This window comes from Pempheris klunzingeri, chromosome 13, assembly GCF_042242105.1.
Source record: "Pempheris klunzingeri isolate RE-2024b chromosome 13, fPemKlu1.hap1, whole genome shotgun sequence".
In the NCBI taxonomy this organism is placed as follows: Eukaryota; Metazoa; Chordata; class Actinopteri; order Acropomatiformes; family Pempheridae; genus Pempheris; species Pempheris klunzingeri.
The window spans coordinates 15,696,617-15,984,974 of NC_092024.1; the positions used below are offsets into that span (position 1 = coordinate 15,696,617).

The 288,358-nt window shown below is 41.7% G+C and overlaps 4 protein-coding genes, 1 long non-coding RNA gene and 1 pseudogene across 5 annotated transcripts; all 6 read left to right on the plus strand.

Annotated features, from left to right (window-relative positions):
* Positions 1–94,048: 94,048 nt before the first annotated feature.
* On the plus strand, positions 94,049–147,686 carry dph6 (diphthamine biosynthesis 6). Its single transcript, XM_070842756.1, has 15 exons — positions 94,049–94,128; positions 94,558–94,649; positions 95,350–95,534; positions 108,482–108,555; positions 109,512–109,630; positions 116,727–116,788; positions 117,187–117,281; positions 117,420–117,513; positions 119,391–119,541; positions 119,977–120,102; positions 121,627–121,756; positions 121,894–122,068; positions 137,059–137,307; positions 142,377–142,764; positions 147,106–147,686. Exons 1-15 carry the CDS (start codon positions 94,073–94,075, stop codon positions 147,222–147,224), a joined length of 2,115 nt encoding a protein of 704 aa, XP_070698857.1. The 5' UTR covers positions 94,049–94,072; the 3' UTR covers positions 147,225–147,686.
* Positions 147,687–151,942: 4,256 nt separating this feature from the next.
* On the plus strand, positions 151,943–155,719 carry LOC139211988 (zinc finger protein 770-like). Its single transcript, XM_070842424.1, has 2 exons — positions 151,943–154,916; positions 155,700–155,719. Exons 1-2 carry the CDS (start codon positions 151,943–151,945, stop codon positions 155,717–155,719), a joined length of 2,994 nt encoding a protein of 997 aa, XP_070698525.1.
* Positions 155,653–206,226, plus strand: aqr (aquarius intron-binding spliceosomal factor). The gene is made up of 36 exons (XM_070841962.1): positions 155,653–155,727; positions 156,200–156,301; positions 157,049–157,105; positions 157,408–157,448; positions 157,563–157,598; positions 157,692–157,812; positions 157,965–158,105; positions 158,585–158,653; positions 158,817–158,917; positions 159,026–159,102; positions 160,027–160,091; positions 162,154–162,270; positions 162,377–162,490; positions 162,921–163,024; positions 166,169–166,271; positions 168,424–168,544; positions 169,388–169,529; positions 170,310–170,488; positions 171,533–171,700; positions 173,495–173,664; positions 174,642–174,883; positions 175,091–175,240; positions 175,964–176,033; positions 177,484–177,594; positions 178,902–179,011; positions 182,254–182,389; positions 184,107–184,316; positions 186,320–186,457; positions 186,560–186,631; positions 187,534–187,721; positions 187,849–188,020; positions 193,283–193,453; positions 199,668–199,753; positions 202,822–202,996; positions 205,127–205,237; positions 205,762–206,226. The coding sequence occupies exons 2-36, from the start codon at positions 156,218–156,220 to the stop codon at positions 206,023–206,025; spliced, it is 4,416 nt and encodes a 1,471-aa protein (XP_070698063.1). The 5' UTR covers positions 155,653–155,727; positions 156,200–156,217; the 3' UTR covers positions 206,026–206,226.
* A 1,218-nt stretch (positions 206,227–207,444) lies between these two features.
* LOC139212304 (uncharacterized) lies at positions 207,445–209,699 on the plus strand. The gene is made up of 2 exons (XR_011585305.1): positions 207,445–207,636; positions 209,055–209,699. It is a non-coding gene; the product is annotated as an uncharacterized lncRNA (long non-coding RNA).
* Positions 209,700–219,929: 10,230 nt separating this feature from the next.
* Positions 219,930–222,285, plus strand: LOC139211649 (actin, alpha cardiac muscle 1-like; annotated as a pseudogene).
* A 1,669-nt stretch (positions 222,286–223,954) lies between these two features.
* LOC139212101 (gap junction delta-2 protein) lies at positions 223,955–226,235 on the plus strand. Its single transcript, XM_070842565.1, has 2 exons — positions 223,955–224,343; positions 225,064–226,235. The coding sequence occupies exons 1-2, from the start codon at positions 224,273–224,275 to the stop codon at positions 225,905–225,907; spliced, it is 915 nt and encodes a 304-aa protein (XP_070698666.1). The 5' UTR covers positions 223,955–224,272; the 3' UTR covers positions 225,908–226,235.
* The last annotated feature ends 62,123 nt before the right edge of the window (positions 226,236–288,358 follow it).

Sequence of the window (288,358 nt, forward strand, 5' to 3'; positions counted from 1 at the left end):
CGAGGGGATCAGAGATTTTGTTGTGTGTAGGTGTCTGCTCATGTGTATATGTACTCCTGTGCACACACACACACACACACACCCTTGCATTGAATCAGTTTGTGTGCATCTTTGATGGCTATGAGAGCCACACTGGGCTGTGATGAGAGCTGAAGGAGAGAGCGAGGCGATGGAGGGGATGCAGAGAGAGGATGCAGGCGGAAAGACGAGTGCTTTAGAGGCTGCGTGTAAACAGGGCAGTGGTACACACTGTGCCGTTAACCAGCTGTGAAGCCTGCTCACAGTGGGAGATAAATTTACAAAGGATGTCTCCCTCTGATATCCAGGAGATGCTGCACTGATCTCTGCTCTACTGCTCTCGGCACACCATTGTAGTGCTAAGCACTGTGCCACTAATGGCACTTATATACCTTAATGCCTGGAAAACATTTACATTTTGCTTGCAGCAGAGGGAAAGTGTTGCTGTGCAAGGGAGAAAATGTGTATTTACGTACGTGAGAAATAGTTTTTTTATCGACAGCATCTTCAGTCGATGAATCTAAGATTTGTGAGGTTGTGTAATTTCCTTTACTCATCACACAGTTAAGGAAATTGCATGGCCTCCCATGTCTTGCACATTAGTCCCTCCTTACCATATCCAGTGATGTTACTCACCATACAGAGAAAGCATTTAGTTACACGAGATCGTCAGCATTACTGTCATAATGTTTCTTTTTTTTTCCATTTGTGAAGTCAGTGACTTCACTCCTCTGCACCACAGAATTGCTCTCCAATCTGGGGAGTCTGGGATCTCGGCTCTAAAATTCACAGTTTAAACATGAGGCAAGCCATAACCAGGAAATGCCTGTAGTATTAGCAAGGTATCGGATTCATGCATTCCCCCCTGAACAGCATGACTGCCCCTGAAAATCCCACATCCATATTTTACATCACGGAAGACAAGACACATGTCACGACACATGTGTTTCACCCTAGCTTTCAAAGCTGTTTCTTCCATTTATTTTATTATCCTTTAATGAATTTAATTAGAGGACATGTAATTAAATGCAACTGTGCTCATCCCCATAACATACACACACGTGCACATGCAGACACACATGCAAACATTTGGCAGTAAATTGCTCAAAACAGCATATGCAATGTGAACAAATTTACTGGATTAATAGGGGATTGATAATATTTGGGGATTGTATTTCACTTTAAACGGCTGCACGTGGAAACAAAGGCTGCAGCCCAGGCTCATTAATCATAGTCAACGGGTTGCCCGGGTGCAATTTGCATGTCCGAGGTGGCTGCACATACTGCCGTTCGGACTGGGTTGCTGGATCTGCCTTGATTTGGCCAGACCGTTAACACTGCGTCAATCAAGGATAACCCAATAACAGTATGACAGAGGAAAACGGAAAAAAACATTTTCTCCTCATTACCCAACACCCCCTCCCCTCCCTCCCTTCCCCTGTCTGCCCAACTTCTTATTTTACTTAGCACTAATTACACTGGCCTGATGAAAAATGAAACAGTTCTGTTACATTTATTACTGAAAGCAAAAATGTCTGAGTTATGTGGTTTTTTTTTACTTATAGTATATGAATACATTTTTAAGATATATTAATGTCATTCAAAAGTATTGGTTTGAATGATACATCAAATAGAAGTATAGCCTTTTAGAAAATTTTGGGAAAATAATCACCTTTATCTATAAAGAAAACTTTTTGGGTTCGTCTGTATTTCCGTCAGTCACAGTTTGGAGCCTCACTAAGCCATTTTAACTGCAAATAATTGGGATGAGACGTGATGCGGTGAAGTTCAAAATGTAGCACAGTTTCACAAAGCTGTAATCTCACCACTAGCTCCATACGCTGAATTCTAATTATTTCGTTATGAACTTTAAAAAAAAAGAAAAAAAAAAAGAGGCAATGTTTTAATGGCTTTTTAACTCCATAAGTGGCGTGTGTGTGTGTGTCTGTGTGCATACATGTATGTCTATGTGCATGAGAAAGAAACTGAAGCATGTGTGCATGCATGTGTTGGTTTTTGTGTGTCAGACACACACACACGCACACAGACACCCACCATCACCACACACAGACATGTGAATGCGGCTTGTGTCTGGTCTGGCCTCTCTACCTAGCCTTGCTGCCGAGGCTCACGCTGTGCTCTCCCCCCATCCCCTAATATCCTGGAGGCATTTTTCTCATTATCAAATATTGTTTGATGTCTTTGTTTCTTGATGATTAACCATGGTCACCAAACACTGGTCTGGATTGTTTAAAATTTAATTTTGGGGCTCTGAAGTACCTGCAGAGGGGCTGACTGGTGGGGACACCCGTATTTTATGTATGCTATTTTTCATGCTGAAATGCAAGAGGACACACATTGAAAAACACAATAAATCCTGGAGGAGAATCATTAGTGGAATACTAGTGGTTTTTATGACCATTGTTATTCAACGCTGTATTGAGATGCAGTAAATTATTCTGTTTATTATGGGTTTATGGATTCAGTCCCATTTTCAGAATAATTATGTTGTTCCTCAATATGCATAAATAAAACTACTCTCTCTCTACTTTTCTATGTGTTTAAACATAAATGTAAATACTGCATATATACACTGTAAATGTTTATTCTTCAATGCTAGCAATATTTTGTTTTTAAAAATGATTTCTATTTGTGCATCTTTTGCATAATATTCCTGTTTTGATTTTACTGACCGTGTTTATATTTCTGTGGTAATTTGAACGCCATAAAGACAAACATCTTGCCTTAGGAATCTAAGATTTATGACGGAATCGACATTGTAAGCAAACAAATAGGGAAACAACACTCTGCCCTAATGTCAGCATGTCAAAACTATATTGAATACTTGAAATATCAGTGTATCTAAGGCTGAATAGCAGCCATTGTATCGGTCTAATGATATTATCCTCTGAAATCTGGAGTGAAAGAAAAATGGCAGAAATGAGCAGTACCATTGTCTGCCCCATTTTATTTAAACAAATTGCAAGAGCAGAGAGACACAGGCTGAGGGAAAAACGAGCAAGGGAGAGGGAGAGAGACAAAAAGAGAGAGAGAGTGCTCTGTAAATGAAAGGTTATGCGTCGTCCCATGTGTTTGTATTGTCAATAACTGGAGAAGGCTGTCAAGAAAGTGGGGAGATAAAGGTCAATAACTCAGGCAAATGTGTTTGTATTTGTACACTCCTGCTGATAGCATAGCAAACGTCAGGGCCTGTGTCTGACACCCCACAACAATAACACAAATAGTGGGGCTAGCACTAGAATAGTCATTATTATTGTTGGTGCTGGAAATGAGAGGGAACCTCAGCACATGGCTGTGACAGCCGGCGCGGTGTCACTCAAACGTCACTCCATAATGAAACACGCCAGAGATCAGAAAAGGCGATGATAAAGTGTAAACACAAAGAGATTATGCTGCTAGATGATTTTGATATTTGCCTTATTTCCTTGTCTCTGAATAAATACGATCGTTACCATGTTGTTTTGGAAGCACTTGGGACAAATGTAAATATTGGAATAATTAGGTTGTTTTTATTTATTTTTCCTTCAAAATGAAGTTTGATTTCCTTGTTTATTAATTATATAATTCACTCAGTGTTGCTCATCAGGGACACATATTGCCAACAATATTTTTATACTATACAACAAAATGTGGTAATTGTGAGTTTAGCCATTTTTCCCTAATAAAATGGTTGGTTAAGAATTTTCCTTTTCCCTCTAAAAGACAAAAAAGCAAGTAAATAAAATTTGTAAGACTTATTTTTGCCACACAAGATTAAGCTGTAATGTAAAAGCTTAATTTATTTTTCATGATCCCTATATGTGTTCAAGTGTTATTTTATTCTGCAGCCATTTAGTGTATCTCTCTGTGGCCTTGAGTGTAATAAATGTGCAATTAACAGACTTAACTAATTCATGAGGAACATTGTGAAACTAACGAAGGGCATAACTACTGTACAGACGCTGCTGTCATTGGTGAATATTGTTATTGTTCTGCTTTTAATTGCAGGAGGAGGAGGAGGAGGAGGAGGAGGAGGAGGTTGCATGTTTGGAATATACGTCCTCGGTTACCATAGCAAAAAAGAGAAACACTGGCTCCCTCCTGACAGTTATATCTAACGTCAGAGGTACATGGAGGTGTTAACTTCTCTGGTTTAACCAGTTAACAAACAAATGACCCTTTTTAATGCACAACACAAAGAGAACAGATATAAGTAGTAATGCCTCAAGTGACAGCGTGAAATCTTCTGGTCATTCATCTTGGTCTGTGGTCAAAGAAAAGGCCCCTGTATTCTTGTGTCTCATCAACACACAGGCTTCTGTTTTGTACCTTTTTTACATGTATGTAATTTTTGCAATTTTAACTATTGCCACTGTGGAATCAGCACTAAATTGTCCTGCTTCTTTCTTTATGAAATTGCAATAATTAAAGCTATAAATCATTTTAAGTAAATAAAAAAACACAGCTTAAAATTGGTACTTCTCATTCTGTGCTTGAAGTATATTTAGGTGTATACCTGAGTAGCTTGTTTTCTGTTGAATCATCAGCACACGAGCCCACAAAATTTGCAAACGTTGTCCTGTTGTTGTGAGCAGATGAGGCAAAATGTACTTTTAGTAAGTATATAAAGTCCATAGGGGAAAGTGGATCTCTCTCCCTCTGTCACCCTCTCCCCGGTTTGTTTGTTGGCTGTGGAGCCTCGTAGTGGTTTACATTACATATGATTATGTAAATCTGAAGCTGTTCCTGTGCATTATGGGCCAGCGCATTGTCAAGATCTTTTCTAAAGCAGTCAAGTAGCTATTTCTGAATTCTTTTATTATCTGAGAGTGCAACAAAGAAAGTCTTTTGTTCACTGTTTGCCGCACACACACTCACATGTATGCACAAGCGCACACACACACACACACACACACACACACACACACACACACACACACACACACACACACACACACACACTCGCACTGCTCCTGATGCTGTCCATGACTTACTACTGTCCCCTAGTGGTGCTTCACTCCATAGTCTCTCTTAACTCTCCATTTCCATCAACTTTCCACTCTTCCATTCACCTGACTTCCCCCTGTCTTTGTCCCACTCCCCCTCTGTGTGCCTTCCCTCTGCCTTATCATGCTCAAACATTTAAAGGGTTGATTTGTTGTATTGTATGACAGAGAGCTCCAATTATGCATTACTGTGTCCACAGTGGCTTTGCCTTCAATGGAGGGCTCAAACAGTGTCAACAAAAACAGGAACCCTGATGTTTTGTGGCTATTGTGAGGCCACAGCTCATGTCAATAAGGTATTGTTTAGTCAGAGTGCCACACCGAAACTGCAGTGAGAATGTTATCAGACCTGTGGAAATAGGGTGTGCGCATAATAGTGCTAAAATGTAAGTATGATTGTTTGGACAAGCCCAACACAAATGCACACAGGGAACAGCTTTGGAGCCTTGTCACCTCTACACACTGTTTTTTTTATACATAGTATGCACTTGAAACAAAACCTTATGAAACAAAAACCTTTTTGCATCTGTGACTTTTTCAACCCATTCTATAATTACTTTTCTATTATTTGTTCTTTTTAGAATATTTTTATTAAGGTCTAAAGAGTACTCTCTTAGTCTTGGTATCACTGAGCAGATCTTCCATTCCCTCAGATAATATTGTGAATTTTTGTTCTCCTTTTTTTGTTTTCCTTTCCTGATCACTGTTATTCTAGCCCTAATTGGTGTGATAACCTGGGACAGTGCTAATGAACAATAGGGTAAAAGGGTCAGTCTGCACTGGTGGTGCACGGACACACACAGTCAAGCCACTCATGTCAAATGACCAATTATGCAGGTTATAGAAGATGGCACTTCCGTCTCCAGTGCCCTGTCCCTCCTGGGATAGCTCTCCAACGAGAGGGCTATCACTCAAACCCAAACCACAGTCATTCATTAGCCTGTTAAAATGGGCATCAATTATTCATTAAGAAGGTGGCCAGTGGATTATTTCTGTCAGCACTCGGCTTATTGTATCAAAGGTTGATTATGGCTTGGTTGATGTAGTGTGCACTATTGTCTGTGTGATCAATCAAAAAAAAAAAAAAGAATAAAAAATAGATATATGTGTATATATACATATGCACATACACACACACACATGTATATATTAAAACTTTCTTAAATAACAGCTTATATGAATTTCAAATTGTACTTTTTATGGAAAATCATTTTACTTCGATAGGTCTAGTTTTAAAGTTTGTTGAGAACTTTAACATCAGCATGATTACTTATTTTGAATGTGTTTGTTTTTACTGACAGCAGTAACTTACTGACAGTGCAAGGATCTGATTTTGTGCATCATCTTGTTATTACTCAGCATGATTCAACCAGTTTAAACTCAACATATTGTACGATATGGTGTCTTCTTGATTTATGAGTAGAATACGCTCACCACCTTGCCTTTATTATTCCTGTCCCTCACTAACAATCTTGTGCTCACCTCTTTTTCTTGTTTCCATGGCATCATCCTCAAAATTCACACTGACACCACTCTGTAAAATCTTTTTATTAGAATGTTAAAAAGGCCTGTGGGGATTTTTTTTAGAGAAACTCTCTGAGAGGGGAACTAGTAAAATAGTCGTGCTAAACTGGAGGACTGACAAAGCCTTGGCTGAGAGTGCAAGGATGGATTAATACAGTCCAGTGTGTCCTATGTGCAAATGTGAAAGTTCAACCTTAGACTTAAATTGTTAATTATATCACAGATAATATAATCAAAGTGGGTACTCTACATTTTTTGAATACAGAAGACAACTTTTTTGTTTCACTAAAAATCAGTTTGAATAATCAAATTAGTTAGAGGCTTCAAAGGTATTCCCATTATTGTGTTGTCCATAATTAATACATGAAGGTATACATTTCTTTTCCAACAGCCTCATCATAAAGACAGTTTGTCAGTGCAACTTTTCTCATAAAACACTCTATTCCCCGTCACAGAAATGCCTGCACATCAACTTACTTTTTTCCCTTCCTTTTGAAAACATAAGCGAGTAAAGTGCCATTTAAGCAAACAGGCTGTGAGTGAGGCAATGTTTTAGCAAATACAGATGGAGTGTTTGGGAGATTAGCATCCTGTTACAACACATTGCAGCGCACTTCAGTTTCATGTTTGCAGGGCTTTTCACTGACAAATTTGACCTCAGACTTCAGAAAAGTTGTTCAAAGCAGCAGATAGCATTCAGTGGAGCAGATATGGCATGCAAATATAGACCATGTAAACAATTCTTTCCTTCTTTATCAAAGAACATTTTTGCACTTTTTGATTTGTTTTACCTTAGTTGACTTCTTCACCGAGTAGCATATTATGTGTATTTTTTCATTTATGCAATTAATATGTGTGTATGTGTTACAGTTTTCTCATAATTAGGTAAAAATGGTATTTACATTGCCTTTCATTAAATAAAAAATTATGTGGAAGTCCACATATTGTCGTGCTATTTTTAGAATGTAATTTTCTTCACAGGTTTGAATCATACAGTATGCACACACACACACACACACACACACAGTAAAAACTTTATGTGGGCAGAACACTAGATCACTCCTCTTGGTGTATTTTACTTCAACCTTTCCTCCCCTGCAAGTGTTAAAACAATATCCAGGTGTCATGTTGTCGAACAATGTCACCACTTCATAGGTTAGAAAAATTCATTGAGGAAAAAGAAAATCATGGGTGTGTCGCTGTTTTCAGAGTCGTAATGAAGGACAAACATTGTGACGAGGTAACAGAGCGCAGACCTTGGACTTGGCCCTCAGCTTTGAGCCACAGCAGGCACTTACACATGATGCAATGACAGCTCTTTGAGATGGTGGGGAAATTAATTCTTGCTCAGTGTAAAGAAACTATTCATAACTGCTTTGCGTAAGAAAACATTAACAATATTTCATTCGGATCAAAGTGGCCATCTGGTTAAATTCACATAGGCTATACCTTATTCATGCACCTCCTTTACTGCTCTCGACGGATTCGCTTAATTTTCTGTCTTCCTTTTTCCCTCAGGTTTGTGCAGCACTTGCAGAGTGAGACTCTCACAAGAATGTGTCTAATTTAGTGGCTAAGAGGCAGATTTATACCTGTGCTAGTTATGGAGAAGGTTGCTCCCTAGAGAAGCCCAATGACTGTTTACGGGCGGCCCGACAATGCCTTAGCAGATGATGAAGCACCTGCCAGAGTTCCCCCATGTCTGTTCCATCCCTTTCTGTCTGTCTGCTCGCCTCCCTTCCTCTCGCTTTCTTCTTTCACTCTTTCTTCCTCCTTTCTTTCTCAGCCTTCCTCACTCCTTCCTGTCTCCAGCTCCTTTCTCTCTCGCTTTGTTTCTTTTCTGGAGTTACCAAGGGGTTGTGCATTTTGCAGCCATTCCCACTGCTTTCCCTAGAGTGAACCCATCTACTTACTGTGTCTACGACTGAGAATAGGGGAGTTTTCGTCTCCATGTCCCTTTGCCATTCTTCCTCTCTCCCTCCCCCTTCACATACATATTGGACAGACAAATTGACAGCAACACACACACACACACACACACACACACACACTGGCGAACAGAACTGTGGTCAGGTTTTGTTTATGACAGGGAAAGGCAATATCGAGATTGTTTCAGAGTAGTGTCATCACATGAAATGTATCGCTGTCAGGAGTATGTTTTATATGTCTGGGCCCTTGGCTGAAGCCATTTTGGGAAACAGAAAATATCATATCATATGACCTCCTCTGGTATAAAAGTAAACTATCAGCTGTAAATCCGATACACAACTACAGTAGCGTGTGAAGAGGAGGGGAAGTGAGCTCTCTATGACATGGAGCCCACTAGTAAAGTAAAGATCAGCTGTTTCCTGCAGTAAATTCTAATGAAGATGTTTAAAATTAATTTTGGAAACATGTTGATGTATATAAAACAAGAAGTATAATAGAGTATTCCTGTATTTATGTAGTTTTTGGTTTCAATAGCTGGCTAAATTTGAAAATGTATTTCATTTTCAGGTTACCGATTAATTAAAAAAAAACAAAAAAAAACTTAACCTTTCCCATTTTCTCTGGTTTCTCAATGGTCATTTTAAAACTTATTACAAGAATATACAAGAAAAATATCTTAATTTCCTACAACTCGAAATGTAAAAGACTAAATATATGGCCAGTTCTTGCATTTCAACTTTAAAAGGGTTTAATTTTATTTATTTTCCCAATAGGCTTCTATCTATCTTTGATTGCCTCAAAATTTATGTTTCCTGCAGTAAAACCCAATAAAGTTTTTCTAAATCTCCAGAGACATTATTTATGTCCCAGTTTATGTCATTTGAGTATTAAATCATCAAGCTTAGACCAATTCTTCGTCACGGTTCTGTGATTCCAGTGCTCCTTTCTCTTAAATATCCAGGCTGCATTATACTCAATGGGCCGTAACTCGTTAATGTATGTGGTATGATTTTGCACCTGTAATTAAGTGTCACTTTATAAACACACAAACACTAATATTACCCAGAGCTTTTCTGGGAGAGCCTGGTGGTGGCAATAGCCCATCCATCAATGTCCCTAATGAGGCTCCATACAGACAAGTCAGTGGAGACCGTTCGGTCTTATTTTTCATGCGCACAATGATAACCACCCAAATCCCCTGTAAGATGATATCCGCCAAGATAGAGAAGATGTTAATGTAAGAGTGTGTTTGTGTGCAAGCCTGCATACTTACGGTGTGTGTGTAAGTGCGTGTATTAGGGGTTCTGTTCAAAGTTCCCATTAACCTCACTGTCATTTTCGTGTTGGTGATGTTAATCAAAACCAACACCATTAAGTGTGAGGTGGTTAATATGGCCTCTGTTTCCAATGTCGCCATTAATAATATGATGCAGAGAGGCCAACTTGAGGAGCTAATGAGGTGTCACAGGTCATTTAGACCAATCAGAAGCCACCACAGGACATTAGCTAAACAAAGGCCTTGGCTCTGCTACAGTGTGCCACTGGGACAACACAGCATGTCAGGGAGAACTAAGTTAGAGCAAAAATAACATACTTATTAAGCTAGAACAGGCTGACACCAGAACTTGTTTATTTATGGTCTCAGCAAACCCAACATTCTCCAGTGAAGTTCTTATGCGTCTTATGAATGATAATCCTCTTCCTGTTTATTTGAATTATAGATGTCTCCATGTCTGTCTCTCTCTGTCTCTCTTAGGCTGCAGAAGCAAACAGCACAGAATGTGGTCGACATGTTTGGCTAACAGATAGATCTACGGTTTCAGAAGGTGAGGCCCTTGCACTGCGGGACAGATTTCATGCTCCAGATCGTCACCGCATCAGAGCCGAGACAAGGCTTGGACTGGGCTTAGGATCCTGCAGGGAAGGGAGGAGGTTTCTCAACACAACATTTACAATATCACTGGGAGTGTTGATTGCACATTTGAGGGACTTATGATAGCAGAGGTCAGATGGCTAAAGTGCTCATAAACAGTATGTCTCTGCCTGGGCCTAATGTGTATCTGGCACTTGAAAGCAAAGTGAGAAGAGGTTTATAATCTTTTCATAAAACTACAGTCAACTATAGTCTTATGGACATCAGTCTGAAAGACAAGTTGTTGATTCGTTTTCATTTTTTTAAAAATAATGTATTAAAGGCTGCTTACTAATACTTTCTTAATCTGTTCACTTAATCAATCAATATTTTTTACTTTTTTCAATCAATCTGCCCAACACCCAGTCTGTTAGTCCACGAAATGTTAAAGAATGGTGAAAAAATATGCATCGTGATATCCCAAAGCACAAGGTGATCAATATGTATTCACTTTACAATCTTAAATGAAAGAATATTTGAGAATCTTCCATTTAGAAGCTTGATGAAACTGTTCACTGTTTAATTTATTATCAAAAACTGTCCATTCAGTCAAGTAATTGATCCTGATTCAGTGCTAAATGTGTTGGGGTCTTACTTTACACTACTATACTAAAGAAATGGCAGAGAAGAAACTTTTTACAGGAAAAGTAATACGAAAATGGGTGAAGTATGCTGTCATGCAATATTTGACAATAATGCTATGAAGAATGGCGACTCTTTTTCTCTGTATGAAATGTGACTGGGTAGCTCTCTACCAAGACCCCAAATATTTTATATCTGTTCTGAGACGTACATCGCTGATGATTCCAAATGTTCACATCCACCCAGTGATTAGTGTGCATTAATGTAACAATATGGAGAGACCACTTTTGAAATACTTTCAGACTCCTTAATATATTTCCGCGTGTCAGTATGAAAGCAGCAGCAGTCAGTGTGTCAGCGGATAATGACAGAGGAAGTGACGTCTGACAACTATGGCTTGCCACTGTGGTAGGTTCTTTAAGAGCAGAAGGAGGTGGCCACGTCTCAACACTAATGGAGGAGGAGAAAATGGCCATGTCAGTCCTGTCAACGTATTATGTTTTAAACCTAGACAGTTGTTGTCACTCTTGCAGGCCCATAATTTTATGCCATTAAAAGTGCCAAGGGGGAAAGAGTGAGGGAAGAGGGAAAGCAGTTGTAGGGTTTTTCTACCTCTTGTTCCCTTCATGCCTGATTCCCTGCCACTTTTGTGCTGGAAACTTTTGGCATTTCTTGAAAGCATAAAGACTAGTTGGAGCTTTAAAGTGATCATAAAGTCAATGTTGGCTTGAATTACCCAGCAATCTCTGTCAGTTAGTTCCCTCTCAGCCGGTGCGCTGTGAGATGTGTGTGGGAGTGGGGTGTAGACGTGCGTGTGTGTGTGTGTGCATACATGCGAGAACATCTGTGGGCATTAATGTACATACTGTAAATGTGTGACAGGAGAAGTAGAAGTCAGAGACTTCAATGAAAGGCGATGGTGGAAGAAGACGCATTTTCATCCCTAAGTGTCTTGCGTCCTCTAAAATTGTTGATATGCTAGTCACTTAACAGAAATAAGACAAAAACAAAAATAAGTAAAGGAATTAATTTTTATTTTTAGAGGAAGCTATATGTCTAGAACACCTTTAAAAGCAGAGATTTAAAACAAACCATGTGGCCAAAATATAATGCCCTGCAGGTCCAAGCAACTCTGACACTTCTTTATGAATCGAAAAATGTTGGCGGGAATTACTGTCACTTGGTCTGATTTGTATGCATGACAACCTTTTTCATCTCAACGAATACTAGACCCCACAAGGTCTTTACATTATGGGCAAACATTTGCAATTATGATGAACTCCACCAGCTTATCTCATAAGGAACAGGTTCTTACTGATGGACAAGTAGACGTTTTAATGAAATAAACTGCTTTGAGCTGATGAAATAAAGATTGGTCCACCTCAGGGCACACTCAAATTGAATTATCAAGATGACTGCATGCATGCCACTCCCATTAACTCAGGTATGGTAACAGTCTAATCGCACTGTACTTGTTCCTTATAGTACTTGTGGAGTGACTACTGTATACAGTGGATGATGCTTGCTAACAGTCTGTTTTTCGTCCTCTGTCCTATTTCTCTGCTGTCTCCTGTGATGGCTAAAGGCCTCTCAGACTCTCTTTTACTCCGTTCAGGGGGATGAACTAATGTTAAAACCATGTGTTGTCCCTTGAGGCTGAGTGAGTAGACACTGTGATGCATGCAGTTTTATGCGTGCAGATAAACATGGGCCCGATGGCTTGTCAGAAGCCTGTGGAAGGAGCCCAGAGTCCTCTGCCTTAAAACAATGTTGGTGTTGGTGCAAGAGGGACTGACTGGCAATGGGAAACACCTGTGCTGGGGTGAGCAGCCGGGCAGCCGGGTTGGGGTGGGGGGTTACCACTGTTAGAGGAGGAAAAGAAGGCAAGAGGGAGGTATAAAGCCAGTTAGAAAGGCCACTACATCCTCGCCATTTGCTGCTGAGAAGTGGAGGTCTGAGTAAATTAGTTACAGTAATGTCTTGACTGTTGCCCCTTAAATTTTAACACACATGTGGTGGTAGAATAGAGCTTGAGGCTCAACCTTGAAAGGGTGTATATGTTCAGGCATATGCAGATACATTCACTGAGACTGTGAGAGTTACAGCTCTTGGTATGGTGGAGAAAACACAGTAGAAAACTGAATTCAGAGATATGACTTCAATATTCAGCTATGTCTCCCAGTGGTATTTTTATGTTGATGTGATCTGTCCTCTTAAATTTTCTGAAGTCAGAAATTTAAACAAAGGCACTCTTTTCCCATGTCATAATATTTGATTAAAGGCTTGGCTCTGCCGTGACAATTGTGGGACTTATTTTTGGATTTAATCTCTTTCTGTATGTAGCTGCAGGTTCCAGGTATAACTAGCCACATGGAAAAACTACAATGCCTCTGGCACCCATAATCCTGTGACAGCTTTTCATACAATCTCTACTCTAAGGAGGGCAGTTTTTGTCCAGCTGATATGTATTCTGACTTTTTGTTTACTTGTGTTACTTTAAGATATTTAAATTATAAACATTCTAACTTTTTAGCTATCCCAGTAGCTTATAAAGCTTGTTTTTATAGGTGAAAGGATCATTACTGTAACAGCTGTCATTAAAAAGTTAGCAGTTTAGACGTACATGTATCAATACAACATCAATTATTAATTCATTTCATCATAGGAAAAAAACAAAAGGTTTGAACTGTATAGAGGCACTTCATCCTGTCACGTGAGTTTTATTGTTTTTTTTAAATAAGTGAGTGAAAATGCATACAGTACGAACATGCAAATCCCAAATGAAACAAAGAACACACAACACAGCACACATTTTTACAGCCAAACGTCTTACCCCGGTGTATATCCATCAGCCTCTCCTCAGCGGCCCAGCTCTCCACCCTCAAGTCAAGTTGATCATTCCATCTCCTGCTTCTCTATCCTGAGGTGCCTGCTGTCAATTTATCAGACTCTTCCTTTTAATTTCATACCTTCCACAGTGTAAGCATCCATCTCCGCTGTCTGCAGCACCGTTAGAGGGTTCAGAGCATAGCGGTGTGAAACAGGCTGATGTGTAGCCCACAACTGACAGGGAGAAGTGGGTTGCAATGGAGTAATGATTTTGTGGAGAAAAAACAGTAAACTGTACACACAGTTTGCAGTACTCATTGTATATTTTCCATATTGTAGTCTGTATCGAGCAGTTTCATCTATTTGTGGTTATTATGTGTTGTTGATATTTTTTTGTGCACTTTTGAATCAGAATCTACAAAACAAGCTTTTAAGTCTAATGTGCGTGATGGATAATATGCTGCAGGAAATTTTGGATATTGTACATTAGGGAGAGTGAGAAATAATATGCCTTGATGTGACATAATATACTCAAGTTTAGATTGATACCGTTCTACTTAGAAACCAGTTGTAAAAACACCTGAAACCATGTGTAGACGAGCATAATATACAGTATTTTAATGGATATTATTGTATCTATGTTCTGGACTGACATTTACAGTATCAGAGGGTGTCTTTCAGTGTGATAATCTCAAGTATTCATATTGATAAATGAGAAATCAGATGTATTTTAGGAATCAAGCAAGTAATCAGTTGATCATATTCATGTTAAACTCTATACACTTCGTTGCTCTTCCTTTGTCACATCTGGAATTTGAAAATAAAGTAAATTTGTATAAGATTTGACACATAAAATATCATTGAGTTTAATATCATTTAGGACTCCCAAACCCTCTTCCATAGTCTTCTCCTCATCTCCTCTTTCCTGATCTTTCTCTCTCTACGTCTAACAAAATTAATTACTGTATGTTTTATTTTATGAAGGTGTCAGGATGAAATGATGAATGGCTTGCAATATCAAAAGATTAAAGACACAATGCAATGAAGGACGCGTCTGCTTACACTGTGCTAGCGCTTACATGTAGACACATGTACGCACACACACACACACACAGCATGCACACACAGTCTCTGGGGCCATTGATATCTGGTTTCATATTTGATATTAACTTACTGGAGGAGTGAGTATGGCCACAATGTCATTACCAGTGGTAGAGGGGCATAATAGAAGTGAACTTTTCAAAAAGGTCCTTATAATTGCAGCCTGGGCCTTTCTTGATAAAATTCCATATTGATATGTACACTGGTCCCTCATTACGGCCACAGATGAAAAAGAGCATTTCAGCGTTCTTTAATGAGTGCAGTACCAGTGAAGGTCATCTTAATGGGGTTGAACTTGCTGTTGGGAGCCAGAGGTAATATTCTAATGAGAAAGAGCCACTACACCACTCTAGTAATTCTGTAATTGCACCCATGGATGCCATTTTATTGTTGCCTGTGCAGTGGTATTGAAGTCCTTTGTTGTCATTTGCAACATTGCTTGTCCTCTCTGGTCTGGTTTGGTGGTCCAGCCGAGCTCAATACGTGCGTATATACACAAACACACTCTCATTTCCATATTTCAGATCCACTTCACACACCATCCGGTGTTTATTGGAAGCTACAGTTTATTCATTGCTTACTTATGGGTGGAGGGACATCAGAACCATCTAGCAAAAAGAATGAATATTAACCCCAGTCCATAGCAATGTGGCAGAGCAAGGACAGAAAGAATGTTTGTGTGCATGTGTTGGCTGTGTACGTCTGTGCATGATTTTGAGTGTGCCTGAGTGCATATGTGTGTTAAGAAAAAATCTTTGTGCCTGAGGCTGTTTCTCTTATGAATCTCAGCCTATTCCTTAGAATAACATGATTTTTTGCATATTGCAGTTATAACGTGTAGGCTATTTCTATATAGATTTCCTCAGTATTGTCATTGCTATTTAACATTTGTTGCAGTAAAGCACCAATCTAGGATTGCACTTCTACAACATTGTTGGTCTCAGGATAGCCAAAAAGGTCTAAAAAACCGATGAAGCATGAAATATGTTATTCTATGCGTTCTTCTCCCATGTAAAAACCTGGCGCAACATAACCCAAAATGCAACTTGACTGTCGACAGTTCAGTCAGAGATTTGGCTGTGTTACTCTGGTTGTGGCAAATGAAGCCTCGAGCCTCTAGCCTAAAGCAGAAAGCAGAAAGGAGGAGCAGACTACACAGATCTGGTAAGCTCACTTCTTTTTAGCTCCACACCCTCAGACTTATTTCTTTTTAAACTTGTTGACACAAAAGGCTTTTATGCAACTTTTTTCATATATGCAGCAGTACTCAACTGGACCTGCAAGTTCCCCTTTAAGCAAATGTAGTTAAATCACAGATTATATGAAGAGTGCAGAGTAGAAGTAGACATTCAGTATATGTGATTTTGAATGTCATTCCCTCTGCTGAACTGTTTGCTTTGTCTCTGAATAACTGTGAACCATGCTGACAAGATGAATGGACAGACAGACGGCACGTGGCGACCATCTGCAGTTGCTAGGTGGCCTTTCCTCTATCAACCCTCACATTAGCTCTACTTTCCAATGAGAAACAGAGCAGTGTGTAATGTGCCACGCTTGTTTTGACTTACAGTAGCTGTCCAGTTGGTCCAATAGACAAGTTACCGAACTACAACGGGTTAATGGCTTGAGGCAGTCAATAATTGCTCAGCACATTAACAAGGTGTAATACTGATTTTTGATTCTGATTAGCTTTGTAATGGAACAGTTTCAGATTGTACATGTTGATAATACCATACATTTGGGAGTAATTTCGCTGACAGAAACATTGTCTGTCTCAAAAAAGGGGTGAGAATAGTTAAACATAAACCACAACAGACTTCAAGATTTCTCCCTCCCTCTGCCTTTCTGCACTATTATTCCCTCTTTATAGGTCATGTCAGTTTAAACAAATATTTTTACCATGACTTGTATGCACATGGGGGATGCACAACAGAACCACTGGTTAAAGGTCATGCAGCTTTTTCCCTTTTTAGACCCAAAAATAATTTTCAAAGTCACGAATCATTAACATTCAACTTCCTTTCCAAAATTGTCTCAGTTCAAGACAATGATGAAACAGATGTAACCTAAACTTATAGAGTGAAAGCTTAGGGGCATATACTCTTTGGGGACTTACAATGAGCAATTTGTCAAATTTCATTCAAAGCACTGAAATGTAGATGAATTTAAATGTGTCTCCTCTGTCTGAAATAGGGGAGTGTATAAGCTGCTCTATATGAATCAGGCGGCTGTGTAAAAGTATGAAGGAGTTTTAAAGGTGATAAAAAAAAAAGGCAAGGCAGTGAATATCATCTTGTAGATAAGACAGCCACCCCGCTTTCCACAGGCTACATCCGTTTTATCGCATCTGGCAGCGAATTAAGGCACGTGTGGAAAAAAAGGACTATTGAAAATGAAACCCGAGGCTAAGACCGCATTCAGCCTGACTGCTTTCTTCCCTCAACACTGACATTAGGCTTTGATTCTCACATGAGATCCTCTGATGATGATGATGAACCATAAAAAATGATATAGCTCAATAAAAGTACAAAAAGGCGAGAGTTCATAAAGAGGACCTGAGGGCCATGTTAGGTTTCGTCCGTGCCAATGCATTTCTTCTCCCTCTGCTGGCTTTTAGAGATGATTACCTAGGATATTTATGGACGAAACATTTTTGATTTGAGGGAGTTGGTGTGGCTGGACGTTTGTGTCTGCTGGCTCTTGCGAGGCTGCAGAGATCCAGTACAATGGGTTTTCTCTTGCCATTACTAAAGATCTATGACCTGTTATCTGTTAAAAACCTGGATAATGTATTAGTGTTGTCATCACTGTCATCATAAATAGCACTGGGAAAAAAACATATTATATAATATATGAGTGGTGACAGAATTGGAAAACCGACTGATATTGACACACTGATTGAAAGGACAAATAAGAGGATTGTTGGAGTTTTCTTGGTGACCTTGAAAGTCCACATTGGATTCAGTCAAAGCGCAAAAGATACAAATGGGTCACATGCCGTCATATATCATAATGAGACCATGCCAATACATTGAGTTTTGTGTCAATAAATTGTGGCAAATCAACTGCTATCTGCCGCTAAGAAATAACAGCAACATATTGGATCTCTCCTCTCCTCTCCTCTCCTCTCCTCTCCTCTCCTCTCCTCTCCTCTCCTCTCCTCTCCTCTCCTCTCCTCTCCTCTCCTCTCCTCATTGATTCTTTTATCCTCTCCTCTCTATTGAAAGAGTGCAGACTGGAGAAGGCAGGCTCTAGTGAGCACCAGCTCCCTCCTCTTCAGGCAGCGTGTGATGTGACTTGAGCCGTGTGATCTCCATGAGAGAAAACCCTGATGCATACAGGAAATAATCAGGGCAACACAGGCAGGGTTCAGAGGAATGCAAATATTTTCAGAGTGCTTAAAAAACAATACCACACACACACGCACACCGCCAAATACTAACTCCCCCCTATCCTCACACACACACACACACACACACACACACACACACACACCATCATATACACATTTAACCACAATACGTACCCACACATACATCACACAACAGAGGAACAAAAAAAACAACAACCAGCCCCCTGACAAAACTCTCCCCAAGTGCATTTGCATAAAACATTAAGCTTAACAAAATGATTACACCTGACAAGTTGAGTTGGAGGAAGAACATCGCCGGTGGCAGCCAGTTACTTGCAGATCCTGCAATCATTCTCTCGTCAAGCAACTGTTTCATGGCCGCCTTTGTAGGCACTGTCATGCCGCTGCATCGTGATTAATCCTTCCCTTTTGTTTTTCTTTTCTCCCTTCCACCCCTCTCAGTCCCTCCCACAAATCCAATAAGTTGCCCTTAAATCAGGTTACCCTGCACCTTGCAGATAGGAGTATTGTGATGGATATGCCAAAATGCATGCCAGGCAGCATGTTTTTGTGCGGAAGCACTGTGAAATTGTACTGCTGTGATTCTGCATTATTGTGCTAAGTGTTTGTCTTGTAATGCAATTAAATGTGCATGTAAGCCGCCCCCACACTCCCCAAACTATTGTGTGCTGTATTTAATAATTTTATATACGCTCTTTTGTGACATTGCCATTTAACCTGAGGTAAAATAGAATAATTTAGAGGAGTATTAAAAGAATAACTTTAGAGTGTTTGCCATAGAGAACACAAGCTGGATCATTTTAGAAAAAAAAAGATGACTATCAAAACATTAATATCCTTCTCACTCATATAAGCCTGCTGAAAATTCCTAGCTGTGAATACTTTGCTGAAGGATAGCTTGCAGATAAAGAAAGAGAGAGATTATTGCCTCCTTTCATTTCTGCCCCCCTGGCAGCGGTAGGTATGGTAATATGGTTTTTGAATATTTGCAAGCATAAACTTAAGAAATGAGTGCTGATAAGGAGTGACAGCAACAGAGGCAGCAGAGATCTTCAGCATGACAGGCGATGTCAAAAACCCCGGTGACGCTGTCACTGTGACAAACTTTTCAAAAGAACAATGCACACACACACCGTTATTGAAGTGAGCTGCTGCAAGCCTCTGACAGTGTTGTCCCAGCAGTTAAAAAATGGAAACATCACCTAATTATGCACGCCATATTTTTTTCTCTGAAAGCTTAAGCCTACAAACTTTCGACGTATGTCAATATACTTTGCAGAGCGCCTGGCTGCACAGGCGCATTGGTAGAATGAAAGATGAATAGCTGTAATTCTGGCTGTGCAATGAATTTATCATTTAATTAAAATAATTACATGATGGAATAATAATAAAAGTAAAATATTTAAACTGTTAATTCAAAAAATATTTTTTCAGGGATGGCCAAAAAAGACTATGAATTTATCCACAGCCTGCACTGTTTGTGCCCTGAACCTGACATTAACCTCCACAAGAGCAGGTGTCTGTCTGACATGCTGGTTCTGTTATTGAGTTTTACTCTTCTTTTAGTCTTAGCTGTACTTTTATTAGTTACTCTGCAGACCCTGTCTGTCTGGGAGAAGCCATGAGGATCATTACTTCCAAAAAGGACCAGCTGGCCCATTGTTTAGGCTCTGCCAGCTGTGTCTATTTTCATAACCCATTTTCCTTTTGTTCTGCTACACCTCCCTATAAAAGTACAGAGACAGGAAGACAGAGTTGTATTTCACCATTTTCATGAACTCTTACCCTTATGATAGCCTAATGCTCAGTGCGTCACTGTTGGTGTGTGTGCCTGAATAGATGTATGTGTGAGTCTGTAAGTGTGTCAGTGTGCATGTGAGAGTGACTGTGAGGAGGAAGGCAAGGTCTGTAATCACCTAATCCAAACATACACTCGGGGAATCTCATTACTGGACCTAACAGTTCCATTTGAACCTTATCTGGTTTCAATCAGCCGCCTCTCGTTTGGAGCAAGGTGCAGAAACTTGATTCCTTTTGTCTAGAAGTCTCTGCTATCAGGAGTCTCCTGTTTGTCTTGTCTATCACCATCTTTTACAGCTAACAGTATTTTAAATTCTCCATCAGTGGTGAGGAGAGTGACTTCAGTGGCAGTAAAAAGCTGCTTCTTGTCATCCAGCATGCAAGTAGCGGAGTGTGACATCAGGGGGTTTGTATGTATAGAATGGACGGCTGCCATGGGGGAACTCCCGCTAACCCCACACCCTTCCACACTAACCCCAGTTCTTCCCCAGCCACCCACCCCCACACCCCCATCCACATGCAAACGGACATTAAAACGAAACCTGACCCTGGCCCTGGAATCTGTAAGGTACTGGGTTTTTTTTTCGCCGTCTTTTCTTTTTCCTAAACAGGGAATCCTGCAGCTTGTGTGTGTGTGTGTGTGTGTGTGTTTGTGTGTGCAGTGTTAGGGTAGTCAAGAGGGGGTCAGAGAGAGGTGAGCAAGCAGCGACGTCAGCCACTGCAAGTGAACTGTCTCTGGAATCCCCAGATTAAAAAACTCCAGAAGGTTGAGAGTCGGAGATAATCACAGGATCTGGAATTCACAATAACAAACTGGCCATATATCTACCTGTCTCCGGCCTTCCTCCCCAAGACGGCCACAGGGTCAACCAAATGGCTGCATTCCATCAACAGCTCTTTTTTTTCCTCCTGGTGGGCTCCCAATGAAGTGTCTGGAAGGATCAAATATGGTCTCTGAAGCTTAACTTTTAACTTTTCCCTTTCTCCACCTCCCATCTCACGTGTGTATTTATTCTTGTACTTTTTGAGAACCGAAAGTCCGAGTTATTATGACAGCATCGCTTTATCATGTGCTGTGCTTTGAGTTTTGAAAAGGGACTGAAACTGAGACTGAGGAGCTGGATCTTGGACACATGATTAATGTGGGATTCTGAGGTAGATGCTACGAAGGCCCCACCAGTACGGCTTCACAACTGTGACTCAAGCTAAGGGCTCGGGGCTGAAGCGTAGGAGCTGAGGTTAGAGGTCTGGGGCTTAGTGGCTGGGGTTAGAGAGCTTCCTCTGAGACTTAGGTTGAAGCCATGGGCTCTGTGGCTGTAGAGATTTCTGGGTTGAATTAACAGTTGAGCAGGGGAGCTGTGAGTCGTGTCTGGAGGGGGCTGTTGGGGTCTGGTGGAGGGTCTTGTAGGGCAGGTATGATTTACATAGCTGTGAGAGAGTCCAGGATCTAAGTCTGCCCAGACCTTTCCCCAGGGAATCTTGTTGAAAGAGGTGCTGCATTGTGATACTTGTGTGATTTATGTTCCCCATGTACTCTTCCTTCCATTGCCTGACAACTTCATTATTTATTTCTGTTTGTTGTGATTATTTGCTTTAGCAAAGTTACAGATACTGTATATTGCGTAGACTTTGTGTAAACCCTGGGTTGCAGCCTAGAGATTTGACTGTGTGCCTGACTTTTCTTCAGATGCGTTCTCTGTAGAGGTTAGGCTTTGTTGTTGCCCGTGTACCCGTCTAGACACTGAGGATAATTTGTCCCTTTGCTTCCTCCTCTGGTTGCTCCATTCTCAGCAAGGGAAATTACCTTACAAAGAGGGCAAGGGTTGCCGATTGAAAGTAAGTTATTTCGTCAGGGTAAAGTGTAGTAAATAGCCCGAGGTTAGGAGAAAATAATGATATACAGTCCTGTCCAGAGGGAGACTACAGCAGGAGACACAATCAGACCCTTGCAGAAAACTTTCTGAAATGCTTTCAGAGGATGTATTTCATCATGTTAGATTACTACTGTGGATAGCACCACTACTGAATGGTTATATCATATTCATATCCTGGTGCAGAGTCTTACAGCATTGTGCACCAGCATTCCTCGAGCATAGTGCACGGGGTTTAGGACTGCAGGGTATATCTAAATTCAGCTATTGATTAACATTGCAGCAGAAAAAAAACAAAAACGAAAGCCCCTGTAAAGACATCACCGTCTGCAGTTGCACACGAGACTGTTTAATTCCCCCCTCACTGCAGCATTCAAATTATTTGCTTTCACAGTCGAAAATCGAAGGGTTGTAAAAATTGACTTCCTGTACAGCCAGAGAGAAATAAATTTCAGCAGTATTGACAACAGCAAAACAGAAAAGCTATTGCCCAGCATTTAATTATTGAAGACATTGATCAACAAAGTGATTTATTTGTTGTGGTTCGGTTAAAAGGCCTAATTGAGTCGCAGTGCTCTGTAAAAGGCTTTTATTTGTTCATTTGGTCTGGATCAGACTGAATGATAACCTACAGTCAGAAAGTAAGAACACTGTTTAGTTTGAATGAATGCATTTAATGAAGTCTTTTGAAAGCAAAATGAATTTATTTATGCCAGCAAAAGAAGTTAGAAGTTAGAGGCAGAGATAGGCAGAGAGGTAGGCTTCAGAAATATGATAGAAACTCATGATGTTTACAATCTCAATGCAAGAACATCTTTGTGCCTAAAATGAACATATAATCTCGGTATATCCTCATTCAATAGTGCATTGACCTCAAATCCATGAACAATCAGCCTCACACCTTCAGCAAATGTGGGAGTTCATTTGTACAGTGGTGTGTGTGGGGGGGGGGGTCTCCAGCTATTAAGCTCCACCTCCCCCTTTGATCATTCCCTCTCATCAATAAGCAGGGATTCTGATCTATCAGACGCTTGTGCTGGACTGTGTTGCCCACGGTCTCCCTGTGGGAGTTGAAGTGATCTGACTGTTTTAGACTCAGCCATCTGTACTCACTGTCTCCAGCTTTCACATTCTATCTTTGTGGTAGAAAACAGAAAAACAGTGTTGACTTAGACTCTGGGAGACCATGTGCATTTTGTTGATGTATTTGCCCTACCAAGTTTATGGTCAATCAAACGTAATGCACTAAACACTGTAAGTGATACACCCAGAGGGATTCTGAGGCATCCATGTTTTTACAAACAGCTGCTATGCAGAGTGCACACTATGCAACGTTTTTTAATTTTGTAATAAAAGTAGTTTATAAAGAGTGGTGCTGGGTGGACTGCGCCTTCTCTCAGTCCATCCTGAACCTCTGGCTCACACCAGCAGCATACAAAGGGATGAGAAAAGAAGAGCAGGCAGCAGGACGTTTTCATCATAATATGTCTCTCAACGCCAAGGCCTGTGAGCAGTCTAATGATCTCACTTTAGACGGAGATGGGAATATCGGGATTAATGGCATTCCAAGAAAAAGGCTGGAGCTCCAGGTTGTGTCTCCGGCACAGTTTGAAACTGGAGGGAAGAGTCAGACAGCAGGACTGGAAGAAATTATGAGATAAAGAGAATTGAAAGAGAGAGAGAGAGAAAGGTGAAGGAGGTCTGGTGTCAGAGAAAGAAACCACAGAGAGAAAAAAAAGTGGGTTGTTCATTTTCTGGATAGATAGATCAGATGGAATGGAACCATGCATCAGAATGAAGGCAGCTGTGCTTTTGGCAAGGACTTTCTTGGCGCAGACGAACACATGAGCACACACATGCTCCTCATCCCCTTATACACAATTTACATGTGCACTCACACAGACACGCACTGCACACATGGAAGTAAAGGGATCTTCATGGACAGGTGAGGGTTAGCTTTAGTATTAGCGCTGCGCTGCAGGCCTGGATGAGCTCAGCCACTGATTTCTCCTTCATTCTTCCTCTCGGGGGCTTTAGCCAAGGGAGCAGTGTTTAGCAGGCCCTCAAGGCATGGAGCCATCTAAGCAGCACTAAGTCCTGGAACTGCTTCAGATTACCTGCTGTGTTCTTTGCCAGATAGCGCTGTGTGTCTGTGCTTGTGTGTTTGTGTGCACACTGTGTGTTTACTGCATTTTTGCTACAGCTGATGTCATTATCAGATTACTTAAAACTGCATACAAATGCTGCACATCAAGCACTTTATGGGTTTCCTGTATCTTAGTTTAGCAGTGCGCCCCGTATATTAGACTACAACATATTTTCTCACTTACCTCTGATGTTATCAAGCCATGCAGATGTTTCAGGAATGATACTTTGCCGTTAAATATTTAAACTGAACTTAAATGACGTTAACAACACATGTATTTGGCTAGTGGCAAAAAAACGGAATTGAAAATTAACGAAAACAAGTTTTTTTTTTTCTGTAATTTTGGTGAACTAACCCTATGAATATCCACCATATAAAAAATTGGTATGGAATGGAAAATGATGTACAACAATTGGCTTTGTCTTACATTTTATAAAAGAGTGATATTTTTGTTCAGTGTTGCAGAGAGCAAAGCACAGTCCAGCCAGTCCTGGAACAAAAATAAACTGTTATCCTTGGAAGTGTCTTTACTGTACTTAGTCACACGCGCATTTATCATGAAGTTATAAATCTTTGTGAGTGAAGGTTGTTAATGACTCTGAGAGACAGTGGTGGAAGTGCTCTGTCTCCTCCGTTAGACGGGCTGTGATTCTACTTTCAAAAGACAGAGCTGTGGCTGGGATAGTACTTTACCTGGCTCAGGATTCTCCTGGGCTCGCTATAGTGGAACGCTTTGCAGACTGGGGGCCCTGGCCACATGCTGGGCCTGTCTGCATCCAGCAGTTTATGGAGATGCCGCATATAGACTGACACTGACAGTTTGATGTCTCCTAGCCACCTCTTTTAGCTTCCTGTTTGAAAATGTAACCATCTCTGGCTTTATGTGTTTAACTCTTTCTCTTTGCCTCTTACCCTCTCTTCCTTCATCGTGTTCTATTACTGTGTGTTATTTTGTTTAAATAGAGACTTAAAAGGTGGGTAGAGCTGGCTATGCACCTTTTAGGTTATAGTGCGTTTCCTGGGTCTGCCTTATTTCAGACAGGAAACGCTCTAAACACTGAAATATCAACGTGAGGTGGTTGTTTAATATTTCCTTTCCTCTGTAGATATGGACACGAGGGAAATATCCATCTCCTGGGATCCTGACCCCATAGGAACTATCTATATTCCAGACGGAAGTCAAACAATGACGTTTGGACTGGGCAGAGGGGCTATTTGTGGTGCTGGGTCACTTCTGAGGCATCAGCCCCAACCCTTCAGGGCCTCAGACCTCAGTCCATTTTTAGTGGTGAATGCAGTGAAAATAAGCATCAGCAGCAGTTTGTCTTTTTACTGCCTTGCATCATTTCCTGCCTCCCCCTCGCTTTTGATCATACTCTCTCCTCGAACACATACTCATACGCTAAAAAACTTGCACCATCCTCCGACTCCTCCGTCTTTCCTCTGTCCTTCTAGCCCTAATGAGTCTTTCAGCTGAGCGATGATAGACTTGTATTTATTCTGCAGGCCGATAATTTTAGGGAGTGTATCCCCACTCTTGCCTGGGGCCCATGCCAGGGACAGATCAGCCCCAGCCCCAGGCAGTGAGCGGAATGGGGAAGTTGTTTTTCGGCATCCACCTCCTCTCTGCCCAATTTTTCTTTACAGTAAATATACACACTAAGTATTACTTCATTCTCCCGCAGGCATTGTCACCCCTTGAATTTTTTCCAAAACAATTTACCCTCAACATACAGTTACACACATACTCCAATGCACACATGCACATGCACACACACACACACACACACACAGCTAATCCTTTTAGCTGGTAACACACTGACAATGGACTAACTCCAAGCAAAAGCCCGAGGCTAAGACTTCCTACCTCCCAGCTCAGTAAACAAGGAAAAAACTGACAAAAAAGACAACATCATATAAATGTTTCTGCTTGTCGTGGAGTCAGGTTCAAGTGCCCCAGCAGTTGTTTGCTATTTCACATAAACTTCAAAGTTATCAGCGAGTGGCTGTATGTTGTGGTGAGAGACCCACGGCATGATGGAGAGCGCCGGGCTGGGGAGACGGAGCAGCACTGTGAGATAAATCTAACATGCCGCACATGAGCTCATTAATTCAACATTTCAGTCCATGTGGATGAGACAGGGAGGGCCTATCCAAACACTGTCCCTCCACAGCAGGGCTCTGAGCACTCTGAAGCACTCTCTATTTACTGTAGGCCTGTGTTTGGGCTTGTGCCATGTAACACTTTGACCCAGCAAGAGGAGATTGTTGAGACTTGTATCCGAGAAGGGAAACAGTGAGCTATTGTGCGTCTCAGCACAGCAGGGTTTGCTTGTGGTGAGGTTTATCATTTTCTCAACCTACTGACATGTGTGATTGTAGTCTCTCTAAATCTTTATGCTGTTTTCCCGCATGACCCTCCTCTGTTATTTAATGCGTTACATTGTAACTTCATACACTCATTTTTTATCCATAGATAAAATGCAGTGCTGGAATAAAAAAAAAGTGGAAAATAGAGCACTGTTTAATATCTGATAGTTGTTCACTTTTCAGCTGTTGCATATGACAAAATCTTTTTTTGACTACATGAAAAATGGGTTAGATAGGCCTACCTTTTCAGTGATTGCAATGAAAACCTATCCCAGGCCAGTTCATCTTTACCCTGCTGTCTTTTGCACACACACCCATACCTCTGACTCAATACTTAAGATTCCACCATAGCTCCCAAACATCCCCTCGGTGTTGACATTAGATCCACAGGATCAGTGTCTCCCTGGGGCAGATGGTCTTTAGGGAGGGGTAGCATGGCTCCCGCGGATGCCTGGATTTGTGCTGGAACACGCAGGACGAATCAGAGCACCTGTGTTCGTTTGGACATAGCACTGCACATCACATGATCTGTCTGAGGCGGGACACAGAGTGGAGGGGGGTGCAGCTGGGGCACACTGATGCCTCATCCTGGCTGATCAGTACACTTCTAAAGACCTCATGTTGACCAAGGAAAAGTCTCATCAATCTCTGCCTCCACTTTCTGTTCAGTTTCTTGTTTGAAATTGTCAGCGAGTCACTGCAATAGTATTTATACTTGAAAAGGTTATTAATTTCAATATCCTAACTCCGGGAGTTTCTTGTTCTGTTTCTGCAGCACTCAAAGCCTTTTATTCTGTATACCCACCTATGCTTGATTCAGAAGTTATTAATTATAAATGATTCTAATAATTCTTTGCTGGGGCTACAGTTCATTGAAGGTGAACAGGCACAACGTCATAGCCCAGACATCTTTATAATGGTTTCATACGCCCATAGGACAAGCTTCAGGTCACATGGCTTGATGATATCAGCCTCGCTACTCTTCCATCAGAGTGATACCACATGTTGTAGCCGATCTTTAGGTCTGGGAAATATTATTTTGAGGTGAGGGCGCGTGTATACTCCAAAGTAGCACCATACTGTCCCAAAAAAGGAGCTTAATGTGGAACAGAAGTGCAGTGTTGCGCTATTGTCCAGTGCATTAACCCCAATCAGTTTATGGACAGTATCCTGGAGAGAAAAGAGGAGGGGGTTGGAAAACAAGGGAAAACACTGTGGGGAACACATCTCTTTCGTTTTTGGTTGCCACTCTCCTCTTGTGTTTGTTTGTTGTTGTTTTTTTCAATTCTATTCAATATTATAATATAATATATTTCTGGGGTATAATTATAGTTGTAGGAGTGAGACTTCTTGTCCTTTTTACCTTCCTTGAACTACTACTTAATTTTGTTTCCTCTGTACTTCTTGACTTTTCTCAAGCCACCGCATTTTAATAACTCCTAAACGATTACATCTATTTGAGACAACTGTTCTAATCCGAGGGAGGTCACACAAGTCAGAAGTTTGGTGATATAAAAATAGTGTTACCAGTCCAGTGTGTGTATGTATAATTGTGTAAATATGAGGCTTTCATATTATGAGTCATCACCACTGTAGAAATCCAATGAATTTGAAAAAGGGTATTTGCAAATTTAAAAAAGGATATTGGTGATTCATTTTGCAAGTTCAAATCAATTTTATTTTTTAAGATTTGAATCTATAACATCCTTCCAACCACTTAAAGCCTTTAAAAATCATTCAGTCCGGTAGACGTGATGTCTAGTTGTCCTCTGCCATGTTCATCCCTACTGTCACAGCGGATGACAGGTAAATGACCTCTGAAAGTGCAAATACTGTCACTCCACTGTCATAAACGCCCCTGTATAGCACAAAGCAACATGCATATTTATGATGTCGCATAAACACTGCCCTTACGTCACACCAGCAGGCAAATATGTACCTCACCATGCCACTCATTTCCCGCCCTCCAGAGCCCCGATGGCACAGAGCACCAAATGAAGGGACGTCAAAGAGAATGCCAGCCTTTGTCAAACTCTACACGATGAACTCCATCAAGGCTCAACCCAGAAAAAAACACCCTTTATTCTGCCCATGGGAGAATTATTCCCAAACACTCAGTGATGAGTGTGGCCATTTCATCCTGTTTTGATTTTGGAGGCTTCTAATGGGATCTAAAGTGCATGTTGAGGCAGTGGGGCCTGCTGCTGTGAGGTATCAGTCATCCTAACCTGTCAGAGGTGAGGGACTTTTATAAACTCTGATGATTAGTGAAAGATGAGTCCAGACATGTTTCTGACAGACAACTTCACTGCCCTGCCAAAGCCTTAATCCAGGAGGAATGGCAGGAGGCAAGGCTGGGTATTAATCCTGTGAGTGTTAACCTCATGACAACAGAAACACCACTCTGTGTTTCTACAGAAGCATTCTTGGCAATTGCAATTTTCATTTGAGTAGAAGCTGCATATTACAGTGCGTGGTGTAGGACTGCTGCTTACTTACTTTCATTCTTCTACCAGTGAGGTGGAGTTGTTAATAACCAGGGTCTAACTTTTGTGATAAGCCTGAACAATTGGCCACAACTGGTGTGAAATCCTCTTTGGTCCCCTGTGAGGTGATCTGACTACTCCACCACACCTCGGCCCATCTTTCCTCTCAGAGGGGTGCCCCTACAACACCTCCTGTTTCCCCTGGCAAAGCAGCCAGACTTCCTGTATTTCTCAGCGATGAGATATTGCATACAGTACGTGCAGTTGTTCAGTTGTTGGCAGGGAAAAGCTCCAGCTAAAAAACCTGCAATAAATTCAAACAATCTGTTAATTGGTTTATGTCCTTTTTGTTTTCCTTTTGGCTACTGTAGTTAGTTGATTTTACATCCTGTGTATCTGTTGGATTTGTTGGAGGAGGAGCTGTGAACTTTCTTTCGCTGGTCTTAAACACGTAAATGCACAAACACACGCACACACACACACACGCACGCACACACACATATACACAGCAGTTCAACCAAAGCATAGGTGGCACAGGAGTGATTAAAGCTAGTTTTACGAAAATGAATGCTCTCTGACCTATGCCCTTCCTAAACGGTGCTATTCTACCTTGAACGCTGGGTGAAACTCATTCAACCCCTTCCCACAGGTCAGCTAATAACGGAGACATTCATGAAAGATGCTTCCCGAAAATTAATGTATTGAAAAATGTGTTTCCTCCCTCTCTCACATTTCACATAACCTCTCCTGTTAATGGTACTCTGATAGGAGACAAAACCTGAACAACAGAGCAGGCTGAAGTGAGGATCCACCTGTGCTGTTGGTACTGAAAAGACCGTCTAGTCAGAAAGTCTGGGGACGAGGAGGCAGTCCTGCCAACATCCGATGCAGCTGGCTGTAGCTTCTCAAGGTTTACAATGAGAAAGTGAGGCCCTTTGGGCAAAAAGCATTACATTTTGAATTCTTTATTCCTTCCTGATCTGTGTTAAAGTCAACCACAATCCCCAAAATCAAATCCCTGCAGACAACTGTGTGGGCCAGTTTGTCAGTAATGTTGACTTTTGCAAGCCACATTGTCAGTTGTGATGCAAGAACAGAAAATACAGCCGATTATATATCTCAAAACATATTCCTGATGTAACTAAAACAGCCACACAGAACTCATTGTACCACTTCTTTCAAAGCACTGACTTAACAGATGGGTATTCATCCTTGTAGGTGTGAGGTGATTGACAGGTGCTTTGGAATGTTGCGTGAAGCTGTTTCACAGTTCAGTGTCAAGGTTATGGTGCATCACACAAATCCGCGCTAATCGTAGCCCCTAGTAAGCTCCACCTGACAGTGAGAAACTCCACCGACGATGAATTGTTGACATGTTTTCCAAAACCAGCATGCCCAGCACATTATTTTCCCTTAAGCCTATTCACAGTAATGGGGAGTGCTGAAAGGATTTTGATTGTCTGCTAAAGTATTTAATGCACAGCAAATATTTTAGACACTGCTCATGGTGCGGAAACAATACATACAGTTTCCAGCATTCTTGGTTAATCAAGCAGAACAAAACAAACCAAGCCAGTGGGAAGAAAAAAGAAAAAATATTGGCCTTTTGGCATGTGGGGATGACCTGATTCTGAAGTAACTGCTGCCATTATTTTAATTTCTCAGAATTTTGTTTCTTTGCAAAAGCACACCGTGACTAGTAAGTGTTTGAATATTCACCTTATTCCATCTGGCTTATAATAAATGAATGATAAGATCACAATAGGACTCTTGAATGAAATTTAACAGCATTACTCTGAAATGAACTGTATGCCTCTGCCCTGCGGTGTTTAAAAGGATTACTGGAAAAACACAATATCTTCTTTGTCAGCACTTAAGGTCTATATAGCCGTGCCTCAGGATATCCCTTTCCCGAAAGGAAGGATTGCCCCATTTTATTTTTTTTTTCAACTCTCACGCTGCTCATCACATTAACACTTCAGCTACACTCCAAAGCAAAAACTCCCTCTTATAATGGGATTAGTCAGAGCAAAGTTGCTATTTTCTTAATGTAGTGTAAAATGCTATTACCTTTAAGACAAGATAAAAATGGACAGTTTGTCATTTTTTAAGCATGTGTAATAAGAGCAAAGAGGATGTGGAAAGAACACAAGATTAAAATATTTCTCCAACAGACGCAGTCGTAGATTTCAACAGACAGTGTATGTTCCTTGCACTATCCTCCTGTATCGTCTAACACCCCAGGCCCTTCACACACCCTTCCTCCTTGTCCCCTTCCAGATGTTCCCTTTTGACTTCCTCTCCATCTGCCATTCTCTCCCTCTCTGACAAAATCAATAGCAAGTCCATTTGCCATATCATACTGTAGCGTCTCCCCAAACTCCGGATGGTAATGATGCGATGATAACCCCGGGGTGAGGCGTGTAGGGGAGAATTTTAGACTGATCAATACAGCTGGTGTACAGTATGACAAGGTTTGTATAAGGATGCACCATCCTCTTGCTACTTGCTTCCTACAATATCAAAAATATTTCTGTTTTTAATATCATAAATATGAGCAAAAAAGACATTTAATGGCACTATTTTTTGGAAAGGGCAGTTTTATACATAAAATATTTTGTTATGCTTTTGGTGATTTCTGTCAATCATCATTTGCTGGTTTGGGGTCAGTTTATGAGTCACAGAGTTGAATTTTCTCCCCCGTCCCTGGACAGTAGCAGTGATATGAGCCACCATGACATCACTCCATTAATGTGCTCCTTAGCCAAAGAGAGCCAGAGAGTTGCCCTTCCTTGGGGGAGATTTTCAGCGGGGGTCTTTGCGCTATGAGCTACTCCTGAAAACCCCACTTAAAGCCAGCCCTCTGCTTCCTAAACATGGATTTAATACCCTCATTAATGATATATGACAAGGGAGATCAATGCGGACTGCGAGTTAGACCCCTGGATTTGTGTGGTTGTGCGTGCGTGTGTGTGTGTGCATGCATGCATTTGTACATGTCCGTGTGTGTGTGTGTGTATTTGTTTATGTGTGTGTGCACTGCTCCATGCGCTGCCTTTAATGGGTACATGCTGTTGAACATCATAGAGACTGGACTGCCTCTGGATATGTTACACCTCATGGAAGAGAGGCTGGGAATAGCAGGCTGAGATGCCTTCAGAGGCCATAGCAGCTAATTCTGAGTTACTCAAAGAATAAAGGTTTATCACATAGGCTGAAAGCCCTTTGTCCTGGGTGGGTGTTGTGCTCCCAACAATACTTATGAGTGACACCTGATTTTTTATTTAATGACATTTATGGTATGTAAGGATTCTAAGGATATCTGACATGGTACAGTATGTGCTATCAAGAAGTGAGAATAAAGGAAGGCTGAACCAAATTAATATTTAAGAAATAGATATCAATAATTGTAATATATATATATATATATATATATATATATATATATATATAGTAGTGGTATTATTTGTATCATTATTAATATTATTATTATTATTATTATTATTATCATTATTATTACTTTCGTGTTTGAAGTTTATTCTTATTCTTTTGGAGCTGTGTGTAACAAAAAGCAATTTCCCCCTGGGGATTATTAAAGTAATTCTGATTCTGATATATATATAGAGACTAATATATATAAAATATAGAAGTGTATACAATAATTTCTGATATACAGTTCTACAGTGATAATTATTAACATTAAGATTAGAAAATAGTAGGCTAGAAAACTTGTACTTTTTATGAAGAATGGAATTTTTCAGTGCATGACATCAATCTACAATGAAAACCATGAATACTTCAGAACATTCAATGGGCTTTTAATGGTTTACTTGGCTTAAGATGTATGAAATAAGGAACACAGTTCCAAATCACCACATTTGATATGTGGTCTTTTTATGGACAGCAACAATCAGTTAAGTGTCATCTCTATGTATCTTGTTCATCTGTATATTCAATGCATTATGAGCAGCTTAGTCCTGTATATCCAATGTATTATGTTTACAATGGGACATAAGGTTTAGACAGAAATTCTTGGCATAACTCCATATCAGTGTAATATAATATTTTATTCTAGCTCTGTATAGACTATTGAGTTCACTGTAGAGGAACACTGCCAGAAACATCCAAATAATATTTCAATGCTGGGACTGAATTTTAAAGCATCAAGGTTAAAGCTGAAGTTTTAAAAAGCAAAACTGAGTTACTATCTACTTGACCCTGTGACACTCTATTTGAAGGGACCCATGGCTGAGGTGATAGCATGTAATAAAGCTCCAAGATCAAAGTTTGGATTTGATTTTCTGCCAACATGGCGCGGTGAACAGGGCCGAACAAGCCCATCCAACAGCCAGAGCAACCATTCAGCGCTTTATTTTCTTATTAGATTGCTCTCCCAGAATTCCATTTTTATCCACATAGATCTGGCCAGTGAATCACCATTAAAGGGCCCATCAAGCTGTCAGGCCATCCGGACTGCAGGTGCAGCGGGCCCACTCCACTGTAAACAAGCAGCACAGACCGCTGAATAATGGAAGCCCAGACTGTTTTATGTTGTTCAGGGGGACTTAAAGAGATTCATCTCCTGCTGCTTTTCACCAAGTTTGCCTCTCAACTCCAGGCTGAGCTGCTGAACGTTACAGTCTCATATGAGGAGGGAGGGGGGCTGGGGAGAAAAAAGGTTAGATGTGTAGGGGAAAGGAGGGGGCTTGGAAGAAATGGAAATCTCTCCTAACATTCTCAAGACAATCACTGTGAGTCTGTGCCAGAAAGCTTTGTTTCTAGAAAGGGGTCTAAATGGAGCATTTTATGCCTGGCTGAGCACTGACACTAAAAAGCTGAGACTTCTTCATATCTGACAGATTTTCTTTCATTATCTTTTCTCCATAATTTCTTCAGTAGTTAGAGGGTCTGCAGTTCTTTGTAGAGCAGCAAAATGTCTGACTTAACTATTCGAGACACCAGATAATTGCCCGCCGGTCCTTGTTCCCCCAAGGTCAGAGAAAGAGAATGGAAGTGCCCAAGAAAAACAAATGCAGACCATAGTGTAGTTGTCACACGCTCCACTAACACATGTGAAGGCTGGCTCCTCTTTTGTTCTCAAATAAATTGCCCTGAAGAAGTGCTCACACATAAATGTGTCCCGCATAAACTGAAGTAAGAGAGGCGTTTTTCATGATTTGAGAAAATGGTCCTCAGAGTTTAACTTATGTCGTTGAGCTTGAATGACATCACCTCTCAATTAGATTATTATACACCCAAGATGTGCGGTGTTTTCTAGAGACGGTCCGACAGATTTTTTTTTTCAAAGACCAACACAGACAGTGGTGCATGTTCACTGTAGAAAAAGCAGTGTTAAAAGTGTTACACTTATCTGAAAGTGGAATTTTTCTGCATTAAACAAACTGAGCTTGAACTGGCTAAAAAGATCTTAGAAAATCGAATGTATTGCTATCCAAATGGACAAAAGTGAGTTAGCAAGGGTGTGTTAGATATAGCTATGTGGGATAGTTAGCACCTTAGTGTCTTGTCTTTGAGGGTGTCTGGTTGTCATTAGGGGTGATGGGCAACAGTACAAGCAGGTGGGGCTCAGCACTTTAGGTTCGCTGACAGTTTTGCGAAACTGTAAAAGATATTATCCAAGGGGAATGAAAACAGCACTCAGAGGGTCTGTCAGGGAAGACAGACAAGTTAAAACAGATGATGCACATCCTGGTGACTGCCCCATCACTTTAGTGTCCTACTACACATGCAGCTGCAAAGAACCCTGGGTCGCCACATCTGGCCGGGCTTATTTCGAGGCTGAAGGCTGGGGCCTGGGGGGACAGACAGTAGAGACTAAAGGAGACCTGTCAGAACAGACCAAACAACAGCTTGCTGGGTACCGACAGGCTAAACACAGCGAGTACAAGACATGGTTTCTGCTTCTGTTTTGTCCCCATCAGCCTTTCAAAATGACACCTCACAGGGAAGTGGACGGCTTTTATTTCAGTGTTTACAATACGTGGCTAGCTTCTCCTCATGGGAGCTGAGGCTAACTGATGTGATGATGCATCTGAGATATCCAAACACACAGCATACACAGGTTTAAAGATGATGGAATAATTTGAAATGAGTTAATAGTAGCTTTGCTCAGATAAGATTAATTTAAATGCATGTCCAAGTAAACATTGTCTGACATATGATTATGAAAATGGACTGAAACAAGCAGCCCACAACAGGATAATAACATATCAAAACATAGTCAAAAACTTTTGATTTTCCTCAAGCTGTAATTGCCTGCAGAAACACTTAACTGTGATACTGTGGAGCGTCATACATCATTGAGATCACATAAACACTGAATTTGTTAAAGGGTGATGTTTCCAGTCCATCAAACCACTGGATTTTCCTCCTCAGTCTATAGAGGTCCCGGCTTGTGGCCTCTGGCTTTGAGGCCTTTAGAAGAGAAGAGGCCCAGGCCAGAGAGGGCGCAGGGCAACACGGGGTGACTGGAGGACACAGTGTGGGGTCACACTGGGGCTCTTCCTGCTCTGCATGTTGCATGCCCCAGTGCTCTGGAGGCCAGAGCCTGATTACTGCGCTGGGATCCAGCCGCAGAGCGTTTTCATTAGGGAGAGGGCCAAGATCATCCAGGAAGGTTCTGGCCCATTAATACATTTGAAACGGCGAATGAAAGGGGGGGCTGTCGGGAGGTTTGAAAGGGGGGCTGTGGGTTATTTTGAAAGGGGAGAACCCTGTGGAACGACCATGAGAGCCTTAGTGAATAAATGCCCTGTGGATCATCTTAACCTCATTCTACTTTTTTCCCCTGTTCCTTCCCTAAGATCTGCAGCCAATTTTCCTGCAATTTAGGATAAATTGTTTGTGAAATCCATGTCGATCCTTCCACTGGGAATCCATTTACAAAAGATAGAGAAAGGAGGACTGGGCTGGACGGATAACTGCAGTAAGAATGGGAACAATGTATGGAGAATCTGGTTAATGACATCATCTGCTTCCTGTTTCAGACTTATGCTTTTCATACAGACAATCATAACATGCCATAGAAACAGATTTTGCATTCACACTTGAGGTAGCTTGGAGTGATCAAAGTAACTTCACTCATGTGATACTATACGATATGACACTGACAGATGTTTGCACAAAGCCGTGGTACTTGTGATATGTGTTTTGAGGTCTGGGGCTTGGGGTCAATAAAAGCTTACAAATGTAGGAACTGATTTTCCCAGGGTTTGTATTACCTAATATGTTCTCTGCTCAGACACCTTCATCTTTCTGTCCTGGACTGACAGAACGTACAAGAAAGCAGGTTGGTCTAATTATACTGAAGGTTAACTGTGCATCTTGCTTCTATTTGGTTAATATGATATTTCCCCAGCTAGTAGTTGCAGCACTGTAGGTGTGTATTACCAATAACCATATCAAGCCTTTCACCACTGAAGGAAAAGAAATCTCTCCAGGTCAGTTTCCAAACTAGTTAATATTTTATCCTGCGTAGTGGTGTAATGACTACTATTGATTTTTCATCATCTCTTATTAATGCAGTCTGGTGCCACAGCAACATGCTAATCACATATTACACTTCTCTACATTTTTCAAATTAACTTCTTCAATTACTGTAACTAAAAGTACGTCTCAATTCAAGGTCTTTGAAACCCGACGGCAGTATTTCAGAAGTGCCTCTCCTAGGTGGGTGTTTAATCTGCTTTTTTTTTTTACTTTGAATAAAATGGTAACAGCTCTCACCAGCCATACGAGGAAATTAGTGTTGATCATGTTATGCAGTCTATGAGTTTCTGCACTAATCCAGGCTCCTTGATTAATTTAACTTATTAACTTGAACAATAGAGACCAAATATGACCTCGAATACACCACTGGCTCAGCACACACACCTCAGACAGTGACCCTGCCAATAACACAAAAGCTGGACTGGGCCCGCCAAGCCAGTGCAAAGTGAGCTGTTAAAGCCTGACGTGTGTTTTGTCATTGAAGCACAACAGGGAAGAGGCTGACAATAAGCACTGAGCAGTGCTCAGGGAGCAGCGGGGGTAAAAAGGCTCTGTGACTTGGCAGCAAGGATCGCAGTGTGTGCCAGCACAGCTGTCCGGCAGGCGTCTCATTCAGAGCTGCTCCCAACGTGAAAGGGACGTCCAATCTATCACTACAGCAGCCGGGCACACAAGGACACAAAGGTGTACAGCCAGCCTGCAGTGGAGAAGGACTGAGCAGCGTCCTCATAGACTTGCATGTGCTAAAGTAATTTAATTGGCTTGTCTATCTAGATAGGAAACTGACAGAATATAGTGACGCCTTCATTATATTCGTGGGTCAGTTTTGTAATTACACTGTGATTTTTGGAAGGATTCCCAACAGCACATTCATTGTATTCTTCCTATTCGAAGTGGTACTTGTTTGCTCAGTCCTTCTATGAATGTCTACACACACTGTCCAACAATGGAAAAGGTACAGCAAAACTCAAACCATTTAATGTTTTGAAGGATGTAATTCAGTCAACTGTTAATAACTTGCAGGGCGCCAGGCCTGTGGAATCTCTTTTGTTAGAAAGACAATAGTGAGAGTGAAGATTTTATGAGCAGGCGTTTCTCTCTGGTGCTAGGTTTTTGTTTACTCTTTCATTATATCAGTACTATATTATCTGATGCCTACATCCTGAGTCCAATCTCGTGGTTAGGTTTTAATCTCCTGGCGCACTCAGCTCACTCCCTTCACTGTCCTGTGCCACACAGGGAATCGGAGAGGGGTTATATTACAGCACATGAATCAAGGCAAAATGAAATGCACTCCAGACGCTTTCAGATGGTTTTAATTTATGGCAGAGGCCCGTGGATACAAAAAAAATGCATTAAATGTAATCTGATCACTTTATTCGATGCTGAATTTATGAGCAATCGGACCCTGTCTGGTCGAGTGACTGATTTTATAAATAGACCATGTGATAGGTTACAGATCCTTAAACCTGAAATATGTTGATAATGGTATTAACCATAAGAAAAAAATCGAATGTTTATTTATACTTAGTATCTCAAGGTAAAGCTAAAGTACTCCAACATGACATAACATCTACATACAGTATAAATGGCAAGAAACTTTCCCTGCTAGTTTCAGGATAGGCTCAAAATAAGTGCTTTGGGATTTAAATTCAATCAAGGATTATTTGAGTCATTAACCAAATCTGCAGCCTTGCAAAAATAAGATAAAAGTTGTTCAGAGATGCTTAAAACCAGTCACTCAAGTAACATGTTTGATTTTTCCAGTGCCAATTTAGCAGGGATTGACTTTCCTCATCTCCTCTATTGTGGTCTATGTCGCATTGATGTCTCAATTGTAAAAATCATCTCTCATTCTGTGTCCTCAGAGATCAAATCAATTTATGAGCGCTGGATATCTGTCGTTGGACCAAATCCATTACGGTCAATCTAACTCAGCGGGGCATTTGGCTTGCACATTAAGAGGTCCACAGGCATTTACAGCAAAGTGAGGAGACGCATCAAGTTTTAATGCTCAAAGCCACAGAAACCGATGAGGGATTAGTCTGACTCATTACTTGACATTAATGCCTTGTGGCATTAAAAGAGAAGTGCAAAATGCTGTCAAACAAATATTTTTTCTTCAAAACACAAGTGATCGGAGTTTCCTTTTAATCTTTTGCTCTGTTGAGCAGATAATGCATGGCCACAAGCAATAACATTAGCATACAATCACACCATTTGTCCCAGCTTGTGTGTGGATGCAAAGACTTAGGAAGTGCATCCATCAGCAGTTTCAGGCATGTGCTGAAAAACAAAATTGCCTTTTCCTTCCTTCAACTTTGACCCCAGTGCAACCAGTGACACCTGGTAGGAAGTTACAGTGAACGCAGAAGGATGTGCCTCCTTCAAATGTGCTGCATATTTGGAAAAGAGCAAGATGTGTGCTATCATGGTGTTCTCAGGCTTGGACAGAGTATCTTCGTTAAGAGGAGATGTCGATGCTCTTCTGACAGCAGCTTGTGAACATCTGTGCGAGGAAGCTTTTCTTGCTTTACCCCACCACTGTGAAATCAAAATCGAATCCATTGCTTGTGCCCATCTGCCTGCTCTTTCTCTGTCCTTCATCCTCTATATACCTCTTCCAGTAGAATACTGTACCTGTGTACTGGGGCAAAGTTTAGCCAGGCTAGTAGCATGGCTATAGAGATGCCAAAGTCAGTTTGTCTTTAGGTCAGTTCACCTCTTTGGTCCAGATTGAAATCAACAGCAATTGGATGAATTTCTATGAGAATTTGGTTTGGATATCAATGATAGCCAGAGGATGAATTCCAATCCCTTGGTTTTCCATGTAGTGCCAACATGAGCTTGACATCTGTAGAAATATCCCCAACTTTTAGATGGATAGTTAAGATTTTTGGTACAGACATTCATTGTTCCCACAGGATGGATTGTAATGACCTAACTCATGACATTTCCATTAGTCTCAGCTTCACCTTGTGTTTAGTGCTAATTAGTGAATGTTAGCGTGCTAACTCGCTAAAAAAAGTTGTTGAACTAGATAAATAGGTAGATTTTGACAATCATTATTAAAAAAAGACACTAGACTGAAATATTCTGATCTCTCTTTTCATCATTTTGCATGAATAACACTTAACTTTTAACAATTTCCTTCACATTCACCATAGATCTCAATCTATGAGAACGCACACAAGAGACAAACGCTTCAGATTTTACACTTTACATCTGAAACCATAGTGTAAAAAGTGCGTATCTGCAAATCTTTGTTCAAAGATGATGCATAAAGACTGAAAATGGCCAAGGATGAGGCAATAATTGTAAGGGATGCATGTGATAAATCTTTTCACTCCGTTGTTTCACCAGCTGTACAGCACCTATCCTGGGGTAATTGCTTCAATTGTACCCTCAAACTGGAATTACAAAAGGCCTGTCTGAATGTAAACAAACTTTAGCAGCCACAGCAGAGCAGAATCACAGGCAGCCATGTTTTGACAAGTGCATGATGAGTGTCCACACATTTGTGTGCTCGTTTACTATTAGATAAGCGAACTCCTACCCGGAATCCCTTTCAGTCTTCCACCCTGACGTTCTTTCTGCCTGACTGCTCACATAAGCTTGTCTTTTAATGTCAAGTTCTGAGCCCAGTTTTGCAAACTTTCTTCAGTTAAACAAAGAGACACTACTACTGTATTCCATCTCTTTGCTTTCTCCACTGCAAGTGTTGAAATAGTTACAAGGACTTGGTGGATGTTCTGTAAAGATAGTGTAAAAAAAAAAAAGAAAGACTTTTGGATCTTGAAGAAATTATTCACGGCTGTAGTTCAGAGGAGCGCTCATATGATGGGCTGTGACAAGTGTACCGCTCTAAGCACGTCCCTGCCAGCGTGGAACTCGGTGCTGCATGCCTTCCACAGACACCATTAGTGCTCTGAACTGGGAGAACGGCTCATCATCACACTCTCACAGAGGAACAGGGGAGCCATGGTAACATTTCTAAGAATTGGTGGCAGTGAAGTTTGTTTTGAAGACTCGCCAAAGTGCATATGATCTCAAATTTGAGTTTTGCCTTTTGTCTGGAACATCATGTCAAGATCTTCTCAATATTCTCCCATTTGTAGCTGAGGGAGCAAATAAACACTTTTCATGTCTGTTTTTTCTACCAAGACTTGGTACTGTCACCTTGAACTCCCAGTTTTTGTTTTAAATTGACTAATTTGTAGTAATGTGTATTTTAAAAGTTATTTCAATAGTAATTCATATACAAAAACATCAGTCTATGCATATGTTCCGCAAAGTGAGTCAAGCTTATTTTTGAGATATATTTCAAAAAGAACTCAAAAGAATGAATGGAAAATTCTTTCAAAAGGACTTCAAGATGCCCTGGTGTTTTGTATGTAATTGCCCCGTCCTCTGTTTTGAGGCCCAGACAAAAAGGGTTTGTGCATTCAGAGACAATAACAAAGGAGCTTCGCTTTAGGCTGAGCATGAGGACAATGACATGTCACCCTTGTACACACACATCAGAGAAAGTGATGAGAATGGGACCATCCCGGACTACCATAACGACCCTGCACTTTCCTCTCATGCATGTATTGAGATATGTGTGCCTTTGTACCTTTGGTCTATTATCTATCTGCGACTAGGCCTCCAGCTATCCAGATGAGCCAAGGAGTTGAAGTTGTGCGCGGCCACAGACCTAGAGCTGTCTGATGGGAAGAAAGAGGGTTCAAACAAACCAAGCCTGTGAATTATGGAGTAAAGCTTGCTCAGAGCACTGTGTAAATTAGCCTGGTTACATATGCACAGGCCTCCTCATGCCCAGAGGTCATACACCAACCTAAAGACAATGGTTACGTCTATCAGACATTCTCTTCTTCTGCTCGGACAATAGCATTAACACAGACACATAGCCAAAGAGGGTGTGTTTTGATTTGTTCATGTATTCCTTATTTTCTATTTTTATACCAACATAGTTGAAATTCTCCAAAAACTTCTTTGTCCAGCAAGTTTTTGTTATTTTCCTCTCCCATCTATCTGCTTGCAACTTGTCAAACACAAACTCACCTTTATCACTAAATGAGAGGGAATGGCTGCCTCCTCCTGACAGGTTATTATTGATCGTTTTCAATGTGCTGTCAAAGTTTGGTCTGCCAAATTGTGGGTTTGGTCTTAGCATGTTGTCTATCCATCCAGGTGCTGTGAGCTGTGAGGCAGGTCACCAGCTGACCAGTCAAACAGCTGTCTTAAAGGGCATTTCAGTTCTGACAGTGACAGCATTAAAGGAGAGCGGCCAGGGTCAAAAACAAACAAGTCTGTCTGTCAGGACTGTAACAAGAGTGTGGAATATTGTCTGCACCTGATTGCTCCCTCACCAACACAGAAATGTGATCCCATATGAGAAAAAAAACTGTAAAAATGTGTGATTGACGGCACTTGTTTGTAATAGGTCTCCATCTTTAAATGTCCAGCAAGTGAGTTGTGAAAGTTTGAATAGATGTATGGTCAGTGTGGCTTATAAGACGAAGTTTTGCAACCTATCGGAGACCTTAACCCTTTATTGGGCAAGGGACCATATTTAACTTAAGTGGGAGTTTAAACCCGCCCCTTGCCTCACCATGAGGCAGTAGAACTACAAGATTTCTCCAAGCCAATCAGCGACAATCAAGCTACATAACAGACCGGCAAGAAACCATATATGGTAACTTCATTGACCTTGATTTTCACCATAAAATTGAATTGTTTTTGAAAAACTGTAATGACCACCAGTGATGGTCTAGAGTTGAAATTTTGAATTTTTAAGTATTTCAATGAGTGCCCTATAAAGGGTTAAAGGTGTAACATGCCAAATATGCTGTACTAATTATCATGCTAAAGGAATATTTCCATATAGGCCTATTTTTACTTCTTGCCAAGACTTAGATGAGAAGATTGATATCACTCTCTTTTTGTATGCTTAGCTTAGCATAGCATAGAATAGCATAAAAAGTGGAAATGTTGGTAAATAGCCTGGCTCTGTACAAAGGTAAAAATCAGGTTTCGCGTAGAACTAATTCATAAGTGAACAAAGCTGTGGCTCCACGGGGAGCTTTGCAAGTCTAATTAATTGCCTCAAGTGATGTCACTAGAGTCAGCATTGGTTGGGGCTTAAGACTACAAATTAGAAAACAAAAGAAACTAGGTAGTGTGGAGTTAGAAAGAAGTGAGTTTAGCAGACTTATCATCTCTACTTGAGGCTAGTGGCTTGATGCTACATTAAGGGCTTCTAGCAAACACACATGAGCCTCCGTCGATCTGCAGTAGAGTTACATTGTGGGTAATGTACAGTGAGCTCCAGGTTTTGACATGGAGGAAGAATGTATAGAATAAAAAAGATATCTCTGGTTCTGCTGCATCGATTTTCACAATTTCTGTTTTTGGTGAAGTACTCTTTAAACCAACAGATTAAATGATTGAACCCAAAATGTTGAACTGCTGATTGCAACTGATGCTAATGTCAAACTAATGCTCATCAGTTTTTTGCGGAGGCAGGCACGTGAGGATAAAACACATGAATTGCAACAGCGAAACTCCAACCACCAGTCCCACTCCATCTGTTATGCACCCTTCCCCTTGTTTCTGGCTTACTTCTCATTCTGTCCTCCTTCTTGCGTTCTTCTGCATATCTCAAAGCCTTTAAGAGCTCATATAGGCTACATACCAGCAATACCATTAATGCTTCAGTCTTCAGTTACTGTTCAAAACAAACATCCATGAATTTCAATTCATAGTTTGTATTACATGTGACGGTAATATGGCATCAATAATTGGTATTGCATGTTCATGATTAATAGATATAAGAATGACTATCAATGCCTTAGTAACTTTATGTAGCATTACTATAATAGCACTACTATTACCTTAACAGGAAATTTTATCGCAGGTGTATTGATAATAATGAGTATCAGACGTAGCTCAGTGCTTTTTCTTATATAATATAAGAGAGATAAGTTGACATTAATGTTCCTGAAGTGTTACATGTTTTGGCAGTGTTGTTCATGTATGTGTGACCTATTGTTTATGAGAGGAGCTCATCAGAAAATGGGGACAGACAAGCTGCCTGTGTTGTCTGCCCATGCAGAACCTCGTGAACCGGTGAACCTACAAACCTTGAAATGCAGATCTGAGGCCTGCTGAGGAGTGATGACAGCTGTCATAGCTCTGTGATAAAGTCAAACAAAAGAGAGGGAGAGAGCGAGGAGAGAAGAAAAAGAGAAGAAGCAGCAACTTCAACACTTTTGTGCTGAAGACACAAGAGGAATTTTTTTTGGGGGGGTGTAGTACACTGAATTCTGCTACTCAGCATAAAATGTGTCGGATTGAGAAATAAATAAAAGGCTGTGAGTGACCACTTGAAACACTGCTGTGCTGCAGGGGATTCTGCTTCCTTTGTTTAGATGCTAATATGCTGCTGTGATAGCAATATAGAATGAAGGGGTCCTCCTCTGCCTTTGATACACATTATCCCTCTGCATCTTTTTTACTAGCCTGGCACAACAAGAACAGTATCCCTTGGAGAGTAAATGAAGCCCTTTTGTTGCAGGCTGACCTGCAGGCACTGAGCAGCTATTAACATAAGCATATGGGTAATATCTAACATTGCTGCCTTCTGCTTCTGTGTACAAGAAATAATGATGCCTCAGTAATATGGCTTTGTTGTGTACAGTATTCACTTCTCCCGGGGATAACAGTATGGCCTTATATGGTCACAGAATGTTTCCAGTTCAGCCTTCAATCTCTTAATATATTCATTTTTAATGTAATGCAGAGATTATTCTCAGAATATTATCTTCTGCACAGACGTCTCAGTGACCTGGTCGTGTCCTCAGTTTTCTGTGTAAAATGAGCCTGCCTGCCACACACAGGGTCATTGCACTGGATCACTTTGTAAGCTGCTATGTTGAGGGTGTGTGGGCAAACTTAAGTGAGACCCCGAGCAGGAAATTGACAGGAGGGGATCAAAATGAGTGATGGAGAGACAGAGTTCGAGTGGGAAAAAAAGGAAAACACCAAACTAAGAGCAAGGACCTTCTCAAGTTTCATTTTAATAGCACAGGGCCATTTTTCTCCCTTTACGCTAAGCACAGGCCTGGCCATTAGGGCCTCTCTGTAGAATGTGTAAACCTCCTGCTATTAAAACCACAATTTGCACTGTCAGCTCCTATGAGCCAAATCTATGACCACACTACAACCCCTCCTCCCCTGCACGACTCAGACCCCTTTTTCTCCCTTTTGTAACAACTTTCAGGCCACAATAACCATCATCAGTTAAAGGCGGCGGGTCCATTACACTTCCCCTGTTCACACAGCCTTGCATTAAGCTAATATTATCTATTCCCAGAGTGGCCCAGCCCTTCACACACCCCATCAATTATTAATCTCCTTGCTCACAGCTAATGTTTGTTCTGAATTATTTAAACCTATCTTCATTTATCAATAAACATAAATGTTAAACAAAGAATGCTGATGAGCATGAATTACACTGTAAAAAAGTTTATGAGATTATTTGGATGGGAGGTGATTTATGGGTGTGATATTCACCGGTAATGTTTCAAAGGACGGACAGAGGATTGTGCTGGCAGCAAGAGAGAGAGAGAAGGAAAGCATTCACACAACATGGCTGGTCATTTTGTTCGTAGTCAATATTGTTAGCACTTTAGCAGTGAGTGGGAAAACACCCATTTCAAACCACATTTCAAAACGTTACTTGGTTTTCATCTCATTCTTTTTTAATGAATGGATTATTTCACAACATTAGTGAGTCCAAATCTGTGTCCCAGATATTTGCTGTTGTTGAAAGCTCTTACATATTAGTCCAGTCCTCCCTAGGGTGCCATTACTGGTCAATACCCCTGCAGTGAGAACAAAATGAACCCGCGCCTCTGAGATGTCCAACCTGTTAAAAGGAGAAATGAGCAGACATGAACACAATATCTCTGTTGGGTTTTGCTCTGAAAGAGAGGCCTATCCCTGCTGCAGCCTTTTGACTAATGAGGGAAAACAGGCAAACGCCACAGTTCTCCCTTAGCAAACACATTTGGATATTATGGATGACCTATGGAGGCAGGAATAATACAAGCCCTGAAGTGTGTGAAGGAGCTCGGCTTGAGGTTGGCTGCCTGGCAGACAGATGTCACCCAAGAAGACCATGCCACCTTTACTGTGGAATACTAGACATTCCTCGCCATTTTGCCCTGTGGCAGAGAGGATGACATGGGAGATAAGAAGGCATTAATTCAGCTTTTATATATCAGTATAGAATTTATCTTAGACAAAGAAAGACACGTCTGGGTGTACATGTGCTCGGTAGAGTGGGTGGGATTGGTTCACCTCCAAAATACCCAAGACCCTTATATCCAATCCACCTGTTATTATTTAAACAGTCTGAATCGACAGATTACGTTTCGCAGAGCACAAAGAATGGCAGTCTGCAATCACAGAGATAGGAGCAGCGGCACATTTATAGTGACACCCAGGGGTATATTTCTTTATGTGATTTTAGATCGCTTACTGACATTTCCCTTCCATCCTCATAGTCCAAATTTGATGCCCCCTGCACAGTGCCTCACCACACCACCTAAATCCCCACCCTCCCCCCATCTCCACGCCGCTGTCTCCTGTGTTGGGTAAACAAGGCGGAACCCTCGTCAGCGTGGTTAAGCTGGCGGCTCGTGACAGAACGCTGAATGAGTGATTTAAGGTTTCAAGTGAGCAGCTTTCACAGTTAATTAACCTGCTGATGGCTGTGCATGTGTGGAGAGGAGCGAGGGATTCAGAGGAGGAAACCCTCTTCACTTGCTTCGCCATTTCAAGTTAAGACAGCCACGCGCATTACTGTGACACCGGGGCTAAAGTCCTCCAGCGTAGCAATCACTCATTTGCTTCCCTGAAAGCTGCCGTTGCTGCGCCTCACCTTCTCTCTGCACCTTCAAACATAAGAAAATGGTTTGGGCAAGAATGTAGCTCTCAACCCTGAGCCTTTCGGGTATCAGTGGAGGAGAGGAAAAATGAATTAAAAATAAGTGTACATGATTTTCAGACCACTGCAAGTCTGGCTGGCTTGCCAGAGTTTGAAGACACTTCAAGTTAAGCCTCACAGGTGCAAAAATCTGATTTCTTTCACCTGGAAGTTTCGCACAGGCCAGAAGATGTTCAGGTTCGAAATCGGTAATTATGGAAGCCCTCAGTAACTTTCTCAGGAAGACTTGCTACCACTGAGATGGCTAAATACCAGGGTCTACTTCACCCTTGTGAAATTTTCAGGAAATTGGCTGTTAAGCTGCATTTAAATATGAGCTAATCACTCCCACTGTAAATTTCCAAAACACTTGCCATTCACACTGGGAGGTCAGGGACTCTGGGGGGAGATGTGTGCCTGATTTGCTCTAGGCCATTGTGATTGGAGAAAAACACACATGCACGCTCACACTCTTTGAACATGCAGCATTAACAGTCATCAATGCTCCTGCACTCTCGCCAGGTTTCTTCAGAAACTTGATCTCTGGCGTGCTGAAAGCTGGTTCTTCACCTGTTAGCAGAACACCCACCAGTCTCCGGGGTCACTGTGTGTTTTTCTCTGGTTTTGCCACCCAGGCGGGAATGCATGGCAATGGGAGGATAGTGTGTGTGATTCATGCCCTGATAATTACAGTGTGTGTCCTCTCATTTTTAGCAGCTGACTATTCAAACAGATGCTATGGAAATATGCCCTGACAGGGCTTTGTGTGTCTCTTTAGATGTAGCATGCAATTTAACTGAAGCGTACATTTCCTAGAAGATGACTGCAATATTTTAATTGTATTCTATGAAACAATACATGTAAAGATAATCTTTATTTCTATCAACAATTCATTTTAAGATTTGCTATAGCCAATTAATCGAAGTGTAAATGGATGCTGTGCTGACAATCTACATAAATGGTGTAATTGTCCTCCAAGATGGAGCTTTCGCATATTCATCTGCATGGCTGTAATGTACAATCTCGGCTAATTTACATCATCCTTGAGGCAGTGCAGCAAAACAATTTCCCAGTGAGGGCAAAAGCATTGACAAAACCAAATAAGAACATGTAAGTCATTATTGACTCTTAGCCTTTTTTAACTACTCTCCTAAGGACACTATAATTGTCTGGCCATGTATATTAGTAGCTCCAGGTTGTTTCAGATTGCTCTTTGATGAGTTCATGTATGTAATCTCAGGAAATACAATCAAGTACAATCATGGTTTGTATTGATATGGGTTGTGTGGTAATCAGGAGATCATTTAATAACTTATTTCTCTTTTGTACTTTTCTTGTTTCAGTTTTTTTTTTAAATCAATTAAGTCTTTTAATTGATTTAAAAAAGTGGAAACCAGTTGGAGAAGCTATTTAGTCTGCAAAAATATCAGCTAGATACATTAACAATTTGTTTACTACACTCATGTATCCAGTCATATAGAACAAATTGAGAGTATTGTAAGTACATCTGTGCCTTATTGTTATACTTGCTATATAACAATAATTCATAATACACAGTACATGTAATTTTGTAACTATATTATTGAGCTCTGTATGAAAGTGAGAGACATTTACAAATCCAGCATACACTTGTAATATTCATTTATAGACTCAGAATAACATACTTGTTAAAGTGCTGAAATGTTGAGTAAATAATGTGTATGCATACATGTCTTGCTTTTTTCTCTAAAGGGAAATGGGAATGTAGAATAGAATGCTGCACCACTGATCTATGGGGCTCAATGATGCAACCCTCTCCCAAGGCACTCTGGGATGCATTTAGGACATGCATGGAGAAAACAATGGCGGGTGTATTACCAGAAAAGATAAATCTATCTCATTAATCCCATATTCTCCCAGGCTGGGAGGCACATCTAAGGGAACATGCAGAAGCAGTATTGTATGCGAGGATCTTTCACACAGATGGGCAGAGAAGAGGAGAGGAAAGGAGGAGGGGCCACAGTGTCAATCTGTGCATCATTAGACAGTGCAGCGAAGGCGAGAGGAAGAGAGGGATTACCAAGATGTGGCTTTCACAACAAAATGATCAATGATGTCTTCGTGTTGTCATATAAAAGGTGCTGTATCCCTTTTTCTTTGAAGCTATGCATTCAAACCAATTCGCATAAAATCAAAGTATGCAGAAGAACCAAAACTTAAAACAAATGGTTTTTTTTCCGTCACAATAATGTGAGAGCTTTTGTTATTTCAACATCCTTACCATTTTCTACATATTTAATCTTAAATTCAACCGTAGTATTTATTGACAAGGAAGAAATCTCCCAGTCAGTGATTTTCTAGCCCACAATTCCCTTACCCTGCTGCATGTTCAAATTACCACCAGTAAATTCGATTGATTTCACTCAAAAATGACATTGATTTTTGTCCGTCTGAAATGGCCAGGGAGTCCATAAAACAGATAAATAGGTCATAACCATTTTACCAGCCTGTGGAATCCCCAGAAAGATTTAAGGGGTCGTGAATGTCTGATGGTTAAAAATGAGGCTTGTAGAGGATCCTACAAAAGGCCAACGAAATGTACCAAAATGCTGCATCACAAAAAGCTTCATCTATAAATAAGAAAGTGATGATGGCTGACCGCTTTGAAACCAGATGTTTTGAGAAAATATTTCCCTTTTGTGTGGAAAGTCTTGAGGTCTCGAGTTTATACCAATTAAGACTCCGACTATAAAGTTTTATTTTAAGATGAACATGGACACATTTTTAACACAAATGAAAGTAGACTTACGGGGCTGAAACCTAAGTTGATTGCAAATTGAATTAGGGAAATGCCTTTGCAAATTTCAGAGGCTGGTTGATATCTGATACACCTGAAGCTTGGAGATTTTCCTACGGATAAGGGCACTAAATGAAAAGCCATTGGTTTTAAATGGTAGTATGCCATTTGAATAGTTTCTTTGTGCAGCTAACTAATGCTTTCAGTAGCCTCGACCACTCTTTTGATTATCACGAGAATATAGAATAGATGCTGTTTGCTTGTAAATATCGTCTTTATAAAGGCTTCATCACAACACATGTACACACATCTCTTACGATCCCGTTAAACAATTTCTAAGGCACAGAAGTAGATTTGTAAATTGTACAATGCAAATTATAGACTTGAAACTTTTGCAAGGAAGGCTGTGAAAATATGTTGAAAGTGTGCAGATATTTAAAGTCTGTCACTGACCTTGGTGCCTTACTACAGGGCTTCATCTGAAGAGATTATAACAAATACTAATGATTCACCTCACATCCAACGTCATTCTGACCATATAGGGATCAAGCTTCAGTGATTTTGAATGCTTTTCTAGGGTGCATTGCTAACTTTTAGACTGTAGGTAAATGTGTTTGAGTTGTACTCTGTGAACACATCAGTGGGTCGATAGCAGGGAGTGCCTGTGTTGTTGACAGGTAAAGCACTATTACTAATTTATTTCTCACCTTTCCTTTGTCTGGACTAAGAGCTGAGGAGGCCATGCCTGAGGGTCAAGCTAGATTTCAGTCCTGCCAACCTTTTATTTCACCTGTCAGAACGGTGACGGACGTACAAGTGCTTGTTTGCCCTTCCTGTCGTCTTCAGCCGCATTGGCCATGACAGGCTGCATGGAGGAAACAGACGGAATGCACATCTCAAGGACCCCCCACGTCTTCACGGTATATCTGCACTTCATGTGAGGAGGTGAGATTTGAGGAAGCAAGCACCTCTTCCTTGTCTTCTTCCTCCTGAGATATCATTTACTTCTATAAAGAAGAAAGGGAGAGAAAGTGTGGCAGTGGAGGTGGATTTGAGGGTTGGGGGTAGGCTGTGTGGGCTTATGGTCAGATCAGGAAAACAATCAATTCACCTGAGGAAAGACTAGACGTTCAATCCCAGTCAGGCAAGCCGAAAAACCAAATCCAAAAACTGTATTCAACACCAGTTTCACACAATCCTCAAATGATGTAAATGATGTTTGGTGTTCTGGTGAGAATGTTGAGTGCTTTTTGTCAATCCTCCAGATCACCCAGATCCTTAAGGAGGTAAAATATGATCTCTTGAAATGTGTGAAATCTAATCCTGTAACAAATTTGTTCAATACAAAATAAAAGCTGAACTATATTATTATCTCTTAAACATTACAGATGCTTGCAGATAGCAGGCTTTAAAAAAAAATGTATGTATGTCTTTCTGTGCTGATTTCAAAACTACAGCCATACCACTCAGATGTAGACGTTCAGCTCAGCCAAATCCACATAATGACATCAGATTATACCTCTCAAAACCATGAAAATACACATGTCTTTCTGCAGGCTTGGCATTGAGGTTTGTGAGGTTGGAAGGCCACTGCTTTTTGGATATGCATGAAAGGTTTCGTCTTCATTTCACTGATTTATCTGGAAGTAGTGAGACTTCCTCTCTGTAAACCGCTGAAGTTTTTTAATGATAGATTTGTAGAACATAGAGAGGACAGCTCAGCTGGACTCAAGGCAACACTGTTACGGTCCCATGTGGTGAGTTTTGAAACAGAATTTTAATTTTAAGCGAAACGAACATCAGCAGCATCACCAGATCTGCTTCAAATAAAGACCCACTGACTGTATTTGATTTATGCAGTCAGTGTCATCCACTGGTGGAAAGTAACCAAGTACATTTACTCAAGTGCTATACTTCACAGTACATCTTTGAGGTAGTTCACTTGTAGTTCACTCGTACTTCACTTGAGTATTTCCAATTTATGATACTTTGCACTTCTGCTGCCCAACATTTCAGAGGGGAAAAGTGCTTTTTATTCCATTCTACTATGGACCATGACCAGCTGCAGCATAAAAGTGCAAATGATCAGAATAACATGTATATAATTTGCAAATGATAATAAAGCACCCTTAAAGGTGTTGTTCTGCACAATGACTGATGTTTTTGGCCACTTAGTGATCTCTCAAACAATCACTTTGTGGTTGATTGTTTAAATAAAGATGGATTAAATGGAGAATTTTTACTCTGTTATTACTTCTTTTACTTAAGTAAAGGAACTGAGTGCTTGTTCTAAAACACTATAAATTAATTCGTTATCTATACCACTGTATAGATTTATAGATATATACCTAACATGGTAAATCTGCTTTTACCTGACTTTATGGAACTCATCCAGTAGAAGCACATGCAATCATAATTTGATACTTTGGACCTGATGTTGAATATTCCTTGTATATAAAACATACAGATGAATCAAATAACAGGAGCACAGTTGTTGCCTGTGATGTGTCCACTGGTAGAAATGAGCACTGGCTGCGGGGTGGAGTCCATGTCTCTCCCTCTCTGTCAGCCGGTAAGGAACCCTGCACTTGGGAACTTTAGAATGAGCCTTTGTTTTGGTCGACTCTCCTCCTCTAGCTCTCCTGTCATCCTTTGATCATGTCAGGCTTCTTGCTCTCTTCCTCACTCTCTGTCTACCCTCATGGGTCTGATGGGAGAGAAGACATGTTCAGGACTGCACCGGGAGAGAGAGACAAAAGTATCCCATTCACCTCGTCTGTTTCCCCCCACAGGGCCATTCCTACGCTCACCTCCCAGCCCCCTCCTCGAGATCCCCAGTCAGGTGACGGACGGTGAGAAAACACTCCTGTTTTTTCCAGAGAGTTCTCCAGCAGGGGCCTGTAGTCCCCATCTATGCAGTCAAAGGTATTCCTTTAACCAAGACTGGGGTCAGCACTTGTGGATGTCAAAATGTGCCAATCCTCTATCAAGACTTAGCCATCTTAGGAATTAAGAACATTTCTATGGTGTTCATGTTACATTACAGGTCCTTAACCAATTATTGCTGACAGCTAAACCACCCAGGTTCTTGTTTTTATAGTTGGCATTGTTTACTCAAACTGTGGCTCAAATTTAAAGAAAATCTATGCGCAAAGTTGCATTTTTAAGCATCAAAGTGAGCCCAGCGCCTCAACTCCATTTCTTTGTTTTATTCCTCTGTTTTATTTTAGGCGGCGTATTGATTTTTGTATTTACCATGGTTGTGCCCATACATCTCTTCCATTCTCGTCTTCACCCAGGCTCGCTGTAATGCCTCAGTCCAAACACAGAAAGTGTCTGTCCGCTACTATGCATTTGGTGCCATTGCCCATCTTTAAATGTCCCCGAACTCTGTCAATAATATTGATGTGATCCACAGGCATTTTTGAGTGATCCTGCTGTCACGGGGACATAATGACAGGCAGTGGAGGCCTGATTGGATCTGCACTACAGCGAGGTCGGCCGGCACACAGCCAACACAGCCAGGCATTGATAAAGTGTCACAGACTTCAGTGCTTTGATTAGCCCTTCAACTAATGCCATGCTAAGCAGAAACATTACTCTGCCCCCGCTAGCTATACAGCTAGAAGAAGGGAGGGCTGGCTAAGGGAAAGGGAGAAAATATACTCTACAGGGAAATTAACCAATGCGGATGAAATGGTGTACCAAGGAAATTCTTGGATAAATTAACAACGCAATTACATTACATGACACACTGCAAGATGGATGAGGAAAACTTGGCTGGTATTATGTTCTGTTTTCCAAATTGCAATTTATTTGAGGGCTCTAATGGATGCCGTATTAAAACATCTTGGGCTGCGGTCAGATTTCATTGTGTGTCACCCAGACGTGATTGATGACCCTCTCTTCCACGCCCCTCGACCAAACCCCCCCTCCCACCCACCCACCCACCCACGTCCGCTCTTGCAACCCCTTACTTCACTCTCCTATGTTTCTCCATGCTGCATTCTCTGCACATTTACTAGGAATTTTAAACATTAGCAACATTTATATGGATCCAGGAGTATGCAATTGATTTTCTTATCACTTAAATTCCTTGCTTGCCCCTGCAACAAGACGATAAATTCCATGCTACTTGCATACTGAGAGCTGCAGTCCATGCCTTCTCTTGATCTTTCCCTTCCTCTCACCCCATAGTAAAATTCTGTCAATAATGCCATTTTCCTGGAATCCCACCCTCTCATCATCTCCCTCTGATCTTCCTTTGGCTTTTCATGTGCTTTTGTTCCAGTTACAATGATAGCTCCAGCTATTCTTAAAATGAAAATATAATCGAAAGTATTTTTATTGCTGTAGCAAATGCATTAGTGCCTAAGAGACATCTGGAAATCATCCACAGTGAGCTTGCTCAGTTATGGCAATATCATAGTGACTTTATTTTACCATTCATAATTACTCACAGGACAGTGAAAAACCACATGCTATCTGCTTTGAACTTGGGGAAGCAGGGTTTGCCCAGACTGACCTGAACAAACGTGAAGCAACCCAATCCTTGATACAATTTTCCCTTTTCAATCATACACCCCCCATCCCCACCCCCCCCCGCCCCCCTACCTTTCTCTCTCACTCGGAGGTGAGTGGAGCCTTCCGGGGAGGGAAAGGTTAATAACATTCAGAATAAATCAACATGCAGCACATCCCCTGGATGACATCAGCGAGTGCTCCTCCAACCCATAGGGCCATAAACAGCTTTGTTTTTTTTCAGGTTTGTTTCAGATGTGAGCAAACGGATAAATAATGAATGAGCTGCACTGACGAGACACATATTTCACTTAGCGGAAATGGCTTTAATGCAGTCGGCGTGTATTACACTCCCAATCACAGAGAAGCTGAGAAGCTGCATGGGGAAAAGGATGTTCAAACAACATTCAAAGAGTGTTGAACTCAGGTGTATCTCCAATTTAAATGACCTAGTTTTCAACAAAACTCCTGAACCGGCATCTCACCTGCGGGGGCGTATGACATAGAGTGTTACATGGGGAGTTCTGGAGCGGAAGTGAAAATTAGAAAATTGGGATTATTGATTCATTGCAATGCAAATAAAAGAGAGGGTAATTGTGAATTAAGAAAAACATCTGGAGAATGACATAATGTCAACTATTTCTTGTGATGTTTAATTCTTTTAGACATTACACTTTTCTGTCAAATAATTTCCCAAACCACGAATCTGCATCACTTTCCCAGCATGTAAAGCAAATGATTATTTTTACTTTATGGGAGGGATATAATAGGAAACTACTTCATATGCACGCCCATGAATTTCCACTTCATGGATTCTGATTTCTGGTACGTACAATGCCTTAGACATACCTGCACAATCTTATTCTAATTCACTATTTATTTACATATTCCTAACAGCAGTATTCTCTTTGTGGTTTTGGGGAAATTCAGCATGACTTTCCCTTTTCCCAGGTCTTGATGGTTAAAAACAAAAGTGAGCCTGGAGTTTTCTTTGGCCATCACATGGCTTTTAGAGGGTTTGTCTAAACAAAGTTTTGGGTTTGTAAATAGCGAAGGTTATCTGGCCATCAAGGCCTCCAGATGGCGGCTGAGCCAGACCACCTGCTATGGAAATGCCTTTGCTGTGAGGACTGGGTGGAAAAATTCAGGCCCAGATTCTCTTTCTCACTCTCTGTGTCTGTCTCCCATGCATCCACACACATCTTTACATCTAACATGGTCGGAACAAGGATGAGATGAAGCCCTCTGCTCATTTTCCCCTTTGAGCGCTGCTCTCGACTCCCCCTCTGCCTCCTCCCCTTTCCCCTATATTGACCCCCCATCACTCTCCCCAGACTTCACCCTCAGAACAAAACAGCTGGATAGGGTAGGGCTTTCCTGCAGGTCTAGACCTATCATGTAAAAAGATGACACATCGTTTGAAGAAACTGGGCAAAAGGGAGACGAGGCAGTTTCGGGAGAGAAAACATAAACAAAGGTGTTTTAATATGATGGTCGCCAGTGGCACACAAAGAAAAGTGGAAGAGGGCAAAAGAAAAATTGCTTACAATACAAACCCTTTGAATGACAGCCTGGAGACCTAGACCATCAGACATAAACCTTGTTTTTAGAGCCTGAATGCATGAAGAATGGATTTTGTGTTTGTCTAATAGTTTCTCTGCTAGAGTCGAGATCTAAGTGAATATATCTTTACTTTGTTTCTTTTATCTGCTATTTTTTAATACTTTATAATCCAGTTAAAGCCTCCCTGTTTCATAGCTGAACATCTACAGCAAGTATGTAGAAATTATTTGTTCAGTGTGCATCTTTGTGACTAAGAGCAAAGCCAGAAGACCTTTAAAATCGCTCAGATACATAGCCTCCTGTCCATTGTTTTAAAGGGAAAACTCCTCTGATGCCATATCACCCAAATGTCTGTTTTGACACTTGACTTTGATCGATAGAGGTTCAGCATTGTGGTTGAACACACGCCCCCTTCCCCACAACCCTTTAAGAGGTCATGAAAAGCACCACTGTACATCAAAACAGCCAACGCACTCCCTGCCACATCATCCGACATGACACATGTGAGACAACGCTGACCACAACAATGGCTCAGCCTCTTTGATGGTAAAATACTTGAGTGTTTATTTACATCGGGCAGCCTCCTTGCCTGTCCGTCAGTTGTGCGCGTCGCGCTAGGGCCTTTGAAGTCATCGGGGCACAGCGGTGATGCAGCGTCCCGCCCAGGGAGCGTGAAGAGAGGAGGCCATATTGGCAGCACTTGTTGTTCAGGACACATGGGCAGAATCAGACACAGCGTGTTTGATCAGGGAGAGTGTTCAAGCTTAATGGCAGAGGGGGATGAGCAAGCAGCTGCACTGTGGGTTTTTTGTTTTGTTCCATGCAATTGGTGGTGCAGAGATATTTGAATTGAAAGTGTTTTGGATCAGAACCATCCTTTGTCTGTCATAAAGATGTGAGCTAATACGCAAGCTTGTTGACTCAGAAATAATAGGCAGTGACAGGAAAATGCAGCAAATGTGGAAGAAATGTCCCCAAATGTGTGCTTATTGACAGCCATGCTCATATGGGCACAGTTGCACCGGATGGACACTCACATAGACACATTTTGCATCACTAGCACTGCTACTGCCACAGATCAGCGTTCAGCCTCCACACCAGACCCCGTGTTATCACACAGTGTTAATTAAAGCTGAAAGGTTACAAAAGGTGGGAGCCAATAACAAGGCCACATATTACACTTAAGTTGCTTCTTTTTCTTACACCCTCTCAATAATTCATGCTATCAGAGTGTCTACAAGGAAGTGAGGCTTCTCTTTCTCCCAGAAAGCCTCAGACAAGGATCATCTGTCCGCTGGACTCATTGTAAGTAAGGAAGTGTGGGCAACAATACATACCAAGCCAACCCAAGCCTCATAAATAAATATGGTGATTGTTAATGGGGTTTAAAATTACTCATCCTCTGCTCCCTAGCCGACTACTAGTGTGACCACTGTGGCATACAAGCGCATGGAGGCTACATGTCCCTCCAGATAGAATGTCTGGCACCAGTGATACCACAAAATGGCCACAATGCATCCACTTCCACCTCGTCCTTGTCGTCTTTCTTATCTCCAGGCATCTTCCTCACCTTTTCCCTTGTTTCGAGGTGGATGTTTTTCCACACCTTTTCTCTTGTTTTCAAGGTGGCTGTTTTACACCAGTGAATAACAAATAAAGTCCACTTTCTTTTTTCTCCTCCAGAGTTTGTACCCAGAACTGCTTTTCATTTTCATGCTATTATGTGTTTACTGATTTCTATCAGTGTTTGAATGTCATTACACCTGCGGCCACCAAGGCTATCATTCTTGAGGTGTATTTTGTTTATCATCTTTCTGAATTGATTTCACTTCAGCATATACACATATACATTCAGCAGACTGATAGCCCTACTTGACTCATGTAAGAAAATACTGCACAGGCATATAAAGATATAGAATTATGCTGTGTGTTGCCTCTGTGCTTTTTAAAAATATCCCACTCTTGTAGATGCTGTTATGACTTTTATAGAAATGTTTTTATGATTGAAATATAATACAAGAACAGTCTTCCATTTCCACCTGCTTGCACTTGAAAATATATTTTCCTTCTAATACTGAGAGAGCACAGAACATGCACTCTAATTGAAATGTAAACTGTCTGTGGTCCATGTTTATACTAGCATTGATAAACATCATGAATTCAGGCAGCATCTGGTCTTAAGGACAGTGTTTATTTTTCTACTGTATAAGAGAGATGATATATTTTCTCCAGATTCCTTTTGGTTCTGTTACAATATTTCCCTTTCTAATGAATTGTGTTTGAAAGGTTTTTGAATGGCCACATTCATTTATTATTATTGTTATGATTATTATGATTATTATTATTAGTATTGTTTTTGGTATTGTTGTTATTATTATTATTCCACTGAGGTGTAGCTCATGTCTATGCTCTTTTCTCTGCCATAGTGTGGTGTAGTGTTTCTTGGTGCTCCAGCTCGATTGCATGCCTGTATCTCCCCCTCCAGGACAACTTGCATTATGGTCCCATTCTCCCTCTGCAATGAGGCTGGAGAAGGCAGCAGTTGGAGAGCCACATCTCCATTTTCATCCCCAGATTCTGAAATCTGTCATTCAAATCACCAAAGGAAAAAAAAAATCCCAAATAAACTATCTAACAGCCAAATGATTCTCTGCACTGTGACAAAATAGTTCTAGGAGAGACCCAGGCAATTTGCCTGAATTCTGTTATTCCCAGCCCCATTCTCGTCTGTGTTCCCTACTCCCCAGCGCCAGCCTGAGCTGATAACAAGTGAGTGCACTCCCTAGAATGATGGATGGGCCTTAGCCATGGGCTTGTCAGGAGAGGGTGCAGGGCCATATGGAAGTGGCATATGGAAGCTCATAGTAGAAGATGGGGCAAAAGAAGGGGAGTGACAGAGATATACATTAAAGACACTGCTTTGCTCTTAAAAATGCAAGGTTCATCAGTTTAGTGGGGAATATCAGTCAGTGGCGCTTCCTTCCGTGGGACTGGAGGCAGACAAACACAGGCAGATGCAGGAGGTTATCCTTTTGTGATTGCAGCAAGTTTCCTTTTTGATTCAGTTTTATGTCATGATTGCAGTAGTTGTTCAGCATTATGCAAGTGTGCTGGAAAATGTAAGAAATAATATGTATTCTTAGAAAGAAAGGATGCCAAAGAGCTTCAGAAAAATATAGCTACTGTATCATGGGACTTCTGTTTTATATTCTGAGCATTTTACTATTGATTCAGTGTTGTGTTGTTGTCAGTCACATTTAATTTCCACTTTAATTCAGAGGGATGCCTGCACACAAGTTCACCCATGCAGGCCTGTGAACAAGCATTAATTATGTCTTCAGATCAAGTCATGATCAGTCTATTTTTACCTTTCTATCTTTGTCTGTGTGCATGTGTGCGTATCTTTGTGCATGTGTATTATCATGCATGGATATGTGTGTGTGTGTGTGTGTGTGTGTGTGTGTGTGTGTGTGTGTGTGTCTCTGTCTGTCTGTCTTTCTTAGTGCCCTGTGGAGTGTCTGTGGGCCCTGAGGAACTCTGTTTGATTGTTTAAAGCCCCTCTTAATTGGCGCTTTGTCTGTGCAGTCCTAAATGAGGCGGGACACCCACGGTGGGGGTTCCTGTGGAGACCGTGGGCCGTTTGACAGCCCCCACGGTGGGGCCTGTCCCGCAACCCCTCAAACTGCCAGCCGCATGACAGCGGCCCATGCTGCACCACCCTGGCCAATTAAAACTCAGCTGTCAGGAGCAGACACTATACCAACACTGGGTGACTGAGTGTGACTGTGAGATAGTAGAGACAGAGGGTGTGTGTGTGTGTGTGTGTGTGTGTGTGTGTGTGTGTCTGCATGTGTGTGCTCAGGGTGTTCATGTGTTCTTGCAATCATTAGCTGATGAATAGACCCCCTCTCTCCTTGGCCTCCTTGTTTGTGTACAGTATGTATTCATTCCAGTGTCATAAGTGAGGCACTCATGCCCATGCATGCTTTAAAATATCCACCCATGGCTAGTGTGTTCAAATTGTTTATATGTGTGTGGAAGTGTTCTTTGTGAAGTGCTCAGCAGACAGGCTGTATTGGGTTACACGCACACAGATTTGTAATTCTGAGTAATCACTTAGGACAAGCCCTTACAACATTTTATCTGGTCATGACTGTAGGCCAAAGTCAATACTCATAGTATAGTAATGAGTAGGGGCTAACTGAGCACATTTTATTAAGGCTCTGAGGAGTGAATCTGATGCCAACTTGCTTCCCCTTGAAAATATCTCATTCTCTTTCTGTCTTTCTCTCATTCTCTGTCTACCTGTACCAGCTAACAGACCTTAGGCCTTCTGTTCATAGGCGGTAGCAGCGCCTCATTCCTTGCTTTTGTTGTCTAACAAACGTAAACAAATCCCTTCCAAACAGGATAAGGGGAATTATCGGCACTAGGTAGGATCTCGCACAAACCGAGCTGTTATTCCACAAACCCCAAAACATCGAGCAAGTCTCTGCTCTCGGTAAAAATCTCCTATTTATGTTTAAGACATAAAATCACTGCAAAACAGGTATTATGTGAGGAGATTACTCAGGAATGACAAAGATGAGCTAAACCCCCCTTTGGCAGGATCCAGATTTGTAATCCGAGATTCCAGCATTGGGCATAGATTCAGTTTAATCCCAGCTGAAGGCAAAATACAGTTATTGGAAACTTCTCACCTCGCCATAACCATGTTCGAGCATCACATAAAAGCTCACCTCAGCAATATAAAATCCTCAGCATTCTTTTCAACAAAGGGGATCGTCTTACCTTATGGTCTCCTTATTGAATCCGCTGCCTCTCTGTGGTAGATATGCTATATGTAGTGAACAATGTAACATTGTTGAGAAGGTGCACTAGTGCTCTACCCTTGGGCTAGTCTGTGAAGGAGCATGATTTGATTGACAGACAGTTTCAATGGGGGTAAGTAATAAAGTCAGAGTCAGAAACAGTGCAGCTGCATATCCACCTTTCACCTGCTGTGTGACTGAATAAAAACACAAGATATTCTTTTTCAGTTTTGCTTGAAAGGTAAAATGCACCTTTCTTTCTGAAAAAGTTAGAAATTAGGTGTTGATAATGAGCACAGGCAAAGCAGAGCCTGTATTAAAATAGACACAGATTTGTCTTTTGCAGCCAAATTAAATCAAATCTCAAGTAAAGCAAGTAAAAGTAGACTCATCATAATGTCCACCTGTAGGAAACTTCACCTTTTCACTTTCTTCATTAGAGATATCGACACAGATTGTGCTTGACTACAAACGTGGTACGGTAATGACATACACATGGAAAAATAGACACACACACTCAAACACACGAATGCACTCATCTCATCGTCTGTGTCCTGCATCTGGAAGTTACTCCATGAAAAGTGGCTTCTTCCTGCTCTCACTGGAAACATTTTCCAACCAGTGGAAGGCTTCTTCTGGGAGCTGGCCCACATCCAGGAACACTCAGGCTTCACAGCTGTCTTACAGCGTTTAAATGCAGCATATGGTACCCAAGTACCATTGTTTCACCACTAAAGACCCTGTTTTTTCATCAAGGAAGAAAGGCTATTTAATGTCAGTTTCACTTGGAGAGAAGAAAGAAGTTCTGAAGTGAAAACTAGGCTGTGAGAAAGGGTGATGCAGTTTTTTTAGGTTATTTTCTCAGACCATCACTAATTTTGGCAGTGATGACATTTTGATTCTCAGCCTGTGAGTTTGTGAAACAACACCATCTGTGTGCTTTCCTCTAATTAGGGTAATAGCCACAAATATTACTGCAACAGTTCCTCATGACAAGCTGTTACATGTCAATGTGTGACGACTTTTCTGGGTTTGATAGGCACAAGTTAGCAATTGCACTGATGTAACTGAAAAGCAATTCTGCATTTTAATAACAATCAAGGGACGTCGTTTTTATCTCATTTGGCACTGTTCCCATGTAATAAATCACATCTGCAATATTGTAGATTTCTTTCTTAATTGCATTTTTTAAACATTATCTGTGTATTTCTAATTTTCTTTATTTTCCGTATGCAGTTCTATAAGGTCACATCCTGTGAAATGGAAAAAGACAGTACATATTATCATGTTTTCTAAAGACAATAGGACCTTTGTGCTGCATGTGATGAGAGCACGACTGCAATTACAGAGCTTCACCTGCTGTGCAACGCGCTTCACATTACCTCAAAAACAATATCAAATTCATCATCAAAACCTGACAAAACATTTCATTTTAGGACACACGATACATCACATTATCTTCTCAATCTCCTTACTTCATTTTCTTTGGTACCATTTGAACCCAAAATCTGACATTAACAAATGGAAGTTAATTTGCCTCCCTCAGAACACGTTATAATCAGTCTAAAGGTTAATGTTTCTGCTAATTTATAAATGCAGGATTGCTGTCAGCATGAGGGGGAAATGGTTTTGAAAGGCCTGACATTGTAAATTAAGCCTGTCAGATCGTCTCTCTGTGCCGGCGGATCAGAAGATGCCGCAGTCTATGATGTCAGACAGGCAGGCAAACAGCCCTGGGGGACAGACCTTGCTCCCTCACTTCCAAACACCGGAACGCCGGGAATTATGTGGCTTTGGAAAGGTAGCTGGGCACGCAGGCAGGAAGGCGGGGGGTCTCACCTTTAGGGCCTGCACTCGATGGTCGAAATTGTGTGTGATGTGGATGGCTGATGAGTTTTTAGCTAATTTAGGGAGACTCACAGGGGAGGATCACTGCAATGGAGATGTCATGCTTTGCCAATGCAGTGTACTGTTGGAGCATGGGAGCCAGATTCTCAGACCATGTGTCTGTGATTAAATTTGCACCATACAGCTATTTTTCTCCATGTCCTTCTTACCACTCCAAGGAAGAAAGGAAAATAAGCTCCATCTATTGGCATACTTGATGGATAGATTAGCTGGATTGTTAAAGATAGTAATGAATGGCATGTGTGGAGTCATCTTGTTTTAACAAAGACTATTTCTGTCTTTTTCAGACATGGTCAATAAGTCAGGATTGGTTTGCACCAGCTATTTGTAAATTATTCTAAAAGTTTGTGTGTAAAGTCTTTCGATTTTACATTTTTAGAAACAACTCAAACTAGTGATTTATTAAATTGGGTTGCACCAATACATTTTAATAAACATCTTAGCATCTTAGACATTAGTTAAGTGTAAATCAGCTGCTACGAAACATCCGCAACATCATCCAGTGAAAAGCAACCAAACAAGAAGTCACTGTGGCATCACAAGCTATAACATAGTTGCCTAAAATGACAGATAAAAGGGGGCCAAATATTAAACTTAACAGCGTCATTTCTAAATGTACATATTATTTGGTTTTATTTGTATTTGTCTTTCAGAGTTAGTATAATATCATTCGTGCAGTCAAGATTGAGTGGGAAATCATTTAGTCTAACATTTTGTAATTTAAGGTAGGTGTTGTTTTATTGTTATTGTTCAGATAAGTCTTATATCTGTCTGTGTCAATACATCACTTTTCATTTTACTTCTTTTGCTTTTCTAAACAGGTCACACACAAGCAAGCTAACGCTATTTACTTTGTCAGTTAGGTTTGGTTGCAATGCAAAACTTCCACCTGACACTTTGATATAGAAAACAACAATTCTCTATGCAAGGACTATGCATAACTTGTTCTAATCTAGTGAAGTATAAATCTCCACTACTTAAACATTTGTGTTATTACTTGGCAAGGTCTGAAGTTACAAAGAGCTAGTATAGCGAGAACAAGTCAAAGTGCAGTTTGTGTCACATGAGACTTTCTTGTTGTTTTTTAAAGTTTGTCCTTGCTCCCTGTTATAATCACTCACTAAGTTTGCCTGACAGGAATAAAACTCAGTAAAGCCAAGTTCACATCAACTATCTTTCCTCTGGAATTCATCCATTCATGCTAAGTGGTACAGGGCCTTGTGGGATGGAAAGAATTACAGCCCTATAGTAGAGCCTATAAGCCAATCAGACTTTGGGGGGTTGTTACAGGGGTACGGGGAAACAGCCAAGCTCTGACAAGCAGCAATCTAGTCCTGCTGGCGAGATGATGAGGCCAAGAAGTGAGATGAAGATTATGTCAAACCTGTGGTAGAATCTCCCCCCACAAAAAAAAAAAAAATTGTTCCGGGCAAATTTCTTCCTCAGTGGGAGGAAATGGCAACAGACAGATTAGACGTCCTCCACTGTAATCTGTATAAAGCTTTGAAATATATGTTGGCTGCAGGCCAAATTTCTTTCTCTCTCTCTCTCTTTCATCCAATCACAACCTTTCTCTCTCTCTCTCTCTCTCTCTCACACACACACACACACACATATAAACACACACACACACACATGCACACACACACAGCAAATGACCAGAGGAGTTAGCATAGCTGCAGATAGAGAGAGGCCTGAAACTAACCAGACTCTTGTCTGTCAACCATCTACAACAGTTGCACAAGTGTGTGTGCATGTGTGTGTGGCTCCTGTGCAAAAAATGTTCACCTTCTCTTCTACATTGGCCGTCATTACTGTAGCCTGTCAGGACCCAGTCTAATGGTGTCTCACCTGACAGCCTCGCAACCTTGCACCAAACAAGCAGCATACTTTAGGAACGGGGGGTGGAGGGGGAAGTGGGGGGCAGGGAAGAATACCAGGATCCCCTGTTAGAAAATAAGAAACTAGAGGAAAGTATAATCAATAGGAAACCCATACAGTTTTTCAATAAAGTGACAAAGTATCAAATTTACAGTCGAGCTGCTACTTCAAGAGAGTAATATCTTCAATAGCTTAGGCAAGTGCGGTTGCAGTGTTGCATACAGTGTCGACCGTCGTTGCATATGCAGAAAGTATGTCTTATGGAATAGCCATTATGGTAAGCAGGTCATTTTGCTGTCTGAATTTCGACGCAATTTGCTTTAATCATCCAGTTCTGCAGTTACTTAGACTCCCTCAAGACTAAAAAGAAGGAGCAGAATAATCTTATGATGACGGACAAATAGGAATATTGCTGCGCAGTGTGAATAGGGTGCAGGTCCCCCAGGGTTTCCATTGTCCCACTACCATACTGTATCTGTCCAGTCTGTACATTCCCTACTTTGCTACTGTTCAGAGACAGATGAGTAGAAGAATGTGCAGGTGTGTTGGAATTTTTGCCTCTTCATCCATTTTTCTAGTGTCAGCCTAGATTAAAAGAGCATGTTCAGAAGTTTGAAATATATTTTGTTGGCAGAATCATCCATAAAGGTAATCGACATAGTCATATTCATTGCACCACGACATTTTATTTTAGCAAGGTGTGCTGTGTATGTTAGCAGCAGAGATATATCTACTTTGGCTTGCTTCTTGCCATCATTAGTGGAGGACAGAGTGTTTCTTTTTTTATTTTCCTGAAGCCTGTGCATGTCTGGATATGTCTTTGAGTTGACATTCCACTCTGTCTGTATGTCCCTGGGCTGTGTTGACCCCATGCTGGGGCTCCAGGGTCCCGCCAGAAAGGCCTGAGGTGCTTCACCAGGGTGACTTATGGTTGCTCTGATGAGAGACACATTCATGCACACACTCATGCAGACACACAGAAACACTCATTCACACAAGTGTATCAGGCTCATGTATGCAGACACAAACATACATGTTCCCACTCTGTTGTGTGTTTTTGCTGAACATACTGGATGGTTGCTGCCTGCAGTAAGCTATGTACAAAAATGTTTAAATGTATTTTCATTATGTTATATGAACTATTTTGTCACTTACAAATGTGGAGAGACCTAGGTTTCAAAATGTATTCAACACAATGTGAAACAACAGGAGGGACGTAAAATGGCTAACTCCAGTATTAATGGCATACTCTCTTGATAAATCACTCTCCACACAGTAGAAAGCACACACACACACACGTGCGTAGGCACACCTGGCCAGCCCTTTACTCACTCTATTCTTACTGCTCCATAGCCCCACCCAGTGTAGAACAAGAAGTGCATGACGGTGCTCTCTTGGACATGAGGATTTAATAGGTGACCCTGGGCTGCATGCTGGGTCCCCCGCTGCCTGGGCTCATCCAGCCGTAAAATGAGGCACAGGCAGGACCTGGCTGGTAATGAGAACTGGCATTTTGCTCAGGATAACCTCGGGAAAATCGCTTCTATAAATACCTTCTATAAATAAAAGTGTACCTTGGCCCAAGACTGCATAAGGGGCTTTCTCTGAAAAGGTCATCTATTGCCCCGACTCCGCCACGACTCACCATGTTCTTGTTTTCCTCCTCTCCCATACCTCTCTGTCTGTGTCCTGTGCCTCTCCCCATTTTTCCTTTCTCTTTCTTATTTTTATAAGGTCTTTGTGTTTTAACTGCACAGAATATGGTACGTTATCATTCATGTCATGTGACCCTTAGAGGGTTCATTTATCCCTCACATGTGTATCCTCTCTTCTAATGATTCGGTGTATCCTTGACCTTGGTCAGACATCAGGACATATAACCTGGAGTGAGAAAAAAGGAGATAGATAAAGGGAGAAAGAGAATGACACAGATTCAGTGTGTACAACAAAAAGTTAAACAGAAATGAATACACTCAGCAAATTAGCTAAAACATGGCAGAGGAGGAACAGGTTTTGGGGTTAGATACCCTAGCCTTGTGTTAATTACCCCCTAAAGGCTTGTGTATGTGTGTTTGTCTGTGTGTGTGTGTGTGTGTGTGTGTGTGTGTGTGTGTGCTTGACGTGTAATCTGTCAGATGTAACAGTAGCCACAGTGGTCGCTCTTACCCACATAAGAAATTGGCACAAAATTTGTGCCACATTTTTCCATATACAAAAGTATATAGAGTAAAAATAGAGACCATGTAAAAACAAAGACTGTAATTTCAACAACACTACACTGGTTTGTTACATTCCAAGTGACAAACCTTTAGCAGCCTTGGTAGTTATGACGTTGGTGAATGGGGTGGAGGGGGGTTTGAGCAGATGGGTCAACAAAACTTTGAACCATAATTTGGGAGACTGGTGTTTGTTCCCTGTCTCCACCCGCCGTCAACTTTATTTACTTTAAAACTAGACTACGAATGCTCCAGAAAGTTGACCACGTGTTCATTATTGTATCCATGTCAACAAAAGTCCCCAAACTTTAATGAAGTAGTAATCTTCACCCAAACCATGATGTTTCCCTAGACTTAACTAAATCGTTTTTGTGGTGAAACTTAAATAAAATGTAATCAGATCATTGTCACAACATAAAACAAACTCATTTTTCAAATGTTTCTAATATTATTTCGAATGATTTTGGGAGGCATGGGTGCCTGGTTATGGTTAGAAGTGGGGGTGCATGATTAGTGATGGCCAGGGGTAAATATAGCAGGAAATTCTTCATTTAACACCTGAAACAATACAGAGCCTTATAGTATATAATAATGACTTATAAAGCTGCTCTCAGAGTGTACATAATGCATACATTTCATAGTTTGTCAAGGCAAATTGTAAAGCTACTTAACTCATCTGAAGATACAGTACCAGTCAAAAGCTTGGACACGTCATTCAATGTTTTTTCTTTATTTTCATTATTTTCTTCATTGTAGATTAATACTTATCAAAACACATATAGAACACATGTGGGATTATGTAGTAAACAAGAAAGTGTTAAACAAAGCAGAATATGTTTTATATTTTAGATCTTTTGCTTTGCTTACAGCTTTGAACACTCGTGGCATTCTCTCAATCAGTTTCATGATGTGGAATGGTTGTCACCATTGTCACCTGGAATGGTTTTCCAACAGACTCAAAGGAATTCCCAGATATGCTGAGCATTTTTGGCTGCTTTTCCTTCACTCTGCTTTCAAACTCATCCCAAACCATCTCCATTGGGTTCAGGCCAGGTCATCTGACGCACCACTCCATCACTCTCCTTCTTGGTCAAATAGCCCTTTCATAGCCTGGAAGTGTGTTTGGGGACATTGCCGTGTTGAAAACCAAATGACAGTCCCATTAAGTGCAAATCAGATGGGGTGACATATTGCTGCTGAGGTAGCCATGCTGGTCAAGTGTGCTTTTAATTTTGAATAAATCACCAACAGTGTCACCAGCAAAGCACCCCCACACCATCACACCTCCTCTTACATACTTCTTGGGTTTCTTCGTTTCTCTGCTTCTTCTTGTTCTGCCTCAGTTGTGGCGTCTTAGCAGCAATTCGACCACGAAGGCCTCATTCATGGAGTCTCCTCTGAACACTTGATGTTGAGATGTGTCTGCTACTTGAATTCTGTGAAGCATTTACGTGGGCTCTAATCTGAGGTGCTGTTAATTTGTCTCTGAGGCTGGTAACTCTAATGAACTCAACCTCTGCAGCAGAAGTAACTCTTGCTCTACATTTCTTGGGGTAGTTCTCATTAGAGCCACTTTCATCATAGTGTTTGATGGTTTTCACGACTGCACTTGAGGATACATTCAAAGTTCTTAACATTTTCTGGATTGACTGACTTTAGTTTCTTAAAGTAGTGATGGACTGCCATTTCTCTTTACTTAAATTGAGTGGTTCTTGCCATAATTTGGATTTTAGATTTTCGTGGATTACCAAAGAATACCACAACATACCATAGTATACCGTACATATGGTACATTAACAGAGATTACTATTCCATGCCATTAGAGTACCATAAATTACTAAAGAATACTGTACCATACCATAGTATACCGTGCATGCGGTACATTACCATAGATTATCGTACCATGTCATAGAATACTATAGAGTATCACAGAATACCATAGTTTACCATACTAAACTACAGATTACCATGGAATACCATAGATTACATTACCATACCATAGAATACCATAGGTTGAAATATAAGTGCTATAGTAGCATACATTTCCATTATGCTACTATACATTACCATAGAAAACCAAACATTACCATAGAATGCCATAGGATACCAAACGTTACCATACATTACCATAGAATATTGTACATTACCATAAAATACCCTAGACTACCAAAGAGTACCGTACCATACAGTACATTACGATAGAATACCATACATTATTGTAGAATATATACGCTACCATAGAATACCGTATGTGACCATAGAATAACATAAATTACCGTACATTACCATACGTTACCATATAATACCATACAATACCATAGATTACTGACGCAGACAGTCACCTGTTATGTACATAGCCTGTGTGATTGTGTGCTATATGTGTTAAAGGGCAACTCCGGATGTCTGGACCTGATTGAGTTTATATGAGGAAACCTCATATAAGGTATATATATTAGGTATGGGAAATGTAATTTTTAAATCAAATACAACAAAAAGTCAAAATTGTTGCTGATCTCCAAGTTTGGTGATTAGTGCATTTTTCAACTACGGTTAACTGAGGGATTGAGAGTTCCTTTATCAATTGAGAAAATATCCCTCATTCTTAAATGGAATAAACTATTTATCAAATTACCTGAAAAATACATGGCCAGAAATCTAAAAAAACAGCATAGATTTTCATGTTTTAAATCACAGAGACAATATGCAATCATTCATTTTAGTACAAGTGAGACTAAAAATGAAACTGCAGTGTGACAATCTTGGCAAATGTTCCATTAAACGATCTGACATATTAAATAAAAGTCCCTTTTTTAATTTTTCATTCCATCCTGCTGTCTCTGTGGGAGCTTTCATAACACAAAATGAGCCAAGGACTTTCTCTGCAGGCCAGGTCACTTTTTTAACTTCGCTTAGCCCTTTTTTTTTTACTGCCTGTGGACAGCTTAAACTGATTAGCCTCGACCCTACTAGGACTGGCTGACCTCCCAATGCATCCAATACCACTTATTGATCAATATTCATATTGATCTGAGGCCCCCGTGCCAGATCAAGGGCGAATATTTCTATTGATTTGACCAGATTAGAGAAGACAAAAGGTTGCCAAATCAGTTTAGATGCAACCTGTCAACAGGATATGACAGCAAGCGGCATGGGGATTTCCAGCCAGGATTAGATTTGATGAGTGCTAACTGTGGAACTGATATAGCAGTAGGACTGTACCGATCGGTAGCTAATCAAGTAACACAGTATGTTAATGCAGTCATGCTTGCCCTTTAAATGCATAAGGTTATATCAATCGATTTGCCTGGCTAAACCCAGTGCTAGATCAAACGCAGATAGAGCCATTTATAAGTTATAGCTGGCCTTTGATGATGATGAAAAAGGAGGTCAATGGTGCAGTGAAATATTTATTTCAACCTGCTTCAAAATCTTAACCGTGACTCTTTCTGTGACTCTGGTCATCCACTAATCTCAGGTTTGGCGGGTTACAGACACAATTAATTTGATAATGTATAAAAATCCATTTTTTATTGCAATTAAAATTACTGATTTGTATAAATTTAGCTTTATTTTTTTAAATTTGTATCAGTTACTGTAGATGTTGCCTGTGTTGTCCTGTCTGCTGATGCAGTTTGGTCTCTGAGGACTGTCTCCACTGACACTGTTTGTTCTTCACCACAGGAAGAGACAGCAGAGAATACAAGCTGTTTTACTGCTGCACGCAACACACTCACGTATGCATTCACATGGAGTGTGTGAATGTGTTGTGCATGCACACGATCTTTTATTAAGCCATGGGAAAACATGCTTCCATCCCTATTAAATATTGATGATGTAGTGGGATACAATGAGTGAATAAGTCATGAAACACTGACAACACAACACTCAAAGAAATAGAGAGCATGCGGACATTTGCAATGTGTGATGTGTGAATGTTACCGCAGAGAGTGCAAGGGAGAGAGAGATGCAATAAAAAAAGAGAGAGGCATTGTATGGTAACATTAGTGGTGGTCTTTCCAAATGAAAAACGTATTTAGGAAGTGGGATACCAGAAGATGTGGCCAATTCCATTTAGGGCTTTGAGGATCGTTGACACTGAATAGACTCCACTTTGTTCCTTTAAAGTGGTTAACGAGTACTATATGGTAATGGTATAGCTAGTTTTACCAGAACAGAGATGGTTTATCCATACCTTTGCTTTGGCTCGCCTTATGTATGAATTGGCAGCTCCACATTGGACGGACCTTTTCTCTTTGACAGCTAAACGACAGTAATTGAAAGATCAAGGTTCACTGGTTGACATTGGCTTGAAAAACTGAAGAAATGGCTACTTCTCTTCCGATGTCCCTGGTGGTCTCATTTTGCGGACATCACTTTTTTGGGTCAGTGAGTTAATCCTAAAAATATGTCCTGCCAACCTTGCCATTTATCTGGGTGGGTATTCTGTGTCAAGCTCAGCATGGCTAATTCTCTGTGGGACTCCCCTCTGCCACGGAAGACAGACCTGACTGGCAAACTCACACATTATCGCCACAGTCATCTGATCCGCCTCTTCTCCTCTACTCCCCTAATTCTTCTACTGGAGAAATCTCCAGAGATGTAAAGTGCCAAAAACAGCAGGTTAGGAATAAATGGCAATGAAGACTTCATGTGTTGCAGGATTATGTATATAACTCTACAAATGTAGCTTTACTGTGATTAGGGAAGCAATTTCACAAGCTTAATTTTTACCAAAGGTCAGACAATTGATCCGCAATGACCTTTATAAGGTATCAGCACTGAAAAAGTTTGAATCTTTAGCAGTTGGATTAATCATACAGTTTGCCATAATGTTTTGGCAACTTCTCACTTGCCCACCACAAGTTCCAATTGAACTTTTTTCAACTCTCTTGGAAGTCCTAAAGAGAATTTACCATCAAGCTGAAAACCACTTTAGTTGTTCATACAAAGTCTAAACGCACTTACAGAATGCCCTCCCACACCCCCCAATGCAATGTGTGTTTTTTCACATCAGGCCTTTCAGAAAGAGGAATTCATGGGGCTGTCAAGTGCCATACAGGGGTTGAATGTGGTCATTTATAAGAAGCCGACTGGAGCACAAAAGGAAAAGCAAGAGAAGCCATTTTGGTGCTGTCAGAGGGTTTTGTGGCTCTAAAAGGCTGTGGTGATGTGCTCTGACACTTGGGGTCTTGTATGGTGCTTTTAAGAGCTCTGCGTGGGCACTCACTGCATCACACACTGCCGAGCAAGACAAAAACATACCTGTCACTTGCAAACACTACGGCTGCACTTAAAGAGATTCCTAGCTGATTTCATGCCAGCAGAGGTCTTGAGGTGACTTTATGACATTTTTGTTGTACAGTAATGCTTTTTTTTTTTGGTTGCTGCAGGACATTGAAGCCATAGTTCTTTATGCGCTGAGAAGTTTGCTTTTATAGTTTCTCTGAAAAAAACAGTGAATTTGCTCAGTTGGAAGTTGGGCTGAGAAATCTGCATAAAGCTTTGGATTAGTAAAATGTAGTTAAAAATAAACAAATTGTCTCTCATTCTTGGCATTATTGCTCCTGTGGTGTGAACGCTGGTTGGTCAACAGGAAAATAAGGTACTGCAAACCTTATGTTACTTTGTGCATCACTTCTTCTAATAAATAAGCGCTACGCTTTCAGTATTTGGCACAATATCAAATCTTTTAGTGAAGTTCACTTTCTTCTTGCTCAAATGTACTGTCCTTCATTGAAATCCACTGCCTTACAGGAAGGTCACACTGTGCAAAACAAACAGCAGAGAGGACAAAGGAGAGACAATCCTCCATTATGCCCCCCTAACTTTCTTCCCTCCCTTGCTTTCTCTTTCCCTTCATCCCCTGCTACCTTTATTTGCTGCCCTATTAACAACTGTTACTGCAGCTTTAATTATGCCCCTGTGATCTCCAAGAGTGGCGGGCACGTGTCATCTCCCTCCCAGGGGAGCCTGGGTAATTACCAGCATCCATCCAAGGGCCATTGCTCCTGTTCCTCGGTCGCCGTGGCGATAATCACACTGGCGCCGCTAACATCTGTTCCTTGGGCAAGAAGACCAAGTGGCCTAAGCCTGTCACACCATGCCTTCCTGTGTCAAGCTTGACCTCTGACCCCACCCATGGCTCCACAGGGCTAATTTGTTTACTCTCAGAGGTAGGAAGGGACAGACCAAATCCCCACCACAATGAGAAGCTTCAAGGATTAAATATGGATATTCTGTTCATGCTGTTATACTCTACGGTATGTGCTACTTGTCTGATGATCACTCTCACTTCTTTGCCTCTTCTTCCACATATTCACAGGCATTCATGTTTGAAGTGAACTGTTGATTGCACAGTTTTGCTCATCATTTTGGTCTTTAATTCTCATCGTTTTGTTCTTAAATTCAGACTCAAATTTAGAGCTTTCAATTGTCCGATACTAAACACCAACACCTTATGATGTGATTTGTAAATGTAGCGTAAAAATTAATGGATCTACATTTGCACTATAATTTACAGATGTTTGGTTCACATGTATTCACAAACCTTGGCAAATCTATTTAGCTCATCATAGCTGAAGTGATTCATTATTCTATACCAGATATATGAGGTTTCTTTGCTAGGAAGACGCTATTCCAAACTGCACTTCAAACTCGATAAAATGAGACAATTCACAAACAGGGCAATATTTGTCATGCATTTCATACTTCAATAGCCAGTCTTAAATGTTCAACCTGAGCTATTGTGACTTTTTCTCCTGCAGCAGGCTGCATCATAGATATGTACAAACTATGCAGAGATAAGTACAAACTATGCAGCAATATGCAGTATTCTCTGTCAGTAAAAACGCAGTTTGAACTACTTTTTTATCCATTGTAAGCTACAAAATTCAATCTGAAATTGTACTTATGTTCTGCTGATTGATCCATCTAGGTCTCTGTTTGAACGCCACATGTATTGTATAGAGGCCAGATTTATAGCAAATCTGTCTGATGGGACTATTTGCCCAAATTAGGGCCAGAATTTTACAGCAGAATAGGAACACGTCCAATTCCATACACGTCTCTTCAAAACTCTTTCTCTCATGTGCAGCACTCCACAATTCTTGGCCAAGTTTTCATGGGAAAAGAAAGACGCAGTTACAGAGCGGGAGTCAGAATTAGGAAGCAATCAACATACAAATCCTTAGAGACTATAAAGCCATTTCCCTCTTTCTCACTGATGAGACCCAGCAGCAAGTTTTGCCCCGCTTGCAAACTTTTCCCATAATGAGAGCACTTAGATGTCTCTGACCACACTTAGACACAAGAAAAAGAGGGAGGATTAAGTGTGGGTACGGTAGATGAAGGGATAGGTAGCTACTCTAAATAAAGATATATTGCATATTTCCAGCAGATGAGGTGGCAGAATATAAAGAAGCATGGAGGCTTGAATAATGAAAAGCTTTCTGATCAAAGGGACAGGAAAGCGATGTATTTAAGCGGGTCAGAATCTTTAAAAGCTGTTTTATTTATGCGCTTTTTAAAAGAAAGTCATAGTCAATATTTGGCAGCTGTGACATTAACGAGCAATGTATTATAAGGGAGGGGGATTCATAAATATGCATAAAGATATTAGTGGGGTGTTAACAGTAAGCACCTGTCTACTTAACCGTGACAGGAACTCTGTGAGTGACTTTACAGAGACCCCCCCTCCTCACGGAGCCACATGTGTCCTTCTTTACTTAGTGTCGCCTCTCCCTGCCAGTGACAGTACCGCTGACAACCCTCACTTGGAAAAAAAGAACATGTTTTCAGAGATGTCAACCAGCGATGGTGAAAGCTCAAGGTTAGAGTTTCTCGTTGGCTGGCACATCCGCCAGCCTGCCTGTTCTTCTTTTGCACTCTATGAATATTGGCTATCCGCATTGTGAAATTAATAATGCATTTTCATATTTTTTCCCATCTCAAGATGTAGAGAATAGCATAGCATCTGTCAAGTCGGCTTCTTCATCCAAACTGTCGAAAGTCAAGGGGTTATGTATCTTTTTTCTGTTTTGTCAACGAGAAGTGAGAAGCTGTCAGGGGTATTAACTTTGACAGGGAGTGCTTCCTCGCAGTTGGCATGTGCATAATTATGTTAGAAGTTTTATAAGAGAAGGTTAATCATCAGTCTTTGTCCCCTCTGATATGAAATGCGCAGGTTGTTAAATATCATTTCCCTCAGTCAAACAAAAATGCAATGTAACAGTGCACATGCTGTATGTTAAGCATCTGCAATAACACAAATTCACGCTGCAGCATAACTTACTGCATCACTAAAAAGACAAAGAAAATTACAATTAAAACCAGAATTAAAACATATTACAGGTACAGGTATTTTGTAAACCCCACTTCATCACATCCCAAAGCTGTTTTTATACTTAATAAATATAATGAATGTGCTTAAACTGATTCAGATTTCAATCTGAACTCTTAATTACTTAAAATAACGTTATTAAACTGCTGTTATCATTATTATCTTAGCACTGATTCAATTAATATTAAAAGGTAAAATATCTAATGACTGGATTTGTGTGTTGTGTGGTTAACCCATTTGTTCATTCCTATCCCTCAAAGTCACCCCGGAGTGGCTGTCCTCTGTTGATGAGAGGTGTTGAAAGAGAGAGAGAGAGAGAGAGAGAAACGGAGACAAGTAGAGGGGAGGAAAAAGTGACGGCCATCTGGGATGACTCAACATCCATGTCGAGGATTGCTGAATGTACCACATGCATCTCTAACTGTCACACGCCGTAGGATGCCAGGCTCAGACAGATGCAGGACAAAAGGTGCTGTTGTTTACTGCTATGTTCCTTCTCTCCTGCCCTCCATTCATCCTTCCATCCTCTGTTTGCCTCTACGGGAGACGGGCCCCTTCCTGCCTCAGCTGAGCAGGCACTGTGTGGCTGATCTGAATGTGATGGCAGAAGAAAAGGAGGGTACATGGGTTTGTAGAGATTGAGGGCTGTGGTGGGTCAGAACCCAACAAGCTGTGCTGGGAAGCTTTGCTCTCTCTCTTCTCCTTTTTTTTTCCCAGCACCAGGTGGTGTGTTGCCTGCTTCCACCTGCTCACCTGAAGTGCCATGCTGCCTCTCCAGGACTATCACCACATATCATGCAGATTATTTACCAACACAAGGCAAAGAGGCAGACATGTGTGTAGGACAAGGAGGTTGGTAAACAGGCATCCTAACTGCCATCCACTCTTGTCACAGTTGACTTCTGCTCCCTCTGTGCCTTTAAAATAACTTTGAAGACCTAAAATGCAAATATAGACTCGGTTCATAATAGTAAACCATATGAACCATCTTTGATTTGTAGCATATTGTGCTGCTTCTGTGTTTCTTAATTTGATTTAATGTTTTTATTCTAATAGATCTTAATCAGTCCCATTGAGTTGCATTTTATAGCAATGAATACTGGTCTTGTGATTTACCAAAACACATCCTCGGCCTTACTGAGAGTGTATAATACTTGTTCTTCCCTTCCTCTCTCCCATCCGCTGTGTTTGTTCTTTCCCGTGTTTTGTGCTCTTAAAGACAGAGAGAGTTGGGTCTCTCTGCGCCACACGGGACCGCTGAGAGGCAACCTTCTCAGACTTCTGGCTAACCTTCATGTTCGATCAATAACCCTCTATAGAGGCTCCATCTTTAGAGTTTGTTTGTTTCTGTTCTCCTGCTTGCAGTGCTACTTACATCACAGCTAAGATGATGAAATTGATCAAGCTTGATGCTTTTAACCCTGATATGAACTAGAGCATTTTAAAAGGGGAGCAGAAGAGATTTTAAACACATAGAAAAATAGAATAGAATAGAATAGAATGAAATCTTGTCAGTCAACTGTGGTTTATGTGTTTTTGTATTAACAAAGTACTCACGAGTACAGCCATGCCATAATTTTCATAAAATCATTCATAATCTCTCTTCAGTTGTGTACACTGGAGTTCCAATTAACTCTTAATGCAAATAGAAGGGTTTCCCCTCACCACCAGCTATTTGATACTTAACAGAAAATACTTTTGGTCTGGAAGATGGATGGACCCAGGCTGCTCAGAGAGAGGTCAATGATTTCCCTTCCCATGTCAGCTGAGAAGTAAACACCAGGACACAGGCAGCTATTTCAGCTCAGTGTCTGGACCCATGAGCTCCGCTGTGAAGCTCAAGATCTCTATCTCTGAGAAAAGAAAAAGCGCCTGCCTTCCTCCAACTCTCCTTGCCCCCTTCTCTCCCCTCCCCTGCTTCCCACCCCACACCACCCCGTCCTCTGTCCTCTTACCTTCATTACGCATTTTTTGTTTATGCTTGGGCGCAACTGTGTCTGCTCCTGATGGTTTGAGGTCAGGCGTGACTGGCCACGGGTTACTCTAAATAAATACACACGGACTAGCCAGGAAGGAGCGGGTAGGCTGCGCTTGCCGCCGAATCACCCCTGATTAATCAGCTGGCAGATTCAGGGTGACTTTTTGTGTGCACTCCCCACCACCACCGCTCCTTCCTCAAATCGACCCCCTCTCCCCAAACCCCATGGTTGGTGATGGAATCCGGACAGCACACACAGTGCAATACAGGCAGCCAGGCAGATGGAGAATTGCCACACTCATACAAACATACATATCTAACAAACACACACATATATACACGGAAAGACGTGTGCACATGCAAAAATATGATTACACACAGCACCTTGCCATAGTTCCTCTGACCAACTACTCCAGCTCGTGATCTCTTACTAAACAGACCGAAAGTCCTATTCTGAAGACTGCAGTGGAGGCAGAACACATGGCCTGTTGTCACACACTGTTTAACCAACTAAGTGAATAAAAACAGCATTATTATTGTGTGAATGGAAAAAAGGGTGAACTACTTGACTTCCAACATGTATACCACAAATAAAAATTTTGCAAGTGAAGTTGAATTTCACATAGATAATTACATGGATGGAGCACCATAGAGACACTGCAGACACAAATAAGCTGAAGCCTCCAACTGATCTTTGATATGAAACATCAGTATAAACAAAAGCTTTACCAGCAGCAGGCTCTAACGGTTGATTCCATCTCTCTCCACAGTTTGTGTCCACCTTTAAATTCTGCCCCTCCTTTTCACTTACCTCTCTACCATCCGATCAAACAGTGCAAAAGCACACGCCAACCTACACCAACATCTCCTCCAACCCCCTACCTTGGCTGCCATCATTAGGGGTGTTGCTGTTCTCTCACCTGTCAGCTCCAGTCAACCATGGATCAGTAGAGCCTCAGCTGGACCATGCAGACCCCTGTCACTGGCCCTGACCTTCCTGGCTCCATATCTCTGCCCCTTACCCCTCCGTGCGCCCCCTTCCGCCTGCTTGCAGCTGCTGTCCCAGCATCCAGCCCATTTCCCTCCTGCTCCTGCTGCAGTTCATGCTCCAAGCCCTGACTCTAGACCTAGCCCCCGGCCTTAGCCCCCTGGCCCCTGTGCCTCTGTTGCCCCCAGCATGGATGGACCTATCCTCGGGCAAGGTGTGGCCCCATGTGGCACGCCTGTCCAGAATACAGGTTATCTGCTCTGATCGCCGCAGTAGACTTCTACCCGAACCTGCTGCCCTGAGGGGACGGAGAGATGGAGAAACAGAGAGAAGAAGAGAAAGAGTGAGAGTAGATTGAGCAAAAGAGGTAGTTGATGAGTGTGGGGAGGAGAATGGAAAAAGAGGAAAAGAGAGGAGGTAGGGATAGGGATGGAGTTTTGCCTGGAGGCAGGGATGAGGCAATGAGTACCCCTCAAAAACAAGCTGGCAGTTGGAGACCACCACAGGCACTTCTACAGAAAGAGAACATGGGGGCTTTCAGGTGTGTGTCAAACACTAAGCAGCATGCTCTCTGTTCTCTGGTTCTGTCTCCACAGCGACATGCTTTAGCCACCCCACGGACATCCTGTGGAAAACTCAAACCAGACAGCTGAACTGCTGTTTTGACGACTGTTTGATTTTGTAAGCTCCTTTTTTTTTTTACATTTTCCTTCATTTTCGCTTTTTCAATTCATTTATTTTCCTGCCAAATCACTTTTCTTATTGACCTTTTGTTCATTTGTGTTTTTTTTTCTTTATTTTTTGTTTATCCACTCTAAATGATCTTGAATGGATCTGTTTATGTGGTGCCATATCACTTCCAGTCCAACAGATTTCATATCTGTTGCTGGACACTGAGTGTAAAACCAAACCATATGCCACCAATTGCTGAAAATTACCCTGGATCCAGATTATCAGCACTAAAAAACCTGTCCGAGTTCGAAGCGTCATTAATTCTCCAGCCGTTTTGTTTAGCAATGAGATTGCCAAGCACTCAGTGAGGGTTGGTTTGTTATCGTGGTTGCAGACATTGTAATCAGGCCTCAATAATCACACTTCCAGAAGCGGAATGCGCCTGGGGCCTGTGCCAACAGGCCCTAATGTGGGGCGCCGTGGGCCGCTAGCCTGCAGACACATAGCGCTGGCAGATGGAGCCTGCCATTAAACACGGACAATCAGAGAACACAATCACTGAGCAATATGTTGTGCACAGACAGGAAGACAGTGTGTAGAATTTAGTGTCATTACAGGAATCTGTATAATTCTTGTTTGTGATTGATGGTGTATAAAAGATCCAACAAATACAGGTTAGTAATGTTAAGATTTATTTATACATATACATTTTAAGAAGTAATTTTAAAGGATGACAGTGATCCTAATAGTCTCAACTCCTCACAAAACGTTGGGGGTTTCGCAGTAAAATCTTTGCCACAGACTTCAAATCTGGCTGATGAGCAAAGGCCCTAAAAGGCAGTGGTGTTTCAATAAAACAAGGACTTGTGTGTTGCCAGACAGCATAATAGATGTCATCTGGAAATTTTCTATGTTGCACATTGTGGAGCTGAAGCAGGAATATAACACATTACTCTAAACAAGATATTATAAAAGTATGTGATTTTCCCTGAGTCACAGACCTAAATCTTACTCTGTTCTTTAGTTGAAGTTGAAGCTGGGATCTGAAATGACAATTAGTTTTTAGATACAGTCTTGCTGGTAACTGCTGAAGGACACAACTTACTGTAGAATTTATCATGAATCCATGAGTGCATTTAACCACAGAAAGTTTTCAGATAAGCTGACCTGCTCATCATCTAAATGGCTCTGTAATAATGACTTTATGTCATACAAATATTGTTGAGTTTCAATGATAAATATAGGTGGGTGTCATCTGCATAGCAATGGAAGGCACAACATGGGTGGCCACATGATTGCATTTCTATTAACAGTTAATATGTATAATAAGCATTTTCATCTTCTCTCATCTTCACCTCAGTAATGACCCTTTCAGACACATGATTTGAACTTACTGGGTTCAGCATACAGTGCGCAGCACTGTGCCCAAAGTTCAACCTATCAAACCTAGTAAACTTAGTGAACCTAGTGAAACTAGTGAAGCGCTTTGCTCACTTCAACAAAAATCTGTTGCGGCATGGCTTAACCCATTGGAAATAATGGTTTTCAGAGCACAGTGGTGCTGTTGTCACATTGTGTCTGAAAGGGCCTTAACTCTCTCTCCCTATCATGCAGTCTTATATCCTTTCTCTGTGTTACTTGGAACAGAACTACAAGTGTTTCCTGTTTCACTTCCTGAGTGGAGAGGTGTTGGCAGTGGTGGTGGGGGTAGTAAGTAACTCTATACTGCGCAAACTCTACCATCATGTCATACAGTATATCTCATTGTTACTCATTTATTACATCTGCCTGTGTTAATGGTAGACACACAACAGTGAACAAACAAAAAGGACATGTCAGTCACAGCACAGGATCATAGACACTGAGAGTATGTAGAATGTAGGCCACTAGCTAAGTGGTACCTGAATGAGCCTGACATTGTGCATGTAACAGAGTCCTCTACACGATCAGACCATCAACACTTTCTAATCAGACTTTCAATTTCAAAAATAGCACCTCTGTAAACCATAAATCTTTCTCCAGAAAGCTCCAGGCTTTTGTGTTTCCCTTTCTCTAATTGTCCTGTGTCTCTGGATCATAAATCTCTCAGGGAAGAGCCATTAGCAAAAATGGCTGGTAGGGACTCTGCCACTGGGACATCGCTGGTCTGTTCACACTGAGAGGATGTCCAGATACATACTCAAGACACGAGTGTATGCTGTTGCAGTCCATTCACTGGGGTCAGATGACAGCATGTCTGGCTTGGCAGCCCAGTTTTTCATGTCAGCAACAAGCCAGCTGGTATTTGGAATTTCTGTGGTTAGAATGGTTTCCTTCCCAACTCTCAGAAGAATTGAATTTTCACATAATATGCTCCATGAATGTCATTGTGTTTGGTGCTGTATTCCAACTGCTGCAAATAGTTTACAGTGTGATCTGTTTCCTGAGCTCATTTGCTGTGTCTCAACACAGTAGGTATAACGCATGACTGACTCAGTCATTGTAGACAAAAACAATGGCATCAAACAAACTCTGACCGTATCAGTTCTCTGGAACATGGCAACCCAAGTCTCTAATGACTAGCAGGTCTTTAATATATTTTGTATCATGTAAGCAGTGCCGTGAGTTGTGTTTTTCATGTGTTTTGGGCTTAACCCAGGGTGACGGCCTGCTCTGGGAAAACAACATGGAAAAGACTTCTCACAATCAAATATCCTGTCTTAAGTGTTTTGGGGGAGTTTGTGTAAATAGGGCCCAGTCATTGCAGCAGCAGAATGATTTCCTGTTACAAGCGCAGTGGTTTGCTGATGAACATCAAGAGGGACACAGCAGGAACTAGCATCACGTAACACAGACATGGAAGCGACATGGAAGAAATTGTTGGGCATTTTTGCACCCACCATATGTGATAAATGTGCATTATTTCCATGTGGTGGCGATTATCTTTTCTGTGGTGCTTTTCAGCATGTGTCATTTTCTTTAGAGCAAAAGATCATCTATTTTTAAGAAATGTCTTTCTCCAAATGTTCCCATGCCTTTAAATAGATATAAGTAATTCCCTACCATCTCTGAAGCAGACAGTAATATTATCTTTAATATGGTAATTATTGCAGAAAAAAACATCTTTGTGCCGTGACTTTAAGACTGTAGAACAAGTGTGGGGAATTTATGACTAATCTATATAAGCGTACCTTATTATTACTATAAATCATCTTAGAGCCAAGGAATGGAGGTATAAATGACCTTAACCATTTCATTAAATCTAATTAAATTGAATTGACATTAAAAGTCATCATTTCTGGCTCTTTTTTCATAAGTGCAGATTAGATATGAGCCATGCTGGATCTTCTCACTGTTAAACACATACTGCGTACAGTATTACAGAGTTAATGGGACAGATAATTGACAGTGAACCATAGGAGGTTAATAATAGATGCTTAATTGACTCCTATCAATTTGTTACACTGAACATCACTGTCTAAAGATCTCATTCATACAGGGAGCAGGCATATTCCCAGCAATGACCATCACTCTTTTTTATGATCAGCACTTTTGGGATACACAAAGACAATGAAGTGCTGCATGAACCAGTACAGTGCAATAGATAGATAGACATGACAGACAAAACAAATTACTTACATATTGTGCAAATACTTGTTCATTGGTGTAAAGTATAAAGTCACTTTATGATGATCACATTGCTGTGGAAATTTGTACCTCTCCCACTTCATTAAATAATATGAGACATGTTGTCTCATATCTCATAATGTTCAAAATGTATACACATATCCATGTGGTGGTGGTGGTTCATGCATTATCACAACACTTTCATACATTGTATTATATATTATGTACACTGTAGTTTATTACCTTGTACCATTTAGATGATATACACTATACTTGCCCTAAAACTGCATGCACAAAGTGTAGGTTGTGGTTGTACAAACTCTGTATATAACTGGCTATAAACACACAACACAAAATTTAAAGAGATTTTTTGATATAGGGCTGTTTTGAAGTATCAGCAAATTGTACCAATATCTGTGAAATGGTTGGGCTTTTTAATACAAGTCTTCTTCCTTGTCCTCTTACTAATGCTGTTTTGCCCCAGGAGAGTACAGCAGGTTTTATTTGCTAAATGTTACTTGAAGCATTGATTTGGCTATTTAGTGGGGTCACAATAATCTTCTATATTATCTGCTCTATTAGTGTTTACTGTATACATGCTCTGTACAGCCTGACTTGTTCAAAGCCAGTATGTATGAGAAGTGTTTCCCAGGAGTATAAATTTGTCCATCAACACTGAGGAAGTCAGAGTTTATTTTTTCTGACGCCACTAGACAGAATATGGCAGACCTGACTCCTCAATGTGAATGGTGAATATAACAGGTCAGCTACTGTCCCAGGCCCTTTGAGCCTCTCCGGACTTTCTGGAAGACCTCCGCTGTTTATAGATATCTGTTTCACCTTTTTCCTCTTAAACAATTAATGTGCAGGCCAAGAGGAAACCCGTCCTGTGAGAGCTCAATGGGCATTCCAGCCGGTGCAGTCAGCTGTAAGACAACATGAACATGTACATGTACATGGTCAGGGTACATGTGGATAAACACTCTTCTCTCTGTACATTCACATTCATTTACTTGATTAATGGTGAGGACAAAAAGAAGTTTTGATGTCATCACATCAGCTCACACAGGGAAAATTCCCTTTTGTTGCACAATGAAGTTGAAACAATTAAATAGCACATACTCTGGTCTACCTCTTTAACTCATGGTAATTTTATGCACTGGAGGCTCATTGACTCATAATTTGAATGAATGTAAATAGTTTGCATTGGAACACAGGGTTGGCAGTGTGCCATGCATCACTCGGAGGACTTAAACAGTTTGAGAGCAGACTGATAGATGAACCTCGCTGGAGATATGTGGCAGGATGGAGAAGGGAAGGTGTTGGAAGGTTGAGCATATTAATCATAGCAATTATTGAAAGTGTTTTTCGCTGACATCATCGTGCAGACCCATATATCAGCCAGGAGCAGCATGCTTATGACTTAGTGACACAGGCTGAGTGGAGGACATTGAGCAGTAAAAATTAGCAAGTTATACCGACTGAAAAATGAAGCCATCAGAGAGCTATAAGCAGCCGACATTTGTTATTCCAAAGAAACCATTTCAGGAAGTAGGCTTTTTGGGTGTCATTGTTTGTATCGTCATTGTCTCTGCGGTGAAATACAATATTTAACAGAGTTATATCCATTGTGTTGGTCCACTCTGCAATCATAGTTGCTTAGGAAATAAGTGGGCTAGAAGAAGAAACAACAGCTTAACTGTATTTCATATCCGCAGGAAACAACAGAAGTCCAGATATAAATTCCTAATGTCAAAGATTCACACGCAAGTCATCTAAAAATGCTAGATGAGTCTGTTTGCAAGTTGCTGTTCTCTTTGTCCTGTAGCAGGAAGCAGCAGATACCAGACTCTTAAAACAGTGTTCTCAAGGCCGGAAGAGACTTCCTTAAGTAGAAATGGGCAGCAGAGAGCATTCCCGGGCCTCCATGGAATTAGCCTAGCATTCAAATTTACAGAAAGAATGTACCCTAATTTAGATGCTTTCTGTAAAACACTCCACAAGTCACAACTAGTGCTAATGTTTTTTTGTTTTTCTATATGCACTGTCTCTTTTTTTGCTCATCTTGTTTTTTTGTCTTTATCTCTCTCTTTGCATTATTGTCTCCCCAACTGGCCAGTAACAAAGAAAAGTAACCTCTGTTTCCCTGGTCTGCATCAAAGAAAGCATTTATGTGCATGTCATTCTTTTATCTGTCTTTATTTAGCTGTTTAACTGTAGTGAAAGAATCACATACTTCCTTTTATGTGACACTTATTTATACAGTGTACCGCTCTTTCGTCACACTCTGTGTAAGCCTCTGTGTCGAGCCTTCCCTCCCTAAATTAAAGATGTTGTAAACACACCGCAGCCTCTCCCTCTTTGGAAACTCTCGGGAACATCAGAGGGGTCCCTGGGTCTCTTACGTCTCTCCTGCTGCTCACGGCTGCATCAGCTCCTCTGGGCAACGGCCCAATTGGCTGGGAGTCTGCTGCCCTGACCCTGAACCCTGAATATGAGGGGTTAGCCAAGGGCCAGCGCAGAGACTGAGGGTGGGTGTGGTGGTGGAGGTCAGGATGGGGGTGGGAGGGAGGGGGGGGCTCAGCTATTAAACACAACAGAGGAAGGCCCATCAGGATGTGTCTTTTATAGCTGGCTGGTACTTGAAGGCATCAGACCCCTCTCCCACAGATGAGAGCCAGGCAGTCCAGCCAGCAGATGAATCCTGTAAGGGTGGAAATGATGGGGTCAGGGTTTTTACAAGGTCAGAACGAGGTAAGTGGAGGGTCAGGGACTCAGTAATTCCTCCTTTTCAGTCTAGGACATCGGGAGTTAACCCCTTCACATGAATACTCTCACACAGTAGCTGTTAACACATGTTGAGATTATTTAAAACAACATTTTCAGAAATACACATATTTGTTTTCTTGCCGGAAACTAGATGAGAAGATCAATATCACTTTGATGCCTCTACACTGAATATGTACCTGAAGCCAGCTTTAGCCAGCAGCTGGTAAGCTTGGCATTATGAGTGGAGAAAGGGGTAAAAAGATAACCCATATCCATCAAAATTTTAAAACATCTACCTTACAGTGCTTCTAAAGCTCACTTATTGACACATTTAGTTTGTTTAATCAGTACAAAAACCAAAGTGTAACGCCCAAGTCTACGCCCAACCATAACCTAATGCACTATGTGAAACCCTATCTGATGGGGGAACAGGCTTCATCACAACAGCTGTTGACACCGGCTGACTTACAGTCAAGAGGGCGGCAAAGATAACAGAGATGGGGATTTATTCATGTCTTGTGCATAGTGGATCATAACATATTGGGTATGAAATTAAGCTGTAGATGCTCTAGTTCAAAAAAATGATGGCTGTCAGCACCAAAATGTGGCCTGCAACAGACCAGGTAAGGCTTATTTTCAGCATAGTCTATTGCCTTAAATGCTTTTCGCCGTGGCATTTCGAACTGAAGCAGTTGTTGATGACTTGTTTCCCCTACCAGTCGGTTAAGAGAAGTGAATTCAAAAATTGTGAATCACCCCAACCACAAGCAGTTGTTCAGCATGCTGGCATAAATATGCACAAAAACTATTAGGCTGATTGGTAGAGAAGTTTGCCTGATTAGCTGCTGACAGGCAGATACACACACATGCACACACACGACCAAACACATGATCTGCGCCTGGTAGAGATAATAAACAACAATTTGCCTTTTATGGATGGTTATCTGCAGGGCTATTTCTTGACAAGGAGGAATTTACTTGGTTAAGCAATAGTCCAGCCCCTGTCAAATGGAAGGTTCTCATTTTTCCACTTTTTGTGCATATTAAAAAAGTGACTATCACCACAAATCTCACATTATCTATTTATTATAAACTTGTACTCGTATTCTTATTTCAGGCCCTATTCCAAAGCAAAACATAGAACTTTACCTCACCACAAGGTAGGAAATAAATCGCAAAACTTGTGGCATACTCTGGATGATGGCTGATACTTCTCTACATAGTTTGTAAATTATGGACTAAAAGAAGATGTTTATCAACACCAACAAACTCACACAGCTGAGAATCCACGCATCGCTATCATCATCATCATCATCATCATCATCACCACCCTCCATATGACCCCTTCCTACTCACACCTTCAACCCCTGCACAACTCTTCAACCCTCCAGCCCTCCAACCTCTCCTCCCTTACACCGCCTTGTTCCTTGTTTCATTTTCATTACAACCCTCCTGCGGGGACTTGAACTTGTTGCCCCGCCTGAACTGAGGTGACAGCTCACTAAATCACTGCCTTTTAGTGGTGCTGCCCCCTTTTTTATACACTTTAATCACCAGACTCCAGTAACCAGGAATATTGGGCCCAGTGTATGGAATTCGCCTCATAAAAGAAAAGGCAGAGGCCACTGATGTGCTTCTCATGGCAGAATCGCTGCTAGAATTCATCTTATTCTTGCTGAGATGGTGGTGGGGGATTGATAGAGGCGAGGGCTCTCTCTTATGGGTGACAATCAATTGTTCAGAATCAACAGGTTTTAGGCCATAAACTTGAGGTCATCTCCTATCTAGCCGACAGTTTCTCATCTGGCAATGCCGATGTTAATGCTGGTGGGAGGCCTTGGATTTTGTTTGTTATTTATGGTTAGTCACAGGTTTAGAAATGGTTCTGAATGATCGGAGGCTATCTTTCACATGAGGCCTGTCACAGCTTTAAAATGGTTAACCCCCTGTGTACACACTGTCACTTAGAACTGTAGAAGACAGAACAAATACACAGTAGTAACGTGTAAAACTTTTGTTTGCAGAAACGTACACACGCACACATATATATATATATATATATATAGTCTATATTGTAGATAGAAACATTAACATTTAACATTTTAATATACAATGTGATCCTTGTTAGAATAAGATAACTCTAAAAATCCAGTCCTGAATGCTTCTTTCTTCTCATCCCTCTCCTCCTCTGCTTGTCATCAGCATACACAGTACCTGCCTTGATCAATCCCTATTCTCAGTGCTCATCCCTCCTCTCCCTCTATTTCATCTCCCTCCCAGCATTAATCCTTATCCTCCCTAAGGAAGCCCACTTCGTGCAGCAGCGAGGGTATTTAGAGCCAGTGTTGACATTGGACAGCACGTTAGACAAATATCCCTGACTCAAAAACCACAAGACAAATGGCAGACCCGAGCTCACTGTGTTCTGGCAGGGAGTTTGCTGGTCTGGCTTAGCTGTGGCCAGCTATTCAGCACAGGTGACGTCTTACTGCAAGAAAAAAAAAAGTAAGGACCGCAGAAGAGGGTAGGTGGATAGATGAAAGAAAACGCTGGGGCAGAGTAAAAACAGGAAAAGATGGATACAACTGACAAGAAGAAGATGTCATTAATGTTAAAATTAAAGGAAAAACTTAAATGTACAGCATCAATACTTTGTCTGTAGGACAAACGTTGTGGTGATGATCATGTTAGATCTTCAAATGGAAGGAAAAAAAAAATAACATTACTAAATCATTTGTCTTCAGAGACAAATATGCGGAGGGTTTTGGCAAACCAGCAATTCCCACAGACAACCAGGTGGTGGCTTTGATTATGGGTGCACATTATATCATTCCAAGGTGGAAACAAACACACATACCCACACACAGACAGCACTCACACGCAGACAGGCTCCTGCGACTTCAACAAGCTATCTACACAGGCCCAACACATTACCACACGCATACACACCACACCACACACACACACACACACACACACACACACTCTTCAGAGATATGGGGCCCGTTTTGACAACCGCCAAGTTGACTTGGCACTGGTCAGACTGGAGTGATCCAAGAAAAGCAAAGCGGACCCACGAGAGGGTTGGGGCTTTTGTGTTTGTGGAGTGTCACACTTCATCACGAGGGAAACCCATAACAGGCCCAGGAAGACCTTTGAAGCTATGGGAGGGGTGTGTGGGAATCGCCTCTGTGGCTACCTCTGATGTCAACTCCAATATTCTGATTGCAGGCTATTTCCTGGATTGGGATTGTGTTTGTCGGCTGAGGGAGAAACTGTCCGAGGATTGTATATCAGAGAGCAGGCGAGCTAATTACAGCATCCCACCAGACAATTTACAGATTAAAAAGTATTTTCACCAACGCTGGCCATTGTTATACTTAGCTCAGTTACAATATTTATTTACCAATCATTATCAGCATATCCTTTATCCATTTATTGCACATAGATGCGAAGATGGCATGAACATGCATGGAAATGGTCATCATCTATATGGTTTGTTTTATCTAGAAATTATTTCAACACAAATATGTTAATAACTATATAATTCTGAGGATTTCATTTAAGAAATGTAATGCTAGTACTCCTGTAATGATGGTTTGACTATAGAGATAGGTATATGTGAGGTTTTCATTTATAGTTTTTATTATAGGGTTTGGATTGCATTGCAAGGCTAAATGTTCAATGGTTTGGATAACCAGGAGGAGAGTGTCTCTGTAAAACATTAGACTAAAAATCCTGTGTATAGAACAGTGTTTGGCAGGAGGGTCAGGTGATAGCACTGCGTGCAGTTTGCTTTGGCTGCTTCATAATTAGTGGAATGGTGGTGTACTTTAATGGACCACATCCTTTGGCTGGAGCTTCACAGGACTCAACCACTGAAGCCATAATTTGATTCTAGGATACCAAAAGTAGTGCAAGACAACTCCAAATCAAGGAGAAATATTCGGGAAATTGCTTTTGTACTTAAGGATGGTTGGCCGGTTTGTGTGTCGGAAAGTTTCTTTGCATGCTGTACTGGATATGTCAAAGGGATTTTTTTTTTTTTACACATTTTGAAAATCCTTATTCATGCAAAAATGCTCTTTGAGACTCTCACTTGAGTATGTTGTATATTTTTGTATCTCCAGATCAGAGGCTATTAAATGTAGAGGTTTACCAGTACAGTAAGTCAATGCTACTCAATACATGATTTGACGTACTTGCGATATTTGATTTGAATGCAAACAAACTATTACTTTAGAAATATGTATCACTCTCAGGTACACTGTTGCTTAGTTTTTAGTCATGCTAGCTGTGTGGCTCTGAGGATGGCAGTGTTGGCCAGTTGGTCTGTATGACTGTGGGTCGGTCAATCAGTTTGTCCACCACTTTGATCCAAGTTGAAATATCTAGTGAATATTGGATGTACTGCCATGAAAATGTTTTGCCAAGACATTTTGTAGGTTTTGCTAACTATGGGATAGATGACAATAAAATTTGCAACACACATTCATATCCTTCTCAGGATAAATTGTACTAACTTTGGTCATATCCTGACTTTTCATTTAGCACCACCTTAAAATAAAAATCAGTTTGTCAAAACTTATGACATTCCCATGTTGAACTTGGCCTGCAAATGTTCACCATGTTAGCATTGGACATGCACATAATAAGACCACATTTCTGTAATTGCTTGGATTTTGGCCTCAAAATGCATTTTGTTGCTATAAAATTATTCTAAACAAAAATAAAAACACTTAAGCAGAAATTTAATTGTTTTGAGGTAGTTTATTTTATGTTTTTAATCTTTTAATTTTCCACCATCATCATATCATAGAGATGGGAAATATTGTAACATCCTCAATTAAATGGGCACCAAACAGTGCTTGAAGTGGAAAAAATGTGAAAGTGTAGGGAAATCGTTAAAAATTAATCTCTACAGTAAATAAAAGATACTAGGAGATATTGCTAATATCATATTCACTAATGAATTAACAATATATAATAATGCTAATGTTAGCTTGCTGCTCGCCGCCTGCATTCACAACTGGTTGGATAGAATTTGACTTTTGATGCTCTGTTGTATCACGGTCTGACTGTGTTTGTGTCATCTTTGTGCTCTTTTCGAGCCAGGCCCACATTATTGTGAGGTTAATGTAACATTACTTAGGATAGCCGCAAACAGAGAAAAGCAGGCAACTGAGAGTGTGAACAGGTGAGCATCTCATAGTGACCCTTGGGTAATGCAGTTTATTCTGGGCCATTATGAATTGCCCAGACTACCTGATATCGAGAGGGTAGGAAAGAATACCGGCAGCTTCTGAGAAGTGCTGATGCCAAAAAAAGTCACAGTACACCAAAGAATAAAATGTAGAAGTGCCGGTGATTACCAGCCCACTTTCAGCACTGACACCAAATCAATTCAGCTTGGATCAAAATATGAGACATAAAAACAAGTAGCACTGAATCAGCACCACTTTGAAATGGCTCTGAAAGGCACTTTTCTGGGCAAAGATATTTATTATTTTGACGACCAAATAATAGTTATTAGCAAAATGATCTCAGGGCTTTCACAAAAGAGCAGCGGCTTATGAGGCAAAACATTTTTCATCCATTTTAATGCCTCTTGTAGTTTAGAAGCCAAATGGAAGGAGGGTAAAAGCCAGACTTTCATAGAAGGATTTAGAGAAAAAAAAACAATTACTGTTTGCAGACTGGGGCTGTTGTTAAGGATGGTGCCATGATCAAACACAATTTGGATCAAACCACGACTTTATTTCACATTCTCTCACATTTCCAATCAAGGACCGATTAGCCTCAGACATTAATGAGCCTGCTAATCCATTTGGGCCCCTCGTGATAACAGTTAATTGTCTGTAAAAATGTGTACTGATCCCCGTTTGGGTTGTTTACTAACTGATTTGGATGTGGTTAGGCCCTAAAGAGGTATCATTATGTTGATAGTTCTTTGGAAAATGAGCCCCGATGGAGGCAACCCCAGAGTGGAGTAGAGTTAAGAATGCACAAGGCTGCTTTCAACCGTTGCTCACTGGAGTGCAAATGTATCACTATTTTTTTTGCTGTCATCAACCTTCATTGAACATCATCTATAATTAGGGTGAGTTTTCTGTTTTGCTCACTACTCTGTAGCGAAAGAAGTTAACATTTTTAACATAAACCTCTGACATTTGGGTAGATGTTGATTCATGCTCTAAGGTCCAGGGAAAAAGTCCAGGAATTGGACTACCAGATTTTCCAGGCAAACAGCTTAATTTGGCACTGCGTCATCTCATCTGTGTCTTCTGCTTCATGTTTGTGGCTTAGTTGAAACTTAAATCCAAATTACAGTAAAAATCAAATCCAATTTGTGTTCCACATTAAGTCAGAATTAGAAGTGCACATTGGCTTGAGCTGTAGCAGAAAGTTCTGTTTGACATCAGTTACTAATGTTTAGCTAAATGAGAGGAAATTGGGATTACTGTGACAAAGTTTGCTGCTCGCATTCCTTTATGTTCCTTATGGTTCCACATTCCTATTGGTCTCACAAAATAAAATCTTTGTCTTTGTCTGCTTTGTCTGCATCATAAATAGTCAGTATCTCTTTGATAGGAAATAAAGTATATTTATACAGAATTGTTGTAGCTTGAGCTTGCAAGTGTGTAAGATTGAAAATGTGGCCAAAGAGAAAAAGAAAACCATTTTTGGAGTTACTATGGTATCACCACACTTTTTAATGTGTAAATGTACAAAATGCACATAGTAATACAGTAAAAACTATATGTCCTTTTTACATTAAGGATTGCATTATAAAAGTTATAAGGGAACTATAACTATATTGCAGTTAGTTATCATCATTTTAATGAAGTTTGTTCTTGACATGAAAAAGCTCTAAATCTTATAAAATGGTCAACATCTCTGCATTACAGTAGAGTAATACACAGTATCAAGCAGTAAGACTAACACACCCACTTGACAAACTGTCCCTTGAGCCTTTTTTTGGCAGTATAGGTACTGTTGTAATTAAATGTAATATTTATTGTGATTTTTTCATCACCTATTCCATTACACAGTCAAACCAAACAACATTTTAAAACAAAGATTTCTTCAAATTGTGTTTAATCAATGTGTCAAATCAATAAAAAGAAAAAAAACATTTTTATCATTAAGGAACTAGAAACTTTGAGCTCTTATTGTTGACACATTACCATAAACGAATACCCACAATCCTCTACTCCTACGAAGCAGTCCTACTGTGAAGTATATATGTCGCCCTGTGTTACTGCAGCACATGTACTTGCTTTGTCATGTTGCTGAAAAGACCACAAGTGTGCATGTGTGTTTGTATTCTGGCCAGTCAGCATGTAACCTTGGCTGGCCTGTTCTGACACTCAATTTATCGTCTTGTGATTTGAGGCCTTAGTTTCTCATTACACCCAAAGTTTTTGTGTCCTTGTGCAACAAAAATTAGTTTGTGTGTCTGTGTAAATCACCTGTCATATGCACATGCTCCTTTAAGAAAAGGCCAAGGGTGTCATTTGATTCCTGCTGCCTTGCTTTCATATTTATGCGTCTCATATTCACGTCCATTGGCTGTGTCTCAGTTGGGCTATCCATCAACACTTTTTATCCCCATCGCACCAACAATAAGGACATAAAACGCTCTTTTACGTCAGCAAAATGCTGCCACAAATAAAACCAGAACAACACACCTCTTTATTTGTCTGGGTAATAAACTACATAAATTAAAAGTGATAAGTGACAAAATTTGCATTGGTCATATCCTATGGGCCTGGGCTTTAATGGAGATTACCAGAGGCAGTGAAGCTGTATTAAAAAGTATTACCCACAAAATTGGAAAACATAGGTGATATATTAATGAGTTTACAAAACTGAAGGACAACCAGTCCCAAGGGAATGTGTCCTGCTCTGCCCAGGACTGTTTTTCAAACCAACATGTCAAAGAAACATTTTGAAAACTATATCACTCATCCTGTCAAATAAAATTCCCAGCACTCTGAAATATTCATTTTACAGACTTATTTGTAATTGATGCTTGTTGTTGTCGTGAGTGTATGATATTTTGGTTCATATTCCCAGGAACTGAGGATGAATATTACCTGTCCAGCATCATTCTTCATGGAAGTTTATATTTCTATTGTATCCACATTGACAAATAAAAGAATAATGGTCTATGTTAAACAAACTAGAATAAGTTAGTACTGTAAATGAAGAAAGAAGGAAACAAATAAATGCAATGAGGAATGAAGGAAAATATGCTAAATTGAAAACATTACATATTTTATTTTTTGCTCACCTTTATGTAAAACGTATTAATCAAAAAAGTGTACCTTGTTCGAACTCTGTGCTGTGTGGAACAGCTCACAAATGATGCTTATCTGCAGGTTGTAGATTTTTCCATATATTCAGGATGAATGAAACAAAAACCAAACAAAAACAAAAAAGGGAACCTAGTTAAAAGCAATGGGATGAAGAGACGTCTCTCTCAATTTTGTACACTGAAACAAAATCAGTTGCCTTCAGCCTGCTTAGGGGTAGAAGGTGAGGGAATCACACAAAAGCAGTGCAATTATTCTGCTCTGGCACAACAACAGAGAGCAAAAAGAGCATCAAAGGCTTTCCTCTGAGCAAAATAGGGCTCCCTCAGAGAAAAAGTGCAACCTGTGTGTGAATACCAGTGCGTGGACTTTTGGTCCTCTCCTGAGACACAAGAGGCAGAGGATGTGCGTCAGTGTCAGTATTACAGCTACAGCGCACACCTACTTGGATTATGTTTCAGTACAGAATGCAGCAGAAGCATACTAAATAGCACTTTTTCAAAAATGTGCTTTAAATATGGTAAATTTGAGACCTCATTAAACTGTATGGGAAATTCATATTTTCACGTGTAAAATATGACATTTCACATACGAAATGTACCACATTTAACTCATTAAGCCTATATGTAAATTGTGTTTCATGTAATATTACATGTGAAAGCAGCAATTTCACATGTGATGTCTTACATCTCATTCAAATTTAACAATGTAAAAACAAAAATGAAAATAAAGCGCATTCGCCCACTGGGCCTGCCTGCATATTGTGTGCTGTTGTGTTAGTTAATAAGAAAGATATATAGGCCTACGTCTTTAAGTATTTATGTTATTTTACTTCTACATTTACTTTATCTTTATTCATTACTACATTATTACTGTATTTACTTGCATGAATTTACTTATTGTAATTTAGTATATGACCCAAATTTTGTGTCTTTCAATATAAAGTTGCCATAGTAATGTGATCATGAATTCCCGTTTTATTTGTAAACAATTTTTTGATTATCATACTTAAATTATTAACTTCGGAAAACGTGTTAATACTGTACTTAATTATTGTCATGGCAGTAATTTGATAGGGAGGGAGGGAGAGAGAGAGAGAGAGAGAGAGAGAGAGAGAGAGAGAAGCTTTCTTTTCTATCAGGCATATTGGAGGGCAACTTGGTATAGAGGGGTCCTTTAACAACCCGGAAGTCTGCCTCTCACATGTTGCTGTGTACACGCACCGGTTGCTAAGCATAGATAGATCACATTGTGCCCCATTACAGCCAAAACATTTGATGTCATTAGACTCCTTAGCAAAAAATAAGAAGATGAAAGTGGTCGCGTTAATAAGGTAACCGCGCTCCTTTTGCTCTGAGTGTCTCACTCCTCTATCACCGATGTTTTTGTTAGTATGGCAGTAGATAATTAGATAACTAGCTAGATATCTTGTTTCTGTGAGGTGTAAGGTGTTATATTCTACATGTGACTTTGTTCAAAACCACAGAAAGCCATGTCATTCATAGAAAGCCATGTCATGCACTATAAGGGTGTTGAAAACCAGTACAAGTACCAGTAAGTTAACTGATATGCTCTGGTATGGTGAAGACATCCTCAGTATACTAAGTACAGCCAAATAACAGGTTTTTCATCATTGAATATTAATGCTGCTGCATCACATTTCCACATTACTAATCGCATTCTCCTGATAATGTATGGGTCTGCATCTTAATGACTCAAACACACCTTTACTTCTGTTCCTATTCCTCATGTTATGTTCCAGTGGGGGCAAAGACAGCTGCTACAACATGATGCAGTGTGTTGCTGCTGGGCACCGGATCGCAGCTCTGGCCAACCTCCGTCCTGCTAACACAGGTGAGGAAGATCTGCTGCTGGGGTTTATGTGATCTACAGGGGCAAGCTGGGCAATATGGGTCAGCCAGCTGCACTTTTGCGGACCAAGAACTGCTGTACACAATCAAAGTGCTGCAGAACTTTATGTATTGTAAATTCCACAGGAGTGTGTGCAGCATGCTGCCTGAAGTGCTATGGTTTAAAGCAGCAAGGATTAGACGCTATATAAATAGAAGTGACTTCACCTGACTTGACAGAAAATTTGATCATTCAATCCTTAAACTAGATTTTCAAGCATAAACGCTTAATATGTGATGGTGCCATCTTAACTAATGTAAAGACGTACGCATTGATCCATAGTTACAACCCCACTATGTTTCATGGTTCATGGTTTCTCTATTTTATTTTAGTAATGTTCAGTAATAAGTTTGTAAACAGCTCAAGAGTCCCAAGCCAGTAGTTCCAGCCGTCTCATTAGTGTATGTTTGTGGAATTAATGGTTTAAATTGTGAATGTCATAGTCCTTATGGTCATTTATGGCCCTGTATTCTGATATAATCTATAGCCACAGTTTGTCAGTTTGTACATTATCATTAACGCCATTGTTCTGCCTTAACTGTTTCCAAAGTATTGCAGCATCACTTACTCATTATTACTGCTTATCAGGCACATGATCACACCACCAGACGCTGGATTTAACTTGTTTTTATCCATGCCACAGATGAGTTGGACAGCTACATGTACCAGACAGTGGGCCACCAGGCGATAGAGCTGTACTCTGAAGCCATGGATCTGCCTCTGTATAGACGCACTATCCAGGGCTCCAGCCTGGACATCAGCAGAAACTACACTGAGACAGAGGGGGATGAGGTGGAGGACCTGTACGAGCTGCTGCGTCTTGTCAAGGTAGACTTCTCTGTCTCTCTCCCACCATTAGTGAGAGATGAAGGATTTTATTACCATAAAACTGTGTTGGTCTTCAGAGTGGATGCTGCTGTGACCAAAAGGCCTTAATATTGGAGGAACCCACTCCTCTTATTTTCCATGCTTACACACATTTTACTAGTTTATTTTCATAATAAGGGATTCTTTCATCTCTAACAAGTGATAACGACGTATACTGTATAACTGTATTTGTCTGCCATTCTAATCATTCCAGATGAAGAAGTACAAAGAAGTACAAGCTGCCATATATTGAACATATAGGGCAGAAAATCAATCTTCATACGTGATTTAGCCTTAGTTTGGTTTGATAGTTCCTCAGAAAAATATCAGTTTTCTTTCTTTTCTCATGTTCCATTTTCTACACCCACCATTTGTTTGATTGTCTTCCCTGTGTGACAACAAAAATCTGTTTCAACAACACACACATTAAGTTAAAAAAATGCAATATGTCATGCTATTTGGTTCTGACATTAATTATTTTAATTATTATTAATTATTTAATTTATCACTTCAATCAGTAATTTAGATTTATTTGGACTCTATTTCTGGAAGACCTCCTTTTTCGTTTTTATGTTATTTTATATGCTTTTTATGTTTTCTATGTCAAGTGTGTGGTTGAACATATTTGAAAAACCCATAGCAGAATGAAAAAAATTACATTAATTACGAAAGCATCCATAAATTTGGATCAAATAAAAATCCTAATTTTATTTCCACATGTGAGCTAAGAAACTTCATACATGCATGCAATAGAGAGTGAATCTTACTCTGAATAGTGTTTTAATTCATCACAATTATGTGAACTCACCATTGCAATGCTTCAATAAGTTTAAAGTAGTTGAAAGTAGTTATCGTTTTGACTCCTTGCCACCACTGACATATGCTTGACTGCTTTTTAGTGAACACGCTCTCAGAGCACTACTAAACTTCTCATCTCGGCTAAGGTTCATGACATATGTCACACTGTTGAGATGTTTTACAGGTTATTCTTTGTGGATTCAGAGTCACTTAGTAGCCCATCAGCACCATCTCAAAGAGACCCTGCTTGTCTAGCTTCATCTGGCCTGCTGAACACTGACAATGCTTAGCACCTATTGTAAAGTGCGCCCGAGCTGCTCAGGAGAGTAAAAAGCCATGTTAGCGCTGTTAGTCTTTCTTATTTAGTATGTCTTGATTTCACTCTCTAAGTGGAGCACGTTTTTTTTAATCTTGCTCTGGAAAAATTGTGTGCCTGTTGTATCAGTTAATCAAAGTTTTATGAGTGAAGTTGGAGTGATGTGCCCTTCAACAACTGGCTTCACAGGAAAAATTTCATTCTTTTTTTATCTCACTTGACAGAAGATCAGATGCAAAAATTAATCACCAAATTAATATTTCATCAAATACCACTTTTGCCAGGACGTTGTGAAAATATTCATTTGATGCCAAATTATGTATGAGACCTCGGTGGTCTGAAGTGGTGCAGGGTGGCTGACTGACAGGTTTGAGACAACTGCATGTGTGTTTAACACACCGCTGGCACTGCGTGCCTACCTGACCGCCTGCAGCCACGAGGAAGCTACCTGGACATACACTTCAACAGCAGCAAAAGGTCTCCCTGCTGTCAGCACAAACAGGGTGTGGGATTGATCCTGTTTTGCACTTTTTCCCCTCTGCACCCCTACACAACCTCTCATTTTAGCTTGCAGCATCAAAATTTAAGAGCCTCTTATGGGATGGTGGATAGGAGTTTGTTGTTGAGATTGGAGCTGGCTTGACATGGTGTAAATGAGAGAGGGGGGGGGGGTGTTTGGTTCTTCCTGTTGGTCTGTGAGGAGACGTGTTCATCCGGAGCTGAGGGCTGCTCCAGGGCCCCTGCAAGTCCGCACACTGCCTGGGTGGCAAGGGCCAGTCAGCTTGCCTCAGGGCATTTCGCGCCCTCTGCCTGACTTTCTTTGTCGTCTTCTGTATAAATCGCAGGGTTTACACGTGCAGCTACATGAGAAAGCTCTTGTTTGTGTGTTTCTTGGGAGTACAAACACGTCCACACAGTCCGATTTCTGGTTTTTAGGCTCTTGCAAGTATTAACAGTCAAATAGTGGACATCTCACTGGTTCATGATGCAATAAACCACCTCTGCCTGTGGCCAGGGCTCTAATTGCAAAGGGCTGCTAATTTCCCATTTTCAGGGCTTCCCTGGTTTGACCTCACCAGTCAGACAGGCCATAGATCAGGGCAGTTGGACTCCCATGGGGCCATCATGGGCTAGCAGACCTCCAGTCATCTACCCGTTTGCCCCTCTCACCATCATCAGCAGACCTGCACCATAAACAACAGGCTTCCTCTCTTTCTCACTGAGTGATGTCAACCATAGGAACACAACTTTCTTTTCTCAGATTTCAAGTTACCGCTCTGTGAAGCTGTTTTTTTGGCGTTCTCACTAATTGGTGGATTTTTCAACTTGTACGATTTGTACTTGTACATGTAGTGAAACTAATGCAAATCATTGCATCCCCTGTATTTAGAAACACACACAATTTTGTCAGAGTGTCTCAAATCTCTTTAAAAGTCAAGGATTATGGTCACATTCATTTATGCCCAACACAAATGCCTGGTTTACTGAGCAAAAAGTGTTTTTTTTAGCATAAAGTTTGTGGTGTTGTTGATTGGTGAAGGAAATGATAGAGGGGGAAGAAAGAGAAAAAAACATTTCTTTTGATAATGAGCTGTTAAATCACCCTTACTAGAAAAGAACAGTTTTAGCATAAAAAAAAGATGTGTTCTGTTTGGAAAGTGTGATATTTTGAAAGATTCTTTCTAGCGGTTTGAATTAATTAGAAGTTACAAGATTATATTTGGCAAATGACACTTGAGCATAGATGAAAGAATTTTTTTTTCTAAGATCCGGAGTTGATGAGTTTTAAGTGGATATTCTTCCCTCCTACTCCTTTGCTGTGCTGGTAACAGACCCGTAGCATTAGCCAACAGTGCCATCTACGGATCATTCCCAGAAGCTGACAAACCAAAGGGACTCTCTACACTTTGGCCTCTCAGAGAGTTTGGAGCCATTCAAAAGATTCAAAAGAAGAGATCATATTCTTCAGAACCATTGTTGATAGAGAAAAAAAAGCTCAATTATGATAGGAAAAAATGAGCCGTCCATCCCCTGGCAGTAGTGATAATGGCAGACTGACAATGCGGCCCTATCGTTGGCCTCTTTGCTCTCATCACTGGCTGTGTATGGCAGTGTGTCTTTGAAGTGCGTAACCTGATAGACATGCAAGCCACAGCGTACCCCATCCCATCCTGCTAGGTGCTGATCTTTGAACCCGCTCTTTGAGGGGGAGAAATAACAGTTTTGTCAGCGGCAGGGGGGATCGTTCACTTGTGGATGACATCCTTGTGTCCTCTGCTAAGCTTCAAAGACAAGCTAGAATATAAACATTATGTAAAAGATAACTGTGGAAGTATAAAGCACTTTCATTTGTAGTGTGTAATTTAAGTACTTGCTATTTTTCGTGTCCAAATATCCATGTTAGTGTGGATTTTGATATTGGATTTCGTAGGTTGTGTGTCCACATTTGATGTGTGTGGTTGGTCTGCTCTCCTCTGCTATGATCTGCTCTGATGTGTGATACAGATCAGCAGTGTCAGTCACCCCTGGCTGTAACGCCAGTCCCCCTGAAGGCCTGCAAAACCCCTCATATTAGTCATATCACATCTCTCAAGTCCTTTATCCTTCTCTCTGTGCTCTGTGACCTGACACAGTGGCTCTTTATGCCCCGTGACCCTGCTTGGTTGTGTGTGTGTGTGTGTGTGCGTGCACGCTTGTGTGTTCAAGGTCAGGTCAAATTGGGCCTCTGTTACATGATAACAGGTCTATCTCTGTTCTCCTGACACACCTCTCTTTTTTTTGCCCCATTTTGCCTTCTTTCAACACTCTATGGTTGAAAGAGGTGTTCTTACTGTTCTCATCCATTTACACTCTTTTTTTTCTCTGCTGAACCCAACTACAAACTACTTGATGTTGCACACAAGTTGATGTTTTTATGTAGCCATTATCATATCTGTTATTTTTTCCAGTACTTCTTTTTTATTTCCATTTTTGCAAGATATGTTGTATTTTTGAAATGCTTTTCAGCAGATTGAGCAAAACGAAGATGCTGCACCTTGTAAGTAGCACATTCTATGGGGAGCCAATGTCAGTGAGCTTTGTGAAGATGCAACCATAGCTTCAGTCACTTGATATAGTAATAGATATTGTGTTAAAAGAGTGACTCTTGCAGTAACTTTGCAACCTTTGAGTTGATGAATAAAGACAAAGACATTTAAGCTCATTAGAGTGATGAGGAACAATAGATGATATCTATGCACATGTTCCTTTCTGCCAGCTCTAATTAGCAGCACTGTGACATCTCTGTCGTACTGAGACCCAGCTTTGAGAACGATGGAAATGTTACTTTCAAATCTAATTCGGTATTCTGTAATGTATTCGACTTTTCAGAAAATCTTTTTTTTATTTCTTTTATTTTTTGGGATAACTGATATCATGGGTCAGTTAACACCCAACACCCTTTTTTTTTTTTTTTTTTGTTATCAAGCCAGTATTTTTTTTCCTGGAGATGTCTGGGAAAAGTCTCGGAGAGCTGCCCTGAGACCTTTTGGCGTTTGTAGATGAAACATTCCTTTCCGTTGGTGTGTGTTAAAACACCTTGTTTTTAGTGAGATAATCCTCTTCTTAAATTCACACACCCTCCTCCCCCTTTTCCTTGTTTCTCCTGACCTTTATTACATACACACACACACACTCCCCCCTCATCCTCCGTCTCTACCGCCGCTCCATTATCGACATCAGCAGACAAGAGTGGGGCCCTCTGAGATCGCAGAGGCAGTCTGTCCACAAGTTCAAACATTCTTTTTCATTCTTTCCTCTCCCTTGCTTCTTCATCCTTTCTTTCTTCAACTGGCATCTTTGTCTCCATTGTATTGTCGTCGCACTTTCATCCGGACCCTTCAGAAGCCTGGCACTGCGTTGTTGCGAGTGCCCTGATGGAGGTGTATCCTGCTGTGTGGAAAGGAGGGAGAGGGATTGAGGGAGAGGAGAAGGAAAGAAGCAGAGAGGAAGAGGAAGAGGAGGAGGAGGAGGAAGGCTGGCTGGCAGGCAGGCAGGCAGGCAGAGGAATCTCCAGTTGAACCAGCAGCTCTGTGGTATTGATCAGGCAGCCGAGGTGTTGTGAGACAAGTCGTTGAGGAGGGGTGTGAACTATGAAGAAAGGGGAGGGGTGGTCAAAATCAAACACGCAGCCCCTCTCTGATTACCGGCATGGAGCAGCATTAGATGTACATTGGGGGCTCAACAGGAAAATGGATTTCTTTAAAAACCTGCTTAATACATAAATCATGACCTCTGGGGTCACAGTGAGGGGTTTAGGAGATCAGATCAATAGCAAAGCTAATGCAATCTTGTTGTATCTGGTTTGTGGTGCGGAGAGACCTCTAAATGGTGTTATTAGAAGTAGCTTACAAGGATGATCACTTTGTAGAAAGTTTTGTTTTACTACATTTTCGGTCAAGTTTAGAGAACCATATTTAAGGATATATTTTAGCATGAGCTAGTACAGATTCCTTCAAACAGCTGTCTCTCTGTGTCGCTGCTCTATGTGATAGCCATTGTTATCTTTTCCTTTGGTCTGAGACTGCTTGTATTTATGTTGGTCGCCACAGTGGCAGTGGGGTTGAGATTACAGGCTTGTTTTGCACATGAGGAAGGATAGCATTAGTGCTGAGATAATGGCACTGTGTATTGTTCGCTGGCCGTGTGGAAGTGGTGGGACAGGATCTATTAGATGCAAGCCCATTTCCCTCCAACTGACGCTAACAGTCCCCACAAACATTAGATAAAGAGCCTAGCCTCAAGCCTTTGTAATTTGTTTGTATTTTTCTGCTTAATGTACTTTGCTCAATCTTGTTTAGCGATGATGGAAGCTGATAGCCTTATCTCGCCTTGCCAAGGGCATGAGCCACTACCACTGCTTGGTTGAACATTGTTCCAATGAAGAACGTGTGTGTGTTTATGGCTTTTTTTTTCAGATTTTATTTTGATGCTGGTGAAGTGTAGCTGTGTAGCTGTATCTAGATGTTGTTTGCATTTGAGATATTGGTTAATATGCTCTATCATGCACTGACATAAATACACCATTGCAGAAAGTGTATTACTATAATTTCTCTTCTGTTTGATTGTTCATATGAAAATTAAGGGAAATGTGTGATCATTGTCTGAGCCTGGCTGACCGAATTCGATTTCTTGTCTCATTTTTGTCATTGTTTTGTCACTTTTTCTTGAAAATGTCTTTGGATGTCCCTCCTTTCAAAACGACTGCTACTTTTGATCATCAGAGATTGTTACATCTTCGCTGTCACCCTTGATGAAGATAGTTTTTTTTTTTTTTCACTCTCTGCTTTCTTCTCTTGTTTTAAAAGTTACATTTCAAGGTAAATCTGAAAATATGAAGTTAGATTCACATGGCTTTCACAGGATAACATATTGCTTCATTTAGGCTCTAGCCAGTTGTCTTTACTTTGCAGCCTGATGTAAGAGTATGAAGAAGCCATTTATGGAAAACGGGAGTCGCTGGGGAGGTTGGATGTGTAATAAAATCGTTTAAACTCACTGGTATCTACAGCTAGTCATATACTTGTCTCAGAACAGCCAGCTGAGGAATAGTGCTAATTCTGTCAACTCCTTGACATTTATGTATTCCAAAATTAAGAGGGCTTTTATGTTTTGTTTTGTGAACCATTCCCCTCAAGAAATATTTGTGGCAGGCCCATCACCTCCCGCAGCTAAAGTCATAACCAGCCATAGAAAAACACTGTCTGGAGTCTGGAGTGTGGGTTAGACCAGCATCATTGCTATATTTTCCTCTAGTCTCTCTTTGGGGAGGGAAGGGGGAGGATTGGTGGGGGTTTCATGTCTATTGGCTCTATGGAGGATAGAGGACAGGAGAGCCAAGATGCCAAGAGCCTGGAACCTGACCATACCAGAAAAACATTTACATTTTGGAGTGTGTGTGTGTGTGTGTGTGACTGTGTGTATATACATGGACGTCAATACATGTGCATGCATACACCCTGTGGACTAGGTGGTTGTTACGGGCCATGAAAAGCAACTGACATAGTTTACCTCTCTGTGGTATGAGACTTCTTCTTTGATTCTATCCTACTCGCTTTCTAGAAGAAACTTCCTGTCTCAAACACCCTTAGCTCAGCCAAGTGGGAATGTTGCTATGAGAAAACTGGGATTATGACTCCATTTTATGGCCCACAGAAATCTGTTGCTGATGCTTATTTATTGGAACATGTTATCCTTTTAATGGCAAGAGACACGGCCTTGAATGTTTGCAGGAAGTTGCATGAATTCCTGTCATCTTAAAAGCTCCAAAACAGTTGATCGGCTAGAGGCACAGAATGACAATTTGCTTAATGTAGAAACAACCATTAAAATATTGCATTTTTTAAGAGCCAGTAATAACAAAACTTGTTTGCTCGGATTGCGAGTAGTCATGGATATGGATAAACAACCTTATGTCTCCTCGCTGCTTCTCAACATTAAGTTTTCCATGCATGTAGATATGGAAAGCCTCCTTGTCCTTGGCCCGCTGAAACTAGGGCTTTGTGCTTGCTTTGGCCAAGGCCCTCTCCCTCCCTGCCTGAAGACTGGCTGGGCCCGTGTTTACGTAACCATATATATCTGAGAGGAAACTTGCGAAACGTTAATCTCTCTACTTTTTAACCCTGATGAATTTCTACATTTTCCAGCTGTGCGGCATGGCATATTTATGCTCAGGCTCTATCGCTGAAAACAGCTCTGTCATTGTAAATGAATCACTATCCAAGACTAAAGAGTGTGTGTGTGTGTGTGTGTGTGTGTGTGTGTGTGTGTAAACTTCAGGCTAGGAAACTGTAAAAATACAAATTCAGCCATGAAAAGCTGCAGTAGTACCTCCACGGATGAAATTTGCAACTTCTTTTCATTCTTCTCTGGACCCAAATCAGAGCACGCTGGTCTGTCACTTGTCACATTGCTGTGGGCTGATAAGCAGCCCTCACTCAACGCGCTAATGAGACAATGTCTCATGTCATATCCTCTGTTGGCTGGTCACACCTGCATCGTGGCCTCAGAAGGGATAATACTTTCCCCTATTCTGCTTCCTCTCCCCTTCTTGCAACTCTGACCTGCACCATCTCCGGAACCAGTCGGGGTATTTAGGTTTATGAGCAGCTGGCTGTGTGTGCAGTTTGTTTTTCTTATTCTACCACTCTGTGAGTCTGAGGACTGACACGTGGTGAGTCATCTCGCCTGCCCATCCATGAGCACAAAGGAAGAGCCCGTCTTTCAACAGCTGCTTCAAACAGACAGCCCCACCAATTTACCAAAGGGAATGTCTCTGAAAACCTTTTAGAACAAGGTTTTGGTTGATGTTTGTTTTACAAAGACGTTCGCTAAGCTTGCATGTCCATTTGTTGCTTTATTTTGATGGATCAGTCATTGTACATAGTGTTTTAGCCTCAATATATATAAGCATTATATAATCTTTTAAGCACTGGGTGTAACTTAAAACTTTACAACTGGTCCTAACCATATCCTCTACCTTGTGCACACTTCTTGCACATCCTATCACTCCTTCTTTGACTCTGGGAGTCACCTTGGTGTATAACTGCTGTACAGAATGGTAATGAGGAAGCTGATTTAAAACAAATAACCAGTGTCTCCTCCTACTAAGCTCACACTAGGCTTCCTGTCAGTTTGGCATGTATCAGTTGTCAGGACAGCCCAACACGCCCTGGGACTATGTCCGCATTACATTAAACACAATCGCTTGACCCTAGCTGGCCCTATCCCCTGTACCGCATCTACTTCAGCTGCTACAACAAGATCCAACCCCCTCTACGTGTTCCCACCATGTAGGAGAACAGGGGCGAACAATCCCATTACATTACAACAGGCCTAGAGCTGATCTAATGGAGGGAACATTAAAACCATGTCGCGTCCAGTCACTTACGTGATGGATCCTGGGAGAGCGGGATGAAGAGGAGTGTTGGAGAGAAGGGGGAAGGGAAGAGGAGGTTGTGGGGTTAGAAGTGGTGTCAATATGACAGTGTGGATGCAGCAATGGAAAGCTTGTGATGGTGCCCCGTTGCCCTTGAGCAAACTGTCATTCAAACCACTTTAATTAATTTCTCCACTTTGTCTTTTTCTCTGCCTCCCTGCCATCATGCACAAGCATACTACATACAGGACACAGTAATGTAATAGAAAATACGTGTCAACAACTTTATACTCGATAAAAAGAGGATTTTGTGATGGCAATATGTGTTTGTAATAGCCAAGATCTGCCAACGTTGGCTTCCTAGTTGTCAGAACAAGCTGAAGCAGGCATGTTGGAAACCCACCATTTTGCAAAATGGAGCTTTGTATTGTTAGGGTGTATAATTAAGACCTCATTGTGACAGCCATTGAGAGAGAGAGAGCTAATGAGGGTTCTGATGTATTCCATATGAATATGAATATTGAATTTTTAATATTTTATGGCTTTCTAATTGCCTTGGTTGCTGTTAATGGCTTTGACTGTTGAATATTACCCAGACTGAATGTGTGGCATGCGTAAGTACCTTTAAGCTGAGAGCTGATAAAATAGCCACACTCTCAAGCTGAATTCTTTGCTTTATGATTGTCGTGTATGTATCTTTAGGGAAGATAATTATCTTGACTAAAGGCATGTCTGTGACTGTGAATACATTTGAACCACTCTTTTACTCCCTTACTAAGACGAATGTATATATAATTACAAAGTATATCACATACACTACCTTGATATAGAGTTTAATGGCCGTATCGTTTCTTTGTGGAGCATGTCTGCTGGCCTTAATCTTCCCCACAGCTGACATCTTAATAACTCAGCCCTCTCCATCTATTTCCACGGGAGACATCCGGATGTTGGGGAAGGATTAGTTTAATGAATTTGACAATTAGTAACAGAAGTTAATGACTGCATGGGGCTAAGTACCCTGATGGACATGGCTGGGGGGACTGAGGGCTTCCATTGCTCTGGGCCATAGATCCTCATTAATAGCTTTTCTGCCTGCTGGAGAGGACAGGGGAAGCCAGGCCAGGCCTTTGTTTAGTCTGCCTCTGACGGGGCTGCTACGGGGTTGCACTGTTGCACAACACCACGCCAGAATTAGTCCCGCTCTGGGCATGAGTTAATGCAGGGCCTCGGGTCCTGGATCAGGTGAAGCTTCCTTTAATGAGCTGGGGTCATTAAATGTTGAAAAAAGAAAAGTGACATGGAATCGGGGCAGGCAGGGAGCTGTTTCTTCCGATCTTGTGCCAACAGTCATGAAGAAAGAAAAGTGGCCTGTGGGTCACAAGAGTCCTGATGACCTCTGCCTTGATTTATCGTTATGTTAGCTTCTTACCCGCTTTCCACCTTTAATGCAGTCAAAACACCGTTTAGCTAGATAGCTCTCATAAAGATTTTATTATTATTTATTATTATACTGTGCTTCATGAACTACCTTGTCGCTTTGTCAGGTATTCCCACCATAAACCATTTTGATAAATTTTTCAGCCACCATAAAATCAAAGTTTGTATTTTTTATGGCATCATGAATACACATGAAACAATTCCCATAAAATTCATAAATTCAGATTTATACATGTATATCCCACTTTTTCACAATAATTTATCCTACCTTTCCTACAGAGGATGAGAAAGTATGTTTAGAATGAGTAAAATTGCATCCAGAGCAGCATTAACTGCCCCCTCATTCCTGCCTGTCTCCTGTCGATAGCCATAATAGCGACGAAAACATAACTGCTTCCAAAAATAATCATTTTCCAACGCCGTTTGCCAGGTCTGCTTGCTAGTCTCCATTGAAAACAAGGGGATGTGTGAGAAATTTGTCTTGTTTTGTCATTAGTGGTGAGTATGCCTGCATATTATAAGGCTACATGATGTAATGTAATAAGAGCCAGTGCAAAGAGAAGTGATTTGATTGGTCGAGGTTGAATCAAACCTCAGAGGCCCAGATACCTTCAACATTCTGCCTCCAAAGAGAAGGGGAGACCGAGGGAGACAGAGAGGCAGAAACGCAAGGCGAGGATGCTGCTTGCTGTTGCTCTGATGCTCTGTTATTCTGTCAGGCCAAGTCCGGTTTGGCCCAAATTTAGAGCCAAGGGACCAAATTGGTGTTGATGTAGCATACTTCTTCAAAAGTCTCATTCCTATCTCTTTTCCTCTTTCTCTCCGTCTCTCTTCATCCCACTCTTTACCTCCTAATATGCCTCTTTAGGAAGTGACAGTTGTATTTAGGGAAAAGGTTATCATTGCATTAGAATAGAGTGCTGGGCCTGAGGCTTACCTAGAATTACATGACACTGCCTGCAGCCCCCATCGCTCTGTGCTAGGCTGAAATGTTATCAGTCTGACTTAATTACTGTCACTGGGCAGTGGAATTGACTGTAATGTATATTCCAGTGTTGGACATGTTTAAGGGATATTAAAACTTGAGTACAGAATCCCAAGTTAAAATCTCTTGGTGTTTAAGGTCAAAGAGTTAAATTCTAGCTGTGTATTTATCTGAATGTGTTTAGCTTCGGCTTGATACCTCACATCCTCTGTTGCACTGTAAACATCAGACACACACATGCACACCGCCACACACGCACAGAGCACATCCTTTATCTGATTAGCTGGCACGCCTACGTGGAGCTATGTGTATGTGTTTGAGGCACGGTGCGTTGTGGCGCAGCATCAGGCCCCAGGCAGGGCATGGATTTCATTTAGGAAAGTATCAAAGGTTTACACGCTGTTCGCTTTAATCAGCATGTTTATCAGGCAGAGAAAAATTGCAGGAAGGGACCACAGGGAGAAGGAGGGGTGGGGGGTTATCTTAAGGACCAGTAGCCAGGGAAATTGATAATGGCTACAAGGTAATTTACTGGAGACTTGTGCATCCCTCCACTGCTTCTACCCTTGCCTCTCATTCTAATTACAGCCCATGTAATGTTCTAATGAATCTGCAGGTGTGTGTGTGTAAGGGAGGGCCATGAAGGTACAGAAGGGGGTTGTGAATGAATGTATGTGTGAGCATGCATAGCTTGCATGTACCTATGTGTGTGTGAGAGTGTGCGCGTGCATGTGTGTTTGTTTGTGTGTGTGTCATTCCGGATCAAGCCTGTTTTCGTGAGAGAAGATTGAATGCATCTCAAGGCTGTGTCAGTATCTCTCGAGTGCATAGTTGTCTCGCTGTTTCTGAAATATGAATATGATATGAAAAGCAATTAGATTAGCCCTTAGCAATATTAAAGATACATGCCACTCACAGACACAATGTTCCACTGATACTTCAAGTTGTCACTGCAGTTCGGTCTTCTAGCTGCGTGTGTAGAGGATGGGAGCTACAGCCAGACACACTCATCTCCTGCTCACACTAGACTGCTGATAAGGTCCAGAACTGCCTCCAGTTGAGCTGGTGCCTCCAGTCACACGCACACATGTGCACATTAACACACACATTCACTCACAGAGCCATGTGTGCAAGCCTCCAGGGGATATGGGCTTGACCATAAGGGCCTTGATATTAACATAGTGTAAACATCCCCACAGGATTGCAGTCCAATGAAAGGAAAGAGCCGTCAGGAATTTGCTTTTCTTTGTCTGTTTAAGTCTCTGTGTGTGCATATGTTTACATGTGTTTGCATGGTTTTGTTCAGATAGCACTTTGGGATACCATTGAAGGTTGAGCAAGTAGTACCGGGCCCCATGGGACAGTGACATATTACCATTACAATGCATGTTGCACATGCTCTATAATGGAAAAGACAAGAAATCTTTTAAGTTTCCTCCTTTTTTCCCTCCCTGCAGGAAAAGGAGGGTGTTGAGGCAGTGTCTGTAGGGGCCATTCTCTCTGATTACCAGAGGGTCCGGGTGGAAAATGTGTAAGTCAAACACACACACACACACACACACTCATGATCCAGAACACACTTTTTAACTAAAGTGCACACACACACACCGCGTTTAGGCCTCTGAACTCGAATGACGCACACTCTGTGGTCCGCTGAAGGAAAAGAGTACATCCTCTGGAGTCTTTACCTTACTTTGTGTTCCAAACTTGGACAAAGTTTTGTGTAAACACATACACACACACACATATACACACTGAGTTTTGTTTATGCCATTTTATTTAGACTAGCTTTGATTTTATGGTGCAGCTCTGTTTTTATGGAGCAATGATTTCAAGAAAAAGAATAAAACTGAATTTCATTCTCATGTGATTTTGTTAATATAAAAAAATGCACTTTCCCATTGTGGGAGTCTTATTCGCAGAAAGATGAGATGATTTCCTTGTGACACGGATACCCATATGTCTCTCTTATTCTTGTCCTTGTTTCATTCTGTTTGTCTTTGTTTTTCTTCGCCTTCCGTCCTCTCTCTTTGTTCTCTCTTGTTCTAAACTTACACAGACTGGACACATTGCAGCACAAAAGCTCTCTTCTTAATAACAAATCCTGCTGTCAGTCAGCAATTGTTTCCCTTTATACACACTAGATGCATACATATAAACATCTCAGGCATTCCTTGAGCAGTAGATGTTTATGTGCAGACTTTTTGGCTCCACTTACCAGAGTTTATGCAACAGACAAGCCTCAGCTTAAGATGGAGTTTTAGTGTTTGTCTTGTCTTTGAATAAAGCCACTGGCAGTGGTGGCAGGTGGAAGCATGTCCTGCGGGCCTATCGGGGTGGCAGCCTTCCCGCAAGAGGAGAAGCTGCCCAGCCCAGTTGGCTTTGAAGTTGTTCTGAAGCTGGCAAATATTCAATATTAACCATTTTGCATCTCCTTCTCTTTCTGAAACCAACTCCTGTCCCTTTTCCCTTTCACCTGTTCCGCAGATGTTTGCGGCTAGGTTTGCAGCCCCTGGCCTACCTGTGGCGCCAAGACCAAGAGTCCCTGCTCTCTGAGATGATATCATCTGACCTCCATGCTATCCTCATCAAAGTTGCCGCTTTTGGTGAGTTTGTGTCTTTGTGTCTCAGGCAGCCGGTGAGCTTTCTGATGTCCCCTCCCTTCTGTTCACCGTCTTTACTCTCTGAACATGCCGTGTTGGTTAAGTGGTGTATGGCGTGGGGATTGAAGGGACAAAATTTGGATGAGTGAGGGATAGAAGGAGGAGGAGAAAAGGCCGTTTAACCAGAGAGAGAAAAGAGAGACAAGCAGAGTAATGCCCTAATCATTAAGCCGCGGCTTAGCAGCAGTATTGAGACTTGTGCCAGCGGCAAAGGTATTGAAGCAGAGAACAATATGAAAAGATAAGAGGCACAGAGGGAGGAGGTGTGAGGGAAGTGCGCACTGGTATTGGGTGGGTGGGAGGAGGGAGGGTTGGCAGTTGAGAAATAATCACAGGTGATTGCCCCGCACATTAATGCAACCTGTCAATAAGAGACGCATGTCCCTATTGTGCGAGAGAAACACTGCATTCTCTGCTCATGCATAGCTCAGAATACACGGTCCGTGAAGCGAAGATTAAAATCTCTCATTTACGTTTTTCAACTGCTTCAGCACTGAGGGAAGAGGTTAATGCGGTGTCACTGCTCTCTACCTGCCTGTTTTGGAGCCCGAGGACAGGAAGATCAGATTACTGAATAACAGGAGAGAGTTTAAAAAAAAAAGTTTTCTTTTTCTTTTCACAGGTACATGATGTTAAGATCTCTACCTGTATCTACTTGACAGTGAGGCCGGATCCCTTTTGACTGTGCCAGTGATAAATGATAATTACAGCTACAAACGGTTCTTTTTACTCTCAAACTACTCATGCCGATAGATCATCATGTAGACACTGTTTACGTGCTGTTAAGTGCTTGTTATCACCTTTGGTAGCAATCAGTCGAAAAGGGGTCCACGGCTGACTGATGACCCACAGAGCTGAGCAGCGTGTTTAAGATATTCAGCATATCTTTCAATGCTGCTAAAATGACCCCTCATGGAATGCATTTGTCAAGCCATTTATCTTCAGTACTTTATTTGCTGGACCCATTTCTCATTTTTAATGGTCTCATGATAAAGGACTTTCTAGTAATCAATAATATAACTTGTGGGATGCCCGTCAGAAGAGAGATGATGTCACAATCCATATTTTTCAGATTTTTTCGCAGGGTTATAAAATTATTGTTTACCAGTCAAAATATATTTTTTATTGCCGTTACACTTGTGACTAGATCAATCAATCATAATGTTACTTCTCAGGAGTAACACACACAAAAACAACTCCACACCTTATAGACCAGTCACCTTGTAACCCAGCTGCCTCCGCCAAGCTTTCTACTCTAAACACAACTTTGTCTAAAAGCAAATTCTCAACATTTTTTTGGAAGATTATAATTAGAAAGGAGAATCACCTCGGGTGCCTTTGAGTGTGTATCTTGGCCTCTGACTGTAGGTGTTTGTGTGTGTGTGTGTGTGCGTGTGTGTGTGCGTGTGTGTTTTGACTACAGGTAAAAAGGAAAGATCTTATCAGCCCTGACTCCTCACCTGTCCCGAGGCAGTGGTAATTAGAAAGGGGAGAATTGAAAAGGGGTGCAAGCGCCCAAGGCGTTTTAGGCTGCACTCATATAATTGCAGCTTTGGTGGGAGCAGGTCTGAGCAGTGAGGTGTGCTGTTTATGGGAGATTGGGTGACAGTAGGGCGTGCCTGGTGGACTTTGGTGTGTGTGTGTGTGTGTGTGTGTGTGTGTGTGAGAGAGAGAGAGCAAGTGAAAGAGATTTGGAGGGATTTATTCGTACAGACCTCATGAGGAGAAAAAACAACTCTCACAGGGCAAAGGTTAAGTCTGCTTCTGAACTGACAGCCAAAACGGCTTATGATATTGTGTGGTAGTATAAAATGGGTTTTGGTTGGCTCTGAATAGTTAGAAGTCATTCAAGATTAATATTCCTTCATTAGGCACTCAGAAAGACAGGTGGAAATTAGCAGTGAATGGATAAAAAGGAAAAAAAAAAGTTCTTTCTTAAGGGAGGATATATTCCTTGATGACAAATCCCTGTAGTGAAAAGACAGCTGTCCAAATGCAGGATGATCCTCTAAGTGAATTCTCAAGAAGCGTTCATTTGTGTGCTGATGGCAGCCTAAAGAGGGAAAGAGAGAAAGAGGATTTTAGCCTTTGAAGATGCCAAATTGCATGTAGTGAAGTAAGTTCAACTATCTCAGTCTAAGCCTATGAATGTCACAAAATGGTTCTAATTAGCAAGAGAAGCATTTCTCTCCAAGGGAAGTGCATATTTTTGTTGGGGAAACTGTCTCTCTGCGATGCAGCGTCTCTTGAGCTAAGCGTGGTAATTGGCAATTCCAAAAGCTCGTATTAAATATTCATGTAATTAGTTAATTGATTGATTAGTGCAGGTGTGTGTGAGGGCACAGGTTCAGCAGTTAATTGGTCCACAGCTCCAGAGATAATTGGCATGTGTGAAATCAAGGTCTATCCAGCGGAAAACCTTTTATCACCGTATGATCTTTTACCCTTCACACGAACGTAGCCTTCTTGCTCTGAAGATGGGAATCTATGTCACAGATTCGTTTTCACTGATCACTTAAGGACATAGAATATAATTTGATATATGCTTAAAGGACAATTAATGTTCAAAGACATTAAAGGAAATATACTGAAAATGTATTCAATGTGGAAGGCAATGGAAATAGCGTTCCTTCCTGTATCTAAAGAAACCTTAAAAGAATGCAAAATACAATCAGTATTTTTTGATTAACAAGTGTTTATAAAGGAATGTGTGAGCTATAGTGCCAAAGGTACATAGATATGGTGAATGTTTTTAAAGAAGCAATACCAGGCAGACGATATTTTTACAAGACTGAAGAATGATCATGAGGTTTCAGACACTATCAGACTCTGTATTAGCAGTCTGGCAAAAAGACAAGATGCAATTTGCTCTTGGAATTAAGTGTGCTGTCATCTAACCCACGCCAAATTAACTGTTTGTCATTTCAGTCTATAAATTCACGTTCTGTTATTGACATCTCTATGTGCCACAATTAAGCTCTGAGGCACTACTTACTCATTTAAGGATGTTTTAAAGCACTTAGGTTGAATGATAGACTTGTTTCTGATTTTAGGACATTAGTTTAACTTGGGTCACATGTTTAACCTACTACTTACAGTTAGGTTCATTATCTCTCTGCTGAGTCAGTTCTAAAACTCCAGTCGGGTCATCAAAATTGAGAAAAAATGGAATTAAATTCTTAAGTCAACTCCAAACTCAATTACAGCGGCAACTATTGTTTGCTTTATGAAATCTCCCAAAATAGTCACATCTGATTTTTTTTTTACTATTGCCCACAGACGCGTCCTCAAATCACTTTTTTTTTCCAAATCAACAATTCAAAACCCAAATATAATCAGCTTATTATCACATCAGTTGAAGAAAATTGTGAGGAATAGCATTTCCAACAATGGAGAAACAGGAAAGAATGTTGAAAGAATGACATTTTGGCTGGAAAAATGTGTTGAAAGATTAATTGCACATCGAAATAGAGGCAGAGTAATTTGCTGTTGATGGACTAATTGATTTTTAACAGTAACTATAGATGAGGCTCAGCTGAATCAGCTTAAAACAGTAAATGGACAGCATGGGCCTTGGAGAGAATTTCTCTCTAACTAAATTGATTTGCACAAGTAAAAGTTGTTTGGTTAAGCACTGTATTGGAGGTAAGCACTCCCAGTTTCTCTTTTCGATTTGTTGGACTGAGAAGATTTCATCTGATGTGATTGCTACACAGTTCATGCTGCCTATTATTCTGCTCACAGACACTGAATTTCAGATAAGAGCCTGACAAATTTCACATATAACCTCAATCTTATCATCCTTTGTACCGTGCCGCCTCCCTCCTCTTCTTTCTTCTTTTCCGTTCTGTATTTCTCTCTCTCTCACTCTCTCTCTTGCAAAGATTAGGTGATAGTGAACAGCTATTGTTTTGGCGGGGGTCTTTGAGAGTGTTGTTTAAAGGCTGATGCAGCTCACCTAGTTGGGAGGAGATGCTTATTTCATCCATTTAAAGGCTAAAATGTTACACATCGTGAATCCAATTTTCTCTGCCTTTTCTCTCTGAAGGCAGGGATTAAAGCCGAGCTGTCAGCTAGCACGCCAGATCTTAAGACAACCCTCGGATGCCTGAGATACTGCGCTCAGCTCAGCTCAGACGGTATCTAGAATCTCCCACCTTTTAATTTAGCATTAGGCTCAGTAAGCAAAATCACAAGCAGTTTCAATTAAATAGGTAGCTCGCTGCTGTGGGTTTACATGAATCAACCTCTTCAAGGTAGGAAAAGTCAATCATGATCATTACAAAGAATTAAAGCTGAAGTGAGCTTTGGAAATAATTGCGATTGACTTCTGTAAGGGCAGAACTGAGAGACTTTAGAAGGAAGTACAGTTATGTTTTTTTTATCTGAAAGCTTTGCCTTTTGGTCCAAGAATCAAAGGGCTACCCAGATTTCACTTGCTATTGTAAGATTACTGCTTTATGGTTAAAGTCTATTGTGACTCATGATGCTCTGCATGAAGTTTTAAACATAGCTTTTTACAGTTTTTTCATTTCCCAATATAAAAACTCACTCTTGGTTTCCTGGTAAACTTTTTATTCTTCGGTAATTTCAACCCAAATGTCAACAAGGTTTTTTAAAAAAAATGCTGTCCCTCATTACAAGACTCGATGGTTTTAAAGTTCACTGAATTTAATTGGAGTTTTATAGGGTAATACGTGGTAAAAAGCCCCTTTTAAAGGAGAGCCATTCCTCTCAGTCTCTCTTAGGGAAGCTCCTGTCTCGCTCCAAAGTGCGGTCTTGCTGTCTCTGGCGGCAGACTAATGGCAGCTTCTTGTGGGCTTATTTGGGTTTAATGTGGCATAATGAGGTTAGGTAATTGGGTTTAGGTCAAGTTGTAAAACAGGTTCAGAGGAGACAGAGATGTGAAGATCATGCAAATGAGTGGTGTTAGATCGCTGAAGACTCACACCGGTGGCTACTCAAAGACTTCTCAAAGCATGTATCGTACAAGTGCGAGCTCATTCCAACTATCCTCATTTCCAAATGGTTTCAGTAACCTTAAGTCGACTGGAACATCAATTAAGAAAACACTCATACAAGTGCTAAGTGGTCTTGGGAGAAATGCCTTCACGTTAATGCCATCCTTGTATCATTTTATCACTCACTCCTGTCTTCCTGGATATCCATCGTCCTCTTCCCTCCTTGTAAATATCAAATCATGTTGCATATATTATTTAAGAGGAGGGAAGTTAATGAACATATTAAAAAAAGTGGCATCCCCTCAGCAATTTGAAGCCAATTATTAAAATTTGTTAAAAGGCATGACTAATTAAAGAGGATATTTAAATGGGATTGAATTTTAATGCTTTTTTTTTCTCTCTCCTTATTACCTTTGTGGCAGGGTTAAGATGAGAGGATGTTGAGATTAGATATTCTCACACTAATTAAGACCACAGATCCCCTGGGAAGAGAATAAGGGCCTCCTCATTCTCTCCCTCCACGCTCTCTACCCTCCCTCCCTCCACTGTGGCCCTCCCTCACTCCCCTGTAGCGCCGGACCACCAGGGCCTGGAGGAGAGTCACAGTTAGGAGATGAACCTGGGATGGGATGCGACATCCTTCCTTCACATCTCCTCTCCCCTTTCCTCTTGTCTACCATCCATTGCTCCCTATGGGGTCCACGGATGACACATTAACCTTTGAGGTTGTCAGGCCATGAGAGAGGAGAGATTCTCACATTACGATTAACTTTGTTCCTTCAATTAAGCACACGAACGTACCGATGTGTGGGCCCACGTGACGCCTTGGAATAGAGGAGCTATATTGGATTTTCAGAGAAATTAGTAAGGACAATTCAGCAAATGTATTTTATTGCGATGGCATTGCTGTCACAACTGCACGTCACAGTGTATAGGTCATCAGTAACTTGTTAATGATTATGTCAATCAATTAATAGGCAGCCACAGAACAGAGAAATGGAAAATGTTGGAGAATAAGGCAAGCCTAGCCAGCGGCTTTTAAGATGTAATTGTTCGGTTCCAGTAACTTTTCCCTCATATTTTTCAATAGCAATCAGATGTTGTACGCCTAGAATTTGGTACTTTACGTTTAAGTTTTTACTCCTCTATTCTTTGCATAAATCAGCAGGTATTCGGAGTCATGTTTCTTTTTGTTGGAACAGAGAAGAATGCACAGTACAAACATTTAGGCTGCACTTTCTTTGTGAAGGGAGATGTTTACAGGGTAAGATGGAGGCCAGCACAGTGCCATCAGGTACAGGCATGCGATTTATTGTCACGAAAGAGCAAAAGCCTTGGACGCTCAACTAGCCGAGTCAAGTGTTCATAGTTTAAGTACACCCTTTTATTCCTGCTAATATGTACATAATCCCTAAATAGGACTGATCAAAGTGCTAAACTTTGAGTAAAGCTATGCTTTAGATTTGGGTATCTTATTAAAAGGGCAGGAGGTTATGGCCACGGGTTGTTTTTCTCTCTTTTTCTAAAAGTCGACTTGGTTGGTTCATTTTACTTGTTTTGTTGGGCGGTGGGGGTTGTCTAGCAAGTGAGGGGGCAGTGAGCTTGTATTTTAGGAGTGTGGCACCACTGGGTATTCATACAAAGCTCTCCTCCAACCTTGTTTCCCCTCCCTCTTTTCTCTCCCATGCCTGTGAGTCACTTCCATGCACCATTTCAGGGGAAGGGGAGGGAAAAGGCAAATAAACAAGATCTCTTTCCAGAGTTTATGTTCTCAAAGGGAACTAGATGAGGGGGTGGCGGGCGAGGGGGCGTGGGGGGTCTGCGGCCAGCAATTGAAAACTGTTGCCCTTACCCGGAGAGATCTGTGTACACTACTTGCAAAGTCAAACAAATAGATCCAGGGTGCAGGTTTACGTGTGCGTTTGTGCGACTGCCCGTAAACCTCCCCGCCTGTCATCTTCAATCACTGTTCTCTTTTCCTAATCAGGCCTCTCTCTCTCTCTCTCTTTCCATACGTGTGTCTATGTGAAATGGTGTTTGTGTGTGTGTTTTTGTGTTTGTGTGTCACTGTGTGCCAGGCCTGGATCCAGAGAAGCACTTAGGAAAACCTCTGGCTGACATGGAGCCCTATCTGAAACAGGTCACAGACTGGTAGATACTCTGCCACCCTGTTCACACTATTGACTGCAGTACTTCCGTGTACTTCTACGAGTACATCTTTTGCTCACAGTCAGGTTACCTGATGTTCATGTTTAAAGTCGTTCAAAATCTTAAATCTTATTTAAATGAGAAAATATCCCAGTCACACCAGTCATATTCTTGCTGGTTTTATCACAATGTTAAAATAGTTTTTTAGTCTTCTGTTAAAGTGGGGGTCAAAAATGATACACCTCTAAATTGAACACAAAGACGTTCTAGTAATGTAAAACACGTTATTTCTAATTATTTCTAGTCTATAAACTAGAAATGTAGGTGAAATGATGGAAATTGAGTGGGTTTCAAAGTATTTTAATAGGGTGTTTTGTTTCCACTGATTAGCTCTCCCAGAAGTACGGCGTTCATATTTGTGGAGAAGGGGGTGAATATGAGACCTTCACCCTTGATTGCCCTCTCTTCAAAAAGAAGATAGTTATGTGAGTAAAGGAATATAATCGTAGAAGAATATGCCTGTAGTAGATCTCAGTTACTCTGGTTTCAGAATGTGGCTGCTGTAAGTTTGTAAAGAGATGCCAGCACGGCTGTATGTAAAAGTTTTCTGTGTGTGTATGCAGTGATGCAGCGGAGACAGTGATCCATTCGGCAGACGCCTTTGCTCCAGTTGGCTACCTGCGCTTCACCGAGATGCACACCGAGAGCAAAGACAGCGTGAGTCAAACTTCAGAAGGAATCCGTGAGCGTAACTTGTTTTACAAATACCATCAATGCTGTTCAATGCTGAATAAATCATTTTACTACAAAAGTTTGAGATGCTTTGGGGTTGATTAGTTTAAAAGCACTCTGAGGGCAAAACAAATACAAGAACAAAACCTTTTGGTGTCTGATAACTTTGTCGAGCAGAAGAGAAACACATCACTGTAGGGCAGGGTTCAGATCAACCTCCAGAGGGCCTCTTGCACACTCTTGCTCTCGGTCTCTCCCTTTATCCCTCTCTGTCTCTCCTCTAGCCCCACATGGCCTACTTTGACATCTGCAATATTCACTGCAGCCTGAAACTAGGCCCAGCTTAATAAACATGTCTGCTCACATTAAGGCGCTTTGCATTCAGGTAGCTGGCTAAGCGGACACGGGCGGGGGTTGCAGGGAGGCAGTAGGAATTGGTTTTTGGTATATTAGAAGGAGCTGAATGGGGCTTTACAGACAAGAAGGGTGTCACTTCAAAACATTTTGCTTTCCCTGCAAGAGCAGACAACTTTATAATCCTTAAATTATTGACAAAAATTGTGTGATGGAGACACTGACCTAAATTATGTGTGCTTTTAATTTCTCAAATTGTCTGGTCTAATAAGACACCTACTAACTGAAGAGTATTCCTAGAGACAGGATGTGCTGCTCGTATGCTGTTATATTTGTGGAAGCGAGTTAAGAGCATCAGGGTTACACGGAGGGATGCCACTCGCCTGCAGTTCGACATGCCCCCAAGTTAAGCATGTGATTTGCACGTGTGTTTCTTTGCATGTCACATAATAATGTGTACATTTGAGTTTGTGTTTGTTTTTATGCAGCCTTGTGTGTGTGTGTGTGTATATCTGTGTTTTGGATGGGGGCTGGGACTGTTATGGACAGAAAACATACCCCCATCCTACAACCTCCGTGACCCTGCAGCCTCTCTCCCTACAGCTATATATTTTTTCACTCCCCACACCGCCCACCCCCATCACACAAACACATGCACGCTCACACACTCTCACACTCTCACAGCCCCAGTAGCCCCCCCTAGGTTGCTGGGGGAAGAGCAGGGAGATCCAGGGCCTGCGAGGAGAGGGGAGGGGAGGATGGGGGGCAACCAGGGGAGAACCTGCCCTGGTTCAGCCTTCTGAAGCTCTTCTCGTCAGGGTGACAGATCTGCGGTGACACCAGCACTAGAGGAAACTGCACCGGGCTCAGGGGGTGGGGATGGACCACCATCATTTGCCCTCCGTTAATGCTAGTCAAGCTATTTTTCATGCTGGCCAGGAGAGAGGGGATGAAGTATAATTAATTTGATTATCATATGGCCTAATGCAGTTGACAGCAGATGAGGGGGGTGAATGAGTGTTGGGCTGGGTGAGGGGGGCGTTGAGGAAATATGAAATATCTATTTAAATGTGTGACGCCTCAGCAGGATTTGGCAGGTAATATGTATGCCTTAGAGAATGGTAATGATTTGTTATTTAAAGAAGTAGCAGAGTGTAGAGGCAAAGTATAAGTAAACAGAAGAAAAAACTGGTGAAATCCAAAACATGTCTCACCCATCCAGTCATGAGTTTTGACTGACAGCCAGCATGATTGAATCTACAGTATCAGAAAACACCACTCCCTATTCGCCTGAACCGCGAATATGTTAGCATGTTGTTTCATATTCATTCACCTTGAAGTTATGTGTGTCTGGGCCCTTGTCATGAAAGACTGACACACACAGCCCACTTGGTGGGGTATTTGAAAAGGCTGGCTAATTATACAGCATTTTGTCTGTCTTTGCAAAAGGCTCAGCGCTCTTTGGTGGGCGTTTGGCCTAATGTATTCCCTGTGGTGCTTTATTGCAGGATGTGGTGGCGAGAGCTTTGCCCCATGGTAGTTGTCCTTGCCAGAACGCCATTGACAAGATGACTGAAGAGGTGGAATATGCTGATCAAGCTGAAGACAACCAGCAAGAATTTACATCAAATAGTGACCTTAGTTGTCAGCGGGGCCACGGTGAGATTCATTTATGGTGAAACATGCACGTGCTGACACGCATGCTTGAGTGTGTGTTTATGGGAGTGTGTCAGATGATATCTGTGTGTTGTGTGTGCTCCTTGGATCTGTGTCATGTGGCCAGCATCATGATGCTAGTATTTTTGAGTGATTGTTTGACAAGACCTGTCAGTTCAGCAGTGTATTTGTGACAGTCTCTGAATTCATTCCTCCTTTGCCATAAACTACCAATGCATGAATTACCTTTCATACAGCATATGCCCTGGTTATAAAAGCTAAAAAAATGACTTGCCCATTTTGTGTGATCTAAAAGTCTTAATCAAGCATTGCAAGCATTGAACCAACCGTTTGCAGTGCTGACTGCACAAAGCACTCATGGAAATCCAAACCTGCTAATCCTCTTCCCTTTTTATGCTATTGTATTTCTTCCTGCAGATCTCCCTCCATCCTGCTCACCAAGAAGCTCAGGAGGTTATCAGTGGATCTCTGGCATCAACGGCCTCCACAGCCAAGAGCCTGGGATCCAGGACCAGACACGGGCTGCTTTCACACAGCTTCAAAGTAAGAGAAAGTGTGAGGGAGAGAAGGAGCAAAGAGGGTGAACAGTTTTGAAAAACATGGTGTACCAGAGCTGTGGACATGCTTTTAAATATCTCCTTGCTCAGAGTCTACTCTAAAATGATTTTTTGCCTCTTTGAAATTGGCAAAGCAAAAGGCACACAGAACGACACTCGCAAGTAAACCAAACTTTCAATAAGTCATGTTTTCTATGATCAAATAAAAAACTTTGATATGATCAAGGGGGGATCATACAGAATTCCTTTGTCCAGGGATGATTTAAGCAGCCCAGTGTATTAGATTCTGCAGGGCTTACTGTACTACACCCCCAACTGAAGCCAAATACAATAGAGAAAAACATATGGGGAAAACTTCTTTGTCCCTTGGGTGTCTTTCTTTCTCCTTGCTGTGTTTTCCAAAGACGCGCGAGGAGGTGTGGCAGAGCTTGAGAAGTCGTTCTTATTCAAAAGTGCTTGTCAACCCAGCAGGCAAAACCCTGTGTGTCAGAGACTCTGTCAGTCACAAGAATGGGATGGCAAGTTGGCCACCAAACAAGGACAAAGCACTTTAAATTAACCCAAACCAAGCCTCTTCTAAAACACACACACGCACACACACACACACACACTCAGACACACAGTGCAGTCATGTTGGGTGGGTTATCGTTTTTGCCCTGCAGAAGTTTAAAAGTGCATGCTTTTACAGTGTATCTGAGTCTTTTTTTTCTCTTTCTCTTTTTTGATGGAGAAAGAGGAGCGAAAGATGAAAAGCATATTTAATGTTTATCGTGGTGCTCGGCTGAACAGCCTTCACAGTGCAGAGACAATATTAAACAAGTTAATATTTAATGAACAACCTCTTTGTATGAGGGTGAAGTAGTCTGAGACGCTAGTGTTGGCAAAGGAAAAACAAACTTGAAGCTCTTTCAAATGATTGTAGGGAGAAAGGCTTTGCTTTGAGCCCTTGTTCCTGCGTTTGCATCCAAAGCCCACAATGTGCACATATACTAAGTTAGACTGCACTTTACAGAAGGGGACAAACACCATTACCACTTTAAAGCAGCTTCAATGTCAGAAAAACTTTGAAATTATCCACCTTATAACTGCAATGACTGTTTTAACAGACTGACTATGTAGATATAGCACAGCTGCAAGCCTGACACTTTCACACAAGCAAATGTCTGAGCACTGACTTAGACTCCATGAGTATGTGCTCACTGTCATCCTTGTCTGTTGCAGTGGTAGTAGATACAGTAGTCTTAATTTTCTCAAAACAAGAGGAAAGCAAACAGGAAAAATAGAACTAGAATGCAAAACCAGACCAAAAACATGAGTCTTCAAGAATCAATTGCATGAAATTGGTGACCAGTTACAATCAAGGATCTGCTGAGGGTAGATGCAACATTTCCTTTTAGTCACAAACCTACCATTATGCCTGTGTAAACTTGAAAAAACATTGGATATAAACCAGAATGTACAATATGCTACACTACAGTGAGTTACAGTATAATGTGATGCTTGTGTTCAGGTGAGTTGGACAGCAGAGGTTGGACAATGAAAGATATTATCCTGGTCCACCTGTATGTGAGGTGCATGGAAGACTTTGCTCCTCTCAACGCAGTCTATAAGGAACACTTTGGCATAAATCCCCCAGCAAGGTAAAGGTGCAAACACACACATACAGACCTTTTCTCCTGTTTTTCAAACTCTAGAGCATTTGCTTCTCTGCTCAATTTTTTTTACTCTCAATTATTACTCTAGCATTAACTCCAGGTTTCCCCTCTTTTGCATGAAGGGTGTGTGTCCAGGCTCCTCTACCTGCCGGTCAGCTGCTGCAGATGGACTGTCTGCTCCATGATTGGACCGAACCCTGTGAGGATGGTTCCTGCCACCGGAGGGAAGCACTGCATGTCCAGAGCCTGTCCCACTGGGCCCCAGCAAACATCGGGCCCTACAGCCAGGCGCTCAGGGTAAGGCTCCACAGTCCAGAGCAGGAGAAGGTAGTTCAAGTTTGGTGATGGCCACATAAGTAAGAATGTTGTTCTGCTAATTAACAAATGATTATTCAGCTAAATGTTTCTTTATTTCATTTTCTTAAGTTCATTTCTTATTTTATATTCATCATTTTCTGTACATTTCAACCCCATTCTTGACATTACTTGTTTGGCTACTGATTGTAAATTATTGTGAAACATCTTCCACTGAATCCCTTGTCTGAGGGGCTAAACCAAATGCAAGGAACATTATTTTCTTTTCTGTCATGATACTTTGTTGTGCTTGACTCCTACAAAAGCAATGCAAGTGTCTCAGATCACGTGCAACACTTTTGAGTGCATCCCTGTTGTCTCTGTTTACGTATAGATGCATGCGTGCAGATGCATGTGATTGTTGCTTTGTGTGATAGTTTGTTCTCATTACTACTTTTATGTACACACGCAAATATGTATCCCTGTTATAGTGGGCAGTGTGTATCTATTTTTGCACTTGTTTGTAAAACTACAAATCGAATTTCTTTCATATTGTTTCAAACCCAGAAAGAATGCCGAATTCAAAGGCAGAGCAGAGGAAATGTGGGCTGTGGTTGCACGGTTGGCTTGGTGTTTTGTTTACCCAGTGTGTATTATATGGGATTACACTTGTCAAGGTACTGTCAACAAGGATAGTGTCCATCTCCTCCACACTGTCCTTGATCCTGCAGCCAAATCCGTCTGTGAGTGAGAACATGTGTGGATTAGCCATTCGTTTAGAGCTTGACGGCACATCTCACCAGTGTGTCACCGAAGCTCAGAGGATCTTGTGCAGGTTGGATTCCTGGGATGTAACCTACAGAGTCAGGTTTGCTTTTAACATGCCAGGACTGTTTGATTTCCTCAATAGAGTCTCATTGAGACATGAAATTTAAGTCAGCTGTGGCCGTGTGCTATTGCCTCTGGAAAACAGTCTAATCGCTCATTCCTCTAATGATCATTCATATCCGAACCAATTTTAGAAAACAATGAGAGGAGTTTGCTTGCTCAGAGCTGTACATGGTGTTTCATATGACCCCTGCGTCGTCTCTCAGTGTATCTGCTCCTCCTCCACGCTGCAATGACTTAATTTGATCAAAAAGGTATTAACAACTCTTCAATGCAGCTAGGGATTTGATACAATTACCCCCTTGCTGTGAGCAAGCATGCAGTGCCACCCCTCCTGTCTCCAGTACCACACTGACTCCATCTTAATGATGATTTTCCTGGGTGACTGTTGCCGTGGGACACCGTAGCGACAGGGCTCTGGCAACAACAGGCACAGAAAAGCTGCTGTGTGTGACCAAATAACCTGAAGCTTTTCACATTCACTGTCTGTGGAAAAAAATAGTAATTAAAAGAAGGATCCAGCGATACAAGGGGGTTGGAAGGGGGTTGAACCTGAAATGATTAAAAAAAGAATTTGTGATCTTAAGTATGTCCAGAGAATGTGATCGTTTTTGTGATGAGTTCTTTGGGTTCAGTGACTTATGACATAATGGAGGAAATAGATATCAAATGACAGTAGCCTTAGATCAATGATTCTGGTTCTGGTTTGTGAATATCATAAAGCATAGTGATGCTAGCCATTTGAATATGCTATAGTCAAACAGGGTTATAAAATGACCAATGTTCAGCTCTATTGGGAGTGTATTCTTTTGACAAGTATCCAGTGGTTTGAGAGCGAGCACGTGGGCACTGACAGAACATGGCATTCTGGCCCTGCAGGATTTGACTACAGCCAGTCTCTGCTGTGAAGGCTGGTACTGGTGGAGGTAGAGAGGAACGGCATTAGGGATTGGCACGTGATGGGTGCTGGAACTTCAATCTCCATCCATCTATTCATCTATGTGCCTGGCTTGTCATGTCTTTCAGCTTCAGCTCTTGGGAATGGCAAGCTGACTGAATGTCGACTTGGACTGGCAAGCTGACACATTCAGATCTGATTTGATTTTAAGAATTAGTTAACCTTTATGTTGTCAAAGCTGGGGGGCCTCATGTGTTATTGTATGTTAATGTATAATATGCTGCTAGTTTAAGTTAGAGCCGCAAGCCATATAGACAAAATCATTTATTTAATTTATGCTTTGTTTTTACATTATGTCACGTTGTTCCGTACCTGACTGACATGTGTTTGGAGGTTCATGGTAATACATACTAGTTGCAGTCTGATAGATCATTGGTGTGTGCAGTAGAATCAAAGTTCTTGCCACGAATTGTCTTGTTTTGCTGTTTTTTTATCAGAGATAAATGCAAATGCAAATTTCGCTGTCATTTGTTTTAGACATACTTTGCATAACCTAATTAAGATATAAGACATTTCACTGTTTTATTACATCAATCAAGCCATTATGAACAAATGCTGCTCTCAGACATCCAGTTTTTGTCACAAAATATCAAAACAAATTCTCTCATCATAACAAAAGCCAAGTAATGGCATGCTTTTAAAATAAATAAAAGTTATTACTGCATTTTCTGTCAGTTGTTTCTTAGAAGGAGCTTTTAAACAATCCTTTTGCATTAATATAATAGCAGGAAAAAAGAGCATGGGCCTGTTTCTTAAGCCAGCAATGTTCCACATTTTTACACAGAAATCCATTTGTACTAATGACAGACGATTACGCTTATGAGTTGCCAGATGGAAAAAATTGACCTATCATTTACTAAAGTCACAGGAGCCTCAAACTGCAGTTTTTTTTTCCCCACATCTATCTAGATTAATGCTGCTTGTTCCATTACATTCCCTTTGGAGCCACATTGACAGAGGCAAACACAATAGCCAAACCAGGTCTGAATAGAAAGACTATGAGTTGAATGGTTGTTAAACATCTCCTCTTTCCTGTTAAGGTAAGTGGTTCACCCATGGGATATTTGCAGAGAAATTATACTCACTGATCAGATTCTGCGGGGTGTGTTTTGGGAGCTGACTGCACTAGCCTCAGGTTGATGGTGAACACTAACCCCTTGCCTCATTCCCCTAATTGTGAGTGACAGTCAATATTGTGGAAGACTTTCTTGCACAAGCCTGCGATAGGATTTGCATTGGATTTTGAAAATTGTCAAAGTGGACTGTGAGGCATCAGGAGGGAAATGGATCTGACGTGGCCAATTAGCGTCAAAGGGAGGAGTGTGCTGTGGCGGGTGGTAGAATTTGAATAATCTCCTCACAGGAGTCTTAATGTCTTAAAACAATGAGCTCAACTTTGTTTGACCTTCTTGATGAAAAGTTCAGAGGTCAGGCTGAGTCACAGTGAGGTTGGGCCACCCATGTAGAGGCAGAAAGAGACTGTATTTCGAAGTTTCCCCTTCTCATTCCTCTGCCTCATTTAGATTTTTTATTTTAGCCAATAAAGTGTTATAATGGGAATACTATCAAAGGTGTCCTTAAATTACTTTAAGGACATTTTAAACTAATTGACAGTACAGAGTGACAGGAAACATGAGACAGGAAATGCAATTTGATAAAGATCCCCAGGTTTTGCGGTCATCTAAGACTACTAGCTCACAACGCACCCCACAAAATATCTATATTTTTATCTAACATTCTCCATTTTTGTTTTGTAAAGAAACATACAGATATGTTACAGTGTTTTCCATCAGATATATAGTAGGACAAACAAACAGTACATGATGAGCTTGCAAAGATAGCAGCCCTGCTTTATGGTGAACAATCAAAAGGTTGACAGTTAAATATGAGCTAGTGTGGTGAGTGAGAAAGCAAAAATTTTAGTGATGAATGGCAGAAATTAAGCTAAGTGCTCTAGTTTTATGGTTTGTTGTTCTCACCCAGAATGTTTCTCTACTGTAAAAGAGCCAACATGCACAATTCAGCAGCCCCCCACCGTCATCACATCAAACATCCCCCCACCTCCCCAAACTTCCTCAGCTTACATCTAGAGAATACATCTACCTCAATTACCACAGAAGAGTAATTAGCCAAAAAACTGAGTGTGTGCGTGCATCTGCGTTCAGGGAGGTATCCATGCAGCATGAACAGATTAATTAGGACATTTAACTTCATTTCTAATATAACAAAATTAATCCCATAAAATATGAGGGATCTCGGAGGAGGTGCCTGTCAGCTTCTGACGCCTCTCCCCTGTTTGCCATAATCTATTAAAACCTTGCTTTTATCTCACCTCTCCCCTGTCATACTTTATGGATTTTTTCATAAACACGGCCCATACTTCATAAATGTCTCAATTTTCTAGTCTATTAACATTACTTCAAAAGCGCTTGATAAAAGAGGAGGGCATGCGTGAAATAATGCACCAATAATACGAAGCGCTGGAGGCTAGAACAGTAGGGGCGGCTCTCTAGCGTGCACACTCAGACAATGCAAGGGATGTTATCAACTTTAATAAAAGAACAAATAATCACTTTCAGCCAAGGAGGAGGGGAGATGAGGCAGTGAGGAAGGGGTGGGGCCAGAAGCGGAACAGTTGTTGAGTAATTGAGTCGATGAAAAATGAGGTCTTGAAGGCTCAGCGGTTTGAGGAGTCGGGAGATTGAAGGCTACTCAAAACTACGGTGTTCCTCAGTACGTGTTGTTACTTGCTCCTTGTTGCAGTGGAGGATGTTAACACAGATTTGTTTTTTCTTTTCATTTCACTGAAGACATAAGTAGAATAGGCTGGTTGTTTCCTCTCCTGAATGCCTGAACTGTGTGCAATGGGTTGAACCTTTTGTCTGGAGAGAGCCAGGAAGGTTTTGACTGACAGTCTGAGGCTTCACCTCACAGCCTTTCCCCAGTGTGCATTGATTCAGTTCCTTTCTCTGTACATCACCTGAGTCTGTCTCTGTAGGCTTTACTCATCCTACCAAAACACTGGGGTCAACTGTCTTCGCTTGAACTGGACACACATGAAACACACTGATCAAACCCAGTAAGTCCTTACCGCAATGGCATGTCGGCTGTATGCCCCGAGGCCAAGACACACGCAGACACACACATACACACACATACACCTGTGTGCTCTTTGTGATAGGGCCTGACTGTTTGACAGGGTAAACTGGTTTGGTCATTAAAATGCACTGCAGTGAGTCACAGGTGACTCACTGTGACGCACTCATGTCTGACAGGAGAGGTATACAACATTCAAACCACATTGAGTGGCATGCAAATAGATAAAGATGCATGCAAAGACAAAGAGGATGGGCAATTGAGCACATTATCTCAAACCATCAGTAACTAAACATTTGTTGACATATGGTCTATGTACCCACAACAATGCTGTCTTGTATGCAAAAATGGGGACTTCTTTCCCCCTCCTCTGCATGCCAAGATGTATATCTGTGTGGGACAGGACTGGAGCTGTTGTATGTGGGTGCCTCCAAATGTGTGCACATGTATGTGAAAGGTCTAATCAGACCACCTTTTTAATCTGATGAGGGGGCAGTTTTATGGGAAGTGTTAGACTGCAGCAGAGGAAATTATGTTCCTCTCAACCCCCAACCCAATAGTCCCCCCTCCCTTTCTGTCCTGCTGTGACCTCATAGCAGCTGACCTGCCACGGCTTTGGTCATTTTCAGGAGTCAGTGCATTCTTTGCTACATTATTCTGCGCTGTTGCTGCTGCAGCACCACGTGGGGACAGGCTGGTATCAGCTTGTACCAGGCGAGGACAGGGGAAGGACTGGATCTGTCAGAGTGCATCGACTCTCAAGCGGCCACGTACGCCGGCGCTGTGCCTCTGCCCCGGCCCCTGCCACACTCCCACTCATTAATGGGCCCGGCCCTGACAACTGATCCTAATTGCCTTTGAACAGCTCTTCATGTATTATTGGTGCCTGACTGCCTTGGTTCATGTCAACAAGCCATGGGAAGCAGGGGCATGGTAGCCACAGCCATCGTCCCTCTTCCTCTTTTACATACTGAATGATGTGGAGATATATATATGTATATATATATATAAATATGTCATGTGTGTACGTGTACACATTGGTGGAGATATACCACTTCACCATGGTTAATTACCTGGGAAGCCTGGGAAGTCTCTGGTGTCTCTACTGAATGGTCAGCATTAGAACTGTACAAAAGTCTTCCACTTTTCTCACCACAGATCTGCAAATTTCTTGTCTGCTCTCTATGTAAAAAGCATTAAGTAATTAGAACATTTAATGGAATGTAGATGAATGTAATCAGTTCTGATTTATAATATGATTTTATTTGATAAATGGTTTTTAATTTGAGAGAGCCACATGGTACATGAGTGTGTGTGTATGTGTGTGTGTATGTGCGAGCTTGTTTGCCTCTCACTTTGTCACTGCTGATGAGCTGTAAAGGGGTGAATGGTTCAGAGACATCAAGAAGGCATCTGAAAAGCGTCATGTAAAGATCCCACCACTTCAGATATCTGCCAAGACACTGGAGCTGTTACAATTGCAATTACAAACACTCAGTCAAAACACATCGTTATTTGTACTCCCATGTGTGAATTATTACCCCATATCCAACTATTTACTTCCCATTTTACCCCTCTATTTGAATACTGAGAGAGGAGAGGTGGGGTGGCTTGGCTTTTTATTTGTGGAATGAAATAACTGAATACCAAATGCATAGATAAAAAGCATAGCGGCGTGTTCTGTCCACTCCCATCACTGTCTAAGAAAGGAGAGACGTATGACCATCCCATTACTATGGTAACTAGCCACTATATTCAGAGCTGCCCGGGTGTGTTTCTTCCCCCTGCAGTGACGAGAGGGCATAGCTGACAGGGCCTACAAACACACACACACACACACACACACACAGATAGGGAAGGTCTGGAAGATGCTTCTTCTGAAATATACACATGTGGCAAATACAGACAGAACAATACAGGGGCCTGGTCTCTGACATACTGTTGTGGTGACATGCAGAAACTAATAGGGAACAGTGGAAGGAAAAATGTAACCCCCTCCTAGCTTTTCAACATTTTACCCATAGCCGTGGTTTATCCAAAAAAATAGACACAGAGACATTAAAATGATCTTAAAGTGATCAAGCAGTAAGAGAATTTAATTAAACATAGGCAGATAGGCAAAAAAATGCATTATGCTTTCATATTTTTGATGTATGTATGCTATCAGCCATACAGAGTTGGAAAAAAAACGTCCAGCATTTTATTAATAGAGTGGTTTGTTTGCACAGAATAAGTAACAAAGAGAAAACATGATTGATGTGTTACTAAATACAGGTTTTACAGCATTAATTGTCACCAACTCAGACTGAAAGGCGGTTAGAAATGGTTTGTTACTGCAGCAGATTCCCCTACTGTCTGCTGTAGAGCACTGTGCTGTAGCTTTAGGAAAGTGATCTTTTAGATGATTTCTAGAGTTATTACGCTCTCCTATCTTTCTGCGATTCTTTAAGTTGCTGTGGCTAGAAACGGTCATTAAATCCACATACAACAAGTGTTCTAGCATGGCCATTTTGTCTTCATTTATTAAGGGATTTTTTTTAGGAGTGTTACAGCTTTTACATTCCATTTACTTTTGGCCACTCGCTTCATCATGAATTTCACATGGAGCAATTCTTAGGAGTAGTAACTTTTAACCCGGGTCATTCATTTTTCAAAAACCATTGTCATCAAAGCACACTTCACTGAGGAAAAAACTGCTGCAGATGAATAATATACCGTCTCCTGGTTTTTCTGCGGACAGATCAGCATGTTCACTTTTAATATATATTTATTATTGATATTATGGATTTATTATGTAAGGGGATGTTAAACCTCGTGAGTCTAGGTAATGTAATGAAGTAAAGATGCTCAGGGTAAGAGCTCATTCAGTATAATATAGAGTACACAATATTTTCCTCATGTCAAAATTTATTGAGTTGAATTTTGTGCTCTGGCACAATTGTTAATATTTGCTCTATTTTTCAGTAGGGATTCAATACATATTCAGCACATTGTATTTTATCAGTTTGCCATAGTGAGAATGTTATTATCTCTGGTACACATTTATAGTGTTGCAAATGTATGCATTTTTCAAAGTGTAAACAAAGAATTCTTAAATAGAAAATCTTACTTTTTAGATTTATTTTATTTTCTACTGTTTTATAAACACCTTTCAGCTTCATTGGATTTTCAGTATTTGATGATGAGAATTAATAAAGAATGACACACGTGTAGAAACCCCCAACAATTTGTTATACCATTTACTATTTTCCTTATTTTTTCCAAAATTTTCCTTCATCCATATTCCTGCCTTTCCTCTGGTGGAATTTGTGGCTTATTTAGATGAACATTTTGACTTTGCAAAAAAAAAAAAAAGGAAAAAAGAAGAAAATCCAAAAAGACTTCAATGCTGTCTAGCCAGCTTGTCCATGGATTGAGTGGACTTTGTATGAATGGCATTGCCTTTTTAATGCAGCCATACTGCCATCTGTTGAGATGAGAAGGGAATACATCTCTTTTTGCTCTCCTGTGCATTTTCTGCACTGTCTTGTTCATTCTATCTTTCATTTTTTGTTCCTTCTGTTAGTCATCTTTTATTTGTGGATACTGAACTACATGTGGTGTCCATTACAAGCAGCAGAGTAGCAGCAGGGCAAGGAATAGAGGGTTTGTGTGTGTGTGTTTGACTGGATGTTTTGAATGTGGACACAGAGGCTTCATGTCCCTGGGTTGCAGGCTGACTTGTTTTGGACATTCACACTGTCTCTTGCAGAATAGACATTGCATTGCACACACACAGAGTTGCTTAACGTCACCACTAGTGACAGTTACACTTTAATGGTTGGGCCATAGCACTTTGTGTTGACATAATTCTTTTGTGCCCAGGTTGAGCTAGTGCTTCCATTACCAGCCAGACCAAGAGATGTAGCCTCAAAAAGAGGAGAAAATATGAAAAGACAGAAGAGACGAGGTGGTCACAGCTGGGAAGGGAGAAAGAACGGGGTTGAGGGTTGCAGTTTCAGCATCATTCAATCAGACAACATGCCCCTCAGCTGAAACTGCGAGACCCTCCCCGATTCTCTCGAATTAGGGAGATTAGCAGGAAAGCGCATAATGCAGGATGATGGAATTTGTCATAATTTGCATTGTCCTGGAAAGATTCGGTTTGATAGAGCGATGCATGGAGGGGCTTGTCATGTCCCACGGGCAGGTCATAGAGGAAGCTTGGCAGAAATGATTTTTGCGATATGTGCATCAGTCGTAAAAGCCTCACAACCAATTTGTCAAAAAATGTGAGGTCGGGACAGTTGAAGGCAGCAGGGCATTTTGCCTAACGCAATGAAAAACCATGCCCCTCCATCACTCTTCGTCCACAACCCAACTCTAGTGTGGCACAGTACTCCACAGCAATAGACAATTTTATTTGTTATGTTTTATTTGTCTGAACATCATTACAGTAACAGTAAATTTAGATAAAAACAAAACCCAAAAAGCTTAATCAAATATTGTCTGTGATGTACAGAGGCAGTTTTATTTTATTGTAAAAATATTTTTTATGGTGGTGGAAAGATTTATTTATTTATTCGTGTATTCATGCCTGTTGGCATTCAGATGTGTCTCCCCGAGCATCCAGCAGTCAGGCTTCCATGACCTTGGTTGTACTACTGAGCGGCAGCTCCTGACCACCATAAAGTTGACCAGAGCTGACATGACAGTGTTACTCTTCCGCACGGTTCAGTGTCTATGGAGTGGGCATGTCGAGGGCAGACATCCAGGCACAACAGAAAAATACACATAAGCTTAGAGAAGGTGGGGGTTGGGGAAAGGCCAGTGTCCCTTGCTCAGACTGACCACATATTGCCTCAACAATGGCTAATTATAGTTGTGTAATTTTTAATGTTCTTCTAAATTTACCATCGTAATAACCTTGTGTTTTGAACATATGCTCATGGTTTGTTTTCTGTGCAGTTTTAGACCTGGGAGAATACATTCAGAAATGCCCTATACTTGCCTTTCTTTGTGCACTTCATACGGCTATTTATGTCGCTGTTTAAGTAACACTGATTTTGTGTGACAGTTGAGCATACAGGGGTTAGGCTCAAACTGGAGCACAAACAGGAAGCAAAAAATAGAGATTGTGGAAAAAAGAGGAGGGAATAAAAAAGGCAAATATCTCCCTCCCCCTTCCCATGAAGCCTTAAATGAGAAGCCTAACATGGGGAGAGATTCTGTAGACGGAAGAACGGTTGTGGTTCTCCTGAAAGGTTTGTATTTGTAGAAATGAGGTGTCAGAAGAGGCAGGATTTCCTCAGGGCGCAGCACAACATGAGCCCATCTCTTATCATTTCCCACTCCCAGACGTGATCTGCTTTGAATGCACTAATGCTGAAAGAGCCCCACAGACTTGAAGCCAGTTCAAGATGAAATCACAGCACACATCCCTGACAAACTGCCATCCACCACACAAGGATTAAACAGTCGTTGCATATCAAATCCCTGCCAAAAAGCAGAAATAATATATGCACTTAAATACATTCAACAAAACTTCAACCTCAGTTTTTTGATCCCCACATTTTGAACTATGTTGAGCTATTTGCCAACCCTAAAATATTCAAGAAAAGGAGAAAATTATTAAAGTGGAAAAAGTAAATTTGAAAATTTGTCACATATATTAAGAATGTTCCATAAGGAATTAAAAGTGAACCAAGGAGTATCCCGTTTAAAGTAAATTATTGTTTATGTATTGAATTAAGTGTTAGATGGGACATAGCATGTGAATGCATCATCCTTGGTTTCAATAAGACCTTGTGCAATTAACACAAGTCAGAATCCTTTAACATTTTTTTTCCTATATTCACAATAAACTATTTGATAACGGCTTTTAATTTTCCAAAGTAATCTTTAAAGTTTTAGCTATGAGTTGGAAAGCCTTGTCCATGTGCTCTGAAGATGCACCCATTTACCCTTACTCCATCGTGATAAAAAGCAGTCAAAAGATGTAGTAATATCCCCATGAAAGGACATACCACAAATATTAATTATATTTCACATTTAATCATCCACTCTGTACTTTACACTGCACTGCCATTACCCTTTTAGCTTGGTTACATGTGTCCTTGCATAACAGAAAAGTTACACCGTATTAATCTAACCTATTTTACACATCTTGTATCATCATTTTCCTGCTTAAATTATGCATGAGGTCTCAATGGGAGAAATGTGACCATTAGCATATCTGATAGGAGTGGAGTAGCAGTTTTCCACCTCTCTCTGTCCTTGGAACCATGCAGAAAAACCTGACTGTTCGTCAATACCAGGTCATTTTATCCAGGCCAGCCCAGTTCATCTATACCGTTCCAAAGCTCTGCTAATGACACACAGAGACGTCTTCAACACGATGGGGGCCCAGAGGGCTCCAACACCAGTGTGAATATAGTCTGGCACTGTCTGGTCATCTCTGGAAGCTCTTTCACAAAAACTGCAATTAGAAACACCTCAGACAAACCAGCCTGAAACGAGACACCGTTAAGGATTGGAAGCGGACACAGCCAGGCGCTTCCTGAGTATATTTACATACACGTTACTGTCTGCAGCTCACCGGGATGGAGAGAGAAAATGTCTTTGGGGGTGGTGACCTTTTGACATGTCATTGGGTTTATTAGAAAAGTAATGGCGTTGTAGCCATGAAATAAAGATCGATAAAGCATGAGCAAAAATACAGCTTAGTTATTACTAAGCAGGAAAGAGTGTGTGGTGATCACTTCAGTTGTTCTCCTCATTGGAAGCTTGTTTGGCTTTTGAAAAATATGTCTAAGTTTATGTCCATTTTTACTGTTAGGGTTGGTTGATCACTCAGTATTATTGCTTCATTGTCTCTACACTGTGGCACACATAGAGACACATTTCTCAGTAAGAGATATTGTGACATTGTTTGCAAGTCTAAATTAATGATACATTTATATTGTGAACTATCAAAAACAAGCATTTGACCCGTCAACTAAATGGGACAAGCATGGGTTGGTAAGTTTTTAATCATCAGTTCTTCAGTAAATATCATTAAAGATTGAAAATGAGATATTTTGCTCTGGTATTTACTGTGATTTGAATTTCACCCATATGTACTGTATGTTTTCTCTCATGGAAAAACTGTTTTAAGGTATAATGAAAATTATTCATTTTTGCTCCAAAACTCACTAAATAAAGCCTGAAATTTCTGAAAACCTATCAAGTCATGACAGCGAATATCAAATGTAATTAAGAAGCAGTTGAACAGGAATAAACCAACATGAACATGTATTGATTCACTGGCCCTTTTCTCTGTGGGCCATTTAGACTGCTAAGGCTAGCATTTGAAAATACTTACCTTGTTATAGAAAGTTTAATGTCATATGCAATTGTTTGACCCTTATGAATATTAAAGGATCCCATCTCTGGCCTATTAAAAATGCATGTGGCATTGTGGTTGTTGATCACGTTTAGAACGCCCATGCAAATTGGACTGTCTTCCCTGTCAAGGCCTAAGATGAATAATGTAGTTGTGTTGTATATTCAGGGACACACCATTGACAGTCAATTAACAAGTTTGATTGGTGTGTGAACTCATTCTTTTGAACTGTTAATTTTATGTAAATAGTATTCGCTCTCCCTTCTCCACTGTCTCTCCCCCATCCAGGTTCACCACAGAAATATGTGCCCCCACCACCACAAACCCCCAAATCCCCAATTCCACCTCCCACTAAGAGTAACCAGAGCGGGATCCTTAATAATTGATCATCACACACCTGCTTGGTAGAAGCTATGGGAGTCTGCCTTTAACAGTCAAGGGGCCCCACGCTAGTCCCTTTTGATATTCAAATAGACAAATGGTAGCCAGCCTTTATGAATTCAAAATGGAGTGAGCTCTTTTCATTGGGACAAGCTTGTTAAGAGATTCTGGCCACCCGTCCAACCTGATGGAGCCTTTCTTTGTTGAAGTGGATATGATGGCATTTGATGGCTCATAAATGGAATGCCAATGACAATTTGTTGTTGATGTGTGGGAATCTGGCTTTTATGTAAGGCAGACATAGTAATGCAGGCACTCGGGCAGATTGTGCTTGCAGGTAAATGATCCGGTGATTGATCCAACTGGTTGAGAGCAGCGAGGGACTTTCTCCCCCCCTCCCCTTACTCACTTTCGCCCATCTTCCCTCCATCTCTTGTCTCCCACACTGTCCCGGTAATTTGGAACAGCAGAGATGGAAGCTGAAGATCCATCAAAGCTGACAAGTGAACCCAGAAGCTGGGGATCATGGCAAACCCATCTGATTATGGAAATACCCACGACTGTGTCCACCCTCTAGCCAAACAGTTGCGTGGATAGCATCTTGTTCTGCTAGTATCCCATAAAAGACATGCATTTCAGTAAGGCGAAAATATTCAGTTTTCCTCCTTTGACCAAGTTATGTCATGGCCTGTCTGTTTAAGCATTATCAAGCTGAACAGAGTAAAGAAAACAAAGGGCAATTGAAATGATTGGAAGAGGAATTTTGTCTGAGAAGGTGCTAAGTCTTAAGTAATACCTCTGGTCCATGCTAACCCAGGAAATCTCACTGCAAAACATGTTACCCCTGGCTGTGTCTTTACTAATCAGTAAAGGACCTTGTCTCTGGTCAATTGATTCAGGCCTTCTTGATCTTCCCTGGAGATCTGCATGTGCTCCAGGGCTCCTGCATAGGCCAGCAATTATCAACATGTCACCAACAGCTATTTGCATTGACCAGCAGTTAGTGTCCAGCACTAACACCATCAAACCACAAACACGGCTGAGCTACAGGGTCTCTAAAGACCTGACCTCCTAATGCCACTCCTCATCCCTACTCATCTCTCTGCATTAAACAGATAGATTTTTTTCAGGTTTCATTATACAAGAAGCTTAATTCTAACAGAGGTATTTAACAGAGAATTGAGCTTATTATGGTTAATTGTGCTTATAAATAACACCAGTGCCACAGAGATACATTGGCAGGCTTCTCACAAAATACCTGCTTGTGAAATGAGAATTGTTGGTGATGAGATGCTAAGAAAAAATGACAGAGGTGGAACTTGTTAATTAACGTGGCGCTACTCAAACATATACGCTTATAATTAATGTTAAACTGATTATAGCACCTCGCTGATGAACGTACTTGTACATGTATGACTTGTTTCTTAGATGTAGTTTTCTGGTTGAATAGAAACCTTGAATTTTGTAATTGCGTAATTAGATATTCGTATCTTGTGCAGACTTTTTAAATAATGTTCTGGAGTGTAGTAGTAATAATAATAGAGTTCAATCTTGATATATTGTACAAAATCTTTCCTATCTCATCAGTGATCACGTTCACTACAAAGGCAAAGGTTTCCGCAACCAATGCTGGGGTTTTAATTGCACATCTAGAAATATACATACATATGTTACCAAATTGATGTTTAATGTTTAGTGTTTAACTGACATTAAAGACGTAATAATAAAAAAAAATAATAAGTTTGAATTCATTTTGTTCAGCATCACTTCCGACCCACAGCTCTAAATAGTTGTAATTGAGTGTCAAGCATGGATTAGCAAACATTTTCTATAGACATTAATGATTTCCAGACAATGTGTCCTACAGACATAGATAATCTGACTATTACAATATTTGAATGAATTGACATGTAATATGATACAGGCATTCATGTTCCCCTTGGGATGAACTGCCATAACTTTGGTAATCCCTTAACTTTCATCAGGTGAATTTCAAATTTAAATTTATGACCAAATAACTGCAAAACTATTGACGGTCCCATGAGCCTCAGCTGTATATCATGTTTAGTGCTTGTTAGAAAATGTTAGGATTCAAATACACCAAACACAGATGGTAAGTATGGTGAACAATATACCTACTGCACGTTAAAATTGTCAGTGTGTGCAAGTTGTCATCCTGATGTCTGCATTCAGCACAAAGCATTCTGCCAAAGTACAGCCTCGCCACGCTGCTAGTTTGACTGTAGACTATTAACCCTGATTTTACCATAATAATGATGTCTTTTTCTTGTATGCTCTTTTCTCCAGGTTGATCAGTCGGTTTTCTGTGCAGGGCAAATTTCTCTGGTCCCCTGTACCATGCAGCTGGTAAAGGCTGGCACCAGGACGCAGGCCCACTTGTCTTTCAGCTATGTGAAGAAGGTTCTGGAGGCTGTGATCAGCAGCCTGACTCTAGCTCATGTTGTCCAGGCTCACTGCTACGCCACAAGACACCGGGACATCCCCATCATCAGGGCCGTCTGGGAGAGCATGCTGACGGCCACAGAGGAAGAAAAGGTCAGCCACTGTGGAGCGAGATTATTGTTTATGAAACATATACCAGCAGTTAAGAAGAAGAGCAATGACTGGCTGTTTTATTATAGATGCAGAGGAAATATTGATCATACTTATAATTCGATACATCTCCCACATAGAATGAACGCATATTTTATGGATTAAAAGGCAGTGAATCCATGTGTCGATGAATAAGTAAAAGAAGAGAAACTTGATATCTTATCCGAGTTTTTCACAGAGGCCTTTCAGAATTGTATTTTATAGTTGTGAAATAAGGGAAAGTTCCTCGCCCCTCTCTGCCCCCGTGAGACCCAAGCCGCTGCGACTGATATTTACCAGTGAGTGCGCTCATGAAAAGTTGATGATGTGGGAAACACTGGTGTCTTTGATAATGTGAAGCTTGGCACAGAAGCAGATGTCTTCCTCAGAGCTTCCCTAATCCTTTGCCCCCACACACCATTTTGGAGCTCCGTGCAACTCTCAGAGCAGCTTATCCCCCTTTCCACCCCTCTTTCCTGCCACCTCCCTCCATCCCTCCCTCCATCCCACCACCCCAGCTTACAACCCTTGCTCCATACGTCTAATAGGAGCACCAGTCTCCCCTGGCAGCCCTTCTCCTCCCACAGTAATCTGTCTCGCCATGGGAATAAGGCCTAAGGGAGAGAGGCAGGAGCCCACCTCCAACATGTGGCTCTGTTCAGCGGCGAACTGTGTTAAAGACTAGAAAGAGGATGTCAACTTTGCGTCAGTTCCACAAAATCATAGGAGTACATAAAACGGCCAACATGTATATTCTCAAAGCTTTCAAACGATAATTTGTGAACTCAGAAATATATACTACAGTTCAGCTTATCTCTGTCAAGAGCTGGTGTCTGATTTTGAATTTATTTGACATGTTGTGCCTTATTGTAAGACACGGTGGAATAGAAATCTTGAGGCCATCAATTTAGCATGCAGACTGGGCCGTTCAGATAACAAGGTTAACCAAAGGCAAAGCTTTGGGAGGTGACAAGACTAGCCTCATGTCAGAGGTCACTGAAGATGGACAACATAGTCCATCTGTTGTGCTTCCATGCAATATGTCAGAATGATCAGAAATATTCATTGAGCTGAGCCAGGATTGCCACCAGGAGACCACATTTTATTTTCAACTGATTCCCAGATAAAGCATCTCTAATTGACAGCTCTACTGTAAACAGGTGAGCTCTCCCCTTAAGAATAGAGCTAGCTTAGATGATGGGTGACTAACCTGACCCCATGCTTTTTTTTTTTTGCCTGTCAAGCAGATCATCTTGGTGTGAGTTCCCTTATGCTTTCCCCTCTCTTCCACTTAAAGTTCAGATGTATAAAGTGCAGCAGAGGATAGGGAGGGCAGCTGTGGTTGGGGCTACCGTTTCATCCCAAACTTGGTGAAATGCTCTCTCCCTTGGGTGGGGATTATACAAAGCACCGGTGCTCATTTGAACTGACTGTAATTAGAATGTTTAACTTGGGTCAAACACAGATAAAACAACTCCCACAGACAACAGATAGAACTCCACCAGCTGGCGTTGTCAAAAAGAGTCATGCCTCACTTACAGGCAGCCTTGTAAGGGGATGTCCTCAAACTGGCAGCAGGGCAATTCAAATGTACAAAATGGTGATAACTCAATAAGAGGAAAAAGAGAGATGGGGACACAGACCAACCAAAAACTCTAATAATTCTAGGCAATAATCTGATGTCATATTTTGCTGCATGGCACTGTTATTTGTAATCTAATGTATGCAAGTATTACATTTTGACATTTTGATTTACCAAATTGAAATGAACATTATTGTAAATTACAGCTGCCATTGAGAAACTGGTTATTAAATATGTCACATTAAGAATTTAGATATATCATATTGCATTTAATTTAGTTTTAGAGTATTTAGAATTAATATAGGTTCTTTTATTAATGCTGGTTAAGTTTAAGCAATTAAAGCAATTCCCCCATTCTTATTAGTTCTTCTTTTTCAAAATGCATCTGTTCTTTATAATGCATCCTGATCACATTTGGGCTTTTAAAGAAACCTCGAGCATAACACGTAATATGTTATTAAACTATGAATGCTGACAGAAATCCACTTGTCAAATGTTGGATTATGTAGCCTTATACTTTAACATACAAAAATGCTATATTTTCACAGTATTTTCCAGTGAAGTCAAATGATAGAAACACCAGTGCCTAGCGTGTCTGTGAAGCCACAGGGCCATGTTGTTGTTGTGTGTTGATAATTTCTCTAATCAGGTGGATGAAGGGTTAATTGGGAGCATACTGGAGTTGCTACAAGTGTGAAATTGTATTTACGGTGCATTAAACCACAAAGAGCCTGTTTGTCTGTGTATGTGCAAAGGGTTTGATGAGCAGGGAGATTTTGATGCGATAAGTCAATAAATGTTAAACAGCTGTCCCTTTGTATAGTGATAACAGGTTCTGAAAACATGTCAAAAAGTAAAAAAAATAGTAATTACTAAGCAGGATTGATTTTAGCTTTTCTGTTCATAAACACCACATTTGTAAATGTGAAAAAAGAAACGAGTGACTTAAATTTAATAGTACTAAATTTGCAGTGTGGAGAGCTTTTTCCATGCTTACCCTTTTTTCATTATTTCTCTCCTGCTTACTTGGGACTTTTGAGTAACTCTGGCCTCTGGCATGGTTTTATAATGGCCACATACCCTTAAACCTTTCTTCACGCCACTGATATGGTCCTGTGTGTTTCATTTACGCAAACAGTCTGACGAGCTTCGGAGCAGAGTCTTAAGAAAAGAGAGTGAATGAGGAAGTGAATGGGAAGGGATATTATAGCAGACTGACAGCATTACAGTAAGTGCTGAGACATAGAGCCACATGCTGAAGGCGTCCCGCTGGGCAGGAAATGTAGGGGAACTGGCTAAGCAGCGCAGTCCCATCAGCTCCCTGCTGTTCTCCGCCTTTACACCACTTCCTTATTACCGTGTTTACCGTTCGGCTTTCACGCCTCTCGGCCCTCCAACCCCCTGCACGCTCCAGGCACACGGACACGAGTTAGAGGGAGGAAAGTGGGGAAAAAGAAAACAAACATAAGGAGAGGCAGGTCACACCCCATCAATGTGGAGAGCTGAGCACAGCAGATCCAGACTTTCATGCGTTTACCTGCTGCCTACGGACTGAAAGAGTTCGGGAGGAATGGCTGCATGCCCTGGAACTGAAGTTGCATGAAGTAATGAGATGGATTGTGTTAAGTGGCTGGTGTAGAGCAGAACAGAGCACTCAACACACACACACGCTCTGCCACCTGCCTGCCCTTCCAACTTGCCACTCCAGCACTCAGCTCCACCATATATCAAAGTTTGTATTTTATTGGATTAATTTAATAAATGATCTGTGGTCAGGTAGGCATGTCAGCCAGTGTTCCCCTTTCTCACTCCTCTGGAAGGGAAACACATAGAGATGGAGCTCTGGCCACAGTCAAGTCTGTAACATACACACATGCGCGTACGTGCGCGTGCACATACAGAAACACACACAGTAATGCACCATTAGCACATTTAGTTCCACAGAACTGCTGAACAAACTTCCCACCTAATGTTACCTTTTGGTGGATACATTAATAAAGAAACAAAAGGGGACTGATGTAACCTCGTCCGACAGCTCTGACAAAAAGTCAGCAACTGTGCCGTGACAATAAAGTCCTGCCACAGGCTGGAGCTGCAGTGCTGAAGTCCCCTGATCTCCTTGTGGACGGTCGGTTGGGTATAGTACCTCAGCACCCAGGGCCTGCAGGGTGGCCTTTAAGCCTGGCTGAGCAGGACCCCCTGTCCTGTCACTTCTCTCCCCAGTTCCCACTCTCTGTTCCATGTTCAATCACTATTGACAAGTGCAAGAGCAGTTCCCTCTAGGAGAATACCTAGCCTGTGCCAAAAGTGCTAATATAACATTTATCAAAGCATAGGACACGTATGTGTGCTGTCACTTTGTCTGACATGCTAAGAGGTCCATGCTGACATGGCTGTTATTCTCTGTTCTTATGATTGTTATTGTTAGTCACTGCAAACTAGTGTCTCTTCAAAATCAGAAGACTAAAGAAATCTTAACCTAACCCCTGCATACACACTCATTCAGGACACTTGCCTTTTTCATTTTTTTTTCAGGCTCTAAAGCAAGAGGTTAGCTGTTGATACACAATTAAGCGTTTGCTAAAGTTTAATCTGAAGGTAAGTGCTGCTTGAGTGAATCTGGCTGATTGGGTCATGACGGGCTCGTCTGTTGAAGGGACAAAGAGCCAGTCGTCTGCTCTTGTCAGTGATTTCTCTTTTTTTGTGAGTGAATATCAAAATAAAATGTAAGTAACCTGTTATTATTCTGCACTTACGAAGTGGGGTGTAAGTGGATGAAAATTGATCCAGCAAATTGAAAAGGGGGTTAAGTGTTTTTGCCCTATCGACTCCAACTGAAATGACGGTTATATAAAACACTCATTTCTCTCCCATTAGCAGATGAAGCCACAGCCAAGTATTATTAGAGGGCCACATTGTAGCACTGCTCCAAGACATTTTGTTACTGCTAATGGCCCTCAGTCCGGAGGAGAAAAAAATAAAGAGATTTTGGCCTGGTAGATAAAAAACAGTTTTCCACTAAAGGTGTATGGTGAAACTGCCGTAATATGCTGTGAGTGATCTTCTTACAAAGGTGAGAAGTCATCAGGGATAGGATCTGTCATTCTAGCAAATGCTGCTCAAAGTAAATGCACTTTGTTTACGGTTGCTGCAAGCAGTATGGATTCTTTCTGAATTGTTTGTGCACTATCATTACCAAGGGTCACCTCCCAATCTCATGTTAATTGATAGCCTGTCAGTCTGTAAAGTAAAAAGCCCGTCTTAGTGCCGTGTAGTAGGATTTTATGATGCGCTTTACAATAATGTTTAATGTTGATGGAGTAGCATTTGTGGTCAGAAAGCACAGCATGCATCTCAGCAGGAGGGCCATACATTTGATTGTGGTGTGTGGCACAACACAGTATATAATTTTCCAGCCTGTTAACTTGAATGCTATCTGTCTGCATTGCAGGACTTGCTGTGGAAGCCTGAGATCAACCGGGTGCCATTATTAGTCAGTGTGGTACCTGCCTTACCCAGGGGTGCAGCTGTTGAGCTTCATGTAACTGCAATTCAGGATGATCCCACCAAAAGGACTTCCTGTCACGTGACTACAAAGGTGGCGTGCGGATCCATAGAGTGCCACACCGTAATGTCCGCTGACATGTCCAGTGCTTCGCTTTCCCTTTCCCTGGCTGTGCCTGACGATAACCTGGAGCTAAGCTCTGTGAAGGATGTAACAGAAGTAGTTGGTGCTACGTTCAAGAAGGCCTTGAAGGAGATGGATGCTGAGCTGGTGCCCCTGTGTGCCCGGGTGTTCTACAAGTGTAGCCGCTCACTGGCACGGCACATTGTTAAAGGTATGTCACTGGACATGTATCTCACTCAAGACACTACACATAAGCTTTGATTGATCTGATGTTTATATTCATTAAGAGGATTTATCCTAAATAAGCTGTTCTGTTGAAGGAACACTTCTGAGATGCACTGCTCCTGCGAGTTAAGCTCTACATCACTGTATTAATGGAAACAAAGTGACAGCACGTCTCTCTCTGCACTCTCATTTCAAAGAAAGTTTGAACTGACATTAGTTAAGTAAACTCCATAATGTAGTCTAGGAAGCAGTCCCTCCAGAGGATCTCCACTCCTTCCTGTGTTTAATTATTGTAAGTCATTTGTTGTGTCTGCTCTGGGTACAGTAACCCGAGCAGCTGGCACAGTCTTTTGTCATCATTACACTTTTATACGCCACCATCTCCTGCTCCCAGGATTCTAGGTTCTCGTCAAGGCAAATGTGGAACGGTATTTGTTTTATCCTGAGAGATGTTCTCTCAGAGGGAAAAGGGCGATGAGCACATCGATCACACAGGCTCACTTGTCAAGTCATCGCTGAAGCAGTCAATTAACTTTTTTTTGAATGCGTGCCAAACCAGCCATCTTACTGTCATTTTTAGCTTTGACATAACTCATCTTTTTGAGGACGTGAAATGATGGTTACCAGTGATGAATGGGGAAAAAAGGTTGATCTGTTTCGAATGTGTGTTGACATGCATGACAGACAAACCGCGCTATTCGTTTTGTCACCTAATTATCTAATTGTTACTCAACAGTGTTTCATGATATATGATGCATATCATTTATTTTTTCGGCCATTATCCACAATAAGAGGATTGAGCAATGTGGAGAAATCTAATGATAAATGCAGAATTCTATTGTTGAAAACAAAATATAGATGTAAATATGGCAAATAAATGCTGAATGCACATATTTTAATACAATTGAAAAATGTACTATTGAAGCTTTTCTATGGAAAGCACAAAGTGTTTCTTCTTGATTCTTTTGTGGAAGACATTAGTGAGTCATTGGTTTACTGGAGCAAAACCAACCCCAATCTTCACCCTTGAGATGTATGTTTCTTTGATTATGGACTGCACAGACTGTTTCCCCTAAAACCATTTACTGACTCATCATTGAGCTGGAATCTGTTACCTTACTCTGCATGTACAGCCAAGCCCTGGAAGCATACCTATGGGCATTTTTATGGGTCACAGCCTATGCTCATTGGGTGATGAATCTAAAAAGTCAAAGGAGGAAAAGTAACACCTCTGGCACTAGTAGTCACAGCCTCACAACTGCTGCTGTCAGCGAGCAGAAAGGCAACAACACTGGAGAAAAATGTGACTGCACACCCCCCCTTCGGTTACTTGCGTTAGGATTCACAGCTGATAGACATGACATATGCTCCAAATGAAACCTTTAAACATCTTGTCTCAACTTGTTACTTACGATAGAAAGGTTCTCACAAAGATAGGCCCGAACAGCTCAACTAAAATTGCAACATAAGGTCATTTGACATTTTTATAGAAAAAATTAACGTAAGTAAAGGAATTACACGTTTTACACAGTAAATATTGAATTGGATACGCTTTGATCTCTTCGCTCCTAAGTACTCAAATTGTAAAAAATACAAGCTTGCAGTAACTGATTCTGGCCTCATTGGGCAAGCAGAAACAGCCCGTGAACACAACATTGACATGTTTTGACGTTTTAAAATGATGTGGTGAATTTCTCAGCACATAGTTATCTATTTACACATCCAGCAGATGTGGGGCAACATTAGCATTTCTGCTTTGGTCTCCACCAACTACTGAGGACAATACCTGGCTTGTTAGTGACTAAATGCTCCACTATATTCACTCGTTGTTAACTGTCTGCCTGTCTGATGCTGGCAAGGTAGTGTACAGTGCAGGTTTTTTATTCACTGTATCAGCTGCCTGCTGCAGCCGAAAATGTTGCTCAGAGAGTGAACCAGTTAAACTGTGGTCTGGAAAACCTAAACCATTAGCTAAAAGGGGCCGTAAACCTCCACAGAGCTGAGGGGACCTCAACTGATATTTTTCTGTGGATTCAACACTATGTGCGACTCCTGTCATGTACAAGTAAGCATGTGATTTGTGGTTGATGCCAAATTATTTGTCTTAGCTGCTTTAAAGAAAGGTGAGGAAGTTTTAATTTCTTTGTGGCTCCACTGCACACACCCAGGCCCTCAGCCTCTTTGTTCATTCTTCATGGACTAAATGAACAATTTTCATGAGCCAACACTTGCTAATTACCACCTCGTTTACCGGTTAAATTGACCAGTTTTGAAGTCAGTGTAGCACAACTAAAAACCACTGGCTCTGGGCCTTGGCCACTGCTTAAAAGCCCCATAAGCCCAGCAGGCATCAACCATTCCACACAGGAACCCCCTTTTCTCTCCTTTTCACCACTGCCTTCATTGACTTCTATTCACTTAGGCTTACAATATTTATATATTAATCCTTTCAAACAAAAATAGCTGTTGATGTTTAGCATAAAAGGGTGTTGTGGGCATTAGTAATGGTTTGGTTTTGAAAACACAGAGACTGAGCAGCAGCCTTTCAGCTCCCTGTGTGTTCGCCGTGAAGCAGAATAATGGCTGGTCCTCTTGGGTAGATGGTTTAGTTCCATCCCATTGCTAATGTGATGGCTTTTTGAATCTTACAGCCTCTGTCCACTGGGCCACTCAATGAGGCTCCCCGTGTAGCCCAAAGGGGGGCTAAGAGACCAGAGGGTGGGGATTGGGTGTGTGATTGGAAGCGTTCATAGGTTTGATGCGATTTTACAGAAGCCTTTATAGAGACTGGAGCAAAGCGGCCTGTGTCTTTACTCACTTTTCCCTCACAAAGACAAAAAAACACAAAATTGCATGGTCACCCAAGTCACCTTCACCCCCCTCATGTCTCTCATTCATGCATAAGCAAGCATGTCTATGTACACAGACACTGAGAGAGACTCAAAGAGAGGGCACAATTATTTCCTATCTGTTAGTACAAAGATTAAAACATCCTGACATAAAACAGGCTTAGTGTGCAAGGTGTGATGAAGGGTGTGTTTCTTCTCTTAATGAAACCATCCCCTGTCTGTGATCTCCCCAGCTCGTTCAGTTGTCAGCTAGCCATCTCCAGAGGATCCTGCTTCCCAGGGTGCACCACATGCTCTGATAACACATATTTAGGCTTTTAATGCCCTCCAAAAAAGGCTTGTGTTCAGTGGGGGTATTTTAAGCTGTAGTGCATATTAGCTAATTAGGGTGTGTGGGCTCTTTGTAAGGATGTTTGGCATGCTGTGTGAGCTTCAAATGAAAGAGAATGAGGCTTGTTAAATAGTACTGAACTGCTCGTGTAACCTCTCTGTCCTGATTTCTCTCTCTGTAAGTTCACATAAATGTCACATAGTTGTACTGCAGCACTAGTAGATGTTATGTATTTGTCCATCGAGTCTCAAAGTAACTGGTCAGGTATTACATTTTGAATAAACTTCATATTAGACAGATGTTGTTTTGAGTGGGAAGATGATTGACATTTGCAATAGTGAGGGTACAAAAGTGGCATAACATACTTTCCAGATGTGCAACTCTATTATAACCGTGCAAGATCACAGTGACCACACAGCCAACTCCCATGCAACACACTGTTAAATCAGAAGAAATAAGCCAGGACAGTCAACCATGAGACAGGAACACTTGTGACCAATTAGTGCATGGAGCAGAGGAGGGAAGGGGCAACATCCCAGCGGGCCACTGCTAAATAGACAGGCTGTCATCAGGACCAGGCTCTGAGACGCTCAATGAATTCTCACATGTCCACTGCCCGCCTGTAGTCGGGCCACACACACACACACTAACAACATCTCTCAACTCCAGTTAAACTGAGAGGTAGTCCCAACACAGCTTCCTAACATCCCAACACAACAGGAGTAGAGGATCCATTCCACTAGACCCCCCCCAACAAGCTGCTCAATTGGCTAAAAGGGCATGGCAGGATTGCCCCCCCCCCCGCTCGTTCCCTTCCTTCTGTGTGTATGTGTTTGCTTGTATATGGCTGTGTGCGAGTTGGGAGGGGTAGCTTGGAGTTCAGTCTTTGCTGACCATATGTCTGCACTGCAGGGAGTTGAATGGGGGAGCTACAGTCTGCCAAGGATTTAAGAATGCCAATAATTTGTAAATAGGCCCATGCTCCCTGGTCGAAGGGTTAAGTGCAGCCTCTCTGTCCTGGGGTGGCCCAGTGGGACAGCTATATGAGAACCTAATGTCCAACTCCAGCCAACGCTCTCATGAAACTAACACCTCCCTCTTCTTTCGCCCTCACCCCTTATCTCCCTCCCCCACCTCTACCTGCCAGGACTTGAGGAAAGTTTGAGAAGCTCTCTAGCAGTGTCCAGTCCCTCTGTGGCCCTGGTTCCAGTCCTGGACTTGCCTGACTCCCAGATCCTCCACCTGTCCTGCTGGCTCAGTTTATAGAAACGCAGCCAGAGTCAACAACCAGACTCCAGTCATCCACAGCACTGGAATTCAGTGGGACTTTTCTTCAGGAGCGACTCTGCCAGCCCAACACCTAATGACTTATAACTGGACATCAGTGGATGTGGAAAAGAAAAACTGTACAACTGCTCATGAATTTTTGAATCATGAATGACTGTTTATCACTGCTGATTGTTGAAATGAAAAGTTGTCTGTCTACAAGTGTTTTTGATGATGCATTTATTCATATCCCAGAAGTTAGGCCAATAATTCACTATGTCCTCCATTGGAGTTGTACACTGCAGCAGCTGTTATTCTGCCTCCGAGAGGTCTTATGGACACTAGCAGTGTCCTGTCCCACGAGGCGATAAACTGTATCCCCTGATATCCCGCTGTTTCTGGTGGAATTTCTCTTAACACGCAAGCTAACACCCCTCGTGAAGGTATAGCGCCACCGCCGACACCATCTGTTCAGTGGTAAACCTATAGATTTACTGTGTGACTGGTTTGTGGCCGTGTGTGTGTGTGTGGATGAGGTGACTGTGTTTCTCCCTCTCATGCTCCATGGGATTCAAGGTGTGTTATTATTGTGTAATAGGCAATCAGCGCAGAGCACCTGAAAAGATTAAGCCTCTTTATGTTTTCTATTGATTCTAAGGCAACCTGGTTAATAGGAGAGGGACACTACAACACACAGCTGCAGGGCAGGTTGTGTGTGTGTGTGTGTTTGTGTGAAAGAGAGTGTTGGGAGTGTCAATAGACACACTGTGACAATGTGGGAAGAAAATAACACTATTAACCATTGCTCCTGGAACATTTCTTTTCTCAAAGATCATGAACCGTATTGATGATCTGAGTTGGAATGCATCTTCACTCTGGCTATTCTCTTCATCGCACTTGTGATGGCGGGAGAGTGGAGTGGGCTATTGATCTTCACCCACCGCAATGTTGTTTTGATTGTTGTTATCAAAAATTGAACAATAGAGGCAGCCAATAGAGCCTGAAGATTTTCATTGAGGGTTGAAAAACACAAACAAGCAATTATTTATGAGAGCGAGCAAGCCAATGCTTCATAAATATACAGTGTGTGTTAATGTTCATCTGTTTGGGTTTTAAAGGGCCATACCGGGGGAAAAGCTGTCAAATAAGCACTGAGATATAGGTATTTTTAATAAAGTACTTTTCATCCACAGATATTTGATTATATTTCACTGTTGTCAATGAATGTAGCTGTTAAAACAGATTTGGCAATTGTACAAATAGCCAAATTTTTGTAGAAGACATTCGTGTTTTCTTTGTCAAATTACTTGTTTCTTGGTTTTTGCCTTTCGATTTCTGAATATGTGTAACAGTCTGAATGCCAAGCAGGATGTTGCGGAACAAGACTTTGCTGAACCAGCATGTAGCATTCGGCAGTCTTACCCAATAAATAATGGTTAACAAAGAAGATTGAAAATGGTTTTGTTCAAATTGACCAATGAAAATGGAGTAACGACACAACAATGGGAATGAATTCAAATTATAAACAAGCACTAGATTTAACTTTGTTATAAAACACATTTTTAAGACATTCATTTGCTGCGTTCTAATTCCATGTGCTTTTTCCCTTGGTGCAACAACAAAGCATTAAAACACCAAACTCAGCATTTCAGTAAACACAGAGGAGCTTTGCAGCCAAATTCGGTGCACAACAACAACTTGTCGATCACCGCTGTAAACATAACATTGCGTCTCTCAGCAGTCATGTATTCATACAGACACAGGCGAAGCCACAAGTGTATCATCACACCCTCATCATGGCCAATGTGATGGCCTATGGCAGACATGACTTCATGTCTCTACCACTGTGTTCCCTCACAAAATGAATAAAGACAGGGTGACATTTAGTTTCGTGTTTTGTCAAATGTACATTTTCTACCAAGCTGACCTGCAACCACTCTGCAAACAAACTGGCTGTTGTGGCTAACATTGTCCTTTGTGTGCAGTGTACCAGCCTGCGGCCCTTGTCATTGTGGCCTTGCACATGGACTTTAACTGTGTGTTTCTTCCTCCAGGCTAACCAGACTGATGTGTGTGACTCTCTTTCCCCATAGCAGTCGGCTACAGTAGGGGAGCCCAGCTCAGGATCGTCCTCGCTGCACGAGACGCTTCCTGACATTGTAGTCTGTTTGCTTGAGCGACTGTGGTTTTGTTTGTTTTCATGTTTGAATCCTTTTTGTTTCATAATGTATTGTTTTCCTCCCCCTGACATATTGCGAAAGCCTGCCTTTATGGTCACAGCACTGATTTTATGAAACTTCTTCTATCTGCTGAACTGGCAAGCCATCACATGCTATTGGGTGGTGTCTGCTGCCCTCTTGTGGTCAAAATAAACTGTGCCATTTGAAATCATTAGAGCTCTCATTACATTTTACAGTATTTTCATTAATATAAGCCACAATCTAAATTAAACCAAGAAGCTTTTAGAGCTAGAAATGTTTTACATTAATTCCTCTCCTGTAATAGATGTTTTGGTGTTAGTCAATGCTAGTTAGTTCCATGTTATTTCAAAAACATATAAATAATGACATTTTCACTATTTTTATTTTCTTATATTTTGAATTAATGGAGGTTTGAGGACCTTATGTGTTTTTTTTTTAAATGTCTGTACAATTCAGCTTTTTTCTGTTACTGTAAGCTACCCTTAATTTCAACTTTTAGGGGGTTAACATTAAAACAGGATTTGATATTTTGCCATGCACATTGCATCTTTCCTCCACTTTTTGTGTAATACAATGACTTGTACATAGTGCTCTGACATAGGCCTTCTATACAGAAGACACATCACAGTAGGAAAAGCACTGGTGTAAATGATAAAATCAATGATGGTTGAATTCCATTTAGAAACAACAGGACAGAGCCACTGCCTTGTTGATAACAGCTGTGTCCTTCTTATTATGACTTATCAAAATGTCTGCTGTGAAAAAGACCTATTGCTGACATGAAAAGATAAATATGCTGCAGCTATTAACATGTTATATACACCTGTGTTTGACAATAGAGCTGTAACGAATAAACATTATCAGAATCATTAAATACATTTTTAATTTATCCACTAATTGTTCAAGAAATAAAATCTCCATCAACAAATTGTTCACAGCATGAAAAGCCTGTTGGTTGTCCTGGACTGTGCAGTATCCTTGAAAGAAAGAGGCACCCAAAGTAGAAAACCTCTGGCATATATTGATTCCTCCTGTTTAATTTTCACCATCTACTAGATATAAAATAGGAATATCAAATATCCAGAACATATCAACAAACACTCAGGCTAAAACCATAGAAAAAGAAGATATCAAACATGGTTTGAAAACCTGTGGTTACTCTGCCTGGGTCTTGCTAGACTAAACTAGCTTCACAGACCAAACACCAGACCAAAAACATAAATTTAGGCCAAAACACAGAATGGAATCATCTGTCACCTCTCTGTTACCCCTGAAAAGCACCACGGAATTAGTTAAAAACTTGGTTTCTTCGGTTTCTGAGGCATAGATATGTATACTAACAAAACCAAACAGTCAACTCAACAGTGTGGAGGAGCAACCTTCTCAGCTCAGAATTAAACATGATGAGGGCCAAAATGAGCATATGAAGGGGAACAGATGGTTTACAGTAAATGAGGAGTGAACAAGACCATACATGTCAAAAACAGAGAAACCGGGGAGGGGGACTGCAAACCCACCTGTCTGCTGCTTACAATGCTGGTATTACATTACAGGCACATTTTCATATACATATGATTACAATACAGTTGCTAATTTCTTTGTAACAAGGTTTGATTTCATGCAGCCACGACATGCGTTGCAACATATATGGACCACACTGCAACAAAAACTAAAAATTTAACAAATTTTTCTTTTGATTGGTTGTTTTCCAGAATTTCCCCCCAGGGATCAATTAAGTACTTCTATCTAAAGTACTTCTATCTATTCAGCTTTTGTGTTTGAGTCCATGTGACCAAGAAAGGAAAATGGCTGTTTTCTACGTTTTGCGGTTTAGCAGCTTTAGTATGACTGTATATCCCCGCACAGCCTCCATCTCGTCAGTATAAAATACACATAACATGAAAATGTGAGCCGTGGAAGGAGGTTTATTCACATCCGCAGGTCTGCCACGGATAGGAACTGAAAATGTTTGTTTCCCGTCGTACAATTTAGGGACGTGCACGCTTGTTGCCAGGGTGACGTCAGAGATTGTTGCATTGTTAGCAAGAAAGCTAACGAGGCGCCAAGACGTCGTCAATAAATGATAAATACATTAATTTTAATAGGACGTCAACCACAAATAGTAAGTACTTTTGACTTGTACGCCAGTAAAGCTAGCGTTGTTAGCTAGTTCCTGCGCCAAGTGTACATATGTTGCTAACACCTTTGTTAATTTCTGTTATTAGCGCATAATGTTAGCTATATGTATGCAAATGAATGCCCTGTTTTTGTATGTTAATACAATGTACATACTATACATACTTTTTGTTACATTTTTTCCTGCCATACGTTAGCTGAATGTTAATTATATTGAGGTTAGTCGCTTTAAAGTAATGAAATAACTTGTTACCAGTTTTCAGTTGCACTGATTGTAATTCTTCAATGCTTGCTTTAAAGCTTCAGTGTCTTATGTTTTGCCCTAGGTCTAGTGAGAGGATCACCAATTGTCAATTCAACAATTAAAGTGGCGATTTGAAAATGCATCAGTGCCCTGTTTGTGCAAAACCTTTCCCATCGCCATACAAACTTCAGAGACATTATGTCGTCCATACTGGACAGAAGCCCTTCATCTGCAAAATCTGTGGAAAGGCGTTCACACAGTCTGTGCATTTAAAGACACACTTGCAGAAAGTCCATCAATCAAGGCTGCCATCAGACTGTCTACGGGAAGGCATTTTCTCCCATAACCAACAACCAGATTGTGACAAACCAGCCGGAGGGGTTAACACAGACAGCAGTAGTAGTTGCACTTCAATGCCACCTGTGACTTCCCTGCCTGAGTTGAAGATAGAAATTGTGACTCTCAATCTTTCCTCCAGTGAGACTGGAAGTCCACCAAAAAATATGGCACATATAAATGATGTCTCGGTGACTCCAGACAATCTTTCAAATGTCATGGATCCAATACCTCAGGAACAAGTTAACTCTGCAAATGCAGGCAACTCTGTAAGCAATGCCCATAATGGATACACTTGCAAAGTCTGCTTGAAGTCATTTAATTCATCTCTACAGCTTTGGATTCACTCATCAGGTCATAACAAACCAAAACAGTTTGAGAGGGGCAAAGAGTCAGGCCGGACTTTTTCTCAAAAGGCCCACATGAAGGTGCATCTGCAGCCACAGGAATTCAGCTCCGCCAGAAGCCAAGTTACTTTGAATCACCAGTGCTCTAAATGTCTCAAAACCTTCTGCTCACCATCCAAACTACAGCGGCATTTTCTTATTCATACAGGGCAGAAACCCTATTCATGTAGAATCTGCTGGAAAGCCTTCAGACAGAAGGTGCACTTGAAATCCCATTTAAGTTCTGCAAATAAATGTTCGTTCTCTGCAGGCACTGAAAAGAAAAAACAGAGGTTTTGTAAAAACAGACAAACCTCAGGTCTGCAGCCTCAGTCATCACTTCAGCAACGACCCACCAGCCATCGCACGCCTGTGAATTCCTCGATGGAGCTGGAGCTGCAGTGTAAAATAAGTGTAAATGCCATGCAGGACCTGATCAAGACCGAAACCAAGTCGGATGCAGTTGTAAAACCAACACAACCACTAATTACAGGGAGTCTGTGCCAGAGCATTTGCCATAATTCAAACGAACAGGAGCAGCAACGCTTAACACATAAAGACTTGAAACCATTCCAGTGTAAGATCTGCAACAGGTCTTTCCGGTTAGAAGTTAATTTGATACGTCATCGTAAACTTCATAGGAGCCAAAAAGAACTGGGAAGTCTTACCACTGTGAAAATGTCGGATTCTGAAGCAATAAAACATTCACCTGAACCCAGTCATGCAGATCCCGTTGACTTGAACATCATCGTTAAACCAGAAACGTGGAGTGAAAATGGCAGTGATTACAATGACTCTCCTCCTCAGGATACTGAGTTAATTACACCAACAGACCAGCAGAGGGAAGCCTGCCACGCCGCCGCCAAGCAGCGGGTTATTAACACATCACATCAGTGCCATGCATGTTTGAAATGTTTTCCATCTGCATCAAAACTTAGAAGGCACATGATGACTCACACTGGACAGAGACCCTTTGGCTGTGAGCTGTGTGGAAAGAGATTTCGCCAGAAAACACACTTGAGGGTCCATTGTCGAACTCACCTGTGGTCCAGATATCACAAGCAACGATCGCTGTATATCAATCGGCCACCCTCTTGCATAGGTGGGTTGAACACAAGGACTCCAGCAGACGTCCCAGTCCAGGAAATGTTAATACATAAGAGGGATCTGGAGACAAATACTGGCAGTGATGTAGTCTCTGTGAAACACCAGGATCACACTCCCTCTGTGGTAAATATTCAGGGTGACATCAGAGGATCAGAGAAACTTTTGCCACACACCTCAGAGAAAAATGAGGTTGTGCACTTGAAAAAGGTTTCTAAAGTGACTGTGAAAAGGACACGAGCTGTTAAGCCATTACAAAATCCAGGCAATGTACAACACAAATGCTTCCAGTGTTTAAAGTGTTTTCCAAGTGCCTCTAAATTACAAAGGCATGAGATGGTACACACAGGCTTGAAACCATTTCAGTGTCCTATATGTGGGAAAGCATTCAGGCAAGCTCCACATCTGAAAACTCATGAAAGAACTCACTGTGAGTGGAAGCCATGCAAGCCGGTCAAACAGGAGGGAAACATGACAAAACTGAAAGTGGATAATCAACAGCAACCTTACCCAAGGATCAGTGTTCGTATCCCACCACAGAAAAAATCACACGCAATGCTTGAAAATGGAGAGAGTGAGTTGCTCTGCACCAGTAGAGAAATATCCATCACAAACAGTCTTTTTAAGACAAACTTTAAGAGTGGCATAACTTGTAAAAAAAGGAAACTTCACACATGCCGAATATGCTTCAAGAACTTTGCTTTTCCATACAAGCTCTCGAGGCACTTGGTCACTCACTCTGGGATAAGGCCGTACAAATGCACTTTGTGCAGCAAAACTTTCACACAGCGGGGTCATCTCAAAGTTCATGAGCACAGGTGCAGACAGGGTAACAGAATTTCAGATTATATTCACGGAGAAATGATAAGTACCAACCATCTCCAGAATAAATGCCTTGAGAACCTTACTGATGGTGCAGATTTAAATGTGGATGCAACAAGAGAGCAGCCAGAGTCACATCATACCAGTGGTGGTCAGCACTCATTTACTGGAGATTTATCTTATTGCCCTGAGGCAATAGACACAGAATGGCTCGTAGTGCCAGAAGTGGGCTTACATGAGGAGAATAATGGATCAGAGAAAATGCAAAGAGAAAGAAAAGAAAATTGTAATCAGGCTACAGACCATCACAGTTATTCTTTTCCCTCTGAACTTGCATTTGAAATCAATAAGCTGGTCCAAAATCAAAACATGGAAGCTTCACCTTTGTCACACCAGTATGAGGGCAAAGCTCACAATGCTGATGTTCCATGTCAGCCTAAAGAAGCTGCAGCTATTTCAGGAAGTAACAAACTGCTCCGTGATGGAGTTGCGAGTTCTGTGATTGAGAATCAAATCCAGCCAGATAATTACTGGACTGAGCCACTAATAGTGTTTGAATGTGACAAGTGTCCTGCAAGCTTTAAGAGCGAAAACGATCTTAAGCAACATATTTGTTCAACTAATGTCCAACCTATAATGACAGGGTCAGCCCAGAAGAATTGTGACATTTGCTTCAAACATTTCGTGTCTCCCTCTAAACTTAAAAGGCATTATCTCATCCACACGGGTCAGAGGCCGTTTATGTGTGACATTTGCGGCAAAACGTTCACACAGTCGACACATGTCAATACACACCGACTATCAACACATGGACTGATTCATTGACAATGAAAATGTTATTGTGTAATGTTTGTTATCTTTGTTTTTTACGATGACCATAATTTGTCATTTCTATGATGCTTGTGTATACTGTATGTATGTAAAGTATGTAATAGATGGTGTATTTTTGTTTATATTTTAAATTCTTCATAAATTAAACATGTTTCATTATGTTTATAGTGCCTCTTGTTAAATTTATTAAGACTGTACATTCAATTGATGTGAACATTTCTCAAACATGAATATTTTACATTGATATCCTTTTTATAAAGACTTATCTCAGGCACAAGATAAAATATAAAAACTTGCAAAGTAGGAACGGAAGACATGCTTTTGTATCTGGGGACGATTTTGAGGACGTACCCAAGCAGGAAGTTAGTCGCATACAGCGCGTTTTGGTTGTGTACATGCGTAACCAACCGTCCAGTGGCACTCATGCTGAAATAGACTTAAAGGTTAGTGAGATTACCACATTATCATCACATGGGATGATAAATGATAAAACGTGGGAATAATATCACCACTATCGTTAATAAATTATGTTTTCGTCAGCTTTTAATGCTACAAATTAGCGTAGCTCGTCACCTGATCTTGTGAAACGCTAACGTTCACTAATGTTGGTCTTTTACGACAATATATTAATAATAATAATACGATGTAGGAACGTAAAGCAGCAGCCTGATGGTTATTAAAGTATTCGAGCAGCATAGAAGAAATTAAAATATTTTAAATGGCGTACGTCGCCAATTAACCTACTGAAGTTTGTAACCTAGCTAACAATTAGCTAACTTTCTTAGCACTATTCTTGCCTTAAGTAGCCACGTTAGTTTTAGGCGTGAGTTCAGTTCAATAGCTAAGTCCAAGTTTGTATTAATGAGTAACCACGGTTATTTTCATTCAATATCTCATTTTTCGTCTTTCTGACAGTTGTTTTAGCTACTTGCGATGGCCACCACGGAGAAGGAAACCCCCGCTAAAAAGGCTGCAGCGCCTTCTGTGTCTCAGATTAATGCGGAATATGTCACACAGGTAATCATGGTGCATGTACACTACAAATGGTGCAAATTGATTTGCATAGAACATAGTTTTACTGCATCCTGTGTTATCTAACTGTATATTAAAAGAGCTAACGTGTGGGTTTGGGGAGATAGGTCTCCATCTGGTATTTACCCAGGTGAGTATACAGTCAGGTGCCAGTTTATTAGATGCACCTAGCTAAACTTATGTAGACTAATACAACAGCCCTGCAATAAATCCTACTTTCATGAAGGTTATTAGGTTTTACAGAGGCATTGATTAAACGTTATGGTCATTTTGCAGGATATAGTTTGTGGTGCTGTTGAAATGTATTGCATTATACCCTCATTGATATAAATGAATATTTCTAATAGTAGAAAAATCTGTTCGTATAACACAGTGTGGTTCAAAAGCACTACAAACTACATCTTCCAAAGTGATCATACAGTTGAATCTACGGCTACCAGTACTTTCTAAAGCAGTTTCAAACAAAACTGAACAAAAAGAACTTCATGAAGGTAGGATTAGTTGCAGGGCATTAGACTGCATTAGTTTTAGCTCGGTTTGCCTAATAAACTGGAGACTGAGTGCATATCCAAAATGAAAAACCACAAAACTATATGACTTGTTGATCTATGCGTTTTCCTCCCTTACACCACCCTGTAATGTGTCATTTGTACCAACTCTGTGTTATTCAGTGAACTTTTGTATGTTCAAGATGTGGTGTTTACCACTACTATGATGTCTTTCTTGTTTCAGTTGGCTAATAAATATTGGGCACCTCATGCAAAGAATAAACTACCCTTTGACCCTAAGGTGAGTTATATGCATTGCTTTATCTTACAGGTGTCACTAATTTTTGTAGTTGAACTTCTTTTAAAAGTTGCAAACACATGTTCTACATACAGTATGCATCATGGAGTTAGTTACACGTGTTGGTTCAAACCGAAATGTCTTTTAATTGTTGAGTTTGATACAGTAAAAGAGGTGTAAAGTACTGCTTTAGCCAGTCAAGTCACTGAACCTAAACGCACTGGTTATGTTTTAGCATTGAGGTGGCATTCCTTTGTGTTTGCCTGAATCTCTAATAATTTTCACCGTCTTTGCTGATTGTGTAGGTGATGGAAGATGTGTATGAAAAAGAGATTCTCAAGTCCAAGTAAGTAAATGCCTAGCATTAGCATCTTTGGCTTAAAATGCTGTGTTTAATCCATTGAACACATTTTATGCTCATTTATCTCACTCTGTTACCTTCTTTCCTATATATTTTCAGATTTGCCATCAGAAAAATTATGCTGCTTGAATTCAGGTTGGATATGTTACTTCCTAAAAAACTTCTCTAAAAGTGGTTACACAACTTGTTAGATGCTCATACATTATTTTCTCACATTATTTCCTTCAGCCAGTACCTTGAGAACTACTTGTGGGTTAACTACACTGCAGAGGTGTCCAGCAATGCTTACCTCATGTCCATTTGTTGCATTGTCAACGAGAAGTTCAGAGAGAATGTCCCAGCTTGGGAGGTAAGAAACGCAGGACTTCATTTAAGTGTAATCGTCATGAAATGGTCACCCTAGCTTTATACGAGTTACTTTAAGATGTTCACCCTCTCTACAGTTAACAAAAAGATGCCTTTCTACATTTTAATTTTTATCTTTTGGATGGTGCGTATCAGGTGTTCAAGAAGGAGCCCAGCCATTTCCCATTCTTCTTCAAATGTGTGATGGAGGCTGTGCTGGCAGGCGAGGAGGCTGGTCTCACTCTGAAGGAGCAAACTGTGCTGCTGGTCTTCCTGGACCACTGTTTCAACAGTCTGGTGTGTACCACTACACCAGTATTCACATGTAACTTTGGGAATGCCTTGAGTGTTAATTATTCTGCTCGTATAGTCAATTAGGATGAACTATTTTCATGAAGTAATCATCTTATATTTTGATTACAAAAAATCTGTAATGCATATGCACATAATGCACAATGAAAGTGGAAATAGAAATGGAAGCAATTAGTTGTAACGTCCACTAGGTGGCAGTAGTAGACCAGGCAGTACCACTTGGGCCACCTCCCACCCATCTGTATCGTGTGCAGCCGCATTAAACCACAGGGAAGCACTGCAGATGTCTCACTTTAAAATCTGCTGCGATAGCCTGCTGCACTTTGATTGTATCCTAAAAAGGCCTCTAAATATTTTAGTCACAGACTTTTATTATGGGCTGATGTGTAATAAAAATCTGTCATACACAGTACATTTTGACAACACACTCTCTCTCTCCCCCCCCCCGTGCACCTCCCTCCCAGGAGGTGGATTTGATCAGAGAGCAGGTGCAGCAGCTCATCTCTCTGCCTATGTGGATGTGCCTCCTACCAGTAAGATGACAACCTATTACTACCCTCATTAGATGTTTCTGGTCATTGGTGCACACTAAGTAATGACGCTGTTTGATAATTTCACAGGAAAGAATTGCCTCCTTGCTATGACAGTAATGCTTCGGTAAAACCTACGGTTCACTGATTTGTTTCATGTTTGCAGTCCAGACTCCAACATGAGCTGAAGAAAGTTCCAAAGCTGCAGAAGTTCTGGAATTTAATCAAGAAGAAATTTGATAAGATGGATGCTGATGCAGCTGAGCAGTAATATTGTTTTCCTTGCTTGCCCGTTCAGATCTATACACACTAGGAAATGATGTTGTGTACGCTATGAATTTCTAAGCTTTTCTGCTTTCTTTGTGTTTTCCTCAGGGCAAAGAAAGAGAGGGTCTTTCTCTCAGCTCTCATTAAAAAGTTTCTTGGAGTTCTCATGTCAATTACGCCGTCAGGTAAACAGGAAAAAAAAAAAAAAAAAACATTTATTTGTCTTGGGGTTTCATATGTTGTTGTGTACAACTGCTTCACATTGAATTCCTTCAGCAATAATAACCATTATATCTTACTGCTACTATTTTACTAAAAATGATGCAGCCATGGTGTGGATATTGAGTCAAATTTATGATCCCAGATGACTCCCCCCTGTGACTTTGGTTCCAAAGCAGGTTTTTACATGTGCTCTCTCTACCTTTCCCAGCATGATTAAGCAACTTATACTTAAGCAACTTGTGCAGTGTCACATTTCTTAAGTCCAAGACTACAGTGTCACTATGAAATGTAATGTTACCCCTTTTCATCATTATTTCAGTTGCACTACTCCCTCCTTTCCCCTCCCTTGTGCAGACGCCGAAGGAGCATGTGCTCCAGCTGCCGTACAGCCACCGGCGCTGACTCCTATGTTGTAATGCAGGCCGACACAGAGGCCCCCCACCTGAATGCTAAAAACAGAACATGTGTATTTGTGTGTTTAGGTAGAATTCAAACCTGACAGAGTAGATTACACTCTAAAGCCCAGCAGGATCCACATCACTCTAATGTGTGCAGCATGCCTTAACTTCAAGTGCACACACATACCAACATCCTTAATGAGGTCTAAGGTCCCAGCATGCTGCTGTGCTGGCAGTGCAGTATCTCAGTGAGGCTTACACACAGCATGGCACCGTGGTGTTGTCCATGTGTATTTACTGTCCTCATATCCTTGGTAGCTACACAATCTCATTTCCACTGCTACATCTAATCGCCCCTATCTGTTTTTGGCCTTGGATGTTCATAGTCATGTCTGCTTGTCTGCCAGATTGCATTTGTTATTGACAACACGCATTCCCTGGTCTTATTTGACTCTTGACCTCCATGATTTCCTCCTTCATTTTCCATAGGACCTGTTTGCATGGACAAAGTACATTACTGCGAGAGATTCATTGAGCTCATGATTGATTTGGAGGTAAGACAAATCCTCCCATTTCAAAGCCTTGTTCAGCAACTATTGCTATGTTTTGCCATTTTCACAATTTACAGTGCAAGATGATGCAGTCAATCTTAACACAGACTAGTCAAACACTAGTTTCCATCGTGCCTGTTCAGTAGAAGAGTGTAGAGCTCCAGTATATTTGCTCAGTCGTGGTATCCTGAATGAAGCAGCGTAGACACGCGTCTCTGCAGAGCTGATTTCTCTTTTGTCCTTCAGAGCTAACTCAGGTCAACAGACAGTGGATAAATGTTGAGACTCAGGTCCACCTAATGCGTCTCTGTTATTGCTGTCTGCAAAGCTGTGCAGTATTTGAGACCGTAGTCTTTGACTGGAGTATGAGAGAGGTTATTTTTAGCCTGATGATTTTTGACATCTGAAGTAAGATGTAGAGTAATATGCAGTGTTTGCTGGACATAAGGGTTGTGACCTGAGCTCCTTCTTGAACAATTCCCGTTTGTATTATAATTAATTTCTTAAATCATCAACATTCTGTTCTGAATTCATTTTTAAATGCTTCACCTTCCTCTGAAATGTCTCACCAATTCTTCATTTACGTAATTTTGCATGTAAATTTGTGATCTGGGTCTTGTGGGTGAAAAACACCGCAGCAGAGGGCATATCAGAGTAGTTAACCAATCAACAATCCATACCATTTGTTTTTCACACACTGAGACTGGCTGATGTATATGACTGAATGAAAAGTTTCAGTTGCTGGGTTTGTTCGGCGGAGTATTCTACGTTTATGTTGCATTGTCATGAAATGGCTCATAAACATGAGGAGCCTATATGAACTATTACATTTAATTGAACAGAATTCATTTGGAAATAGATCTTGATATAACATTTTGAAGAGATGAGGTTGACTATCTGGAGTGAAAGCACAGTGTCTCATAAGGTTGTTGCTCTTGCTGCCTGTGCAGATCTCCTGTTTCTAGCAAGGAGCTTCAATAGATTTCATCTGGCTGCCTGCTGACAGGCTGGCCTTGCTGTTCCTGGCAGCAGCTAGTGGCCAGCCAGCTGACGGCCTCTAGAGACATCTCTTGTCCTTCAGTGCTATCCTTTTACAAAGCCTCAGTTGCTCGAAATCCATACTTCCCCTCTCTAATGACAACCTGAAAATTAATGCAGGGGGGAAAAAAAGCATCCCTGTTTTCATGTCTGTTTCATGCCGGCTGTCAGGACTGTGTTGAGATCAAAGATAACTGTTGGATATAAAGGTATCTGTGCTCTCAGTGTTTAGGTATTAACTGCTGCACCTGCTGCCTTTGAAGAGAGCAGTTTTCAATGAATTAAATAATAGACATCTCGTTTTGTTGGTGTTTTGCAATTCAGTATTCCATTTCATATTCTATTTCACAATGCATTTTTTTGGAGGGGGGGGGCAGTTCTTCTATCAGCCTGGGATAGATTGAACCCCTTTTTTTTTTTGTAATGCGTACACCAGTCACTCTCTCTCTCTGTCTGTCAGTTCATCAACATGTTCTTATTTTCCAACCAAAGCAGCCCTGTTATCTCATTTTGACAGGTTTTCTCTGTACTTGCCTTCATGTCATGTTCATGTGCTGCAACAAGCAAATAAATAATGGCTATAGAAGTAGCTGTGCCAGTTTTTTCCCCCGTCTTCCTTACGTCTCGCTGTCTTAGCCTTGTTGCTTGCCGCTCTATCATATGTTTCAAAACAAAACAACCTCAAGACAAGAAAAGACCATGGATCAATATGATGTATGGATAATCATGGCAGAGATGCTGGGAAATGTGGTTGAGTCATTTGATTCTTTTGACCCTTTTAAGGTATCCGTTCATACAATATCTAATTCCGTTTTTCTTTGTTAGAGAGCCATCAGACTCTGTGTTTGCATAGCTTAGTTTCTGCAAGACCACATTTGGCTTATCTGTCTTGAGTCATATTGGCCATACAATTTCCCCCTACATTTGTTTGTGGTTGTTTTTGAGTTGTTGTGAGAACTTTAAGATCAGGTATTTTAACTGTAAGCATGTAGTCCATTGTTATAAATATGGTGTACTCCCTGTCCAGGCCCTGCTGCCTACCAGACGGTGGTTCAATACAGTTTTGGATGACTCCCACTTGGTGGTCAGCTGCCACCTGTCCAGCCTCACCAAGAGAGAGAAAGAGGGTCACCTCTTCTGCCAGGTGCGACAAACTAGCAAGCACAAGGACACGTATGCATGCATGCTGAGATCCAAATAATCCCTGATTTCATTTTCAAGTCTAAAAGTAACGTGTCTCACCTCTTTAGTTGCTGGACATGCTGAAGTTCTACACAGGTTTTGAGATCGGTGACCAGACAGGAAACGCCCTGACAGGAAAAGAGATGACGACTCTGCACTATGACAGAATCACCTCCCTGCAGGTAAATGCCGTACATAAAGGACAGACAGACATGCAGTGGAATATCTCAGCTACATTGTCTCAGTCATATCTCCTTCCTGCTAAAGTTCTGCTGCTTTGGTTTTACTGAAAGTGCTCACGATGTTCTTATTTAATGTCTTTAGGTATTATTGTGCATGTAGTGGAAGAAAGCAATATGAATACAAAATGTTGTATTGTCAGCGACCAAATCCAGTATTCATAGTTGTAATAATAAACGTATCTATATAATGCCAGATTCCATAATGCCACAGTGATTTATCTTTTCATCATGTATTTCTATAACCATTTTTGAGTTGCTTATCCTGGTGAAGGCAGTGTGGTGGATGCAGTGATGAGAAATATGTTTTTAGTGATGGTATGCATTTGGACATCAATCTGAGTGTATTGCTCTGTGCTTTCCCATGTTGCAGAGGGCGGCGTTCGCTCATTTTCCAGAACTGCAAGACTTTGCTCTGTCCAACGTAGCTGCAGTAGACACTCGAGAATCTTTGACCAAACACTTTGGCCATCTCAGGTAAATCAAAACATCTGGAATGAATTGTGAAATGAACAAGTGCACTTGCAGGTTGTCAGTGAACAGATGGAGGGATGCATGGCTGGACTGAGTACAAAGTCAAAGTGAATGTCTCAACACCAGAGTGTTGTTTCAGCTAACAGGCCTACTTCCTGGTATGTAAATGTACTGTTTATCCACCTAGACGTAGCTTATAGTTCACCCTCTTCGCCTCAAAGGCCTGTTGTTGCACTACACAACTTGGGTCACTTGGGTAACAAGTACAGTTTCTGGGGAAAAATGTGTAGTACTTCACGGCACTACATCACAACACCAACTGGGGTCTTCAGGTATGTATAAGAAGAAGATAGTTCAGTATTTTCAGTACAGATGTCATCGCAGAGTTGGAGGAGACCGAAGAGGACGTTGGTGGAAAAAGCTAAGAAAAGAAAAAGAAAGCTATGACTTATATTTACAACAGTAGCGAGTTGTACCTCAAAATTCTAAAGGCGCAGAGTCGCAAAATAATGTTGCATGCCATCATTTCTGGTGAGTGAGTTACAAACAAAGCCGTCCATCAACTCATCAGCAGATATACAGATCTGACCTTTTGTTGAGGCTCTTCTCTGCATGCAAGACCCAGTTAAAGCACAGACACATGCAGACTACTTATCTTTTGTTGCAGTGTAGCATCAGCAGCACAGTTGCTGCCTGACTTCCCTGCTAAATGGCAGCTAGTGAGCCCTCGAACAGGCAGCTGGTACCAGCCAGAGAGAGAGAGGCACGCCTCATTAATTTAATCGATTTGCAGTGGCTTGAGAATAAACTCTTTGAACAGCTGTGTTTGTCAGATCATATTAGCTTGCCAAAGAGCCAAAAAGCATTCTCGCTTTGATGAACTGGCCTGTGTGTGGGTTTTTAACTTGTACACATGCGCGAAGGGGAGTGAAAAGACATTGATTTATTAGTAATTTGTAATTACTTCACGGTTGCTAACTTTTTGGCATTTGATATCATAATGAAATGTTTAAATATTGATCCAAGCTTTTAAAGGGTCTTTAAACCATCATGTTTTGGCTCGACAACACACTCTGAGTGAGTGACCGATTGCTTATTTGTTTGTACACTATGTTATGTCTTTATTTGTCATGATTGCTCTGAGGTGCTGTGTTGGAACATGACTTTCTTCTTTGCGGCTGATGTTTGTATATCCATCACCTCTTTTTAACATCTTTAGTGGATTATAAATGCTTAAAACCCACACTAAGTTTCTTTGAATCAGGCAGAGGGTTATGAGCCGAGCTGAGCTGAATCAGGTAGAGACATAACGGAACCATTTCATGTATTTCTAGAAGCTCTGCTCCTTTTCCCAGAATTAGGGTTTTGAATATAGCAGGAACCGCATTGTTCCCTGCTCCACAACTGTCACCAAAGCAGCTCCTGGGTAACTTCAAATATGCCGATCAGATTTAACGAGGCACTTTTCATCCAAACAACTCACGCTAATGCTAGTTTATTCCAGCTGCGCTACCCACAGGCTAAGCTCCCAGTCACCCGCCGCTCTGAATTTATCCGCTAAGTCCCCCAAACACACAAACGCAGCATTATTGCATAGCCTGCCCACACATATACACACCCATTCTCTCACATATACACTCACACACACAGACACTCCTTTCAGTTACATAAAACGTGCTGAGTGTCATTTCAGGCCAAAAAATGAATTGACTACAAGATCAAAGAGTATGCATCACTTTGTGAAATGCTAGCAAAAATTGAAGCGAGTCATCACTACTGGAAATATCAAAATAATTGGTGTAATTAGTTCTGTGGATTAGTTCTTCAGCGTGGGCTTGTGATTGAAAGGGAGTTTAGATTTTATCACTTCCACTCCTCATTGAAACCTGCTTTTTATTCTGTGGATATTATGTGACTAAGAAAGAAATATACGGTGAAAGCGTAAGCCACTTCAATTTTCAGCAGAGTTGGGCTGCCAGAAAAGTCATCGTCTTTTTGTTTTTCTTTTTGTTTGTTTAAAATAGAAAGGTTTTTTGGGCTTGTGATGTTGTCTCATGTTCTGGTTATGTTTTCCCCAGCTGAAGGAAAGGGTCTTTAACTGACCATGTAATGGCCTCTGTAATTTGTTCATCACTAAAATGATAAAATTACACATTAGTTTAATGGTTTACCCAAGTGGTCAAGATGGCCTTCATGCTATTGAGTAAAATTACTGTGGACCAGTTTCTTTTATGTCCCCATCCTTACCTTGCTCTGCCAGTTGCTCAGCTGTCAGTCATGACCTGGTCCAGTCATCTCCTTTACTCAAAGTGAGTTGTTGTGCTGCTGTTATTTTGTTGCTAAGGGAAGGAATGTCCACATGACCTATGGCAGGTCATCCACAGGGCCACCAGACTGCAGTGTTGGCAAGTTTTGCCATCCCACTGCCCAAGCAGGGCATCACAAGTAGCAGAATGCATGCACATACACGGACACAGTCGGTCAGTGCCACGTGTGGCTGTCCAGGCCTGTCACAATGTGTCAAGGCCCTGTCCTTCGTTGTGTACCAGATCCTGCCTTTGTCACAGTGTGTCAGCCTGATTAAAACAGGTCTGTATGCAGAGAGCCGTGCCTCAGCTTTCCGAGACGGAGATGGGCTTTGATTTTCATAATCCTGTCGCATCAGTGCGCTCCGGCCCCTTAACACACACATGCTGACAGAGCAGGAGTGCAGTGTCAAAGCAAACAGAAGAATTGCTTTGTGCCGCAGTGCTAACAAGCAGAAAGAATTTGATAAGGCTGTGTATCTTCACACATATGGTTGTGTTGCCCTTGCCGTTTGAAAAATCTTTCTCAGAAGGGGACGTAGTGTCCCAAAAAAGAGGCTGAACCTACACCTTAGTAGCTGTTACAAATACAATGTGCCAAAGTAATGCTATATAGCCAGCACAGTTATATATTAGTAGACATCAGAGGGTTTCTGTCATAATTTTAATCTTCACCATTTCAGTCATTACCAAATGATTGTCTTTGGACAGCAATTAGTTATTATGTGCTTATTGCCATCCCTGCTTTGGATAAAGGTACATTTGCATTTGCAAATGTATAATTTGCAAATGCCAATTAACTAGCTGACTAACCACTCTTTTATCTCATCCCTCCCCATAGTCCCAATACGCTCCACCAGGTGGCCTCGTATCTGTGTCTGCTCCCAGAGCTGCCTGAAGGGCAGGACACCACCTATGAGAAAGTGGTTCTCCTTGAGTTACTGGTAAGTGCAGTCTTGGTTTTTATTAAACTGTCCATGCAGACACTTGAGCTTTTAAGCCTTGGTGGCAGAAATCTGTTTTTGGCCGTGACATTTAGGACGGTCTAGTAAATAACCTGTTAAGTGACAGGCTTACCATGCAAGTCTGAGGTTTCACAGTGGGATGTAATAGAAGATAGATAGAAGATAAAGAATAATCTACATCTGGTACACTGTAATCTTGGATGGAAATGCAGACAGTGATACATGGCCCTTAAACTTGTGCATGCTTATGGGAATCCAGACTTGCAAATTTGCAAACTAGAACCATATATTCAGCTAAAAACGATCCTATTGCTTATACCAGATAATATTGAATAGATCAGACATTTGAATTAATTAGTTGGAAATTGTTTAGTTCTATGAGGGAATGAAGCAATACTTCAGGCACTATGTGCTTGTCAACTGGCACTATAAAGGGTGCATAATTGGTATTGGTGCACCTCTACAAACAATGTTGGTGAACCGTTATTTTCCAGAACAATAACCGGCCAGTCAGCGCTACAGCATAATAGGTTTTGTGTTTCTCATTTTAAAGTCATTAATTTAAGCTCTTGACCTTGGAATACATATAGTATCCCCTCTTCACTGCCAGTCCCTCTTGAATTTGCCTTCTAATCCAATTACTGCTTTATGTGAGCATTTGTGTAACGTAGGGTGAGCTGAAGTCAGGGCTGATGAGGTGGAGGTATCTTGAAAGGCTAGAGCCAGTTTGATTGTGCTCTCTGGTTCCCCTTCGCGTGCTCTCCCAATTTTCATTTTTAAATCCCCTTCAGGAAACTACTGGGCCCTTGTCCTGCTAGTCTCCCCAATACACACTCACACATGTGCTGTGGACTCTTCATCAAAGTGGGTGTTTCGAGGCTGTCCTGCAGTTATTCATAATTACCCACTCAGACCCTCCCCAGGTCCTCTCAGAGAAGCGATGGAGAAGAGCTGTTTCATAATTATCTGATTAGATTGTTGCAGGAGACAATGTCAGGGGACTCATTTGTGTGCGCCTGAGGTTGCCCCCAACAACCAACATCTCTGACCGTGTGGGTTTAATAGGAAGAGGCCACAGGACTAGAACTCTGCCACATGGTAGCAAAACAATTATACTTGCTGCAGAGAACATACTCATAAATATGCTTGGGAAGGAGGAACCACAGTGCTGCTGTTACACCATCGCCAACGTTAGCCTAGTTTAGGCTGTTTACTTCCTCTGGTGGAACAGATGAGCTGGTTTGTATTCTAAAGCTGATACCACTTGCCTTGACAAAGTAAATAATTGCAAAACCTCAGAAGGACAGGTTATGGGTTCAAAGATTAATGCAATAAAATGGAGAGATACTCATAGATACTAGAGGCTCCCACTTTAGCGCCACTGATTGAAATAATTGTTCTTCTTCAAGCAAATACCTACATGAAGGTGTAATGAGTAGTGTATAATAGAGGTGAAATAATTTGTTGTTAATCGACTAGTTGATCAGCAGAAAATGAAGTGGCATCTGTTTTGATAATAGATTGATTCAGTCATTTTTCAAGGAAAAATGTAGGGATATGCTGCTTTTCTTGTTTTTTGGTACACTGATTATCTTTGGGTTTTGAATTGTTGGCTGGACAAATTAGTCATTTGAATATGTCATCTTTGGCTCTGGGAAATTGTAATGGTCAATTTTCATTATTTTCTGACAAAACAATCGATGAATCGAGAAAATTATCCCCAGATTAATTAATAATGAATGTAATTGTTAGTTGCACCCCTAACGTCTACATATGGAAAAAAGTTGCAACATCATAACTACTCATTCATGCGTTGAACATCTGAAAGCTTGTTGAAAGCTAAAAGTTGACCACACATTTTAAAACCCATTGGCCAACAGAGGTCTAGCAGCAGAACTACATTGAGGATGACAAATGATAAAAGGCTTCATTCAAAGCAGACATATACCCTGGGTATGATGTAAGAAATTAGTTGAATGACCTGATTTTGTGGGAATGTTTTTTTCTTTGTTTCTTTCGTCTAGTATGGGAGAAGATAAAGATCCTAGACACTCATCGAAAGGGGCAGAGGAGCATTTGTTCATTAATCCAATTTCTCTCTGTTTCTTTCATTTGCGACATGCACACACAGGTGTCCCGCCATGAGCGCAGAATCTCTCAGATTGAGCAACTTAACCAGATGCCGCTTTATCCAACAGAGAAGATAATCTGGGATGAGAACATCGTCCCGACAGAGTACTACTCAGGCGAAGGTGTGTGTTGCACGTGTAACTTGTGATTGTGTTTATCTTTGCGAATAACCATTGACCAACATCTCTGTGTACATCTGCACATGTGTCTGTGAGTTAACATGCACAAGAGCACAAATGCTAATTTCAGTGTCTAGTCAGTCTCATAGTCACAAGTATACACCCACACCTTGTGTTATCCCTTATCCTGAGGGCACTCATCTGGCACAGTACTTGCATTTCTCTTGCAGAATCCTCTTTAGCAAGGACACCTTGAATAACTCACAAACCTCTAACCATTCAAGCAACATCCCTTAAGCATATTACTGTTTGGCTTTAACTTGTAGACATTCAGCAGACATTTAGCAATTTACACAGTTGATATTAGAGAGATAGCTACATATAAATCTGCAGTATAAATCTGAAATTCTACCTACTTTTTAACCAATCGATTGGTCTATGAGGAGGGACTGGCAGTGTCACACACACATTTTCTTCTGGTGCTCCGTGTTCTCCTTGTGCTCTCATATCAGTAACAACCTTCAGTACAGCACCAGTCCTCCACTAGTGGTGAGTTACAGTATTGTGGCATAATAAATAGATGAAAATAATGGATTAAGGCGACTTTTCTTCATATCAAAGTAACACCATAACCAACAAGTAGTTGGTCAGACAAGACCATATCAACTAACCGGCCAGCAGACATCAACCTCATAAATTTGGCCATTTTGGCCTATATTGTAATTGTATAGAAAACATAACTATGATGTTTGTTGACTAATTGTAAGTGTTTGTGTAATTACTTCCATATTTAAATTATTATTTAAGCTGTCTATCTCTATCCACTCACTGTATTTGTCTTCTCAGGCTGTCTAGCACTACCTAAGCTGAACCTGCAGTTCCTGACCCTCCATGACTACCTGTTGAGGAACTTCAACCTCTTTCGTCTAGAGTCTACCTATGAGATCAGACAGGACATTGAAGATGTGGTGTGGCGTATGAAACCATGGTGAGATGTCCTCAATTCTGTAAAGCTACAGGAAAATTAATCCAAAATCTCATTGTTTTCTTGGTCCAAACATTTCTAGAATTTTCTGAAACTAGTGTTTTAAAGTGTTTGGAGATGTATTCATTTTTAATAACCATTCAGCTCTTTGAAAACTCAAAGGTCTGATGAAAGGATTCTTAGTATAAAAAAAAATTGGTATAATAGATACCTAAAGATATCTAAAGATATCAAGATGCAATTTCCAAAGATTTATAGATTTGTAATATACTGAAATTCTTGGTGTGGATACTCAAGAGGAAGTGGTCAAAGGCTCTCTGAATAATATTTAGAATAAAAGTTAAAAGCTGTTAACATCATGTAGAACTTTTTAAAAGTTTAAAAAAGGATTCTCTCATACACTAAAGTAGATCTGTGGTTTCTTTTTCTGCCTCAGTAGAGCAAATTTCTACTATTAACTCAGTCACAGAATATTTTCTCTTTTTTTTCCTTTCAATGAATGAAGATTCTTATCCTCCGACTACCTCTCACATGGTGGCATTGCACAATGATAATATTTTATTAAAAGACTGTGACATTTGCTACATCACATTTGGAAACCCATTGCTTAACATAATAAGTGCTCCCATTATGTCAAGTGATGTAGCAACTTGCTTGTTGTTCCTGCAAAAGTAAATAAGTAAGCAGTTGTGCCATGTGCTGCCCTGAATCCAAGTGGTTTCCATCTTGACAGCAGCCCACAGCGCTTGTCTAACTTTGTGCTGTGTCTGTCTCTCTACGTAGGCAATCAGAGTACGGCGGAGTGGTGTTCGGCGGCTGGGCCAGGATGGCTCAGACAATCACCTCCTTTTCCATAGTGGAGGTGGCCAAGCCCAACATTGGAGAGAGCTGGCCCGCTCGTGTGCGAGCTGATGTCACTGTTAACCTCAACGTACAAGATCACATCAAAAATGAGTGGGAAGGTAATTTTGTGTCTGTGTGTCTGTGTCTGTCCATAATTGTTAGATCTTTTTAGGTCAACATTTTTAATGTATTATTTATCACTTTATATGGTCCACCATTTATGTTGGTTATGTCAGTCTAACTATCCTGTATTCTGTATCACTTCATTTTTTTACTTACCAAGAATAATAAGAATGACAAAGAATGAATTTATCACAACACATGTCTTCATGCACCAGTAATACTGTACATCACCACCCCCAGCCCCCTTTCATTTTGCCTTGCTGCAGCTTTTCCTTTCCTCTTTTTTTTTCTCTTATTGTGTCTTCTAACAGTTCTCCTAGTAAGCAGTTTATAACCCCCATAAAGTCTTCCCTCACCACTCTGTTCCATCCCACTGGACCTTGACTCATGACCCTTGCCTACCTCATGTCTCTGTGAAGACATGCTTTTTCTGTGTAGCCTCTACCACGGAGCCACTTTGTTTTATTTTCTGATCATTTTTCTCTCTACTTCTCTGTGTGGCTGATAAGGGCACTTTAGATAATGTTAACAGGAGCTTGTCAGCCTGGGAACATAGAAAGCAGAATGCAGGCAGACTGCTATAGCTCTCTAGAGAAAGATGCGCCAATGTATGCCAATGGTGTATTGCGCTAATTAATTTATAAAATAAATGGGTGGTGTACAAGTGGTGTATAAGTAATGGAGTGATTACTGGTTTTAAAAAAAGTAAGTCTAATATATCCCAAATTAATGTCTTCACTTTCTCCGTTTATGGTTTCACTTTCCTGCTTGTAATTCAGTAGAGATATGAAGTATTGCTTCCTTCCTTCCACTAGCCCTTTCCTCATCGTATAATTAGAGCTTCATGTTTTAAAGATCAGGCAAATGCTGACAGGGCGGTTTCTGTCACATCTCCAAACTCCCTTACACCACCACTCTCTTACACCCCCCACCTCTCTCTTTTCCTGCATACTTGTCCCTCTCTGACTCTTTCATTGTCTCTCTTTTTCCTTCAGTTTCTCTCTTTTTCTAATTTGTCTCCCCATCCTCTTTCCCTATAGGGCTGCGGAAGCACGACGTTTGCTTTCTGATCACGGTGCGGCCCAACCTGCCCTACGGCACACGCTTCGACCGGCGCCAGCCCTTTGTGGAGCAGACTGGCCTGGTGTACGTGAGAGGCTGCGAGGTGCAGGGTATGCTGGATGACAAGGGGCGCGTCATTGAAGAAGGTATGCTCATATGGGCCACTGCCTGCATACACACACACACACACACACACACACACAGTCATAATACATGACATCCATCCACACACGAGACCTTCTATACACAATCATCCCCACGGACAGATCCTCGGGAGAGGGTCAGACTGGTGTTGTCATGGTGACTGTCACATTTAGACCTGACCTGTTCATATTAGCATTCCATTAACCTGAGGTCAACTACAACACCTGAGAGCTTTGGGCCCTGCCCCCTGCTTTATTTATTGGACTTAAGTGAAGCTGCATTGGCTTTATCTGGATTGATGTTCTTTTCTAAGAGAACACTGAATGTGCTCGTCCTGAAGAATATAGTAATGTGTCATATTGGAAACACTCACGTGCATCTAAGAAACAAGGCATTGTTAGCAACAATACATTCTAGAGTTGGAAAACAGATTTGAGCACTGCATGAGGTCTTTTCTGTAACCTACCATATTTCACTAATAAAAGCCTGTTTTGTGTGCGTGCCCATACATGAGTCACCCCCTCAGACCAAATTCAAATATCTAGTCTTTCCTGAAAAGTAAAATGTGTTTATACAGTAACATGATCTCTGTTTACCGTGTCATGTTCATCCCCACTGCCCAAAGCAAGTCCGTCTTAGAGGTTGGTTCACCTAAGTTAGCCCACAGCCCTGCTATTCCAAGTGTTTCCCTTGTGGGAACATGTGTCCATGCACTGAAGCACCCATTCCCCTATCCTCTCATCTGTTTGGATTAAATATGCATTGGGCAGGGCTTTCTAAATAGACATAGTGCCAGGGAACATGCCCCGCCAGTGTCGGCTTGGTTAAACTTTCAGATCTCCAACTTGGCTTAAGTGGTACTCTGGCTAACTGGCTGGTGGGGTGATGTCACATAAATCAGGGGGCACTTGGTGAAGGTGTGGGGAGACATATCATAAGAGATGCGTTTTGAGACAGTAAATAGTGACTTACACACTGCTCTCACACTTGCTCAAGACTGTAATATTTGTGTGTAAAATATGACATTACTTACAAATGTACAAATGCTATGTGGGTTACATGGAAAATTTGAATGCTTCGCTGTTTAAATCATGTATTGATTTAATCCCAACCTTTTAATAACAGTTTAATTCAATGTCACATACTTGTTTTGCACACACACCATAGCCCAGCTGTCTGCATTGTTATCCCATGGTGTTGAGGGTGCAGCTTCCACTCTTAAACTATGGCCACAGTTATTTTAATAAGGGGGATTTGATAATCCCCACATAGCTGTACACATGTGCGCACAGACAGATGTACACATGGATGGGCACAGATACAACAGAATTGAGTTTCATTCTCCTGCTCTGTGCCCTGCAGCTCCATACAGGAATCTATTTAGACATCTGTGAAAGCTGCACTTGCTGCACCACACAGGCTCCCTTTGGGGGCAAGCATAAAGCCTGTGGCCTGTCAGTCAAGCACCTACATTTAATACTAGCAAGGCGAGTGAGTTGTTTTTAAAGGTTGTTTTTTTTTTAATGTAAGGATATGATTGAAATGATTACTGAAATTATGGTTTTAGCATTGTGTGATTTAGAATTGGCTTTACTATTTACCTTTGTCCTTAGTTTTCTGTTTCATTGTCCTGGCCTACAGTCAGGTTTTTCTTTTAGATTGTAACAGTGATTTTTTTATTTTATTTTTTTGAAATGGCATCAAAATTTAGGTTTATTACTTTTACATCTATCACTATGATATAATTACTCCATTGATGTATTGTAACAAGTATTCTCCATACCACTCTGTTTTAGGACCCGACCCAAAGCCCAAGCTGCGAGGAGACACCAGAACATTCCGCGTATGGCTGGACCCAAACCAGTACCAGCAGGACATGAGCAGCAGCATTCAGAGTGGCTCTGAAGACCCATATGAGACTTTCAACATCATCATGAGACGCAAACCCAAGGAGAATAACTTCAAGGTTTGGACTACACGCTGAAGCACACAGATCGGCTCTTATTGTACATTGAATATGAGTGCTTTATCATCAGGCCTTGAGCCCTGGTCCTACGGACACCACCCTAGGATGATGTATCGTACATATTATACTCTCTTGGGTATTGTAGCTGTAAGGTTGGGGCCAGGGCAACTCTGAGATTACCACCCACTCAAGGCCCTCCCTGTGATCCCAATGAGAGACACCTCTCACTGGATATTCATGTGATATGCACCCCCACCTCTCTGTCTCACCTTTAAGAATCCCCTTGTGGCAACATGCCAACATTGCATGTTAAACTGTTTCTATACTAAAGACATTAAAAATGCATAATATAGATATGAAAGTTTTCAACAGGTCGTAGTAAAGTTAGCCATGTGAGTAACTTTTGTTAAAAATCCCATCAGTCTGACGTTGTTTTGCTCCATTTTGTTAAACTATTTTTTTAGAATGTTAATCATGCACAAAACCCTCTTGCTTTTTATCGCAATCTTCCATTTGAGCGCGTCTCATTACAGCTCTGTCAAATTTGTAATTTGTAATTCCGAACATCCATTTCTGTCTTTCACAGCCAAAGCAATGACAGATGATGTTGTTGTGTTTCTTTTTTTTATGAATTTATGAAGCTCGGGAACTAATAGGTATTGAAGAAACATTCTTCTCCTTCTTTGATGTGTGACACAGATAAAAGTAAACATGTTTCCCTACCCAATGTTTGATGCTCAGGGTATCAGACAGTTTGCAGCTCATTAAAATATAATTGACATACATGCAAATTACCTGCCGTCCCATCATCCCACTACAAAGCTATTCTTATCCTGCTGAAAACACCTCGTGTGAGATGGTTGTCGTTTGTCTGACATGCGTCATTCAGTTAGATTTTTCTCTTTCAAATGATTATTTTTTTACTCAGTAGTCTACTGGTTTAATATCTGTCACATATTTCTCTCTCTCTGTTTTAGGCTGTGCTAGAGACCATTAGAAACCTGATGAACACAGAGTGTGTTGTCCCAGACTGGCTTCACGACATTATCCTAGGCTATGGCGACCCAGGCAGTGCCCACTACTCTAAAATGCCTAATCAGATCTCCACGTTGGACTTCAATGACACCTTTCTGTCTCTGGACCATTTACGTTCATGTTTCCCTGGTTACACCATAAAAGTCACAGAGGAGAACCCTGAACTGCAAGTCTCCCCTTTCAGGTGAAAGTCAAAGATCCAGTCCAATCAAATGATAAAGCGGAAGTTCTTGTTTAAGCTAATTTAACTTGATTAAAGTAAGTGTATAGAACATTAATATTTTATTTATTTAGTGTCGTATAATATGCCTAGTAGGTACAACTGATGTTTCAATGCTATATATTATATTTATCTTATATTCTATTATGCGTCTTCCTTTTGCCTTACCAGAATCAAGTTTCCCATCTCCAACACAACAGACAAAGGGAAGAAGAGAAAGGCTGATGAAGAGGTGGAAAACAAAGAGGAGGACATGACTTTGGCTGTTGAGCCCTACGTCACCCCCAACCGTGGGCCGTACCCCTACAATCAGCCCAAACGGTGAGAGGTCAAGGCCAGGACTCAGGCCTTTCCATTCACAGTTTCAACAACGAGATTAGACCTCTTCAAAGGCAGTTACACACTTCAGCTAGTACTCTACCCATAGCATATGGTATAACAACATTCTTTCTTGAATCTTGGTCCAAGTATGAATTATATTGTCCTTATCCTTTATCCAAAACACCTTTACAGTATAAAACAGTACAGAAGCACCAGTCAAATGCTTATTATAGATACTCTACTCTGGTTCTGACTATTCTGATTTGTTTGGCCCTGTTTGTCGCCATGGTATCCCCCCCTGACTTGTCCACCTTGTAATATTGTGGTGTTATTTTGGTTGTTGTTATGCCTACCTTTATAGAAGGAAATGTTTATGCAATTAAAGGTGAACAGAAAAGGCTTTAACATTCCTGTACTAATTATAACACCACAAAATAATTGCCCTTCATGAAAAATTTAAATTCTGGTGATGTTTTAGCATTTCCAGTTTGCCCTTTGATATTTAAATCTTGATAGATACAACATGTCCATGGGGAAACAAGGGCTTAACATTCTTTCAAAAAACGGTTTCAAAAAACATCACAAGAAAACTCACGGCATTAAGCATCTCTTTTAAGAAAACTAATGAAAGCATTTGAACACAAATGTACGTATGCCGCCAAGGTTCAGTGTCTCCGACTAATTACTTGATTTATTAACATCAGTAATGAACATTTCCTACAGGAATACAATTCAGTTCACTCCTACTCAGATTGAAGCCATTCGAGCCGGGATGCAGCCAGGACTCACCATGGTAAGTATTTTGTATTTCACGTTTTACTGTATATACTGTGTTTCTCAAGGTTCAAGATTCAACAGAAGCCACAAAATAAATTTGGCAAGATATAAATGATCCACGTGACATACAAATTGAAACAAATGAACTCCAGATAGACAAATGGTTATCACTGATATCTGGATTTCAGTGAGCACATGTTAAGTAATCCTGTACCTGTCTATTAAATTGATAGTAGTACAAAATTACTTCACTTACTTTCTGTTCCTAGCAACCAAAAACGTGAACGTTAGAAACATAGTGGAATTAAGGAGATGAGCTATGTTTAAACGCATTTCTCAAAAGTCATTGGGTGTGATGGTGTCTGGGCAAAACCTCTAGTCAGTCCAATGAGTGCTGATACCGCAGATACTTACTGTTCCAGCTCGCTGTTATGAAGCCAAAGATTTGCAACCATTAATCTCAGTGATGCACACCAAGGGAATTCCCACTCCAGTGAATATACTGCTGTTTGGTGTCCCTATCTTCATCACTCATGTAGACTGAACCCCCTCTGTAATTTTGGCATTGCCAACAAAATAATCAAAGGCACATGAAATTACATACACACAGTCTATATGCACATCCACAGCTATGTCATTCCAGCCTGCTATTATTTCAAGAGTAGTGTAACACACTGTTTTGACAATGGTGCTGTTCTGATGTGTTGATTGGAAGCTGGCAGAGGGGTCTGAGTTATTTATTGTGCAGCTAGCCGGGGTATATTTGGCAAGTAGGCTATCAGCACAGTCGTAAAACCCTGCATGCTCCTTTCCTCTCCTCTCCTCTCCTCTCCTCTCCTCTCCCCACCCCATCCCATCTAACCTTCCCTCTTGGCATTTGTCACAGTCATTAGCAGCCATAACAAATGCTACCTCCCAGTCTGCCTGGCTAGTCTTTCATGTAGGGAAACCAAGGAGCTGATTATATACTTATTTATGCAGAAAAATCTAATTGTGCTTTCTATTTTAGCAGAAATTACCTCACCTGAGATGCCCGTACTGAGACCAACCTGTTCATGAATATTTATTTAGTAAATTAGATGTACTATTCCCACCAGTTAAGTAAATATGAAGCTTATTAGCATGGCAACTTGTATACAGAGATGAAGTGCTACTAGCATTCAGATGACAAGTACAAAAGGGAGGCTTGAAAGATACTTATACCTCCTGTAGCTTTTCTCTGTTTTAAGTAGCTCTGTGTCTTTGCCCATCTGTGCAGTCACTGGGTCTTGGCATGCCAGGCAAACACCACAGCCTTGTTGCATTGGTTATATCTGAGCACAGCTAACAAGGCCTGTTCTGACATGCCCATGGCCTAGCTGTCAAAACTGCCAGGATGTCTCCAAGGCAAGCGACTTTGTGCTGTGACCCAACTTCTCAATGTGCTTCTCTCTGTTAAACCTTTTCTCTTCCTGCTCTGTCTCTAGGTTGTTGGACCACCAGGTACAGGAAAGACAGATGTTGCTGTTCAGATCATCTCAAACCTCTATCACAACTTTCCTGAGCAGAGGACCCTCATAGTCACACACTCTAACCAGGTTAACCCACCACAAACGCAGCACACCTACACACAAACCAGCTAAACACATTTCTGATCTCTGTTTTTGAGCAGGGTGTTGGGGAAACTTTACAGTGAGGTTGTCTGGAGAATTTAGAGTTGGTACTCAGAACTGCCCATTAATCAGAGGATAGTCTTATTCAAACCATGGAAGAAAAATTAAAATCTAAGCTCCCTTGTGCTCGGTCTTGCCCCTGTAGTATTTAATCATAAAGTAATCTGCTGTTGTTTTACATCAGTGGATGCTTGCCAAAAGGAATCTTGGCCATAAGAAGCATTGTTGAATACAATGATGAAAAACCTTATTATAAAGCAACAGTTCTCCCTTCCTTTTAAGTTTCTTATAAAGGATGCTTTTATGCTCTCCCAAGAAACTTTTGCTTTCCCCAAAGAAACTTTTGCTTTTACCTAAAAGTTTCTTTTATTTAGGTCAATGTACTTCAGGGTCAGTTTGGCACCACAACCACAACAATGGAGTGCACACATCTGTAGGGGTGGTTCACAGAATTTTATTTTGAAATGTACCTCAAATATAAAGGCACTTAATCAGTGCTTGGCAGTAGGCATAGAATTCACATAAGTGAGAAACGACCTAAGAGAATACTTAGCACAAGCAAAAGCATTTTCTGACCTGACATCCCTGATTGAATTTATTAGCAACCAAATCCAGGTCGAGTTGGTGATATCCTACAAAACGCACACAGCACGTTTTCATGCTCATCCCGACTAACAGCCACACAGAGAGGGCCGGTAAAGAGACAGACAAGACCTGACGGCCAGTAACTTTATATACTTTTTAATGGTCCACTGGCCCACCGATGTTACAGCCTACAGGGATTAACAAGATGGGTTAACAAGATGGCCAGTACACCACTGCATGCCCTTCCAAGCATGTGAAAATATGGTGTATGCATTACAGTAAGGTGTGCACGAAAAATGTTCCATTTTAATGTGGGATGATTGACCGAAATTAAATAGTATTGTGAGAGAACTCCCGGTTCACCAAAGTTTTTATCGTTTTTTTTTTTTTCTAACTTATCTATTTTTTTTCTCCCCCACGTACACTTAGGGACTCCATAATTCACATCATGATGAATACGTCAAATATATTACACATTGCAGTCCACAGCACAGTTTGAAGAATTTGGACAAATACATTGACTTTGAAAAAGAGACAGGACGTTAAAACAAGTACTCTTGATAGATGACAAAATACACACGCATGTCAAAGAAAGGATTTTCCGCATCTGATCATGTTTTCTTGTTGCATGGTTCATTTTTCACCAGGCCCTGAACCAACTGTTTGAAAAGATCATGGCTCTAGACATTGACGAGCGCCACCTCCTGCGTCTGGGCCATGGAGAAGAGGAGCTGGAGACGGAGAAGGACTTCAGCAGGTGAGGACAGTAAGGAGCAGGTGTCAAGAGAACACACAGGCACTGATTGATGGACCTAAACAAACTGGCATACTTGATGTGAAAATTGAGACACCTTGATTTCACACATGTATGTGTGAAAGGGCATTCAGCCCAAGCAACCCTTGCAAAGCGAACAATGCATGTACACACACAGGTTTACATGCTATACGCTGTACAAAGCCCAGCTGCCCACATACGAATGAAGAGCCAACACAGTGACAGTGCTACTTGATAGTCCCATATGCCAGGCCATGGACCTGGTGTATCTTCATTAAGCATCTTTGGCCTCTCAGGCCTTTCCAGCAGTGAAAAGGATCTCTCCCTACAGCCTTGAACTTGGAGGCAATTCCTGTGTGATGAACCGACCTCGTACCCATTCATAGTGGCCACTTTGGTAGTAATTTCCAAGAAGAGTAGGATGGCAACAAGCCATAATGAGAGGGATGGGTAGATTTACAGCAGGCATAGAATGAATTAAAGCAACATGTTTTTCAGGAGTTGCTGAAAGTCACACATTTACATTTTAAAGTTTTCCTAAACAATTTAGGAATTACATCCTGTATGTTTTCATGAAAGAAGCTATTTTAATCCAAATACCACTCTCCTACAGTATATGTCTTGATCATTTAAGTCTGCTGTTGCAGTTTGGGCTGACCAAAAAAAAAAAAACATGCACTAAAAATACTGGCAGAAACATAATTCACAATATTTCACGTTATTTAATTCATTTAGCTCAGGTCAGGTAGGAGCCCTCTTAAATCTGTAGTGGGTGATTTGATAAATAAATAATTGTAAAAAACAAAACAATTTGTAGCTTTAACAGTTGTCATTTAAGAGTGGTCTTTGTCCACACCCTGATGGACACATGAAACACAATGCTGCCATTCTTCATATAGCACTGGTGGCAAGGCACAGAGCAAATGTAACCACTAGAGTCCTGTTAAGGAAGCCCCAGTAGTTCCCTGCTCTCTCACCCACACTTCTGTGTAAACTCCAGTGTTTGAGTCACTATCCCTTGAGGCATTACACACACACACACACACACAGTCCTTACTACCGAGACATAGTGAGATGGGAAAAGAGAAGTTGAGGGGGACAGCACACTTAAAGCACTCATGACAGACTTAAGATGGAGAGTTTATTTTAAGATATCCAAAACATTTACAGTTCTACTTGACTGCTACTATATTTAACACCATTATAAGATGAATCAGCCAGAACCACCTTCTTTTGTTTTGTTTTGTTTTTTTTTTGTTTTTTTTACTAACAAAGCTCTTTAGCCAGCTCCTGCAAATGAAAAGCTCAGTGTTGGTGCATATTAATCAAGTTTTCATGCTGCTACTATTTAAAGTATCCTTGTAACCTGCATTGTTAATTACCACCTTATCCATCTGTGGCACTGAGCAAATTGCACCCTATAGCCCTTAGCAGCACTTTCAGAGGAGGAAGGGAGGGGTGAGCTCTGTGTATAACTACTGCTCAGTGCGAGTGTATGACTGTTGTTTGAATAGCAATGTATGGGAACTGAAGTGTGCACATGGAAGCAGTCTGTTACATTCTTAAATTATGCAGCAACATAGACATAAAAGAAAGAGCTTTAGCTAGCAACATTTAATATGTTCCAGTCTGCCTGGTTGCCTCATAATAACATGCAGACTCCACACTCCTTCCACCCCACTGACACCAGCGAGAGGAGAGAGCCAGAGAGTTTTAATTAACACTGTATACGAGATGACAAAATGGAAGGCAGTGCTCCTCCGGATGCCTAACAAAGGGAAAGCTAGAGCACCATCAATTACCTATGCCTCCCTGCATTTCATGATGAATTTTGTGCCGTTTTAATGAGATTTTTAGAGTGCAGTTGGTCGGGGTATAAGGGAGATCTTTCCAAATTGCACGCAGATAGTCTATAGTTGTACACTAGGTTTCAGGTTGAATATAATCTTTGTCAAGAAAATGTCATAATGCCATTTTTGCTCTTGGTGGGAATTAAATTGCCACTCAGACTCGAGCACAGCTGATGCTGTTGTTTGTGAGTTTTATAATTATTGGATTTTACAAAAATAATATTCCTGCTGGTAAATGCTGTGCCTACAGCTTTGTGTGTATTCTGGGTTCTCTGTCTCAGTAGCTGAAAGCTTTACAGGTCCATCATCCTGGGAAGCAATGTCACTCTACATTTTTATTAAATTTTATTCAGGCCAAACAGGCAGATCACTGTGATTTTCTTTGAGTCATCTGCTGACTAGGGATCTTTAGAGAGGATCTAAAAATAGAGTTCACCTCCAATATCACCCTGTGACCCCTCCCACTTCCTGTCTTCCTGTGCGTGCTGCTGGTCTCATTGCCACCTGATAATTGCTTTTAAACAGTATCGTTTTCCTGGACAACAGGATGCATGATAGAACTTAACAAAACCTTGTACACTGTCAAGGACAGCATTGCCCTCTTTAAACCTCTGTACTCCATTGGGTCATATTTACAATACATTTTACATATTTCACTTTAGTATATACTGCATGTCCTTGGACAACCAGGCGTTTTTTTCACCTGCTTACTCTCGCTACAATAGCGGTGATTACAACCATGCAATCATAACCACGATCCCACACAACAACCATCTAAATAAGAAGGACCTCTGTTCTATTACTACGTTCATGGAGATTTAACAACATGGTGCCACGGTGGGGAATGAGTCAGATCAGATGCTGAATCCACAATTAGAAGCGTTCGCTGCATATAACAAAACGGTGAGATATTGAAATAACAGCAGGGAGGTCAGTGAATCTGGGTCAAGACACCAGTTATTTCACTGTGAAGTTGATAATGGAGCAGAGGAACAGACAGGAGTCAATCTGATCACTCAGTGCATCAGAAGATTGATAATGCACTTGAGCAACAGCTTGAGCAGAGTCTGACTGTCTGTCTGAATTAGTGATATCATAATCTATATATGTATCTGTGTTAACTTGTATCAAAGAAATCAACGTATCAATAACAATTTTAGTTAATGTTTAGATATTTGCATAAAAGGAATTGTTCATGTCTCCTTAGTCATTACGCATTCATTTCTAGAAACAATTCAAGTCAATTGAACCTTAAATATCAAGCTACTTCCATCATTGCTTTATTCTTAACCTGTAATTCTTGACATTATTTCAACTGTCAATTTATCCTGGCAGAAAAAGGTAAACTAAGTATACTGTGCTGTCGGTCTCCAGATATGGCAGGGTGAACTATGTGCTAGCTAGAAGATTGGAGCTCCTCAGAGAGGTGGGGAGGTTGCAGGAGAGCTTGGATGTGCCGGGAGATGTTTCTTACACCTGTGAGACTGCTGGACACTTCTACCTCTACCAGGTAAGACTATAATTTAGGTGTGTATATGTTAATGCAATGTGCAGAGAAAAGGGCCACAAAATTAAGCTGTCCAGCCAAGCAATGTTGCATTAGCTATATTTCCGATTTTGCCCTTTGCATTGGTTCATATTGTGCATAATGTTTCATCTAGCAAAAAGTGAGTCTAATGTCCAAATAAAATTAATTGCATACATGTTTGGCAAAACAAACTGTTCAAAAGTCTGTGTTTTTGCATTTGGCCACCTCTCAGTCCTACAATTAAGCCTCTAAACATCAATGAAATTTGTGTTTGGATATTAATATTGATTTACAGAGAGGCAAAGAGAGTGAGTTCTAGGACATATTTTGCAGAATTAATTAGAATGGATTTCTGTATTATCTACCCTGTTCCGCAGACATTCATGCCAATCAAATCCAGACAGTATTAAAGTTTCTATTCCCCAGACTCTCTGCTCTTTTTGCCTAGACCGCAAATACCTAGAAACTAGTGGCAACCCTTGCTGTTTCTTCCTGTTACCTAATTATCAATGTCCTCAGGCTGCAGGAGAAATGCCACTGCAGAAAATTACTTACTTCCATTCCCATGGTTCATTAGAAGGGTTCTAAAATAGACATTATAGACGTTTGCAACATAACGAAGTGCGGGATGTAGCTGTCGTCCTCAGTGTTAATGGGGAGCTCAAGTTAATATCATTTTCTTTTTCTGAAAAAAGTAACTGTCACCTAAGTATCACATCACCTCACAACTGTAATGTGAGACACATAAAAACAGTGTGAAGATGCCAGTGACAGTTTTTTGTGGTGGTCATAGCTCAAAGTATATCCTATAGTAGATAGTTGTGTGGTGACTCAAAGCCTTAGTAAATATTTGTTTACCTTAGCTGTTACCCGAGATCCTGTGTCAGAGTTCATGTCTGATGATGTTTGTGCTGCCATTTTTGCACCTTGCCAGAAGTTTCTCAGTTGTCTGCCTCACGCACGCCACTCTTATTAATTTGATGGTGCATGGAGATTTGATTTTCCACCCACTCTTCATTTCAGCTGAGTTCTTCTGTTCATTTTAGCTCTGAAAACTTGCTAACAGTGTAGTTCTTTGACACTTGAAGATGAAAATGTCAAGAAGTTGTTAGCGTGGTGAATCTGTGACTTTGAACAAGCTACTCTGTCGGTGATCAATGATAACAATGCAGATGCAGACACTTAAAGTTTCGATGGTGGTCCTAATAATGCATACAAATAGATACTTGGCACACAATTAAGCTGAGCCCTCTAGCAGACGCGTTAATGTTATCCTTTAAGTTGTTTTTCACAGGGGTATTAATAGAACTAGGCTATCCTGCTGTTTGGTTGAAGCTGGTTTATTAGGTGCTCAGCAGGGGCACCTGTATCTGAGTGAGGCTATCTGTTCTCATTGTTTGTAATGTGTTTTTGCTATGGTCAAATAAATAGAGAGAAAATATAGCATGCACCATGTTGCCAGTCCTTTTGGTGTAAACAATTATGAGATTTCTGTCAATATAATTTCAATACCGCCAGTCATGCATACCAGTTCAGTTCAGAAGGCCTGTCTGTATTTGTAACACAGAGAACCCACATTTGTCCAAGCCACAGGTATGTGTGGGGTTTTCAAATATACATTAAACAGACTCTCACTCCTTGGGCTCAGCCTCTGATTGTTCAGAGGGTACTGAATGTCTGCTCTATCTCTCCACTACAGGTGATATCTCGCTGGGAAGAGTACATGAGTAAAGTCCGGCCTAAACAGGGCAAGAAAGTTGAGGTGCAAAGTGTGGCTGCACACTTTCCCTTCCACAAGTACTTCTCCAACGCCCCCCAGCCCGTGTTCAAGGGCCGATCATATGAAGAGGACATGGACATTGCAGAGGGCTGCTACCGCCACATCAAGAAAATATTCACCCAGCTGGAGGTAAGACTGACACACACACACACACAGGGTGTACTTGTTCCCTCACTGCTGAACAGCACTCAGTGGGATGTAAGCAAGTTACTTGAGTGGAATAAGGCAAGGCAATTTTATTTATAGAGCATGTCATTACAGTTTAATTCAGTGTGCTTTACATTGAAATGCATACAGCAACAAATAACCTGTCCAGAAACACGCATCACATGCATCATCTCCAACTTGTCTGAGGTAAACATAATTAGCTTTCCTTTTTTTTTCCTCAAACACACACACAGGTTATGTCAGCTGTATTTAATGGTACTCAACAAGTAACTGTGCCTTCCTGGCCACCACAGTGGCAGGTTTTAGATTAGTCAGACGCTGTCATGTCTGTGTTGATGTGTCTGCGTATGAGCAGCTCTTTTGCATCTCTGTGACTTTTAGTCATCACCTGTCTCTTTGCTTCAATTGATGGAGTGAATCATTACATAAAATACTTAACAGTGCTCGTACTGTTTACTTGTAGACATGTTTGCTGACCCCTTTGAAAAGATAAGTGGTGCAAGAAAGTGATGAAGGCTATTACTACTTATCTTTTTTACTCTCTATGACACTCTCTCACACTCACAAACACACAGCTGAATGTGATATCATTCTTCCACCCATAGAGTGTTTCTATAGGGATAACAATAACATTTCAGATTTATGGGAACACCAAGAAGGTCTACGAAAAGCAATAAAGAAGTTATTGGCTTGAGGTAATATCCCAACACATGTGGTGACCTTGATTTATCTGGCTGGCCTCTGTATCACTGCATCAGAGCACCTCTCCCTCCTCCCTCAGCCTCACCCATGCTGCAGTGAAATCTGTACACCCATTAAGAGGTATTGCTGTCTGTGGTGCAGGGTAGACAAAGCAATGTTATGCTGAATTTGCTTATCAGTCCGCCTTTTCAAATGTAAAAGCAGTTTTGAATGAGCTGTCATAGGAATTTATTAAGAATTTATTGCTAGACAGACAGATGGACACAATGTGCCTCCTGGGTTCCGTCTGTATAAACACCTCCCGTTTCCTCCTCTGCATTCCCACCACATCTTCACCGCTGTTCACTTTTTTCCCCTGTCTTCCCTCTCTTCTCAGTGTCCGTGTATCCTTACCATCTTGATTTCACCCATCAACCTCTCCGGAGCCATGGGGGTTAAAAATAGATCTCATCAATATTGCATGTTTTGATTGGTTTAATATTAATACTAAAATAGTAACCCATCAAATATTTATACCCCAGTGTGCTGTCCGAATCTACTTCTCCCGTCCTCCCTCTCTCTCTCCCTTCCCTACCCCTACACGACTAGTGTGGCGACCTGAAAATAGCACGCCAGTTTACCCAGATTCCCCATTTGCGTTTGCCCCCCCACAGCGTGGTTTTCATACTGCCATGATATCGGCACTCTGAAGTGAACTCATTTGTATTTTGTGTAAAAACTGATCCTAGATTTTTCATTCCAGTTCAGTATGAACTATGTAAGAAAATCTGGGCAAAAGTGTTCTTCAAGTAGCAGATATTAACCAGAAAACTACACCCAGTGTGCTCTCTGCAGAGCAGCCCTGTGGCTGGCTGGCCTTTGTATCACTGCATAATGGGAAAAGAGGAGAACGTGTCTACCAGTGACAATCAGAGGGATTATGTTAATGATGTTTAATTAAAGGTGTGTAGGTTGCCAATCACTTTATCATCTTTTATGACTGTCTTGTAGTTGAGAGTTATGGGACGTCTCCAGGGAATCAAAAGGAGAGGAAGTTTGATCTATTAGAGAGCTTAGGTTGAGCTACTGAGTTTTTCAAACATGTCTTTTTGAAATGAGGGTAGACACAAAGATGTATTGGTTATGTATCCAATTATTGAACTGTGCCTTTTTTCTTTTGGAGGTATTATTATTTCATCCAAGATAATCATCCTATCCATCACCTTTGACAGTAATCATCCATCATTTTGTCATTTTGTCTTCTCTCTTGTCTACCCTGAAAGGAGTTTAGGGCCTTTGAGCTGCTGAGGAGTGGACTGGACCGCTCCAAGTATCTGCTGGTGAAAGAAGCCAAAATTATTGCCATGACCTGTACACATGCTGCACTCAAACGTCATGACCTGGTGGAGCTGGGATTTAAGGTAGACTCTTCTCAGCTGACATAAAGACAACAACCTAGTAAAGTGTTTGTATAATGCAGTTATTTTAAGTATTGGGTTTAAATCGCTGATTCTCTTTATTAGTATGACAACATCCTGATGGAAGAGGCTGCTCAGATTTTGGAGATTGAGACCTTCATCCCCCTCCTGTTACAGGTAACCCTGTCTTCACTGAGTCTTAAAACCTTATAACCATATTATCTTGTTGAAGTCTTATTGTGAAACTGACCTAAGCACTGTTATAAGTATCACGCCTAGTTTAATCCTTAACTCAGGACTCGGCCTTCTAATACCTAACTTTATCTGTTAAGGTCTGAGTGATGGGCTCCATACACACTAATGGTGCTTGTCTTTGGTAGTTGTGCCTAATTGTCCGAGATAGTGCTAATGTCTGTTTACAGATGAGATCATTAAGCACATCAGCCCATCCAACAACCACACCAGAGCTCTTCTCTTTATCTCTTTTCTCTAGTGAGTTATTGTCAGAGGCTTCTACCAGGTATTCATCACAGAGAAACAGTTTATTCCTCCTCCTCCCCTTCCCTTTCATTATCTAGCCATTCAACCCATATCTCTGATTTCAGTGATAAAATCAACTCTTGACTTGAAAAGATTGTTATATCAGATTTGACAGAGGTCAAGCTTCAAATAAACCATATCTAATTATCAAAATCTGGCAGCATGACGTAGACATGAGTAAAAATACTATACAGGCCCCTCAAGCGCCACTGCCCTCCTGCACTTAAATGTAATTTTCTGCTGAAGATCTGATTTCACATACACAATATAGTATTGTCTCGTTAGAGAAAACTAAATTGAATAAAGTTGGACAATATGGAGTAGTTGTAGTGCTGTGTGATTACAATTTGATTTCAATTCTCGCAGCCACCTGTGCAGCTCCAAGGAAAACCCAATTAATGGTTTCACCTATTCGGCACAAAATGGAAAAGATAATATTTTACAGAGTCTAGGACGGATCCCTGTATTTGAAGTTTTGAAATTCAAGTGTTCTCTGTAACAAGTGTTCTTACCACTAATTTTTTTCTCTCCCTCTGCAGAACCCAGAGGACGGCTACAGCAGACTGAAGCGTTGGATCATGATTGGAGACCACCACCAGTTGCCCCCTGTTATCAAGAACATGGCCTTCCAGAAGTACTCCAACATGGAGCAGTCTCTCTTCACCCGATTTGTGCGCCTGGGAGTGCCCACTATAGATCTGGATGCACAGGGCCGCGCACGTGCAAGGTGGGTGACCCTGGTGGAACAAAAAGCTACAGTCAGTGCAGTGTCTTAGTGATTGGTACTGTCTCCTCACAGAGAGGACATAACATCAGTGAGACTTAACGTGTTCCTTCATACTCTTGTCCCAAAGCCTGTGTAACCTCTACAACTGGCGCTACAAACACCTGGGGAACTTGCCTCATGTCCAGCAACTGCCTGAATTCCAGGTGCCCAACCCTGGCCTGACCTTTGACTTCCAGCTAATCAACGTGGAGGACTTCAATGGAGTAGGAGAATCTGAGCCCAACCCTTACTTCTACCAGGTCAGTAGTTCACACTACAGTACACAAATACAAACACAGCACAGCAGGTATTTGTACCGAGTACATACAAAACTTACTGCCTGTGTGTCTGTCTGCCAGTTATATTACACATTTAATCATTCCACTTCTAGATTTACAACAACCCAAATAAGGCTTTTTCACCTGTGAATGCCTTCAGCATGAACACACACAGACTCGTGCATTACTTAAATTTAACAGTGAAGATATGATACCAGTATTCTGTTTACCTGTAGCACAGATGCATAGACAATGTTGTAACAGCAGAAATAGTTCATATCACATCATGTGTGGCAGCACAATTTATACACTCTTTTACACAAATACACAGTCATACACTCTTAGTTCCACCAGAGCAGAGAACCATATTCCTCCCTAGCCTCCATTTCCTCTGAATTGGTTCTTGTACAGCAGTTCATTCATTTTTAAATTTTAATGGTTTAGCTACCAGTCCATATGATAAATTCATAACCCTGCTTAGTTTACAGCTAGCACCGCCTGCCCAGCACAGACCAGTGGGTTTTGTCCTCCACACCAGGAGCAAGATTGTGTTTCATCATGACATTGCTGAGACACTCAAGACTGAGTGGGTGGGGTTGATGGGGGTGTGTGTGAAAAGATGTTTACTTTGGCACTTCACCAGCACAGGAACCCAAATGGTCCTGTCAAGTATAACAGTAAGATAGCAATATTTTAAGTACTGAAATGTAACATGAAACCATTTAGTTTAACTGGATTAATAAGTGTTGCTGAGAAATCTTCCTTTGTAATTAAGGAAGGAAGCTATAATCAAAAGAGTTGTTGGAGGTATAAGATGAATTTTACAACAGAAAGCCAGCCAGCCAGCCAGTTGTTAGAAAGCCAGCAGCACTTAATTTCAGGTAAAAGTTAATTAGTCTTATAATTACAATAGGCACAAATGAACAAATACATCAGTCCAGATTTCTTTATAAATTGCGTGACTGATAAACATATCTCAGTGCCTCATTAGCGTTACTGCAGCATCGAACACTGTGCATTCTCATGCCCCTGAAGCTTCTTATTGTTCGTAAATCCAGACCATGTGCACTTCTCGAGGCACCAGGTCACATGAACCTCAACTCCATTTGCCTGTTGCCATTTTCAGGCTTCTCAAGGGAATTACCAGTATCACTCACCATGCCTGATGCACGCACACACACACCCGTACACACACAGACGCATGCACTTTCCTTGGAACCAGAATGGATAAATTGGACACTAGAGAAGCAATTTTACCCAGTGCATGCTGAATGCCTGTCACAGCTGAACAAACACTGCCACAACCCAGCTTTGCACTTATACAGGATCTGTACATCATACGCACAAACACGTGCATGCACTCCGACACTCCACAGTCCAAAGGTCTGTTCCTGCTTCTCCGCCTCATTTGTTAAAACACTTTCCATATTGAGTCTCGGCCCATTGATAGTACTTCCCAAGTTGTCAGATGGCTCATAAAGAGTAAGATGCTTATCTAAATAATAATAATAATAATACATTTTATTTATAATGCACTTTATATTTGACGGTACAGATCTCAAAGTGCTACAATTAAAAACCTAACAACGTATGACAGTTAAAAAAGCAACAGAGTTTAAAGACCCAGACTTAACAGCAGATAAAACAACATAAAAGCAGATAAAAACAACATAAAAGCAGGGTGCTGTTCCCAAGAAGGTAGGTTTGATTTAGGGGTAAGCCATCTTAAAAAGATGGTTTTTGAGATGTCTTTTAAAAGAGTCCACCGTCTGAGGCACCCTCAGGTGGTCTGGGAGGGCATTCCACAGGCATGGAGCGGCAGATTGGAAGGCCCGGTCACCCATTGTGCGCAATTTTGTCCTGGCGGGGCAGAGGCGGTAGTTGCTTGCAGACCGGAGGTTTCTGGAGGAGGTTTGGAGGGTTAGGAGTTCCTTAAGGTAGACTGGTGTGTTGCCATGAATGCAGTTATGGGTGAGGAGGGATATTTTGTATTCAGACCTGAGGTGGATGGGAAGCAAGTGAAGTGAGTGGAGGATGGGTGTGATGTGGTCGTATTTCCGCCTCCTCGTCAGGATCCTGGCAGTGCTGTTTTGGATGTATTGGAGCTTTTGAAGGCTCTTGTCAGGGATCCCGACGAGGAGTGCGTTGCAATAATCCAGCCTGGAGGAGACAAAGGCTCAACAAAGGTTTCTCAGCATCTGGGAGGGTGAGTGATGGGCGGAGTTTTGCAATGTTTTTGAGGTGGAAGAAGGATTTCTGGCACAGGTGTTTAATATGGGAATCAAAAGTCAGTTGGGGATCAAATTTAATACCTAGATTGATGACTGATGGGGAGAGTGGGATGTTGTGGCCAGAGAAGGCTATAGAGGTGATATTTGATGACCCGATTTGATGTGGGGTGCCGACTAGGATGACTTCAGTTTTGGAGCTGTTTATTTGCAAGAAATTGAGATTCATCCACGCCTGAATCTCCTCCAGGCAGGTGGTGAGTGTGGGTGAAGACATGGCTGCAGAGGAGTTGGGATTTGTTTTGAAATAAAGTTGTGTGTCGTCGGCGTAGCAGTGGAATGAGATGCCGTGTTTGCTGATGATGTGACCGAGGGGGAGCATGTAAATGGTAAATGGTGGGGCCGAGGACTGATCCTTGAGGAACTCCACAGGTGACAGGATGTATCTGAGATTTAGCACCAGCCAGAGCAACATATTCTGCTCTTCCTGAGAGGTAAGACCGGAACCAGTTTAAGGCAGAGTCAGAGAGTCCAATGGTGTGCTGTAGGCAGTGTAAAAGGATGTTATGGTCAACCGTATCAATTGCAGCGGTAAGGTCGAGGAGGATGAGGAGCGATGGGGAGGCGTCATCTGCTGCCCTAAGTAGATCATTTGTGACTCTAACTAGGGTTGTTTCAGTGCTGTGGGATTGAAATTTTTCATATAGATCATTTGATTTGAGATGGCCGTGTAGCTGAGTGTCAACGACTTTTTCCAAAACCTTGGAAAGAAATAGTAGGTTTGAAATTGGCCTGTAGTTGGCGAGGACTTCAGGGTCGAGGGTTGGTTTTTTGAGCTGGGGTCTGATGACAGCTGTCTTTAGTGGAGGTGGAACAGAGCCGGCCTGGAGAGAGTGGTTAATGATTTTAATGATTAGGGGACTTATGGCGTATATATTTGATTTTATCAGAGTTGTGGGGAATGGGTCCAGGGCACATGTGGTGGGTTTCATCTTACAGATGAGTTTTTGGACCTCTTGCTGTGTGGTGCCAGTAAAGTGTGACATGGTCCGGGAGCCCACTGGCATAGGGTGGTCAGTGTCCAGCGGAGAGGGGGGGCTAGAGGGAGAGAGAGAGGCACGGGTTGTGTCCACTTTAGCAGTAAAGAAGGGGATCCACATCTTCTGTTGTTAGAAAATGGCTTCTCTCAGCCACCAGGCTTGTTAGTCAAGGCTTTTCTGCTTCAAAAGCTACATTTTAAATTACATAAGAGCCGAGAGCATTGCAGGCTTTACTCACAGGTAGTGTAGTTTTATGCCTTTTATTACCTCTTATGTGTTTGTATCTGCACCAGTGTGGGAGCCTTACCTTCTCTCTCATCTCTGTTTCTGTCACTGTGCCATCCCTCCATCCTCTCCAGTCCTCATATAGCCTTGGGCCATTGGCTCAAACTCCAGGGCCTCACCTTGTTGCTGTGGTTGTCGATTTTTCTGGTGTTTTAGGGCATTAGATCACATGCATGTTAAATATACATATGAGGTAGAAAGCTAGAAATGCCAGCTACATGTATACTTGGGTATTACTTTGTGTTAGAGTTGGAGCTAGAGTCTCTTGCATATGTTTATGGTTCTTGTAGACTTATATCAGTACTTTTTTTTTATCTATTCAGATGTACAACTGAAATTACAGGTTTTCAAAAATAATCTTTATCCTAAACATTTAATGAAGGGATCTTTACTTCCTTAATATGATTACTCTACTTCCTGGTGAAACATGAAGTTGGGACAGGACGTAACAGTAAGAATATGGCCAGAATTAATATGGCGAGGCCACCCAGCATTACTCATGTGACCCAAAATCACCCTATTTGAATTTTTTTCCCTTCTCATACCATGAATAACATTCACTGCTGAACTTAAAAATGAAATTTATTTCAGTATAAACATTGTGTGGTCATTAAGGTTATGGATTTGTGCCATTTGGAGACAGGTAATAAGGGAGGCAGAACAATGGCTGTCACTGTTTTTGATGTGCTGACTCCAGTGCAGCTGGATCAGGAACTGTTGATGAAACTGCATAAATTATTATCAGAGATGTGAGGCTACAGTCCAGGCTTAATTGAGACTGGATGAATAATGCATACTGTTGGCTCCTTTTATTTTCTTTTTTTGGTCACATTTGAAGGGCAGCGTGTAGCCTTGGAGCCAGGATGCACATGCTGAGGAATTTGTTGATTGCAAAGTGGGTGAATGCTGTAAGCAACACTGGCCTTTACATTTTGTCACATTTGGAGGACTTGTGACGTTGTCCTGGGGGCCCTGGAAATGTTAACCTGCTTAGGATAGTGCTGGTTTTTCTGTGTTAGTGTTTGAACATATATATATATATATATCTAGTATGTGTGTGTGTGTGTTTTCAAGCACTGAGGGTCCCTGTTGCAATCAACTTTGTATATAATCTGGAGCCAAATTCTTACTCCTGCTTCTCCTAGTTAATATGTAAATGTGGTGGGAGCAGTAGTAGCATATTGTGATAACATCAGACTGAGTAATGAAACTTTTGATGATGCAGTCAGTCATACTAAATATCAGCTCTTCCCCACTTAATAAATATAAAAGCCACAGTAGAAATATACCATTCACCCTTCTCACTTCTCTGTAAGGGAACCTAGATTGGGACATTTTGTCCCAGCTTGGCTAGTGTTGGTGTTGAGCGCTGACTGAGGCAATTAATTCCACCCCAAATCAGATGGCTACTCATGCGTGAATGAGCGGGCTTTTATCTGGCTGAAAAGTTAAACACTTGACAGGCGAGAAAGGGTTAGAGCAAGATGTTAAAGTACAAGAGAATGAAAACAGCAAGGTGTCAAAGACAGCAGACAGGTGTGCTGATAGGAAGGGAGACACGACAACAGGGTTTTTTGGATCAGCTTCCAAAAGATCTGTTTACTTGCACTTATTACTTGTATAAAACACTGTACAGTTAAAATGTAATCATGTTAATCTTACACGCTCATTTTCTCTCTCTTCCTGTGAAGAACCTGGCGGAGGCGGAGTACTCGGTGGCTTTGTACATGTACATGCGTCTGTTGGGTTACCCTTCTGACCGCATCAGCATTCTCACCACCTACAATGGACAAAAACACCTGATCAGAGATGTCATCAACCAGCGTTGTGCCGGCAATCCTTTCTTTGGTCAGCCTAATAAGGTAAGGCAGCACTTGACACTGATCACACTGAACATTGCACACAGGTGCATCAATGATATTAAGGTGTTTATAGTACTCACGTTTGTGCTTAACACATATTCTGGTTCCAGACCTCTCAGTCACCAACCACATATCCGGGTTGTTCAGCCATTCAAATGGAATGAAACAAAATAGCAATTCCATCTATATGATTGAGATAGTTAAAGTCTGCTCATGAAGTGCTGACATTTATGTATTTCATGTTGCATTGTAACACCTGATTCCACATGCATGAATTGTACACACTCCTAATATCAACTTAAGGGTAAACTGTTCTTCTCTCCTGTCATGAAGTTTAACAGACATGTTTTCACCTCATATATATATATATATATGTAGGTCCCAGGCTAGTTTAATGGGAACCTGCATAACATGTGGATGAACACAGTTTGCACCTTCAGCTGCAGTCAGTGAACCAACTTTCTGTCCTCGGTTGCACTGAGAAAGAAATTCACAGCTCTGAATTCTCACAAGGGTTTTGCTGTTTCTGCCTCCCATTACCGCAAACAAACAGTCTTCTCTCTCCCCCTGTACAATTTAAGTAGGTTTGTACATTTTAACTGCAAGATTTCCCAACTGTGTTGCAAGCAGTATCTCCTTGAATTTAGTGGAACTGCATGATTCTTGCAGGGTGGAAAATTAATGAGCAGCCCATGGAGCTTCTTGATTCATATTTCACCGTTGTAGGCAAAGCGAAAAGGTATTTCTCTTTTCACCCTGGCCCTCATTGTCCTGCTCCCTCAAATCATGAGACCATCAAGACTGCTGCAGGTCATAAGACCCAAATAGAACAGGACATTTTATGCCCTCTGTCCCCAACAGTTCACATACCAGCCAATTGCATACCTCTGTAAATCAAACTCTCTGAGGTATGTGTGTGTGCATGTCTGAGGATTTATATGCGCATACTTTGAGAGTGGGTGTAAACTCTGCGCTGTGTTCATCCCTGAGGATACTGCCGGATTGTCTTCGTCCAGCCCACAGTGTTTCCCCAAACTCTTCTCTCTTTTCTCTTTCCTTCTTTTACACTGTGTTAAGTCAGCAGCCCCATGGCACAGTTTTCCCTTCGTTTTCTGTTTGTACTGCTAATTGCTTTTACCCACTAGCCTCGGGTTATTCTTTCCTCTCTCCATTCTTATTCCCTGCCCACGTTCTCTCACCTTTCTTTGGTCTCTGACATTGTAAAGTGTGTGAAAAGCCTAAGTAACAGACTATTTAGGCATGGCAGAGAAACTAGCACGTTTGGAGTGAAAATGGCTTATCACCAGGCATGAGTGTCATTGTGACACAGGGAGCTGACGGTCAGCATGTTTCCAGTTAAGTTGTGTTGTTTAAACATGCTGCATATTTTCAGTTGTGTAGTTTGAGTTTGAAAAGTGCCACTGGCCAATAACATTTGAGCAGTGTCTATCAATAGAGAGGGGACAGCAAACACAAGCAATACAAGCACAGCAATGTATCTGTTGGTCAGCTCAACCATATATAAGCCTGAATTCTGTTGTTTCACCTTTAAGGGTTTTTATTGTGGCTGTAAATTTTTGCTATTGTCAGCAAATATGAAAAGACCAAAACCAACAATGCACAAGTTTATATTTTGATACTTTCTGACCCCCCCAGCCTGACGTAACCGTAAATCTTTTAAAAGAGGTCACAATTACACACTTAGATTTTTTTTCTTCCTCCTCAAAGGTTAGTCAGTTTACTTAAACGGCTCAACACTGTAGTTGCAAATGTTACGCAAACAAGAATAGGTTGACTATTTTCAGTCGTGGGAAAATACACATATAGTGCCATAATGAGTGTGTAAGGCAGCAGGCTTGGGTTTGTGGGACGGACTCAAAATAAAGTGCAGTACCCATGTTCTTGGTAATGGAACATGTCACCCAGTGTGCCTTAATACCTTTTGACTAAGTGGAGGTATCCGGCTTTGTTAGTAGGACCATTTTTTGTTAGTTTTGGTCTTTTCATGGGATTTGCTCACAATTTGTACAGTATGGAATATGACCAGACTCATCCTTTTAACGCATGAAGGCACAAACATGAATTACCGCTTGTTGCAGCATATTAATTTTCTAGCAAGGTAAGAAGTGGATCCTTCTACCACCCGCAGAGCTGGAGTGTTAACAATCCGCTGTTGTTGTGTCTGTATTTTGTGCTACCGTGTTGTGTTGTCATCACGTATTTGTCACATTCGGACAGTTATTCAGAAATTGTGCTTGGTCATGTTAAATGTCCTGCAATGTTAAGACCTAAAGTGTCATTCATTTTGCTCATGGCCTTAGTCAGTATGTACGTCAGTAATAGAGTGACTGGGATGACAGGCTGTTTTCCTGAGAAGAAAGACAGCCAGAGAGGGAGAGAGATGAAAAAGAGGTTTAGTTTACTCTTGTGGGAAAATGCTGAGCAGCTGAAAGGTCATGGCGCTGAGCACAGGGTCCACAGTGTGTCTGACAATATGTCACAATGGCTAAAGCCAAGCTGATGTCAACAGCGTGCCCACTTTACTGTGATTTCTTTAATTATCAGAAAAGAAGAGGAAGACCAGTGAGCAGCAGCCAGTCCCATGCTCAAATAGACACACAAGCTTAAGCTGTCTACTGAGTTGGCATAGTTACACTTGCAGTAATGCACGTATGCATCTTTAATGTTGCTTGTTCTTTGTTATTTTTTTTAGTTTACTCTATGAATGAATGAAACCCAAGGATGGTATTTATTTATCCAGGTCACAAACAGAACTTTATCACATAATGGCAAACTGAATTCAGTAAGGATGCATCGATACTGTTATTGATTCCATTGTACTCATACTTGGAAAAACTACTCTGATACAACCACACCTGATACCACTTTAAGTGGCAGGCAAGCGGCACCCGTCACATAGCTGCTGAGTTGAGTGGCACTCTGTCGGCAGCTGGGAGATGCCTTCCTCGACTCACTGTCACCCAGGAGAGAAGTGTGCATGGTTTGTTGACATGACGGGTCAGCAGCCATAAATCTGTTTTAGGACTGTCGGCGGTGATGCGTGGGTTAACCAACCTGTGGGCCGGGTGGTTTCGGTTAAGCCTAAAAGAAAATATGGGTCCGGGCAGGTGGGTTGGAAATTCAAAGTCTGTCAAAGCAATGTTCCGCGTTTAATAACATACAAAAACATTGCTTGCAATAGTCCATCTTTCACCTTCACCTTCCTTCTCTCTGTTGCTATCTCCCTGAAACAGAGCTCTTATTCATGTCTGTTGTCTCTGTCCTGATAAATGTGCTACCATCATGCATTAAGTTGGTAGTTTGCAGATCTGGTACGGGTGGTTGATTAACACATATTTTTAAGGGTTGGGTGGTGCATATCGTTTCTCATAATGGGTTGTGTGGCTGAGTCTTTTATTTTTCATTCATTTTATGTAATTACTCCCACCAAGCAGATTATCATTTCGCTTGTTGTGAAACAAAATGAAATTTGTTACAAATAATTCGTTTTGATTTACAATAATTCCTTCTGTGACATGTAGTGGCTAGTGACAGCTCACACTGATGTAAGAGTAATGTAAAGGAAATGGTACACCATAATGGCACTATTAAGCACTCATATTAACCGGTAACCAGCAAGTACTGTTACTGTACTATTTACTTGGTCCTGTACTTGGTCTGAAAAAATGCATCCGTAGGATTCAGACTTATAACATCTGTTCTTCTCAGCTGAATCTCACCCCAACTAACTGTGATGGAATTATGACAGGTTGTAATCCATAATTCATTTATCTTTCTATAGTTAGTTTGGATGCAACAGAGTCGAGGAGAGATGGCTAAAAAGGGATGTCCGCATTCTGCCCATTACTACCTCATTCAAAGTCTTCCACATGGTCACAAAATTCACACACTTTTCCCATCCATACTCTGGAATTTCTTTTACTTTCTCAAATACTTTAACAGGAAAGCAAGTATTGCTGTGTGACTGGAATAAGGACACCTTATTGCCAGATTTGCTGACATAGATAGGGAAATGTCTTCTTAACATGTCCCAGCGTGCCTTTTTTTTTTCAGACAGATATGTGGATATGAATGCACAAGGCTATCATCCCTGAGAGTCTCTTGTGAAAAATTCAATAATCTGGTAGTGTGACTTCTGCACATTCTGGTGCATAATTGCCATGAATAAGACATAGCAGGATGGATGGAAGTGAGTAGCAAGTAAAGAAAGCGAGGAGATATCCATGCTGAGAGTCAGTGTGTCATTGTCCTCATGAAAATAAGGAGAAGGGAGGGCAAGATGAAAGAAAATGATTGTCAATTAAATAGCTTCTGTTGGCAGCAAACTGTGTGTGTGCACAAATATGTGGCTCACAGCATCTTGTGTGTGTGTGATTCCCTATATCCATAGACATGCATGTGTCACAATGACATGACCTCTGTAATTCACTCTCTGGAAGATTTCTCATAAATAACTAAACACCATGCAAAATGCTACGCCTTAGGGAGATTCTCTATCTGGGCTTCGTTGTCGCTGTCTGTGGGCTAAGAATAACTTCCTCTCTTAAGCACCCCTTCTATGCTAAACAAGTTTCACTGTTTCGGTTTAAATCATGCAGTTATAGCCCCTCCAAGTCCACAGTCACAGTCTACAAAGGGTGTGCTGGAATGTGTCTGTGTATGCCACATTTGTGTGACCATGTGCATGCATGTATACCATGGCTGTTCGACTTGAACATACAGCCCACAATACCTCATGCTATTGTGAAGCCGACATATTGTTGCCTCTGGTGATGCACCTGTTCTACATAGCAACAGGGAGACGTAAATAAATATTGGTCTACTACATCATAGGCCCCATCTCTCCCTCTTTTACATGTTCACACACTCTCACCCTCACACTCCTTTCCTATTACCCAAAAGGGGTTTTGGAAGGGTTTGGAAAGGGAGTTCCAGGACATCTGAATGTTGCATTAGCTAATAGGAGGTAACTACGACCACAAGATGATTTATTTAACATGGTGGGCTCATAGGTTGGTTGCCGTAGTAGTCCTGGGCCTGTGTGGTTTCTCAGTGGTAGATGATGTCCTATTGATTCACTCTAGAGAATGGATCTACAGACGAAAGGCCAACCTCTTTCTGCTGGGCTTTGGATTTCTCTCACATGCAGCCTATATAACTGCATAGTAATATTTTTTTGTATAATCACACATTAGGAGGACTATCCACACAGGCATGTACATTTTGATGTTTTATCAAAGAACCAGATATTTTCTAACACAGCTGTTCATCTTTTCTCGTGCTGTTTCAACAATGACTCGACTTCATACAAATCCAAGCTCAGTAATGCTCTGACTGTGAATCACATAACATTGGATATGGGAAATTGAAAATTATTAACAGCAAGACCGAACATGTGACACAAATCTGAGACCATACTCTAACAGTACAATCTGCCATGGCTTGTGGACAAATGTAGAAGACACTTATGTTTAAGAACATCCCGTTACAAGTACAACTAGTACTGTATACTGTATATATAGCAGTTTCAGGTTTTTACAGGGTTGCATCTCATCAATTTCCTCCCTTTGTATCAGGTTCCATGTGCAAGTGCAGTATGTTGTCTTTATTATATAAGGTGTAGCAGCACTGACGAAGTCGAAACGCAGCTCTGTTCTTCATTTACCAGAATAAGTAAGCTTCCCAGCAAGACAGGATTTTTGGGATGAAAAGCAAATTGGCTGATAAGAGTTTCTTCTTGCTTTGGTGAGAAAAAAAAAAATTCATTCTAATCTCTGATCCAGTCGAGCAGCGTTGCCCCCAGCACCTTGGCCCCGAGTCTCAGGGGCCCAGGTAAAAGGCTAGTGGCAGCAAATGCCCTCTAAGCCGTATTAGCCCCAGTGGCTGCCCGTGTGGCCCGCAGCGATAACAGCAATAACAAGAAAACACAGGCACCATCGTTCATCTGCCCCCCTCAAAAATAATTTTAAAAAGCGAGGGTTTAGAAACATGAGCATGACCGCTTTCCGTCTTAAACATTTCAGCTAAATCCCTCTACCAACATAAAATGCACACACTCATTTACCTTGCAAAATTCTTCATGCCATAGCTTAGTTAGCATATCTTTGATATTTATGTGTATATTTGTATAGAGTGTTTGTGTCTTTTTTTTTTTTGTTCGTTCAGTAATGAATATGTTTGTGTGTCTGTGCAGGTGACAACAGTGGACAGGTTCCAGGGTCAGCAGAATGACTACATCATCCTCTCACTGGTCCGCACCAAAGCTGTAGGACACCTGAGGTAATTACTCCAATGCATGCCAAACACAAAAACGTGCCTGACCCAAAATGGACACCTTCCGCAGCTATTCCTCTACAAAAATACGTTTGTAATAGGATCTACACCTTGGTTGCACATCATCCAGGGGCACGACACAGCAAAAATGTAGGCACTTAACTCTCTTGAGACGACAGTAACACCGTGGCTGTCCTGAAGTATGCATGAGCTTAATTTGAGGCAGGGAAAAGAAAGGGTGCTTCAGGACAGGAGCATGTCTGTGGAGCTGACTCTTACTTTTGTCCTGGTTAAGAGAAGCCATTGTGCTCTGATGATTAGGGTAAGACTATTAAACAAAGAGCTCTGTTCTGATCAAAGGCACACCATATAACAGTCATTAAGAGCCCACGATGGCTAACCAAACTGCAGCAGCAAGTTTAATGTCTTTTCATTCCATGTCCCATTGCTATCTGCTCAACTATGCTGGCGCTCTTCTTAGTCTTCAGCTTTGTTTCCTTATCTCTCTGCCCCCTCTTCTCCTCACTCCCGCCTCCTTCCTCATTTCACTGAATTGATTTGTAGCGAAATGGCCTTTCACTCCTCGGCTGCCATGAGATCCTGATGAGTTCTTCACACTTAATACACTGCATGTTTTGATACCAGACAATTGAGGCTGAAGTCTTCCACAGTACTTAAGCGTGCCATGCTGGCCTCTGGCTGTGATGTAAAGTAGCTGCTATGGGAGTTTCACCGCTCACAGCTTTATCACAGCTGCATTGCCAGTGATTCAGCCACCCTCACATTGGTGAGAATAAGAAGTCACTCCTTTCGTAGCTATATACATGCTCCCCTCTACACCCCACCTTTGAGCGTGATCATTTTTAGCTGGCAGAGGAAACACTAAAACTCTATTTTGTTCTGTCCTCATCTCACAGATAAAGCAATGAATTGATGTAGCTGGAATACAAAGTGCAGCGAGCCACAGAAAGTGGTACTTTATCTTGCTGGCAGCGCCTGCTGTCCTCTTGGTATCATTCATTTGATCTTGTCTTACACTGGATATTGCACACTGCCTTACACACATTCTCACCTCACTGACAGTGGGCTCCACACCACCAGGTCTTTTTCATTTTCCGACGTGTAGACTTCTGCCCCAGTTGCCGTTGACCCAGGTTATGTCATTCGAAGCATGCAGTGTTATAGCCCAAAACCTGTAAACAGATTCTCGTATTTAAAGTCAGCGCCTTTAACGACAGAGCAATTGAAATGACAGAAAATGTTTTGTCAATCCCATTTTTTATGGTTTAACTTATGGCTTCACATTCATTCATATCTTGGTGTCCCAGACACTTCTCAATGGTCGGCTGAGTGGTTGAAAGAGCAGTGGTTCATTGGGAATTCTTGTGCTGTCCATTGTGTTCTTCCCAGTGTGGGATCACTGTGGTGTACCACTGTGTCTTACCTCACAATCCTCCTCGCCCTGCACTCTCCCCTCTTGCTGCATCTCTCCTCATGGCAATCTGCTGCCGTGACAACCACAGGGGACGCAGCTGACCATATGACGAGCTGACCCTTGCTTTGACAGTAGAAGCATTCCTGCTGATACACACAGGCACGGTCACATGCAGGAGCACACTCTTTGACAGGGAAGCACAGATCCAGACACGCTCTGACATGTACACACAAACATGTGGGAAACGCACACACGAACGGCATTCGTCCACTTTGCCCTGCCATGTCACCGCACAGCCCAGGTGGGCGTCTCACTAGTGCCATGTCCACAGGCTATCATGCAACATGATTGGTTCATCTCCTCTAGAGCTCTATGCTCATTGGTTGAAGGCTGTAGTAGTTTGTCTCTGAGGAAAGGTTGTGCTTTCAACTTTTTGCAACATACTTGAAATTTCTAGTAATTTCAGATAACCCAATTGGCTGCACACATTAAAGCACTCATAAGCCCTACACAATGGTTTCCACAAGCCTTTTTTTTTTTCCTTCTACATATTCATTGAACTCATCATGCATATTGCACGAATTAATCCTCTTAATCTCATGAAGTGCTCAGGTGGACATATTCCACATTTTTTGGCTGCTTTTCAACATGTGCTTGTGTTGATGTGTGTTGGTGAGTAAAAGCATACAAATATGCATGTGTGCCAAATACTCGTACATCAAACATCAGACGGTTTTGAGCATCACCAGAGCTGCTTGAGTAAACCAAATACTTCTTCCCCCTCATATGCACTTCCTAGGTTTATATAATCCAGTATGTTACTGTGTCAGAGATTTATAGGCCACCTAAATGGCCATATTTTGCATAGCTACATGAGGTTTCCTATTCAAACACCTAAACACACAACACGAAGATTTATTACTTACTGAAACAGGTTGATGGGTACCTGCTTCCTCTCTCTTACCGGTTATCTCTGTGAAAGAGCACATTTTTGTAGCTTTTAGAAGCTGTCGAAGGATGTGTGTCTATGTGTAATGTATACAACTTAAAATTCAGTTTGTTATTAGAAATTGAAGTTCACTCTTACTGCATGTTGCAGTGCAAAGCATATGTTTCAGCTGTTTAGCATGGGTATAGAGACAATCAGGGGTATACCTCTAAAATAGGGCAGGTAAACAACCACTGTTGCTACTACAGAAAGCCAAGCAGGATTCCTCCATCCTCTGGGAAATGATTCCTCGATCTCTAATCTCTTAATTCTACTGGATGGCAAGAAAAAGTAACCTCTCTGCCCTTGTACTCTCCCACCTTTCCCTCCCTTTGTCTAGCTTGTTTATTTCTGCCTTTTGCTCCTTTATTTCTCTCTCAGCATCTATATTTCTCCCCCTCACCTATTTCTTCTTATCCTTCGCTAAAACTCTCCTCCTACATTACACCGTCTTTTTCCTTCCTTTACAATCTTCACTTGATCCTCCCACTTTCGTCTCTTTGCTTCAGTTTTTGGCACTACATGATTTCTCCTTCTCTTAACACATTTCACAATATCCTCCACACCCGTGCCACTTCTCTTTAATTTTTTCTCCCCTTGTGTCAAATAAATTTTTTACGTTTTTTTTTTCCCCCCCCTGTCACACCACAGAGATGTGAGGCGTCTGGTGGTAGCCATGTCAAGAGCCAGACTGGGTCTATACATCTTTGCACGAGTGTCTCTGTTCCAAAACTGCTTTGAGCTGACTCCTGCCTTCAACCAGCTCACTGCCAGACCTCTGCAGCTGCACATCAGACCGCACGAATACTACAGCCAGGAACAGCCCGTACGTAGAAACACGCACGCACACACACACACACACACACACACACACACACACACACACACACACACACACACACACACACACACACACAGTTTCTTAAAGCTTAATAATCTTCTACTCCATTAAATTTGGCTGATAATGAAGCACTCAAGCTCCAGATTTGCCAGTAAGAACGGAGCTTACTTTTCCACATGTTCCACATCAGTGCCCATTTCCATATAACTGATATATCCTCCAACATCTTTCCACGTCATTGCAGCTACAGCCCCGCTGACCCAGTCTAATCCTGTCTCTATATTCTGAATGGCATTTTCATTCCCTTTGGTCCTCCCTGGTCCCAAGTCTTACCCAAAGGCTCAGGTCTGTTAACAGCATTCTGCAGGAGCCATCTGCAAGCTTGGGAAACACAGACCTGGCTATAATTAACCACCAAAGGTCAGAAGGCAAAACCACTTTGCCAAATCCCGCCAGGCCAGCATGAGATGACTGTTGTCTGGTCACTGTGTCTCACTGACTGGCGTGTGTGGCAACAGGCGTGTCTAAAATACCCCATAGCCTGTGACACTTTCTGTGACTCTAGAGTGTTCATTCCCATGGGGGACAGCTCTTTTGGGCACACACATGCGGCCTCTGCTTAGCCTGTCTATCTATGGAGTCAGATCAGTCTCAATATTAATGAATGCACATAGAACGATTCGGAAATGCATTTCAGGATTTATGTATAAATGACTCTCACCACATGAATATTTTTCGCACACAAAAATAGTTATTGTGTACGAATATAAGACAAATCCGCATATAAAAAGGTTCACAAATGTATTTCTGATGCACAAATATTTCTAGTTTAAATAAATGTAGTAAAAATGAACAAATATTTATTTTAAACTATTTGCAGTTTTTCTCAAAAACATATTTGGATGTTGTTTATATACAAACTGTTGAACCTGCATTCACAAATTGCTTGTGCACCTCACTGCATTTGTGTGTGTGTGGGTGTTTTGAGATTCCTCTGACTTCAAGCAGGTTTCCTCCATTCTCTCCATTCTCAGATACTTTTTTTGCAACAGGGAATTATCTGTAGCCAATCAGACGACTCCCTTCGTTTCAACCGATCGTGTAAGCGTAGATTTGAGGGTGTCATGTAATGTGATCACGTAGTGTTACATCCATAAACGTATACAGGATACACAATGTTATGAAACGACTTCTGAGCTGTGAAATGTTATTCCCTGTTGTTAAGATTTGGCATTTTCTTAGAACATCTAAAAGCAGCACTGTTTTTTTCTTTTTCTTTCTTTTTTTTTACACTTATATACAACATTAACTATTTTTGTGTGCATTAAGAAAATGTGGAATGAGTCATTTATATATTAATCCTTAAATACATTTGTTAGTCCCTCTCTGTGCATTTATTAATATTGAGACTGATCTGGCGCTATACGTATCTGGAGGCACTCCTCTTACACATAGATGCAAATTAGATTTTTGTCTGGCAACACTCTACGAGAACTTTCACGTTACCTAACTATGCTGATTCAGGTGCAGTTAGAAAAATTAAGGATAACGCTGCTACTTAATGCTTCATACAGATACATACACATTTACAGCATTGTTGGATGGTATTGGACAGACGGTAAAGCCTAACCTCTAATAGCACTCAATCACAGAGAAACACATTAATTACTGATGTTTTTACCCATCATTTCACAGCACTGAGGATGTCTGGGCTTCCACTTGGACATGATGCCCAAAGGGCCTCTGAGCATCACCCCTGTATTTAGGAAGTAACAGCCCAGCAGATTAAATATTCTGCTCGCCTCATTCCTCAGTTTAGACTTTTAGACTCTGTCTGCATACTAATATTGTCAAATTACAAACTCTGCATCCTCGACTCCTTTTGATGGTGCTTGAGCGGTGCTCACTGGAGTCAGAAAGTTAGAAATTTGCTTTTAAATAACAAGCAGGTAGTGGGGAGGTGAATTGTCATTTCACTGCACATTTGCATCAGATCAATAGTTTACCATATGGTGCCTGAAACGGTGCCTGCTATGAAGGCAGCAAGGGATTCTTCATTATGATTCTTTTCATGTCACACCCTTGATTCAAAACAATCTCTTTCCTTTCCTTTAGAGAGATGCCTCTGGACAGCCAGACCAGATCGTCAAGAACATGCCAGAGATGGCCAACCTTGTGTATAATATGTACATGCACATGATCCAGACCTCCCAGAAGTACAGACAGGTAAAAACCTTTGATGAATACAAAAAGTGTGTTAAAAAGAATGGGATACACTGCCGTATCATTCAAAACAACCAAAAAAGAACTAATATTTTTACTATGTTTTACTTCATAAGCAATCTGAAGCAGTGCTAAAAGCTTTGAACGTCTCTTCCTGGTCACTATTTTGGCATTTTTAAACTGCAACACAGTAAATAGGTCAGATGTAAGAGAACTGTTGTAATTGTGCAGGTGGAGATGCCACTAAAGGCCACAAGCTAAATAAATATATTAAGTGGAGCTCAGGTTATTTTAACATTACATACACTGTCACATTTTGTTGCTGATGGAAACTTAAAAAGAGGATTATGAAATGGTGGTGGGAGAATAAAGTAAAAGAAAAAGACTTTGCTTTGACAGGATTTATACTACATTGCCCTCAACATAGACTGTATTCCAATAGAATGCACCTAGATTTGATTTTCTTCTTTTTTTTTTGCCTCCACATCTTGAATCTTTTCCTGTTTTCCTTTCGCTTGGCTTCACAGCAGCAGCAGCAGACACTGGCCCTGCCTCCGCAACAAGCCAAGACAGATGCTGCGGTCGAGGAAGTGCCAGCCAGCTCTGGGGAGCCGCAGGAAGAAACCCCCATGGAGCAGGACAACCCAGAAGCAGAGGCAAACTCCGAGCCAAAGTCGGAGGACATCAGTAAGAAGGAAGAAAATCAAGATACAGTGGACCACGCTAAGATGCCAGAGCATCCCGGAAGAGACAGCGACAGTGAGGGGGAGGAGGACAGCGCAGAGCAGTAGGGCAACCTCATGTGGGACACTGTCTAATTAAGGTTATTGAGGGGACCAAATGGACAGTCCCTTAAGAAAAGATTAGCCAGTCAGTGATTCTGAGTTTGTTTTCTACTGAAAGGTCCCCAGTGATAACGTTTCATGCATTTTTCTAGTACATGTGATTTTGTAACCATCAGGAGTTTTGTATTAAAAGAAATGGAAACCCTTCATCGTCTGTGACACGTTTCACTATCTGTGTACCAGTCAGAGCTTCTAATACTCTAAAGAGACTCTAATCTATGTCCCTCTTACGCGCACACATTAACAAACACTTTATAGTCAACATGTTTAAGCCTCGTATCTCTCTGTCATGATACTTCCATCCATTCATCTGCTTCCTTCTTCTGCTTTAAGCACAACTGAAATCTGATTGGCTCAGCCTACACCAGCTACACAAGCTGCGACTAAGCTGCATTTGTGGGTCAGCCTCTTCACCCTAGGGCCAGTGTGCATGCTGGGGGATTTCAACTTGCCCTCTGGATGTACACGGTCACTCAACCAGCAAACCTTGAATCCTCTGCCATTCATAACTTTGTGTGGAGTACTAACAACAGAGTAGATCGCATCGACTTAATCAGCGTTGAGGTTTCACACCCAAATTCAACCAAATAATTAGCGGTTTAAAGTTTGCAAATGAATGCAAAACAGCCTTTCAAAAACCAAGATCCAACCCAGATCTTGGTAATTTACACATAAATCCATTTAAAATGAAGCGGTTAAAACAGTCCACCGCCCTGCGGGCAAAAAGACAGACTGGAAATTCATTCATTATCATGCACCAGAGGTTGGTTGTTGTTACATCATCCCTCAGGCAGGCTGAGAGAACAGGTCAGCCACACAGCTGCTCCTGCCTGGGCCAGTCTAAAGACCTGATGGAGAACCATGTGTTGATAGATGTGGAGAGACAGACTTTCTGCATTCAGTCAAGTGTGGAGCCCAGTAATGTGTATTTTTCCATTTTTCCAGAGCAGGGCATTTGAGGTCGAAGTGCACATCAGTGTTTTGGAGTTGTAGGCTTTGCCTTTCTTGTCAGCTGAGAAAGGATTAGAATGGGAGGTTAGATAAGGGAGATAATCAGTCGGCTAAGGCTGCACCTACGAATCACTGACAACAGTTTTGGCGTAGAGCCCACTAGACAGAGCGATACAGTCTATCACATGATTCTGACATATTTTATGATTCATAATGCAAGAATGAACAGAACCGTAACAGACTTATATGTATCTATAACACAAATATAAATGGTGTTCCCTCAAATACATTACCAATTATTCCTTTAAAAACCCATGACCGCAAGCATACTTTTACTTGAATCACATGAATGTCTGCATTGTGTAATATCCTCCCTCCCCTTAAGCCTTACAGTTAACTTTCTGTCTTCTCTCAGCCGGCCTCTTGAGAATTCAATTCCCTGTGGTGCCTTATTGTTGTAAATTAGAGCTAACTGGTGGGAAGTGACTTCTGCTGGCACACCGCATCCCTGGGTGTCTCAAACAGGATCTGGGAGACTGGAAGGAATACCTGAAAGCAAGAAGAAGATCAGGAACTCACTTTCTCCAGAACCTTTCTCTGCTGAAGGTGAACATGTCTTTTATACTCACAAGACAGGTATTCATTAGGTTAATAGCTACTTTGCAACGCTCTTACTTCTAACCTTTGCTATGGGTTGATATGCCAGACAGACTAACAGCATGCGGTAAAACTGTTAATGTGCATTTTGAGCATAGTATCGTTCTCCGTACACTGACATGTAATTTTCCACATTAAAATGTCTTGGGCTGCTGCACACATATGACACATATATGGCGTTTTTATAAAGAATAATGTTGGTTATTCGTCAAAAACAAGAAATACAAAGTGCAGGAGAAGAGATTTGAGAGAAAGTTATTCTGCCTTTAAGATAATTGTGTCTTAGTAGCTGGTGTATTTTATTTTTTTTTTCAATGTGAAGGCGTTTCCCAAAAGCACGGGATCCACCGTGGGACACACTCGTGTTGAATGTGTAAGTTATTGCCCAACCCTTCGTGACAGTAGTGTCACAACAGGAAATTACACATTAAATAGAGTCAAGACAGTAGTGCCTGGAGGGGGAGGGGGGGGGGGGTCTGACCATTGTGTCTTAAAGCTAAAACAGGCTTAGGGAATCTGACAGCACACAACTCTTTCACACTCATAAAACCATCAGTTCTACAATCTCAACTTCAAGGCTGAGCCTCAGGGCAGATTTTTCTGCTGGATTTTAACACACGAAAAAGCTCCTCTCCCTTAACATTGCATTTCTTGAGAAAATAACATTTCATGGTAGCAAAAATCTCCACGTTTGTTTGCCATTATACTTTGCCTAAATCATCAGGTTGGGAAGGTTCACACATAGCACAGCGATCCAATTAGCAGTTTTTCATCACGGCTAAAACAACAGGCATTTTTATAGCTCAAAATAGCAGGACATTATACTCTTGGCCACTGTTTGTTATCGGCGTTGACAGATAAAGTAATGCTCATTACCAAAGTTATGCGTGATCTCTGCTGATCTGCTATTAGTGGGTGACTAATGTGCCAGTGCCAATCTTCAGCACCCTCTAAGTGGATGGCGTGTTGGCCTCAATGGACAGACAGGCCTGGTGGTTATTGCTTGAGGCTGCCAGGCTTATCATGCTTTGTCAAGGCCACTGCCTAATCCTGACAAGTACATCCAGATCATCAACAGGGCACGTTTCAATCTGATAATCTCCCATCATCACTGAAGAGGTGCAGCCACTCACAGGAACACACTCTGATGCTATTGTAGTGACTGACACACTGTCAGTTATGACCCTAAAGTGCTCTTCTGCCAGACTTACTCCCAAATTCCAGTGTTCAGTAACAGTTGTTTGTCTGCTTAACTCAAGTGGAAGCATTTGGCTTTGCAAAGCATACTGATGTCCACTGTGATTAGCCACTCTCACCTTCCTCTCTCTCTCTCTCTCTCTCTCTCTCTCTCTCTCTCTCTCTCCCAGACTAGGATGGCCAGTTGTGGGTCATGTTTCTGGTGCATCATCTGGCTGGTGGTTCTCCTGTGCATTGGCTGGCCCCTCGGCATCACCTTAGGGGGTCTCTACGGCCTTATCAGCCCCCTCACCACCTGCCTCGGCCTGGACCGACTCTCCGATCTGCTCCTGGAGGGGGCCAACCTGGGCCGAACCTGTGCCAATAACATGAGGCACTGCAAGCCTTTGTGTTGAGGTCCATCCTGAGGAGCCAGGACTGCGGATCGAAGGCACGACTGTTGCTTTTCTAAAGAGAAAAGCCTTCACTGTCAGGAGAACTGTTAATGTCTGTTTTATGTGAGGTTTCTATGAGATGATTGGCACTCAATACAGTGGGAAACTTTTTCCCAACTTATGTAACACAAAGGTCCGGAAAGTCTGGAAAATGGATTCCACTCGTTCTGTTACATGTAATTAACCATGGATTTTAAATTTGTATGGGTTTGTCAGGAAGGAAATAGGCTTTGTGTTCATGGTCTGTGTTTGCTGTTTAATTCATGATGACACTGCATGGAGAAGATAAGAATGAAAATGGCAATTTAACAATGGAAATGCTTAGACTTGTAAATGACTGTATGGAAACTTTTAATGCGATTAAAACTGCTTTGAACTTGCCCTCTGTGTTGTGTCGACTGACTTCTTGTATACAATGTTCGGTGGAAAATCCATGTTGTGAAATTGTAAGGTGAAGGTAAATAGAGAGATAGAGGAAGCCGGAGATATGAACAGATGAATGTCGAGTTTCCTTCAGTAATTTTGTTAACCTGCTTTTTGTTATTTAGGATCAATATGAATTAAATGGATGTCAGGGAGATCATTTTTAGACATATTACAAGGTCATCTCTAGTTCAGCACAAATAACTATACAATCGGTCACACAAATAAAAAAATGTTTTGTCCACTTGGGGGCCACAGAAAAAGAGGTAAACACAACACTGACATATAATACTATATAAGTATCAGAAGTTGTGAGCGACACTATCACTCATTTGGAGTTGTGGCTTTGGCCACTTGAATGCTAAAAAAAAACTCCAGTGCTTAATAATGCTGCAGAGTTGGGTGATCATTTTTTTAAGGTTTGACACTTGGAGCAGCCCCTTTCACATAACACAGACCATTTGTCAATATAAAATATTGAATAATGCAGCTTTAAAGTCCAAAATATAATTGTTCGATTTGATTGCGGTTGAAAATTCAGTTTACAAGTCAGCACAGATAAATTACATGATACTTATTATTTATTATTAATAACATTACAGTTTTTCCTCTAGACATTTTTTTTCAATGAAGATTTCATCTATTGTACAAAGATTAGATTTATGAAACTGAATCTTTAACTTTGAATAATTAATACTGTATTAGTTGCATATAGACTGCACATTACACTTTTATTAGGATGTAAAAAATAATTTGATCTGTGCACCTATCACAAGATTTCTTGGGATGATATGAAGGATCATTATGTAGTCAAACGTCAGTTAATTCCAAGTTGAAGTTCCTGCTATAAATGTACAAAAATAAGAAATAAACTAATAAGCAAAAAAGATGTTTTCAGATGAATGATGTCAAGAATTTAAATTAGAAGTTTGACCTAAACTTTGAACACAGCCAGATACTATAATCTAAAGATTTCTTTGCATCGACTGAAAATGTCCAGCTAACTGACCAGACTAAGATGAATAACTTTACAAAGTTCGTGAGTATTTCTGCCTGCAGTAAGCAAAAGATTGAAAAGCACTCAGAAAATAAGTGTGAAAGTATTATGACTTAGTGGCTGAAAGTGAGAGACAGCTACTGGCTCCGGGAGACAGGCTGCAAATAAAATATGGTGGGCCAACGTCCAAATAAAAAAAAAAAAAAAAACTATGAAGCTTTGAGATAGTGTGTGAATTGATGTGACCCAGTGGCTCAAAGACTTTCAGAGTTACTTGTTTTTCAATTATTGTTTCTAACGATGACGGTCTTATGAGGCTATTTGAGACCAAGACTGGGTATGAGTTTAACAAGTAAAAACTTTAAATTTTGAGATTCAGGCTTCAAGATTCAGGACTCTTTTTCAACTCTTAGACTGGAACCTTTGAAACCTAACATCTTAAGTAAAGACTGGAAAGTTTTGACACAAAATGTTCTGAAAAAGTATGATCTAGCAGCTCAAAGTGTCAGACGGTTGCACTGAAGTTGTGACATTGTTGGTCTGAAAGCCAACACAGAGGAATGGGCCCAAAGTACTCACTGAAGAGCTTTGAATCTGAAGGGGAACTGGGCCTGTGCACCAAGTATAATTCATCAGAGATACTTCCTCTGGTCTATTGGGTAAAATGCCTGTTTGCTGTTTTTTTAGGTTCTTTTTTTTGTGCCATTCACACTATTGTAAATACATAAAGACTAAAGTTTATTGCCCAGCAGTTGGTCAGAAGAATGCAAAATTCACATTGTCCAATATACAAGATGTACTCGCTCAGATACATTATACTTTGTACATGGATAGAACCAGTGGAGTGATAATACTAACACTCCCCAAATCTATTTTCAATGTGGCTTCAAAATCATGTCAGGTGCAAAAACAATTTTCCAATCTCTGTGTTAAAAGGAAGTGTTCAATATTTTTGGGAAATACACGTATTTGCTTTCTTAAATATGAAGCTGGAGCCACTATGTAGTTAGTTTAGCTTAGCATAAAGACTGAAAGCAGGGGGAAATAGCTAATGTAGCTAAGTTAAGTTATATCTGTGTTAATGTGTTAATTAGTGAACTGGACAGAGCCAGTCTAACTGATTCCACTCGTTTCCCATCTTTGCACTAAGCTAAACTGACTTCTTTCTAGCTTCTAACTACAGACATGTGAGTGGTATCGGTCTGCTCATCTGCAAGACAGTAAATAAATGCATTTTCCATGTCCACTTTGAACATGATGAATTGTTAGGTGTATTGTACTACTTTATTTTATTCTTTGTTTCACTCACGTTATTCCATAATTACACTGTTGCATATTCTTATGTCCTTAATGCACTCCATTCCATTTTTTCTTGCCTTTTTTTGATCAACTGCCATGAAACTTTAACTGTGACCTCAAGTCAAGTAAGGTCCACGCTATTATACCACGCAGACTCTCGGAGGGAGATCAGGCTATGTTTAATTCCATTTCTTTAAGGCTAATTGTTAGTTTCAACCCCTGTGACTCAACCAAGTGTGCTCTGAGCTATCATGACAAATGGGGGAGGGAATGCTTGTGCTTGACCAAACATTTTAGAGGAATATCATGGTAAATTACCATTTTCATGCGGCACATACTAATTTAGTGACCTTAAATCACCTTCTGCGTTGCTGCTGTTGGGATCAGGTTTGGTTTGCTTTAGCAGAGCTTCGCTGAGCTTCGAGGCCAGCGGGAATGTTGCTCACAGGAGTTGATCTTTCATGAAAAAAGTTGTCTTGAAAGGTTTTATTTTCTGCTGTTTTTTTTGTCCGTTCTGTTTTTAATTTTAAGATCTCTTGCAGTAACGGGTGCGTTGGCAAGGAAAGTAATCTTAAAGTCAAGTGGTAACACGGTGCCAGAGGTACAGGGGAATTGTCCATTTTAGCCCCAGTGAATAGGGGGACCTTCCATGAGTCAATGTGCTCAACATTTCCTGTAACTTTCTACTTCTGCATCACTACATTTCAGAAAAAAAGAAGTATTGCACTTTCTACTCCACTATAATATATCTATGACAGCTGCTTACGTCTCCATACAAAACATATGCAGCTTGTAATATGAGTCGGTTCAGTGAGTCTGTCTTCTTAGAGATGTAATAGGAATATTTCAGCTTTCAAGCAACTTCAAAACGTTTCTAATTCCAGTGCTGTTACCTGCCTTTTGTTTTGTTTCACACAAATTTCTAATACTTTTAATACTCGTGTACTTTTACGTTGTAAGACTTTGTAAGACTGTAGGACTTGGTATTCTTACACGGTTGTGGTATTTCCTTTACTCTTAAGTAAATGATCCGCATATTTCCCCCACAGTGTGAGCTGTTTGTCTGTAGGTCTTTTTAAATGTGAAAATAGCCTGAGGACATTCAGATTACTTTAGAATCTTTGACATTACAGTAGGAGAAGTTCAGGAAGTTCACTGCAAAGACCTACTTTGGCTGAAAAGTCTAACTGAAGTATCTTTCATACTTTTATCTTGTGTACGCATTTCGAAGCTGCTGAGATGAACAGTAAAACATGAAACAGAATCCCACTTCAAAAGAAATCCCAGCAGAGCAGACAGGGTCATAAGTAGCAATATTGTACAAGCTATAATATCATAGTAATATTACTAGAATTCTACAGGCAGCAGTGGGTCTCCATGATCCTCTCTCTCTTCCGAGACTACACATTGTTACTTTGGCGGAGCATATTGGCAACAATAGAGTATAAAATTGAGCATTTATAGTATGTGGTTTGGAGAATATTACAGATCCAAGACAAAACCAACAGTAGGGCAGGACTGAGAAGAAAGGCGCAATTACAAATCCAGCTACTGCTTCAGCACCATGGACAGCGCCTCTGGATTGATCAATACACAGCAGAGTAACAAAGGAGGTGCAATTTGGTCATTATGCTGAGAAGAAGGATGTTACCCCCCCTCATCTCTCCCTCAAATCGCCTATTGGTCATAAGGCCATGCAATAGAGCTGTAATAACATAGCACATCGGTGTACAACTGAACTATTTACTGGGGGTGAAATATGCACTGCTTAAAGCGATACTTTTTTGATCCCTATGGGAGTATTCCTTTTCGAGGCAAGAGCAGATTTACCTTCATAACAACATCAATGAAGCAGATAGGGGATGGATGCATATTGCAAGAAAATCAACATGTTGGAATTATTGCTGTCGAGGCTCAATTAAACAGAATCTATCAGAAGGCAAAAGCCTGTTTAGCTGAAGTTCTTCTAGACGAGGTGTTTGGGCTAAAAACTCAAAAGCCTTCCTATCAGCTCCGACTAGCACTGTGCATTCTCGGCTACCACCAAAATAGCTCAGGATTCAATACTTAGGGACCCCTATAAAGACTTACCAAAATACTCTTGCTGAGCAGCCTACCTACAAATCTGGGTGGCTGTCTATTTTATAGCTTATTCAAATTTGATTCATGAATATTTTATTTCCAATCCAAAGTACTTTTTAGCCTCATTTCCTACCCCACACTGTTGACTGCTGCACGTGGTGACAAAACCTTACTTATTCCTTTAAATGCTGGTTATAATGTGAGACAAATTCAATTAAAAAAAATTAGGTGGCCAGTGCCTTGAATGTGTAGTGCAGTATTTATGTGAGTGTCATATGAGACCTAGTTAGATTGCTTTTTTGTCTGCCCAGCTCTGCTCCCAAACATCCTGAGGATAGATGCCACTTGCCAAAAAAATTTTAATTCAACTTTCTCTGTTTTTCCTCCCAGAAGTCTTGGCAGAGGGTACAGCAGGCGATAGGCCTTGAAGCTAAGCTGACAGTGCCTTGCTAAGAGAGAGGAGAACTGGTGAATTTTTCATTAGGGTCTGAGACTGGCTATGGAAAAAGCTCCTACTAGCTGCAAGGAGACCTGGGAGGCATGGAAAGAGAAAGAGAGAGAGAGAGAGAGAGAGAGGATAAGTATAGGCCTCCCCATTCAATTAACCACATACTGCTCTGTAAATTCACCCTCACATACACACAAGTGGAGTGGGTACACTGTTAAATGGCTATGTGGGGAAATGTCAGTTTGCAAGTGATCTACATCTCCAGTACAAAGAGGAGGAGCGTTGCTTTTTTCTTGTTTTGGTTGAGATATTTCAGTAGTTTCAGTCACAGCTTAATAAGCATTTAGCAGGGCTGTAGCTACCCCTCAGGAGCCTCAAGTCTTAGCAACCTGAGAGGAGTTTACTCTTACACAAATTTGGCACATATACAAAAGGACTTGGACTTGGCATTGATATCAGAGCCTATAAAATGCCTCAGCAATTCCAGCAATGACACATATTTCATGTCTGAAAGGGACTTTCAAGGAATAAATAAACGTGTCTGGGTCATTTTCTCTATGTATTTTAAAATAGTATTTTAAAATTATTCTTAAAAGTAGAGAAAGAAATATATAGTCAAATGATCGAGAGGTTTCCTGATTTTAATCAGGACAATATCTGATCAAAGAGGAAGGAGCCCAAGAATCATGAACAATTAGAACCAACTTTCGATATTAATGTGTTTCTTATTGCTCCATTTCAGTTAGCATCACAAAAAGTGTTGAGGTGTTGATACTAATCCCAAAACAGGCCAGACTTCCAATCCAGCTTTATGTGTGGAAACTTTACTTTGATCTTCATCTTGGAAAATAGCAAACAGAAGATAGTATATTCTAAACCTGAAACAATAAGCATGTTACTTGATTACTCAATCAAATTAGTAGTCAAACAGCTTGAATAATCCATAATAATTGTTCATGTGATTTATTAAGCAAAACATTTCAAAAATCCTCATTTTTTTCTGCTTTATTTGATTATTATAAATTGAATATTTCTGGGTTTTTGGACTGTTCATGTGACAAAAAGTGTCACCGCAGGTTCTGGGACCTTCTGATGAGCAATTCCTGACTTTTCTAGCTCAAACACCTAATATAAATGATCAAGAATAATCAGCAATGAAAAGAATCATTAGTTGTGATTTATTTGAGAAGCATCCTGTATTTAATTTCTAATAAATGTGATAGATTTCCTCTCCAACTTTGATCATTTGGTACACTTCGAATACTGATGCATTTTGCTTTAATTAATTTCATCATGTTGCAGTTACATAACAAAGATAAACATAGTTTCATTTTGACTGGCACCAGCTCTAAATCTATAACTCTGTTTTCCTAAATTTGAACTTATTTTCTGAGTGTCTTTTATTCTCCTAACTCATGTTGCAGGCATTAGCCTATTGCGTAACTGATGCTCATAAAGTAGAAAAGAAAAAAAATTCATCTGTGCATTTTAGGAAAGTGAGACTCGTCCAAAGTATCGGCGGTAATGAATGAGCAAATGTTTGCTGTATAACTGCAGGCATGCTGACAGTGATCCAAGCTCCGTGTTCCTTTGAGGTACCCAGCAGAAGACTTAAGCCAGCAGCTTGTCACTCAGTATTCAGCGCATGGGCCAGAGAGACGACAGCCAATTTTCACTGAGCAATATGCATTCTTTCTGCTGTGACCTTTAAATGGCCCTTGATGCTCAACACAGATAAATGTGCCATGTTGGAAAGAACAAAAATGCTTTCAGACCATTTGTATTGAGCGTGTTTGTGATGAACAGCTCAAATTCTACAATCCAGTTGTTGTGCTCAGTACTCAGTGCAGGGACATTCCTATATATGTGTGCATTATTGATTTAGGTACAAAACCTTGCCTGCATCAGGCAAATGACTCCGCCTCAGGGTTCTTTAAAAGTGGTTGTACTCTGTTTATGATGTGAAATTCTCATAGAAAATCAATATGTTTTTTGTTCTGAACAGTTTTGTCCTTATTATCTCGTCTCTACTGCTGAGTAATGAGGCCAATCTGTTATGGGGTGGTAGGAAGGGTCGCAGAGAGCAGTGGCAACAGCTAAAGTGAAAGTCACACTACAGGGTTATTTGAGCAGCCTCCAAGTGTCTTTATGTCTAACCCAGGCACTGGCATGAGCCTCTCTCGCCCAGCGGGTGCTCTGAGAACGAGTTTAACAAAACCATTACAAACACCCTGAGCCCTTTCCCTAGCAGTGATAGCACCTGAACAGTAGCATCAAATATTTTGGCACAAGAGCAAACGGATGTTGAAAAAAGTCGTTGTCCACCTTCCCCCTCCTGATCTTAACCGTTCTGTTCTCCATGGACAGACTTCACTAAGCTGCGGTCATAAAATGTTAGCATTATTTGAATACTGGGGCAAAAGGATGCTTAAAGCAGACCACAGCCTACCACTCATTACATAAGACCAAAACAAAGAGTCACACAGTGAAGGGTTATGGCTCGGGGTCGGGTGACAGCAGCATATGATTCATGGCTCGCTGTGCCCTTTTGTCTTGTCCTCCTTGTGGTGGGACCATCCACTGCTCTTAGCCAATGTTATTTCACAGCCTTCAGAGCCCGCTCGCCGTCTGTTTCAAGCAAACCGGCAATGTCATTTCCTATGTCTTGTTCTTTCCTCAGTGCAGGAATAAAGAAAGAATATGGCATGTGTCACAACAAGAGATGTTCCTTTTTCTTCATTGTTTTGATGTCGGGAACAACAAATAGTATCAACATTCCTTTTGATTTATCTGTAAAGGTTTCTTACACAGAAGAATACATTATCTTGACTTTTATTACATAAAAAGGTAATTACTGGACCAGCGGTTGGTGTTTGGGGTAACCAGTATATGTTCAGACAGAGGATGAGAAATATGCCAAGGAGAATAAATTCAATGTACTGCGATAACCTTTGATATTATGCTCAGGCCAGTATTTCTTCCTGTCTTCATATTTTTCAGCGCATATACACAGTATGCTGTTCTGCTTTGAAATTTCTGCTGAAGACATTAAAAATGTTTTAGTATCTATCTGGTTTGCGTAAGGGTTTCTCTATCACAAGCAAAAAATGCAAATGAAAAACCAAGAGAGCATGACTAACGCATTAATTTAGATATTTTCAAAATTTTCCATATGTGGACACAGCATGTCTCATGGCCACCACATCAATAACGGCCATGCAGCTCATTATGATTATAGAAACGCATTGATTTTATGTAAATGTAATCTATGAATGCATCTGCAAAAATATATTTTCATTTGCCATATGGTGAGTCCAGTAGCATGCCTTTGTTCATGAATAGATGTGCACGCTTATGATGAAATCTAATAAAGCTGGACACACTGTACTAAATGAGAATGCGTGGTCTGCAGCAGTGGCTTCTGCCTCTGAAAGGTGGGCTTTGGAGCTTCTAACAGAGTCAAACAGCTGCTGACACCAGCTGTGTGGCACAAGTGGTCTGTCCATGTGGGCTACGTGTGTCCTGCCAGTCTAAACACATATGTGTTTGGGAGACCTTTCCAGAAACACAGACTTAAAACAAATAGACTAACTTATTTAGAATACCAAGACAGCTGTGAATCTTAATTGATTTTACCCTTGTTTGGGTATGCAGATACAGTAGATAAAGAGAGGAGAATGGGACTCCACAGACTCCTTTAGACTCCAGTTAAAAGGAAGTAATGTGTTTCTTTCTGTTTTAAATTCATTGATTCTGCCTAGAGTTACAACACTGATATACTTCCCTGCAACAGCATCACCTGTTTTCAAATATGCAGATGACATGGCCTTGGTGGCACACATCACCGACACTCAGGCCCTGGTACGGTATGAGCAGGAGGTCCACACCCAGGTCCAAACGTTCTCTGAGAGCTCATTAGAGCTCAACATCAAAGACCAAAGAGCTATGCTGTGGATCCTCAGGGGAAAACCCAGACCTGTTCCAACCCCTGCAGATCCATGGTCTGGGGGTGGAACAGGGACACACCTTCAAATACCTGGGGACGGAAATCGACACCTGTCTTTCCTTTGGACCACATGCAGACACTATATACAAGAAGGCTCAACAGCGACTCCACCTGCTCAGGAAGCTCAGGTCTTTTGATATCAGCAAGGACATTTTAACTCTTGTTTACAAATCACTCATTGAATCCATCCTCACCTATAACATATCAACCTGGTTCAATTTCCTCACCATCAAACACAAAACAAATCTCTCCCGAAATAATAAACCAGGCCAGTAAAATCACCCAAACAGCCCAACTCCCTCTGTCAGAACTGTATGGACCCTCAGTGATGAGGAAAGCCACCTTCATCACTGAGGACCCCTCCCATCCCCTCCACCACTCCTTCATGCTGCTGCCATCAGGCAGACGCTATAGAACCCCACTGGCCAGGAAAAACATTTACAGAAAATCCTTCATCCCCTCTGCAATAGCTGCCCTCAATAGCACAGGATAGACTGCACTGTGTTTTTAGTCTATTTTATGTGTTTTATTCGTTTTACCTGTTGTGCTGTGTGTTTTGATGTGTGAGGGTGTCTTTTAATGCCTGAATGTGGGTTTTTAAACCTTGTTTTTATAGCAGTGACAAAAGAAACATTTCTGTTTTTACCTGAACAGACAATAAAGTTGAATTGAATTGAATTGAATTGAATTATTGAAACATTACACCGACAGACAGAATTGTGTCATATTGTCGCTATTTTTCACTAGAGCAGGCCTCCCACAGACACCGTGTTGTGCTGTGGTTATATTATTATTACTGACTGCAGGAGTTCTCTCTCCTTGTCATGCCATTCATGTTGTGGCTGTTGTCAATCAGGCAATTGGCTACCAAATATAGAGAAGGTGTTATGCTGCTCGCCCCCTTCTTACAGACACTTGTCAGGGTATAAATTGGTCCGTCTTAACATTTCGGTGGTTTACACTCTCAAGATCCGGCACCTGGTGCTGATCTGGTGAGTACCTGTAGTTCATCAGCTTCTTTTCTTTTGCGGATTGTGGAGTACTAACAAAATAACTTTTACAGCTCAGGTGTTGGGGAGCCAACAAAGGAAAGCCTAAACACTAACCCAATCCAATAACATGCACTCCTATAGCATATAATGTCACTATAATTCACCAAGGCCCATAACTAACCACTCCCTGGGATGTTTGTCCATAAAAAGCAACCTTGTGTGTTTTTATTTTGTGTGTCCACGAAGAAAAGGTAACATCTCCAATCACCCAACCCTGACAAACAGGAAATTCCATCGCTGGATCTAACAGTGCCACTGCTTGCGTGTACGCGCACGCAACCGTGTGTGTTTCAGATCTACCACCATGTGCGACGACGAGGAAACTACAGCCCTGGTGTGCGATAATGGCTCCGGCCTGGTGAAGGCTGGGTTCGCCGGGGATGACGCACCTCGCTCCGTATTCCCGTCCATCGTTGGTCGTCCCCGTCACCAGGTAAACTAAACTATTTATAACCTCTACAGACAATGACTTGTATCTCTGTGACTTGATTCTGTCACATAAAACAAACTGTGGCTTTGGATGAGGGCCAGATCCACTGTGCGTAATTGCTCACCAAAATCACGTATCTATGGTGCAACTGATAACTGAGGATCATTCATGTGCTGTTGTTTTGTTTTCAGAAAACACAATTTAATGCTTCAGTTAGTCGTAGTGATGTTGGTCTGTGATGATAAGTAGTAGGCCATCAGATCCCTAATCCCCGTGTGCTTGCTGTTATCAGGGCGTCATGGTTGGCATGGGCCAGAAAGACTCCTACATCGGCGACGAAGCCATGGGCAAAAGAGGCATCCTGACCCTCAAGTACCCCATCGAGCATGGCATCATCACCAACTGGGACGACATGGAAAAGATCTGGCACCACGCCTTCTACAACGAGCTGCGTGTGGCCCAGAAGCCCCCCTCAACCCAAAGGCCAACAGAGAGATGATGACCCAGATCATGTTTGAGACTTTCAATGTCCCCGCCATGTACGTGGCCATCCAAGCTGTGCTGTCCCTGTACGCTTCTGGACGCACCACAGGTATGACAGATTCCTCAGGCGTGTGAGAGCTTCTGTTCACTGAGTTGTACATGGATTAAAATTTCATGTATTCAACATCAGGTATCTTCCTGGACTCTGGTGACGGTGTGACTCATACCGTGCCCATCTATGAGGGTTACGCTCTGGATTTGGCCGGTCGTGACCTCACAGATTACCTCATGAAGATCCTGACTGAACGCGGATACTCTTTTGTCACAACCGGTGAGTATAGAACAGCAATTCACATTTTCGATAAACTTCGGTTGGTCTTGTATTTCCCTCCCTCTGCACAACTAGATAACAAAAAATGAGAAATGATGCACTTGGCTGACTTTATACAAATCTGATCCCCTGCAGCCGACCGCGAGATCGTGCGTGACATCAAGGAGAAACTGTGCTATGTGGCTTTGGACTTTGAAAATGAGATGGCCACCGCTGCCTCCTCCTCCTCCCTGGAGAAGAGCTACGAGTTGCCCGACGGTCAGGTCATCACCATCGGCAACGAGTGTTTCCGCTGCCCAGAGACCGTCTTCCAGCCCTCATTCATTGGTGCGTAAAGGCGAGCGCAGACATCAAAGAGTTAACTGGATTGTAGTGACACTGTCCCACGAACTATAGTTTCATACAGTGACTTTACTGTAAGTCACTGCTATAGTCAGTCAAGTATAAGTAGCTATAAAAGTAAAGCCGAAAACATTAGATTATCTTTTATATAAACAAACGATAAGTTTATGTTTTTGATCCAAATAAACTTTTATTTGATTTTATGCCTCTGCGAAAAAAATACAAGCATGTTGCATGTGAAACCTTTAAAACAAGAAGAATGTATTCACTTCTAGAGCATTTCGTGCTTCAAGGAAAACTTTTGCACAGTTTCAGGTGAACATAAATATCATCTAAATCTTATGTATCTTATTATATCCGAAACAAACACTGGATAAATTGATGGTTTTATGAAATAGACGTGTTTATTGCTAGTGGTCTGCTGCCTTATTATGATCACAAACTGCAAGTCACGGTTTATCCACCCTCTGCTTCACCACTTCATGGCTGATAAATAGACATGAGTAATCTAAAGCAGGGGCTTATTGTTCACATTTGCGCCACAGAGCGCGCAGCTGTTGGCGGAGCTGTCCGTTTCGGCACCTGTTAGGACAGCTGACGGCGGTGTCAGACGCCTTCATGCTGCCGGGGGGGTAAATCCCACTAACTTGTCTGCTGTGTTTGCACAGGAATGGAATCCGCTGGCATTCACGAAACCAATTACAACAGCATCATGATGTGTGATATTGACATCCGCAAGGACCTGTACGCCAACAACGTCCTGTCAGGAGGCACCTCCATGTACCCTGGTATCAGTGACCGCATGCAGAAGGAGCTCACTGCTCTGGCCCCAAGCACCATGAAGATTAAGGTAGCTCTGACTCACTGTGGAGTGTGACTGTAACATTATCATGAGCGGAGTAAGAGATCAACAAATGTGCTTGTGTTTAGGTCATCGCCGCCCCTGAGAGGAAGTACTCCGTGTGGATCGGCGGCTCCATCCTCTCCTCCCTGTCCACCTTCCAGCAGATGTGGATCAGCAAGCAGGAGTATAAAGACACTGGACCCTCCATCGTCCACCGGAAGTGCTTCTAAGCGCCAGACTGCGCCCCCCCCCCTCCCCATCTCCTCCTGTGCCAACAACCCGACTCGTGTATTGTAGCCAAGTTTTTTTTTGTTTTTGTTTACACTCAAGTGCAATATATATGTAGATATGTATAGCTTTATAAGTAAAGAAAGACTACATCTCACAGAGGGAGCACCATTCTTTCTTTTAAGTGTAAATCTAAAAAAAAAAAAAAGCATTTGTTTTCCAGGATCTGATTTAGAATTCCCCCCCCCCACCCCCACCCTCTCTCTCTCCCCCTCTCTCTCTCTCTCTCGAAAGCAGCGAGGCGCTGTCCTTTGGTCACGTGATGGATGAGTAGAGGTTATTAAAGATTTGAATTAGAAAAGATTAAAGTGAGCGGAGAGGATAAGCCACCTCATGAGAAATTAACCACACAAAGTTTCGGTGGAAACACCGTTGTCACGTGATCAGTAATCCCTGTTTCCAAGGTTGGACAGCTCAAATGCCTACCTTTAGTAATATAATGATGGCAATAGTAATAATAACACCTGGGTATCAATAAGTTGCTAATAAAATTTAATATATTTTTTATAACAAAAATAGTAAGGTAATCAAGAAACTTAATATGATTCAGCATTTTACTTGAAATTCAAAAAAAGCACATTTTTAAGGGATTCTCAGGCTAATATTCTGTAGATCTACAGTGGAGCCACCTATTTAGGTTAAAAAAGGACAATCAGCTCTGACAATTAGTGCTCAGACACAATGCAGCGCCATAAATTGATCAAATCTCAGAGCAATATACAGGGCGGGGTCACATATTTTGCTTCTATTTTTAATCCTCCACACAGACAGGGAGAGAGAGACAGACAGACAGAGAGGCAGGCAGGCAGACAGGCAGACAGGCAGACAGACAGGCAGGCAGGCAGGTTGCCTTGTAAAGCGATTAGCAACTCGGATGGTACTTTCACTCTGTCACTGTACCCTGACCATCATCTTTGCCCGAGGTGGAAACAACAGCTCTACCAGCCGGGCCAGCAGCCTGCGACACAGGGAGGGACGCCTCCGGTCACGCGAGGATATCCTCCCCCAGAATGGACGACTGGGTCCATTTATTGGGCAATGTGCTCCATAGTTTTCAGATAAAAGCATGACACAATAGGTCTTGTTAAAATGATAGAATATGCTGCATATAGGCTAAACATCTCTGTGAATCGTTGATGAGTTCTGATCACAGAGAATCCTCCCTGACCATTGTGACCAGAACACTGTTCGTCCACAAGTCCGGTCTCAAAAGGATGAATAGTGTTTTATATGGTGCACGTGTGGCTCTGTAGCTCAGCCAGCTGAGCATGGTAACAATACAGCCGGTGTTACAAGGTTGATTCCCAGCCACACGTGCTAAAATGTATAAAGTCAAAGCATAAAAGGTTACAACACTGTGGACACGCTGGCCCACAGCAATGTCCACTGAATGGCGCGTGTTATATACAAAGCTGAAATACTGAAAATCAGAAGCCCTGGTCCTCCTGGCTGAGCTCCACCGACCTGTCTGCGCGTACGTGACGCATGGGAGGGGGGAGACTACTTAAAGGCGGATTAACGCTGGCAAGACATTAAATCCAACCTCCCTCCATCCAGACGCAGCGCGCAGCCCATCAACCTGATCTGAAGATCGAAAATAGGAGGGCTTATAGTAATCAGCCCTTCAGACTCCCATGACAAGGAAAAGTGTGGAAACGTCGTGGGAGCGCTCGGCACACACAGCAGGACTCTCACTGGCGCTGCGCGCTCAGCGCATAACCAACCAGATAGCGCGCAGAGAGACGAAGAGAAACGGGGACGGCAGCAGCATCCCGTGACGGATGCATTTTTTAGCTAAAATCGGACGCTTTGGAGACTGACAACAACTAGGAGAGTGAGAGAGAAGCAGGAGGGGACATAACGCGCTTTTTTTTTGGAGGGATCTGAACAGAGTGCCGTTGTGCTCTTGTCTTCTCCGGATGCTCAGAAATGGGGGAATGGACTATACTAGAGAGGCTCCTGGAGGCTGCTGTCCAGCAGCACTCTACTATGATAGGAAGGTAAGATCAACAAAAACCAAGAACAAACGAAGAAACGCAGCAGCCTCCAGGATCGTCTTTAGCATGGCTCCCAGTCCCCCGTTTCTGTCTTGTGCCTCACGGATCGTCTGTAGCATGGTGCCCAGTCCTTCGTGTCTGTGTTGTGGATTTTTTCTGTCTTGTTCCACAGATTTCCTTTTTTCCTAACCGAGGCAGCTAAGTAAATCAGTCCACAGCTGTCTTCTCAGAACCTGGGATGGTGCTGCAAACAGCTTTAGACTACACTCAAATTCATGTGTCATTTCATGTGTTCATCCATCCACTTATCCATTTGATGTTTGTTGGTGAGTTTGGGTGCTGGTGTGTGCGCTCTGGGGTGGCAGATTGAGAAAGAGAGAGAGAGAGAGAGAGAGAACGAGAGAGAGAAAGAGAGAGATGGTCGGCGTTATCACATCTTTCAATTAACAAAGCTCACACAGGTATTGTCAAAGCAACGCCGATTGCTTCCATGTCATTTCAGCCATTAAATCAGACAACACGAAGCACGCAGACACGCACCATGAGAGGAGCACAGCAAGAAACGCATAGTATCCTCAAGAGCGTCCTGTTTCAGCACTGGACAGCTCCCCAAACCCAACACACACACACACCATCCCAATTTGACCACATTTGCATCAGCTAACGCACACATATATATTTACACTTATTTTCACATTGTTTGTTTGTTTGCTTGCTTTTTAGGATCCTACTAACAGTGGTGGTCATCTTCCGGATTCTAATCGTAGCAATAGTTGGAGAGACTGTCTATGATGACGAGCAGACCATGTTTGTTTGTAACACCTTACAACCGGGCTGCAACCAGGCATGCTACGACAAGGCATTCCCCATTTCACACATTAGATATTGGGTTTTTCAAATCATCATGGTGTGCACTCCGAGTCTTTGTTTTATCACGTACTCGGTGCATCAGTCGGCCAAGCAGAAGGAGCGGCGGTACTCAACAGTCTATCTGACACTAGATAAGGATCAAGATTCACTCAAGCGAGACGAGAGCAAAAAGATAAAGAACACCATTGTTAATGGAGTACTTCAGAACACGGAGAACTCCACCAAAGAAGCCGAGCCAGACTGTTTAGAAGTCAAAGAGATCCCTAATTCGGCCATGAGAACTACAAAGTCCAAAATGAGGCGACAAGAGGGCATCTCCAGGTTTTACATCATCCAGGTGGTTTTCAGAAACGCGCTGGAAATAGGCTTTTTGGTGGGTCAGTATTTCTTGTATGGATTCAACGTCCCGTCGGTGTACGAATGTGATCGCTACCCCTGCATAAAAGATGTCGAGTGCTACGTCTCCAGACCCACGGAGAAGACAGTGTTCCTGGTGTTCATGTTCGCGGTCAGCGGCTTTTGCGTGGTGCTGAACCTGGCAGAACTCAATCACTTGGGCTGGAGGAAAATCAAAACGGCCGTGCGAGGCGTGCAGGCTCGGCGGAAGTCCATCTATGAGATCAGAAATAAGGACTTGCCGAGGATGAGTGTGCCCAATTTCGGCCGCACTCAGTCCAGTGACTCTGCTTATGTGTAACACGCGAGGAGGGGAGAACATGTAAAAAAAAAAAAAATTATAATAATAATAATAACAAGAAAACCATGATGGACATGGTGGACAGCTCCGCACGCCTAATTCGTGTCATGACTTCAAGAGTGGGCAGATTTTTTTGATTTGTTGGTCTTTTAAGGACTTCATGGCAAGCGTGGATTCCACGTTTGTTTACTTATTTATTATTGCACTGATGCAACTTTTTAGTAACGTTTATACTCTGTAAGATGCTAAATGGAGACCATGTTGACGTGTTCACATATTTACTCTTTGTGGGCTGTTCTGCTGTACTTGAAGAGAGTAAATGCAAAAATTGCACTAAGAGGTGAACACTTGAGAGTCTGACCTTTATCCAAAATGTGCTACTGACCTGACGGTGTTTTTAAGACATTTTCTTTTCCATCTATTCTTTGGCACCAACCTAATTAAATGGCACCATACACAGTGGTTAAAGGACTAATCTACCATCCAGATTTATATATCCATACGTATATAAATCCTTACTGACTATGGTTCCACCTAGATTAACTACATCAGCGTAATTCATATATTTTTTTGTTGCCTGTGTTGCACCACTGACCTTAACATATGTAACCATTCCACTGCTTTATAGCTGACTTGCAAAACAGTATCTGGTGAATTTGCTGCAAACGCTAACGTCTGTGACTTCCTTAATTTATGACACACCAAAGCGCCCACTGCTTTTATTTGTGAAGTGTTTTCTTGCTTTTGTGTAATCAAGTGCCATACTTGTATATAAACATGATATATATGTATACATATAAATATATAAATATATAATAATCATCATGAAAGCTGATTCCCTGCTTGGATTATGCTAAATGCCGCCCAGTTTTCTTTTTTTTTTTTATTTGCTTTAAATGTATTTGTTGTGATTTAAATGAGAAAAAAAATAAGATATACAGTTTTCTCTGTTTTATTTTGCAAATGACTGGAAAAAGAAATGAAGTGCTAGTCTTTTTTTATAAACAAGAAGTAAATGTCTCTCCCCAATCAAAGCTGATCAAAACTGAAAAATAGCACAAATTGACTTTTTTTTTCTTCAAAGAATGGGCAATAGAAACCTGCTCTGGTGCTACAGTTTTTCATAGAATGGTTTTAAATGTAACCGAAACAGACCAGAAAAAAAAAAACAAACATCATTTTTTTTTCTGTGGAAAATAAAAGTGGGATTCATGTACACCAGAAACGTGTGAGGTGCAGTACTTTGTGTCTGCTACTCTAGCTTGTGTTGACTGACCAATCACACAGATACATATCCAGTGGAAGTTTTGCCTTGGTGCAGTGAAGATGTTAGCCACACCCACTCTCTACAAAAAAAAAAAAAAAGAAAAAAGAAGAAGAAGCCCACTGCAGGACACACCTTGTACAGGATCTCATCACTCTGCAATGTGTTGCAACACTGATGCTGCTTCAAGACACATCAATATTCCATAAGAGGGTGGTCTGAGGGAACTTTCCATTTATTTAGTGCAAATCAATCCTAAACCTCAGCCCATATGGCGAGCTATATAATCACAGCGTCTCACGGTGAATTTAGTTTGTGACTTTCATTGTACTCTGAAGGAATGACAAAAAGCTGATCATGATTCTGAATACTGAGGGAGTTGCCCTTTCTGCCGCTCAGCACATCCCTGTTTCTGTAAGATGTAAGAAAGCAGTCTGAATTGAGGGGAAGGTTGTGAGCTCCTCATGAAGGTCAAAATAAGAAAAAAGATGGAGACAGAAAAAAAGAGAACGTGCTCCAGGATATGCCCAGACAAGGGAAAGAGAGAGAAATAAAATAAAGACAGAGACAGAGATGAGCTACTTGCAGCTGACCATTGCAGGTGATAAGGGAAGGGCTGGTCGCTTCTGCTGCCAGAATGACTCGGCAAAGCCAGGAGGAACTGAGGAGCGGCTGCATCGGCACATCCATCTCCGACTCAGCAGGGACCCGAGATTTCTCCCCAAGTCGTGAACTTGAAAAAAAGAAAAACAGAAGAAAGAGGAGCCGTTTGTCAACTGAGCTCTGATGCAATGCAGTGAACGCCTGTGTGCATCTTTGTCTCCCTCCTTTTCTTTTCCCTCTCAGCTGTATGTTTTTTAGGCATTCAGTTACCACTTTAAGTACCCTCCTACAAAACCTCTAAAACAACATCACAAAATGAAGTAAGTTATAAATCAACCTTTAAAAAGAAACAACAAATTTAACAAAAACATTGAAGTGTCTGTTCCGTACATTTACAGTACAGTGTTAAAATGCAATTGTCATCATTTTTGATGCTTTGGTAGCTTCATTTTCCTGCAACATTCAACCTGGTCTCAAACTCCAGCAAAATGGCAAAATTATTGGGGTATGTTCCAATGCAATTATACATGCTGTCATGCATTTACATCATGTGAATGTTGCAGAGCTCAGCAGAGATGACACTGTACCTGTGTGTCTGCGTTTTCTGTAGTCATGACAGCCAGGTTACAGGCCACATAGGGGGCTTTTGGCTGGTGGACGGTAAAACGTGCATGACAATTGACTTGTTTCAGATGTACACATCTAAGACGATGCAAATATATAGAGATCAAGTAATCTCAAGAACCTATGCATTTATCTACTGGCCTTATCCGCCCTGACAAGTGCAGCAGAACACACCACGGCTGCACGCAAGCTATTTTAAGACCATGAAGCAAAACAATGCAGGAACACCTCCAATTTCATGATATTGTCTGTGCTCAGGGTGAGGGCAGAGATTTTTAGAGACATGTATCCCCCTTTAATGTGAGTCATCTACAAAGAGACACCCTACTATTAAAGGAGAGGTTTTCTCCCTGGGTGTATACTGTGGGAGTGGAGGGCACTTAGATCATAAACAAACTGGCTTTTTATGAGCAGTGTGGGCCACCTCATCATAACTCAATTCAGGATGAATACAGTCTTATTAAAGATCATATGCTGCACACATTAATTCATAAGCGTGTGTGGTGCTAAGGTGTTGTTAAACAGTTATTTCATTTTGAATTTAATTCTCCACCTCCACAGAAAAGTGCACAACCTTATTACTTGTGTAACTCAGAGAACTCATCCTGAAAAAACAAATTTGAATGTATTTGTGTTTCATAAAAAATGTAATTCAACTTGTAAGGAAAGCACAGAATGCATAGAAGCACAGAGAGTTGCATAATTAAACACAAACGCCAGGCAAAACACAATATAGCAACATAAATATTCAGTATTCAGTACTATAAGAAAAGTCATACAACATAATATAACATTCATTTAATATAATAATATAATATTCTTAGGTCAGCAAACAGGCTGCCTCGGTTGAGTAAAAACTCAGCACTATAGGAGTTAATTTCTCTAATTTATCACTTCTGTGTAAATGTTGAGCACCAGTATCATCTAAAGAGCATTCATTATGAGTGTAGCATTAAAATTGTGTGTTTCTTGCGTTGTGTGTGTTGTAAATTGTGGGCTGCTGCGGTTCCTACACAATTTTACATCACTTTACCTCAAACTGTTAGATCCTAGTTCACAATCTGAAAAGGTTTTGTCCAGAAGCACCTCATCTAATTGGAATGTCGTTGCTTGGCACAAAACTATAAAATGTTCATACTGTGTGGGAGAATAATGAAATCTATCATTAAAAAAAGCCCTTTCTTTGTAATTGTTACTCTGTCTTGAGCTCAAAAGAGAGTAAAACACAGAGTTGAAATGAGCAGTCAAAATTATGATTACACGGTATTATCACCATTCAGGTTTTGTATTAAACATTACATAAGATTTACAGTAGCAAGTATGGCATTATATATTCAGCTACATAATAATTTAGCTCCAGGCCGCAGTCTGTTCAAAAGAGCCAAGGGAGACTGGGTGAGTACTTTGGGGTTTGATAAGCAGATCTACTTGTTTCTGGGTAATTTCCTCACAAGAAGGACAAAGACAGTATATTAAGTGGAACTGGACTTGCAGATGTGATATACCGTGACCAGAGTGTGTTTTTATTTGAGGGACAAGGCCAGACTGGAGGAGTTGAGTGATGGAATTGAAGCACTGACACCTTTATTAACAAGCATGGCAGCCACCTTACATCATACTGACAACTCCCCTGGAATAAGGTGTTAGACGAGGACAGCTGAACAGATTCCAAAATACAATCTAATCAATCATAACAGGACTCAGAGTAATTGAAAAATTTCACATTATCTGGTGTATGACTGTGTATTTGTGTGTCTATTCTCTAACTGAATGTAATTATACAAATGCTTCACGTGGTAAACACACAACTGTTTTTCTTGCTGCAGCCTCTGCTCTGTGTGGCCTCTCAGAAACTGTGACAGATTAAACCAGAACTTTCACCTGAGAGTGAATCCTGCAATCCCTTTACCCCAAAACAAGCATGTCCTCACAATTTCTCCTCTTTTACCAATCTGAAAAGAGAAAAATGGCTCCAAGGGAGCACTGCTTTAATTCTGCCTTTTGCGCAGCTTAGTGCTTGAAAGGGGGAGAGCAAACAGAAGAGAAACAGTGAATGCGGGTCTTTTTGATCTACTCAGCCAGAAGCAATGAAATTAGCCTGGTTACTGCAGCACATATGCACGGCATAGCATGGCATAGGCAGATATGGCTCACATTGAAACAAAACACACTTGATGTTTGCATCCATGTGGAGGAGGAAGCGGTAACACATTAGCGCAGTGTGACCAAGTTTCTAACTTTCTGTCTGCCAGGGGAGCAAAAGCATCCGCTCTATTCTGGCTGTGAAGTAGTTTTCTCTGTCTCCAGCCACAATAGTTTCTCTCCCTCCTCACCACTCTGCTGTTTACCAGTTCAAAGAAGCAGAACACCAAACTTTTGTTATGTGATCTGTGCTTTGAGAGTTTTGTTTTCAAATTTCCCCAATTTAATGAAATCTTCACAGTACAAGGGCAAAAGGACAGAGAACATTTGACAGAGTCTGTAAAAGGGATTTGGCTGGCTGGTTTGGTTGGTGGTTGGGCCGAATTGGCCCATAAAGAAGGATTTGGTTGAAAATAAGCACTGGCACTGACAAAATATACCTGACAGACCTGACAGCAGATTAATTTCTCATCCATTTTTTAATGTGACCCCAGGATTAAGAACATTAGGGGATTATACACAGATTTGTCAACCAGAGGTTCACAGTGGGACAGCAAGCACCTGGATGAGGACACAATGCACGCAAACCCAAAAACTGGACGTATTCTTCCTCTTTTTGGCCAGGTAGGACAGGTTAGAGGTTCTCTATACAATATCTCAACATCTTAGACCAAAACAAGTGTGCAGCTCCCTCATCTACCCTCTGCGGTTATTCTGCGGTCCAGCAAGACGTCTCATTCGTTCTCGTCCATTCTGTACACAACACTGACGGACAACTTCTCTTTGCTTTTGTGCGACTGAGTTATCTCAGTAGCGTAGCTGAGTCTGTCGCTGGGCAGGAGCTCTGACTCGTTTTTTTGGCTCAGTTTCCTTGTGCTATGGGTTTGCTCACTGAACAATTCACTGTCTCACATGAATTAACATTCGCATGTGGCCATCTCAACGACCAAAGCAAAGGACAGAGAAGCTCAGGTTACAACACACACAGCGTATTGTGTTACTTCATTCTTTGCTCAGGCCACTATTAGCCCACTGTATCTTTATATAGAAAATATTATTGTTTGATGCTACATTAATGTTTTGGATGTTTTATAGAGTACCTTTGAGATAGAGTTGGTTAGGGTGAAGTTAGGACTTTAAGAAAAAGACCAGATAACTTCGCCTGTTTGCATTTTACTAATTATTTTCTCTAAATTCAGCACTTTTAAGTCAAGAGTCTACAGCATTTGGAAGCCGCAACTTTTGACCATTACAGCTTTTTGCCATAGTGCACCAACGTTCTCTGGCAAAGTAGTTTGTCATTAATGCAAAGCAGACACAGTCAGGCCACACTGCAGCAAAACAAACCCTAAACAATTTCCTCCTTGTGACATCTTTAATATCCCTGCAGAGGGGACAGTTCAGTCTGACACCTACTGCTTGTTCTAACTTTCCATGCCCACTTGCCTCCCCTGCATTCTCTAATAGCTTGTACTACACACAGCCCATCGACCCTGATAAATGTTGAGGTTCTGCACCATTACACAGCCAATAAAAATCAGTGGCTGACAAGTCTTAATCGGACACAGAGGCGTTCGCCGGCCAATTGGACTTGTACAGATATAGGAGGTACAGAATAGCACAGTGCTTAGGAAGATGGAGGAGACACAGAGGCAGCTGTATAGAGATATTAATTTACAGCTACCCACACTGAAATGCAGTCACACACAGAGAAGAATGTGAATCACTATGGTGTATTACAGAGGCACACAGGGATAGAAGATAATACCCATCTTGTAAAATTTGTGGCTGCAGAATAAAAGGACCACCTTTTAACTTGTCTGTTTTGCAGCCAGATGATTGAGTAAGCTATAAAAAAAAAGGGCTGATGATGAAATGCAAACAAAGCGAAAGAGAAACAAAGAATTTATACAAATATCTCTACTTTGATGGTGAATTCAGTTGTTTCTTAATCCCACGGGAAGTGTAAGATTACACAATGTGAGTTGGACTCACTGACTCTGCCGCTGCTGCTTGGTTTGTTCATCATCTTCTCTGCCTCACTGTGGTTTACCTTTGGACTCTGTGTGAACCAGCCACATAGCTGTCTGCCTCCCCTCAGCAGATTTTCTGCAAGTATCTCTATTTCTCCTTCCTTCTCTCCTTCGCTTCCTTATTCCCTTGCCCTTTTGCAATAGAATCTACCTCTTTCCTCCCCCAACTCGCTCCCTTCTTCAATCCTCACTGTTTCACCAACTCTCATCTCTTTATCTCCCTCCTTAGTGTGTTTCTGTTCTCTCCCTTACTTACCTCTCATACTCCTTCACCCATCCCCCCACTCTGATGTGATGCCACTTTGCTGTGAATCACGTGGTTGTCATTTTACTGAGCCCAAAAGAAAGGCATGAGATCACACTTCGCATTGCAGCTTTCAATCTTTTGTTGATGCAGCACGATTTAGAAACACAGTGACTGGGTTTTAAACGAAAGCTTTGAAATTCAAGGTAACCCAGGCTACAGGTTTGCTGCTATATCAAATGTGTATTGAGAAAGGATTCAAGAATAATAAAAGTGACACCTGCAACATGACTGTATTAACTGTAAAACAGAACAAATACTTTTTTTTTTACTATTACACTGGCATACAAATAAACAGGATAAAAGGTCAGACTATGAGGGATAAATCTGTAAATAGCAGTGCTTTCTTTTCCTTAAGATCTCCATCCAACCTGACACATGTGGAAAACAGCTGAATCTCTTCATCATACTCCTCTAGCTGCTTAACTGAACCTGTAAGTCAAATCAAATTGTTACTAATAAACTAATTAAAACTGCCAGCTGACCTGAACAAAACTATTATCCGTTAATCTAAAACTGTCCGCTAACCTGAACCAAATGTTCGTGGCTTAACTGAAGCAGCCAGGTAACCTCTGTCTTTGTTGTCCAGGACAGTTGTACTGGATTGCACTATGACGTAAAGGGTTTTTTCCTGGTCTGCAGTGTAGCCTTTCCAAACGACACAATGCACACTTGTGGGAGTCCTTCTGTGTTCAGCAAGAGGATTTTAATGCTTAAATGCGAAAAAAAAAAAAAAAAAACATGTGTAAAAGCAGTCTGAGAGTGCTCAGCTCATTAGTGTAACATCCCGAAAAAAATGTGTCTCCTCTTGTATAGTTCATGTATCACTCATTTAACACTCGCCCTGGTACAGTAGATTATCTGTGGACTTGTGATTACCCTTTTCTTTAATATTCCAAAAAATGAAATTTTTTTGAAATTAAATTTGCCCATTTTCGGAGAAGTAAAGCAAAATAAACAGACATACCAGCATCCTACATTTGTCTATTTGCCATAAACTTTTAATGGAAAATCTCAGATTCTTGTGCATCTCTGCAATATGATGCAGATGGTAGATTTGAATCCAAGTTTCCAGTTTATGAACCATATGTACTCCCGATAGTGTGTTTGAATGCAGCATTTGCCCAAGATGACCTATGATAGCACACACTAGCTCAAACACACATACACACACACATTTCCCATAAGCCTCCAAGCACACATGCTGAGCTGCTCCCTTCTCAGAGTTTCAAATGAAAACAGGGCTGCTGGGAAATTTATGTAGAAACGTATGCTGGCGTTGTTGTTGCTGAGGCGCTAATTAGACTGAGAAATCTTGCCTTAGACCCTCCTTCCAAGCCGTACAGTTAAACCCACACAGACACACACACACACACACACACCTCCCCCCGCACACCACAAACACAGCTCTATGTGCTAGAACATGTCTTAGCTGCAAATCACTTGAAATGAGTGCATGAAATTCCAGTTATTTAGGAAAGATCAATTGTAATCTGAGTGTCATTAATCTCTCTGAGATGTAAATTTGTGAGTTGGATGAGGTCACAGCAGCCGGGCTTTGGCGTGCAGCAAGTGTTGATGGTGCTAATGATTCTCTGCTTTTTCATGCCAGCTGGTCTCAGCCAAAAGTAACATTGCGATGACTTCATCATAATATACAAGCTGTATTTGAATGCTGCGTGAACAAAACTGTTTGATGAGATTCTAATCGAAAAAGAAGACATACACGTTACATAATAAAAGCATAACTGAAATAAGAGAGATCAATAAGTGACACTTATTGATTGATCTGTCTTAGAACAGGTACAAGGGGAGTGGTAGGGGTACAAAAGTATGGTCATAAAGTGCTAAAAATACTCATTATGCAGTCATTATCTTTAACGATACACCAAAAATGATTCAATGATTATGTTTTGTATGAATAGTGTGAAAGTTACTACAGTTGTTAAATAAATATAGGCAAGAAAAATGTGCAATATTCCCCTCTGACAAGTATAAAAGTAAACAAACTCAAAATAGTCAAGTAAAGTTCAAGTGCCTCAAAACTGTACTTAAGCACATAACATGAGTAAATGTACGTGTGTGATTAGGTTTCATCACTGGCGAGGCAAGTCAACAATCATTAGAGGGGTGGTTGGACCAGTAAGGACCTGCATGAGGCCAGCGAGGGCAGACTGTAGCTTCAGGATGCTGATGCAGTGGAATCCTTAAAGAAATGGCTTAATGGTATTCTGGGATCAATACACCAGCAGCAAACAGATGGTCTCTAGCTGCTGAAGGTCCATTTCTCCTGACTTCTGCTGATATACGTTCTCACGCTACAAAGCATGTCTGTCTTTATATCATTTAATCTTAAAACCTTATTTTCTGCAGGCATGGTGAGATAAATCCTTTACTGTGCACTCCAGCTTCACTTTTTATGGAGAACATTGTTATACTGAAAAATAGTACGTTTGCATGGGCTAGTCAAGTATAACAAAGAACCTTGAAATCCTTGACGACAATTCAGTCATGCTTGTCACGATGCTCCTGTGCCCTATAAGAGCAGGTCACACACTGACCAAACACACTGTTGACGCTGCAGTCTTATTTATTCCATCTAGTCGTGTTGACGCATTAACAACATGTGGGTACAGCATGCTAACATGCTAATAAAAGTAATTTGCCATGATTTCATTCATGTCATCATTTACATTGTTAAAGAAATAATCATTCAATTCATGTATTAATGTATTCAGTTCAACTTCATTTATTTGTTTTATTTGACTTCAAATAGCCAAACTGTTGGTTTCTGAGTTCCAATCCATACGACCTGGTGGGCATCAGTCCAAACTTAACAACATATTTTGGTATATTTGGTATATTCATGGTATTTCTGTTATGTGACAGTTAGAAATGGATGAAATAACTGGAAATGGTTTTGTTGTTTTCTTGAAACACTGCTTTATTTGTAGGAAATAGAAGAAATATTTTGTTGACTGGCTGGATTTCCTCTCATTCATAGTTTTATATATTTTCCTAATTGTATTTGTGCATAGTTCTTTTCACAATTGCACCGAAACCCTCCTAAACCCTACGATTGTTGTTGTGATGTAAACTAAAAAATAAAACAGATATATAAATATATATAGATATAAGCATATACCATTATAGTAAGATTATTGAACACATAGTGAACAAGGTGGATTCCGCCCACAGTGCTGCTTTTTACTCCTCACAGAGAGAAAGAGAGAGAGTGTTTGGGTCAGGAGTGTGTTCATATCTGGTGAGACATAGATTAGCATGTATGGAAGTACATTACATACTTCTATGCCCATATGGGCTGGGCACCATTAGGTGCATGACACTTTGAAAGACGAATTATCTTATCTCAACTATATCATGTGTTTGTACATGCATTAGATCACGATGAATAATGCATTAGTCATTAATTAACACTTTTACCTACTAATGGATTTATTATGTTATGTATCTATGTTATGTATTATGCATTTTTACACGTGACAGTACATTAGCTAAGTACAGTCGTAACACACTATTTGTCATGACAGCAACAAAAAAGTTGAACCATATTTTAAATATTTTCTATGTCACAGGTATTCAAAGAACAAATCCAGTCCCAGTTGTACTGTAGTGTTTTCTCTTTCTATCTTCATATCCTTTCATTTCCGTATTTTTTTTCCACTGGCATGTAAAATGGGACTCCAGTGAGGGTTGCCCAGGCTCAGGCAGGCCTGGGAGCTCTCCCGTGGCCTTAGGAGGCACAACTGGAGACAAGCTGGTCTCCCTCCAAACAGAGTTTTGGGTTCACATGACCTGAGTGAGCAGCTGTCCCCCACAGTCCTCCCCTGCAGCACCACATACTCACATGCTGCAGAATGGGAATGTCCTCTGTGCAGAGGCTCTGCTCATGTGCAAGTCATGATTTAAACAATGCAGTTTCCTCTTCCTCTCTCTCCTTGCTCTCTCGCACGCACACGCACACTCATACATACACACACACACACACACACCAGCCGTCATGGAGAGAAATCTGTTTACTCCCCATGTTAACGTACAGACTATAGAATCGCCTCATGAATATCAAGTGCTGGTTTGTAGCTTGCCAAGTCATTACTGAGATTACAGAGGAAGCTTTTTTAAACAGCCAGAAGGCATATGAACTAAAACCATCCATATTAAATAATATTTTATTTAGTAATCTGTTCTGCTTGGGTGAAAATTTACAGTGCAAACACATGCATCTTACTGTTTGAATAAAGTGGAATATCTTTTACTAAGACTGAGGCACATGAAAACAAGGTTTCTGTGGCAGGTAATTTTCTATAAAATTACATTTTTGTGACAAAATTAGCACCAATCAATTCTATATATTCTAAATTTTTTCTTACTGTCAACAGGTCAGTACTATACTTCCCGTCTTCCCCAGCATGTTTATGGTTCTCAGCTCTAAGAGTAATGTTCTCAAACAGCTGGGTTTTTGCCAAGCATTACTCAAAGTGGAGTAAAGTAGGACTAATTGCGGATACAGATTTTGTGTATGCTGGTTTGACTCAAAATAAATTACAGTGCTGATACAGTGCAGCTCATTAATGTGTTTTTAATAGTTTTTGGACAACAATGGAGGTTTATGGCACAGTGGAATAAGATACACCTGGCTTTGGCTACACAGGCAACACTGGGAGCTGGGTGAGTCCATTGCTAATCTGGGTCTTTTCATGGGATTTCTTGACAATATGGATATCAGCAGACTTATCCAGAGAATCATGTTTATGTAGAGCCCAATAGCTAAGCTGATTATGAAAGTTTACAGGGTCTTAAGGCATCTTCTAGCTCCCGTTTTAGATGGTCATTTTTCAAATCTGGTGTGGTGTAGCAATTGTGGCTGCAACTGTCATTAATCGTGTTGTCCTTGCCATGCTCTTCTCCCTTTCCCTACACTGAGGAAAGACTTTTTAACCTGTTATACACATAAATTGATCATGGTGCACGCCCCTTGATTGTCTGCAAACAATACTGAGTGCAGCCTGCTGTGGTCATGGGAGGCTATTCTCCTTCCGAACCAAAAGTCCATGGATACAACATGTGTGGGGGATAAAATCACTGCCTTCCACTCCCACTGAATCCCACCACCCAGCTGATTCATGTGACAATCAAAACGTCAGCCCGCCTCATGGCCGCTGTAATGCCACACAGGAAAAATTGACACTGTCTGCATTTGAGAGACAGGAGCCATCAATTGTGACCTCTGTGCTTATGTACAGTATGTCATCTCAGCTAAAGGCATGTTGTGTATGTGTGTGTGTGTGTGGCACGCAAGGGGAAGGGGGGCTGGAGTAGGTTATCCATCAAAGATGTCTCCTACCCCCCCACCCCTTTCTCTCTCTCTGTTTGATTGCCTGGGCATGAGGGAAGGTTTTAATTATGTTTTCTTTTATTCAAACGATTAATCCTGAAGCACAGTGCACCAGGGTTCCCCCTCGGGAGACGTCACACATCTGGCAAAGACTGTGCTGTTATCATCACTCTCTCTCTGGGTTACTGGAGCTCCCTTCGCTCTCCGTATTTTATCCAGAGGTGTACGTGAACAGACATTCATACACGCAATCACGCACACGGACTGACTGATACAAATAATCATGAACAGTTTTAGGGCAGCATCTAGCAATCACTGCAATCACTGCGTTATCAAATATTCTCTCATTAATTGTTTAGTGTGGAAAATTTCAGAAAACTGATCATAATTTCATGGAGGCCAAATTGTTTTGTCCTACCAACAGTCAAAAACCTAAAATATTTTATTTATAATAATATAAATCAAATAAAGGAGCAAATCCTTGCATTTAAAGAACAAACGTTTTTATTATTTAATCAAAATTGAATAACAAATCACTGAATAACTGACTAATCATCTCACCACCAAACATAGTACATTATTTAATATATGTAAATGTATGTAAATGGTGGCACTGCTCACCTGCATGATGGAAAACAACAGATTTTTAGCTTCATTTATGTGTTCAGTCTTCTAAATTCAGTAATTACTGTGGATTTCTTGAAGCACTATTTTCTTATTCAACAACTTTTTAGATTTTTCTTGTCTTGTCACTGAATTGGAGGCACAGAAAAATAGCACATGCACACATGCCTCAGCACACAAACACTAACTCCGTGAAAAGTCAATCCCGGCTTCACACTGGCCGCTCACATGACTGAAATAGAGTGTGAAATTTCTACTCAAACATTCATGAGTGCAGACCTGCATTACATCACCTCTGTACCTCGTGAATCAGGACAAGGCCATAACAAAGGAAAGAAAAGGAAGGGTGAATGGAGTAAAAATTACACTTCAGCGGGGGAGAGAGGCAAGAAAGGGAAGAGATATAGAGAAAAAGAGAAAATGGGAAGTAGAGGGAGGAGTGGATGAGGCCACACATGCGTTTCTCACAGACTGCTGTCTCTTCCAGCTAGCCAGACATGACTTCACCACAGCTTCCTTGTTTGCAGATATGACCTCACTCATGCAGACGGAGCCTATGCCATCCAGCATTAGCTAGAAGCAGCCAAATACTTTAATGCAAGTTGCTCCCCCGCCTCTGCGGGAACCTGCAGCAGCCATACAAGCTGTTTCTAGCCTTTGATAAATCATGCAGTGTTTACTACTACACCGAGCACAGAGGAGAGAACCAAAATCCCCAAAAAACGTTTGGGATGATCCTGAACTGCATAATTCATCAGAGCCGAGATGCAACTTTGCTCCAGCATGAAGATGTCTGGCTGCAGATATCCATCTTTGCATTTTTAGAGCTAAGCATCGTATTTGTTTAAGGCTGTGTTTTACATCTTGTTTTAAATCTTTTTTGTCTTTTGACAATTATTTCAATTTGGATTATTTGATAATTCCAACTGTGATGAATGTTGCAACCCAAGTTTTCTTTTACAGATTTCACTAACATGGATATTTGTTTAAAAAGTGTAATCATTTAAAACCTGTATAATTCAGATTGCTTTAGAGTCTTTCCTCATCTGTCTGTTTTAGTGGTGTTGCTATATTCACAGATCTCAGCAATTTACTTATTACATTTATAAAGTATACTAAGAAAATCAGACCAAAATTGTGATAAGCCAGACCAAGACCAGAGGAAGTAACCAGTACAGCCAAATCAATGTCTGTGTAAAAACGGTGACACCAACGTTGTTGTTTTACAAGCAAAACTGGTTTAATGGCAAGTCTTCTTTAGGTTAATATTCCACAACCTCTGTGTAAAATGGGCTAATGTTCTTGATCGCTCTTTCTAAAACTACTATTCTACTATAACCTCAAAAGCCCTTTTGCCCCTTTTTTAGTTTTGACACAGTTTGCATGACCTTGTTTGTTGTCCCCATTCTGGCACATCTTTTACCATTCTGGTCCTCTTCACTCACCCACCTCTGGGTGCCCCTGTCTGCCAACCGAGCGGACACTCACTGTCAGTCATTTTTTCCGTCAAAAGGCTGACAGCATTCCCTCAGGAATTATGTCTCCAATCAGCCAACCAGTTTCCCCTCTCTCCTGCCCGATGTGCCCGTGTACATGCCCCACTTCAGCCTCTCAAGTGACATGGAACAATGGAGTGGGGAGCAAGTTAGTGATAAAAATTGAAACTGTTTTAGTGGTGCTGACAGACAACTGGTGACGAAGGATGTCCTGATGTCCATCTCTAGAGAGGTGGACTCAGGAAGAACTGAATGATGAGAATTAAATAATACAACAACACACACACACACACACACACACACAAAACACACACACTTCAGCTTGGTCCCATCAGTGATGATTCACGGATGTCTTCAAGCAGGGGCTCATGGGAGCCACTCCTGAGTCATGCAACTGCTCACCTGAGAGTCTGCACCTCCACATTCAGATAGTGACATACTTTCCATTTGTTTCTTTTCAGTTTTATATTGTAGCCCACGGCAAAGTAATGTTGAGAGACATATACTTTCGTACAGTATTTCAAGGGCTGCACCCCTGGATAAAAATGATCTGAAGTGTCTGTCTGAAAGGCCTAAAACTATCACAGAGATTATACCTGTGACTTTCTCCATCTGCCGTAGCATCTATGTAGAGAATTTTCACTTGTGAAGCATCAGTATGATATAAAAATACTGTTCAACTCTAAATGCAAGATCTCAGTGTATTTCTCCCAGATGTTTTTACTTGATGCCTGCCAGTGTAAATAACTTGCACTGCTATTGGTCTATTTTTATACCTGTTAATATCACATAGGTGATGACATAACATTTCCACTGAAATGTCAACATGATTTTTTTACATGACAGTCTGAAGTGCACAGCATGTATGGGCCACACCTCTCTGTGTGCACCTATAGACATCAACAGCTGCTAGACCACAGAGATATGTGCAGCTCCTTAGCTCATTCCAAAGGCTTTTAACACCTACTGCATCATTCAGCGCCCAACACATCTGAGTGAGAGTGAGTAACACATGTCACGCTTGCATGACGGCCTCCGAACCGCACCAGCTCAGCTTGTTGTTGTTTGTGTGAGGCTACGGTGTCATACAGTGACCAGGCTGCCAGTGTACAGGAGAGGAACCGAGAGCTGCTGGCCTGCTTTCTCACACTCCCTTAGCTGACTCCAGATGAAGAGTCTGAGATTTTATTTGCACTATCTTTATTTATTTATTTTTAACATAGGAACCGCTGGAGCACAAACACACAATCGCATCGAGGCTGACAGCTGTCTTGTAAGACACCATGCCTGTCAGCCACCACAGTCGGCATCTTAAGTGGGATAGACCAACCAATGCAGTGCAGTGAAAACCCCACGGACCCTCCTTCCATCCTTCGTTAGTTCCTTCCTATCACAAATCTGGAGTGTCTCCTCTTCTTCATGTCTCTTTGATTACTTGTTTTCTCATCAGTGCCAGAGCTCAGCTGTGGCCAATGTGCTGTCCTCATCTCTCGTCCACAGCTCTGTTTCTGAGAGATGCCAGAGGCTATTCAGACTGCAAGCATATTACACTACACACACATGCAAGTATTCAGAGTATAAATACAGACATACAAATATTGTTATTGGCACTTACGGGTGACAAAGACTGGAGAGACAATCCTTGTTCAGTCCTGTGCTTATTCAGTGTAATCAGTTGATACTACAACCTACAATTCCATAGGGGCAAAGCAATACATTTTTTGAGTCCAAAAATTGGCCTAAGTAAGAAGCTAGCAGCTGTGATAAAAAAAATAATGCAATGAGACCAGTGTGAATGAACCAAAATATTGAAGTTGCAGACCAGAATACCAAAAAACTGAGCTGAAAGACGCAATAAAGCTACATTTCGCTGAGCTGAACTGCAGAGTCGGGTGATAATTCGCCGTATGTTTGTTACTATGAGCAACCCCTTTCGCATCACACATAGGCATTTAATCCAATTTTATTATAAAAATATTGAATATAGCAACTATAAATATTGTTTTCATCATTGTCTAAAGATGTGCAAGCTCTGATCACAATTTAACTTAAGTCATTTAACTCAGGCTTTTTACAAACATCAGTATTCAAACTCAAACTTCAAAAGAGGGTGGATTTAGGCTTGATTTAGAAATGAAGCGAAATGTAATGCTTGTCAAAACAACAATGACACTTTGCTGCATGGGTGAGCTGGCCCGCTGTGACTCACAGGTAAGAAAAAATGAAAATCCACAATGACTAATGACAGAGTTATTATAAATGGGTCTGTTGAATTACATTGATAAAACTAAACTGCTGCTCGTTAAAGGAACTGCATGTGATTGAGTGGTTGCCAATTTAGCCGTATTATGTAATAGGCTAGTTGCTATGGCTTCCATTTTGCATGGTGTCTTTTTTCCACTTAACCTTTGTTTCCCCCTTCCTCATGTCTATTTTGTGTTTGTGCACCTGCTGAAGATTAAAGCGCAGTCGACGGTCTAGGGCTCTTTTGAATGTGGCAGGGCCGGGAAGCAGCCCGTTTCCATTAGCAAACATGGATTTGTGTGTTCAGGACTCTATGTTCTCTGCCTCTTTCAGTTTTTCTTCCCTTTTTACCCCCCCGACCTCTCCTCTCTTCTACAGGGCCAACATCAAACATCATGTATACACTACAGCATGAAGATCTTACTATTTACGAATCACTCTGAGTACTGTTTGTTTCCTGCAGCAATTTTCCTTATTGAAAAACATCTTGTTTCGATCTCCGTTCTGACACATTCTGCAGTGTCCTGCTTTGTCCTTTACTGCCCTCACATCCTAATACAGTAGTTGGTATTCTACACAGCATGGCTGATATTTGGTGTAATACAGAAATGTCATTCAGCTTCACGCCTCTTTCTCAAACATTACCATACAAATAAAGGCAGGAGAACAAAAGGATCAGAATTTATGTTCTGCATAAATCTAAATAACATCCATGCATCAAAACCCTACTAATAATTATAATAAAAACAATAAAGAGCTGTCCATTACTAAGATGCAAGATATGGATTGGGCTAAAATGTCCTAATGAATAATTCTCTTTCACTGGTAAGCACATTTAGTGAGGGAATTAAATATACATATTGCATCACTGCATAAAAGTATGTTTTCTCAGGCAGCTTCATTTTAGGTTCAAGAGTTCAGTTCAGGAGTTTATTATTTAATATGTTTTACAAACAAACGTAATGGTCTGTATGGCTATATACACAACTGTTCATACACATTCATTCCTTTCTCTCACACACTCACTCAATACTATCGGGAATCACTGTATATAAATTCAATCTGAATGTTGCTGCTGCTCTTTCGATCGGGTCTATACAATCATATTGTGTATGATTAAGAACTCAATTTTATTTATAGAGCCCAAGATCCCCCCCAAAAAAATCACAGATTTGCCTCACAATGTGTAGAGCATACACTCTCTCTATCCATACACCATCAATCTGGGTGTAAAAGCAAAACTTGAAATGGGGGGGGGGGGGGGGGGGGGAGAGATGCCTTTTACAGCATGGACAGGCATGCAATAGATTTCATAATAGAAAAGACAGAGATGACAATATTAATGTTGCTCTGTGAAGAGTATGACAATATTAAATGAGTTATGGATCATTAAGGTAAACTGAAAGGATGAAATCATATCTAATTATGATAAGAGAGATAGTTTGATTATCGCTGCTAATAGGATGGGACTATGCTACAGAGACTAATTCAGTTGCCGTGGTTATCATCTGTTGTTCTTCATACTTGGCAGTTTTCTGTATTTTCTTACCAGAGACTACCAATGTGCAGATTAAGCTCAAACTCAGCACCCAGCTGTTAAAAAAGAGCCTGGATTCTTTTTCCATTGATGTTTGAGATCAGTACTTCATGAGGATTATTTTTGTCCAAAATGCTAAATTCCATCATCTCCAAAAGAAGTCAGCACAATAGATGGAGAATTTGCAGCTGTTGTGACTTTAAAGAGCTGTAACATTTTGGGATTCAACACAAAAACGTTTGATCCACACTATCTCCCTCTCCTCATTTGGAGCATGGCTTAACCGAGCCGAATGAAAAGCAACACTATCTCATTGTTTCAAAAGCAGATTATCTGTGACTTCAAAACCCCCACTTTAGGCAATGCAACACATTGCTGCGCTGTATCCGAGCCACTACTCCGTTTCACACCATAAAAGATTCTGAAACAGGAGGAGTGTTAATCTCCTTCCTGATGCAAAACCACTGGAGGAAGGTGGAATCCGCCTGTTTTGTTTCAGAGAATGATCTGCAGTAATACAGACTGTCTATCTGTCTCCATCCTTGCATACATTAAGAGCCATCTGTAGGTGAGTCACACGTGTTTGTGTGTACAAGCGCGAATGTATTTGAGTGAATCTGCCAAATATTGCACACAGCGGCTGACTGCTACCTTGTCATTCACACAGGGTGAGTGGGTGAAGCATATTGTCGGGAGAGTGTGAATGTATGCTTGTATGTGGGTGTGGGTATGTGTGCTGTACTGCGTGACACACAGGATGCCCAGTGTTGTGTCGAACACGCTTCCTCTATGTGTCTTCTGTTGGGCCTCTGTGGAAATTACTTCTTACTTTGAGCTCTTTCATCCTCATCTAAAGTCTCTCTCCTCTTTTCTGCCCTGCTCCCATTTTCCTTGTCCTCCTACATGAAATTGAAGATTTACTGCCCTCATTGCAAAAGTTGTTCTCTCTTTTACAGCCTCTTTCCCTAAAGAAAGCCTTTTCTACCAAATGGAACAAACTTTAGATAACACATATCGTATATACCACATATAGTGTCATATATAACAATAAAGGCTTCACTGTTGGGCCGTCACAAGGAGCTTCAATACATCTTGATGTGGATTCTACAGGCCCGACAAATGAAAGGCAATTCCTTCTAAAAATATTCCCTCATTTAGCGTTTTGATTTTGATGCTGGAGAGTGCATGTCGGTACAAAATCTCCCGTTGGACACAATTCACATAATCTTCATACTTGTCAAACCACTCAGTGAGCGCTAGTGCACCGTATGGAAGCATCTACATCTGATGTCTCTCCACTCATTTACAGTTCATCTCAATGCTAAGACCCTTGCCAGCATTCACCCCAACTGCATTAACATCTAGGTCATCATTTTACTAGTCAGCCAATAGAAGCTGGTTTCAGTTGAATATTTTGTTGCTAATAGCAACAAATGACACAGTTTCACAGCAGCTGAACTTTTTTTTTTTACTTTTTAACATTTTTACATCCACCATTTTGTCAGACATGTGACTAAGCTAATATTTAGCTATCCTTTACCTGCTTCTCAAACGCTCTTGCTGAAGCTTTATCTGTAGTTACCTTTTTTTTTTTTTTTTTACAGCTGATTGTTAATTTATACGTTTAGTTAAGTTTTTATCCAATAACTTTAGCGCTAACCAAGCAAGCTATTGCTCTCGCTGTTCTGGGCTCTAAAACTGCATGTTTACTTGATTGATTACTATGTTGTACGTCCTATGGGAACGTAGCATAGATCTTTCACTGATGATACTTTCTGGCTTGAGGGTCTAGCAAGTCTACAGCTTAATTTATAACACCTCGTTTGTAACTGCCCTTTGGAACGACGCGTGCTGTAGAAAGATTCGTCACCATAGTGAAATGAATAAACACTTGGGTAGTGTTTCGAAATGATTTTGCTGCTGTGTTAAAGTCTGATGTTTTGTTGACTCATTTATTCACCTGGCCATGATAACGTCACCTGACTTTGTGCCCCTAATAATTACTACAGCTGGTAGAGAGTTTGGGCCACTCGTTGAGACGACTATTTGCACCACTTCGGGCAGAACCACTAGCTGGACTACAAATAATGAAGTGTTGCCTACATGGCTTGTGATAGAGACAGAGAAATGTTCCCACAGACCAAAGCTTAAGATAATACACTTAACACATTTCATAAAATGAAATGAACCATGCCTTGCATCAGTTATCCACGATTTATTCACCTTCACTGAATTGTATTCTAACCTATTAGCATCTACCAGTTCTCCATGATAAAATATTATCTTTTCCACATTCCATAATATATCATCTGATAAAATGCTGCAGAGTTCTGCTGTGTCACCCTGTCTCGCTGCCTCAGGGCCGCAGCCTCCCCCGTGTCTTGGTAACAGATACATCTTTATTCAGAACTGGCCCTGTACAGAGGCAGGACATCAATCCGCTTTGTGTCTGCAGCCTCTGCCTCGTTGTGCCTCACCACTCTCTGCTTCTTGCCTCTCTGGGTGGGGCCTGGTTATTGAATTGTCTGTGGCTTTGTTTTGGCTGCAATCTCTCCTCTTTTTTCCTCTCTGCTCCAAAATCATGGCCCATTTATTCTAACCCAATTATTATTGAAGCCTGGCTGAGCAGAGTGATAGATGGTACTTTGTTAGAGCTCAGCTATTGCTGACACACATACTGCCTCAGTTGTAGAAACATGATTAGGTACACACGCACGCACACACAGAGTCCAAAAATTATCCTAATTTATGAGGGATGACAATTTTATTAATTAACACGGTGGTGTGAGGCAATAAAAAAAGATGTGAACATGAATGGCCCGGCTAATTGGGCAGTGAGTGTGAGGGAGGTTTTGTGTTTTATTGTGTGTGCTTTGTTTCGACACAGCTCATAAGTCACAGCACAAAGGGGACAAAAGACAAGGTTTAATTGAGGAGAACTCATGTGTAAAGGTAAAAGTGAAAAAAAACAACAAACCCCTGTCTTCATTCTGAGGTATTTATAAGGGAAAGCAGTACAGTACATTCCCAGTCCAACTGCTGATAGGTACCTTTAATCAGCCCACAGCTCATGATCACACTGCACATGTTAAAGAGATTGCTGGGCTGTACTAATCCCACTGGATCATCCTGTCTGCTTGTTAGACTCAAACAGACTGGAATCAAAACCACAATGACCTTCTCTTTACCTGCCACGCAAACTAGCTCTCTGTTATGCTGTTGCCCACAATGAGGACATCGCCTACCCAGTGTTTCTGAGGTCCTGTGCAGTGAAAACCTCAGATGAATCAAGGTGAATGAAAGTTGTATGACATGAGAGGAAAAAACTACTAATGCTGTGCTCATAATAATGAAATAATGTGCCACATCTAAGCAACTGTATGACTCTTTTATGCTTTTTTCAAAGGAGATTTAGAGCATGAAGGCCTCATATTGTCTGCTAAATATTTTCTAGTAAATAGGTCGTCTCAGGAACTGACAATGTGATAATTGATTGCTAGTTATAAAAAAAAAAAGACATGATCTCAGCTTTATCTATGACATAATTCTTGATGTAATTTTGATTTCATAACCTCATGCTGTTGCATAATTGCTGTGCAGATGTCTGACAGGACACTTGAAGACGTTTGTAAAGGACAGTTGGACATGTACAGTAAGTGAATGTGGAGCAGGGTGGATACATAATAGAACAAAAATAAATGTGCAACTCTGCATAAGCACAAATATCGAAGTTATGAGCTAAAATGAAGTAGCATTTAACTCGGCTATCATAATCGATTCCAGTTAGCAGAAGACATAGCTCTCTTTCTCCAATTTTGTTCATCTCCAATCAACTACTAGGTTTGTTACACTTGATTGTGGTGTGTTAATTGTAAGCCTAATATTATCCTCTCTAAGGGCAGAGAGGGGTGACAGGAAGTGAGGGTGTAATGAACATATGGCCATCATAGCTTGTGAGCTAACTGTCTCGCTCCAGAGTGAAGCTTACTCTCCTGGACGGGAGGAGAAGCGCTGCATGCATGTCAATGAGCCCGATTCCCTGTTAACCAACTGAGTGCACAGGGTCTCTTGTCTCACACACACAAGCTGCCATCTGCACCCTGAATGGGCTGCTCTGAGGGTGTGTGTGTGTGCGTGTATGTGTGTGTGTGTGTGTGTGTCTGAGGATGGAGGTGGGGGGTGGGGGGTTAGTGAGAAAGAGAGAGCTCTTCAGAGGACGGGCTGTAGTTAACCCCATGCACATGCCTGTCTTACAGCCTGCCGCTTTGAGAAGCAGAGAGATCATTGAGAAAAAGATCTATTTTTAGACATGAAATAGGGAGGGGATGAGCATGAGCGGTGTGCACATGGACGCGTGTGTGTATGTATGTGTGTGTAAGGCTGTTAGATTCTATGGGTGAGCATGATGCGTAGTGATAGTCTTTTCCAAAACAACGTAGCAGAAGAGGCACAAGCTATCTTAAACTTCACACGCAATCATATAAGCCACACATGAGTCCTGGAGGAAAACACATACACGCGCGCGCACACACAAAGCTGGATATCGTCCTATTGTGCCTGCAGCTAGGCCTGACAGTGGTGTTGGACTTACATCTCACACACACACACACAGCCGCCCTAGCAACGGGACACGTGATGCTGGTATTGTATGCCCAACCTTTTCACGTTCTCTCTCTCTGTCTCTAATCCATGTCTTTCATCCTGACAGGTGCCAGCGGCTGGTGAACCAGGCTGCAGATTGATGATTAGAGTGGGCAGAATGGACACATGGACTGGTATCAATCTGAGGTCATGTAAAAGTCTCTCTCTCTGTTGGGGAAAAAGATTTTAGTAATTGGAACTTGGACTAAAAGTTCATCTTTCACTCAGAAGCGTGTAGGTAATCATCACAGTACACGCAGGATAAATAAGGCTTTTCATATAATCCTATGGAGAAACAGAGGTGTTGCATGGTGAACTTTAGGGGTCACGATATAATCAACAGAATAGGAAGGTTGAAATAACTTTTAAACTACACATGTTCACTTTTTCGACAGTCCTATAATCTTTATTTTTCAGCAATAAATCATGTATGCAGCCATGAAGTGCATATTTAATACCCTTTTTACTGGGCTCTTGTTTTAAATAAAGCCAGAAGAAAACATTAAAAAGTCAGTTAAAGACAGAATATTCATCCAGTTCTTGGAGCTAACATTAATGAGCTAGCTAGCTGCTGCCACCGGCAGTTATTTCAGCTGACAAAATCTATGGTTGCCAGCTAGTGATGAGATGAGAGGCCTGCTTTTGTCTGCTTCTGTGTGATACTGAAGACCCGTTAATTGAAAAATCAGTGTTCATTCATTTGGAATGAATTTAGATAAATCTGCCACTGTTATCACTGTAAACTGCATGTGTGTCAGGCTAGAATGGAAGGCGTAGTAATAGTTATTAATGGGGGCAAGGTGTAACTAAGAGTCAGTTACTGGAATTTTTCCTTTCCAGGTCTAAAATTACTCAACCAAAAATGGGAAAGAAATCTCTTATTGGCTGACTTAGTCATAACCTGTTCGTATAGTATGCAACTGGTGGTGATGGGTCACAAGTGGTCATTGCTTTGTTTTAAGTAGTCACAAAAAAGTTGGGAACCACAAAACTAGACAATATACACAGTACAGTAGCTGAAGCTATTGTCAGCCTGTCAGCCTCTCTGCACACTGTTAGTTTTCTCTGTAAAAAAGGCAAAAAAGAGCTAAATTGTAATGTAATGTTTGTTATTTGTATTTACTAAAAAGGTATGATTCATATTCAGCTATTTTTAGGGATAAATCATCAGATGTCCAGGCTGAGCTGCGGTGAATTAACGCTAATACAGAATTTCATCTTCTACAGTACACTGGTTGATGCTTAGTAGCCAAGGTGACAACACTGGAGACACAGGCAATCATACATTCATTCATATTACCAAATTTTCATTAGCATGCACAAAATGCTCACTCATACTAATCCCCCTCCACGCAATCTTTAAAGGTTCCTTTATGTAAAGTGGCTGTAAACACGAATGCGTTCAAATGGACAGACATCTCACTGAGTCTGTAATATGACAGTCTGACGCAGTATATCTTCTTCTTCTTCTTCTTCAAGACAGAACAAAGACAAAGTGGTCATACAACAGAAACCTAAAGTCTTTTCATCCGCCCAAACAGCCATGATCGATTGTCAGTCCAATCGTGCAAACAAAGATATCAATTCTTCTCTGTAATAACTCCAGAGATCCATCCGTCCTCTCTAAATCCATTTCAACTCATCCTCAACCCTTCCTCTAATGTTCCACGCTCCCCTCCCCCTTCGTCACCCAATCTCAACACCACACCTCTCTTTCATCTGTGTACCGCGGCACCAGCTTGTTTTCATTCCCTGCCCCCTTCAAAATAGTGTCCCGGCCTGGTCTCGACCTTTCCTACTGATTGTGCGCTGACCCTGCGAAAAAGCAAAGGCGTTCTTTCGGTTTTAATTATTCATGTGTGATGAGAGTCTTCTCTCCACTGTGAGCCAGGAAAAAATGGGCTTCTACAGTAAATGTATCTGGGTGTGTGTGTGTGTGTGTGTGTGTGTGTGTGTGTGTGGCCATGCACCTAATATATCTTTTTGTGTCAGTGTGCCTGATATAAAATGTATGTTGTAAATGTCCAGTTTTAATAATGAAGAACTATCCTTTAGCTATGGGAAATTTAACTTATAGAAGGATTAACTGTGTATTAATTGCATCATTAATATACAGTATACTGAAACATACACAGCGTCACTGCATGTTATACCTCCATTAAGCCGCTCCAACTTGTCCAAGTTTAAAGTGATTACTTTTCACACCAAGCAGTAAACTCGCTTCTTTCCCTAGTGACACCACTGACAACTCCACATGACACCTCGAGGAGAAGCATGAACTTAAACTCCTTACAAATTTCACCATTAGGCTGACAAATGAAATGCAGGCTTTAAGTCGGCGGAGCAAGCCTCAAAAGCTGGTATGGAGTGGATGGAAGGAGATTATAAGAGGCCTCATCTCACCGATACGGGGCAGAAATCGCTGACAGTCAAGGCGATGCAGAGCGTCACGCTTCTGATACATAAAGTCTAGAACTTCATTACGCCGCATATCATCACTGAGCACACTAAGGACCCTGGAGCTCTCTGCATTCCCTTCTCTTCTGTCTCTCCCTCTCATTTTTACACCCTTTCATTCTCACTGTTGCTCTTTCAGTCTCTGTATGTTGCTGAAGATGATGAAAGACTGCGGAGCACACAGTCATCATTATACACCTCAAACCCCTAAATGTGTCATGGTTGGGCCTGTCAGGCAGAATAATGGCCACTTACTCAGACTGCTAAAGCCATGTTGTGGTACAGTAATATGGAAAGGAGCAGAAACGTTGTGAGCTAAATATTGTAAGTAGTTTAAGTGCAACACAAACATAAGTTCTCTCATAATCCCTCACACCAATAGCTTACCATGTTAACATTGTATCTATATCCACCTTTGCATGGATGTATGAATCTTAAATAAAATTAAAGTGTTTTCATCCCCCTGAAAACACACCTGCATGACACCATGACTCAGATCCTTCGCCCCCGCATCTCCATGGCGACACCACTCCTCTCGCCAGGCGACAGGGTCACCCACTCAGGCGAGCTCATTAGGGCTGTTGTCACGTCGGCCATGCCGCCCCTGGGTGCCTTTGAAGATGACACTGTGTGCGCGTGTGTCACTGTGTGTGTATTGCATGTGTGTCTGTGTGCGTAAGGATGTGTGTGCATGTCACAAGGTGTGTATGTGTTTGAGAGCATAATCAGATATAGAGGGACTGTGTTCTTAGCAGTAGCTTGCTGTTGCATGTGCATGTTAAATCCCATATCTATCATAAACAAGCAGAGATATGGGAGTTGTAGAGGGTGAACTTTATCTAAGTACCACCCTCCCCACAAGTGCATGTACACACACACCCACACACATCCAACCCTCTCCATAGGGCACACAAAGAGAAGCTCTGAGGAAAGTTAAGTGAGAATGATTGGCTCAGATAATTTCAGAGCAGCTCTCGCCAAGGGGCAGCAGTGATTGCAGAACGGAGATGCTGACAAATGAAACAAATGACAACAAATGAGACAAATGAAAGCCAGAACTCGGAAGCGGAAAAGTTTTAGTTTGGAAGATTTAATTCTGTTTGTAATGAATGTATTTCTTTGTCATTTGCTCAGGGCTCCTCAACCTCTAGGGTATTGTCTTTACTTATTAATCAGCTTTGACTTTGTCAGAGTGTGGCAGAGCGCTCAATAATAGATTGGGAGATAGGTCACGTGACTCACAGACACATACAAACAGACACACAAATACAAAATGTACATGCAATCACACCACCTGTTCAGAAAAGAAAAGAATAAAGGGAATGGAAAAAAAAAACCCACCCAGTCTCACAAACAAGTGATGAAATTACACAAAGGCTCCTGGGAGCTGCCCTTATTCTAACCTCTCCCCCAGCTCAGTCAACTGAGGTAATCTAACAATCTGCAGAATGAGATTGAGTGAGCAATGCCTCACCTCACTTATCAATCATCCTCCTGTTTCTTTCAATCAACTGGGATTCAGGTAACATGATTTCTGGCTGTGACTGTACTTTCACCACAGTATAGCATATATTAAATACGATATTATATTTAAATTATTACATGATTAAAACATGTTAATTTGTATGCATGATTGCTTATGTAATCATGTACAAATTTCTGAAAGTATAATTAAAGTGCATATCAGATATCAGAAAACATGCTAGAAGCCTTCATTAGGCAGATAAGCTGCTGTGGCACTATTTAGGCAATAACTATGCATCTCATCTCCTGGGAAGACAATCAACCGCACTAACTAATAACATACAACCAAATTCACATGGCTCCTTCTTTTAGAAGCGTCAAATTACTGATTAATTTACCATTAGCTAAGCCCTGCTCCCATAACTTACTGTTGCTCAAGCGTTCTGGTGTAATGATGGCAAATTTACCCATCATAATTCTACGTAATGTCTGAAAGAATCCATCCCTGAGTTCAGAAAGTGGTTGACAAAAGCATATACTTGTATATGATGTTTTTCTTGTCGCTGGAGGTAAAATTAGTAAGTAGGCAGTGAGATAGTTAGCCAGACTTATTAAGGATTGCAGCTTACATTATAGCAGATACACATACCATTGCTACCAATGCAATGTATACCATTACACAGTCAATTCGAGACTATCACATGGTATAAAGACTTCTTAAATGAAACTGTAACAGTTTGCTACTAAGTTCAAAATTCACACTATTTCTATCTCTAGCTCTCCCTCTTACAACACGTGTATCGTCATGATAGGTGGCTGTCCTTAACATTAGACACATGGCATTACACATGCACAAACTAGAACTCCTATGGTTTGTTTCTTATATGTTCTCTAAACAAGGCAGATTGTGCTGCCCAATGTCCAGAGTGGATTCGCTTTGACACTGTCTCTTCGAGGGCCTCACGGAGGAAGGCTCGGCTCCCTTCAGAATGGCCTGAGAGCTTGTCAGTGGGCTGCCTGTCAGCACACAGTCAGGCTGGGGACGTTTGATGTACCGCATAAGGATGAGACGACAGATGGGAGGAAGAAAGCGATGGATGGAAGGGAGATACATAAGGAGGTAAGAACAGGTGAAAATAACTCATGTACCAGGGGAGGGTAACTGTGGGTACAGCCACTAGAAGGTTTATTATTCCCTTTACACACAAGATTTTTATGCATGATAGGTTGCAAAATCCAGGAAAAGCAGGGATGAATTGCCAGAGGGATTGATTAATATTGTGACTGGTAGACACTGCCTTGTCTTCACAGTATATGGCAAGACAAGCAGGCAGAAGTGGGGTTGCTAATTAGACAAGTATTGACTTGGATCAACGTTTACTGCATAACCTTGGGGGTAGAAAACTGGAAAAGGGAAAGATTTTCCAATTCAGACCTTGCAATGTCACAAACGGAATACAATGGGGATATAGACAATATAGCTAACTTTAATAAGGTCTTTTTCTAAGCCAGTCTTTGTGATCACAAAAAGGCGCAGTAGCCAGATCCCACTGCATGCCAGAAAATTGTAAAATGTGTCATATTCCTCTATAATGGCATTATAACTTTAATTTTAAGAGCACCCTGAGAGTGACCTTGGAAATAGTAATTAGACATTGGTATGTAGTTAAATTATAACATGCTCAAACTCATACTAATCATGACCTACATTTTAAAAGAAAAGGAGGTAAACTGCTTTTCTTCGCTGCTCTCGTCCCGACCCTTTTCAGAAAGGGTATTACTGTTTCTGTTTCAATTACATGAACGCAAGAGAAAAATAAGTCCTTTGGCGCTTTAAAACGGCTGCATTCTTGGTGTCCTCATTATATGTACATAAATAGTCAGACACACATAGCTGTATTCCCATATTATCATGGCACACGGAATATCCCATTCACACCCCGCTGAGAGTCTCTTCATAATGAGCCTTACTCTGTTCTTTCATTTCTGGAAGAAGCCTTCCATCGTTAAACAATTATAAGCTAATCATACCATACATAGGAACAAGGAGGAATTTTCTTGTATTTTAGAGCTGAAATCTGCCAAAACTCCCTCAGACACCATCACAAAGTGGGGTGATTACCCATGTTTGCCGCATTCCAGCATGTAATCAGCTCACACGGACAGTGTAGGTGACTGGCCTCCGATCTCTGGTGCTTTGGGAGTGCTCCAGCCACACTGGAGGCACTGCACCATTTGTTGCCCTAATTAAGAATTCATTGGCCACTAACGATGAGTTCTGACCTCCATTTCCTGCACCTATGTCTCCCCCACAGCGTATTAAATCAGCCTAGAGGGATAGGCTTGACAGATACACACGGACAGAATCATTGCTACACTGTGGCATAAAAGCAGAAAGAGGAGGAGTAAGGTAAGAGGGAGGAAAGACAAAATGCAAGTGGAAGGAGGAGAAGGAACAGAAGAAGAAGGCGAAGAAAAAGTAAAAGGAGGAGGGAGGAGATCAAGTAAAGTGGAGGGAAATGGGATGAGAAGGAGGAAGGAGGAGAAATGAGCTGGCCAGTCTCCAAAGCCAGCCATATAAAGATGCAGAGTAAGGCTGGCATTAATATGGAGCCTTGGGGAACGCCGTTGGTACTGATAAACACATCCAACTGTCTGTCTGAGCTCTGTTATCTGTTGCACTGTGCTGTATACACCACTGTTAGCCCTGTGGGAGACAGGAACACCACTAATCTCCCCCTGAGGTGACACTTGCACCTCGGCATTCCCCAGATGTTGGAATGCTGATTCCTGTTATTACTATTTTCGTCATTGCACGCATTGTTAGAGCTACTGGAGCTGTGATCTATGGTGCTGCCTCATACACGAGTAAGATATGACAATTAATTTTCTGTCATCCTTTTACTGAGCCAGCATAACTATTTTTCATTTAATTACGCATTCTTGCAGTTAAGATTATTTGAAATTGTTTATGTAAAGTCAAAGTTTACTTTGAGTTGCAAGGATTCTCAAGCTGCCTTACCCAATTTGCATTATGTTGATGGAGTCTCCCACATCTCTAGCATGTAAGTAAGTTAGCATGACTCTTAATCAGGGTGGCCACACTTATGAAAATAAGACTGGATTTCTTTTATATTGACAATATGTTTCCTTGACTCGCTTCAACTCTGTCACACCTGGTGTCACCTGAAATCACACCTGATTAAAATCATCTTTTACAGCCAAAATCCCACTAGATATCCCAAAGTGTGCAAAGAGACCAAACATGTCTTGGCAAAATTTGATGTAACACAGCTATAAAAACACAGCAACTTAGGTTTCAATATTGCATATAGTGTAAGCATCATACAGCTTCAGTGAAGTGAAGTAAAAAGCAGATGAAGAAAATATGTGATACTGCCATACAGTCTGGTAAATAAATGTGTCTCTAACTTCTAAAATTCTAAAATATACGCTTACTTGCTTTCTTGCTTAAAGTTATTGTAGCTGAGAAGATTGTTACCACTGTCGGGTGAATATGAAGCTATAACCTGGAGCTTTTTAGCATCACTTCGCAAAAACCGACAGTGTGTCATTTTTACACTTCAGTTTTTGTATGGAGTAAGTAAACAAGACATAACATTACTGAGCTCCAGGTGCAGATACAGTAGGCTGGTTTGTAAACCTCTGGACAGAGCCATGTTAGATGCTTTCCCTGGTTTTTCAGACTACATGCTAAGTTAGATTACAGGCTGTTGCCTTATATTTAGCGTACAGATGAATGGGTATCAATCTTTATTTAATGTTGAACTCTTCCATTAAGTTACTAAATGACTACAATTTTAATTCAATTACGCTTTTATCACTGACACAATTAATTTAAAAGCATATAATTCATCATGTAATTTTTGGTCCTTCCCCCTCTCATATAGAATACACTCCAACACAGTAAGATAGCACAGTGCACATTTCAGAGTGAACCTTATTACAAACAGTGTTATTGCTAAAAACTATTACATTGCTTGTTAATATTAGATGTGCCACTGTGCTCTGTAGATCTACATTCCTCCTTTCATCTCCTAGTCTGTACCTGACTTGGCAACTATCAGGAATACTGCTACTTTTATTGTTGCAGATGGCAGAAAACAAAGAGATATATTCTCTGCATAAGCACTTCCCACTGCCAGAACAATGTCAACTGATTTGAACTGCCACGGCTTTCCTGTCACCACAGGCAGGGCTGGGGCCAGGACTGGATATGCTTGGCTGAATATGAGCAGGACAGATTGCTCATTCACGCAACACAACGACAAAGACAGATCCTTCAAAGTCTCTCACTTGCACGCGCACACCCTGATGCACCAACTGGCACGCAAATAAGCATCCCTCACCACCGACACACGCACATACACAAACACAAACACACACATACACAAACACACAGCTCGGCATGATAGATGGGAAAAGACACAAAGGTCAGCAGTCAGCAGGGCTTCACTTAGACAGGACTCGGGTTCTTTTACATCACCTTGACTTAGGAGATGGAGCTGACCCAAACCGATCTTTTCCACAGTCGTTGCACTGTAATATACAGTACAGGTCAGCAACTGTTTTAAAGGGCTAGAGCTCTAAAAGGTATCCAGTATCCCCATTGCTATTTAACCTGCGTTGTGCTGTCCGCTGTCACGACCCGACTGTTTTTCATTTCCCGTCCTCTGGCATATGAAGAAGGGATCCCATGTGGTTGTGAATGACATGTACATTTATCTTATCCCCGTTTGCAGATCAGCAATCCCGTCAGTGTGATGGTATATCTCCTTGAAAAGCTACCCTCCAGGGGAAGTGATATACAGAACATATCATTCACACGCACACACTGGCATGATTACACAACTTGTCTTGAGATGGTGAGGTGACTGGTCGTCACACGCTTTGACCCTCCGCCTTCACTGTGCTGTAACCACATAACATGCACCGGAAGAGAATTAAAGCAAACGAAAGCACTTAAATCGTATTCAGGGAGCTATTATGTATGGTATTATCTCATTAATTTGCCCAGTTGTCAACATCAATAAAGATTCTAGGTGTAATTACTCTATCTCATCATTATCAAGCATTTTCAGGTTTGCAATTGTCATCTAAAGACCTTTAAAATTCCTGGATTTGGATTAACATGGAGGAATAATAGAACCTGTTGCAGAGCAGACTGTGGTTAAGCTCCTCTTGTTTCCTTAAACACAATCGCTCCTATGATCCAGCGCCAGGGTTTAATTAAAGCTCTTTTAATTGGCCTGACCTTGGTGTGAGGCATCAGGGGTTGGGAAACAGGTAGCAAGTCACATGACAAGCAGAAAACACTGATGACCTTGGTTAAAAAAAGGCTTTGCTGTTAAAGTAAGAACCTCACATGACCAAATCATCCATTGTGTACAGTGGTTCTCCTGAGTCTGACCAGACAGAACATTTTTACATGATTTATACAAAAAATGAGGACCATATTAATATACTTGTATATTGCCAAATGAAAAAATAATTCTGTTGTGAAAAACATTGATCAAAGTGTTGAGCCCACTGAGGATTTTCGCCAACTACGCAGTATTACAGTGTATTTTAGTGTATTTCAGCTAATTTTCTTGGTCTAATTCAGTCACGCTGTAATCATCAGTGTGAAACAATAGACAGATAAAAGTACAGGCAAGCTAGCGAATACAGTGGAGCATCCAGCAGCTAAAGAGATAGATATTTGCCTCACGAACTGGTGGACGAAACAGAGGTAAAAGAAAATTACTTTAGCTAGGTGGCCTGAAACACAACTCCAAATATCTGCTAATGTTGTTCCATTTTTGTTTGGGACCACTTCACCACATACTATATATCAGATATTAATATGTCAATGTTTTCTGCTCTTTGCTCTGCCCCCAAGTAGTTTTTATGTAGATGACACCTTTCGTCAAAACATTGCTTTAACCTTGAGCAAATTACTCCTCATACTGTTTACATAAGTTTAAATGTTGTAAAACCACAAAAAAATGTAAACAAAAACTACCCAAAGCCATAATTTAGTTATCCGATAAGAAGAAAAATGACATAACTGATACAAGAATTAGGGCGTTATTTTTCATAGGATAAGAAATAAAAACGCATTTCTCAAAGGATGAACTGGTCTTAATGACCATGAAAACATGTTGTTCTACTTTATGCAAGTGCATAATAAACCCATGATCAAAGCTCATATATTAGTGACATTATTTCAGCGAATAGAAATGCCTTCCTTGATTAAATGGGCCAAGGCAAACTAAATGTGCTCACCCTGTGTGGGGTAGAATATGGCTTGTTTTTGTCTTCTATGCCAATCTCCACTGAATAAAGAACTAACACACTAATTGTCTTTTGAAAACATGGGTTCACTGGAAAGCAAACTGAAACTGTTAGTTTGCTCGTAACTTAGCCCTTACACTTGTAATGTCAAGGGATGATCTAGCATGACCGAGCATGTGATCAATATGGTAACCTTCATGAGTCAACACAACCACACGGGCACTCCTCTCGAGGTACACGGTTCCCTCTTGGACACATGGTGGGGACTGTGAGTCTAACAGGCAATAAGCTTGGCAAACTGCAGCCTAAGGTTGGAAAAGAAGGCTTAAAGTAACAGGATTGGGAGAGTTTACAATCTGAAGAAGGGGTGGTAAAGTGGATTACATTGTAAATGATTCACAATCTTTTTACCATCATGTCTCATCAGACATCTGCTTCTTGATGCTCATTTGACAGTGTTATGCAACATGAAAAACACACAGTGTGCATGTGAATCGACTGCATGATCACTCATGTGCTTGCTGGATTTCTGCCTAGCATCATTCACATTATACATATACGACACAGGACACATCATCAAATCGAATCATGTACAGTATCTACAGTAAACACGTATGTAACAACAAGAGTCTGAATGCATGTCATTCCGCAGAATTATGTCAACGGATGCAACCGATGCTTTGTTGTGTTGTATGAATTCCCATCAGCTGTTGTATGCTGATACATGTCAACTTAAACTCATCAGTTGGCGGCGAGTATTCACTGAAGTGTTGTTTCCCCAGCTGTGGATTAGCAAACAAGGCAGCAGAGATCTTCTTGGCCATGGCTGTCAGTGTGGTGAGATAGACGGTGTAATTAGCGCTTAGTGCCAGCATCCAGGGCAGATCCACTGACTGGTGGGAACCCACTGGGAGAGAGAAGACGATGCTTGCAAAAGGGCCATGGGCTGACTGACAGAGTGAGAGAAAGAGAGAGAGGCTAACAATAATGAGTTGCAGCTCTGGGCTTCTGAGTTTTTCTTCCACTTTCTTTTTCCTCCCTCTTTCCTCCTTGGCATTGCATCGACGGCCATGGGCCTCCAGTGCTGTGATGTCCCTTTTAGTGCATATAAGTGTCTGTTTTGACTACACGGAGAGGCAGAGGGGACTGCCACTGTGAAACACGCATTACAATAACACCCATTTTCTCATGTATTATGCATGTCCAGTCAGCATATTTATTCCGGTTAATACGAATGCAGAGAAAGCCTGCTCACATGGAAGGCCTGTTTTGCATGTGCAGTCAGTGCAGTTTAAGAGATTATGTTCAGCATGCATAAAAGAAGGCAAACTACAAATGGTCCTAATTCAATCAAAAGCATAATGTAACATTTCATCTTCTTATGACAGGGATTGAACATGTCAGGGACAGGCAGCCAATTACACACATGCACTCTACAGCAGCAAAAGTAGACACTTAATATGGAATATAGAACTAACAAATCACTAGTTTACACAATTTATACGGATAAGATATGAATGCTCTAAAAGACATAGAAACCTCAGACACTTTAAGGTGCAGTATAGATAATACCATTGGTGTTATATGTATAACACTGACTGACATACTAATTCAGCATAATGAAAGGTCAGTGTGACAGAGACCCACCCTGTCTCCTGGGAACAATGTGTAGGCTACTGCATGCTGTATGCACTTGACATGATGTATTGTCGTGCCATTAGTTACACACATACTTGTGAAATGCAAGAGAGGTGTATGTGGTGTGTTAACGTGTATGTGGATGCATGTGCCTGTGACAAACATGTAAGTTACAGTGTATGTGTGACAGAGGTGTGTGGGTCTTTTTTAGGTGTGTTCCTGTTAGTGCTAGGCTGTTTAAGCAGCACATTGTGATTAACCTGCAGGTCAGTCTGGTGGTATTACAGCCATCACTCCACACCCCACATATCCATCACAGGCTTCAGACCTAGATTTACAATGCTAGTCCCAGCTGGACAGGTTAAGGCTGAGGTTTCAGTGGGTGAGAAGCCCCAGTTTTTGGCTCTAACTTATAGCTCATGGTGCGATTTGGCATAAGATTCATGGCTCTCCTCTCTGCAATACTTCAATACTTAAGACTGATGAAAATCTGCGATCAATAAGCAAATAGGAACTGAAAGGGCAGTTTGGATCTTAATTCATTGGCATGTGAGACTGGGATGAGAAGTGGTGTGATGGGACTCTGGATCTAGGTGTTCCATCAATCCTGTGACTGGACACCAGCCCACCTGCTCCCATTTGAACTCAAAAACTAGGGTGTGGAAGATCCTCAACATCCGATCACTATTTATTACATCTCACTTATAACCTGTTCGGTCAGGCATCTCAGTAAATACATTTCCAAAACAGATTAAATCTGTTTAAAAACTAAATTTTCAATGGACTGATCAGTTTAAACTTTCAAAGGTCAGTCATGCAAATTAACAAAGACTGACCACTACAGTTTGCAATGAAACCACTACCATTTGCAGCCCTTTTATGTTAGAAAGACCTAAAAAAAAAAACTGCAAAAAAGCGAATATTGTGTAAATTACATCATATTTAGAACCCAGAGAAAAAGACTTGCAAGAAAAGTGATCAAGATTCTTAGATTGGAGCTACTGAAACATTGTGAGGAGACGCTGACTGCACAAGGAGGCTGAATATCAAACATACTCAAATCTGCCTGTTTGTCTACGAGGAGAAGATTGATTAAATCAACAAATCACAGCTGTCAGAGGACTGCAGGATTCATGGTTACTAAATCAGAGCAGTTGAAGATTTATAACCAGGCTACAGTCTAATCCCTCACACTGAAAATCACACACTCACAGGAGGTCTTGAGGAAGGGAGGACAAAATATGAGATAACACGGTGCACTTAAGGGGAAGAGCATATTGCATTAATCTAATTCTTTGCAAAAACAGAAGAAACATCAGGTTACCAAATATTAGATATAATATATCCTTCAATATTTAATTTTGAGCACTGGCGAAAACTGCAGAATTTAAGTAACTAAGTCAACGTACAGCCTTGAAAAAATTCAAAATCTTTGTAATGACAGATTTAGAGCTATGTTGCCAGATTGGAATTGGACTCAGGAACTACTTTCCAAGTCAGACTCTAAGCACTGGGGCTTTCTCCTCATTTGAACTGCAGATTACCAAATTTGGTCGTTGTATCATAATTTATCGACCCCCTGGTTATCTGTTGATAGTGGTTATCCATTTAGTTAATCTTTTTGGTATATAACCGAGTTATACAATCTTTGTAATAGAGACAGGATCCTGTCTCTATTACAAAGACCTTATAACTTTATAATTTAAGTATCCGAGGGATTCTCACTTTGGTAACCAAATTTCCTCTAGTAAACACAATCCTTAAGTCCTGTTTGACAGCATCAACAACGACACTCCTACACCTCCTGATGCCCTTGTCTTTTCAAATTGCAGTAACTTTCTCTCTTTCTTTGTGGATAAGATTAGAGATGTCAGGGCTAGCAGCATCCCCTCTTACACTCTCTTTTCTGTTTATCCAACTCAGGTGTCAATTTTGGACAGTTTCTCTCCTAATTTCCTGAAAGAAGTCATTGATCTAGTGGGTAGTATGAAACTTTCCTTAAGCCCTATAGATATTTTACTAACTCCCATGCTTAAAATGGGTCTACTTGGGTCTATTCGTCTATGGCTGGTCTCTATTATAAATAACTCCATGCAATCTGGCTGTTTGCAAAGTTATTTCAAACATGCAGTTGTTCAGCCTCTGCTGAAGAAACCTTGATTCTTCTCTCCTGAACAATAGAGGTCTATTTCTAAGATGACAATTATTAAAAAAAAAAAAAAAAAGTTGTTGCCAATGACATAATAGTGTCTTCTGTTATGAGCAAATGCTCTGTTTTGGTTCTGCTGGATCTTAGCACAGCTTTTGACTGCAAGGCTTAGACTGTGGTGGTTGTCTTTCCTGTGGTATGCCCCAAGGTTCTGTTTGGGGTCCTGAATTATTTGCTATGTATATGCTTCCCTTAGGTCATATCATTAGTAAATATCAAATATAATTAAAGGCATCTCATGTCATTAATATGCTGATGATATCCAGCTATATGTCTGTTTTAATCCTGATGAGACAGACTTTTGTGCAACTGTCTGACTGCCATTAAGGTGTGGACGGCTTAAATGCAGATAAGACTGAGGTTTTTATCATTGCTTCAGATGCTGTAGCTCTCGAGGACGCCCATAGCATTGGGCACGTTTTTGGCTGCACAATCTAGTTGTCTATTGTCTGTGTTATATTTGATCATGGCTATGTACTTAAGCGGACATATAAAATTGTTGACACGTTCATGAAATATTACCAGTTGGTTCTGTTGTATCACACCTTGAGCAAGAGAAGATCAGCTGTGACCTGCCACAGCAAGTTGTCTCTGGATAGTCTACAAATAGTCCAGAAGCCCACTGTAGGGCTGTTGACCAGGTCCAGCACGATGATTCACATCACAGTGAGCTTATCTTATTTACATTTACAGGAGGTAGCAGTACCAGGGGAGATAACGACTGCTGAGGTGGTGCTTCTGAGATAGATATCTCTAGGAAAAATAGCCCTAAAACTCAAAAATTGTAATCAGTGTCAACTGATGTGAGTGTACGTAAGATAACTGACTAAAGCTGATGAATGAGGATTCAGTATTTGTGTTGATTGCTACAGATGGATCTGTCCGGTACCATCACTTATGACCAGTCCACAATTAGCACATTTAAATTTTGATACTGTTCATCAGTTCTTAAATTAATTTCACTCACACTGGTTTCAACTGAAAAGCATACTGCAAACACCTACGTATATCTACCAGGACCTGGCTATCCATCTCCACCTCATGAGTTGAATACATGCATATCGTTTCATCCCCTTATGAATTTGTCTTAATTAATGCACCATAGACTGCACCAAGCACTCAAAGCGTGGCTGCATTTTGTAATGACTTTTCAAGCTGTCGGGATAAGATTGCTAAAATTGATATCATAGCTAAAGATACAATGCCTAAAATAAAAACTGTTTAATTATATCTTTTCCAACTCCATCTTCTCCTCTTGTTTAAATTGTACATTTTTATATTTCTTTTATCTCCTCCTGTTGTATCACTCTCCACTAGTTTAGAATTTATTGTTTTATTGAATGTTCTATTTCTGCTACCCACTTGCTGCTGTTACACAGTGAATTTCCCCGCCATGGAACTAGTAAAGGAATATCTTACCTTATCTAAACTATCACAACACACTGAATTACATCAAAAAGCAGCTTTAACTGACAAAACTGACACTCTATTAGAGCTCTAAAAAAAGCTTTTTGTGTCCTTTATGACATGTTTGACATAGCCACAAACATAGGTTTGATTCCAAAGGAAAATAATACAAGAATGGATGAATATTAATATTTTTTTCACAACAGGATTCAATGAGACATCACCCATCTTTACCATAACTATTCTGATCTGACACGTTTCATCCTCGCCATAGGTTTCATGTCCATAATCTCTGTCCTGGCTTACAGCCCAATTCCTTCATCAGAGAAGAAGGTGGAAAGAGGACAAGGTGTTTTTGTGTTTACTCAGTGACAGACCCACAATTCTTTAATCCATATCTCTGAAACGACAAATTGGCAAAGGATAAGAAAGAGAGATTTGGACTTAGCACAAGAATGCATACACTGAAAGCTAAGTGACAAGCATTTGAAAAAAAAATTGAAATAAAATATGCATATATCAAAAAGGCCTGCAAATATGGTCTCATGGTATATTCCCAACAACAACACACTACAGTTAGTTTTATTTGCACAGGATGGGAGATTAATTACAGCTAAAACGAACAGTGACAAGATCAAATCCCTCAACACGTGACCAATGGCTACAGGGGGAATTTGTGCGCTCTCTCTCGACTCGTTATGGCTATAATTAATTAGCTGCTTCTGGTGATCGTCACAAATACATTTAGTGAAATTAATCTCTCTTTCTTTGGGTCTTTTCTCAAGGATAAAGCAGATCTCTCTCAGGTATTTCCCCTCACTTGACCTTTTGTTACTGCACCAAAAAAAAAAAAAAAAAAAGTTAATAAGAGTGCACTCAAGTTCACTTTAATAGCTGCAGGACAATTTCTACATCAGCTCTCAGAAACAATTCCACTACTATCACATCTATCTGAAAGCTCAGGAATCTCTATTTTAATGTGGAGAGAAAGGCCTCAGAACGACATTAAGCTCTTTACATCAAAGAAAAAGAGTAAATGGTTTTCTGAGGGCTTTTCTCTTTGGATAGGGAGGAGAAGAGGCTGATAAAGCATGGCAGAACTGCATCGCAGACACTGAGATTGAGATATCGACCTAATAATGTACAAAGGGCCCCTTGATGTACAATCTCACTCGGTCTGCCCCTATCTTGTTTTTTTTTTTTTTTTTGGTCTCTCTTTACTTCCGACTCTCTCTGTTTCTTTTCTGCTCCCTGCATCTTTTTTAAGGCCTGATTTTGCACCTCCCAGGAGGCTGGAGAAACTTCTGAAAGTACACTCATTTATCCCAATGAGTGGCTTTCAAACTCAGTTCATCCTTCAGGGACTGATACTATTCCAGAGTCCAAGGAGGAGAAGTAAAAGAGAGACGAAGAGGAGTGTATATAAAAAAGAAAGGCAGTAAAGGGATTGATATAGTAGCAGGTAGGAGAGAAAGTGTGCAAAGATGAAGAGTTAAGAGCAGGAGAGTAGTGTGTGACTCACCTAGCTCAGCAGGAGAGCAGAGGAAGGACGAGCAGGTGATAAATACAGCAGGATGTCATCCCAGCGCCCTGTAAAGCTTTTCTTACGCACTTCCCCTCATTTCTGCAGAGCTCCACATCATGGAAACAACACACTGGCTCATTAAAGCCACAGCAAATTCAAACTCACATTAAACCTACACTTTAGCTATTGTGCACCATTGTGCAGAGTTGTAAATGAAGAAAACAAAAGGGGAGAATTTTTACTTGTCACACTAAGTGTACTCTATAGGGCTGCAGTGCACTGGGCTCCTGAATTATTAGACAGATCCATTTACAAACAATAGTTTGTAGGAATTCAACAAGCTGCTGGAGACATTTCAAAGTGATTTTTGTCCACTCAGGTGGACAAATGCCATGTTCCACGAGCAGTGTTAAGATGATGTGACATAATGCATTATTCTGTGGCTAGTGTGCATTTGATACAGGCTGTGAGTATAGCAACAAACTATTAATTAGTTTGATAGTTGTAACAGATGTAAAAATATAGCAGTTGCATTGCATAATTTTCCTATTTTAGCAAAGATAAGTGTTTTTTTAGTATCTTGATTACTGAATGAATTCATAATATCATAATTTTCCATGATTTTCTGCTCATTTTCAGTACACATAGTTGACAGGAGATTCACTATGAAGATGTAGAACTGTGCATAACTATAAGACATCACTATTGCACATCATTAGCATTAGCGATTAATGCTAACAGTTGTACATTAATCGTTAGCATATGGCCCAGCCCTAGAGCACATCACTGTTGTACAGAATAAGTCATAGTCAACTCTGCTTTCCCACAAATGGGGGTCCATCATCTAGCTCTGTACGTAACCTATATATGCATGTACATGGAATTGTACAAACATGCTAAGTATATCACACACACGACAGAACATGGTAATCATGTGTGCCTTAATTAATGACTGGTGATTCGCGTTGTCTAATACAGACAGGTGAAAGGCAGAGCTAATGAGCTTCCCACCCTCACACCAGGAGTCATCCGGGGAAAGATCAGAGCTCACACAGCCACCCACCCACACCCACACCCACACCCACACCCACACACACACACACACACACACACACACACACACACACACACACACAGTGAACAGTGAAGGATTTGCACAGGAAGGTTGTGCAAACTAGACGATGAGGATGAGTGAGAAGAGTGGTGGCAGTTAGAGTGCTGCAGACAACCTTGAAGCACTTGGTCAGGATTATTGTTAGGATTGAATCGATAATATACTACAAATGCTGAAATTGGTGTGCCCACACTCAAAATGTAATATATGACATGATACAGATCAGAACCTTCAAACACCACAGACAGATGTCCATGGTTTTGTATGAATCATGTGCCTGAATGCAATCTACCACTTCCATTTTCATTTATAGAAAATACAGAATAGAAAAAGGGGAGCACTGATGCCAATAGTGGCGCGAAGACTGCCAACTGGAATATACGTGAGGATATTAAGTCGGGTCAAAATGACGAGTGGGGTCAAAATGAGACACTTTATGTGTCAAGAGTCCCTGCTCTTCACATTTTACACTCACAGATAGTGAGCCTGCTCGGATCCATTTTGTTATTTGACATGTTTAAACACAGATCTGAGACCTGCTGGAATAGAACAGGCCCCCAATGGAACAGGTCAGAGTGAAAATAACCACATATTCAAGACCTACATTTAGTCAGAAATACAAGGACCTGCTTGTTTGCTTTAGGTACATACAGTGATCATCATCTTGTCCTTTTTTTCATTTTTTCTACAAAAAAATAAAACCACAACTGCATATAAATGATCCCCCTCCATCTGTAGCATTCACCTCGTCTTTGTCTTTATTTTAAATTCTCAATCAATAAAGTTACTTACACATGACGGCATTTACACCTAGCTCCGTATTCAACAGCAATTGAGAGCACAAAAAATTAGCATCAGTTTGTACTGCGGAGTTTATGCAAATGCACACTCAGACTCTGCACTGTAGGTCACAGAGTCCTGCTTTAACAATCAGCATAAAGGCAGGTGTGGAAATGAGAGAAGAAAATGAATCATACACATGCTTTCATTCTGTTTAGGTGTGGTTGGATATGGACTGTGGGGTTTGTTGCCTGTGTCCAGCTCCAGAGAGCACAAGCCAGGTCAGTAGCCACCCATGTGGGATGACAGGTTACCCTGCTGATGCCTGCCTTTTTTAGAGGTTAGAGCACGACAGGACTGGAAAGATTCTCTGCGTCCGCCCGTTGACATGAAATATCTGCCGTGACACCCTGTTGAGAGGGGGGGATTCCATAAAAAATTCCGCTGACACCTGCAGACGTCAACTTCTATTACTCAGCAGACATCAGCAAAGTCATTTCCATTGGATAGTCCTTCAGTGTCACCTGTTTTGTCTGCTCTACTTAGTTCCTTACTTTCCTTTTCTTTCCACCTTCTCTGCTAAAAAGAGGTGTTGCACTCAAAGCCTAATTCAAACATTTATTCATAAATAAAAACCATACCTTAGCATGTCACTCGTTTGCTTTCCTTTCAATTCATTACTGTATGGCTGTCAGTCCCTTCTTGCCCTTTTGTCCTTTGTTTTGAGGATGAGGAAATTCTCAGATTTTGCTCTCTGTCTTCACTGTATTGCCTTACACTGGGTGGACAAGGGTCACCAACTACCATCAATAATATTGACAAGTGGTGTTTAGACAGCAACTCCACTGGTTTACAATAAATAGAGGGAGTGTCGTGCAGTTTTGTAGCCACATGGGCTACACAAGCACTTTTCCTGGATGCTCTGCACGCAGTATAAATCTGAAAAACATCAAAACAGTGAGTATATATTATACCTAACAAATATACTGTATATATACAGCCAGTGAACTGAATCTTGCAGTGCTTGTCATAGCTCTAAGGGCACAGTTATGCTCCCTTTTTGACATTAGAACTGCAAAGGGCTGCTTCCAACAATTTTTGCAACTTCCCGAAACAGACAATCCCACATTCACAACCACAACGCCTTAATACTATAAATAGAATGTGTATAACAAGTACACATGACCCCTGACAATGAACTGCTGTTCTCAATATTGCAGCAGTAGCTTGCTTCTATAGATTCCTACACTTCAAATTGTCTCTCACTACTCCACTTCCCTGGCTCCCTGTCCCAGCTCACATCCAGTTCAACACTAAGGTGCTGGCCTGCAGGGCACTAAAGGGACAGGTTGTTTTTACCTCCAAGTCATAGTCAAAACTCTATTGCATTCTTCAGGTTATTGGACCACAGAATACATTCTTCTGGGATGCAGTTGAAATTTTTAACAGCAGTTCCTATGGAGACCGAGTGCACTTACTGTAAATCACGTTGGTTAAAAGCATCTGTTAAATGAATGTAATGTAAATATATAATGCCTGAAACTAGCATTTGCTGTGCTGTAAATGCCCACAAGAACCATACAATGACTCACAAAATTATATAGTGCATCACCCTACAGTAATACAGCACCAATGGAAATTTTATTAGGCAATGGTTTCTAAATGTTGCCAGTAAGTACGGCAACAATGTCAGTTTACTTCTCCTCTTGCTCTGATTTCTTACATCTTTTTTCCTGGAAGCTCAATCTAGTAATTTGACTTGAGGTCATTAAATGTCAAAATGATCTATACTTATGAAAAAAAAGGCATGAATCAATAATCAAATGACGTTCGTTCTTTCAGACTAACAAGTATTCCTCCAAGAGCATTTTATTTACTTCATTACTATGATTCTTACTCACATGAATGACAAATATGTTGATATTTACATGATCACGTAACCATGATATTCTCATGGGTATGAATCTGTTTGGTATCCAGTGGACCTCAAATATCCTCCAGTCACTTTCTGAACACAACCCGACCTCAGGGAGGATGTATATAGAAGACAGACAGATAGATGAACAGTTAATGTACATTTACAGAACAAAGAGAACTAATGTGATTCTCTGTATTTGCAAATCAAAGTATTTAAAGCAACAATCCAGCACTTGGACATGCTTTAGGTTCTTGAAAACATTTTACATCTCATCCAGAAGATTAAAGAAGCTATGACCCCTTTAGACTGATTAGCAAACAAGGTAATAGAAAATAAGGACATATCTGAGCAGACACTTGTCTTTATATAAGTGTCTTAACATAATACAGCCATACAAAATCTTGTACCAATAACATTAAACTAAACAAGCAAATAATGTTGGTTAGGTGAGCTTAATTAGGTTTTTCCCACTCATTCTAAACTGCATGAATAATATGTATGTGCATGTGTGTGTGCACGTTCAGCGAATGTCATATGGTTTGAGGTTTCATACTTAACCCATTTAATCCCGAATTTTTCCTAGACATGAAAATATTCAAATAACATGCCATTACTATCCCCTTGAAATAATCAATCTTTTTTTTTTTTTTAATTCATGGATGAGTAGGTAAAAAAGTTAGTTTTTTGGTCGGTCACAATTGTGACCGGTGGGATAGTGTGTTGTCACTTTATTTATTTATCAATGTTACTTTATTTCCACATAGTATACCATTAGTGTAACATATGTTGAAACATTTGTATTGTAACTTTATTGTAACATTTGAACTTGTACTTTAGTGCAATATTCATTGTCACTGTGATATTTTAGTGCAACATTCACAAATAACTGGTAAGGTAACCCTCAGAACAAAGTGCCCGATTTGTTTGTACATCACTATTTTGAACTATGATCACCAAGCCACCACCACTTTTTAGACCTGATTGTGATACTGTATCTTAAAGCTTGTTGGTCATGAAAGTCTACACCAAAACAGTGGAGGATAGGGGGACAGGCCAAAAACGCTGACCCTGGGGTCAAGGAAATGGCCGTTTTGGGAGCGGACGCAAAATTGCCTCTTTTTTGCCTCATCCACCTCCAGACCTGTTGGGAAACAGTTACTGATCACTTTTAATGTGGTAAGTCGGCCTGAAAACAAGTGGCAGCCAAAACAGTGGAGGAGGGGGGACTGGCCAAAAACGCTGACCCCGGGGTCAAGGAAATGGCCGTTTTGGGAGCGGACGCAAAATTGCCTCTTTTTTGCCTCATCCACCTCCAGACCTGTTGGGAAACAGTTACTGATCACTTTTAATGTGGTAAGTCGGACACAAAACAAGTGGCAGCCAAAACAGTGGAGGAGGGGGGATTGGCCAAAAACGCTGACCCCGGGGTCAAGGAAATGGCCGTTTTGGGAGCGGACGCAAAATTGCCTCTTTTTTGCCTCATCCACCTCCAGACCTGTTGGGAAACAGTTACTGATCACTTTTAATGTGGTAAGTCGGACACAAAACAAGTGGCAGCCAAAACAGTGGAGGAGGGGGGATTGGCCAAAAACGCTGACCCCGGGGTCAAGGAAATGGCCGTTTTGGGAGCGGACGCAAAATTGCCTCTTTTTTGCCTCATTCACCTCCAGACCTGTTGGGAAACAGTTACTGATCACTTTTAATGTGGTAAGTCGGCCTGAAAACAGGTGGTAGCCAAAACAGTGGAGGAGGGGGAAAGGCCAAAAACGCTGACCCCGGGGTCAAGGAAATGGCCGTTTTGGGAGCGGACGCAAAATTGCCTCTTTTTTGCCTCATCCACCTCCAGACCTGTTGGGAAACAGTTACTGATCACTTTTAATGTGGTAAGTCGGACACAAAACAAGTGGCAGCCAAAACAGTGGAGGAGGGGGGATTGGCCAAAAACGCTGACCCCGGGGTCAAGGAAATGGCCGTTTTGGGAGCGGACGCAAAATTGCCTCTTTTTTGCCTCATCCACCTCCAGACCTGTTGGGAAACAGTTACTGATCACTTTTAATGTGGTAAGTCGGCCTGAAAACAGGTGGTAGCCAAAACAGTGGAGGAGGGGGATTGGCCAAAAACGCTGACCCCGGGGTCAAGGAAATGGCCGTTTTGGGAGCGGACGCAAAATTGCCTCTTTTTTGCCTCATCCACCTCCAGACCTGTTGGGAAACAGTTACTGATCACTTTTAATGTGGTAAGTCGGCCTGAAAACAGGTGGTAGCCAAAACAGTGGAGGAGGGGGAAAGGCCAAAAACGCTGACCCCGGGGTCAAGGAAATGGCCGTTTTGGGAGCGGACGCAAAATTGCCTCTTTTTTGCCTCATCCACCTCCAGACCTGTTGGGAAACAGTTACTGATCACTTTTAATGTGGTAAGTCGGACACAAAACAAGTGGCAGCCAAAACAGTGGAGGAGGGGGGATTGGCCAAAAACGCTGACCCCGGGGTCAAGGAAATGGCCGTTTTGGGAGCGGACGCAAAATTGCCTCTTTTTTGCCTCATCCACCTCCAGACCTGTTGGGAAACAGTTACTGATCACTTTTAATGTGGTAAGTCGGACACAAAACAAGTGGCAGCCAAAACAGTGGAGGAGGGGGGATTGGCCAAAAACGCTGACCCCGGGGTCAAGGAAATGGACGTTTTGGGAGCGGACGCAAAATTGCCTCTTTTTTGCCTCATCCACCTCCAGGCCTGTTGGGAAACAGTTACTGATCACTTTTAATGTGGTAAGTCGGACACAAAACAAGTGGCAGCCAAAACAGTGGAGGAGGGGGGATTGGCCAAAAACGCTGACCCCGGGGTCAAGGAAATGGCCGTTTTGGGAGCGGACGCAAAATTGCCTCTTTTTTGCCTCATCCACCTCCAGACCTGTTGGGAAACAGTTACTGATCACTTTTAATGTGGTAAGTCGGCCTGAAAACAGGTGGTAGCCAAAACAGTGGAGGAGGGGGAAAGGCCAAAAACGCTGACCCCGGGGTCAAGGAAATGGCCGTTTTGGGAGCGGACGCAAAATTGCCTCTTTTTTGCCTCATCCACCTCCAGACCTGTTGGGAAACAGTTACTGATCACTTTTAATGTGGTAAGTCGGCCTGAAAACAGGTGGTAGCCAAAACAGTGGAGGAGGGGGAAAGGCCAAAAACGCTGACCCCGGGGTCAAGGAAATGGACGTTTTGGGAGCGGACGCAAAATTGCCTCTTTTTTGCCTCATCCACCTCCAGACCTGTTGGGAAACAGTTACTGATCACTTTTAATGTGGTAAGTCGGCCTGAAAACAGGTGGTAGCCAAAACAGTGGAGGAGGGGGAAAGGCCAAAAACGCTGACCCCGGGGTCAAGGAAATGGCCGTTTTGGGAGCGGACGCAAAATTGCCTCTTTTTTGCCTCATCCACCTCCAGACCTGTTGGGAAACAGTCACTGATCACTTTTAATGTGGTAAGTCGGACACAAAACAAGTGGCAGCCAAAACAGTGGAGGAGGGGGGATTGGCCAAAAACGCTGACCCCGGGGTCAAGGAAATGGCCGTTTTGGGAGCGGACGCAAAATTGCCTCTTTTTTGCCTCATCCACCTCCAGACCTGTTGGGAAACAGTTACTGATCACTTTTAATGTGGTAAGTCGGCCTGAAAACAGGTGGTAGCCAAAACAGTGGAGGAGGGGGAAAGGCCAAAAACGCTGACCCCGGGGTCAAGGAAATGGACGTTTTGGGAGCGGACGCAAAATTGCCTCTTTTTTGCCTCATCCACCTCCAGACCTGTTGGGAAACAGTTACTGATCACTTTTAATGTGGTAAGTCGGACACAAAACAAGTGGCAGCCAAAACAGTGGAGGAGGGGGGATTGGCCAAAAACGCTGACCCCGGGGTCAAGGAAATGGCCGTTTTGGGAGCGGACGCAAAATTGCCTCTTTTTTGCCTCATCCACCTCCAGACCTGTTGGGAAACAGTTACTGATCACTTTTAATGTGGTAAGTCGGACACAAAACAAGTGGCAGCCAAAACAGTGGAGGAGGGGGGATTGGCCAAAAACGCTGACCCCGGGGTCAAGGAAATGGCCGTTTTGGGAGCGGACGCAAAATTGCCTCTTTTTTGCCTCATCCACCTCCAGACCTGTTGGGAAACAGTTACTGATCACTTTTAATGTGGTAAGTCGGACACAAAACAAGTGGCAGCCAAAACAGTGGAGGAGGGGGGATTGGCCAAAAACGCTGACCCCGGGGTCAAGGAAATGGACGTTTTGGGAGCGGACGCAAAATTGCCTCTTTTTTGCCTCATCCACCTCCAGACCTGTTGGGAAACAGTTACTGATCACTTTTAATGTGGTAAGTCGGCCTGAAAACAAGTGGCAGCCAAAACAGTGGAGGAGGGGGGACTGGCCAAAAACGCTGACCCCGGGGTCAAGGAAATGGCCGTTTTGGGAGCGGACGCAAAATTGCCTCTTTTTTGCCTCATCCACCTCCAGACCTGTTGGGAAACAGTTACTGATCACTTTTAATGTGGTAAGTCGGACACAAAACAAGTGGCAGCCAAAACAGTGGAGGAGGGGGGATTGGCCAAAAACGCTGACCCCGGGGTCAAGGAAATGGCCGTTTTGGGAGCGGACGCAAAATTGCCTCTTTTTTGCCTCATCCACCTCCAGACCTGTTGGGAAACAGTTACTGATCACTTTTAATGTGGTAAGTCGGACACAAAACAAGTGGCAGCCAAAACAGTGGAGGAGGGGGGATTGGCCAAAAACGCTGACCCCGGGGTCAAGGAAATGGCCGTTTTGGGAGCGGACGCAAAATTGCCTCTTTTTTGCCTCATCCACCTCCAGACCTGTTGGGAAACAGTTACTGATCACTTTTAATGTGGTAAGTCGGCCTGAAAACAAGTGGCAGCCAAAACAGTGGAGGAGGGGGGACTGGCCAAAAACGCTGACCCCGGGGTCAAGGAAATGGCCGTTTTGGGAGCGGACGCAAAATTGCCTCTTTTTTGCCTCATCCACCTCCAGACCTGTTGGGAAACAGTTACTGATCACTTTTAATGTGGTAAGTCGGACACAAAACAAGTGGCAGCCAAAACAGTGGAGGAGGGGGGATTGGCCAAAAACGCTGACCCCGGGGTCAAGGAAATGGCCGTTTTGGGAGCGGACGCAAAATTGCCTCTTTTTTGCCTCATCCACCTCCAGACCTGTTGGGAAACAGTTACTGATCACTTTTAATGTGGTAAGTCGGACACAAAACAAGTGGCAGCCAAAACAGTGGAGGAGGGGGGATTGGCCAAAAACGCTGACCCCGGGGTCAAGGAAATGGCCGTTTTGGGAGCGGACGCAAAATTGCCTCTTTTTTGCCTCATCCACCTCCAGACCTGTTGGGAAACAGTTACTGATCACTTTTAATGTGGTAAGTCGGCCTGAAAACAAGTGGCAGCCAAAACAGTGGAGGAGGGGGGACTGGCCAAAAACGCTGACCCCGGGGTCAAGGAAATGGCCGTTTTGGGAGCGGACGCAAAATTGCCTCTTTTTTGCCTCATCCACCTCCAGACCTGTTGGGAAACAGTTACTGATCACTTTTAATGTGGTAAGTCGGACACAAAACAAGTGGCAGCCAAAACAGTGGAGGAGGGGGGATTGGCCAAAAACGCTGACCCCGGGGTCAAGGAAATGGACGTTTTGGGAGCGGACGCAAAATTGCCTCTTTTTTGCCTCATCCACCTCCAGACCTGTTGGGAAACAGTTACTGATCACTTTTAATGTGGTAAGTCGGACACAAAACAAGTGGCAGCCAAAACAGTGGAGGAGGGGGGATTGGCCAAAAACGCTGACCCCGGGGTCAAGGAAATGGCCGTTTTGGGAGCGGACGCAAAATTGCCTCTTTTTTGCCTCATCCACCTCCAGACCTGTTGGGAAACAGTTACTGATCACTTTTAATGTGGTAAGTCGGACACAAAACAAGTGGCAGCCAAAACAGTGGAGGAGGGGGGATTGGCCAAAAACGCTGACCCCGGGGTCAAGGAAATGGCCGTTTTGGGAGCGGACGCAAAATTGCCTCTTTTTTGCCTCATCCACCTCCAGACCTGTTGGGAAACAGTTACTGATCACTTTTAATGTGGTAAGTCGGCCTGAAAACAGGTGGTAGCCAAAACAGTGGAGGAGGGGGAAAGGCCAAAAACGCTGACCCCGGGGTCAAGGAAATGGCCGTTTTGGGAGCGGACGCAAAATTGCCTCTTTTTTGCCTCATCCACCTCCAGACCTGTTGGGAAACAGTTACTGATCACTTTTAATGTGGTAAGTCGGACACAAAACAAGTGGCAGCCAAAACAGTGGAGGAGGGGGGATTGGCCAAAAACGCTGACCCCGGGGTCAAGGAAATGGCCGTTTTGGGAGCGGACGCAAAATTGCCTCTTTTTTGCCTCATCCACCTCCAGACCTGTTGGGAAACAGTTACTGATCACTTTTAATGTGGTAAGTCGGACACAAAACAAGTGGCAGCCAAAACAGTGGAGGAGGGGGGATTGGCCAAAAACGCTGACCCCGGCGTCAAGGAAATGGCCGTTTTGGGAGCGGACGCAAAATTGCCTCTTTTTTGCCTCATCCACCTCCAGACCTGTTGGGAAACAGTTACTGATCACTTTTAATGTGGTAAGTCGGACACAAAACAAGTGGCAGCCAAAACAGTGGAGGAGGGGGGATTGACCAAAAACGCTGACCCCGGGGTCAAGGAAATGGCCGTTTTGGGAGCGGACGCAAAATTGCCTCTTTTTTGCCTCATCCACCTCCAGACCTGTTGGGAAACAGTTACTGATCACTTTTAATGTGGTAAGTCGGCCTGAAAACAGGTGGTAGCCAAAACAGTGGAGGAGGGGGAAAGGCCAAAAACGCTGACCCCGGGGTCAAGGAAATGGCCGTTTTGGGAGCGGACGCAAAATTGCCTCTTTTTTGCCTCATCCACCTCCAGACCTGTTGGGAAACAGTTACTGATCACTTTTAATGTGGTAAGTCGGACACAAAACAAGTGGCAGCCAAAACAGTGGAGGAGGGGGGATTGGCCAAAAACGCTGACCCCGGGGTCAAGGAAATGGCCGTTTTGGGAGCGGACGCAAAATTGCCTCTTTTTTGCCTCATCCACCTCCAGACCTGTTGGGAAACAGTTACTGATCACTTTTAATGTGGTAAGTCGGCCTGAAAACAGGTGGTAGCCAAAACAGTGGAGGAGGGGGATTGGCCAAAAATGCTGACCCCGGGGTCAAGGAAATGGACGTTTTGGGAGCGGACGCAAAATTGCCTCTTTTTTGCCTCATCCACCTCCAGACCTGTTGGGAAACAGTTACTGATCACTTTTAATGTGGTAAGTCGGACACAAAACAAGTGGCAGCCAAAACAGTGGAGGAGGGGGGATTGGCCAAAAACGCTGACCCCGGGGTCAAGGAAATGGCCGTTTTGGGAGCGGACGCAAAATTGCCTCTTTTTTGCCTCATCCACCTCCAGACCTGTTGGGAAACAGTTACTGATCACTTTTAATGTGGTAAGTCGGCCTGAAAACAGGTGGTAGCCAAAACAGTGGAGGAGGGGGAAAGGCCAAAAACGCTGACCCCGGGGTCAAGGAAATGGCCGTTTTGGGAGCGGACGCAAAATTGCCTCTTTTTTGCCTCATCCACCTCCAGACCTGTTGGGAAACAGTTACTGATCACTTTTAATGTGGTAAGTCGGCCTGAAAACAGGTGGTAGCCAAAACAGTGGAGGAGGGGGAAAGGCCAAAAACGCTGACCCCGGGGTCAAGGAAATGGCCGTTTTGGGAGCGGACGCAAAATTGCCTCTTTTTTGCCTCATCCACCTCCAGACCTGTTGGGAAACAGTTACTGATCACTTTTAATGTGGTAAGTCGGACACAAAACAAGTGGCAGCCAAAACAGTGGAGGAGGGGGGACTGGCCAAAAACGCTGACCCCGGGGTCAAGGAAATGGCCGTTTTGGGAGCGGACGCAAAATTGCCTCTTTTTTGCCTCATCCACCTCCAGACCTGTTGGGAAACAGTTACTGATCACTTTTAATGTGGTAAGTCGGACACAAAACAAGTGGCAGCCAAAACAGTGGAGGAGGGGGGATTGGCCAAAAACGCTGACCCCGGGGTCAAGGAAATGGCCGTTTTGGGAGCGGACGCAAAATTGCCTCTTTTTTGCCTCATCCACCTCCAGACCTGTTGGGAAACAGTTACTGATCACTTTTAATGTGGTAAGTCGGCCTGAAAACAGGTGGTAGCCAAAACAGTGGAGGAGGGGGAAAGGCCAAAAACGCTGACCCCGGGGTCAAGGAAATGGCCGTTTTGGGAGCGGACGCAAAATTGCCTCTTTTTTGCCTCATCCACCTCCAGACCTGTTGGGAAACAGTTACTGATCACTTTTAATGTGGTAAGTCGGCCTGAAAACAAGTGGCAGCCAAAACAGTGGAGGAGGGGGGACTGGCCAAAAACGCTGACCCCGGGGTCAAGGAAATGGCCGTTTTGGGAGCGGACGCAAAATTGCCTCTTTTTTGCCTCATCCACCTCCAGACCTGTTGGGAAACAGTTACTGATCACTTTTAATGTGGTAAGTCGGACACAAAACAAGTGGCAGCCAAAACAGTGGAGGAGGGGGGATTGGCCAAAAACGCTGACCCCGGGGTCAAGGAAATGGCCGTTTTGGGAGCGGACGCAAAATTGCCTCTTTTTTGCCTCATCCACCTCCAGACCTGTTGGGAAACAGTTACTGATCACTTTTAATGTGGTAAGTCGGCCTGAAAACAAGTGGCAGCCAAAACAGTGGAGGAGGGGGGACTGGCCAAAAACGCTGACCCCGGGGTCAAGGAAATGGACGTTTTGGGAGCGGACGCAAAATTGCCTCTTTTTTGCCTCATCCACCTCCAGACCTGTTGGGAAACAGTTACTGATCACTTTTAATGTGGTAAGTCGGACACAAAACAAGTGGCAGCCAAAACAGTGGAGGAGGGGGGATTGGCCAAAAACGCTGACCCCGGGGTCAAGGAAATGGACGTTTTGGGAGCGGACGCAAAATTGCCTCTTTTTTGCCTCATCCACCTCCAGACCTGTTGGGAAACAGTTACTGATCACTTTTAATGTGGTAAGTCGGACACAAAACAAGTGGCAGCCAAAACAGTGGAGGAGGGGGGATTGGCCAAAAACGCTGACCCCGGGGTCAAGGAAATGGCCGTTTTGGGAGCGGACGCAAAATTGCCTCTTTTTTGCCTCATCCACCTCCAGACCTGTTGGGAAACAGTTACTGATCACTTTTAATGTGGTAAGTCGGACACAAAACAAGTGGCAGCCAAAACAGTGGAGGAGGGGGGATTGGCCAAAAACGCTGACCCCGGGGTCAAGGAAATGGCCGTTTTGGGAGCGGACGCAAAATTGCCTCTTTTTTGCCTCATCCACCTCCAGACCTGTTGGGAAACAGTTACTGATCACTTTTAATGTGGTAAGTCGGCCTGAAAACAGGTGGTAGCCAAAACAGTGGAGGAGGGGGAAAGGCCAAAAACGCTGACCCCGGGGTCAAGGAAATGGCCGTTTTGGGAGCGGACGCAAAATTGCCTCTTTTTTGCCTCATCCACCTCCAGACCTGTTGGGAAACAGTTACTGATCACTTTTAATGTGGTAAGTCGGACACAAAACAAGTGGCAGCCAAAACAGTGGAGGAGGGGGGATTGGCCAAAAACGCTGACCCCGGGGTCAAGGAAATGGCCGTTTTGGGAGCGGACGCAAAATTGCCTCTTTTTTGCCTCATCCACCTCCAGACCTGTTGGGAAACAGTTACTGATTACTTTTAATGTGGTAAGTCGGCCTGAAAACAAGTGGCAGCCAAAACAGTGGAGGAGGGGGGACTGGCCAAAAACGCTGACCCCGGGGTCAAGGAAATGGACGTTTTGGGAGCGGACGCAAAATTGCCTCTTTTTTGCCTCATCCACCTCCAGACCTGTTGGGAAACAGTTACTGATCACTTTTAATGTGGTAAGTCGGCCTGAAAACAGGTGGTAGCCAAAACAGTGGAGGAGGGGGAAAGGCCAAAAACGCTGACCCCGGGGTCAAGGAAATGGCCGTTTTGGGAGCGGACGCAAAATTGCCTCTTTTTTGCCTCATCCACCTCCAGACCTGTTGGGAAACAGTTACTGATCACTTTTAATGTGGTAAGTCGGCCTGAAAACAAGTGGCAGCCAAAACAGTGGAGGAGGGGGGACTGGCCAAAAACGCTGACCCCGGGGTCAAGGAAATGGCCGTTTTGGGAGCGGACGCAAAATTGCCTCTTTTTTGCCTCATCCACCTCCAGACCTGTTGGGAAACAGTTACTGATCACTTTTAATGTGGTAAGTCGGACACAAAACAAGTGGCAGCCAAAACAGTGGAGGAGGGGGGATTGGCCAAAAACGCTGACCCCGGGGTCAAGGAAATGGCCGTTTTGGGAGCGGACGCAAAATTGCCTCTTTTTTGCCTCATCCACCTCCAGACCTGTTGGGAAACAGTTACTGATCACTTTTAATGTGGTAAGTCGGCCTGAAAACAGGTGGTAGCCAAAACAGTGGAGGAGGGGGAAAGGCCAAAAACGCTGACCCCGGGGTCAAGGAAATGGCCGTTTTGGGAGCGGACGCAAAATTGCCTCTTTTTTGCCTCATCCACCTCCAGACCTGTTGGGAAACAGTTACTGATCACTTTTAATGTGGTAAGTCGGCCTGAAAACAAGTGGCAGCCAAAACAGTGGAGGAGGGGGGACTGGCCAAAAACGCTGACCCCGGGGTCAAGGAAATGGCCGTTTTGGGAGCGGACGCAAAATTGCCTCTTTTTTGCCTCATCCACCTCCAGACCTGTTGGGAAACAGTTACTGATCACTTTTAATGTGGTAAGTCGGACACAAAACAAGTGGCAGCCAAAACAGTGGAGGAGGGGGGATTGGCCAAAAACGCTGACCCCGGGGTCAAGGAAATGGCCGTTTTGGGAGCGGACGCAAAATTGCCTCTTTTTTGCCTCATCCACCTCCAGACCTGTTGGGAAACAGTTACTGATCACTTTTAATGTGGTAAGTCGGCCTGAAAACAAGTGGCAGCCAAAACAGTGGAGGAGGGGGGACTGGCCAAAAACGCTGACCCCGGGGTCAAGGAAATGGACGTTTTGGGAGCGGACGCAAAATTGCCTCTTTTTTGCCTCATCCACCTCCAGACCTGTTGGGAAACAGTTACTGATCACTTTTAATGTGGTAAGTCGGACACAAAACAAGTGGCAGCCAAAACAGTGGAGGAGGGGGGATTGGCCAAAAACGCTGACCCCGGGGTCAAGGAAATGGACGTTTTGGGAGCGGACGCAAAATTGCCTCTTTTTTGCCTCATCCACCTCCAGACCTGTTGGGAAACAGTTACTGATCACTTTTAATGTGGTAAGTCGGACACAAAACAAGTGGCAGCCAAAACAGTGGAGGAGGGGGGATTGGCCAAAAACGCTGACCCCGGGGTCAAGGAAATGGCCGTTTTGGGAGCGGACGCAAAATTGCCTCTTTTTTGCCTCATCCACCTCCAGACCTGTTGGGAAACAGTTACTGATCACTTTTAATGTGGTAAGTCGGACACAAAACAAGTGGCAGCCAAAACAGTGGAGGAGGGGGGATTGGCCAAAAACGCTGACCCCGGGGTCAAGGAAATGGCCGTTTTGGGAGCGGACGCAAAATTGCCTCTTTTTTGCCTCATCCACCTCCAGACCTGTTGGGAAACAGTTACTGATCACTTTTAATGTGGTAAGTCGGCCTGAAAACAGGTGGTAGCCAAAACAGTGGAGGAGGGGGAAAGGCCAAAAACGCTGACCCCGGGGTCAAGGAAATGGCCGTTTTGGGAGCGGACGCAAAATTGCCTCTTTTTTGCCTCATCCACCTCCAGACCTGTTGGGAAACAGTTACTGATCACTTTTAATGTGGTAAGTCGGACACAAAACAAGTGGCAGCCAAAACAGTGGAGGAGGGGGGATTGGCCAAAAACGCTGACCCCGGGGTCAAGGAAATGGCCGTTTTGGGAGCGGACGCAAAATTGCCTCTTTTTTGCCTCATCCACCTCCAGACCTGTTGGGAAACAGTTACTGATTACTTTTAATGTGGTAAGTCGGCCTGAAAACAAGTGGCAGCCAAAACAGTGGAGGAGGGGGGACTGGCCAAAAACGCTGACCCCGGGGTCAAGGAAATGGACGTTTTGGGAGCGGACGCAAAATTGCCTCTTTTTTGCCTCATCCACCTCCAGACCTGTTGGGAAACAGTTACTGATCACTTTTAATGTGGTAAGTCGGCCTGAAAACAGGTGGTAGCCAAAACAGTGGAGGAGGGGGAAAGGCCAAAAACGCTGACCCCGGGGTCAAGGAAATGGCCGTTTTGGGAGCGGACGCAAAATTGCCTCTTTTTTGCCTCATCCACCTCCAGACCTGTTGGGAAACAGTTACTGATCACTTTTAATGTGGTAAGTCGGCCTGAAAACAAGTGGCAGCCAAAACAGTGGAGGAGGGGGGACTGGCCAAAAACGCTGACCCCGGGGTCAAGGAAATGGCCGTTTTGGGAGCGGACGCAAAATTGCCTCTTTTTTGCCTCATCCACCTCCAGACCTGTTGGGAAACAGTTACTGATCACTTTTAATGTGGTAAGTCGGACACAAAACAAGTGGCAGCCAAAACAGTGGAGGAGGGGGGATTGGCCAAAAACGCTGACCCCGGGGTCAAGGAAATGGCCGTTTTGGGAGCGGACGCAAAATTGCCTCTTTTTTGCCTCATCCACCTCCAGACCTGTTGGGAAACAGTTACTGATCACTTTTAATGTGGTAAGTCGGCCTGAAAACAAGTGGCAGCCAAAACAGTGGAGGAGGGGGGACTGGCCAAAAACGCTGACCCCGGGGTCAAGGAAATGGACGTTTTGGGAGCGGACGCAAAATTGCCTCTTTTTTGCCTCATCCACCTCCAGACCTGTTGGGAAACAGTTACTGATCACTTTTAATGTGGTAAGTCGGACACAAAACAAGTGGCAGCCAAAACAGTGGAGGAGGGGGGATTGGCCAAAAACGCTGACCCCGGGGTCAAGGAAATGGACGTTTTGGGAGCGGACGCAAAATTGCCTCTTTTTTGCCTCATCCACCTCCAGACCTGTTGGGAAACAGTTACTGATCACTTTTAATGTGGTAAGTCGGACACAAAACAAGTGGCAGCCAAAACAGTGGAGGAGGGGGGATTGGCCAAAAACGCTGACCCCGGGGTCAAGGAAATGGCCGTTTTGGGAGCGGACGCAAAATTGCCTCTTTTTTGCCTCATCCACCTCCAGACCTGTTGGGAAACAGTTACTGATCACTTTTAATGTGGTAAGTCGGCCTGAAAACAGGTGGTAGCCAAAACAGTGGAGGAGGGGGATTGGCCAAAAACGCTGACCCCGGGGTCAAGGAAATGGCCGTTTTGGGAGCGGACGCAAAATTGCCTCTTTTTTGCCTCATCCACCTCCAGACCTGTTGGGAAACAGTTACTGATCACTTTTAATGTGGTAAGTCGGCCTGAAAACAGGTGGTAGCCAAAACAGTGGAGGAGGGGGAAAGGCCAAAAACGCTGACCCCGGGGTCAAGGAAATGGCCGTTTTGGGAGCGGACGCAAAATTGCCTCTTTTTTGCCTCATCCACCTCCAGACCTGTTGGGAAACAGTTACTGATCACTTTTAATGTGGTAAGTCGGACACAAAACAAGTGGCAGCCAAAACAGTGGAGGAGGGGGGATTGGCCAAAAACGCTGACCCCGGGGTCAAGGAAATGGCCGTTTTGGGAGCGGACGCAAAATTGCCTCTTTTTTGCCTCATCCACCTCCAGACCTGTTGGGAAACAGTTACTGATCACTTTTAATGTGGTAAGTCGGACACAAAACAAGTGGCAGCCAAAACAGTGGAGGAGGGGGGATTGGCCAAAAACGCTGACCCCGGGGTCAAGGAAATGGACGTTTTGGGAGCGGACGCAAAATTGCCTCTTTTTTGCCTCATCCACCTCCAGGCCTGTTGGGAAACAGTTACTGATCACTTTTAATGTGGTAAGTCGGACACAAAACAAGTGGCAGCCAAAACAGTGGAGGAGGGGGGATTGGCCAAAAACGCTGACCCCGGGGTCAAGGAAATGGCCGTTTTGGGAGCGGACGCAAAATTGCCTCTTTTTTGCCTCATCCACCTCCAGACCTGTTGGGAAACAGTTACTGATCACTTTTAATGTGGTAAGTCGGCCTGAAAACAGGTGGTAGCCAAAACAGTGGAGGAGGGGGAAAGGCCAAAAACGCTGACCCCGGGGTCAAGGAAATGGCCGTTTTGGGAGCGGACGCAAAATTGCCTCTTTTTTGCCTCATCCACCTCCAGACCTGTTGGGAAACAGTTACTGATCACTTTTAATGTGGTAAGTCGGCCTGAAAACAGGTGGTAGCCAAAACAGTGGAGGAGGGGGAAAGGCCAAAAACGCTGACCCCGGGGTCAAGGAAATGGACGTTTTGGGAGCGGACGCAAAATTGCCTCTTTTTTGCCTCATCCACCTCCAGACCTGTTGGGAAACAGTTACTGATCACTTTTAATGTGGTAAGTCGGCCTGAAAACAGGTGGTAGCCAAAACAGTGGAGGAGGGGGAAAGGCCAAAAACGCTGACCCCGGGGTCAAGGAAATGGCCGTTTTGGGAGCGGACGCAAAATTGCCTCTTTTTTGCCTCATCCACCTCCAGACCTGTTGGGAAACAGTCACTGATCACTTTTAATGTGGTAAGTCGGACACAAAACAAGTGGCAGCCAAAACAGTGGAGGAGGGGGGATTGGCCAAAAACGCTGACCCCGGGGTCAAGGAAATGGCCGTTTTGGGAGCGGACGCAAAATTGCCTCTTTTTTGCCTCATCCACCTCCAGACCTGTTGGGAAACAGTTACTGATCACTTTTAATGTGGTAAGTCGGCCTGAAAACAGGTGGTAGCCAAAACAGTGGAGGAGGGGGAAAGGCCAAAAACGCTGACCCCGGGGTCAAGGAAATGGACGTTTTGGGAGCGGACGCAAAATTGCCTCTTTTTTGCCTCATCCACCTCCAGACCTGTTGGGAAACAGTTACTGATCACTTTTAATGTGGTAAGTCGGACACAAAACAAGTGGCAGCCAAAACAGTGGAGGAGGGGGGATTGGCCAAAAACGCTGACCCCGGGGTCAAGGAAATGGCCGTTTTGGGAGCGGACGCAAAATTGCCTCTTTTTTGCCTCATCCACCTCCAGACCTGTTGGGAAACAGTTACTGATCACTTTTAATGTGGTAAGTCGGACACAAAACAAGTGGCAGCCAAAACAGTGGAGGAGGGGGGATTGGCCAAAAACGCTGACCCCGGGGTCAAGGAAATGGCCGTTTTGGGAGCGGACGCAAAATTGCCTCTTTTTTGCCTCATCCACCTCCAGACCTGTTGGGAAACAGTTACTGATCACTTTTAATGTGGTAAGTCGGACACAAAACAAGTGGCAGCCAAAACAGTGGAGGAGGGGGGATTGGCCAAAAACGCTGACCCCGGGGTCAAGGAAATGGACGTTTTGGGAGCGGACGCAAAATTGCCTCTTTTTTGCCTCATCCACCTCCAGACCTGTTGGGAAACAGTTACTGATCACTTTTAATGTGGTAAGTCGGCCTGAAAACAAGTGGCAGCCAAAACAGTGGAGGAGGGGGGACTGGCCAAAAACGCTGACCCCGGGGTCAAGGAAATGGCCGTTTTGGGAGCGGACGCAAAATTGCCTCTTTTTTGCCTCATCCACCTCCAGACCTGTTGGGAAACAGTTACTGATCACTTTTAATGTGGTAAGTCGGACACAAAACAAGTGGCAGCCAAAACAGTGGAGGAGGGGGGATTGGCCAAAAACGCTGACCCCGGGGTCAAGGAAATGGCCGTTTTGGGAGCGGACGCAAAATTGCCTCTTTTTTGCCTCATCCACCTCCAGACCTGTTGGGAAACAGTTACTGATCACTTTTAATGTGGTAAGTCGGACACAAAACAAGTGGCAGCCAAAACAGTGGAGGAGGGGGGATTGGCCAAAAACGCTGACCCCGGGGTCAAGGAAATGGCCGTTTTGGGAGCGGACGCAAAATTGCCTCTTTTTTGCCTCATCCACCTCCAGACCTGTTGGGAAACAGTTACTGATCACTTTTAATGTGGTAAGTCGGCCTGAAAACAAGTGGCAGCCAAAACAGTGGAGGAGGGGGGACTGGCCAAAAACGCTGACCCCGGGGTCAAGGAAATGGCCGTTTTGGGAGCGGACGCAAAATTGCCTCTTTTTTGCCTCATCCACCTCCAGACCTGTTGGGAAACAGTTACTGATCACTTTTAATGTGGTAAGTCGGACACAAAACAAGTGGCAGCCAAAACAGTGGAGGAGGGGGGATTGGCCAAAAACGCTGACCCCGGGGTCAAGGAAATGGCCGTTTTGGGAGCGGACGCAAAATTGCCTCTTTTTTGCCTCATCCACCTCCAGACCTGTTGGGAAACAGTTACTGATCACTTTTAATGTGGTAAGTCGGACACAAAACAAGTGGCAGCCAAAACAGTGGAGGAGGGGGGATTGGCCAAAAACGCTGACCCCGGGGTCAAGGAAATGGCCGTTTTGGGAGCGGACGCAAAATTGCCTCTTTTTTGCCTCATCCACCTCCAGACCTGTTGGGAAACAGTTACTGATCACTTTTAATGTGGTAAGTCGGCCTGAAAACAAGTGGCAGCCAAAACAGTGGAGGAGGGGGGACTGGCCAAAAACGCTGACCCCGGGGTCAAGGAAATGGCCGTTTTGGGAGCGGACGCAAAATTGCCTCTTTTTTGCCTCATCCACCTCCAGACCTGTTGGGAAACAGTTACTGATCACTTTTAATGTGGTAAGTCGGACACAAAACAAGTGGCAGCCAAAACAGTGGAGGAGGGGGGATTGGCCAAAAACGCTGACCCCGGGGTCAAGGAAATGGACGTTTTGGGAGCGGACGCAAAATTGCCTCTTTTTTGCCTCATCCACCTCCAGACCTGTTGGGAAACAGTTACTGATCACTTTTAATGTGGTAAGTCGGACACAAAACAAGTGGCAGCCAAAACAGTGGAGGAGGGGGGATTGGCCAAAAACGCTGACCCCGGGGTCAAGGAAATGGCCGTTTTGGGAGCGGACGCAAAATTGCCTCTTTTTTGCCTCATCCACCTCCAGACCTGTTGGGAAACAGTTACTGATCACTTTTAATGTGGTAAGTCGGACACAAAACAAGTGGCAGCCAAAACAGTGGAGGAGGGGGGATTGGCCAAAAACGCTGACCCCGGGGTCAAGGAAATGGCCGTTTTGGGAGCGGACGCAAAATTGCCTCTTTTTTGCCTCATCCACCTCCAGACCTGTTGGGAAACAGTTACTGATCACTTTTAATGTGGTAAGTCGGCCTGAAAACAGGTGGTAGCCAAAACAGTGGAGGAGGGGGAAAGGCCAAAAACGCTGACCCCGGGGTCAAGGAAATGGCCGTTTTGGGAGCGGACGCAAAATTGCCTCTTTTTTGCCTCATCCACCTCCAGACCTGTTGGGAAACAGTTACTGATCACTTTTAATGTGGTAAGTCGGACACAAAACAAGTGGCAGCCAAAACAGTGGAGGAGGGGGGATTGGCCAAAAACGCTGACCCCGGGGTCAAGGAAATGGCCGTTTTGGGAGCGGACGCAAAATTGCCTCTTTTTTGCCTCATCCACCTCCAGACCTGTTGGGAAACAGTTACTGATCACTTTTAATGTGGTAAGTCGGACACAAAACAAGTGGCAGCCAAAACAGTGGAGGAGGGGGGATTGGCCAAAAACGCTGACCCCGGCGTCAAGGAAATGGCCGTTTTGGGAGCGGACGCAAAATTGCCTCTTTTTTGCCTCATCCACCTCCAGACCTGTTGGGAAACAGTTACTGATCACTTTTAATGTGGTAAGTCGGACACAAAACAAGTGGCAGCCAAAACAGTGGAGGAGGGGGGATTGACCAAAAACGCTGACCCCGGGGTCAAGGAAATGGCCGTTTTGGGAGCGGACGCAAAATTGCCTCTTTTTTGCCTCATCCACCTCCAGACCTGTTGGGAAACAGTTACTGATCACTTTTAATGTGGTAAGTCGGCCTGAAAACAGGTGGTAGCTAAAACAGTGGAGGAGGGGGAAAGGCCAAAAACGCTGACCCCGGGGTCAAGGAAATGGCCGTTTTGGGAGCGGACGCAAAATTGCCTCTTTTTTGCCTCATCCACCTCCAGACCTGTTGGGAAACAGTTACTGATCACTTTTAATGTGGTAAGTCGGACACAAAACAAGTGGCAGCCAAAACAGTGGAGGAGGGGGGATTGGCCAAAAACGCTGACCCCGGGGTCAAGGAAATGGCCGTTTTGGGAGCGGACGCAAAATTGCCTCTTTTTTGCCTCATCCACCTCCAGACCTGTTGGGAAACAGTTACTGATCACTTTTAATGTGGTAAGTCGGCCTGAAAACAGGTGGTAGCCAAAACAGTGGAGGAGGGGGATTGGCCAAAAATGCTGACCCCGGGGTCAAGGAAATGGACGTTTTGGGAGCGGACGCAAAATTGCCTCTTTTTTGCCTCATCCACCTCCAGACCTGTTGGGAAACAGTTACTGATCACTTTTAATGTGGTAAGTCGGACACAAAACAAGTGGCAGCCAAAACAGTGGAGGAGGGGGGATTGGCCAAAAACGCTGACCCCGGGGTCAAGGAAATGGCCGTTTTGGGAGCGG

Bases quoted from the DNA above. Each gene is read 5' to 3' on its own strand.
- dph6 (XM_070842756.1), top strand. From the start codon at position 94,073: ATGTCATTAGACTCCTTAGCAAAAAATAAGAAGATGAAAGTGGTCGCG. The intron at 94,129-94,557 runs GTAACCGCGCTC...GTTATGTTCCAG, and splicing joins AAAGTGGTCGCGTTAATAAG to TGGGGGCAAAGACAGCTGCT. The intron at 94,650-95,349 runs GTGAGGAAGATC...TCCATGCCACAG, and splicing joins CCTCCGTCCTGCTAACACAG to ATGAGTTGGACAGCTACATG.
- LOC139211988 (XM_070842424.1), top strand. From the start codon at position 151,943: ATGCATCAGTGCCCTGTTTGTGCAAAACCTTTCCCATCGCCATACAAA. The intron at 154,917-155,699 runs GTAACAAACTGC...CCAACCGTCCAG, and splicing joins AGCTGCAGCTATTTCAGGAA to TGGCACTCATGCTGAAATAG.
- aqr (XM_070841962.1), top strand. From the start codon at position 156,218: ATGGCCACCACGGAGAAGGAAACCCCCGCTAAAAAGGCTGCAGCGCCT. The intron at 162,491-162,920 runs GTAAATGCCGTA...CCCATGTTGCAG, and splicing joins ACAGAATCACCTCCCTGCAG to AGGGCGGCGTTCGCTCATTT. The intron at 175,241-175,963 runs GTGAGAGGTCAA...CATTTCCTACAG, and splicing joins CCCTACAATCAGCCCAAACG to GAATACAATTCAGTTCACTC.
- LOC139212101 (XM_070842565.1), top strand. From the start codon at position 224,273: ATGGGGGAATGGACTATACTAGAGAGGCTCCTGGAGGCTGCTGTCCAG. The intron at 224,344-225,063 runs GTAAGATCAACA...CTTGCTTTTTAG, and splicing joins CACTCTACTATGATAGGAAG to GATCCTACTAACAGTGGTGG.